General features: G+C 37.8%; 1 protein-coding gene and 1 long non-coding RNA gene across 8 annotated transcripts; both read right to left on the minus strand.

Annotated features, from left to right (window-relative positions):
* Window positions 1-27,367: 27,367 nt before the first annotated feature.
* Window positions 27,368-241,486, minus strand: LOC121896060 (protocadherin-9). Of its 7 annotated transcripts, none has more exons than XM_042409703.1 (5): window positions 240,738-241,486; window positions 237,116-240,262; window positions 187,916-188,017; window positions 97,763-97,838; window positions 27,368-29,355 (listed from the first exon to the last, which is right to left on the minus strand). In XM_042409703.1, exons 2-5 carry the CDS (start codon window positions 240,149-240,151, stop codon window positions 28,985-28,987), a joined length of 3,585 nt encoding a protein of 1,194 aa, XP_042265637.1. In that variant the 5' UTR covers window positions 240,152-240,262; window positions 240,738-241,486; the 3' UTR covers window positions 27,368-28,984. The 7 variants fall into 7 exon arrangements, 5 of the variants coding, with proteins under 5 accessions (XP_042265637.1, XP_042265632.1, XP_042265647.1 ...); XM_042409698.1 differs by having other exon boundaries at window positions 97,763-97,964; XM_042409713.1 differs by lacking the exon at window positions 27,368-29,355 and adding an exon at window positions 70,186-70,358 and having other exon boundaries at window positions 97,763-97,964.
* On the minus strand, window positions 189,538-191,019 carry LOC121896092. The gene is made up of 3 exons (XR_006095920.1): window positions 190,779-191,019; window positions 190,201-190,327; window positions 189,538-189,754 (listed from the first exon to the last, which is right to left on the minus strand). It is a non-coding gene; the product is annotated as an uncharacterized LOC121896092 (long non-coding RNA).
* Window positions 241,487-256,105: the final 14,619 nt, after the last annotated feature.

Raw genomic sequence — 256,105 nt, forward strand, 5'->3', positions numbered from 1 at the left:
GTGTCATGTTTCCAAATGCTAGTTGGTACATTTTTAAAAAAAACGTAACATCCTGGTGGTTACTGTTGCCATGATGATGAAGGTTGCATAACTTTAAGGAAGTATAAACCATGTTTCAAGTGATCATTTTAACCCAAACCATGATCTTTCCCTAACCCTAACCAAGTGGTTTTTGTGTCTAAACCTAACCAGATCTTAACCACAGTGTTGTTACAGCATAAAACATAATCACTTTTAAATTTTTTTTACATATTGTAACATTTGTAACAGTTTTGGAAAGCGGCATATTATGGTCCTATGGGTCGTACTGGAGTGCATTACTTCGGCCGCTAGATGGTGTAAAGGTCATTTTTTGCCAGCTGAATTTTAGACCTATAGTGTCATTTAATTATGAGGATGTGTTGCAATCAGTAACTCTATTTCGGACTCACAATATTTGGTTTTCGTTTGCTTTAATTCCTGCACTTGTTTATGGCTCCAAGTTGCAAAAATTCTAGCACCGAACTACACCTCAACATTAATCTGTATGCAGATTCTAACAAAAATTGCTTGAAACATGCAGTGCTAGCAACAAAGCACCATTCATGTACACAGGTAAATGCGGCTGTGAGTTTCAGAGGGCAAAGCCTACTTAATGACAGTTGTGCTTTAGCTTACTACACCTTGGCCTTCCACCTCTTGAACTTAACTGGAAACAATAAATCTTCTGAAGGTGAGAAACCCTCACCTTTCCAAGAAGGTAAATGAAAATCATGATGATACCCTCAGATTGAACACTCTCCTCCTTGCTTCTCTTTTAATATATAGTGCTGGGTACAGGGTAGTAAACCTAATAGATGTCAAACTGTAAAAATACCAGATACAGCTTTCTAAGCACCAGGGGACTGATGTGTTTGAGGGTGTATCCACATTTTTTGATTGGATTATGTAAAATAAAAATTGAATTCTAAACCCATTTGACTGAGAATCTGTGAAGGCTGTCCAGGGACGGAGACATCATTATGAATATTAATTGTTAATAATTATCCTTCTCCTCAGGGTAACTCATATTTCAGGACAGTGAAAGTTGATTTAGAGAGAAAAAAAGAGAATGGTGGAGATGGAGAGACAGAGGGAGGGAGCAGGAATAAGCAAGAGAGGAGAAGCGCATTAGTATCTTTACTGACACCCGCAGATTTCCTTTAACTTGTCATGAAAACTCTCTGTTGTATACATTGCTCAGTGACTTGAGGCATTAGCATGAAATCCAGATTAGCGTCAGACCATCTGCTTTTGAACATTTGTATCAGCTCAGAGGATTTCATTTAATACCAACATTATAAAAAGAGGTATCATGACTTTTCTGAACATTTTGTAAGCACTACTGTCTGTATTGAAACTTTAAAGGGGACCTATTATGCTTTTCCTTATTTTCAGTCCTATTTATAATGTTATAATGTCAGATGTCTATATTAAACATAGCCAAAGTGTCAAATAATGAGGTGATGGTATGTAAAAGTGTATCCCTGTAAGCAAAAAGCACCTTCTTCAGACTGCTCTGAATGCTTGGTTTCCAACTTTTTTTTTTACTTTCACCCCGAGCCGACGTCAACTTGTGATGGATTTCTTTATATGGTCATCTGCTCCACACACAGTGTGAAAGTTTGTTTTGGGGGTAGCCATGCTGAACCATGACTCGAGTCGAGCTGGCACGTTGTCAGTGTTTACTTGTTGGTGGTGGTGTGCTGGTCATCTGCAGCTCTTCATCAGTCATCATCACTGTGGCTGTTTCTGGTTGTACTATTCCTCCCTGCATTATTTCTAACCGACCTGCTGAATAGCTCCAAATATCTCCAAATCTTGACCAGTTTTTAGCGCTGCTAAAGCTGTGCTAATTTGGTGAGGAACACATTTAATTTCCTGTAAATTCTTCACAGTAAAAGTCTCCCGAATATAAAGCAGTAAAGCAGGAAATGTTGGGTTTTCATCAGCAGTACTTTAACATGAATCTGATACGGCTGCCTCTCGGCAGGCTTGTGGAAAGCTGGCCTATCAGAACAGAGTGGGCTCATCGGGAGGGGGACCTTAAAGAGACAAGATCTAAAACTGCCTGTTCACACAGAGCCTGAACTGAGGGGCAGCATAAAGAGCCAGTAGAAGAAAAATGTTTTTTGAGTTTTTTGAACTGTGAATCATGCAAAGCTACTCTAGTGGAGTCCAAGAATAAAAACAAAGACCTGGAAAGTAGCATAATAGGTCCCCTTTAAGAATACTTCACTTATTCATAGCATTCATTTCAGTTTTTACAAGGTTGATGTTTGAATCAACCTTCATCAAGTTGAGTCTGAAAGTGTGTGCATGTAAGTGTGTGCTGCTTGGAGCTTACGATACGGATCCAGACTTTGCAAAATTGTATTTTAGCTTTCAAATTCACATGTTAAATCATACTGTAAGAATCCTCATAACAAGATTGATAATTAGATCTTTCAATTTGACATGGGAAACTATGATCCTAAATATACAAAAGAATAACCATTTCATTATTATAATACAATTACTGATAAAATGCCAAATGTAATGTGATATAAAATGAAACAAAACAAAAACTGATGGTTACCACAGATATGATTGTATGCTCAACCACTCAGAGTGGGTTGTATTGCCTCAGTTTGCATTTCCAAGCCATCATTTTCAAGAAACATCGAAGATGTTGCAATAGTGTGAAAACTTGAACAAACAACCTCATTTCCTGTTGAACCTCACTGTAAAAGGCTCAATAATGCCAAGCAGACAAGCCTAACAAGACCACTGTCTTCAACAAATCAAATGATCTCACTTGACTGTTCCCAGGAAATTGTTTCCTGCATCATCTTCAATCACCAGTGTGCAGAGCAGATGAACATTATCGAGGAATGCACTGACAGGCATTTATCTACAGTGAATAGCAGCTTTCTGAGATCTCACTGTGGACTACAAAACATGCTTGAGGAGTCAATCTGAAAAGCACTTCAGCCTTATTGGTCACAGTTTCTGGGACTGTGTCAGACACTTAAAATTTCATGAATCAGTCAACAACTTCTCGGAAACTGTTTTTCAGATTGTGACAATTCAGCCTATATTAAGATAAATAAACAAAAGGTGAAATATCAGTGTGCATTACAATTTATTGCATGCAAGTCATTTAATAATATGTTGGGTTTTTTTCCCATCATTTTCTGTATACTCTCCTTAAATATCAACAACAGACTTGAAAACATGGAAAAGACATATAGACATGTTAATCAAATGTAGTGATTTTTCTTGCACTTCATAGTAATTGAGTTAACCTTTTTAAGAGGAATTAAGAGGGAAGGAAGGAAGAATTATTTATGAATTTTAAAAAAGCTGAGTGAGGATTTTCAAAAATCATACCATGAATAGTTTTTATTAATCAAGTAACTTCATAAAAGGTGCAGTAAACAGAAAAAAAATCATCAAATTAATATTTGGTGTGATCACAATATGCCTTTCAAACAGCAGTACACTTGCTCGCAGATTTTCAAAGTACTTGGCAGGCTGGTAGTTCCAAGCATCTTGGAGAAATCGCCACAGTTCTTCTGTGGACTAAGGCTGTCTCAGTTGCTTCTGCCTCTTCATGTAATCCCAGACTGCCTCAATGATGCTGAGATCAGGGATCTGTGGGGGCTATACCATCTGTTGATGAACTCCTTGTTCTTCTTGTCGCTGAAGATAGTTCTATATGACTCTGGCTGTATGTTTGGGGTCATTGTCATGCTGCAGAATGAATTTGGGACCAATCAGACACCTCCCTGATGGTATTGCAACTTTTGACTTGGGGTGGGGTAAAGCAGGTTTTATGTAGTCCCAGTGGCTTGATCTTGCGTTCCAGTGAACACAATTGGTCATGTTCATGGGTGGGAAGCCAGACAAAGGTTCTTGGTCTTATCCCCGCACTAGCCATTCATGCTGGTTAGTAAGGACGGCTGCACAGAAGCAAATTTGACATTCTGAAGTTGAAAAAAGTAATAAGGAAAAAATTCTAAATAATGAATAAATAAATAAAAGCTTACAATATACCTTGAATTTCTGGGTCCTTGGTGGTCTAATTTTCTTATTTACATTTCAAAGGGGAAAAACACAACACATTTCTAGCACAGCTACAATAGAATTCTATAAAAGTCCTCTTCCAATTTCAACAACAAAATCAATTGTTTTGTCCCGATGTTCAACAATCATACAAGGCAAATGCACATATTTGTAAAAGCAATGATGCAAATTTCTCTACCAACTGTAGTTTTGACAAAATGCATTGTAGCCACATGGCAATCTGGCTTCAGCTCATTTTCTAGGTATTGGTTTTAAAATGGACATTTGGTGGATTTAAATGTTTCTGTCTTCAGTCACTGAACTAATCAAAGGTGCAGTAAAATGTTGACCTTGCAGTTTCGTTTGCATTAACCGATCAGGACACTTGATTGCCTACCCACGTGAATGCAAATGTTGTGGTGCAGCTTAGTGAAAGAGACTGCTCAAGCCTATGGAGCCTGTTAAAGGTCACAGAAAAAGGCAACAACAAGTTTGACTAATCAAAATTCAACACATAATCAGAGACACCACAGTCAGTTGTGAATGTATGCAATAACAAACAGCAGTATAAAGGATTTTAATGAATAAACAAAGAAAATATGTATGTAATTTAATTCAAGATAAGCTGCACTGCATATATGAAAACATGTATACATATATGAAATAAAAATGACAAGGCATCAATTGATAGCTCTTTTTCAGGTTAAAAATTAATGGAGGGTGGTTAAAGTCACACAAAGAAATACACCTAGAACATGTCCTCTTTGGAGAGAATTTATTATCTTGTAAAAGTGCATTTTAACCTTTAGCGGGGACTTAATTATTCATAAAAGCCATAGAATGGGAACACTATTGCAAACTGTCAAGTCAGCCAGGAAAAGCCACCTACCTATACCTTAAAGTCCCTTTGCTCACCTTACATGTTCCCAAACACTAAAACAGCAAAATATATCAGCTATGAAAGTCTGGCCGTCATGGTGTGTGGGCCAGGCAGAGGTCAGTCAGCCCAGTGGGTATTTCACACTGCACTCTCTACCACTGGGTAGTTTTAATGAAAATATTCAGCAGATACACCGATGCAAAATAATATGCAACAAATTTCTTTAGTGTGGTGGTAAAATGTCTTAATTTACTTGATGCCATCAGCAAAACACTTTACAGTTAGGATTTAATCACACAAGAACATGTGATTAAATTCTCTTTAAAAAAATAGAAACATGCAAACTAATACACTAAAACAATGTAGATGAACAGTATTATCTTATAGCCACTTCAGAACCCTTCAACAGTAAATAACTATTCTCTGTGTTCTCATAGTTTAGCTGGTTGAAGAGCATGTTTGGTTATCTGTTCAAATTCTGCCTGAGTCTTCAGACACATACAAAAAGACTCCTTTAAAGTCCAACAAAGACTTTGGGATTCATTCTAAGGAGCCCATGATCTCTCTCTATCAGCTTGCAGAGCAGGGAGTAGCATGACTGTCTTGTAGGGATGAGAGTAGTAGGCTGGAGTCTGAGGCTACATCCACACTAATACTTTTTTGTGTTAAAACGCATATTTGTTGCTACGTTTATACCTAGCATCCACACTACTGTGGTGTTTTTGAGCCCCTAAAACAGAGACTTTTGCCAACCCCATTTTAAACGCCAGGAATGTGTTTTAGTCTGGACACGCAGAAACAGAGACTTTTGAAAACAATGATGTAAACACCTACATGCGCTTCCTTATTGGGTCTTATCAGTCACAACATTTCCTTCCCTGATTTGTCACGCCCCTATCATGTGGGCTTGTCATTCTTGCCATTGGTCCAAGCAAAGAAACAGGCTCGTCAGCCCGGCTGAAAGAGGCTATTTTAGCTCCTGTCTCTTTGAGGCCCCCCTCCTGAGGAGCCCACTCTGTTCAGATTGGTTAGCTTCTGGAAGCTGCCACTCAGCAGATTTCTGCCAGCTCTGGATTTTTTCCTCTAGATTTTTTCTTTTTTTTCCTTCTTTACTCAAAATGTCAACTTCTCAAATACAGTACATCTGTAAATGCTCGAGACAAAATCTGATCCAAAATATGCAAGTGGACAATGCAACAACCAATGGATCAACCTTAGCAACAACCTTGGTAACAAAGACTACGGAACAGATGGCCATTTGTGGAAATGAGCGATGTGAACAATCTGATGTCAGTTCAGTGGTGAAGTAGAGGAAACTCTGCAAAGGGAGCGTTCAGAGCAGGCTGAAGCCCTTTTTAACCTCATGTTTTGGAACTTTGACAATGTTTAACATAGACATCCAACATTATTACAGTATGTAAATCACAAAAAATGATATATTCCCTTTTAACCATGATGATGACCTTAACCAAGCAGTTGCCTAAACATAATCATACTGTAGTGGCAGCAGAATACACTCATATAAATGGTTTTAGAATCATTAATAGATTGTGAATTCAGTAGTTTAAAATATTTAGACAGAAACACATAAAAGAAGTGTTGTCAGTGGTGAAGAAGTGAAGATTCTGAACAAACAGTACACAGGTAAAGGCAAACCTACAATCCTCAGTGTGCACACTTAGTAGTCCAAGTGTTAATTGGAACACCTCAAACATACATATCTGCATAAGACCTGCCTGAAATGGGCTACTAATAATTTCACCGTATTCCACACTCCCTTTTGACAGCCCCTTTTCAATGCCTTCCAGGGACTCCCTCCAGTGCCAAAAGATTTCAGTCACTGCCACAGGGGATGGGATGCTTTCCCCAATAGCAAATTATTAGACCACAACCTCCATCATGGTGTGTGAAGAGGCTGAATGGAGGGAAGAGACTATTTCTGATCAAAGAGGATTTTACTGAGACCAGCTCTCAATGCTCCCTTGTCCCAGTCCTTTCCTCTCTTTTCTCCCTGGGTAATTTGTTTGTTTGTTTCTTCTTTGTGTATCACACTGAGCTGATTCTGTGATTAATCCAGAGTGGCATGAGAGCCACAGCTTAAGTATATGAATTATTCATATTATTATTAACTTACTAATTTCAAGATATCTTGAGCCCGTCTTTCATAAAATGTGGAATGAAAATTTGGTTCTACTTCCCAAAAGGTTTACCAAGCAGCAAGATGAGCCTGCAGCATGTTATAAGTGAAGACAAATTGAAGTTTTAGTTCTGCATTTATTTAGAGAACCATCCCCAGATATTAAGAGTAAAAAAAAAAAAAAAAGAAACAAACGGAAAAAAAAACTGGCTGCCTGAAACATATTTAATTTGAATAGGGCACACTCAGAATATCTTCTAGTTGCAGACTGTGGATTTCAGTAACTGCAATCACAATTAAAATAAAGCTGCATCATGATCTTCTGAATATGTAATTTATTTAATTGGCTTTCAGACCTTTCACAAAGACTATACACCCTACTAAAAAAACAAACCAAAAAAAATAAAAGCAGAAAACACAGTAAACAAAGTCTACCTGCCGCCCATGTGTAATTTTCCCATCAAACAATATTCCCAAGTCTAAGTTTCATCAACTTACACACAGACTTTTGTACTTCATTCTCTGAATCTATGTCAAATGAGTGGGGCACACAAAAAATGAAAGACCTTGAGAGAATTATAGACTACAATAATTAGAACATGTTTTATCATTTGGATGATCTTCCACCACTGATGCATCTCACTTCCACAGCGCAATAGTTCTGACCTTGAACTAAAAACTGTCTTTATAAGGGAAACATCCCCAGAAATTAATTTTGAATCAATACATTTAAACTTCTAACCTCTTTACCCAATTATCTCTCTTCGCTGTATTTACAGGAACTGTGTAACCAGCCTATGTGAGTGCTGCCTTAGTTTTTGTTAATTGTTTTTAGTTACCAAGGGCATTGTTGTTCATGAGTTACTGAGTATATGAGTTTATTTAAGGGTTTTATATAAGCTGTCTCTCTGTGTTAACACTGACAGTCAGCTTATATAAAACCCACAAGTTAACAAGAATGAAATCATCTAATATTTATGCTTTGAACACTTAGCTTCTTTTACCTGTTTCTCAGTCACTATTATTTATATTCTCTTGTGTGTGGACAAGTTAGGCTGCACAGAAATATCATCATCTATCATGTAATTGGCTCTAGATGTGTCAGGACACATTTCTTACATATGACACAAAATAAGTTGCATATGCCTCTATTTTCAAATCCTTTTAAACTGTCACTGCAGGGCATGTTTTTGTATGACTTATTTCATCTTTTATCAAAAACAATTTGTTATTTTATTTATGTCAGAAGTCACTTCAAATTGGCTTGGTGGTCAAACAATAAACGCTCCCTGAATAGAGTTAAACCTTAAAAAGAAGTAACTCCTCAATTTAAAAAATAAATAAAAATGAAGCATGTGGAGAGTAACACAAAAGCTGTTTCCATGTGGTCACATCACTGGTTGCAATGACCCTCAGCTCCACCATTATGCTAACAACACCCAGTTTTACATTCCCACCAAATGGACCACAATGGCAGCCATTCCAACCTGATCAGCTGCTTCATGAAAATAAAAACCTTGATGGAAAGCAGTTCTATTAAACGGATTTGTGGCATTTGTGGATATAAAGCCGTTGCTAACCCCACATCTCTTACTAAATCGTCCGATCTTTTCTTATTGTGTGTGTCTGTGGGATTGTTGTGTGGTTTGTCAATGTCTTTTGGAGGGTGGGTGGTTGTCAGTGTTGTTTGATCTTGTATCATAATCTCATGTCACTTGTTTCTGCATGCACTTCAATGTAAAGCACATTAAGTGTACCTTTAATGATATGTGCTATACAATTTCCTAGTCTTGCCTATTATTCTCATTATTAATAAAGGCATGTTGCTTCAAAAAGACCTATAGACTGAATGTCAACAGTAATTGCATCTGTTTTCCGATATAATTTTCACTATAATGTAGATACAAATATACAATCTTTTGTTTATAATGATTTTATTTGACATATGGGGTAATCAGCTCTCATGATGGAACATGGCTGATTCCCTGACATTTCAAGTTTCTAAAAGAAAGCTTCTTTTTACAAACACTCAAAAGGTGCATTCACATCCACACAGTAATTTACAGTTTACATTTGAATCCTCAGCATCATAATATTTCCACAGTCATCAAGGGGATTATGGCAGAGCAGATACAATGTAACTTACCCAGTCACTTATATATCTCAAAATTAATGTTGTCTCAGAAATGCATGCAAAAACCGTGTTCTGACAGGGGATTACCCCTGGGTAGCGAGGCTAATAGAAGTGTCTGAACCCACTATTCGTTAACATTCTCAGGAGTAGTGTAAACAGCAACTTAAATGGGATTTTAAAATGCTAATTGCAAGGATCTATCTAGCAATGTGCTGATTCGTTGCTTGATGTTTTACCAGTGTCAATAGCGCCTGAGGCTAGACAGTTTGCACATTTTTCATCAGTACTTGTGGTAGAAGGATATAAAAGGCTGAATTTAATTATTTCATTTTCTGTGCCCCAAGTAGCCACCCGATAGTATAATAAATCAATAGCATTTCCATGAATACTAATTGTGGTTGCAGGGATAGTTGGTGTAGCCAGTAGGTGGGAATTTGATCAGTTCTGCAGAACCAGCCAGGCGAGGCCTCTGCCTTTCCTGCCATGCCCCACAGAGGCTGACTGCTACCCCTTTGAAGTTGAGGTGCAAAATCAATTGAACACGTCTGGGAGCAAATGAACTTGTTTGGAGCTTAATTTCCAACGGCTGAAGGCTTTCAACCAAGTTATTTATGAGAACAGGTGGGCCGTTCTCTTTTCTCATTTTAAGGGTATGTATTTCATGGCTGGGCACTGGATGAATCCACTGCCCTCTCCAGCATCATGAAATCTTAAAATTAAACGAGTTTATCTGTGTTTCTGCTTGTCTTTTCTTCTGGCTAGATATGTTGCTGTTTTACAAGAATCAAACTCAAAATTGAAATATTACTCTATGGTACAGATCTGGCTTTTACCAGCTCGAAGAGCCTGTTTGGTGTCACTTTATCCTTTTCATGATGTGCTTCTGATCAAGCTTTCACTGATCAATTTTAAATTATATTCTCAGGTTAACTGGTGCACTATGCACATTTGTGTAGGAAATACTTGCTGTACTTTTACATATATCCCCAGGTGTTTATTTTGCTGCAAGATGTTAAGAAATGTGTGTTTATAGTATCAAAATAAGTTTTTCACTGACATTTTAAAGTTGCTAGTCAATTAAGCAAATTGCTTTTGACTCATTCTAAAATCATTTAAAATTGAAAACGCATACTTCTCTGTCTTGGCAATAAAAAATCGCTTTGAATGGTCTTAGTTTTCAACAAGCTATGCGTGTTACTGCATGCCATCTGTGCTTGTTTCAGCCTTGATATGGTTTTTGATCAAAGCAAGACATCTACTGGACTGCTGCCCTCGGGGCACTCACAGTGAATCCTGATTTTAAACTTTTATATAAAAAAAGGTAACTCTAACCTTTTACATAATTTTAGGTACAAAGTGTATTTCTATCTGAAAAAGAAAATGTATGTATTGGGCCACATTAACGTCAAATTAGCATACAAATGTATATGGATCTAAGCATTCATGCACTGTCTGAAAAATTAAAGCAGCAGTTAAAAGCAGTGCTTCTGATGAAATTTCCAATATATTATGTTAATTATCTCAATAGTGGGCCAGATTTTAGCAATATTGAATAAGTTACATGTCACAAATGTTTAAAAATGTTGCCCATTTGAAGAAAAAAATATTATTCAAGTGGGAAATAATAGTGTTAACATTACAGTCATTTGTATAAACACAGGTGTATCACTTTGTATACCTTGGCACTTGTCAGTGCATTTTCAGATTCTTTAAACTGAAGGGAAAAAGAAGAAAAACTTTATTAGACCATAATTACTTCCATGTATATGGACTTCGTTCTACATTAGACCATCGACACCACTCTTCCGACACAACGTCAAAAGAACTGATAATGAACTGCTGTTCTTTGACCAGAAAAAGGCAAATGAAACAGCAGCCTGAGAAAAGAGAAATAAAAAAAGTAACTTGATTAGGGGAAAAAGGAATCAGTAAGACGGAAGAAAGTCTAAGCTCTTTAACTGGTGCTCCTTTGCATATAAATGAGAGATTAGGCAGAAACTATATCTTACTGCCTGTTAGAATACATATGCCTAATTACAATATATTCATAAAGTGAGAGTGTAATTTCCACAAAGGAGATTACAAATGAAGCACAAGGTCAGGAAAAGCCCTTTCTGTTCCCTGCATACCATTAGGATGATGATGCTGATGCTGCACAGAAAATGACTCATGCTCATTGGTTCTCCTCAGAGATTATGTTTTTTCAGACTAAGTATAAAGATAGGATAAAAGGAAGAGGAGTAAGTATTGATGAATATACCTAAATAGGGGTGATAAAAACATGCAAAAAAGGAATAGTTCATTTGAACTTTGTAAATCCCTTCCAGTTTGAGCAACGACCAAAGACCAACCCTGATTTGTCTGAATTATAATTATAAACAGTGGAAGGGTCATTTTGATTTTCCCAGTCCTTTAAGACTTATTCCTATTCATAATTTTGATAACCCAAACATTATCCATCTTCCACACTTAAAAAAAAAGAAAAGTTATTTAATGCAATGGTCTGCAGTAAAAAAGTAAATAAAATCTTAAATTAAATGTCTTTTCTCCTTAAAAATAAAAAATAAACCAGTTGCTGTAGATGTTCTCACATCACTGATGAGGCTGCTAAACAAGTTTCTGCAGGTTCAACCTTCCTACTGTGAGTACATGTGAGGCTGAATGCAGGAGATTTACAGTCCGAGGGACTGGCTTTAGAGCGTGGGTTGTGACCCACCTATGGGTTTTGGGAGACTTCGAACGGGTCACTAAACGGTCACCAATAAAATCACTGTCAACTGTAGACCATCTGTCAGTAAAATAACTTCCCTGCAATCCCCCCTGTTGCCCTTAAATTTAGGGGTTGTTTGTAAAGGACGATTCTTCATAATTTTTCAAGCTGTAGTAATCCATACTAAAATAAATTCGCAATGCCAAAGCATCTGTGGAGGTTGCCGCACTGCTGCAGCACAGAGGTGGTCATAAATATGAGTGTACATTTATAGAAATAAGTGTGGGCAGCCTTCTTCAGATATTTTTAATGGTAAAATTATATGGGCACAATATATTTATTTTAACCTTGGGTCATAGGAGTATAGTATTAATAAAGAAATGATCCACACAGTTGTTGCTCAGAGACAAATCAATAGATTGATGACATGGTTGGTCGAATGTAGAAATAAGAAATGAGACGTCATTGTATGCTTTTAATTCAAGTGAAGGATGGTTATTTAACCATGAACTCTGAGTGAATATTTGCAAGTCTTTTTCTATATATCAATGTGTATGGGAGTTTGTGTATGAGATGTCCAGGGATGAAAGTTTCAAAGTAAGAAAATATTAAGTGAAAACCTTGAAGTCTAGTATCTTAGATAAAAGTGAAAGAAACTGAGTTATTTTTCCTTGTCTGCGGTTCTATTTCATAAGTAATGGCGATGAGACATAAATCAAAAAATAAATAAATAAATAAAATCACACAACTTCCTGTCATCTGTAAAGGAAGACACAGTACATTGTTAAATTTGTTCATTTATTTTGCCCATGGAGACATAAATTAATATTTTCTTTCCAATGCCCTTGAGTTACATTAGTCATAGTATACCATCAGGTGCTGAACAAAGAGGAAGAAAGAATACTTTTATATTGAACACTCAAACACACATACACAAAAAAACACAGCATATGCATACATGCAATGACACATGCACATAGAGACACACTCCACATGTATTGCATTTTACTTTATCAATCTTCTCCAAATCAAATGTCACCGAGGAGGTCGCTGAAATTCCTTGTCCAATTATTAACACGTGAATGACTAAAAGCTCTTATTTCTGGTAATGCTCAACCGCAGTCTTTTCATTCGAATTTTAATGGAAATCGCTTATCTCTGTCCTGTCTTTCAGGTGTTCAGAAGACCTTATGTTAAGTAAAATAATCCCCAAAGCCAGCACAATTACAGATAATTCCATTTTAATTCAGTCAAATGTCGCTTGGTGGTAAAAAAATTAATTTTGGTTTCAATTATGGGGACTCTGTCTGAAAGAGAAATCTTGATTTAAGTTCTATAGCTTATCAAAGACTATCTGTATACCATCACAGTAAATATGAAATATCAATTTCTTCTCACACATATACACATACTGCTGTTTCAACATTGATTTGGGTTGCTCTATATACTGTTTTTGAATGCAAGTAAAACATTATATATAATATGGGATTACATATATTAGCCTACCACTTCAAGTTTAACGTGTGAGTTTATTTTGTTTTCTCTTATATGAGCAAGCTTTATTCTATGGGAAATCATGCAACCTTTATTCTCAGTTTCTGTTTTGTGATTTCCTTTACCCTCCATCACTGATCTTTCATAACTCATGGGCATCTGCTTTTTAAGCAATGAATTTTTATTGCATTTCCATCACTCTTCTGTGACCCAGGGCCAAATTTCAAAGACCACATTTGACAATATTAAGTTGGAGCTGCTGCATAAAAGCAAGAAAGCTATAAATATTATAAAACTTATTGTGCACTTAAAGCGTTTTACTCCAAGTTTGATGCAACATTCCATATGCTTGTAGTTTTTTTATTTTTATTTTGCAGTGAGTTGAGCAATTTTAACTATTCAATCTAGTCTAAAGATGTAAATGAATGGAAATGAGCCACAGTTATATGTTGCGTCCATGTGATTAGAATTAATCAGTTGTACACAAATGGAAATTTGTGGAAATAATTAAGAAATTTAGTGAGGTAGCCCATGTACAAACAGGAAAGCAAACTAAAAACTAAATTGTTATACCGCCACATTTACTTGGGTGAAACCTTTTGGTCATCTTACATCAGTACATTTTGCAGATGAGTGCTTTCAGTAACACCTTTCCAGATCTGGCACAGCTCCACAACACCCATACACATCAGTATGTACAGAATGATAATGAGGGTATGCTGGACACATTTAATAGGCAAGAAAAAAAATGAATAGATGAATACTGAAACATATTAATAACATATGTGAACATATGCCTGACATGGATGCACATCTTTAAAAAGAACATTTTCTTCATTCCAGTAAAGAAAGGTTTTACTGCATTCTATTATAAATTTGAGAAGGTTGAGTTCTTAAATAAGAAAAAAAACAAAAAACACTGTTATAACAAAAATACATGATTATTTTCCTGCAGGATGACACTGATCAATCTGACAGATAACAAAAAACATTGTTCTTTGTTGCTGTAAAGTACTGCAACTAGGGTTGTGGTCATTACAAGGTATCACAGAGAAGGCAATAACAGAGCAGAAACAAACTAGTCTACAACCTGTTCCAGCACTCGGTATTTAAAGACAGCTGGTGTTGACAAGAATCCTTTTGAGATTGCTTCTGTGGACAGGTATGAGTCCTGTGCTGGTGCCTGGGTTTCTCCTTTCTTGTGTACAGATTTACTACCGACTACAGAGGTTAATCAACAATCCCTCTCTGCTCTCTCTCTTTCATCTCAGCCCTCTGTTCAGAGCTCAGGCCTCATCTGGAGGGAATATTGGCAGAGTGTTTGTTCCTTGATTGGCTTTGGGGGAGCGATCCATACAGATGTGTCTGCTGTGCCCGTGTGGATCAAATTTCTGGAAGGACCAAGACAGACTGAAGCTGTCAGATCTCTCTCTAAATGGCCTTTGGGTCCAGGGAATGGCTCTCCCACAAAGCAGAGCGGTCATTGATCCTCACCAAGGCATTAACTCTTGATGAAATAGTCAAGGCTTCCAATCAAAAATTTCATGAACTGTCCCATTTTAATATTTTACTTTCTCTTGATGTAACAGTGGATGTAGTAATTCTAACAGCACTGGCTGTTAGAAAGGACAAGAATAAACCATATACTGTACTTTAAAATGTTTCCACTGGTGCACTGCATCTAAAAGAAAAATTCCTAGTTATTTTCTTTCTAAAATAAAAAAAAATGTTTGAGAAATGGTAAATGGTGTACAAATGATTTTGTGTACAGATGATCCTATAGTGTGTGGTGGTAGTATATAGTATAGTATAGATACCACTTACCAGAAACACAGTAAGTGAAAACATGGTGTATATGAGCAGCCAAATATTACAGTAACAATAAAATAGTACAACAAAGAACAAAGTAATTAAATAGTCTAGTCTGCAGAATGACCAAGAGAATTTAAAATGTTTGGGGCCCAAGGTACTTAACAGTGCACGTATGTATTAGGGGTGTGCCCAAATACAAATACGTTATTCGGCAAAGCACAAATAGTGGGTTTTTTTATGAATATTTGTTTCATACAAATATTCAAAAAATTATTTGTTTTCGGGACGAAAAAAAAACCCATGTCAAATACCAGCTTGCAGGTTGGTTACATCGCTATCTCAGTCTCTCTCCTCTGCTCCGCTGTTACGTCTATCAGCAGGCCTCAATGAGGGGAGTCACATCCACCTGCTACATGATGCACATTTCCTTATTTCGACATCACTCCTGGAGTTGGGGGTGTTCCCCAGAGATAAAGCTGAGCTACTGACACATGCGAAGTGCTTCCAAGGGACTCTCCATAACCTGTTGTTCCCCTTCTCCTATCCACAAAGTTAGGTTGTAAAAAATAGGCAATAAATGAAAAGTGCAAAGCAACAACCACCTTTGACATTCTTCCCTACATGTTACATGGTGTGCTGTCTCTGTGTTATGGATGTATAAATAGGTAGAGGTCTGTCTGCGAACACTTTAATTTTCTAAAATTAAAAACGTAATAAAAACAAAAACAGGATTTTTAATCCTCTTTCCACTTTTAGTCGAATACAAATACAAATGCAAATAATTTTGTTGCCTCAACAAATACAGATACAAATACAAATACTGGGCCCTCTGCACATCCCTAGTATGTATGGTGAGCACAATAATCCACACATATAATCATGATCATGACCAGTGCAATCTGTACACAATTTCAATAACATCAAAGGTGATTTCAGTGGTAGTCAGTATGAAGAGGCCAGCGTCACAATGATATAAGATACATATATCTGTTGTTAAAGGGAAACTTGGCCGATTTTCAACCAGCATTGTATCATTACAATGTGGGTAGTATATGCAATTGAACAATGTTTAACAACAGGAGGAGGAAGCGCTGCATGGCTCTGAACAGGTGATCTTTAGTGAGGCAGGTGACAGTACAAAACACAAAATCCAGGAAGTCTTGCTAGATATTTGATATTTTAAGTGATGCAGACAACTATGGAAAAAAACTAAGGTACTCCATCTTCAGATGGAGTTCAGGCTTGATTGCCTATGCTCAAAGAATAAATTCACTACATTATTTCTGAAGACAGAGTGCCTTAGTTTTTTCCACGGTTGTCTGCACCACTTAAGGACAAATATCTAGCAACACTTCCCGGATTTTGTATTTTGAACAATGTTTAACTTCCCTCCATATTGCCTGCACCAAAGGCTCTCTGCTCATTTGCCTGCAAAAGTCCACCAGTTGAAGCAAAATGCGTCATCTGGTGCACTTTGGAGATCTGCCTTAGAATACAAACGTTTCCTCATTTTCTGTAGTGGTTCCTTCAAGGACTGTCAAAGGTGTGTCTCCCAAAACACTCTGCCTACCATGTCACACTGGCTATAGAGAAAAGCAGACACTAAAAAATCATACGACTAAATACTTAAAAATATCAGTATATTTGGAAGATAACTAGTTTCATTATACAAAGCCAGATATCATGCTGCGGAAATCAGATAACAATGTGAAGAGGGAATCTACCACCACTGGAGCTACGTTACAGCGATAGCCGAAACACAGGTGCTGCAGTCGGGGCAGCTTTACAGCATTGACCAGTGCGCGCCAGGTGAGGATCATCGGAGAGAATGGAGACAGACTGAAAACTCTGTGCTTCAATAAACTTTGCTTGCTTTGGTAAACCTGACTGTTTTCTGACAGAAGATTATATTGGTCTTTAACTCTGAATACTGAACAGTGAGCAGCGACTGTGTTAAATTGCCTGTAAATTAGCTTTTGCGGCTGCATCCAGCTGCATCCTTGTCGTCAAAAATATGTAAAAGAAACAGTGTTTAGTTGCAGTTTTTCACCCCTTCATCCACGATTCTTTCCCAGAACAAGCTCAAATGGAGATGGCAGACTCTGGGGTGTTTTGACTGTCCAATGGCAGCTCTGGCTTGTGTGTAGCCGTGCAGCTCTCGGTAAGTTTGCAATGATCGACATAACTGACTCCAGCCCACCATTTGTTTTATGATACTTGCACACTGGTATGATATATCCAGACTCAATGAGGAAAAACATTTTATAAATGAAAATAAGCCTCAGTAAAGAGATATAACGCTGCTCTGCTGGCTGTAAACATATCAGTCAGTCAGTCTGATTGGACAGGACACGTGCAGTGCGTTCTGGTTGTTGTAGGATTCCCCCTGAAGTTTCTACTAGGTGACCTAGTTTTAAGAAATCATCATATTCACAGCAGATGAATTTTCCCTTTAAAAAGCTGAGCAGCAGTTTGGATGAGCTGGAAATGAGCCACAGAGACTTGGCTGAGGCAAGTAAACAAAGCATTGCAGTAGTCCTGGCGTGACGATACAACAGCATGAATAATTTTCTCTGTGCCTTGAAATGACAGGGCCGGCTTTATTTTGGCAATGTTTTTAACTCTGAAAAAACATGATTGAACCACCATTCATCCATATACTTCCAAAGTGAGTCCTCTTGGTGGGTAGACTTACTGTTGAACACTATTTTGGTCAAACATTTTTTTAGCTGGATTTGGATTTTTTAAAAATGAATACAGCTGTCTACACAGGCTGCATAACATCTTGGTCCATTTTCTTCCATTTTTCACTTATAACTTCACTGATTGTTGGGCTCTGGGCGCCTCCAGAAGGCAGGTGACTTACACTCCAACTGTGCCCGAACGCGTCCTGTGTAGACACAAACGGAGCACTGAAGTGACTGCTGCTGCTCTGCTAATGTGCTGCTCACGCTATTCCTCCTGTGTAGACACAATGTGTCTCACTGTGGATATCTCTTCTCCCATATGCTCTGGTCTGGTGAAGAGTCGGGAATGCTCGGGCTGTGTTCAACTGCCCATTTCTCATAACACTCCTCTTCCTTGGTTTTCAGCTCCTCTTTCTTCCTCTGCTTCTCATCCTAGTAAGTCTCCATGAGTATCTTCAACCTCTGCCCTTGGTTGTCATGGAAGAGCAACCTCTCGGTTTTTTGCTGCACTCTCTCAGCTCGGGTCATTGGTGGAATAAAATAGAAGGTTGCTGTAGCAGTAAAGAGGAGACCAGGGGAGAAGATTTGCATTTTAAAACAGCACAGTGTTAATGCGTCTCACAAAGCAACATCATAGCTGCACTGTTCACAGCAAATTTGGCCGAAGTTCTTCAATCATTTCATCTTTAAGAACTGCAATATCCACCAGGTCTTCCAGATTCTCACTCTGGGTTGCCTTTTGCCAAGTTTGTTGTAGATTCTCCAGTTTTTGTTGTCTGCTCAGTTTCTTACTTCTGTGGCCACTGTGAGCACACCTTTTCTTGTGCTGTTTTTTCTGCCTTTTCTATTTCTCTTTTCCTTCATCTTTCTCTTGCTTTCAGACTCTCCTAAATCAAGTTTAAGGGGGTGAATTTTCACATTATGGAGCCCAGCGGGTTTGATATGCCTTTCACTGGATGTGGGCATGGCAGAGACTTTAGCAGAGTCTCTGGTCTCTGCTATTTAATATCTGCTCAGTGATGACAGTTTCCGACATTTGGTAGAGGAAGATTTTGTTATTTACTTCCTTTGGAATCCAAATCCTGATATAGCTTTCTCTGTGCCATGGACCTTCATTGCTGTCCAAAAATCAAAACACAGTAAGTGAGTATGACCATGAATACACACTCTGTTGCTCATTTTGACTCAATCCAGCATACAGTGTCTTGCTGCCAGAAATACTCACTCTAGTCTACTGGAAAACCCTATATGGCCTATATGAAACCCAGAAATGTTGTTTCCTGAACTTTTATGATTAAAATTACATCTTTAGGTTTAGCAGATGAGATTAAGCTTGGTTGCTAATATTTTTATGTTGGGCAATTTGAGTAATTAGCATAATGAGCTAGTTAATTGCCAAAAACTGGAAATGGCTATAATTTTGCCTCTAATTAACTTAGAAAGGTGATCTAAGAGATCTAAGTCCATGTTTGTGAAATTAATGTCTTGCTATAACTCAATCATGCAACCTTTCCTCATTAGCGTAATCTGGATCCACGTCCATTTAAAAGCAACATGGTATTAGATATTATTTAATTTTTATTTGTCATTATGCTATTTATCCCAGATCTCAAATTTTTCATAACATATTGTAAAAAAGATTTTATGAGAAACAGTGTGCAGTCCCCCATCCCCCACCCTTCTCCCTCCACTGTCACCTGCTACTCTCCACTTGACTCCTCAACAACTACCTCAAAAATTCTAGAATCATTAGTCAATTTATGACTACTACCTTTATTGATTCACTAAACTTACTACAGCCACAACAGTCTGGTTTTCACTTGGGTCACAGCACAATAACAGCTGCAATTTCAGTCATTGATAGCATTGGGCCTCATTCACTCATATGTGTGTAGAAATGTTCTTACTTTGCGCACAAAATAAGTGCACACGTAAAATTACTGTCGGATTCATGACACGTGCGCAAATTTTGTTCCTCGGATGCTGCATATGTTAGTGAATCAGAATCATTCTAAACTGACAGGCACGTGCCTGCTATTGGTAATTAACATACTACGCCCCCATTTCTCTATGTAAGGAAAGCTCTGTTGGAGCGGTGCAGCAGTGGAGAGAGCTGTCACTCATTGCAAAGAGGGTAAAAATGTAGAAAACTTTACTGCAAACAATGAAATGCAAACAATACTTTCAGAGGTAGAAGCCAGAAAAGGCAGATTTGGCTGGTATAGATATCATTGGCGCAAATGTTTGGAGCCTGTTTTTGAATCCTGCATACAGCCTGCATACCTGTTGCACCACTACCACGCAGTATGTCCATAACAAAATAAAAAGTTGGTAAATGTGTAGATCTGTGGAAGTGGTCTAAATAAATCTCTACTGGTGCGCCAGGTGAGCATGGTGTCTCATCTCTGTCCACAACAGGCCGTGATGTACTGATAGCAGAGTGCCCCTCCCTGTGCCACTACTGAAATGTCAGACTGTGAGGAACACTGAACAGGCTGCTGGTTAACCAGCTGCATATATTGCGACCAAATCTGATGGGGGAAATTAATGTCACATTCCAATATGGAAATTCTGATAAGCTATTGTCATCTAAAAGTGGGAGCAGGGCAATTTTAATATATTAATAATTTCATTACATTTATGATGATAAATTATGGATTACAACATTTTAGCTATTAATTTCATCATTAGTAAACAAATTGTGTATTATTAGCAATTTCACACTTTTAAATGTACATTTAGACCCAAGGTCTAAGGCATTTCTAAATTTGTTTGCAGAGTAAGAACAAATTCAGGTAAGAACATATTGATAAATCTCGGATTTGTTCTTAAAATGTTTGTACGCATGGTTTAAGCGCAGATTTGTGTGTATGCACTGTTTGTTTATGAGTCCCATTGTCCCTGAATAAAAAACAATTTTGTGCTGCTCTCTTCATTGATCTCTCAAAAGCATTTGATACCGTCGGTCATAAAATCCTACTCCACAAACTACCGTCTATAGGGTTAGATGAAGCCATGCTTAATTGGTTGTACTCTTACTTTACAAAGGGAACTCCAATCCTTGGTCCATTGCTGTTTAAATTATACATAAATAACATAATTCTTCCTAATTAATATTTCAATATCCATTTTTTTTTTTGCAGATGATACAATTTTATATGCCCCAGATTCCACCTCAGCCCAGGCCCTGACACGTCTTCAGTCTGCCTTTGATGCTTTCCAATTATCACTCCTTAATAATAAACTAATTTTAAATGCAGAGAAGACCAAGTTCATGGTTTTGTCCACCTCCATCAGTGACTCTGACTATCCTACCATTAAAACTTTAGATGGCACCCATATTACTCTTGCTGAGTCATACAAATACATACTAAATTTGGCTTGACAGCAGACTATCATTCAAGATCGATACCCAACATTTGACTCAAAAATTAAAAATCAAACTAGGCTTCTTGTATAGAATCAAAGGATGTCTGCCTTTTTCCAACCATAAAACTATTGTGCAGTCAACACTTCAGCAATCTTCTGTCATCTCCTCTCTCATTTAAATCTAGTAGTAGTGCAGTACATGATTCAGCAACTACTTAACCTTAGATATCCCTCATAGACACACCATGGTTGGCGGAACTGGTTTCAGGTACTATGCACCTTTTAAATGGAATGAACTGCGATTTTAAAGAGACAGATTTTAAAGCTTTATTTCCTCATGTTTTTTATGATTCTTGTAACTGTTTTATTCATCAGTGCAGTGGCATGTCACTTGAAAGAAAAAATATGTCCAGGAGACCCTTTAGAACATTTTTAGTGATGAAAACATAGTTATCAAGTGCCATTGAATTAAAGGTTATGATCTAAAAAACTTTAGCAAAAGTTTGTCCAGTTAAGGATAGACACACACAAAGTAAAATCCACAAGCCGCTGCTCCATTAGAGCCCAGTGCCAAAGATCATGAGAGGAGAAGACAAGCAGCAGTTGGTGCAACTAAGTACAAGCCAGCAATCAACGCACCTCTTCCTGGTGAAGAAGCTGTGATAAAGAGCACATCAAACAAGACACAGCTATCACGCCTTCTGTGGCCATATGACCTCACAGCTGATAAGATTCTGCTTGTGAACCACATGGACTGCATCGTCAAGCATGAGGAGGGTGACGTCACCCTTGTTAGCTAAATGCTGCATGCAGCTGGACACTTTTTGTTGTGGTGTTTACTGTCGCCATGGCAACATTTCAAGTGATCATTTTAACCCAAACCACAATTTTTCCCTAAACCTAACCAAGTGTTTTTTTGTGCCTAAACCTAACCAGACCACACCAGTTGCTCTGAACATGTAATATTAACGCGGATGGGTCCGCATTGGATTAAGTAAACCAAATTGTAGTTGCAGTTATTAGTGATTAACATCTTAAAAGATGAATTTGTTTGGCTGTACTATAAACAGATAAACCAGTTGCTCTGTTGTATTTCTGACTAAGCAGTAGTAATAGTAGTCATATTAAACCACACTTGCTGTTACCATGGTAACTGCAGTAGCCAAATCAACCAGGTCTGAAATCTAATCTGTGTGTTTAAGCAGAATGTCAAGTGAATTTTAGAGGCGGCGTGATTACATACAAAGTACATGGAGGGACACAACTAAACAGAAAGAACTGGAGTTTCTGATGAGTTCCGAGTTCAGAATCTGAGATGAACACGAACACACATACAAGCACACTCCCATACACACAGTTGATGTGTCTATTGCTAGCTAGTTTACATCTAAAGTCTGTATTGTCAGTACATTGACTATTCGGGTCAAATAAACACAAATGATCCAGTGATTAAATTCACACAAATGACGCAAGACAAGAATTTGCTGTTTATACCTTATTTTACAAGCAAACTAACAGGCTGCAGTCAATTGTAATGAAGTTGTTCAGATTCAACGATAAGTAAGAGGAAAAACAAGGCACCAAGATTTCATCAGTGAAGATTTTACAGACAGTGTGAGACAGAAATGAATGGAGCTTTGACCTAAATGTAAGGGACAAGCAGGGGCAGATCGCATATCTACATTATCATCTCATTGTTCAACCATGTTTTTCATGAATTATTTGATTTTACCTCATTTGAGCAACTGTCTCCATATTTTGCACAGTATTTTTACATATCAAAATAACACATCAAATATAATATATCCCCAAAAGATCTGCTGTGCATGTATCAACAGTAAAATAATTTCAGTATATGAATGTGGTAACTGTAAAACTAGTTCACCCAATATGCGCACTTATGAATTATTCAAATGCAGTAGAGTGGGTTAATTGCACATGGCAAAAATATGCATTGTAATTTTCATGGTCTTCATTACCGTAAAAGATGGTAAAACAGTCTATGTTGAAGATAAACCTATTTTTTTGTCCACTAGAAATCAATGACACAAGTTATATGTAATGAACACTATGATCCTTACTCTTCTAACCCTTTTGCAGAGACACAATGTAAGTAATTACCATAAAGGAAAATATGTTATTGTTTAGAAAAAGTGTTTATCACCCCCTTATCCAAGAATTATGACAATTTGATCCATTATCTGTCATTTCTGGAACATAAATGATCTTTTGCAACTATACCAGAAACATAACTAAATTAACCTGTAGCCATTTTTCATGAACTGCCTGATTACAAAGCCATTTGCTGGACAAGCGGATAGAGAAGTGGAGGATCTCTTCATCCACAATGGTTGACAGTTTGTCAACAGTGCTGATATTGTGACTCTGGAACCCATGTGGCAGCATCTGTTTATCTAACTAAGTCATGCCCCTCACATGGGGAAAAAGTCTAATTCTTAGAGGTATTTAACACCTGTCTAATAAAGATATTGATCTTTTTAATCAAAGTTTAGTCTATGTTCTTCTACTTTAAGGAAAATAGTGTTTTGTTTTGTTTTTTTCTCACAGTTGACTGTGCTGAATTTTTGAACACAATGTATTCAAATTACTTTTCTCAGGCATTATCAACAGGTTTTGCTCACATGTAACTAGAAAGAGAGAAAAGGCAGGAAGTGACATGGTGAATAAATCATAATGTAAAACAGTGGATACAAAACAATAATGGGCTGCTTGCATTATTAATAAAGAGCATTTGACATTGCTGATCCAAGCTTTTTCTGTGTTCATGCCATTGAGTGTCTGTATTTTTTGCAGTTTTGATTTTTCTTCTAAAGAAAACCACCTTGAGTTTGACATTTGTAGTTTTAAGAAAAATGTCCCAGTAGCTATTGGATGAATTGCCATGAAATTTTGTAAACACATTCAGCAGATTGAATTATGATCCATTAACTTTTCAACATCAAGGCAAATTTTTAATTTGTCCAATACTTTTATTTATGACTAAACACCTGCAAAACTAATGGCATTCCCATCCCCCTCAGCTGTACTCTGCGTTAAGCACTAAGAAGCAAATGTTAACATGCTAAAACACTAAATTAAAACAGTAAACATGGGAAATATTACACCTGCTTTACATCATCATGTTAGCGTAGTCATTTGAGCATGTTAATGTGATGTTGTTAGGATTTAGCTCAAACCACCACTGTGCAAGTACAGTCACACAGAGATGCTAGCATGCCTGTAGACTCTTTGTCTTGTTTACATTATTTTCTGTTACAAGTAGTGGTTGTTGAAGCTTGTCTAAAGAACCCCTCAGTATTCACTCAACTGTTTTGACCTACAGTATCCAGTGACCTCAGGGAATGTAATAACTCAAATGATTCAGATTCTTGGTATAAGGTCATAGTAAGAGGAGCTGGCTAAGGTACAATTTCTCATGACAGACTGTTAATCTGTCATAGTTATTGCTGTGGGTATTGCATGACAGTTCACGTTCTCTCATCATCTTCTCCGCTGACCTTCATGTTTCATTTGGTGAGCCTCCTCTTCCTCAGGGCGTATAATATTAATATATTGTTCTGCTGTTTATTTAAATGGGGACCATTAAATTCAGAGTTTTGGACAGGATGCATGGGCCTTAGCCTCATCTCCGACAGTGTCTGGGAGGCTTACTTTGTGTGCACTCAGACATCTGTAAAGGTTGTGCTGTCAGCTCTGTACAAGAAAATGTATCCCTATCTAAAGAACATTACAGCAACTCTCATTTTCCATTTTTAAACTGATTTCCATGGCACTGCACTTTCATCTGATGTTAAAGGCCAGAACAAACCATTGTTGTTTTTTTCTGATTTTGTGAGACAACTGAAAATGCTAATTTGGTTTATCCAGAATAGGCATGTATGAAGAACTATGTATGTTCAGGGTCTAGATAACTATAAAAATGACCAATCTTGTTCTTTTTCCAGCCAATATGTTTTTGTCTATATGGGGTAGATGTTGGATACACCTTCAAAGAAAGTTAGGTGTACATGGCTGTATAAAGTACTCCATCTAAACTGAGAGTGAATTATGAAACCAGAGGAATTCTCAAAGTTGAAACCTTGAGAATAAATGAAAGTATAAATGAAATAGCTATTCTTGTGAAAAGCAATTGCTGCTTATATTTTGCCCAGTGAACTATGCATGAATCTTTGTAAATTGCCTTGGAACGTTTCAAACCCCTCTCTGCCTAACTTAACCACATGTGCCATCCTGTATAAAAGTGCAGATATCTATTATGTGAGTGTGGGGAGAACTATCTAGTCAAGGAAGAATGCTTGGGTTACATAGCTTCAGGCTGCACAACACTTACCTTCTTTTGACTGCGATCTACAGAGGAACTTGGTCCATTTAAAGCTCCACTGTAACCAGTTTTAGATCTTGGCTTCCAACAGATCCTCTTCTTCCAGTCAGCCAAACAGGTTTCCCTCCTGGCTGAAGATATTTGGCTCACAAGGCCAAAGGGTCTTTTAGATTGGCTGATCCAGACTGAATTCTCCTACATTCATTACATGAAATGGAACTGACTGAAGTGTTGGAGCAGACTAGCTTTAATTTGTGCTCTTATTATCTTCAAATATGGTCTTCAAAATATGTAGATGGTGCTGTTTCTGTCTACTGTATCTTTGTGTTGAGTTGTCTCTTCTTCTTTCTGAAGTGTATGCCTTCTCTGTGACTGATTCCCTGTTGAACATTCATTCTGTTCCACTTTGTGCACGGAGGCTTCCCCGTCTGAAAAATATTCTCAAAGCCATATAAAAAGGAAATGCGATTGGGAACCTTTTTTCTTGGTTGTGGCGTGACACTAATTTACTTCCCCTCACACTTCCAAGGCAATTAGCTTTGAAGCTTCTCAGAAACTATTCTTGCCCAAGTCGATAGCTAGCATGGCAAATAAGAATTTAAGCAGGTCCATTGGGCGACAGCTGATAAATATATCAAATGAGGTTACAGTGAGAGAGAGAAACCTAAAAGAATAAAGAAAATATAATTACTTCGCCAGTTATGCTGGGTGCCTGGGACCTTCATTACTGGCCAGTCGTACCATGCAAATTCAATGCTGATTGCATGTGAATTGAGCACAACATGGCGCTGTTATCCAAACATCTGAGGAAAATTAAGTAGAAAACCTTGAAGATAAAAACCAAGTGATAATTGTGAATTCATCATCAGGACTGACGCTTTGCTATGTGAAGTACATTTTAGTGCAAGTGGGATTGGCCTTTCTGGACATTTGATGTACCAGAACAGGTAGTAAAATGCATACATTTAAAGATGCTGAATGATGATCTTGCAGGGACATACTATTTTCTGCCAAACTTAAAACAGTTTTGGATGCTCGACATTTCTCTTCTCCGATCTTTTCACACTGGTTTGAAGCACATGGAGCTCAGTTAGAAAAGGGTGAGGTAATGTTCTTCCATACACCAATCAGAATTTAGCAGCATTTGAATCAAATCATTATCTGATGGTTTGGTGGTTTGGTTGTTAGGTCACTGTCAATCAAATCTAATCAAACCAAATCCACACAGTCCAAATAAAGCAAAATACTTAAGATCTGAAGCTAAGATTTCAGGGTTTGTGTAAATTGAGTGTCCAAATTCAAAAAATAGTGTTTTAGCACATCTGTGTCTTCTTTGTTCACATATAATAGTCCTCACTTAAAAGGCAATATATGTTAATAACAGTGACTATGTGTTCAGTTGTATTGTGATGGTGAAAGATATGGGTCTAATTCAATAACTATCAGGTAATGGCAGTCTTGAAAGAAAATGACTTCAAAAAATAGTTAAATGCTGAATTGTACTCCATAAATGTGCTGTGCTCCTGAAATAAATTGCGGGCTTATTTTAGTACTTAGAAAAATTGGTTCATATAGGCAAACATCTACACAAAACAGACACAGACCTCCTGAGTTGATCATCCTGCACACATATTAAGCTTACACATAATTAAAACATTTATTGCAGTAGCTGTATACCTGTAGAGTAGTAACAAGGATTAACTGTTTCAGTTTTTGTGATGTCAAACACCCTCACAACTGACAAACATACTGCGATAAGCAAATCACTCCATCCCACTTAACATCCTTATATTGTGACATAAATATGAAAGTGCTTTACAAACCAAATGTCTCCTAATGCACAAATCAACTCTACTCCAATAAAATAAAATGACACAAAAATGAGTTCATTTTAAAAAGCTATATCTTTTAGCATGCTATTCCATTGTGTAATTTGCCTTCCATGCTGTGGAGAAAAACAAACCTTTTCAGACAGTGGAATGACAGATGATCTTTCATGGTTGACCCATTATCTGCACATGCCTTTGTATTTTTCTACAGTACCAATGACTTGATTTTTCGTATGTTAATATCTGTGTGATTATGTCTTTAAATTTGGCAAACATTCAATGCGTAAGGCATTTGATTATCAAACAGGATATTCTTTGTAGCCAACATGTTCTCATTGATTAAATAAGGACAATTCAGTGTTTGAAGAAACGTCATGAAGGCACAGTGATTAAAGTGATATCTTAACCTGTGTTTTCTTACATATGGAAAATAATAGTCTGTGTGGAAATAATATATATACATATATGTCAATAAATTGTAAGTACTACTGAGGGATTGCACTCAGTTAAATCACAATTTGAATAAAATCTATACAGTAATAAGATCAATGTTAGATAAAACATTTAGCCATTTACAAATATATTGCTGTTTAATTGTACTGAACACTTTGAAAATCAGTTTATAGAGGAGAGCTTTCAGAGCTTTTCATTTTTATAATGCACATGTTGAGCACTGACATCCTTCATACAAAATGTTTGTTGTTTTTTTTTTAAAAAAAGGTTTGCCTGTGGTTTTGCAGTACTTGAAGAAAATTATTATGGAATATGGGTAACACTGAGTATATTACGAATGGAAATTTGTTTCAAAATCAACCTCAGGGATTTTAAAGAATTAGGTAAATGTTTTCTTGTTGCACATTATGTCACATAGATCTTTCTCCTGTTGAAATACCAAATCCTGATGACAAGCCATTATGATGACAACAGCCAAGAACTGTCCTATTCACTGTGGTTATTACAGGTACATGATAGTGGTTAATAAGTCTTATTTACAAACACAGACAATGACAGAATAAACAAGTGTCCACTAACAGTGTCTTAAGAACACTTTCTGAAATGTAATTCAATTTTCTTTGATTGTGTCGATTAATATAGTCCCCAACAACTCAATAACAACCACACCACAAATATTTGTATATATTGGTCAGCCATGGTAGTTTTTTTTTTCTTGTAATTTGTTTTCATTTTCTCCATATTACGTATGTCCTTCCTCCACTTGTCCAAATCAAACATGAAGTGGACAGAAAATGTTATGTTGAAGAAATCCATGGAGTTTCACAAAAAAAAGAGGTTTCCTCTAAAGCCTTAGTAAAGCTGAATTGTAGAGAACACAGCACAAGCACTATAGTTTTGTGGCCTACATAGTACATGTGGCTATCACACTGCAGAAGCATCAACTTAAGTGGGAAGAGATGAATCAAGAAAAAGAAAGCAATAAAACAGGAGAGGAGCTCAGGTGAGTTGCTCGGTCTGTTTACTGTGTCCAGATGTAAGGACATCTCACAGCACAGAAGCAGAGTCCATCTTATAGCTGCTGGTCCTTTGGGCTGTCTGGGCAGGAGGCTGGCTGGCAGGACTTCAGACTATCCAGTGGAATATCAGCCATGCCACTGCTGGTGAAGTGTCCCTCTCCACTCCCAAACTGCTTCCTGTCACCAAAATGCTCTGACCGCCCACTCTCATTTTTCCAGGTTCTGGTCAGAGTATGTCCATTGAGAAGTTTGTCCTTGGGACCCCACTCCCTCTGAGATCCAAAGCTTGACACAGGTGACTTGGGCTGGTGGTATGTTCCCAAAGTTGGGGGCATCCAGCAGTTGTCTGAATGTCCCAGGACAAGGCATTCCTGTGTACACATCTCTGTAGCTTCCACTAGGCCACGAGGCCCCAGAGGGCCATCTAGGGAAATGACAAAAAGAAAAAAAGAAACAGGTTAGAAACTGTGAAACTGTTTGATACTATAATTACATAGCATAGAACTAAAAATGAGAATTCCACCCAGGTGGTAATGTTTCTGGCTCAACATGAAATTGTTTTATCCTCTACATTAATTTTATAAAAGAGATATATCTCCATCTACCATGAAATATTAACACCATGCATGTGTAGATTAAATTTGAGTTATCCCTTCTGGGTTTTAAATAAATGGATTTCTTGAATGGCATCTACCGACACATTTTTTTTCCCCCATATATAAAATAAACAACCCCCTTCTTCTAGAAATAACATTTAAATACTTACAATTTGGCAAAAGCAAGTATGTTTTTTATGTTTGTTAGGTTTTTATCAACACAGTGAGAAAATGTTTTTAATGAACATTTTGCTAATTCGCACAATGTCCAAACTGAACAGCAAAGCGTTGATTGACATAGTAATTCATTTGTTTTCCCTACAGTATCTGCTCATGCAATAAGCCTTTTTCACAGAAGAATTTGTAGTATGTCACAGTAGGAAAATCATATGTAATATGACAGCTAACTGAATTCCATTAACAGATCTTGGTGTTGTTCATGCTGGCTGTCATGTAACTGATGTTTTTTATTTTTTTATTTTTTATGTTTAGACACTCATGGTTAGGGAAAGATTGTGGCCTTGATTAGACAGTGAAAATGTTAGCGCTGACTTGAAGCACGGGACAGGGCGTGTTTACTTTATTAATATGTAGCCATATAGAACTTGTTTCAATAAATAACAACCACAAAAGTCGATTGACCATTTGAACAGACATCAGTTGCCATCCTGCTTTCACTGAGGGTCTCTAGCTCACATATGAGGTACGGGTTAGGAGTCGGGAGAGCTGGATTCAGTGGACCATCCAGTAGTGTGTCTGACACATGAATGAGCTGTGCTTTTGGGAGCTGGTAAGCATGAGGGGTTATAGATCTTGAGGAGGATGAAAGGATGAATGAGTTCTCTTTGAGCACTGTGATATGGGTCCACAGAGAAATTTACAGTGCCTACATAATAAACTGTAAATAGACTGATGTACAATATTCTCTAATAAGAGGTGGCGCTACACTGCAGTGGTGTTAGCTAACATTCACTCAGTGATTGGGCAAGCCAAACAACCAAACTTCCTCTCTTTCTTATTCTGCCACTGACTTTCAATCTTTTAAATAAGTTATGAGATTGTTTGACAATATTTTCTGCAAACCACATTGGTGCAAGCAGAATGAAAGCCCTATCAGCATCAGTGTTGTAGGTTTTCAGAAATTATTTGGACACCTTCTATGTTTCTGAGCAACCTTGGCAAGGCTGTTTAAGAGCCTGAGGGCCACAGCACCAAACTCTCACTATTTCTGGAGTATAAATGGATAAATGGATGCCCCTCAGTAGAACTGATTTCACAGTAAAAATTATCCAAACCCTCTTCCCCAAAGCCATGACAGAAAAGAAAAATGTTGAAGGTCAATGTGCAACAGAATGAATCATCAGCAGGACTATCCTCTTTAACTCATTGCCACCATCTGGAAACTCCTCTGATGAACATGCATCACCACTCAGACATAGAAAATCAAACAAGTTAGTGTTTCAGGTAGCATTTGTTTGAATTTCCTTTGACTGAAAAAAATGCATAATGCACAGAAAGTAATGCAGTCCTGCCATTTGAGGATTTTTTTTTCTCTGAGTTTGTTGAGTCTGTTTTCTTTTTTAAATAAGCAACTAGTTTTGGTGTGTTTGTATATCAAGCTTCAAAAGGTAATGAATTCATCTGTTTTTGTCCTAAAAGAGAAAATGATAACTATTTGTCCTAATTTGTCCCTTTACTTCACAAACAGCTAATTGGCTAGTGGGTAGGTTCTGTAACATTTCAAAGGGCTTTTTTCAAGCTCCTGTCTGGACCTGTTTTTCTCCTCATTAAATTAAACTTATGTAGACAATTTGAGTGTGTTTTACAAGAGAGAAAAATCTCATGCTGGTTTGTATTAAGTTTTTTTGTTAAACTTAATGCTGCAGTTTAGTTGAGTGGGCATGGATTAAATTAGTTTAAATGATGAAATAAAATTTAAAAAATGTTACATAAATGGCTATAAGTGCCATTAAAAAATGTTGACACTGAATCAAAACTAACTGTAACATAAAGGGTTATTAGTGTCGATTCCACTGAGAATCAATAACCACCTCTGCAGCTTTCAACTGCTTTCAGTTCGTTTTGGTTTGCAAATCTTTATGGTTGATTCCCAAAGATTCCAAACAACCTGCTCCCTCATGGTCAAAAACTGGAGTTTGGAAAGTTTTACCTTTCTACTGTTGTTAAGCGGTGATTGATGTGAATGCAAATACAGTATATTATTTAAAGGTATGTGTTAAAGTTTGAAAACACTGGCAATTATTAATTGGACAAACCCTTTAAACCCAGTAAACCAGTTTTATATCCACAGGAGATGTGCTGTTTTTAGTGATTCATCATACTGTACTCCACTACAGATGGATATAATGACATTTCTTTTAAAAATGGCTTTAATTTCAATTAATAATTCTATTTGATTATTCTGTCTTTGATCTTTTTTCTACAATTGATTTGTCTGCCTTGTTCAGTTTGCACTTTATATTTAATGTTTAATTATGTAATTGATACGCACAGTGTGCAATACTAAAAATAACATGTGCAGGCACCTTGATAAAAGCTCCTCTCTGACAGTCAGATTGTGTCTCCGAAAATTTTAAACGTCATCCAAACATCTGTTTAGCCACTTTTGTTGATTAGGAGCTATGTCCAAATGGCCTAACAAAATGGCCTAAAAAGGTTTATATTATTGTTTATATTATTGTCTCCACCCTTACCTATGAAATCTGTTTGTGTCCACAGGCCACAAACTTCATACAAATCAGTGCATGGAAAACAAAACCTTGAAGTTATACTTCAATATTTTTTAGAATATCCAACACAACATGGTAATTCATGTTTGTATATTTTGTTTTTTAAATGACAATAAATTTAGGTTTTTTGGTGTGTCAATATTTTCATCTACACAAGCCTTCATATTCACATTGGCAGAAAACAAAATATACGCAGTACCAGTCAAACATTTGGACACACCTTCCCATTCACTTGAATGAGAAAGTGTGTCCAAACTTTTGAGTATTGCATATTTTCATGAGGAGAGCAATTCTTTCATGTTCCTGTTCCTTCATTGCTTGTGACCCAAATGCAAATACAATTATGAATGGGGGGGAGAAGAAGATGAAATGTGTATTTTACATGTTAGCTTGTTTGCAGAGTTTAATGACAGGGGCTTCAAGGGTCATTCATGTGTAAGACAATATAGAGTGATGTATTTATAGTTTATAATAAGAACATGTCCTCATATTCACTAAGCTTTGCTGCCCGAACACTGGGGTGTGGCTTTGAGACCACATTCTGATATATGATGTGAAGAAACCTGAGGCCTGAGGAGAGATTCAGTCACCCTTCAGCATGAATGTGGAGTCCATCACAATAACAGGCGCCCATAATTGGCATGTCAGGAGTCTAACCAAGACACACATTACCATAGTTGCATGAAGAACCACAGAGAGCAATAATACATGGTACCCAGGAGACAGCAAGATGAATTCTTCAAATGAGATTGTAGACGAGTGAGTACACATCTGGGGAGCTGTTAAGGAAGGCCTTGTTCACACTTTATTCTTCTTTTAATTTCCAGCAGACTTGCCACGGGAAGTGAATTGCTGCCTCTCTCCGGTTAAAAACAACAATGCATTTGATCTTTGCAAATGGGAATGATGTCCGTGTTTATTTGCATATAGAGCAGGGAAGTGAGGTCCGATCACAAGTGGTCACTCGAGATGCATGCAGAGATGCGTTCTAATGCCAGGTGTGAACTGACATACTTAAAGCTGTCCACTTGTGATCAGGTCACCCAAGACGCATGTTAATGCCAGGTGTGAATAGGGCTGAAGAGAGATGGAGGGAAGAGAAAGGACTGCGCACATGTACATGGTGTGCAGTGTAGAGCAGAGGAACTATTTACCTACCTGCCATTTTAGTGACTTGCTTTTTTTTCATTTTGGTGGGTAAATGATTATAATGAAGGCATGATAATGATGGTGTCATTGATGTCATTTCTTGCAAATTTTAATCATAGGATGCATGAAAATGAATTTCAGCGAAGAAAAGAGAGTCATGATTCATATTAATCATGGAATTAGTATATCTTTATGTGGTATTAGCAGTTTTTGTATTGATTACAGCAGAATTACGTGATTGTAATGTCTGTATTTCTTTTTTTTTTTTTTTTTGTAACAAAAGCTAAGCCAGTCATTAATCAAAGACACTTTGTGCTTTGCTATTCCCTTGGTGTAATAAACATGACCATTTGCATGTAGATTGGAACAATCAGTGGCCCCAATGGGCAGCAGAGGATAATTTGAATCAGCCATTTCCCTGCTAATCTCTGCATACCTGCTGTTTGAGACAATGCAGAGACAAAACCTGATTGAAAGACCACTTGAGGTGTAGAGCTGATAGGTTTTTCGAAAAAGTCTATATTCATATACAGCTGTATTATGTATATAGTAGAGGCCTGTGATTTCCAAGCAGCGATATTTATACCCCAGGGGGTACTTCTGCAGTTGCAGGGGCCGTGGGGTATAAAAATGGCGGATCTCGGATAATTAATATGAACAGAAATTATGATTAGATACAAAAATATATATCCACATATTTTCATTTAGGAGGAAATAAACAGCATAAGGTTGATCCACAGCATATTTACTGTCATAATATCCGGTGAAGTACCAGCTATACAGTAATAGGCAATTGTGAATGTGTGAAATATAGTTAGAAAGTGAGCAGAGAATAGATGGCTAAATATAATGGATAAATGCTTGAAATGTCCAGCTGCAGGTATGAGTGCAAAAAAAAAAAAAGTAAACTTGATCAAACAAAAGACCAAACCTAAGAATATCTATATCCAGAATCTCTATGTCTTGCATTCAAGTTAATAAATAGAATCAGGTATGTGAGGGTGGGAACATACCTAAAACATGCAGGGCAGTAGCTCCCCAGGAGCAGGCTTGGTAACCACTGATTTAAGGAATATGAAAAATTAAACATTACTCTTGTACAGCCAAAATTGAAATCTTTCTTTCTCACTAGGAATACAGCCATGTTAACATCATCTCATCGTCTTTACCAACCAAGAAAAAAGCATCTCTTTTGTTTCATACACAATAAACAAATGTGGTATATCACTCTCCACGGGGTTGAGTCAACACAAAGAAATTTCCTGCTCAGATACAGCAGACCAAATATTTTTAACCAAAAGACTACACAGCACATTATTTGTGTCACAATCTCTCTTTATTGGCTCCCTATTGATGCATATGTAGATAGAGTCCTACCATTGACAATGTACAGGAATATATTTATCCATTTAATTGATAGGACACTCTAAAAGGTAAAACCGTCTCCCATCAGTCCTCCTTCTACAACAGACTTTCTGACATTGTAAGAGAGTGAGTCCAGATTCACCACACGCTTATTAAGCAGTCTGTAACCTGCCTAACTCCCCTCCTTATTAGCCATTGTCCTCTCTTTGTTTACTTTTCTTGCAGTTTGTCATTGACTTAATTCTCTTGTGGTTTGACCTAGTATTATCCAGTGTTTTCATATCCATGTAATCAATACACACACACACACACACACACACACACACACACACACACACACACACACACACACACACAGAGAGAGAGAGAAAGAGAGAGAGAAATTTTTATTTTTACTTTGTTTTTTCTTCTCTTGAATGGATCTTTGTTTTTTTCTCGCCGGTTAATAGAGCTCTATGATTACCTATGACTTAACTTGACAGACATTGACCATCAAGGTTTATTAGCAGCTAGTTTCTTCTGATTATCTTGTGCCCACAAATCTAGAATAAGCTTGTTTTCCTTATTACATTCTGCCTTCCCACTCTGTAATCAGAATGACATCTCATGTCACTTTTGCAAATAGGTTGGTGATTAAGCATATTGTCAGTGACACTAAGTTTTGTATTTTGATTATATACTGTGTTGATTCACTGTTTCATGCAGAGTAACAAGTAATAGAGGTACATGCAAATAGCGCAATCAAGAATCTGTCACTACTGAAACCTGTGTGACTTGGAAAAGCCCAGAGGGTGTCGAGTGATATCCTGCTACTCCTGCTGAAACCTTGAAGAGCTGTGGACAGATGATAAGCACCATGACACTACAACTGTCGATAAAAGGCTGCTGGGCTTGTAAACCATTGTACCGCCTCTCGCCAAAGAAATTCGTAAATCTGAAATAAATCCTGTCTGGCCCACTGCAGTATAAAAAGTGGACTCTTTCATGACTTTTGCATGTTAGCTTTCCATGCTTAGGTTTGTATAAGTTGAGTCAGTCCCGTAGTTTTACAGTATACATTTTAGTGCTTAAATCTAAGCATTAAAGCATAGTTGTGAAAATAGTTGTGTACCCCAGTAATTAGATAGATAGATAGATAGATAGATAGATAGATAGATAGATAGATAGATAGATAGATAGATAGATAGATATAGTCTGATATGGGGTTGTGTCACAAGCACACACAAACACACACACAAGCAAATAGCCAGTGGCTGATGTTTGGTGCAGAGCCCCTGACTGCTTAAAATAACATTGAGGCACAGGTGTTGAGGAATGCAAGGGATTCAGAACTGTGTCAGATGGTGCTGACTTTTGCTTACAGCGCTGTGCAAATGTTGCAGATGTCCACAAAGATAGATAACGTGAAGACAAAGAGACCATTAGATTGCCTCCTGATACGGAGTCATTATGTGTTGGGGGGCTGGTCTGTTTAATTCTGAAGAAACATAAATGCGAGCCATGAGCAATAGCTGTTTCACGATGGACACATTGACCGAACAACATTCACATGCCTGTCTTTCAGTCCTCCTACTCAGCATCAACAGATCACAAAGGTTACAGAGCAGGAGATAATCATCCTCATTTTTTTGTCCAGAGGTTGTTTAAGGGAGTATTCTTGTTTTAGTCTGCCGGCTATTAGGCTACTAATGAGATAGTGTTTGGCTAATTAATTGGATGCACACTATCCGTGTTGATGTGCCAGTCCCACACCAACAACCTACAGCCTTCAGAATGGCAAGGGGGAACGGGTGGAGAGGGAGTAAGAGTGATTGAGTGCTGGGGATTTAGTGTCCATAGGGCTTGTTTATTTATCCGTGCTGTGATGCATGCCCAGATGTTGTTATTTGGGGATGAATGAGGCTTTGTTTTAGTCCAGCGTGGAGACTCAAAGTGCTATACCGCTCTCTCCAGCTGCCGCTCGAAAACCCACAAGATACGTCTGACAGATTAATTCTCTATGCTTCAAATCTGCTGTTGGTTTTCTCTCTGACTCTTTCACCCTCCACTACATACATACATACACCAATCCATCAATGTATATACCTAGACACATAATGATATACAGGATTATAAACATAGCCTTTATTCATAAAGATTTGCCTCACACCAGGAGCCAATATAATGCAAATAGCTTGGGGAAATGTGTGAGTGGTATGGTGGTTGGCGTCCAACAAGCCACAGAAGTATAGCTCCATATAGCTTTGCAGCAAATTTGAAAACAGGTCCTGTGATCTACAGTAAAGGCTATCTGGGGTTGGATAGATATGATACTGAACAGAGCAGAACAGAGCAACACGCTGGATGCATCCTCGGGAGAATAGTAGTCTGGCTGATGGATCCTTTCTAGTGCTCCCTTTGAGGCCAGGCAGCAGCTTCTCATGAGAGGAGATCAAGGGCAGGAGTGAGTCAAAATAGAAAAAGAAGACAAAGCTTGAGAATGGAAGTGAAGGGTGGTCAGAAAGATAGAAAAGAGGAGCGAGTAAGTTGGATGAGAAGAAAAAAAATAGCGAAGGTGAGTTGAGCAAAAACAAAAACACAAAGTCTGTCAGAAAATGACTATCATTTACATAATTTACGTGATCACTGATATTATTGGCTTAGACTCTGCTTAAAACTATTCTCAGATCAATTTGTAATTCAAATATTCAAGCAAAGGTACTCTTTATGTGACCCGATATTTAAAAGTACTCTTTACAGAGTGATGTGTGAGGAGCCACATGGGCAACTGATATGTGTGTGATGTGTGGTGGAAATGAAACTCAAGAGATGTTATTAGCATTTAGCATTCTTTTCACCAGTCAAAAGACATGTTACTTTATTTCTTTAACAAATGTGCACAGGGAAATGTACACTGCATACTGTACATATATCTATATAGATCTATGCTGTATTTATCTCCTGAAAGCTTCTATCTCTCTGAAAATTTTACACACATATTTAAAATATTCATTATTCAGTAGTGTGCGAAAGCATCACCAGCAGCAGTTACAGCTTCAAGTTTTCTTGGCTATGCTTCTACCACTTAATATTTTGTGCCCTGTCATTTATTTGTGTCTTGTCCCATGTAATATTTGTTCTGTACATTTGGGTTGCAGGATTGGAATCATTATATACGATTTGGAAAGCTTAAAATTCTAAAGTAGTAATTGTACCATACAGTAGCCCAGTGTGTTGCCTAAATAGCCTACAGCGTTTTAAAACTGCATGTGGCCTGACAGCCCAAGCTACCAAATGACACTCACAATGTTTTATCTTTTGATCAAAATTCATCAGATCATTTGGCAAAATTATAATCACATGAAACACAATGAATTTTTTAATTCGTCTGTCTATTTCATCTATTTTACAGTTGTTACTCTTTAATATGATGTAGTGTAGGAGGAGCAAAATAAAGCTGCCTTTGACATTTGGAGTATATGCACCTTGTTTTGTGAGCATTGATCTCCCTTTTACTGATTATTAATGATTTAATTTTCATTTGGAGATTCACATTCATAGCCACTGTGTTGCAGTAAGGACCCAATCTGGTTTAGGTTTTGTTTTGGTGGAAAGGGGCTATTACATTAAGTAATCCAATACATAGTTCCACTGCTTTCTTCCCATTTACACCCAATGTTCTCTTCACACAGTATTTCCCTCAAAACTCCACTGTGCCACTCTAGGGGTTAACTTCACATTCACTATAAGTGGAATATTATATCAAAGTTGTTGAAATTTAGCAAAGTAAGATTAAAAATTAAAAAGTTGTTTTAAGAGTCAATTTATTTCTTTCTAACCCATTTAAAAGCTAACTTGATGTTTCCTCCATGTGGACTGATTATTCATATATAGTGTTGTTGTTATTTTGTAGCTCCAAAACAGACTCCCACATTCCTTTTACAACTAAGTGACAACAAGGCTACACTATATTCTCAAAAGAATAGCATGCAGTAGCTGATTTAAAGTTAACTTAAAAGATTCTGGACTTACACAAAGTAAGGGTGCTAGTAAATATGTTATGGACCATGTACTTTGACTTCTCCAGTGCATTCAAAACCATCTGGCCTCTCAAGCTTTGGATGAAACGGTTCTCAGGGATCAGATACTAAAGACTGGCCACAGAATCTGCAGAGCACTGTGTCAGACATGCAGCAGAGTAACAGCACAGGGGCGTTCCAAAAGACTGACCTCTCCTGCTCATCATCTACTGTACACCACAAATTTCATTTGCAGTTCTGGGTCTTGCCACCTTAATAAGTTGCCTTTTATACTGCAGCAGTTTCCAGTATTTCGGTTTGATTCTATTCCACACAGTCCATTTGTATAGTGCACACTTTTTAATATCTCTGGAGAAATGAGTGTCGTGGATCTAGTGTAGCAGAAAGTTTGGAAAGGATTTGGACAGAGTCTCTTTATCTCCCTCATGAACACAGTAAATACTAAAGTTCACCTAAAAAATGTTTCTGAAATGGAGGTAAACTATATATTCTATATTCTGTCAGTTAGGGGAGACAAGAACACCGTTCTTTGTGGTTTTGTGCTAAAAGAAAAGGTGCAGAATATAAGCACAATTAACAAACTAGTAAAAAACTGCTGCCTGACCTGGAGGCATCAGCAAAGGTGATGATGAGGACTAAACTAAATTCCATTGTAGAAAACACTGTCCACCCCCTCTGTGGTGAGATGAAGCTACGGAGCATGTTCACCCCTCGCTTCAGCAGCCACACTTGTGCCTACAGCCATTAAATTGTACAATGCTTTGTGACCAAGCAACCCAAATTCAAGTCAACTAAGAGGGAACTTAGGCAAGGCGTCTGCTACTGCATTGCAGAAACTAAACAAACCACCATGGACTGCTCACTACATTTGTATCCTCCAGAATCCAAAACATTTTTGGCCTTTTGTTGTAGTGTTTTCTTCCGGACATGTTTCTGCATATTCCCACAGATTCTCTGCATGAGTTGACACATATTGTGATTTCACTGTAGCTGTGCTACCTTGCTCACGTTTAGATAATACAATGGTTTTGTGAACAGAAAATAATGCACGTTTTTTTGCATACTGCCATTTTTCTATGTATGGTGACTCTGCCCTGGAGCTTTTTTAAAAGGGACAGTGAGGAATACAAATCACCAGTGTATACATTTAATGTATAGGTGTATTGTTGTTTACAACACCAGTCTACAGACAGTAGAGTAGCACTTTTCAGTGCATACACTGTAAATGGCCTTCTGTTTACTTACCATACACTTTAGGTGTAAATTATTATTAACTGATTGTTACTTGATGTAAGAAAACACAAAACTTCTTGTTTTAATTTTAAAAGTGGAGGAGAATGATTTAAGTCGACTTATCTCAGAGATTGTTTTGACAGCACTGCCATGTTTGATAGAAGTAAGACATCTGACATCCACATCTTCAGTGTGATGTGTGCTGCCATTATCATGTTATCATCATCCATTCTTCTATCCATCCTTTCACTCATCTGTCCAACCCTTGCACTGTCCATCTATTTAACCATCCATGTATGACGCAAATGAGTCAGCCATTATGTCTATATATAATTCATATGGGAACTTAAGTGCAGTATACCAAAAAAAATATTGGTAATTAGTTAATGGTAAGAGTTTTGTAAATTTTATAACATGATCTTACATATAGTGATGATGATTTTATATGTTGGCCTCATGTTTGAAAAGGACATCCAAATAAAAATATTTTTCATAGACATCATCCAGCATTCTGACTAATAAAGTCTGAAAGGGGCTGTTGAGTTTTTTTCTTTATATACAGCAGTAAGACTTGCCAATCTATCTAACTGATTCCTTGAGTTCGAATCAGTCAGAATTTATGAAATGATCATAGATTTTTTATTAAAATATAATGATGAACAGTGATGTAGGCATTTTATTTCTGTTTGTAATTCACATTTGTCTTCCGTGTGTTTGTGTGGCAAAGTAAAAATGGCAATACAGATTTTCAAAACACATTTTAAATTGCTGTTTTACACAGCTCAGTGCAAGTGCTCAGTCCCCATGACAACAATAGCCATGTAAAAATGATTTCTTCTCCCTCTCTAATCTTCCACTGCATTAGTCTCAGCCACTGACCTTGTAATCTAATTTCTGTTCTAAGTCAGTGACTATGCCTGCTCATCTCAACAGTGGATCGAATACATTTCTGGTCAAAAACCCTTAGTATAACTGATCATAACAATGAGACGGATTTGTGATAACTGATTCAGTTTTTACACTTGCCCCTTTTTATTTTTCTGTTCACAAAAACAAAGGCAATTATACAACGTATATTATTCTTTTCTTATACGCCAATGGATAAGTGAGGTATTGGAGAAAATGCAAATTTTGATCTGTAGCTACATTAATTCATCTTCTGGGGATCATGAATATCAATGCCAAATTTCAAAAGTCTACATATCCTTGCCTAGAGCAAACTCACATACACACAGTTAAACAACACAGACAACAGTCTCTAGTAGTCTCTATGTTGACATTTGAGATGTGAGGAATAGATTTCAAATTCAATACAAGAGGATAATCTTTTAATCATTGTGAGCTTGCTGTGGCTGTAATGGTGTAAGTAATTTACAGTAATGTTGACCTCGCATGACAGTAACACTGTACCATGACTGCAATTCACTTTTCCCTATAAATATAAGACATCACTGGAGCCAACCATCTAAATTAGAGAAAATAATATCTGCAAGCATCACTGTTGCTCAGTGATTCGGTCCAATTGCTTCACGGTGTGTCACATTACACAGTGACTGCATGTTTTTATTTGTGATGAGGCAGGTTGTGGTATGCAGCGAGTATTGATTTTAATCTGGAAGGTATGAGAAGATAAATTGTAAATGATGGTTTGCTATAATATAATGTAGTGATATGATGAATACTTACTAGACTTTCTTTAGGAAAATAATAATTATGTATTATTATTATAAATGTATTAAACCATTTTTAGGTTTTTTTGTGTGTTTTTTTAAGAAGCTGTCAATTAAGAACTTCACCTCTAAATGTCAAATTTAATGAATAGTCTAACCTTTTTGTGTAAGGCATGTGGCATCCTTGCCACCTTTTTCTCATTCCATTCATTTCAACTTTTTCTGCATTAGCAAAGTACATGTTTGGGTAAATCTAGTGCCAGATTTTTTTATAGTTATATATAGTTTTTTATAATCATATCAGGCTGAATATTAATATTTAAAATATTTGCAAAATCTTCATATTGAGCAAAGTGTTTACTGTCAATGTTTTATACTGTTTATTCCTAAAATGTGGTAGTTAACAGTAAGCCTAACAGTATGGTCAAGTCTAGGAAACTAAAACCATTTGGTAGAGGTTTGTATAACAGCTAAAACATTGGGGTTGTGGCGACTAAAGTATGGTTAAGGAAAGGCAACCAAAACCACCCAAAAATAGGTTATGGTCATAGTTAAATTGTACAAATATCAACACTGACTTCCAGTATGACTTGGGACACAAAAGTGAGTCTTTACTGTCACAAGCAAACACTTGGTACCCACAACCTCTATAGCCTCACTTTTCCCTGTGATCTACTGTGTTGCTTTCTGTATTGGCACTAAACGTTGCCAATAAAGTGCCAAAAACACACTAAATTTCTATTGCAAATTAGTTGCATATAAACATAATTTGGAGGAGACAGGGTTTAGCCTTGTGGTTTACCACAATACATGTTGGGCATATTATAGATTATGGTTTTCTTTTTAATGGCCCTGCACAAATATTGCACCGCAGTAACACTAATGCCCTCTCAAACCATAAAAGGATGTACATGATGCCTTGTAAATCCGCTGTTTGCTATAAAGATTTGCTATAAAGATTAAGCCTAATACACATTCATTTACACATATTAATTTATTTCTATTGCAGTTAAAATGGGCAATATTTCAGCAGCCACTATGCCTTTTTTGTGTTATTTTTCATTCTTTTCAGGTAGTTAAATGGTAATATTTATTCCCTGTAATATATGATACAAGTAATTCATTACCACTAAAAGGATGTAGGTAGCAATGCAACAGTTTTTTATTATTTTTGAAATCACTTGTTGTCGATGTTTCTTGTAAATTTTTTAATAAATGCATCTTGTTGTCCCCACGCCCTCCTTCTGGAGTCATTCAACAGAGCTCAACAAAGACTGCAGACTCTGAATGAGCAACGCAGACAAGTAAATGGCCTGTAGCAGAAAGCAACAACAGCGTAACAGATATGGTGCTAGTTATTCATAAAATTATTTTGGAATATACTTTCCAGGCATGTGCTCTTCCAGTAAAGCCCCCACACACAGTGATAAGCATAATACATTAGCATAAAGAGGATAGGGACACAGCAGGTACAGTGGCTGCTTACTTGCAGAGGTATAACAAAAGGGTAATAGAAAAAATTAATGAGTGAGAGGTGAGAGAGAGAAAAGGAGTGGAAAGAGAAAAAAAAGAGACAGATTCAGGTTCTACAGTGAAGTAGTAGCAGAGAGACATGCAATTCTCTGTGTTGATCATTACCTTGAGCCTGAAGGAATTTGATAATAAAACAGAACCTTGTTAATCCCCCGAGAGCTCTGTAATTGCAATGTTGAGGTACATCTCCTCTCTGTTAATAATTGTAATTTCGGAGCATGCTCTGCCTACATATACATTTATTCATAATTACCTGAGGGAAAGGAGAGTGCCGTGCTGTCTATTAAAAGTGCACTAAATTAAATGGATATAAGGTATGCTTGAAAAATTAGGGACAGTAATGTATTGATTTGGTACAAAAATGCAGCTTGTAAAATGGGAGTGAAAAGGGTTTTATTTGACTTTTTTTTTGAGGGATCCACTTTTCTCTGTGTTTCAAGGTCATCAATATCATACAGGGAATACACAGTACATACAATGCTTATTATGTACTCTTTACATTATGTGTATTCAGTTTAAGTCATCTATGATTTAAATGGAATGGAAACTATTCTTGAATGCATGCCATCAACAGTTTACGGGTGCTTGCTTTTTGTCTCTCACAAGCTAAACATAAGCTCGCAGCTCAGCTACATCATGTCACATAGTTTGCAAGCATGTCTACCCGTTAAGAAAGCAAATGTGTCAAAATTTACAAGTTGTTCAGGCATTAAATTGGCAGTAAAGGAAAAGGTTTGCACCTCCTCTTCGATGCTGAGAGGCGACTGCCACGGCTACAGTGGTGTTAAGGTGTTAAAAGGAAATGGCAATTAGATATTTAAGGCCAAGGAAAGGAAAATAGTGTGTAGTGCAGAATATTTTCAGTTACGAAATGCACTAAATGTACATGGTGTTGTTGAATTATAGGCTGTTTTGCCGAGTTCACATCATCATTGTTTTAAGATTTAAAAAATCCTTCTGTAATGGGTACTTTACACACACAGCTATATACAGATATAGGGAAATGCTAAATTTTCACTGATTTGATTGAAACGGATTTAATGAGGGAAATCAGTGAGCTATTATGCCTTTTACAGATGCATCTCATCACTGAAAAAAGTAGCACACTGAAAAATTTGTAACACAAATGTAGAAAGCAAGAACATAAAGGAAATGAAAAAATGATAATGATAACATGAAATGTGAGTGATAGAAGGTTATATGCATAAATCTGATTTCTGAAATGGTGGGTGCACTGGGAGGAAGTGGAGGTCAGCGTCTGGCAGAGACCCCTGTTGGGTGCAGGTGGCGAATAACTTCTGTCAGCCAAGTAATTAAGTGTCCATCACATCTTTGCAGGAGGGCTGTGCAACTCAGAAACCTCTTCCAATCTCCATCTGTGAGAAGGGCTGGAGCTACAATATGGCGCCACATATGATCAGTATATCCATACCGACACTTAAAAATATGTGTTGGTAAAAACACATAAAAAAAATTATACTGTGTGTGATAATGTGAATGAATAAAGGAATAAAGGAAGGAACGTAAGAATAAGGGAAGACATGAATTATCATAGATCATTTCATAAACATTTTAGAAATGAAATCAAGACAAGCAAGTGAGAAAACTGATAAGTGGACTTTAAAAATAGCCCTTTTATCCCTAGGTTTCCAACTGCAATTAGTTAGTGATTACAGTGAGCCACAGCATGCACTGGCTCATGTGCTTGATTGATGTCACAACACTGTTTTCTTGGTTATTCCACAGGCTAAAAGCTGTGTGTCTTTTACTCTCAAGACTGTAGGACTCTGACACTGCCCTTACACAGAAGGATAATATTTACCTCTGTTAGGTTTTAGCTTAAAATCTGAAACTCCAGGTTTCTCAGGTTAAACTGTTTAAAAATATGACTTACTGGTGGACTGATTTATTAAAGTGCACTTTAATCTGAATGACAACCAAAGGGTAGTCTAATTTATGGTTTAAAATGTCAAAATGTGGGTGTCACTACATTATAGGTGTGCACAGTGTCACAACGTTGCTGTAGCTTAAATCTTTCCAAAACACTAACTACTGTATATGGAGAAAGAAGCCAGCATGAACTGTGATTTGTAAGGAGCTAGAGGTACACTCTATCAGTTTTAGCAACAGCCATGAACAACCTTCACATTTTCACCTTTTCGAGCAGAGGAATCAATCAAAAGCAATAATTACATGTGGTAATCATAAACATGGATTTAATTGATATGGTTTCTGACCTTTGATGGGGTTCCTGAAGGCAAAATGTCGAAAGGAAAAGAAAAACACATTACTATGTGAAGGTGATCTATTACAATTCAAACACTGGCTGCATCCCAAATGTAAGCTGTAAAATGTGCTTTCTGTTGCATGAAAAGCACATCTCATTCTAGGTTTAAAACGCTTTTACCATGATTGCCTTGTAACAACGAACCAGTGACAAACTCATGTGACATCTAGCTGCAATGTAGAACAGCATTTGACTGGGTAAGTGTCGATGTCTGTGGTTACTCTCATTCTTAATGTCGAAACATGTGTGAAACTAATTTGTTGTTTTTGAAGATGGCAGCAATTAATCTCTCAAATGACCTGGCTAGATTAAATGAGAAGAAAGAGAGGATGCTAGGAAAATAAATGCCAGCATTAGGGAAGAAATTACAAGATGACCTTACTGAACAATGATTTATGGATTCCCTAGTCAAGCAATTACAGCAGGTGATACCTTTGAAATTTCAAACCATGGAAATTAAATTTGCTCCTTTGCAAACTGTGCACTTGTCAAGGACATTTAAACTGTTACCTACATTGGGAGGCTCCTCTGCAGTCATCCCTCTTCCCTTGGAAAATCACTCAGCTTTCAGAGTGATAGAGCACATGGGGGGTGGACAAAATAATGAAAACATCTAACAATACATGAATATCAAGTGTCTAAAATGCAGTAGAGCTCAGGGACATGGATTTCAGGGGGGCTGGGAAAGTTATAATCACTTAAATACAATTGGAAGTAGTCAATACACCAACATTTGATACATTATTTGGACAAATTATGATTTGGCTTCAGCAATCACAACTAACACAAACAAACTGGTTGTGTTTTTTGTGATGATCACCATAAATGAAATAGATATTATGGGTTGTAGTCAGTGTGTATAAAAATATAGCCATCTGGATGAAAAGAAGATGAATTAATCACAACTCCCACTCATCACAATTTAGTTATATTTTTTTTTCTTCTTTGTTTTCAATTTCTGAGCTCTCCGAGTTTCATGCATCTTACACTGGGTTGTCTTTATGTGTTAAGATTCAATAGTTGAGAATCCTGTCAATAATACTGACAGATGGATACATGTATCTGAGTAATTTTTAAGGCTGTTTTGTAAGTAGTTGGCCTGAAATCTATATCTATCAATTGAGCTTTACAACCGCGCTTAAAGTCCCCCTGAACTCAAAAATGTGTTTTTCTTCTTGTTCCTATTGTTGAATGTTTGAGCTTCACAAACATGTGTATGTGGAGAGTTTGACACTAGAAGGCTGTTTTCACATTCATCTGCTGAGAGTGGAAAGTTTCTCTGTGCTCACTGAAAATCAGATTTTAAGGGGCGGGTCTATGAGCATGATTTGTGACATCACAACTAGTTTGCAAGCCAGTATGCAACTTACAGAAGTGTGATGTCGAAACTTGAAGCCTCCAGTGCACAAACACTGGCAATTAACTTTACAGTGAAGTAGGAGACTTATTGTGTCAGTTAAACTTCAGAAATGAAATATATTTGCATATTCACAGATTCTGGAATTTTTAATGATCAAGAAGGAGTTGATGCCATTTTAGAGACTTTAACTTTTTTTTTCGATGGAAAAACCATATCAGACACACATTATTGTTCCAAACAGAATACTTTTTTATATGTCTTAATTCATATATGGCAACACATCCTCATAATAAATTGCAGTATAGGTCTAAAATTCAGCTAGCAAAAAACGACCTTTTAGTTATGTTTATGCCATCTAGCAGCCATAGTAAGAACAACCAGAGGACCTCCAGAACGACCTATAGGACTGTAATATGGATACCCATAGGACCATTTCCGAAACCGTTACAAATCACTGTTAGAAAATGCTGTGACAATGCTGTGGTTAAGGTCTGGTTAGGCTTAGGCACAAAAACCTTTGTTTTCATGGCAAAAGTAAACACCATGACGTTACAGTTTTAAAAAAATGTCCCGACTCACGGTTGGAAACGGGAAGCAAACACTGTTCTCCTGCAGTAAAGTCCACTTTTTGCCATCTAACTACTAGCCATAAACCCAACCCAGCTCCTCGTAGTAAGGCAAAATAATCTTATCAAGTCACTTTATATTGACGTCACCTATTACCTTTTACTTTACCTATTACCTTCCCAAGGTAATAATTACTATGGCAGCTAGATGGCGTAAATGTTAATATAGGTTGTTTTTTTCTTCTGAATTTTAGACCTATATTGTAATTTTTCTTGTGAGGACGGGATGTATAAGGCGAGGATCTTTAAGTACAGTAGTTTTTCAATGGTTGGAACTGTCACAATGCACCATTGTCACATTTGACAAAATGTGAAAAGACCTTTTGAAAGTGTAAGCCACTTTTCATGTATTATTTCTGTTATTAAGACACTGAAATAACAGTAGAATTCATTGTGCTTTCAGTGTATGCCGCCCTTTTCCCTTTCACTTGTTTCAATAAAGTGGAAAGATCATAAAAACCTTGCTATTTTGAATGCTGTTTGGAAGAAACAAATCAATCAAACTAATCTCAAGGATTATGTTCTTTCATTGGCTCTCTGAGGGAGTGATGATAAGAGAATATTTTTTATTATGCTGCCTTGTGTAAATGCTAAGCATTGAGGTGCTCATAAATCCCTACATCTGTGCCTACCATCATGACTCTCCCCTGGCACTCCTGTTGTAATGGCTTTTTCCAGCATGAAACTGCAGAACATGGAACATGAGGATGAAAGAAGAATTGCACAACACTCAACTAAGGTCGATTTGGAGTACATGTTTCAACCCCACTGAACGCTACCAAAACATGAAATTACTAGGCATATGAATATGGGTTTCCATTACTAAAGAAGAACCTAATATTGAGCTGAGAAGGTTAAAGAAATCACACACATTGACATAATAAGGACTCTAAATGATGAACGTTTCACATTTTTTGTTCTGTCACACTGATCATATTTGCAAAGCTTGTCCTTTAACCACTTTCATTCAAACTGACAGCTGGCAGGAAGAAGTGTTGATCTACAAAATAACATTTTAGCGCATGAAGGTATTTAATTTCAACCTACTTCCCTTACATGATCTTCTAATTAACAGAAAATGAACCAAACAAACAACCAAACAATCAAAATAAATAAATAAATAAATAAATAAATAAATAAATAAGGTATTATGAAAGCAGCTGTTTTGCACCTGTTTTGCACCACCAGTTGGGTAATTATTACAAATGTGCTGCTGTAAAAAATACCACATTACCATTTAAAGGACCACGATTTAGGGGGATCTATTAGCAGAAAAGGAATATAATATTCATAATTATGTTTAAATTAGTGTATAATCACTGGAAAATAATAATCGTTGTGTTTTTGTTACCTTAGAATGAGCCCTTTGCCCATAGGGAGCAGGTCCTCTTCTACAGAGCCCGCCATGTTGTACCGCCATGTTTCTACATGGAGTGGGTTTTGAAGTTTTTTGCAAGTTTTGTGGCCACTGGAGGTTCTCCTACCCACTTAGAAGGGAAGAGAGGGGACGAGGGGTATTCATTTGGTTGCAATCTGCAACCTTAAAGCTAGATGCCACTAAATTCTACACACTGGTCCTTTAATGCTTGGTTGTATATTTTTTTGGCAATGATGTAAAAATGCTAGGAAGCTGTGTTTGCAGTAGTATAAGCTTCACTCTTATTAAAATAAATCATGGTGACATTGCTGCCCTTTAAAAATATTAATTCACATAGATTGTAAAGTCCTACATATTTAAATTAATATAAATTTCATATTTTTTACATTTAACTTATTATTTTATAGTTTTCTAAGTTACAGTTATGTCAGTGGTGTAACTAGATCTTGGTAGATGTTGCTACTGTAGCATAGCAGTACCCAAGTTACAGTGCAACATTTTTTTTGTCTGAGCCTTCCTAATTGCATATAAAAGCTGGCATTATCTGCCTTGTTATATTTTAATGGTATACAATATTGCATTTATATACAAGTACTTATATCAGACACAGAATGTTAACATGGGAAATTTGGTTGCATATTTGCACTGAACGGACAATGACTGATAATATCTTTTTCAACCAATTGTGTATATTTTATAGATACAGGTACTATTACATATTGTTAAGATTCTATCTCAAAGGTTATAAAAATTGGGATAAATTGAATAACAATATTGGTCATAAATTGTAAGGAGTAAGATTGTATAGAACAATATTTGATTTACTTCTCTTGCTATTTTCTTCATCGCATAAAGCTTCTCTATTTCCTTAATGATCTCTTTTGTTTAAGGTGCACCTTATAAAACTGCAAAAATTGACAATATTGTTATGTTGGCAAAATAAATGACAGTAAGAAAGCATTCAGCAGTTGAAGTAGCGAGGAATAGCTAGTAAATTGTAAATGGCACTCTGTCAAAACCCATTTCTCCTATAGTCCTCTCAGTCATTGGACATTTGATGAGTAGCTTTGTCTGTTCCCCTCTCAATGTCAAAAAATCAGCAGGCACTCTGACTCTCTGATGGGGTCAAAGACCTCTGCTGCTGTGAGAGTGTGACCATGTTGAGTCGAGGACACGCTCTGTCATCACCCTTAGACACACAGACACGCATTTCCTGGGACACAAATGAAACGACAGTGACTAGTGCATTAAAAAATAAAATAAATGAAATATACACGAGATAGTAATATTTAGTTAGCAGCCAGACATGAGGTGTCCTTGCAGTGTTTGTCTGCAGTTGTTATTTTTATCCGACATTTAAATCCTGTGACATATTAAATAGTGCAAATTGGAATACACTGACAAAAGAGTGAATATGAAAGGAAAGACATGTATAGGGTATGAGCAGAAATAGTGCCAGCGGCCTCATCATTTCATTTCCTTTAACCCATCTATAAATGGCATGCATTTTAATCCTTTTAATTATGGATCCTTGCTACAATTACCTCAAATTAAATTACTTTGCAAACCTCAGAAGGATACATAGCTAACTGAGAAGAAGAGGATCATTCTGTCAGGGATTTAACCTCAGTTTCTCTGTGACACATTGAGCTATCACCCCACCTCCTAAATCCAACTCCATATGGAACTGAAATATTGAGAATGCCTAAAAGCCCATACTGTACCCATTCTAGAACCCAATCAGCCCTCAAACTCCTCCAAATCCCTTCTTTCCCAGTCCTACTCTATTCACGGGGCTATAGAGATTACAGAGAAGAACCCTGCCTGGCAGGCATGCCACACTTAAATAATCTCTGGGTGAAATCCCAGTGTTAATGTGGGGTTTCTGGATCATGGCACTGCAGTGTGTTGCGGCGCTCTGTGGCACGCTGGTCGCAGATGACGGGCATGCACCAGGAGGCAGAGGATGCACAGAGAGAGGGGTGGAAGATTAGGATGAAAGGAGGGAGAGGAAGAAGTGCGATGAGAAGAGAGAGTGAGAGAGAGGAGGAAATAGAGGATGGGAAGGGAGTAAAGAAAGAGAATACAACAATGTGGCATGCAGCAGTAGAGCAGATGAAAAGAAGAGGCAGGGGAGACATAGAGGGAATAGACAGGATGAGAGAGATAGCACTGTGGAGGCGAGATAGTCCCCCGAGTGGGCCACAAGAAGCTTGCCAAGGTCTAAATGACATTACTCTGCATGTTATATACTTCATGGCCTTGGGTGGGTGTCCCGTGTGCCAAGAGATGCATAAAATCCTGACTGCTATTCTTACCCTTCACTACAGCTGACCCATAAACACACTCATCTCACACTTGGAGCGTGGCATCAAACCAAGTATGCTCAATGTGGAAAATGAATTAATTACTTGATGTTTCAATTGCAGCGCAATAATTGCTTTAGTCCTCAGGATAACCAAGAAAGTGAGAAGATAACATATGCCAGTGAAGACGACAGCATAATGACAGGATTAGTGTAGGTCTTAAAGACTTCATCTTTCACAGATACACATGGAAGGGGAGGTGTTGGTTGTGGTGGTGGTGTGGGGGGGGGCAGAGGCAGAAAGACAGAGGAGAGAGAGAGAGGAATACTTCTGAGGGAAGGAGATACTCTTCTTTACCAACAGTGCACTGGCAAATAATTGTACTATATGTGTAGGAGTGCTCTTTTTGCATGCATGTCTCATCAAATATCTGTGTGTGGTCCTGAATACTACACATTAATATAATAATCAAAAGAATAACACTCCTTAAGCTCTGCACTCCGCCTCTGCCAACCACTCTCTTGGTGGGAACCTTGTCATTACTTCATCACCTGGCCTTGATTCTTCTCCCTCTCGCCTCTCCAGTGGAATGAACTTCCCACTCAAGTCAGGACAGCACAGTTAGTCATCAAGAGCAAAAACCAGTCTGTTCAAAAGATACTTCACATCCATCCTTTGCCCCCTGAATGACACATGACTGAGTGAGATCCTCCTCCTCAACCTGCCTACAGGTACTCTCAAAACATTAAAGCAGAAAGAAAAAAGCCATCTTCTTCTATAACACGTACACATTGTAGATTCTCATGAATATTTCTAGTCAACATAGCCAGGGCATTATGGTTCTGACCTATGCACTGCGTGATACTAATGGTGCTTGAAATATTTGTGATTCAGACTCTGGCAGCTTATTGCCTAAAATGTAACTAAAAAAAAAATGTAAAGGCTGATATTTTTTTCCTTCTTCCAAATCAATCTGCGGTGAGGTACTAAAGTGCGTTTTACTATTGTGAACGGTGGGTCAAAGGTAGAACCGTTTGCGTCAGGATAAAAAGTGTCACGGGCAGAATGTCCTGACAAGCTGAAAGCAGTGGTAATTAAGAGTAAACAGTATAACATGAGGTTGTGTCAAGGCCTTTGACATTTGTAATTGCATTTATTTAAAGACTTGACCCCTTGGTCCCAGGAAAATTCATTAGAAGGTAAAGCAGCCTGAATATCCAACAATGAATGTCAAGAGTTTGAAAAGAACACAAGGTTTTGTGTGTTTTCATGAGGCAGAGGACTGTTGTGTGTGTGGGGAGGCGGTGGGGTGAGGGGAACAATCTGTACCAGTTAATTAGCACACACAAGGGGGCATCGGGAGAGCCCTGTCTAAATCCTCCCCTTCATCTCATGCCACCACAACAAGGCCTGCTAGATTAACCTGTGCGTATCATCATCTTAGCCAATGGGGCTGTCAATGCACAACAGCGCAGGACAGATTCTAATGAGGCAGGAGAATACACATTTAAAGGAGGATTATTAGCCTCTAACAGCAGTGGGGAAGCTTTATATGCTAAATTTCCATAACTCTAGAAACATTTTAAGATATACATGACAAGCACTTGACACCGGCCACTATTTTCCTGAGACAAAAGCACACAGCTTCATAAACACAGATATGTTTTTTTTTTTTTTAATAATATAGTCTAACCTTAAATGTGAAATATATATACATTTAAATTTAGTCAAGAAAATGTAAAGCAGAATTAAGGACCTACTTGAGCTTATCTTGTGTCTATGCAGATTTCATGAGGTGTAATTTTTGAGTTACCGCACTGCTTCATAAATTCATGTCTGAATTATTTTTCAGTTTTAACTTGAGGGTATTATAACCTTTAAAAGTCAAGCTATAGCTCTATTCTCAAACCACATGACTCATGCGCTCACAGCAAAAGTTGTTCTTATGGTTTGCTGGATTAAGCTCGGCTGCATTATTTCAAATTACATTTTCACACAGAGATTCAGATAATTACTGTATTCTTATTTTTCTGGTCTTCTAATCTTTCAAATAACACTACCTTTTTTCTTGCATTTCTCTTTTTTCTCACAAGATCTCTAGGGGTGTCAAGGGTGTCTCTAGGATGCATGAGCTGAATTCACAGCTTTTTGTCTCCTTCATCTTTTTCCTTCATTCTATTTTGACCCAAGGCTCTATCTACTGTTCTTCATATAACAGGCTATGCATCCAAACACTGCTGCCATTTCAGCCTTTAACTCAGCTCTAAGTCATTGGACATAATTTGTGCAATAACGTGTTTTCATATTTCAACTCCTTTTTAAATATCAAAATGATACTAGGGTTTTGAAAAGAGGCATATGTTTCAAAAACTAATTGTATATATTTCCTTTTTTGAAACAGACACTTATATTTTAGGGAATAAAACTGTTATTTTGCTGGAAACAAAGATATTTTATGTCTTTTTTTTTCCATTTTGAACTAGATTTAGATTGCTCCCAGACAACAGATACAGATGTTTGTTTTCAAGAAAAAACATGATTTTATAAGAATATTGTGGCAAACAGTGTGGAATGAGAGGCCAGAAGCAGCTGTCAATGGTGTCAACCCTTTACTGACATGCAATACAGGGGATACAACCTCAAAAATACAGTAGTAAAATACAGTTCTGACCATGTTCGGAACAGACATATTATAAACACTCACAAAATGTAATGTTTGCATTTTGGAACAGTTATAAAACAGCAATCTTAAACTACTCAGTCCAGTACTAGGCATGATTGGCCATCACTACAATATGTTAAGCTAATTAAGTGATTTGTTCTCAATTTAACATAATGTATTGTACTCATATTTTCAGAAAAAAGTATATTTTCTGAAATCTATGCTACATACGTTACACATACTGTTTTAAAAATCCCTGAAAAAATAAAGACCTTTCACTCTTACTGATTCTGACTGTTTTCCTGAACATGCTGACAAAAATCATTGGATACCATGACATGTCCAAATTGTGGGATACATTTAATTAAGTTCTTCATAATTTTGGCAGTATGACAAATTATGTTAGTATGATAATTATCACAATATGTCCCAGTTAAAATGAGCAGTTTGTTCATATTAGCTCTGGGGGATAAATTATATCTTATCTGTTTTCACTCTTCATTATAACACAATTGCACTAAAATGCAGCTCAAGTAGGCTACTTCTTGGCTTCAGCAGGGACTTTTGCGTGATGAACTTCACTTGTCATATCTACCTCTTTCTTAAGCTTTTGAGCTGAACCTGCATGAAACAATACTTAGATAATATACTCAGATAATAAAATGTATGGTTCCTCCTACTTCCACTAATGTTCCAACCCCGGAGGTAACCACAGCTTGGAATTTGTCATACATCATAGACTAAATGCATGAGAAACACATGAAAAGTCACCTCCTTTCATGATATTTCTAGCCCTCCTCTCTTGCTCCTTTGTTCAAAGTACTTCTCTTTAAAAGCATACATCATGCTGGGAAACGGCTCCACTTTTTTCAATAAAAGATAAAGACCATCTTATTACCTTCCCATTAAGAACATAACATTTTGTTAAATGGACTCCTATTTAAAACACTCCTTCGAGCTCTGAGCCAGATTCAATGAATCTCAGCCGCACTTTAATCAACTCTGGCTCTGCTGTTTCCACATAGCCTTTTCATGATTAAAAAGAATAAAAATTCATAGTATTTGATTATTCCGAGTCCTAATTCAAAGGAGAGCAAAAGTCCCCAAAGGGTAATCTTACATATATCTACATCCACGGTATGAAATATCAATATAATTTCCATTCTAGGGCAAGTGGAAGTGACACAGGTATCAGATTTAAAATAGCTCTGTCTTTCGCTCTGCTTTTCTCTCTCCCTCTCATTCTCAGTCCCCCCCCCCCGACACACACACGCACAATACTAGCCTGGATGCTGAGAACCAATCGCATGCATTAAGTAATACAGCACACTGAGTGATGTGGAAAGAATTCACTGCACGTACATGCACACATGGGGTATGTGGGGGGCCTTTGAAGAGCTTGAATAATTTACAAGCCACTGTAAGATGCTGCATCAATTTAACACCATGCAGACCTCATTTGTGCAAACTAATAAAGTGATTTGTGAACTTTTTATATTCAAGACAAAAACACAAATTCCTCATGTACACAATGCGGAAGAGTTGACACTAGAGGTTACTTGGACCTAAAAGTCTACAACGCTTAGCTTATCAGCCCTGATCACGAAGACTGTGAATAACAGAGCTTTTGGCAGAAAAGGTTATGGATGCTGAAGACGTGCAAATGGCAAAAGTGCTACAGTACAAACAGCTGCGTGAGCTGTTCTGTCCCAGACAGCTCTTGTACCCCAGGGTAAGGTCACAGCGGCCCATTTTTAAGGGCCTCAACTCCAAGTGAGTCATATCAGGGCCCATCATCACGAGCATGTGACACTCCAGGCAGTTAATGGCAGCAATATTTTTTCTTCCTAGGATGGCTAAATCAAGACCCACCCTCCTCTGCCTCTGATTGGCTTCCCTGATATTCTTACCCTAACCCTAACCAATCTCACTCCTCATGCCTAAACCTAATCAACCCAACTAATGAAGGCAACAAGTACTAGCCAATCAGAGGCAGAGTAAGGCAGGTCTTTGGCTTACTGGCAGTTGTCAATATTGATGAGTGCCTGTCATTTACTCTGTCAATTTCAACCCTGTCCAATCTCTGTCCTCTTTGCCTGGATCAACAAAATGTCTATGTGATATCTGGGGTTCTATAGCTCATATGTCTTCAATTAGAACACTGTGACCTTAACTAGGTTTGGGCAGTATCACAGTATTATGGTATACCAGGGTATTTAGAAAAAACAAAGGTATGATTTTCAATACCATCAAAAATACAGACTCTGAGTAAACCTAGAGTACACCTGGAGTTTACGAGCAGCACTTGAAGGCAGCATGAAATCCCCCATCTGACCACAATGTTGGTTGAAAGAGTAGCACTGTTCTCATTTCTGCTTGGTGACTCCGCAGGGAGTGATCGCCAGAGCTCAGCTTTTACGTTTTTTTCTTTTTTGTTTGTTTGTTTTTAACACAAATACCATCATATACTGTATATCCTATTGAAATGTCAGGAAAGTATGAAGGTATGAAAAAATACCGTTCAAGCCTAATCTTAACAGTACAGTAAGAAAGTGCAGTCATATTAACGAATTAAAGGTGATAAAGGATATATTTGAAGTAATGAATCAATGTGTTGCTACCTTAAAGACTTCTCATATAATTTAAAGTTGTGCTCTTAAACTGATTTGCAGATAAAATGTGAGGATGACATCCTTTTTGTTCCAATAATTTAGCAATATGCTCAACTCTGCTTTCATGACATGAAATTTGTCCTAAAAACTAGATTTATGAGACAATATGTCATCTTCTTTGCACCATACTGTATTACTATTTCCACTTTATAGTTTCTGTTGCTGTTTTTAAAGAGCAGCAATCTTTAAGCAAACATCTGCCACATTTACGCACCACGAGTTGGGATGCTATCCAAGGCACATATGGCCCCCCTGATAGGGTAGGTTTACTCTTTGTCTGTTCTGTAAACCCATCTGCTGCTGTTGTTGTTACATCATGTCTTTCTGTACACTTAGACTTCATTTCCTCTCCAAGCAGCCATTTTGTTAGAACAAAGAATCAGTATTGTAGATATTAAAGACAGGAATGTTTTGGGTTTTTTTTAGCGAAGAATGGAAATTCAAAAGATATTTAGGTATTCATTCAGAAATTACACTTTTGCATTAATTCTCAACTCAAATCATTAATCAGTTAATGTACAAAATAATTACAATAAGGAACATTTCACCTAAAAAGAAAAGAATACAAATGGAACTGTCTGTACATGTGCATATCTTTAATGATCTAAAATGAAATGCTTTGCTGTGCTCTCAGTGTGCTGATTTACAGAGAATTTACAAAGTATAACAAAGTCTAAATTGCAGCATCAACATCAGATGCCAACTACTTCTGAAAAATGACAGGTACACAGTGAAGAATCACTCTTTTAACTGCTGTTGGATGCCAAATTTCAAAGCTATTTTTGAACAGTCTAAATCTGACCCACGTATCGTTTAGCATGCATTGCAGCCATCATCCACTGCAGCAAATAATAGCAGGCATCAAACGAGAGAGATCATGTGCTTCCATTCATTATATGATATTTGCATGCTGTGTGACACTACATTACTTCCAAATTAGTTTCAAAATTAAAATATGCAAATTAGTATCCACATCATGTCTGACGCCATCAAAACCAGCTATGGTCATTAGTGCTCCTGACTTTTTCAGCTTTGTGGCAGAATTGTAAATAGCTTCTGTGTTGTATTTAACTTTCACACTTGCTTACTTACCAAAACATGAAACACCATGGTTAACTGTGTGAGCTTAGATCTGCATGACCTTTTTCTGCCATTCAGGATTGTGTATCTTAATAAACAGTGGGGGTCCATGGTATAGGCAACATTTGCCTATAGGGCGCCAGTGTGTTGAGGGCGTGCAGAGAAGGATAGCAAATCACTTGGAGGTTATGAGCAGCCAGTAAATACCCCCACCATACAAACACACACACACAGACCTCTCCAAAAGCTCTGCTATTTCTCATTAACTACAGAGTGCAAGTTCCATCAACATATTAACGTGATCAAGGTGACAGAGTATATTAATAGCTGAATTTTACCAATAACGCTATTGAAATGTGGTGTTTTACAACATCAACAATACTGATGACCTGTTGGGCAGTGAGTTGCCTACAATATGTCGGGTTTAGTCTACCTGCAGCCATCACAAAGCAGCGAGAATAACAGGCTATGAAAATTGAGTGAAGCACTGTGTGCATTTTACGCATGTGGCACAGCAGAAACAACTAAATTAATTATTCAAATTTCCAGTTTTAACAGTAACTTTCCTCAACTGATTTTTATCTTCTTTTTTTTTACACATCAGACTGGTAAGATATCACACATTGATTCCAAGTTTAATATTGACATTTTTTGGAATATAGCAGCTCCCACAGGATGAATCTGCCCCATTAAAACTATTGGGGCATTTTTATTTTCACCAAGTTGAACCTTCTCTATCCTTCTATTTTCCTTCTGTCCAAGGTGATTTTTACATGGATTTTTCAATTTTGCTGCTTAAAAGCAATGTCTCATAGTATTTGCAGCAGTGGCATTATTTTGAACATGGAAGCATGTCTATACTGTATTTTCAACAACCAGTCTAATCATTACAGTATAACAACAAAATAAGGCAACAGATGTTTATATTATTTTGGGGCTGCTGTAGTATTGGGTTTTGGGACTTAACAGTGTTCCACAAACTTTTTTTCTCAAATAAGCTACACTACTGATTGAGAATTTGTCTAAGGCACCAAAACATCCAGGACTGATACTGTTAATAAAGAGGTTGCAACATGGTTGTTAGATAATATTCAGTATTCCGTGGTATCTCTCTATATAAAGCAAGGAATCTGTGTCTGTCTGTCTGTCTATATGTATGTATGTATGTCCTTCACATATCTTGAAAACTGTTCATCCAGTCTACGTCATACTTGGCAGATGCATTGCTGGGGACCCAAGAAAGTGCAGTGTTGAGTGTGAAATTGTTTGGAGGAGCAGATCTAGAGAAATATATAAAAATACCTTATAAACAACATCGCATCTGTTTCTTCTTCTGCATGTGGAGTCAACGAGCGCCACTCTTCCATTGCAATCCACATTGTGGTCTGAGGTGGGATTATATCCGTATTGTTAATGACATAAAAAATGTAAGAGTCTTAAGCTCTACTATTGAAGTGCAGTGTTGAATTTGGTGCAATCTGGACACACAACATGTTTAATATTAATAAACTTTGTATAAACAAGCGAACAGTAACCTGCTAAGCTCCGTGTCTGGTGCAGCGGGGCCAGTGAAGGCCTTAAACTGCTTCAACGGTTCAACCTCAGTTTAGTCTCACTGGTGAAGTTTTTGTCTAAATTCAAACTATTTAAATTATAGTCCTTCTCAAATTATAGAAAGTCCTTATGGTTTTAATTGATACATTTGTCAATTGATGCGTACATATGCAGTTCTCGATGAATAGGCAATCGGCCCATTCCGAAGAGCAACATTTAGAACGGGCACTGCACCAGTTCAAACCAACAACCCAAACATTCGCCTGAAATTGCTTGACAATATCTCTGCACATCCGACTCTTGGTTTCAGCATTATATACATTTTACATTTATACACATTTTATTGTTATCATATTGATAATATGAAATATGAATAACCAACATTAAATATGCAAGGCACAAAAGTGAGCAAAAATATTCCAATTCACAAAAATATTGATTATATGAAAAATAAAATATTAGGCATGTATTTTTATCAGTGTCAAATACTTGGACTCTTAACCAAGTCCTTTCATACTGAATATCTGCCAATACAGAGTCAGATCTAATATTTATTTCTCTTTCATTTTCATTATTTTTTTCTGTATAATAAAGCTTTTAGTGGAGTGCACACTCCACTAAAATTATTGAAGCAATAAGTAGGATGGCTGAAAAAATACAGCCTGCATCACAGTCTTTCTTTAATGGTTTTTTACTGTATACTATACTGTTTTGTATAGCGTCTCATAGTGTATAGAATGTATTGTATAATATCCATGGAAAAAACAATGTCAGTGTGAATCTGTTGTTGCAAGATTTAGACATCCTTTCTTCACCATCAGCATGAGCAAAATACAAAAGTTCAAATGCAATTGTCAACCAACAGCAGTACTTTAAAGGCATGAAATAGAGGCAAGCTAACCAGTTTTTTTCTTCTCTTACATTGCTTGCAGACATATCATTAACTGAAGCTGCTGGATGCTGTGTGCTCTGCGGTTCACTCACTCACAACACTGTGTGTAAGGAGATGCTCCAGTGTTTTAACTGAGCTCAATCGAAGGTTTTTGACAGCTGCAGGACCCCAGAGCGAGCAAACAAAGGGTTGGGAACAATAGACTAGGATATATATACGGAGCCCATACAGTCCAATCCAATACCAAATACCAGTTGGAAGCAAACACCTCTTTCCAATTTGCTTACACATCTGTAGATGACACCTACATTTGTCTACATTGAATGACCAAGTGTGGGACAATTAGAATATTGAGATATTTACCAGTTGTATCATCTCTTAATCACATACACTTCAAATAGTTATGCCAGATCATAGATAAGATAGACTATTTTTTAGGCTGCATTACCCTGTATTTGGATAAGGTCTCACACTAACCAGGATGCTGTTTTGAGTGTTTTGCCACTCATTAACAATAACACCAAAAGTCATCCTTTATTAAACATGGCAGATCTTGAAACTTTTGTGCATGCATGTGTACAGTGATGGTGATAATAATGACCAGGTTGGCCTTGGTGCCTTGCACCTGGTCTGAGTGTTTCCTCTGAGTCCTTGCATTCTGTTTATTTTTCATTTTGTTATTAATTTTTCATTTTTAATGTTGTGTTTGATTAGTTGCTTTTATAATGAAGGAATTGTGAAGCCCTGTGAGCCCAGCTTGTTTGTGTAGCCTCAGCTCCGATTAAGGACTATTCAAATAAACCCTTTACTTTGTATGGGTGTGTGGGAGTACACGAGTGAGTGAGTGACATAAGAAGTTCTGAGTAAACACGGAGCACTTGGCTGTTGTTCAGTGGCTTTACGGTTGTATGCTCTCTCTGTCCTGCATTTGCTTTATTTTTGGCACTATTAGGTTGTGAAGTAAGAATTGTACCTGTAGTGGGTCTATAGTCTTAATACATTAATAGGATGTAAAGTGTTTTTTAAATATTATTTTGTCTGAAAAACTGTTTATAAGATAGCATATGTGGCCCTGCTTTCTGAAGTCTAATTAAAGGCACTATGCTAGTATATACAATAACGACACTCTGCGGCCAGGCTTCACTCCCTAGATTCTTCTTGCTAGCGCCTGGAGGTTGTCATCAAGTTTTCACTCACCTGCTCTGTCTGAATGCTACACCACTACAGGTGCAGTCAGACTAAAATTTGCTGCCCATTCACTTCAATGAGTAGACTTACATGCACATTAAAATCCTGGGTTTAAATCTTATCCTAGTTTTGAGCATATTAAGGATATGGTGTTTACATGGAACAAAGAGAAACTTGATTATTCAGCTCCACGTTACATTTATTTCAGCATAATGATCATTGTGACATCATGCACCATCATATTTTTTGTAGGGAGTAGTACTAGTATGGGAGTTCTTTAGCTAGAATGGTTTCTCAAAACCAGAACAAGGGATGATCCTGAAACCAGAATATGATGTTCACATGTGCAACTCATAACTGGTATACTACAAAAACTTGATCATAACCAGGATACTAGTGTGCATGAATACACTCTCACTGAGGGTGGGGCCAAGACTTATTAGCTCCTGGTCATGCATTGATCTGAAATTATCTGACTGTACTTGTGAAAGGCTCTCCAGTGTCTAGCCAATTAGAGATATGGAGTAGGATCGACTCTTGCCAGGCCAGTTCTGACTGCCAGATTGTCATCTGACTAATCCAGTTGCTTCAGCCAGTCTCTCTGTCTACCTTGGCCTTCACTGTTTGTTTGGTTTTGTTACATTACAGTTCTTTTCCTGCACCACTAAAATTGCTCACAGCGCATCCTCTAACTCCACTGATGTTGCATCCATATGTGTTTTCACTTTGGTTTGTGGATTCTTTAGCATCGTTCTGCCTGTTTGCTGTTCCTTAAGCCAGGCTGTGATGGTATGGTTAATGTCCATATCTTAAGACTGACTTACATTAAATCCTCTGTGGAAATGAGCAGATATGTATTCATGATGTTTTATAAACACAGTGCTGTTGTAAATGTTGTAAATTGAGTGGAGTAAGAATAATTTCCACCTTACACTAAAAGTTCTCAGAGTTTGAATGCTCATATTTCTTGTGTAGTTGATAAAGTTGATAAATCATGAAATTTAAAAAAAGGGGGAGTATCTGTACAACACCATTTCAAGGTCTCATATCTTTATATAAAATTCATGCTTTAAGGTTCCTTTGATAGTGTTTCCTTGACATGCTGTGGTGGAGGGAGAGTAAAAAACAAATTGTGCACTAAAAAACAGTATCTTTGGCAGGTCTTTGACCACTTGATTAGTCTAACTCAGATTGCTGAAGCCTCAAACCAGCATGCATTCAAATAAATGTTGGAATACCTTTGTGTGTTGAATGGGTTAGGGTTAGGGTTAGAGATAACTGTGGATTTTGTACCCTATCACTTACACATACAGAACAAGGATGGATCTCTTAATGGTCAGTATGAACAGTAGGAATGATTAAAGACAGCAAAACCTGGTTCAATGTATACATGGGCACCTGACTATTGTTTTAAGACAAACTTGAAAAACTGTGAACCTATACTTTAAGATGGCTAGACTACACAGCTGCATCCAATATGGCAATTTATACAACGCATCAGGTCATGCCCTTAACTGGAGCAGCATAATATCTGTATAATCCTCTTCAGCACAGAATAGCTGGTAGCTAATATGTGCTTCAATATATGGCACAAACATATGATATAGTGTATTGTTGATACTAATTTGCAATTCTCTGTATGTTTCATACTTACAGATTTGTACACCAGTACTGTATGCTCTACGTAATAAATAAATTTTGATGGTGTGATTTCTTCCAGCATAAATCTATAATAATCTGACATCTCATGCAGGAAATAGGATTTTTTTTTACTAAAGGTTTGTAGAAAGATCTTCACAGGGAGATTGTTTTTCCCATCAAGTGTGTAAATTTCTGTCAGTGATGTTTTTATTTCCAACTTAAAGCCCTGCTTTGCTATTCTTTCCTCTTTTTTCAATCAAAATATTTCAACATGGGAACTAATATCAATCTGTTTTCAAGACATAGCAACACTGATGGAAAAAATGCTACCAGTTCCCATGAACATAATATGAGGTACTTAAATCATGCCCTAGACATCAAGTAATGATGACGTATTTTCGCAAAGCTCCAGTGTGTACAGAGCCACAAAGCTGTTTTCCTGCTTAAGTTGCAGTTTGAAATGAATCTTTTGCTGTGAGGTGTGTACAACAGGTTAGTTAAATGTGCTTCAGATATTTTCTGTATTTAGCATTTATGCCTTTACTGCTTATTCACTTGAGAGAAACCTGAAGCCTGAGCCCCCTCATTTGCAAAACCATGAAATTTGCATCTCATCACTTTGAGCTTTGTGTCAGAGTGAGAGCAAACACGGAGCAAACAAATATCATTATGCAGCTAAGCACACATTCAGTGCAGTCACTACTGTGATCTCAAGTCAGGCTCCATGCCTGCTCAATGTTATCCCCTTTCTGTTACTTTTCCTGACATTCTTCGATTTTGAAAATCCATACAAATAAGTGCAAACAAAGGAAAACACACAGCAAAAAGATCTGACATCCTACTCACATTATACTGCAAAAGAAGAAAAAAAAAATACACATACACAGCTAAAAATGTAGCAATAGACAAATATTTTTCCGGGCGATTCTGCAGTACAATTGAGTATGTGAGGACCCTGCAACATACCAACCAGCAACATTATCATTTCATCTTTTTGTATTTGTTCCCTCCCTCCCAGCAGGTTAACTGTCCCCAGACAATGAGCCTCTGCTCTGCTTCAGGGTCGACAGAGTAGGGGCACCAGACAGACAGACAGGCCTTGTATTCAGGCAGAGCCGAGAGGCCTGGCAAGTGTGTCCTGTTTGGCATTTAAAACACCTCCGCTCACTCCTATGTCGTGGGAGAAGTGACGGACCTGACAGGCTCAGTCTCTTGGGAGCCACTGGGCCTCTTTCCAATCTCCCTGGGTCAGTGCGGGGGTGAGACGCCAGTGAGGAGCTCCTGGCTAGAAACACTAATTATCATGGCTGCCTTGCATTTAGTAGTACTGTGTTCAGAACGAGGTAGTGTGCACCTCCTGGTCATGCTGTCAGATACCTCACAGGACTGGCTCTAATTGAGGAGATTGTAAAGCTATGGGTGTTTAGGTTCAGGCTGCCAAAGGCAACTCTCTGCATCACTGACTTATGTAAATAAATGGGGTAAACAAACAAATGTTTAATACCCCTCCCCCAATTTGCCACTACTGTTGATATTGTTTGTGTGAGATGTCATTAATGGTCCTCTTTTTAATTTGTGTGAAATTCTTTGATTGGTGACTCAGAGGAGTCATGTTACAGATCCAGCCTGGTGTGTAATACACCTGCTGATCCACTAGAGGACACCGTGTCAGTGTCACGCTTTGCCTCACCAAAGTGAGAAAAGTACACGTGTGCGACTCTCAAAGAGCCTGTCAAGTGGCGCAGTTCAGATGACAAATAAAGTGACAAATTTCCATTTTCGGAGGTGGCGGGTTGGGTGGCTGATTAGATCCTAACTTGCAAAAAGTGGATGTTGTTCATTTCCTACTTCCAACTGCGAGTGTCACGTTTCCAACCGCAAGTCAGGACAGTTTTTTAAAGTCTGTAACTACAATTGTGGTGTTTACTGTTGCCATGACGATGAAAGTTGCCTAACTTAAAGGAAATAGTAACTTCAACCCACACCATGTTTAAGTGATCATTTTAACCCAAACTATGATCTTTCCCTAAACCTAACCAAGTGGGTTCTGTGCCTAAACCTAAATTTCGTGACTATTTCACAAACTGCCTTCGCTCCCTGCTGATAATGCACCTTCATACATGCGTGTACTTTTCACGCCTTGGCGAGGCAAAACTTGACACAGACACTGTATCCTCTAGTGGATCGGCGGTTGTATTACACGCTTTGGTATGATACTGGGTTACACAGATCATGCACACACTGAAACAGCACTGCAGTGCTCTCACTACTGACACACACAGTAATGCCTCTGCCCAAACTCATGATAATTTAATAAATGCCTGAAGGCAGAGTTTGAGGCAGTGGACAAATATAAATATTAATTAACACACTAGGGACCCAAGTAATGTGTGAAAACTTCTCTGCTGCTGCCATATTAAAGGAAACTCTGGTCAGATTTTTAATGTGGTTTAGAATATGCATTAGAACTTCAAACATTAACTTCTAAAGTTAACATCTTCTCACTGATATTGAGGGTTTAAGTTGGAAATTAATGTAACTTGCAGCGTGTGCACCAAACTAAAAATCTGATGGTTTTCTTTGAGAAAGCAATGAGTTTTCTGACATACCATACAGTTGGAGTCATTGGCAACTTCCAAAAAAAAAACCTACTAGACTACTTTAATTCGATTACATCTGAATAGGGTTACTTGTCAAAGTCAAAAATCTCTAATTAAACCATCTCAAAAAGAATAATGCGGTCAGAGAGCATCAACTGAAATGATCCACTAATCACCAGATCTGCCATTCTTTCCTCTGCTACACAATCCACAGCTCTTCTTACTAAAGACTCAGTGTTGGGATGCTGAGCATCAATATTGTGCCCCTGTGACAGGTTTGAGGACGATTTGGAGCTCTGCTCTCCCACACTGTCTGACTTAATAGTAAAACTAAGAGAGTGGGCAGTCTGTGACAGCTAGTGGTGAAAGAGGTGGGTTGACTCTTGACATTTCCCATTTCCTTCTACCTTGACAGCAGCCTATGCTAGCCAACTAAACAACTGTCATTCCCACAGTGTTATTGCTTACAAATGTGTCAGAGTTAATATTAATACTGCAAGTAGTATGTAGAACTATAATACTGTATACTAGGGTTGGGCCCGAATACATACACGTTATTCGGCAAAGCACAAATAGTAGGGTTTTTTTATGAATATTTATTTCATACAAATATTATTAAAATTATTTGTTTTCAGGAATTAAAAAAAAACAAAAACATGTCTAATACCAGCATGCGGGTCGGTTACATTGCCATCTCAGTCTCTCTCCTCTGTTCCACTGTTACATCTATCAGCAGGTCTCAAGAAGAGGAGTCACATCCACCTGCTACATGATGCACATTTCCTTATTTGGACATCACTCCCAGAGTTGGGGGTGTTCCCTAGAGATAAAGCTGAGCTACTGGGGAAGTGCTCTCAAAGGACTCTCCATAACCTGTTGTTCTCCTTCTCTTTTCCACAAAGTTAGGTTGTAAAAAATAGGCACTAAATGAAAAGTGCAAAGCTAGAGTCCCCAGGTCTATCTATCAGGTATAGGTCTATCTGCTCAGTTGCAATGTGCTAGGTTTTAGCTCAGTAGTCAGTGCAGTCATCTATGACCTCCTTCATAACCTTGCTTATTCATGAACACTTATTGTACCACTTTAATTTTCTACAATTAAAAGTGTAATAAAAACAAAAATAGATTTTTAAGCCTATTTCCACTTTTATTCGAATACAAATACAAATACAAATACAAATACAAATACAAATACAAATACAAATAATTTTGCTGCCTCAACAAATATAAATACAAATACAAATACTGGGCTCTCTGCATATTCCTACTGTATACTGTGGGCAGGGTATATTGTAGGAATAAACTGGGACTGTATAGATAATCTTCACAAATTGACTGGACACTATCTAGTTGACATGGTAGAATAACTATAATCTTCACATTCAAGAGAACTTCAACATCTCTCTCCCTTCCTCACACACATACACTAATACACACATACCTTATGCAGTAACAACACACTGTAAGCCCCAACTTAACTACCCAGGAGGATCAAGTTTCGATCCCATATTGCAACATCATGTAATGTTGCCAGTCTGCTGAAAGGCTAAGATGTACATTACAGGAATTTCTCAAGCGAATGAGCCAGGACTGAACAGGTGTACTAGCCTACACATTCAGCTTAGCTCTTCCACATGAAAATTAGAAAGTCAGACACACACAAGAAGCTCTCTGATCTTTGGTAAGGAGAGGTCTGAAGTGCCAGGTAGAGGGAAGACAGATGGGTATGAGTTTTCCTGCCAGCTGTCTGTACTGTCTTGCTCTGTACCGTCACAGTTTGGCACAGGCAGAGAAGAGGGTTCATGTTTTTTAAGGAATGTCTCATACAATGAAAGTTATGGCTACAAGCTGGCACAGGACACTCGTGGTTTAAATTGTCTGGTCAGCACTTTGACTCAAGCAAATCCACAGTGTAATAGTGACTGAATGATGGTTCTGTGATTACAAATTGTTTTCATCCCAGTCAAAATATTATAAAGTAGGAAGATGATACATTTCAGAGAGATACCACTGTTTTATAGGTAAGAGCAAGAGGTCATGAGAGTAAAGGATGAAATCACTGGCAAGTGGCTTTAAATCAGAAAGGGTTAAAAAAAATAATTCCACTATGACTTTAGTTAATTTAGACATGCCTCACAAGGGTACATATATAAGCATATGTTTTGATATGTCAATATTATAATAGACTATACAGACAATACATGGAAATATGCAACAAACTAAATACAATGTACTTTTAAAATGTTTTCTTACTGCCTTCATTGTTCAAGTGAGGTGGCATTGTTTATTTAGGGATGGTATTGTAATTCCTGATGTTTGAAAGGAAATATAAATGAACACTCTCAAGTGTACACTGTTTGTTAATGAGTTTATAATTTCACATACTGCATGTATAATGTACAAGGAATTATATAAATTATAATTTAGAACTGAGCAGTCCAGAATTTAAAAATATAATTTATTTATTTTAGTTCTCTCTCATACTAAATAAATGAGCAGACATTTACATGTTAATCAATATTTTGACATTTAAAATGAATCCAAAACTCATTAGACCACTGTTTATTAGTACAATATTTTTAAGTGAAATGCTGACTTTTTGGAAGTAAAAAGTTTGAGTTCAGCCCCTTAAGGATTGCCCTCTGTAAATCATAGTGTAACTCTATTAAACACTTTATCTGGGTAATACTGTCTACCATGCAAAATTGCAGCTTGTAATGGAGGATAGATTAAATGGAATCACTCTCACCTAGTGGCAAATTCCACACCAGTAAGCAACAAATGGCTTGCCAAGCTCTGGGTGACATTTCCAGGGATTAGCTCATGATGTTGGGGTTGACGCAGGACCCAGTAGGAGGGACAGTAGCTGAGGATCATAACACCCCCCACCCTCCCATTCACACCAAGACACACACAAATACTGTATAACATTTATTTATATAGCAGCCATATACTAAGTGCTTCACATTAAGTCAAATAAACAGAGAACACTAGAGTAATAAAACCTTGAAATTGAATCAGTTAATCCAATAAGCACAACCGAAAAGCACCAAACAAGAACATTTTAGGCCTTTATTGTAAAAATCAGGTTTAAAGATAAGTTTAAAAGCAGTTGCTGAGATAGCAAAACCTTACCACATTTACACACATCTATTGTGCAGTGAGCAGAACATGTTAAACATAACTAGCCTGATGCAGAAAAGAACAGATGAAGATGTCAAAACCTTGCTTTTTCAGATGAGCGTGCAATGCATGCAATAACTCAGAAATATACTGGCTTTATTTTAAGTCTGCAACTGATTGCCTAGTATGTGTATATACATTCAAATGTGTCTGTATCTCAGGACACTGCCTCCTTGCTGTATGTTTAGCAAGGGCATTAAATTAATTTTGCATGTGTTTGATTTTCTGTTTTTCTTTTCTCATTTCTTCCTCCAGTCAAGATCTGACATGCACTTGATTGGTATGTAACTCATCCTCTTTCTGATGTTGATATCTTGCCTTAAGTGCAGCAGTGTGAAATGAGAGAAGAGGAAAAAATGGGAATGATGCAAGGAAATGAGTAAAAAAATTACGTGGAAAAGAAAAAACCAAAAAACAAAACAACAGCTGCTGACAGAGACATGGTCTGAGGGGTGATGAATGAAGATAGTTTATATGAAGCAGAGGGAAAAGGCAGGTAAGTGAAAAAGAAGCAATGGATGTGCGGACAGAACATAGAGGGAGACCTATAAGGAGGATGTTGCAGCTCATCTACAGCACGCTTCAGCTTGGAGCGTTGGCGTAACAGCCATGACACCAGCTGAGTCAGAATATTGTCAATCAGCTGCCGGTCTGATAGAATCCAGTGACGATGAATGACATTTAAATGTTCAGCTTGTGAACAGCACATTCCTTTTCTGCACCTCTAATGTGTACGAGTTCAACGTATCTGCCTGTCTCTCTTTAATTAAAGGCTGTCATAACTGGATCCATGACAAGAAAACCTTGATCCTGACAGATGTATATCCTGTGACAAGTGTTGTTATTCTCCTTCATTCTAGTCTAACCTGAAAGTATTTTCATTTTGTGTGTGTGCGTGTGTGTGTGTGTATGTGTGTGTGTACCTCCATCCAGTTACAAAACATCAAAAAGCAATCTTCCAACTATGTTGCATTTAAAGAGCTATACAAACACAAGTAAAGCTACATAAAGAGTAGTTGAGCTGAGCTTTGTTTTAAAGGTTTCATGGAATGAAAAAAAAATGCCTTCTCTGTATTGTTACCTGGAGTATGTTGTTCATCCATCTATCAGTATAACTCTTTATAAATTAAAAATGCTTATAGCAAAATTCTACCCTTTCCTTTCTTCTTAAAACTGAATTTTTTACTGATGATTTTTGCATCATATTTTGGTGTAGCTAAGCCATTGACCCTTACTGCATATCAAAGCTCTCTATTCACCAATGGATTTGCCTTCAGTGTAAGTAAAGACAAGCAATTAATCCATATTCCACAACATGCCACAGTACATTCAAATTGTCAGACCTTCTCTCATATCACTGACAACCTGACTGTCAAACTGTCAGCCAGTGGGAAACTCTGTCCTTCTGTTTCCACTGTGCGACTGTCCTTGCAGAGAAGCTACGAGTATTTGCCACTTTTTCTCCTCTGAAACTTGCTTCATTTTGTCTATGACCTTGTCCCTTCCATCACGTGCAGGATCAGTATGCATTCTACTCTCGGAGTGATTACTTCTCACCCTGTCAGCTCACCTTGACTTCACCTGTCATCCTTCCATCTATTCTCAATGTGATATTTTCTTTCTCACCTCTTATTAGTTGTGCCCATCTGAAGTCTCTGCTGAGTACCCATCTTTCTGTCTCCTTCTCTATCTCACACACACACGCACGCACACACACACACACAATGAAGGATCACACATCCTCGTTATTACTTCAGTACAATAGATATGAAAATCCAAGTACACTATACCAATGGAAATTGATATACAACCACCGCTGTTGGTTATAAAACCCAACATCGGTGCAATAGAAAGGAACTAACATCTTCTGTTGCCGTTAGGCTTTGGCAAAAGTGACTATAGTTAAAAATAGTTTATTGCACAGCCATTTTGTAGCAGTAAACATGTTGTCCTCTACGATCGGCGAAGTCCCTGTCAGCCTGTCACTAACAAATATGTCACCTTTGTTGACCCTTAATTGTTGATCCTCCCTTCAGCTATTCAGTGTCATTTTAAATACATGAATGCAGCAGTGAGATGCATCATTCCACCAAGCTGTGTCAAAATCAGATCAACAGCTACTGAGATATTGTGTATGACACTTGGATGAGCAAACAAATAATTTAGGCCTCAGATAGACTGCCTTTATTAGTGTTAATATACAGAATGACAGTTGCTCATGTCATAAGCACACAGGCCTAGTTAATGTGTTCCCAGCTGATAAAATTGTCATCATTTAACATTGTTGTACTGTTACAGATTGACAATTTCATATCCATTTTGTGGTTTATTTGTGCTTACTATTTGGTTGTTTGATCAAAATTGATTTTAATTTACAGTATTCCTAAGATGATATCTACAATAATATATTATGGAGCTTCATATAAAAATATCCAAAAATAGTAAAATGCAGATAAACTAATCAGAACAGATCAGTCTAAAATGTGATTCTTCTGTCTACGTTAACACTTTGTAGTCTCATGTGCAACCAGGAAGCACATTTTTTGAGACCCTCCAAACATCTGCTGGAGTTCTCAGTGTCACACTCTGAGTTCTAAATTGGTAAATTTCTGCAATTAACCAGGAGGCATCAGCTTGCTTCCTGGTGGATTTTTGCATGAGCTAAACGCCATATGCTTCTCTCAGAAATCCACTGTACACACACACTCGCACAGACACACACACACACGTACACAAACACAATCTCCTCTTACACTCATGCACACATGCGCATTAAGATTCCATCCCATTTTGAGACGAGGTCTGAAAGGATTCATCACGGTGACAGCACCACTTCAACACATTTTTCAGTTTGTCAGAAGTCTCTTTCTTAGCACTTGTTCCTCGCTTCTCCTTGGTTTCCTCTGGTGAATTGCTCTGAGTCCCGCTCAAAGCACACAGCAGGGGATTAGTCCCTATCACAGTGCTCACTACCCCCAGATCAGTTCACCAAGGTTAAGGTGCAGCTTTCTCTGAAGATACCGTTTTCTTTGTGAGAACTCTCACAGTGACATGTTAAAGGAGCCCAGTCAGAGTGGAACTTTAATGCTGTGATAACCCATTTAAGTTGCTGTCTCAGTATAAATACTCCCTCCTTTGCACACTCTTTGTCTCTCTCTCCTTCTGTCTCTTTGAGTGTCATGGCCCGCAAGTTTGTATTACTGCTTGACATTGAACAGAAAACTAAAATATTTGTAATTTTCTAAAACACTCTGGGAGATGGAATGTTAAAACTAAAAGCTAATGTAAAGGGGGAAGGAGAAAAAAATTTAAAAAGATTATCCAAATGTACATTAACTTCTATATATTTTCTATAAATTTGGTTTAAAGAAATAGCTCAACATTTTGTACGCTCAATTGTTTTCTCTCTAAGAGTTAAATAAGAAGATCAATGTCATGTTTGTGCATTAAGTACGAAGCTAGAGTCGAGTCAATGTTAGCCTAACTTAGCATAGACACTGGAAGCAGTGGGAAACAGCTGGCTCAAAAATACCAACCCAGTATTACAACAGTTTGTGAAATAGTCACAAAACTTAATCTATAGATTTGTGTACATGACTCTATAGGTTACATTTCATGACTTTTTCACGAACTGTTATGATACTGGGTTTAAAATATACCTACTGACACCTCCAGAGTTCACCAGTTAACACCTTGTATCTTGTTTGTTTAATCTCAACACAGCAACACACACTAACTCAAACAGCCAATTCTGAATGTGAGAATGTTGTGACATAAACTCTATATACTTATGTTTCGCTTTTCTCTCTTACTGCTCCTCAACATTATGATACTTCCAGTGGCTTGTGTGTAAAGCTTGTGATGTTTTCTGTGTCTGTGTAATCATGATGTCAACCATTTTGTCATCTGTCCATGTCTGCAAGGATCTAAGTAGATGTCTTTTGTCAGGATAGAACTTAAGGCTATGTCTCTCATTTTTAAACTTTGGGTAACTTTTTGGTAAACAGGGTATTCTGGGGTGAGATTTAAGATTTTTTCTTGAATCCTGCTATACAGAATACCTGTTCTCTTAGATGTGGCATCTTCCCTCCTCCTGCTCGCACAGAGCTTCTGATAACTCACATAATGGTGACAGATGTTGGAGTGCTAAACTGCTACCAGAAGTGATAGAATGATAGTTCACAGATTAAATTGGATTAAGGGTGGCAATTTTATTTGCAGGTGTATGATTTACTGGAAGACAATGAATTTACATCCATTATCCACATAATAACAGTCTTTAAGAATAGTAAAAATGTCTCAAGGTTTTCCTAATGTAAAACTTCCTAATGTTTTCCTAATGTAAAAACAAAAACATTCACACCACCTCCAGTGATGTGGATGATGTCACCTACTACAAAGGGGTCTCAGATAATTTTATTGGGTCCTATTGTATGTGTTAAGAATAAAACTCCCCCTGTAACTCTTGGGGCTATAAATATAAGGTATGTCTGTGTTGAATGCACTGACATGAAAATGATTGAATACCTCTTTACAGTATCTCCTCATCCAACTCCGTGTAAGACAACAAATAAGCTTATTTCTCAAAATGTTGAGAAAATCCTCGCAACCACATTCATAATTCCCCCAAACTTAATGTAAGATATAAAGATAACACATTTTCAAGTTGTTCATCAAAATTTTCTGGCTATTGGAATTCCCTATACACTTCTGTTTCACCCATCATAAAATATTAAAATTAAAGTTAATGTAGCCAATATTTCTGACAGCAACTAAGACAAGACATCATGTTGCCCCAAACCAAAAACTTCACTTCATTGGCTACTAATGTTATTTATGAGGCTTTGAACCTCTAATGAGTGCTAAACAGCCTAAGGTCTTCAGGCAGATCCTCAGCTGTTTTTTAGGATGAATAAAGAAATTAAGATTAATCAAGCTTTCTCCATCACACTGGAGACACAGTTAAATGTCTTATTATTTTGTAGTTATCATTTACATTTATTTTATTTACTTTGTTCTATTACCATTTTATTATAGCTTTATTATAGCTTTCTCACCCCTTTGTAATTAAGAATTTTGGGTATAGTTCACATTGGCCATCAGTGTTATCTGTGACGACTTAATTTAATTTAATTTCAAATTTTAATGTACTTTAAATTTGAAAAATTAGAAATATAAGGAATGTTTATGAAGATGTAATATGAAGAATAATTTGCACCAAACACTCAAACTTTTTAACCAATCATATGGTAACACACACACACACACACACACACACACACACAAACCTTTATTTTACTCAAAACTTAAATATTTAAACACATGACATATAATATCAGTCCTTAGATTAGAGATAAGGTTATCTCTATTTTGGAGTGTATGAAAAAGATAATGTAAAATGAATGGTATAAAGGAAAAAAGAAACTTAAATTCTGCAATTGCTCAAATTGATGATGACATGCCCTTTGCAGATCTACAAGTATTTTCAAGGAAATTTATCAGAAAAAAGCTCAGAAGGCATGCTGTACAACGTTGCAAACAATGTAGCTGAAAAGCCTGAATATACCTATGCTATGAAAATACCATAAAAAATGTACATGTATATATATATATATATATATGATTTGCATCATTCTGGGTTATTCAGGTTATATGAAATATAAGCTTAAAATTGTTTCCATTACTGTGATGTTGTTATTTATTTGTGTTACCCTTTGATAGTTTGCTTCATTTCCAGCATACCTTGCTTCTTGGCCAGTGCATGAAAGGTCCAGCCCCCCATGACCTTAAATACAGATTAGCAGGTATAGATAATGGATGAATAAATTGCATGAATTCTCTCAATTACCAATGATTATCCAGCCCCCTTCCCTTAATTACAAACATAGCAGTAAAGTAGTTGGCTTTGGTTGAAAATGGAAAAAGTCAAAGTGTCCTGTTTTGTGTGTTGACTTCTTCAACATTTAGCGGTCTTTCCCTAACCAAGTTCATTAAATTGCCTAAATATGTCCATAAAAATGTAAATCATGCACATGCACTCAAACACATAACCATTCATCATAATTGATGAATGGTGGATTGCATACTGTCAATGTTTGGGAGTAATTTCAATTTGCGCTATTCGATTATTTAATGCATTTCTAAGTCACAGTTTTATAATTGCCTTATAAAACCAGTATATCATTCCCAAAATTTTAAACTACAATAAGCTAACATTTAAAATCATTTATACATGTGAAATTGACTAATCAGACTATTTGGCTGATACAGCAGACTTCCTAAAATCACTCTTTGATTCCTAAAATTATTGTGTACAATAGGCTATGTTAAAATTTAAAATGATTTGTACATTTCAAGTTGTTCCACTCTTCACACGTTGTCTGTAAAATCAACCAAGGAAATTATTTTTTGAAATACTATACAGTACATACACAAAAAAGCGAGACTAAGCAAAAAATAATTTGGACATGATTGAGTTGATCTGATAGACAGTATTTCCAATAATTCCATAGAACAAAGGTGGAGGGATGTAACTGTGAGTTACTGTAATTAGCCACTTTACTACTTGCACAAATAATTCTCATTCCCATATAATCCAACAGTCCTCAGATTTTTCTCCTCCCTATTGTGACTAATCATCAGCATAGAAGATTCTCTTCATCAGCCCACCCGTCTGCTCACCCTTGCTGTTGGCACCGACTGCCACGATAATGACTGAGGCTACTCTGAGACGATGTTTACTAGCTGACAGCAGCACCCTGCTCTCTCTGTATGCTCCAGCAAGCATTTCCATTTAGCTCACTTCTGAAGCTCCTGCCTAATTTCTCTTTGGAGACAGAAATCCTTTAAACCCCATTGTATCCTGGGGCAACATATTTACTGAGGGCTGGCTTTCCAATACCTGAGAGAGATTAACACTGCTCCCTGATTTATGAATCCATGCCACCCACCCACAGGCTTGGTCAGGGGCCCTAGCTACTCTACCCTGCTACTTCCTCTTCACACAATAGGATTTAGGTATCAGAAGGAACACACAAACACAAACATACACTTCTCACATACAGAAGAACTGGGCTTAAGGGGAGTTTAAATTATGAATGTGCATAGATCATCCCTCCGAATTTCCCTTAAGAAAAGAGGACATAGAATTAGCAAGGGTAAATCTGGCTGGCATACTGTTGGCAGGATAACCTAACTCAGAACAAAACTTTATAATAGAATATGTCTCCTGGACAGAATCATGCCTGGCAATATATGGTTTATGAAACTCCATATTGATTTACCACTTTGACACACAGTCAGAGAATATGCAAACAGGTACTCAAGGTCTGTCACAGCAGCATGGAGGTATAGTCAGGAGATCTGTGACATCCATCGATTGTTTTGGCCTCCCACCATCTTGCTGTCTGTGACTGAGGTGGTCGGATGGCTGCCAGACTGAGTGACAGCCTGGTATTTGTTTATCCTGAATAGTCAATTGCTGGGCATCTGTACTACAGATACAACAAAGCTGTTGGCATGGAGTTCAGTGTTTCAGAGGACGTGTCTGTTACTCTTATTCAATGGAGAGAATGCTTTCAAACCATTCTAATTTCTACAATAAAGCATACATAAAAAGGTATTATGTCATGTCTTTGTGTGGATAACTGTGCAACAGTAAAATCAGACAGTTATAGAACTGGCGATATTTTATGGTTGTAATCAGAACACATGCATGGAAGCTTAAAGATATTTAAAGATGTGTGAAGGGTCTCATCAGCAGCTCAACCTGTTGTTCTGTACTGAAAACAAACCATGTGTAGGTGTGCATCTTGTGCTTTTCTTGTTACCTTTTTTTCTATTTTACATAATTTTGTAACAGCGGATTAAACATGTTCTGTTAATGAGACTGTTATTGTCTTGCAGTCCCCTATTATGTTCCCTGGACAGTTATACATAAATTGTACATGTGAAATGTACATGCTTAATTGACTGTCTGCCCCCGAATTACTTGCTTAACAAAGGCGAGTTCATTTGTTTTTTGTTGGTATATTTTCCTACATTCTATCCTTTTCTAATAGTCTGCTATTAATGTAACTAAACCAATAAATCTTTTAACTGAGTTTGAGATATTTGCATGTTAGTTTGAAGATATCATTGATTATGGACATTTAGAGAATACTGGATTGTTGCATAAAACAATTTGTATAATAGTAAATATCCATATAAAACATGCAAATGTACATTAAAAGTAGTGTACATTTGTACTGCAAATATGTTGATATTTTATCACACCAGTAAATGACTACATATAGATGATGTATCTGCTTCTACCACTACCCAGTGGTGGATGAGCATTTAAAATAGCCCTTGTTTGCTATAGGCATTAAGCTTACTTGCCTCAACTTTATTCCACTAGGATCACATCATGGCTAAAACGTCATGTCTGGATTACTACAAGATGCTCTTGGCTGTGGCACTAAAGTGCTTTCTATGCCCCTATAGCTCAACCAGAGTGCTGCAGTCTGCTTCTTGTCCAAGCAAAGTCAGAAGCCTCTTATGGCACTGCCTGCATTCAAACAATTGGTCATATACAGTACAAAAGCTTTTACTTAATTCAGAATTTGAGTGATTGTGCCTGAGAGTAAATGTACACATCTCCAGTACACAATCCAAGCCTACTCACCAGCCTGTGCTCTGCAGTCTTCATTCTCTTTTCTCTTTGGCAAAGTGGTCATATCTCCAACCATTTTCAACTAATCTTTTGTACTCGTTGCCCAATGTTGGAATGTGTCTGACTGCAGTGAGAAGAGAATTCACTACCTATTCTCCACAATTTATATAATCATATTCTGACCAAAATATGACTATATAAACTTCTAAATACACTAAAGCAACTCACTGTTCAAATGGTAAACAGGGGTTGTATATTTAATACAAGTATAATTGGAATATACCAAGCAGACAAAGAGCATAGAAGGGCTTAGAGAAGTTTGTATGGGTTTTTGGATACCTTTTTCCCCAATGTAAAAACTTGTTACCACTGAAGTACATTCCAATCAACATGAATTCACGCTGACCACACCTGATATTATCAACTTCACCAGACCTTCTACACTCAAATTGGTAATGAGTAAAACACAAAAATCAAACGTTCAGTTATGACAACAAGGTGGCAAGTGTCTGTGCTAGCTTAGCTCTCTAAAACTGAAACAGTAGGTCATGTTGAACTCAAGATAAGACTTGATAAATTATGAATTCTGAGAATATACAAGGCTACAACACAATCTGACTGAGAAACAGAAAGAATTAAACTATAACCAGCAACATAACTAAAAAAACAAACAAACAACAAAAACCAGCTAGCTGTCTAAGAACTTTCCTGTTTTTCATTTGTTTTCCATCCTTTGATAGAAACTGTCAGAAATCTGATGGAGTCAGATTTGTCAGCCCTGTTAAGACAACAGGGAAACACAGTTCTCCTGCCTGCCTGTCATTCATTTGAGAGCTTACAATGAATGAACTGAAAATAATATAAAATGCAGTATATATATGGCAATGCAGAGGAACAGCCAAATATTTTTTATCCAGTTCATTCTTGAGTGTGATACATACTGTCTGCTGTGGTATGTTTTGCTTTGAGTAAATCAATCCTCCCGCTGTGAGTGCTACAACAGCTTGTATAAGCTAGTTGACTTCCCCTGCCTATTCATGGTTTCTATACATTACCAAGCTATTTTCCTTCAGCCATGAACACAATGAATGCTTTGCAACTCACTATATATTATATATTAGTGCTGTTCAAGGTACAAAATCACACACTTTACTGAGAAGTTGTGTACAACTGCCATTATGTGTTCCATGAAGACTGACAGTACCACACAATTTGGTGGTTTATGCTTTTTGTGCTTGTGAAATCAACTTAGTCAATGCTTGACTTGTGACAGTCTGCTAAAAAACACTCAGTAAATAAATTCTTTCTTACACTGTTTGACTAGTAAAACTGCAAAGTAAAGTTGTATAGTATAAGTTGCAAAGTAAATCAGTTCCTGTTTGTGTACAGTAGTTCCCTAATCTAGCATTTCCCATGATAATAAGCCTGGTAGCGCAAAGGTAAAATGCAGTGTAGAAGCTGCCAATCTTCCCTGCCATGGAGAGACAACTGGGACGCCTGGGAAATATAGCACCAGAAGTTTGGCATTAACAATTATAAAAACATGGCACTGTGGCCAACTTGCTTGCCTGGAGCATATTTTCTCCATATTGTAATGAAGTAAATTGCCAACATGCTGATAATTATGGAGACATCATCATGAAAAAAACAAACAAAAAAAACAAAAAACATTTTACCTAGACCTTATGTCCAGACAAGTGTTAGTGATTAACACTAGTGTAACTGTCACACTTCACAGTTAGAGACAGTATTTCCACATTTATTTATTTATGCTTTTGGCCGATTAAGAGGCTAATTTAAGAGTGATTATTTATTTATTTATTTTAATATGAATGCTTGGCAGAGTTGGGACTTGGAAAGATGTTTTTGATGCACCAGACAAAACATGGCAGACTGGAATGGAGCAGAATACCTCAACTAGGGAGTTATCCATCCTTTCCTGTCTATCAATGATTAATGGCTAAAGTGGTTCCACTTTCATGCTAGAGAACATAACAATCTTGCATTTGAGCATTTTGTCCCTTTTCACCAAGCCCCTTAACAGCTATCCTCACCCAGTCACATTGTGCTACTTCAACAAGAACCTCGTCCACTCACCCCCTCTCCTCTGCTGCCTCCTCTGTTGCTGTCAGTTGGTTGTGTTATGCATAAATAGTGCAACCAACCATTTTGGTGAACCGTGTTCCTGTTAACATCACTCATCTTCAAACAGTTCCACAGATACGGTTTAACTAGTGCTTGAATACCTGCCCAAACTCCCAGCGACAGAGAAATGAGTGTACATCCTCAAGAAGAACCTTGAAATTTCAAGAAAAGAATGATTCTGAAGCAAATACATAAGCCTGCATTTTTGTAGAATAATGGCCATACTTACTACAATGCAATGCTACCAATTGTGCATCTGATCTGCCTACGGTTGTTAAGGCAACCAACTTGATTGAGATTATAAAAATATAGCCTAATGCTAACCATTCAGATTGGGTAAACCTCCAAACAAATGTCAACTTTAGGAGAAAAGTAGACAAAAGTATCGAGTGTCAAAATTAATCCCTTTTTATGCCCAGAACTGTTAGCAATAGCATACCAATGTCACAATATTTCTACTTCAGCTACGAACTAAAGTGAACATATGTCATTTTAACATGAAACTAATGACATCACCTTTTCACTTCACTTTTTGTAGAAAAAACATGTGTCATTTTAAGACATTTGAAAAAAATGGCCAGTGTTTGTTGTTTGTTTCTGGAGAAGAAAGTCCTGATGACAATAAAATACCCCCTCCCCCCCCCCCCCCCCCCACTTAACACACACACACACACACACACACACACACACACAGACACACACACAAACAATGCCTAATTTGTACAGCTATATATGATCAAGAAGTAATTGAACACTTAATATAGCATTGTTTTTTTGTTTTTTGTTTTTTTGTTTGTTGTTTGTTTGTTTTGGTTGTTACATTATAAGATTTTTGTAGAAAAATTATGTCCAATGTGCATGTAAAATTGCAGTACATGATACCCTACAGATCTGCAAAGAATTTGCTGTAGTGACCCGCAGGAAATTTGTATCCCCACTTGAAATAACAGACACAGAAAAATTGCATTTAATGAGGAAAAAACTGATAACAAACAGAAGCAATATAACAACATCCCTCTTGTATGTATAAACAAAATGAGGTGTAGATATGCAGTGTGCTGACTCACCTCTGATTCACCTTAAATGTGATTTAATTATGAATGAGTGGGAGGATTATTTGCCCCAGAAGATAAAACACAGAGGGGCCTATTTTCCTGAAATAGGGCGCAGGCGCAGATCCAAGTCTTAATTCCTGGCATGTGGCACATGTGGGTGTGGCCAACACATTTTTGCAATTTTCCCGACCCTCAGCACCAGCACACTCTGGGCTCAGTCAGGCACAATGTGGAGGAGTGACTGAATACATTATTAGTGGGAGGAATGTATTATGTGTAGGTGGAGTCGGGGTGGGCTTCAATAATAACCAATCACGTGAGCTCCTCTCATCCCCTTTAAATGCAACAACAAGTGAAACGGGGGAGAGAGGCTGAGAAATTAGTTCACCTCTGTGTAGCCCCTGAAGTTCCCAAATATATATTCAGGAAACCCCAAATATTAATATACATCAATCCAAATATGCTGATAATGGTAGAATGAAAATAAAGCTCATGTGCTCACATGTGTGCTGTAGCTGTTGGTAAACCAGTGCTGCCTCTTATTTTGCACAATCAATTAATATAGGATAATTAACTCAATAGTTCTAAGCCACTGGGGGTGCACAAGCCAGTGCATTATTAGTGTTGGTCCCAAGCCTGGATAAATGGGGAGGGCTGTGTCAGGAACGGCATTCCGTGTAAAACATATGCAAAATAAAATATGTGGATCATAAATCAAAATCCATACTGGATCGGTCGAGGCCCAGGTTACCAAGGGCCAAAACCGGTACTTTTGACCAGCAGGGTGCCGTTGGAAACTATGCTACTGTTGAGGGAAGGAAAAGGAGAGGGGGAAGGCATGTCAGGAGGCAGTGGGAGAGGAAGAAGGGTAGGAGTGTGGAAGTGAGAATCGTAACTTTGAATGTCAGGACTATGACTGTAAAGGGAAGGAGGAGTTGGCTTATATGATGGAGAGGAGGAAGGTAGATATACTGTGTGTGCAAGAGACCAGGTGGAAGGAGAGTAACCCCAGGAGCATTGGAGGTGGTTTCAAACTGTTCTACCATGGTGTGGATGGGAGGAGAAATGGGGTAGGGGTAATCCTGAAGGAAGAGTATGTCAACAGTGTGTTGGAGGTGAAGAGAGTGTCAAACATAGTGATGAATACGAAGCTGTAAACTGAAGGTGTGATGATGAATGTTGTCAGCGCATATGGCCCACAAGTTGGGTGTGAGATAGAAGAGAAAGAAGAATTCTGAAGTGAGTTGGATGAGTGGTGGAGAGTGTACCCAAGGAGGAGAGAGTGGTGATTGGAGCAGACTGGCATGTTGGTGAAGGGAATAGAGGTGATGAGGAGGTGATGGGCAGGTATAGTGTCAAGAAGAGGAATGTGTAAGGATGGTGGTGGATTTTGTGAAAAGGATGGAAATGGCTGTGGTGAATATGTATTTCAAGAAGAGGAAGGAGCACAGAATGACATATAAGAGTGGAGAAAGACACACAGGTCTTATGCAGGAGGTGAAATTTGAAAGAGACTGGAAACTGCAAGGTGGTGGCAGGGGAGAACGTAGCCAGGCAGCATCGGATGGTGGTTTGTAGGATGACTTTGTAGGAGACCAAGAAGAGGAAGAGAATGAAAGCAGAGCCAAGGATCAAATGGTGGAAGCTGACAAAGGAAGACTGTTTTGTGGAGTTCAGGGAGGAGTTAAGACATGCACTGGGTGGTAGTGAAGAGCTGTTGGATGGCTGGCTAACTACTGCAGAAGTGGTGAGGGAGACAGTTAGGAAGGTACTTGGTGTGTCATCTAGATAGAGGAAGGAAGACAAGGAGACTTGGTGGAGGAAAGTATACAGAGAAATAGATTGGTGAGGAAGAAGTGGGATAGCCAGGGACATGAAGCAAGTAAACAGGAGTACAAGGAGATGCAGCATAAGGTGAAGAGAGAGGTGGCCAAGGCTAAGGAAAAAGCATATGGTGAGTTGTATGAGAGTTTGGACACTAAAGAAGGAGAAAAGGACGTGTACCCATTGGCTAGACAGAAGGACAGAACTGGGATGGATGTGCAGCAGGTTAGGGTGATGGATAGAGATGGAAATGTGCTGACTAGTGAGGAGAGTGTGTTGAGAAGGTGGAAGGAGTACTTTGAGGGGCTGATGAATGAAGAAAATGAGAGAGACAGGTTGGATGATGTGGGGATAGTGAATCAGGAAGTCTGGTGGATGAGCAAGGAGGAAGAGAGGGCAGCTATGAAAAGGATGAGGAGTGGAAAGGTGGTTGGTCCCGATGACATACCTGTGGAGGCATGGAGATGTTTAGGAGAGATGGCAGTGGAGTTCTTAACTAGATTTTTTAACACAGTCTTGGAAAGTAAGAGTATGCCTGAGGAATGGAGAAGTACTGGCACCGATTTTCAAGAATATGAGTGATGTGCAGAGCTGTAGTAACTACAGAGGTTGATCAGCCACAGCATGAAGTTATGGTGAAGAGTAGTGGAAGCTAGGTTAAGAGAGGTGATGATTAGTGAGCAGCAGTATGGTTTCATGACAGGAAAGAGCACTACAGATGCCATGTCCCTGGCTATATACAGAAGGTCAGAAGGAGCTGAATTGTGTCTTTGTGGATCTAGAGAAAGCACATGAAATGGTGCCAAGAGAGGAGGTGTGGTATTGTATGAGGAAGTCAGGACTGGTAGAGAAGTATTTAAGAGTGGTGCAGGATATGTATTAGGGCAATGGGACAGCGGTGAGGTGTGTGGTTGGAGTTACAGATGGGTTCAAGGTTGAGGTGGGATTACATCAAGAATCAGCTCTGAGCCCTTTTTTGTTTGCAATGGTGATGGACAGGTTGACGGACGAGATCTGGCAAGAGTCTCTGTGGACTATGATATTCGCGGATGACATTGTGATCTGTAGTGAGAGTAGGGAGCAGGTTGAGGAGAGCCTAGAGAGGTGGTGGTATGCATTGGAGAGAGAGAGAGATAAAAGTCAGTAGGAGCAAGACAGAGTGCATGTGCATGAATGGGAGGGAGGACAGTGGACTGGTAAGGATGCAAGGATAAGAAGAGGTGAAGGTGGATGAGTTTAAATACTTGGAGTCAACTGTTCAATGTAACGGGGAGTGCGGAAGAGAGGTGAAGAAGAGAGTACAGGCAGGGTGAAGAAGAGTATCAGGAGTGAATTGAGACAGACGGGTACCAGCAAGAGTGGAAGGAAAGGTTTACAAGAGGGTAGTGAGACCAGCTATGTTGTATGGTTTGGAGGCGTTGGCACTGACGAAAAGACAGAAGGTGTGAGATTTGAAGATGCTAAGATTTTTGTTGGGAGTGATGAGGATGGACAGGATTAGGAATGAGTATATTAGAGGGATAGCTCAGGTTGTATGGTTTGGAGACAAAGTGAGAAGTGGGATTGAGATGGTTTGGACATATGCGGAGGAGAGATGCTAGTTATATTGGGAGAGGGAGCTGCCAGGCAAGAGGAAAAGAGGATGGCCAAAGAGGAGGTTTATGGATATGGTGAGGGAGGACATGCAAGTGGTTGGCGTGACAGAGGAAGATGCAGAGGACAGGAAGAGATGGAAACAGAAGATCCGCTGTGGTGACCCCTAACAGGAACAGCCGAAAGAAGCTCTACTCCTCATCTGCATATTCAAAGACCTCATTTAAGCTTTTAAGCACATACTATATCCTTAAATAAACATACAGAATTGAGTTTGGAAATTTGCTGGTTAGTGTTTGAAAAGTGCACAAGTTCTATCACTGTTTCATCGAAATATTTAACTGATTAATGAAGGTATCCGCGTTGTACCGTCTGTGTGTAAAGTAAGCAGGACTGTGTTTGAATCTGTTTTAAAATGTTTTCACCATATAGGATGTTGATGTATGCCTACCCTGTTTAGGAAGAGGCGAGCATGGTTGGACCTCTGGTTGTCAGAGGCTATTCTACACACTGATTATATGGATATATGTCCACACGTCCTGACTACTGCAGATATTTTGAGACTTGGCTGTAAGTAGCATAACTGAAAAGTTACTGAAAAAAACCTAGTAACATGCCAGAAGAAAATATTTTGATTCTCTAACCTGAGTTTGAACTTTTATTTAACTAGAAGAGTGCACTCAGTGGAGTGCAGATCTCCGCCAGGTGTGTACAGTCAAGATGGCGGCGAAGATAACAAAAACGGATATTCATGTTGCATCGTGCCTAACTTTAGTGGATCATAACATATCGGGTATGGAATTAATCTGCAGATACTCCAGTTCAACATGAAACCAAACTTTTATATGGATGTCAGTTTTTGTGCCATGACAAAGGCCAAAATGTGGCCTGCAGCAGACAAGGTAAGCCTTGTTTTTAGCCTAGCCAATTGCTGGAAATGCCTTTCGCTATGTCATACTGTGTATCGCAAAATGGCAAGGACTGCCGAAAAGAGAAAAGTCTAAGCTTTACGATAGGCTCATGAGGAATAGCATTATAAAACAGGTTTTTCAAAAATAGTGAATCACTGCAACCACGAGAGGTCCTTGATCATACAGTCATGAATGTGCACAAAAAAATATTAGGCTGATCCAGGTCCAGGTCCAGTATTATGTGAGATTAGCTGCAGACAGATACACAGACACACTCACACACACACAGACCAATGCACACACACGACTAAATGCATGATCCCTTCCAGGCTTATGTCTGGCGGAGATAATAAAAATGTCCAGACTGATTTGATGGAGCTCAGGACGCATCCTGAGGACAGCCGCGTTACTTCAAATTATTTTATTGTTAAACTTGGAATCTGTGAGTAACAGCTTTCATGTCTGATGTGTAGAAAATGCAGAACATTATTTTTCCTGACTGATCCTGTCACCACATAGGAAGATTTAAATAATTAATGAAGTTTCCTCTGCTGTGCCATCCGCACATAAAATGATGCACAGCCCCTCTCTCTAATCAGCGACTGTAGGTGAAACACACATATCATTCCTGCTGCTGTATGACGATTATAGATGTTTAATAAACACAGAAAATCTCTGACATTCTACAAGTTGTTGTTGGAAACAAAATCCGATGTATTTCATATTTCGTATTTCTGAACTCTGGGTCACTGGATTGTGCTTATATGGATGATATTATTGGTAAGAATCTTCCTTAAAAATAAAATTGTGTTTTGATTTCCATGTTAATCTGCAGTAGATGAAAAAATGTGTAGCAAACTGAAAGGGCCAAAACTTAACATACATGAAAGGTGTTCTGTGATTTTGGAGGTGTCTGTGTGCGTACGCCTCTGCCAACTGAAGCCATGAAAATTGCCCTGTGTCTGAATGTGTGATAAGAGGTGGTCTGAGCGGGTTTTCGTGCCAAAATGAGCACCAAAATTGCACTGCATTGCCTAATCTGTATAAACACAGCCTCAGCTGCGTCTCTTCTCATGCGCTCCTTTGGTGCCCGGAAATTACCAAACAGGCACAGACACAGAAAAAGTAGACTTGCGCCTCGGGGAAATTGCATAAAGACTGCGTTTGGACCAGTGCGGGCCTTGCGCCTGCAGTATTATGTGCTTGCTATAATCCCCAACATAGTAACACATGCAATAATTGCTGACATTGGTTTCTCAGCTTCCTATGTTCCTTATGTAAGACATTTGATGTTCAATGATATGTATTTTTAATTAATTCAGTACCAGGCAACTTCACCAGAACCATGTACATACAGTACAGTAGATAGTGAAGATATTTTAGTGTTTACCCGTGATTTTCTGCAGAAATAAACAAAATATATAGCTACACAGCTCTATTACTAGCATGTCAAAATGTAATTTTTTGGTTCATTGTTTTCATGATAAGGTGTTGACTGTTAATTTATATTAAGTATTTATGTTAAGGTTGGATTATACTCAACACTCAACATGGCGCTGAGGAAAGTTCTTGAAACCAACCATAGCTACAATATACTGAAAAGTTACTTTGCTAATGTTTTTTTTTTAATACTTTGAGGTTGACCCACCAACCAAACTTGTTAACACTAGAGTAGTCTGACTAACCCATGAAAAAAGAACATGTAGGGCAACCCCCTTTATCCTTTGATCACCTCTGTGATAGTACAAGCAATTCCACAATGGGTCAATAAGAACTAAACTGACCAAAGAAGACTAAATGCTGAATTGACAGCATATATTTCGCTGGGCTCAAAAATATTTGATCTTTTTTTTTTTTTTTGCGTTAAAGCTTTCACATTTGGCATGCTGTCTTATATGTCATTGTTCGCCTTTGCCAGTTAAACCTATCCTTATCTCCTGCTCTTCTTTCACTTTGTCAAATATCATCTAGAATATTTAAAAAACCCCTCCAGACATGTTTTGAATAATAATCTGTCTGATAAAAAAAAGGTTAAATTACCTAATTAGAAATTCTGAAAATGAATAAATCTCCTTCTCCGTCATTGAAAAATTCAGAATCTATTAATATGCATATAATTTTCATTTCAAAATTTGAACTGGTTGACACAATATGTCTTCAACTTCACTGAAAAGTCTACCCTTGCATAGGTGTATTGATTGAGGATGTGAACCTCAGCATCTGCTACTGTAATTGCTAGACGGTGGAAGGATGACAAGCCACCCTCTCACACTCACTGGACCAGGTATCTCATGCAGTACTTGTAGCTAGAAAAGATCCGGTTGACATTGAAAGGCTGACAGACAAGGTCCAAAAACGCCTGGCAGCCTTTCATCACCTATGTTAAAAATCTCAGGCAAGTGACATGCCTTGGCAAACTGTCTGGACACAGCATATGTTGAACATATGGAACTCCCTGGCTGTTCTCAGGTGTAGAACAGTATTATGTGTGTGTGTTTTGTTTTTTGGGGGTAATTTTTTTGGAGGGGGGAGCAGTGTGGGAACTGTGAACAATTGTTTGTGGGTGGGTGGGAGAGGGTTGGGCAGTTTAAGGTCCTCGCTATGTCCCACTATGTTCCAGGGGCAGTGTCATCATGCTGTTTTTGTACTATTTTCCTGTTTTATTAATATCTCAAAATTACAAATAAACAGTCAAAAAAAGGAAAAAAACAAACAAAAAAAATTAAGGTGAGTACAGAGAAACATTCACGCTTCAGCAGATGAATGTGAAAATAGCCTTCTAGTGTCAAACTTTGCACATACATCATTCTGCACAGTGAAGATCAAACATCCAACTGAAGTAACAATAAATAAAACACATTTTTGACTGGAGGGGCACTTTAAAATGATGGCTCTTGCCATTCTCAATGCCTGTCTCAAACTTTGTGTTAGTGTTAGTAGTAATGCTTCAGTTCTACTGTCAGTGTCTATTTTAAATATACTTATCTCCGGTACTTATGTGCCCACAATGCATCCATCTCCACACCTTATAAAACGGTTCTTGTAAACATGTTGTTAACTGTTATCTTAAATGGACTTTTTTTTTTAATTTAAGACCGTGTTCAATATGTTACTTGGCTTTATTTGCTGTTTATCCATGTTTGTTGTTCCAGATCACTTTGCCTATTCATATCAGTGTCAAAAAACCTCCCAATACAAAACAAAACAAAAAAACAATGGTCCATATTTATATAGCTTTTGGAATAAAAATCCTGTCTTTTTCCTAACTTTTGAAAACCATTTTTGTTTTAAAAAAAATGTTAAAAAAGACTCCTCCCCTTCATTTACATTGTCAATGATGGTGATAATTGCCCTATCACAGCTCATGACATGCAACAACACTGGCTGTTTAGATGGCTGGCATCGGGTATAAATCATGATTACACTGTTGTTACAATGCAACCACTTTAATTACAGGACATTTGTCTAACTTTCAGTGTGGGCAAAATGAGATTTATAGACAAGCATGTGAATAGTAATAGAAAAGTCGAGCATAAATAAACTCCCTTCTTATTTACCAAAGGTCTAAAATTAATTGAAGTTAACTGAATACATTACAGTGTTCAAACTTGTGCAACTGACTCAAACTGACTTAATGACTTGGTCTTATAATACAGTTTTTATAATTTCAAATTCAGCATCCAGAGGCTGAGTCTATATGTGGCCATGATATCACAATAACAATATTTGTTAGAAGTGGTGTGCCACTGGAGTCTATCTCCAAGAAAACTATTATTGTCTTTTATTGGCAATGAAATGCTTTGTAAAAGCAGTGTGAAACACCTCTTCTCTTACTGTATACAGTAATGTAAGGAATCTAAAAAAAATCTGGGAAAGCAAACAAAGAGGCCACAATCTTTGAGATTCAAAAATAACAGTTTTTGCTTTAGGTGAATTATTTCACCATCCAGTATTGAAAGTCAGCTTTTACAAACATCTACAAAATCACACAGAATTTGAAGAAAGTCATGTATGCCTTCAGCCCCTAAATTAATAAATAATAAATAAATCATTTTTACTTTTATAAATGTATATTTTTTGTATGGCTAATGTCTCACATACCCATGCCCAACGACATGAATTATTTTATTGGCTTTCCCCTATGGGGCCAGAACAGCAACAGTTAAATTTTGACGTTGAAAATAAAATATGACACTGAAAACGAACGCTGAACTGAAAAAGGAAAAATTGGCATTGAAACACTTGTACTTGAAAAAGTTGTACTGGCACTGAAGCAAGTTCCACTGAAAAATAAAACATTAAAAAAATTACAATCTTACAATCTTATCTTATTTTGATATTTTGTTGTTATGATGTGTTCTTCAATGTCAATCTTCAGATTTTTTCTACATGTCTGTCCTTTTTCAATGACAGTTTGTTTTTTTATGCTATCAGTTCTTTTCAGTGTCACTGGTTTTCATTTTCATCTTTCTGTTTTTCAGTTTCAACTTTCTGTCACCATTTTGGCATAGAGAGGAGGGCTCATACTGGGCCTACATTACCCAGTATGCCTTGCAGTCTGATGAAGATATCCGAGGGCAATGGCATCATGGCGGAGATTTTGAGCCAGACTGTTGTAATTTTTGCTCTATGACTGTTAATATCTCACTTTATCAAGATTTAATATTAATTAAGTACCCATTTAGATTCCCAATATGTGGTCAGTTAATCCAAATAACGGCTGTCTGTAAATCTGCTGCAATGTTTTCGGGTGAGACCAGCTGGTCATCTTGCAGCAGCAGCCCGAGTCCTGCGTTGTCATCCCAGGGAGAATATGATCTAATGAACTGATCTGTGCAGCTCTTTGGTGATTTGCTGCTACCTCGAATGTCTCTGTAGCATTTTGATATATGATATAATTCCTTTATGAGGATAAATGTTGGTCTCACAGATGAAATATAACAACTGTAGCTGCCACATTAGTTTGTCTGTATGTAAAATGAAGCTTCGTGTTTTTACTGGACAGAACAACAGCGCTGCCTCTGGGGCTCTAAATGTACACATATCGCCACATGTCAATAATAGAAATGTATTAAAATGAACAGATCAGTCTATATTAAAGTTAATTTAATATGTTGGTTTTCCCCTGAAGGCCACAAATTACCTATTGCTTTCCCTAGGCAGGTGACCCCCACCCCATCAAGGACACATCTGCGAACACCACTATGTAGGAGGTCACTTGACCCAGCAGGGTCCCCGTCGACAGACGCTGTGGGGACCCCCAATAACACAGGTCCTCCTGCACTGATGGGGTAATGTTCACCAAGTGGTGCTTGTGCCTCTTGGGATCCAAGCACAGGCTGGCGAACCACTGTTGCAGGAGCCCCAGTGGAACAACTGGATGGCCCGCTGCTATGATTCCTAACACCTGCATGACAGTCAGAGTTGTCACTGATACTCCCGCCGCAGTCTGAGGACTGCCTGCTGCAAGGCCATCCGTCTGGGTTCCGACAGAATGCCTGCAGATTGACTGAGTCGAGCACAACTCTCAAATATTCCCTCCACTGCTGTGGCTGGGGGACCCTCCTCTTCCAGTTTATGGCAAAACCTAACGGAGTTAGGTGCAGCACCAACTTGGCTGTGTGGAAAATGGCTCATTTTCTGGACCTGGCCATGACAATGAGGTTGTCTATGTGGTTGAGGCGGCAGGGGCTGATGGTGCTCTGCCCTGCCTGCGTGCTCTCCTCCTCTCCATGACAGAAAAATTATCAGAATAAAATAAGATAATAAGATTGAAATATTTTTAATGCCCATGTTTTATTTTTCAGTGGAACTTTTTTCAGTGCCAATACTTGTTTCAGTGCCAATACAACTTTTTCCAATATAGTGTTTCAATGACAATGTTTCCTTTCCAGTTCAGGTTTTATTTTTAATGTCAAACATTATTTTTGATGCCAAAATTTAACTGTAGCTGTTCTGGCCCCATACTATTCACTGTCTCTTGGACAATTAAAAGATTCAGAATTCTGTTGTTGTGAAGAAAGTTGATTGATTATATTTCTGTTTGTTTTGATACCATTTGGCCTGTAGAACTCTTAAGTCATCAGACATGAGGCACTTGGATGTTTGATAGTCTAGATTGAAGCTTAAGGGTTTTTACTAGACGTGAATAGTCAGAGTCAGTTTCTATTGGCCTTTGACTTTCTGGGTGTGTGTATGTGTGATTGTGCAAGTGATCTTTTTGTCTTACTGCTCTGTGTTTTTTGTCTGCAGTGTTTTTAAATCATTTATATAGCACTTTAGTCAATAATGGTTGTTTTAAATGTTTAATAAATAAACATGACTTCTCTATCTCACCCCTCTCTTTTCTCTGTTCATTCTGGGTACTCTCCAGTTATGTATTATTTCAGCTTCTTTGTAGTCTAGGGACTCTCATCCATGCACAACCAATCTGACAGACCTCAACAGCCCAGTAATCAATTGTATTTTTTTTTTTTTTTTTCAGAAATGTAACTGATTGACAGAATTATGTTGTGCACCAAATATGCATTCATTTGATGAATATGCGACTTGGTTTTTTATTTGTTTCATTATGTGTTTCTTTTCTTTCTGCAGAAACTGCAGAGAACGACTTTACTCTGTAATTGCAAAGGGACAAACAGTTTTTTGTGTTCTGGGAAGATATTTAGAATAAGTTACCATTGATTTGATTTGTCTTTTAATAGTATGACCAATCAGAGATAAAAATCTCAATTTCAACTCAATATTTTGGCATTTGTACTCAGTAAGGCACAAGCTGAGGGAAAAGTATGATAAAGAATGAACATTTTAGAGATGCTCCTGGGCCCCATTACCTAAAAGCACCTTTAGGCTAAATTGATCTTAAAACCTATCTTACAAACCACTATACATTTGCAGTGCCTTTTCAAAAAGCATTGCTATTCGAAAGCACAAGAAAGTACAAAGTACTTTTAGAGCTGACTGTAGATTGATAAGCGTGTTCTACCATCTCATTATAGACTGAAAAGGGGGCACAGTTTAATAACACATATGTTAATGTTCACACGAAACCCAGTTGTTATCAGTAATTATGTACTTTGGCTTTTATGTGTATGATCAAACTGCCCCCCTATCAATAACTATCTAGAACTAATGACACTTATTGACACTGTATTGCATTTGCAAGAAAATGTTAGGGAAAAGGCTTCAAACTCAGGGGTAACGTTAGCTGGTTAGCTAGCCATCACTGTTGATTATTTAATGTTAAAGAAAGCTCACAAACATGTAACTACTGTTTTTACTTATGCTAATTTAGCTCTTGACTCTTTGTAAAAAATCTCCCATCCTGTTTTGTATTTCAGTGCAAATTCGTATTAGTTTTGATAACAACAACAATTTAGCTGCTAATAATAGTGAAGGACAACAAGCTAGCACTAATGTTAATTACTTGTGAGTTAAAACAACTGATGCTAAAGTGAATTTCAAAAGGGAAATTCTGAACCTCTAAGTAATTTACATATTCATTCAAGTCATACTGTTTTATGGTGTGAGCTGCAATTAACACATCCACAATTTGCAATGATTATGACTTCCATACTAGCTCCACTGCTACTAAGTAGTTTTAGCTGGAGGGAACCAAGTAGCCTAAACAAAATGGGCGGGGGGCGGGGGGCGGGGGGGTTAATGTGTGTATCAGGCAGAGTTAAATATGAATAACAACATAAAGAAAAGCGACTTTTGTTTCCATACTATAAATATTAAGGCTAATTAAAAACATGTATTGTGATTTTAGAATTTAACAATTTTCTAAAGCCATCAAATCTCAGATATTTGTGGGGGCACATGCCCCCTCTAATTGAATGGGTATGACGCCTCTGGCTGCAATGCAACATCTTACATTTGAAGTCTTTATATCTTTTTTCATTAAATTTCATCTTCCAGCCTATACTTCTATCATTACCATTTATCATTCACCTCCTTGTGAATACCAGTGGTGTCTGGTGCAACAGTAATGATCTTTAACTGTAAAAATTGCCTGATACAAAAGAAAGAAAGAAACAAAAAAATAAATACCATTCATGTCATTCATTGAATTTATTAGGAGCCACTAATGCAGTGTGAAGATTCTTTGTCTGCTTCTTCCCTTTAGTTCATCTTTTTGATCCTGCAATCATATGAGTTTTTTTTTTCTTTTTGATTTACACACTCTCTATTTTATTTGCCATCACCCCGACAGCAATTATATCCAGCATAGCCTTCACAATCACGACTGCAAACAGTATGATGAAGAGAAGTATACGTTTTGTAACATTATCTATACTTTTGTTTTGTTGTTATTTGTCAGGCTCTTTTTGAAGTAGCAGTGAAGGATATTTTTCTTATAACTCTCCTATACCTATACCTTATACCCCTTCCTATACATCTATAGATGTACAGTACTATAATATTATAATATTATACTACTGTATATTAATTTCGTCTAGCCACAATGGCACTTTTCCTGATCATCTGCTTTTCTTTTTCTTTTTTATTTATCTAATTCTAATGTGTTTATGCAGACTAGTTATTTTTCTTATCTTTAGTGAAACCCCAGTTTCCAAATGAGGTCTCACACAAAAATGTTGACTTGTTGTCTGAAGGTCTTAATTTGCACTAAGGCGAGATGTTGAGCATCAATGAGTTAACTTTCTAAAACTTGAAACATCTAAAACCAGAAACATGTGAGATGCTATAAGCTGGATGTGTCACTATTAACTGTTAATTAGGCTGCTTTTCATAATACTCATACTGATAATTCTAACTGCAGCGATTATATCTTCTGTATAATTTTTGTTTACAGTATGCTTTGTAATTTATGTATTTTTAATATCTAACATGGTTTATGGAGAGGTAAATGCAACTACTTACTTTAAATCAACTGATCGATCTCTTCAGCACCATGGACAGCTAATGGTGAGAAGCTTTTACCAGCACTACACATGCACTTGTGAGTGTTGTTTTGGGAATCATGTGTAAAAATGTACAAGCTTTTTTACAAAAAGAAAAAAAAAAAAAAAAAAAGAAATAAGCTAGAAAATACTTTATAATCAGTCATTAAAAATCAATCATTTACTGGGAAACGGTGCCCTGTAAGGTAATTTGAGCAAATCATCCCTTCTCAGCAACCACATTTACCCAAATATTACTTGTTCATTACTGTCAACTTACTTTCTGTCTTCACAAAAATTATCATGATGTTGACTGAAATCGATGTGTTCTTGAGTATCACTCATCTGTAAATGTTGTTTTCTCCAGTTTCATGTGTTTGTTTTTAGGCTTTTTTATTGTGGTAAAACTGGTAATATTTTCAAGTTACAAAGAAATTTAAAACACCTCTTTATCCTTTACTCCATTATAAATTAAAAAAGACTGTTAGACATCAGACATTCACAACTCCCACACTCTGTATGTTTCCTTAGTTCAGATGAAAGCCACAACCTACGCATAAGACTAACCACTTTCCTGTATTACATAAAGGATAATTAGTAAGTTCACTTTTTAAACATACTACAGATGGGGAGGCCAAGATTCAAAAGTTATTAGAAGATTAAGTTTTACCCCCAATCACTTTATCATTTTAGGTGTAATGAAAATTAAAGGAGAATTGTTTAGCTAGTCAATGTTAGTGTATGATATAATCTGGCATAGCATGCAGATGCTGCATTTGTCCAGAAAAACATCAATTGCAATGGATTTGACTGAATTTGACTTATATAAACCTTGCTAAAGCTGAATTAAGTCTTCATTATCATCGATTAATTCACATCACCAAACAACAATCAACTGAATTGTCTTTCTTTTGCATGTGGAAAAAAAGCTAATAGGCTAATCATTTATTAAGAATTAGAATTTCTGTTTGGATGTCCCATGTATTATGCAAGTATTACAACTTAAACACCAATTGCCTAATTACCAATACTGTACTGATCACCCTCATTTGAAAAAAAAACTTTGATCTGTCTCCCATGTGAATCCCTATGCTGCTTGCAATCAAAGAAGAAAACTGAAAACCCTGAAACTATTTTTTTCAATATCCTGCACATAAATGAGGACTGCAGACAAAATTTAATAAATCACTTAATTTTTGTTCTTTAAGGAGGTCTTTTGAATAGATTTAATGTGTCAGAAAAAAGGCAATAGTACTGTCAGACGTTGAACAACACGTTGTCATTATAAGACCACCCACTGACAAGGTCCTTTTCTAAAACGTTGAACTGAATTGGGGCAATTTTCATATTTGTTAGAAGATGCTGCACATCTCAACTTAGAACATAATAATGTCAAATATCTTCTAGATCCTGTTTGCCTTTGTCAACAACTGAGAGTGGATCTTTTTTTAAGTCTGACAGAAGTTCAATCCGCAACTACAGTACTTAACCTGGGACCACTGAGTTCACATATTTGGGAGTACCAGCAGCAGGTAACACATCCATCATTGACTGGACATAAAATCATTATTCTGCCAAGCAAAAAGTCAAAGATCATTGTTATCACTTTAAATAGTTTGCTCACAGGCAAATAATTCTTAAAAAAACAGAATGTCATTGCTAAACGACACAAAAGAGGCTTTATATTGGGAAACTCGTACTATGGTGATAATGTAAACAGTTCTGTTTTTGTAAGATTTACATCAAATGAGGTGCTTTACAGTTTAAGTAGGCCATATTTGGACCAACCAAGACTCTCGCTATCCCTCCAGCTCTCTTTTAAATAGCATACTCTTAAATTATCCATAATCACAGTAACATGTAAGAGTACAACCATTTTACTCACATTTATAGAGGCTTGTCAGAGAGACCATTTAGAAAGTTTGTGTATCTTGTTTCAATATGTATATTAAATCTGTTTTATATGGTTGAGCACATTTTTACATTCATACATACATACATACATACATACATACATACATACGGCTACGATTACTATTTTCACTTGCAATTAGCCAATAACTGTCTACAAGTATAATATATTCTGTATATATATTAGCTTTTAATACTCCAATTTGGTTATACAGTTGTTCATGCATTTATTATTCATCACATTTACAGCAAAGCTCTTTTCTGACATGCATAACTAATCTACATATGTCAATATAGCATGAACGTCTGACACACCATGAAATGCAGGGTGCACATCAACAGTGTTAGCCAGTAATTGCTGATATTTTAATTACAGCTTTAATATATTAAAACATTGTTAATTTGTGTTGCCTTTAATCGCCTGTCTGTACACTTATGAAACTGCAATGATATCATCAAATGTGTCTCCTAAAAATGATGTTCTTACACAACAAATTTGCCTAATAGCTACTGTGATTTGAAAGAAGTGTAATGCTGCCCAGATTATGTTTTATATCAACATAATGACAAAACATTTATAATGAATATATCCTCTAATTGTTCACTGTCAACTGAAGGTTCTATTGTACTGTAGGTATCTGCAAAACATTAATTTTCAGTGTTTTCTTAGTTTTCCCTTCAATATCCCCTAGCAAGTAAAGCATAGGTTGGGCAAATAAACCACTTAGTTAAGATTAGGGAAAGTTAATCATCTTGGTTAAATGTTGTCTTGAAGCAAGAGATGAATCTCAGTCTCCAGTGCTGAAATTACAGACTTTGTATTTACGTCCATCCCAAACTCTTCTCTATCACTTTTGCACTGAGGTATACAAACTTCACCCTAATACCGACAGTACATACAAGAAATAAGTGACTGAACATATAAACTAAGATAAATTTGTTTTGTGTGAATTTACTATATCAGATACAAGACGTGTATTACATATTACAGTAGGGGATCTTCCCACAGAGGTGTGACATGGAATAACATGCAGGTAGGGTAGACCATACATTTTGTCCCTTGCTTGTAGACTCCCTTTGAACTAAACTTAAATGTGTTTTTATTTGCAAGTTAGCTGTACTGCAATAGCACGTGGCTTGGCCATGTGCAGCTGTATTCATTTGTTAAGACGTTGATATGCATTCTTAGTCAGTAGGCCAACAAGGTCCTCACTGAGTACATCTGCCAACTGTGAGTACATCTGCTAAGTTCGAGTCTGTATGAAATCGTACGCACACACAGTTTACTCACTGCACTTGTATTTATGTGGTGCTGGCTGCTCCACTCTCAGCAGGCAAGCTGGCATCGACCTTGGGGTGATGCGCTTGATCTTCGCGCACGCTTCACCTCTTAATGATAAAATGAGAAAACTGGGTCGGAGATGTACATTCCCACCAGAAATAGTGGGAAGTTAACATCTTCAGCTGAGCACCAAGACTTCCAACTGGGAAATCATCTCTAAATAAATCAAATGAGTTTCACAAATAGGTGAGGAGCCTATGGGAGGCCCAGGTTTGCTCCTGGGAGGCACGAACAAGTCTGGATGATTAACTGAGAAATGAATGACCTGCTCATGTTTCCACTAGAAACCTACTTGAGCAATCAAATGACTCTAAATTAAATGATATTTGGTACATTGAGTTCTTTAAAGAGACTGATGTTGTTTTCCATGACTATTTATTATCTCTTTTCAAGGAGTTTTAGTCATTCCCCGAAGCAAAACCTGTAACATTTTCTTTGCTTTCTTTAAAGTGCAGTTTTAAGACAAAGCATCTTCTGATTTCTCTGTCTTTCATACAGTCAGCAGATAATTGAAAACGTCATACTGTATTTGACATAAAAGACAATATTACAACTCAAACAATGTCCACTAAATTGGACCAAAGTGAACATTTTGCAGCTGTTTAAAAATTTTCTACGCAGTGCTTTTAACCCACACAGCTTGCAAAAGAGATTATAGGGAGAGGGAGAGAGACAGAGAGAGAAGGAAACTGGTCATGCATGTGTATAGAAAGGAAATGGTAGTCTGCCATAAGATGTATTAAAACTCACCAGAGTTGGGATCGGAGTTGCCATCAGCTTCAGTCCTCTTATCAGGGGAGGCCTGCTCGTAGAAGTCGTCTTGCGCCTGCACCAGAGGGAGAGGTTGTGTGAGGAGGGAGCCACTGCCTACAGGCTCGTGGTCCCCCAGACCGCTGTCACTGCAGCTCTCCTGAGAGCCATCCGGCAGGTGAAACGTGACGCGTCGCTGCGACTAGAACCAAGAGCACAAAACAGAGCCTCCGATGTTAGTGCTCTGCTCTGCCGCCTTCAAATTTTGCTTTTCATACAATTATTTTACACTAAGCTGAGCTCATGCATGGCACTTGACACACTGAGTACTGATCAGTACTACAGTGTGAAATAAGCAGCCTTAGCATTTTGTCTGAACTATGAAATATAAATTAAACATTTACAAATGAGGAAGGCATTGATGGATAGTAAGGTTTATTTTCAGTTTCAGAATACCGAGAATGATGGGAGAGTAAAAGATCTATTTTGACTTGGGCCGAGTTATTGATGGGAAGGGGAGTTAACACATGGCAAATACAGTCACGTTTCACTGCACAATGACAACCAATAACAGCATGCAAATTGCACATCATGCACTGTAAGAAAAATTCAGCTAGGTGAAAAGTGCAAAATTTGTGAGCCTTTCATAAATACATAATGCAATTAATGTCAAGCAATGAAGGCCACAAAATTCCTATATGTTGGTGGCAGTGTATAATTATGTTTGTGAGGCCTGCTGCAGGAACATTTACAAACTGGTTGTTTGGTTTGTGTTGTCAGTTTGTTTGGGTGTTGGCAAAGTCAAAGTGGCCTGCGGAGTTAACAGAAGTCGCCCCCAGGGTGTCCTTCTTCCCACATTCTGCACTCTCATTGAGGAGAGGAATTTCTTATCCCCCAAGTATTCTGGGACATGTCTTATAGCCCTTCTATCGGAGATATGCATGCTAACACACACACACACACGCACACACAGCCACACACGCTCACACACCATCCTTATTAAAGCCATCCTGATTGAATTTCCAATTGTTAATTCCGAGTGTCTTTTCCCCTTGCTCTAATGACATTTTCCTCAGGCTTTTTCATAAGTCCAGACACAAGCTTCCAGCTAACCTTTCGTGAGCACAGAGAGGTCCCTGTCACATCCTTGGTGATGACAGACAGAGACGCGTTTTACAGTAATTATTGGCAAAAGCAAAGGTCACCCAATCTGCAGTCTAATGCAAATGACCTCATTATATATTTTAGAACTGCTCCAAAAGCATGCAACATTCAATTAAACAAAAAAGGGAATAAAGAGAGAAAAAAGGGGGTGTTGGAGGGGTGTGTGTGCAAGGGGGGTAGGGCAGTTGGGGTGTTGAGAGAGAGGTGGGTTTTGGTGGGGGAATTGCAGACCTTGGAGACTGTGGAACACATGATGGCTTCGGATTTAAATACATGGAGTTGAATTTGCATGACAGAGAGACCGACAGACAAACAGACAGACAGATAGATAGATATATAGATAGACCACACAGTGTAATACTAACACATTTGTGACATTTTTTGTTGATTACCGGAAATAAAAATCCTAAATCCAGAGCGTATTGACAAAAATCTAAATCAGGATTTTAAGTCTTGCGTAACTACTCAAAGTGCAGAATCAAGCACAATTAAATGTAAAGGTCTTGTAAAACAGTAGGAATCAGGAAAAATGTCACAGTTAGTAATTAGAGAAAGAGGCAGATGATCAGATGTGGTATTTCCAATGAAGATGACATAATGTGGGCAAAAAATCCTTTCTAAAAGAGTTGCCTCTCTTTTTTGTTTGTGTGGCAGCTAAAGTATAGTGATTAGGCAATGCAGTGTTATCAGTTTTACATAAGGTAAGGTATGAATGCTATGTGTGCAGTTTAAAAACACTGTGCAAAAGGGGGAAAAAAATGCACACAGAGAAACAGACGAGTGAGGCAAGCCTTAAAGATCCAACATGTTTGGTGTATCTGCGCTTAATTAACAGTGGCTTCTTAAGTTCTGCTTCCTGCTGATGCCAAAGAAGTTGGCCTTAGGCAAGGTAGCCATCTATTTGTTGGCTGCTCTGAAAGTGTCAAGCTAGCAATACTGATACTGGCAGCTTTTCTACCACTGGGCATTAACTGTATATTTCACAACAAAGTCAATAAAATAGTATTCAAAGTCAAATATCTTGTATTATTATAAAACCTGGATAAATATATTTGATTAATGAGGGGATTATACTACAACTTTATATGATATTATATGAGGTATAACATGGGAGAAAAAAATGAACATAATTTGAATCCATTAAACAGAGTAACCCACAGAAATGAAATCTAGTACAACTAATTTTTACAGCCTTACTGGAGCCTGGTTGACATTTTAGGTTTGAGATCAGTACACGATGGAGTTCACGCAGATCAGTATTATGTTAAGAAATGTATGTGAATACTACGATCCATTAATGAATGAAAACAAAAGGAAACGCAGTAGGCAGGAGGACATTGGAGAAAAAAGGCTTCAGCTGCTTGAAGCCCAGTAAAAGGAACTGACCATCCTACTTCTCAATTAATGACATGACAAATGTGATATAAGTAGAATTGTGTTCTCATATAGTATACAAGACAAGTAAGGGCAATAACTGAAGTTATATGTGTATGATTACTTAGTATATATAATTTGTTTTGATTTTGACTTAGAAAACTGGCTTATTGTTGATTGGGTTAACAGTTACTGTGTGTGCTGTCAAACACTGCTGGGCTAAATGAAATCTTGCTCAGGACACTGATAGATTTTATCACGGGCTTTGTTTGTTCAGATCAGAAGAGGTTTACTGTAAGAATATACTATATGCATCGATGTAAATAAAAATATCCAGTTTTAAATTACATGCAGAGTCTGTGTATGTTCTGCGTGTGTTGTCTGCGGTGGTGTGTTTATTTGTGGGTTTAATCATGTTTGAGGATATTTGTATTTCTCTGTTGCTGACAGTCACTTGTAGTAATATTAGCATAAGACCGGCTTAAACTATCCCTGCTGCCAGTTTACAAGATATTATGGCTTATCTCGCCTGCTAACCCTTATTATCCGCTTGTTTTTATAATTTGCCTGACCAAACACACTCACTTTAACAAACACAAAGCAAATAGCAGCACTTTGCTGCTGGAAGGTTTACATTCCAGCAAGCCTGCAAATTATCAGGGATAGCGTTCGCCCTTGGGTCTTCCTAGAAAGGATATAACATTGAGCAAACTGAAATTAAAATCTGACAAGGAAAGTGCAATTGCCAGTCACAGCTTTATACAAATCATGTTAATGGAAAGTATGAAAGTGGTGAGTTTTTGCTTCTCACAGATAAGTTTAGCTCTATAAAATGTTAGTTGTTGTGAAAGTAGATGGTAGCAGTATTATAAATTAATTCAAACTGCATCAGTTTTATTGATCTAAAGCTTGGGTTTTCATTTTCAAGGAGTAACAAGTACCTGATTCAAACTGAAATTGAGTATTATATATAGTTCTTAAGCACTATCTGTATTAAAAGTCTATGATTCAAACAGAAAACAAAAGTAATAGATTAAGTGGTTATTCACCCTCAAAATCATATAGTGCCTGTTACCATATCATGCATTTCAGCACTGCCCTGTGCCACTGCAGCGCTCAAAGTCAACACTTCTGCTGAAAATCACAATCAGACAGTGAAATATACAGAATCACTACACAGTAATGACTCAGTACGATCGAGCACCAAACTGATACAACTTTGGTTGTATGTGACAGAAAACAAATAGGGATAAGGCTTATGGCTCAGAGCATGAGCTTTCTCACTGCTTCTCTGTCTTTCTCCTCCTGAGTGTGAGCATATGGAGCACAGTGTGCAAGTCAAAAACAACTTCTGTGTTGCATTGTGTTCCAAATGAAAACAATGTAACACTACATTTCAGACAGACGTTTAATGAGAAGAAGCACACACTGAGTAGAAAGTGCATGCACACACACGCACACACACAAAATAATGCAACCTCCTCACCCCCACAAATAATCTTATCTAACAGCAGTCTGACACCTGCAGTGAGAGAACACTTCCCACGAGTCCGTTCTCACAATCAGACCACTGAGGGAGATCATTCAACCAGGAAAACAAAACTCACAAAAAGATCTCTTTCTCTTCCTCTCTCAGCCCTGATCTTCACTCTCTCACCTTCCCTGAGAGACCAAAGGCGCTGTGCCATCTGCTGGCCACCTTGGAAAATACATTTTATATTGATAAAAGGCCACAAACGTGATTGTCTTCTTTGTTCCTTCATTCGTGCTGATGATTTTATTTTATTTTTTTATTTTATTCTTTCTCATTCCTTTTCTTTCTTACACCTTTGCATTGCTGTTGCTGTACTTCAACACCAGCTGAATCAACAAAATGACAAAGCTGGGACTTATCTGATATCACTAAACATTAAATAGAATAATGTATTTCCTTTTTTTGATGTTTTATCATGTTTAGAAAGTATATTTCAGTGTCATACTTTATTCTCCACAGTGTTCATCCACAGCCCTGACAAGCTGTAAAATTCCATAAAACATCAAATCAAGTAAAACATTAGCAGCTGATAGACACTGCCTCCTGTCAACATTACATTCGGATTTCCTTTGGGCTCATCCATAAAATGAATCACAGTCTTAGTCAGACAGGGCTCTATTTTGATGACATAAACACAGTCAAAAACAAGCTTTTCAAACAGCTTAAAAAAGATGAAAGACATGGAGATAAAAAGAGTTCCCAAACTTGTTTCTGTAAGCTACACTCAAATAAAAAGTGACAAATAAATCACAATCTCTCCTGTCTTTGATTTTGACTCTAATATTGACGTAGTCTGCTCCGGCTGCCTCTCCAGAGGCTAAGTCTGCCGCCTTCTGCTTTTCATCATTAAATCATAGCCAGGCAGTCCTGAGAAACATCTGCATTCTGTCACATCCACAATGAAACCCGATCAGTCACTCCCTCGCTCTTCGGTTTACCACAAATAAGCATACACACACACACACAAAGACAAACAAAAAGATACATAAATCTATCTAAGTCACATCTGACCCATTTCCTAAATTGCAAACTTGGAGGAGTGGACATGTAGTGTGTGTGCGTGTGTTACGTCGAACAGTAGTGCACTTTGTGTTAGTCATTCACAGAACACTTGCTTAGCATGTGATTATCAGCACAGTCCATCATTTTGACTCTTTCTTGGCTAAATGATTTTATGTAGATTTATGGATGCACTATACAGCAGGCGTGTTTATTTATTTATCCTCCAACCATTTATCGTCTAATCCACATAGGCGACACTTGGACATTTTTTTTCATAAAAAAAAGCATACATTTATGTTTAGATATATGGTATGTACGTCGCCAGACTCGCATTCTCACTGTCATCTTTCCCAGATGACAGGTGCTGAGACAAGTTCCCTCTCGCTGATGCCCTCAAAGTCCAATTTGTTTTCTTTTCATCTGTCAACACCCCCCTAATTACCTCCATCTCATCGTACTTTCATACATTAGCATGAGCAGCCCTCCCCACTGGTTTTTTCTTGTTAAATAGATATTTGTGTTTTAGTCTAATTTGTGGTAATCATGCTAGATATATCATAGTTAAATGGTAATGGATGTGCAACAACACAGCAAAAAAAAAAAAAGATCCCATTTCCTTTGACATGTGATCATAGAACTAACATCTTTTTGATGAAAATGGTGAGACGGATCCAAAACAGTAAATTGCGGGCTATAAAACCAAAACAATGCGCTGAAAGATACTAAAATGCCCTGTAGAGCTGAGAGTAACTGCAGGACTGGATGATACTTCTCTGTAGTATTGTCACCTTGAGTTATATTTGAATTTTATTCTTTTGTTAATATAAAAATATCAATTAGTGCAGCTTTAAGATTTCAGTTGCGCTTGATTTGGTGACCATTATGTAAGAAATGTAATAGAAAAAGAGCAACTTGTGTATCTGTTTACAGCACATTCAACCAAACTGTGGAATGGCTCACTGTGACACATTGTTTCAACACAGAAGAATAGAAATCAACATCATGGTGTATGCATCATTTCTTCTGTCTATTGTGGTAAATACTGACCCTTAATTATATCAAAATTGGGTTTTATAAAATAAAAATCTTAAGGATTATAAATTAAAAGTTATACAACAATATTGTAAAACATTGTGTAGAAGGCACAAGGTTGCTGAAATTCGAGGTACATATTAAGAGTTTATTGAAGTTCCCTCACTTCTTCACTATATAGCATAACCATTATGTCTAGGATTGGACCCCTAACACTGAGATTTATTGGCTTTTAATAAAGAATATTTTTCTACAACCACAACCACACTAGAGCATAATAGATGCTGGAATAAGGTTAGATGAAATAACCTAAAAAATCTACGTCTAGTGGCTTTAGACTATTGTAGCATAGACTCCTTTGATGCCGAAAAATACATTCTCTATTTTATAGGCTACAAATCTTAAGGAACAGACCTTCTAGGATTATCTCTGTTTACTTCAGAATAGCTCTCTAAGTATCTGAAGTTAGGTTTAAATTGCAGCTAACAGGCTCGGTGGTGGTTGAGGTAACCAACTGTGACACTATAGGAAGCCTGCAGCTGAAAACATGAAATGAATACATTGCCTAAGCATACATGTCTAACTGTTATATCTTGCTAGTCTACAGATGGGCAAATCTTCACTGCTCCCTTTGGCCAGTTTCAATTGGGGACATATAGAAGAAGCATAATTTACCTGAACAGCCTTCTTCAGAAGGATGAAATTTCATTTCAAATTAATGTCATCTAGCACCACTTGGGGCTATATTTGGACATCTTAGGCTCATCTATTCTCTTTCACTCTCCACCCCGCAGTGACCTGTTACCTTTTCTGATGAATTTCACCTCCTTCTCCCTCTACATCTCCCTGCTCATCCTAACTTTGTTCTGCAGTTAAATAACCTGACTTGGCTGATTGGGAACTGTGAGACTGGAGTAGTTCAACCAGCTTCCCATGTGCCTTAAGCAGAGCTGAAGAAACCTGTGCAACTGCCACAGAGCATTAGCAACAAAGTTAACCACTACTGACTCACTCATCGGTTCTACCCTCCACCGACATCCACAGCCATAAAATGAGAGACACAGCAATTCTTCTCTAAGTGTGTCTCCTGCATCAGGATGAAGGATTTGACACTCAGAGACAGTTAACTACAGAGCAGAGCAGGCTAGGCCCTGAGCACTGAATGGGGAAGCTTGATGTGTTTATGAGTTACAGTCCATGTGATCTTTGTGCTGCACTCAGCTGTAGACAGTGCACACTGTTCTGTAGCATTATGGAGGGTGTTAGCTTTTTATTTACTCGCTACAAATGCTTCTGAGACACACATCTGTGTCATCACAGTAATACAATGAATTAGATATATTAAAAGCTAATAAAAAATAAATAAAAAGCATTCACATTGCATTAAAAGCTACACATTTATTTGGATTCATGTGAAACCAAAGCATAATCACAGTGTACTCTATGATTGATTATAACCTACAACCCTATTAGCTGTCATGAAATCCTATTTGTGATTCCATTACACCAAATAGGTACAGAGGCACACATTTGTTTAGTTGGATCTCTGTTTATCCTGTGGAAATAATGGCTATTTACACAGCAATGATTATCCAGCTTTGAAGAGATCAAATGTAAATCGATGAAGCAGGGAAGTCTGGTTGATTTTGGCAAGTGGTGATCTAGATTTCTAAATTATTTTTTTAAATGTATGGCTTTCAAACAAATATCTTTTGTTTGTTTGCAGAACAGCAAACAGACAGATATATTCAGATAATCTGAATTGTATTAATTATAATGTCTGCAGCTGAGGCATTTGTCCATATATTATATTGTATGGACTCAATTTGGCATGCCCTGTTTTGTTATGCGTCATTTGCACCACATATGACTGCTTTTTGATGCCCACTTTTCTGCATCTAAAAGTGCAGGGCATTGGCAGTGGAGCATTGCAAATGGACAAACGAGCCATTTCCATGCTAAAGCTGGCTTGGAGGAACAATGATCTGAAAAAGTAACTTAAATGTATCAATTCTGTTCTAAAATATATATATATCAATCAATGTTCTTAACAGTAGACTTTTAAAAAATAGCACTTCTCTCTCTCTCTCTGCTTCTCTCTATTAGCAATGAATTTGATTTTATTTGTCTGTTAATGGAAATACGGTATTATGAGGGTGTTAATTCGATAAATCTAGGTTGGAAATACATACATGGGCACATTAAATTCACAAGCTTCCACATTATTACCATTTCTCATTAAAAGAAACTTCCAACATGTGTGAAATGCTACAAAGTGCTGAAAGCTAATGATATGCAACAACTGATTAGTCTGATACTGCAGTGTAAAGAGAATCTGTATGTATAGTGACTGTTATTTAAAGACGATGAATCGATAAAAGGCGATATACAGCAATATCTCTTGCTGTTATAACCAGAATTTTTAAATTTGAAGTCTGCAATTTATTGTCAAGCCTTGCAGAGTTGTGGAGCACACAAATAAGACATTTCTACTTCTACTACTACTTTCTAATAAGAGAATCTAATTGTCACATAAAAGGAGAAGGACATTTTGCAATCTCTGTTTGTGTTAAATCACCCCCAAAAGCAGCAGATGTTCATGCCACTTGATAATGGGAGGAAAGTGATAATAGAAGTGATGTTTGATGCTGAAGCACCATGGCAAGGTGTTGACAGTGCCACCAAATATCACAATTGACACCCTCGACATACAGTATGAGTTAGCCATTGTAGGCTTGTATACACACCAGATGTACTTATGCTTGTGTATACTTAGACATGATATATACTGAAAAGCGCAACAAAATTCTATAAAAGAAGTAATCTTGTATATTGTGTTGTATGGGTACATGCTGTACATTTCATCATGTATACACATAATTGCATTCAGAGTTAGGGTAGAGTCAACCATAGCCACATGCAAACCTTTCAATGCCTTGTCGATTACAGTATATAAGTATTATACACATGCACACCTCATCATAGACTGGAACACATATAAAACCTTTCACATTGTGTGCAATGTGTATATATGTCATAGCAATCTATTCCATATACAGTACTGCATCATTTACTGTGGACAATCAAAGCTGCTTCATACAAATCCTCATTATAACACACTATCTCAGTGTTGTAAACTATCAGGTATACAGACCTGCTGTTTTGCCATTTCACCCATCAGGAAATTAGAAACAAACTTTTTTTTCTGAGAGGACAGTCACAGTGAGGGAAATACAATTAAGCTCAGGCCTTAATAATTAATTTTATGGTCAATGATCTTACCAACAATTATTTCTGATGCAACTAATCATCTGGAAAATAAGAATCACCCAGACCCTTTTCCATTTGTTTTGTTGCCAAGCAGCCAGCAATTTCCCCCCAACAGTTTCTCGTGAAAGCATAATGCGTAGTGGTGGATAGTATGTTGCAGTGCATAATTTGTTTTTGTTTGTATGTGATCACCTGTCTGTTTGCATTTTGGGAGACTGTGACAGAAAAAGGAACACTTCTCTTTCTATGTGTTTGTTTTTGTTTTCACTGATGGGAAACTGTGCAGCCAAAATGTAGACCAAAGCTGCATTGTGTTCATGTACACTTGCAGAGGGGCAATTGTCAGCACTGTTGAAATTTCTAGAAATTATGTCTTTTGTTTTTAACATGCAGCAGTATGGAGACTAGATTTGCAAATGATCAACAGAGGTAGAAAAAGCAAGAATGCATGCGAGCAAAAGAGATTTAAAAAAGGAATCAATATTCATGGACAATAAGACTATTTTCCACTGTGCAGGTTCCATAAATGATTTGTTTTGTGTTATACTTGAAGGATAATGCCGATCTTGATGGCTTGCATCAAGATCTTGTGTTACCCTTTCTTTAGCTTTAAAATGGCAAAAGACCAATATGTTAGAATATACATGAAAACAATTAAAATGATGCATTCTTTAATTAGTGCTGTAATAACAAGCTTCATTTTGTATGGGGGTAAGTGTGCATTGTTCTCTGATAATTACCTCAAAAAAATGGCAACATTTTAAGTATACAGCTAAAAAAAACACAAGATTCATTCTGTAAACAACATATTTGAATCATAGGAAGAAGTTTCTTTTTGTATTTGTCGAAATATTTCATTATGTGCTCTATAATATTAGGAAGACAGAAAAACTGTGTTTTTTTGCCTGTCCAGCTGACATGTTGACGATCTGGGCAACACTTTGTGTGGACTAGGTAAACGTACAGTGAAATAAACTATCTTGGCTCAGCACTGGCTGCAGCAACAGCAACAGCAACAGCGGCACACTAAAGACTGGATGAATTGGCCTATCAGCACATTTGATTTGTTCTTCATACACAAAGCTTCACTGAAATGTACTGTATACTGTTTTATTTTCAACAAATATCTGCTTTCCTCAGATCTGGCCTCACCTGTTGGCATAACAAAATACAAAACAGAAATATGAACAAAAACTTAAGAAGGACATTCAAATGACTGAAAATATTCATGGCAACGCAGCAGTATGTCTGATCTGTTTTTAGAATATTTTTGAGAAAAGTGACAGAAACATTGACGTGTTGGTGTGATGATCCTCTTTTTGTCTTTGTACAGTGTGTTTGAAATAATATGGTGCATAGGCTAGGCAGTCTCTTACTAGGTCTGGATAATTGCAGTGGTAGGAGGAAATAGGCAGCACTCCTCGAAGGTACAGTGTAGTTTTCTCATAGCTTATCCCATGAATGTATAAAAAGATTGGACAGAACATGGTGGTCCATTCATATCAATGGAAGCTACTAGCACAGAGTCTGAAAGTGTCACCTCCTATCACCTCCTTTTAACCATAATGCCTGCACTTCAGTGTTCACTGTTTCATTTTAAAGCTTTTATTTTAGTAGTGGATGTATGCACTGTAACAAAAATTCTCTCTGGGCCCATGGGCATCACCTCACCAACAGATCTGACTTTGCCCACTTCAGTAAAATTGCTGCACATACAGGGGCTGTTCCTGGGAGACTGGCTTATCAACGTCAGGTCAGAAGCAAAGCTATAGCAGAAATTAAACTAGCACAGTAGGGCATAATCAGTTTTCTCACTTTTTCTGGTAGATCCCCCACTGATCCTAGTTCAGATAAGACCAGAGGTTGTGGTCGCCTACCAGTTGGTCAAGCCCTCCTTCAAACAAAGATACACATAGGGTATCCTTAACTGATTTCTCTCAATGTGTTTGAGCAAGAACTTGACAACAAGGTCAACTCGGATAGCTGAAAGTAGCAAAACAACAAATATGATACTGGTATTGAACAGTGACACACTATTCCCTACCACAATTCCATCTTTGCGGGTTGGTTTGAAATCACTGGTTTGATCACAAAACTCTGATCTTGCTTTGTGGCTCAATACTTGACTTTAAATTTATAACATTTTTCACGCTGACAAGTTTTCCACAGAAGAGTTTAGAAGGCTTTCTCAAGATTTATCGTAGTGAACAACCACTGTCTCTATTGTCAGTTCAGCTGAAGCCTCCCCATCATTTCTTGCCTAGTAGCACAAGAGGAAGAAAGTTGACTGCATCTTATCTTCCAGTGAAGTACGGACAACTCTTAACACTTAAACAGGCTCAACAAAACGTGTCTTGATCTGTTGCTTGTCAGTGACAATGACATCAGTAAGATGTGCTAGTGTTACCTTCATTCTGCACAATGTTGCTTTTTGTTTCCCAATATCCACCATTACTGTTTGAAATGGATAAAACAATGCACTGCATCCTTACTATCAGAATCAAACTCTGTTCTCAAACTTTGTTCTTCTTGTTCATGTTTATCTTTTCTTTTTGTTTTCTTCTTTGGTCATCTTCCCTTTCCTCCATGCACTGCTTTTGTGGCCTGCTCAGCCATAGCTTCTGTAGTCTAGTATTTATGGTGCACCAACAGTCTGAGGCAGGAGCAAGGCTTACCTGTGACGGCCAAGCCTTTCATACTGGTGGTCAGGTTGTGCAGGTAGATTGATGTACTTGACTGCTCATCTTCTCTTGCAAACATCCCCATTGATGTACAAATTTCTTTAGCCTTTTCTAGTTTGAGGTATTCTTCAATTAGGAATCACCTTTGAATAATTTCAATAAGCAACTCACACACCAGTTTGTATCATATGATACCATTCTGCATGAGTCCAAATTCATTGTTCAGATAACACTTTAAACAATTCAACTTCTTTAACACAAGCCGAATTTAAGAAGGAGGCTTGAATACGGCTTTCATGGGTAAAGTTATAACTAAGAACAGCATATAGTGCTGTGAGTTTGAGACAAGCCACTAGGGACAAACATAGAACTGCAGTAATACCCAGTGTCAGTAAGGTTTGTAAATGAGGATGACAGATCATCTGTGTGCAGCCTCCAGCTCCCTCTCAGAAGCCATCAACTGAACAGCCTGCAGGGCGTTCTGCCCAGTGGTCAACATGTCAGCTGAACAGGCAAAGATTGCTTGTCTGTCTCTCCGAAGGATTTTTGGCCTCTGTCCATATTAAAAAGACTTTTCAAGAAACATTTCAACAAACTGCTTCACAGTTTAGATACAGTTTATATTTTACCTTGCCTGAACTAACCTTTTACATTTTTTATATTGCTATAGTTTTAGATACAATTGCTTTACATTACTGCACTAAAAGAAAAAGAAAGGAGATTAATATAAATGAACAATAAATAAAGCAAACATGGAAAAAGAGACCATTTACTTATTGTTTATGATATCACAGTTTGTTCAGGATCAGTAATATTAAGCAAGAAGAAGTCCATTGGACAGATTGAATAAAACTAAGCATGCCCAGCATTCTGTTCTTTCATTGCTGCTACATACTGGATTATTGAATGTTAATTCCCCATCGCCAGAAAAGGGACAGCTAATTGTAGAATTAAAAATTAAAATCTCAAGTAAACCTCAAAATAAGGCTATTTTAAGGGGAATTTAAATAATCCAGTAGCTGAATAGCATAACATAGTGTATTTCTATGTGGCAGTGTCACATACTGTATTCAGTAAAGGCCCTGTATTGTCAAAAGTGTCACATTTAGTTCTGAACTGTTATTGCACACTGGTATTGTCTCCCATCTGTGGACCTTCTTAGGGCCAAAATCTTAAAATAGCATGGTTTCCCCTATTGCAACTGAAATACCAAGTCAATTTATAAAACACAATTTTGGAAGGTGCAATAGAACTCTTTGGAGGAATAATGGTACATATAAGGAAAGACAGCTTCCAGCACTTATCCCACAGTTAAAATAAAAAATCAGATTGCTAGCATGGCAGAAAAACAAGCTTTTCTGTGAATGTGACAGTTTGAACCAATCTCAAATATTCATTTATTCAACTACATTACATAGTAAGAGAACTCATTTAAACTCTCTGTCATTTAATGCTAAGAAATCCCACAGATGCATCATTCCTGGTTAAAGCTGCAGGCATGTCACACACCAATATGAAGGTGTCATTCCCTCTCAGTAAAATTTTCAGTTTGGTACAAAGATATGCTTTCCAAGTCATGGATTTACACTCAAAATAATGTTTGCTATTTAAGAATATCCTAGAGCAATAACTTATTACACATCTAGTAATAAAATCCCTAGAGAGAGAAAAACAAGGATGTCTGCAAGTTACATAAGCTGTAACACAAGCTCAGCTGTTTTTGTAAAGATGGGTACCTCCATTCCCTATCCATATAAAAGGAAACTAAATGGCAGGGACTCAGAACAACTGGTATATAAGTGTTTGTAAATTTGCATGTGCTCACTTGGGACTCTCTTACAACCTGCCAAATAATATTCCAACTGGGACACAGCACTGCCGTCATGTAAAAAAGCGATGTATATTGGTTTTTCCTCTCACTGTCATTTGTTACCAATTTATGACAACACAGCAAGAGGAGAAAGACAATATTGGTGTGAGGAAAATGGGGATGACAGACAGGACCAAGGAAAGAAAAAAAACATAGAATGAAAGTCACAATATTAGTTTAAAGAGACGGCTGCAATATTCAAACAATCATTCACAACAGCTAACTCCAGTGGCTCACCGGCAGCATGTAAACGAACTTAATGTCTACAGCCTGTATCACCATGAATCTCATAACCCGCCTTGGCCCTGAAGCCTTTTCTCAGCCTCCCCCACAAGTCCAGTGGCTTATCACATAAACGATTATTGACTGCTTTGCAAGTCATCAATATCATCAGCGCAGTTTTACATATGGTAAGCCTGGCAACTCCATCATAGTAAGCCAGTAGAGGCGGGAAGGCTGAGAGGCTATGAAGTTACCAGCTTCTACAATGAGAGTAAAAGGGTCTGGAGTGGCATTTTCTGCAGAACTGTAGTGTCCTTAAATTGGGAAGTGGATTACTCTGGATTACTGCAAATGTTAATCATTTGACTGAGAGTGCTCTGTGGAAAGGGTATGAATTTAACTCATCATGGATTCTAGTATATGTCCGTTAAGACACTTTGAAGGTAAAAGAAAGGGCAGTATGTTCCAGTATTAATAGTGGATTGCTACAAAACAAAAGCTCACGTAACATGGCTCTGTGATGGTGCAATGTATTGGTATATAAAATGGTGCCTCAGGTCTTGCAGCTGAGCCAAAACAACTTAATGGATTAATTGGGAACCAACAGAGATAATTAGGCCTTTGGGGTTGTATGATTCCACCCCTCGTAGACTGTTGCCTCAGAACTGTGATGTAGTGCGTTCCTGCTGTGTAATCGAGATAATTAACAAGAATGTTGTGTCACTGTCCAAAGATTAGCAAAAAGGAAAGGCCAAATAAGTCTCATTAAAATGTAGTTCCAACCTAGACTTGATAGGACTTATTTACTGACAGATTTTTTTCCCTTTACTTTATTTTATGTCTTTATGAAGATGGAATATAAAGATGAAAGATTCAGTTTTGTCATGTTGTGCAAAGCATTGTTCCCTTCAATCAAACCATGAACAGACCACCACAGTTAAAGGAATTGGTCCAACCTTTAACTTGGCAGCCATTACCCAGTGTCCACAAAAACACTTTCACAAAAAATTTCTCCAGCTCATATGAGAACGACGCACCCTACTGTCATATATTTGTTTCCCCTGAGGAGAAATTACCATGGATAGCTAGCTGTTAGCTGAGACTAACTGAGCCAGGGCGTCAGTTGTTTACTGTGCTCCTATTATTGGATGCCAAGGTGTCCTTCTGTGAGGCTGACAGGCACTGAGTAGTAGGCCAAATTGATTGGTCTGCTCTTGCCCACCAAAAGGACCTGAACTCAATTTGCTTGTGATGGCTTCAATTTCCTCACTGGACAAAATGCCCCTCCTCTCTCCCTTGCGCTCTCTCTCTCAGCATCCTTCCTCGCTCAAGAGCTGTCATTTAATTTCATTACTCAACAGGGGAGGTTCATGCCTTGTCACATTTGTCTGTCTTTCGTCCCTTGCTCTGCTCATGTGAACCTTACAAAGAGCTATAAGGGGGAAAAAAAGCTTGTTTTTAAAACAATGGTTCTCAAAGCGTTTCCTGGAATTGTATCATTTGCAGGTTTTGCCCAGCGACATCCAAACCAAAGATTGGTAAGCAACGTTTTCTTGTACAGAGGCTTGGCAGCTTGATCCTCTAGATAACAGAGAGGGAAGTGGGTAAGTTCTTTTGATAAGCAACAGTTTTTTCACCTTTTTTTCATGGTGTCCAAACATGAAAGCATAAATACATAAAGTAAAGTCCACACAAACTGTGCCTGCCCTCATTTAGATGTGGTGTGTAAAATAACTGGGAGACTGTGGTGGACAGATATGTTAGAGATAGGTTTTGTCATCCCCATTATTCATTTCAGTATTCAAGAGAAGGTCATCAAAGGTTGGACTAATTTAAGGTCTGCTTTACAAAGCTTATTTTCTTCCATAACATTTCTCAGGAGCAAAGACCCAATTTGCTTCTCCCACCATTCTGTAACAACATCTTGCAAACTAATTTCAGATGCACATAATGCCCACACGGTCAACGGCTGATTAGAAAGAAAACAGGATCTAACGCTGGAGTCAAGCATAGCGGTCTTTGAAGTGATTACCTTACATGTTTTGGCCTTGCTTTTGTTGCTTTAAGATAAACATGTGGAGCCACTCAGCATATGCCAGCTTATGTCAAGATGAAAGATTTTACAAGCCATTATCAGAAACCCGCAGATTGTACTGAGGGTATTAGCTGGCCTCAGAAATGTGCTACAACTGCAAAGATTTTGCACTGATTTCAGGCACTGTGGACAAGGGGGGTCAGCCTCTCAGCACTTTTAGATGATCTATAACAGACAGGAGATTAAGGGCTGGCAAAATGTGAGGTCCTAAAGATAGCTAATCACACACTACTTTCCAAAATAACAAGAAAATATCCTAAAACATTACCTTATTTTATTAATCTTTCTTTCCATTAGTAAAATCCTTATAATCATAAAATCACGCATACAGCTACAATCACAGAGAATATTCTATCAGATATCAAAAAAAGCTATGAAGAACATGCAACATCCTCTTATCCCAACCTCTCTATCATTTTCTCTTGCTTTTACTTCTCGTCGTCTCAGAGGATATGCTCTCTTCTGGGTGTATTTACCAGCGGTCTTACAAGCTTTTACCTCCAGGAAACAAGCGGCTGATCTGGCTCATATTTTACAATGATTCATCTCGCTCAGTATCAACCATGAGGCATAAATGCGATACAACCAAATTAAGGCCGCTCAGCCAGACAAACAAGCAGGGGAATTTCAAACCTATGCCTTTTTTTTTTTTTTTTTTCATTTAGCGGTGTGAGCCACTGCAATTTATTGCTATATTAAGAATGATTTCTTAAAGCTGTTTGTCATGTTGTAGCTGTTGTTTCCCTTCTTTCATTGTCTCTTTTTTTAATTTCAAAGGCAGCACAGATCATTGCACATAAATATATTGGCTGCACACTTGCAGTAAGTTGATGTTGTTTTCCAGTACAGCAGTAAATGCTGTAGACTCCATATTGAACCTAAATGTGGCTCTACTGTTTCTGATTATTCAAATCATGTCATGTTTACTGCAAATTTAATTTAATTTCAGAACAACTGGCAACATGTTTGAAGTACTTAAGTGCTATTAATAAAAGTATTGCCTAAAAAACAACATCGCTTATTGTATTCTTCATCTAAAAACAATGATTGATCTATTGTTGAACTCTTATTCTATCCATGCACAGCTGTTTGATCAGTTAAAGCAAAGATGACTTTTGCAGAGAGAACGTGTTTAGTCTGCAAAGACATGCTATGCCCTGCCATCGCTGGAGGTGTCTGTTCTGGCTCTCTTCAAGTGAATCAAAAAGCCCCAGAGGGACAAAGCCAGAAGCTTATCCATTGTGTATGGTGTACAAGGGAGAAAGCACCCTGTGAGTGCAATGAAGGGCAAGAGCAAGCTGGACACTGGCGGGTCTACTTAGCTACTACTTAGCTTGAGGGAAAAAACACACATACACACACATACTAGGAAATTGCACTGAAATACTGAAGAACTTTCTGTTTTGCTTCTCCATGTCCATCTGTTTGACATGGCAAAATAGTAATTTTCCATTTCCATTATCTTATCGATCCCATCATCAGCCACACAGAGAGACACTGCAGGAAATTTTTGAGAGATTTTCTGAGGTTATGTTCTGATTAGGGTGATTTCTCTGTTCACTAATAATGCTCCATTATTACTTTTTTATGAAACAATTTGACAAATCCAAATATTAAAGTCTGACTCATAATTGTGCTGCAGTTCAGGTAGATTTCAAAGGGTGTAAAGTAATGTGAAGCCTGTATAAATATTGTATATGTATAATAGCCTGGAAAAGTGATATTACAGTATAAATTCATATGCACTGACTTAAATTCTTCTAAATTATTACATCAATCTAATAACAGCGACATTATTTAAAAAAAAAAGGTAAAATGTTAAATGTGTTAATTAAGTCTATATTGGGAAAAAGTATGTAATACATGTAGCACCTCATAAATTATTATCATGATTTAAGAGATTAATGTTTAAGAGCTTACAGTTTTAAAATTATTAAGGTGTAAATGGATAGGAAAGATGTTATGGAAGATATTCTGCGTGAAAAAAATGTCATCCATCCTTCATGTACATAAATGAGTGCTCCTGCATACTTGGTGTTATTTTTGGCAGATAAAGGCATTTTATCCATGCTGAGTCAGATAAAAAGTGTGTTGTCCGCTACTGTAGCTTGTGCTTTTACCTCTGTTCTCAACCACATTACACACTATGTTGTGGCATGTCCACAGTTTCTATCATGACCACAATTTCCCTTTCCATTAGCATTTAATTTTGAACATTGAAACTGTGTATTTGTACATTAAAAACTGCCAAACATCTACCAGTTCAGCTCAAAGACATAGGATATGATTAAATATAACAATCTATAAAAGGTATTGTATATTTTATATTCTTATTTTACACATTAAAGGGTTTTTAATAGATATATTCTTTCCCTTCTAAATCTGATATTACTTAGCTCTTCCACATCAGTTATTCTGGACTTGATACTTCAATACATCAATTACAATTAGATGACAGCCCTTTTTGTTCACATTCACCAAAGTGGAATATTTCAGTATTATTAATGTTTCATACCATGACTGAAATATTCTCAGCAGGATATTCACAGTTGTCATTGCTAACCATTGTCCTGACATATTATTCATTTGAAAATGGGAAATGCAAGCAGACTCATAAGAATACATTTGTTGTCCACCTAATTAGGCACTTGATCAATATGAAGTATATAAAGTAGATATGAAAGGACAAGAAAATAATAGACATGTCTCAGTATTCAGAACTTTTAGCTTTAGTTTCTGAATTTACAATAATTGATCATCTATCAAAAAAATATACAATGTTCACAATAATTGACAGATGTTTTAAGCACAGTAGGTATTGCAGCACAGTTTGGTACTTTAGAACAAGTCACTGCAAGAAAAGAAGCAGAAAGATAGAAATCCTTGTTCAGATAAATTCAGATGACTTTCTTCTGAGACAGAATAGAATACTGTGTCTCTATCAAGCACCAAGTCAGTTTCCTGCTCCTGTCTTTATTTGAAAGGTAGTGGTATATACAATACTTCTGGTAGATAGATACAAACGAGGTAAAGAAAAATACAAAGTAAAACTGCACAACAGAAGAGGGTGTAGTTCACATCAGAAACTGACCTTGAGACGCAATGGGCGTAAAGATTCGGTATGTTCAGGTCAGAGGGTGAAAGTAAAGGATCTTCCCAAATGACGGGTTACCCCATCAGACACACTTTCCCATTCACTTGAATGAGAAAGTTTGTCCTTACTGATACTAATATATGAAGTATATAAAGTAGATATGATATCTATCTATCTATATATCTATCTATCTATCTATCTATCTATCTATCTATCTATATATATATATATATATATATATATATATATATATATATACTGTGCATTGATTTTCTCTCAAGGAGCTGTTGTGATGCAGCCAGTAAAATTGCACTCTAAAACAAGATAGATCTTAGTGCACACACAGCTGTGCCAAGCAGATAAATCAATTAAAGTGACCTGATCTGACAAGCAGCCACATCCTCAGACAGGCTTAATATAAGAACTCACATCCATAAGACTCATGCCTATCTCAATCTCACCATGGAACTTTTCTTCCAGAAACTCTGATTAAAAGACAGCTTGACAATGGTGGTGACAAAGAGGACAAGCCTACCTTTAATTGCACTTGGGCAAATAGATAATAAAACCTATTTTTTGTCTGTGATTTTTAATCACATTTTTCATCAAAAGGCAGTCTGATTCATGACCTGCAAGTCATTTTAATATTATTTTAATAACACAATAACAAGAGGAATTATTTTACTGAGACTCTTTCCAATCAAGGTCTCAAATGTAATGACAGTTACACATCCAACTATATATATAGTCATGAATCTTGTAAAACATTCTTTCTTTTCATTTCATTTTAGCTGAGCACTATCAGTATCTGGAATAATAGACTAAGAGATTGGACTAAGGATCAAACAGAATCATAATATTATGTATAACTGACATGCCAGCTTCTGATATTTACAGATTGTCAAGATTTAACTTTTTATATTCAATGCTAAATATTGCAATTTTGGGGGGTACTCGGTTATATTAGTGCTTTTGAGAAAACAAGCAGCTGTGACAACAATCTTCATTCTGGTTTGTTAAGCATGAAATGTCAGCCATGTACAGTACAGTGAAGGCCCACCTTGTCTGCAATATGATTAAACTGACAAAGAGGCAATCCGCCTTATACAGTTTTGTTTTGTTTTTTTTAACATTGGGAATATAGGCTGTTCTTTATGTGAAATAAGGTGCAGGAATTTTCAAAAGCTGTAGATGCACAATGTGATGACACCTCTACAAGTGTTACATAATGTATGTGTGTATCATTTTCCTCTCCGCTGTTGTTTGCATTTGTATCTGTCCAATGTGTACATACCAGTTGGTAAACATTGATTATACTGTGTAATATGAATGTATAAATGTATGAATTAACACAATGTAACAGTAACATAGTCCGAAAGTACACCAGATTTTGAAAATTCCATTTATAAATAGTGATCTTGTAGGATTTCTGCTTCAGTTTTGTAATAAATTAATCTCACCAGAATCACAAGACAATTTAGATATTAAAACTGACAATCAAAGATTCAGGATTGACCTCTAACCAAATCTTTCTTGGAGTTGAGGGCAAAGTCATTCCTTTGCAGTGCGCAGAGGACAGCTCCAAGGATTCTTATCCTTCACTCATCAGTGGTTTTCATCTTAAGGGTCACTCTCTAAGTATCAATCATCTTAGTACTCTAGCCTCCAAAAACTCTTAATCATAAGATCTAGTGCAACAACATCAAAGAGATTTCTTAAAGAGCTGGTTTCTAGGTATGCCTGTTTCAAACTGTATTACTTCTGAAGATACAAATGGATTTACATTACACCTTAGCATGTCAAAGGCAGACTGAACACTTCCAAGACAAAATTGATATGGCTAATTAATGCACAACCAGAGAGGTCTCTGTCTTTAATCATCTCAAGTATATGCTGCTTTTTATCAAACCACAGAGGGAGTAAAATAGTGAGGCTCCTAAAATACTATTTGTCTCAAGTACATCAAAAAAATATTTAATTTTTAATCATTTGTCTTGGGAAATAATGTACTTAATTCAAACAGTGCAGCTGTGAACAGTGATCTCTCAAACATGAGTTTGATGGGCTCTGTTTCCGTACACATTATCAAATGGTATAATCACTTAGAGAATTAAGTAAACAAAAGACACTTTTTTCCAAGGAGAGAAGGGGAACAGAGAAAAAAGAGAAGAGGCGACAGGAAAGAGAGAGGGGGAGGGGGAGACAGACACAGAAAAAAAGAAGAAAGAATCAGGTTCCATATGTATTTTGAGAGTACGTACCAAGACAGGTAAGCCCCATAAGAGTAGCATCCTTTGTTTTCCAAGGTGCTGAGTGCTTGGCTATCATGATAACCCTTCACTTCAGCTGTCAGCTGATGAAGTTCAGCATGCACAGAGAGAGCGAGAGAGGCAACACACTTGCTCTATCAGTCTATCAATATCTCGCTGTCTCTCTGTCTCTGTCTCTTTCTATCGCTGTCTCTCTCAATTCAGTTCTGTCTGAATCTGCTTCATTGGTAAGACAGGGAAAGCATCCACTGTATACTGCCAAGGAACATTAAAGGATCAAAACAAATAATGGAATAAGCCATTCATAAATGATGGATACTAAATAAATAATTAAACATATTCTGTCAATATCAATAATAGCATATGAATGTGCAGTAGTATATAAATCAATCTGATACATTCAGTACAATTACTGCAAGTCAGTGTAGCACAACACAGGGCAATGGGAGGGATGAGGAGGGTTACAAGACAAGATGATAACAAAATGATCTAAAAATTTACATTTTCCCCTGTGTTTGGTGCCCTTCTGGAGCCAAAAAAATGTAGCATGATTAATTATGTTTTCCTCTTTCCCCCAGTAACACCTTGAGCTCTCAGTCAGCAGTTGACATATTACTTGTAATAACACATAGGTAGGCAGGTCTGACTTGTATTTTTTATAAGACAAGAAGTCCCTATGTCTCCTAAATGACAAAAGAAGCAGAATCTGTTCCTTAGTTAGTAATGTCTTTCTGTGCCATCACCTTGCAATGGCAAGTCCATCTCTCACTTTCTCTCTGTCTCTATCTGTCTCTCACTCTGACTCCCAACAAGTCCTGTGGCCTTTAACAACAAATTAGCATCCTTGTTAGTAGTGTTTGATGTGAACAGAAACTTGACAGTTCTTGTCCATTCAGAGCACTGAGGAGTACCGAATGTTAACATAGTCTGGGCTCTAATGGACTGGCATGTGGTGAAGGTGCTGAGCTCAAAACTGTTGTTTCTTTTGATTTGAAACTTTGTAAAAAACAGTCCATACACTTTGCGAATCAACCCTATCTCATACAAAATATATTTATATAGAGCTGATTTGCTTTGCCATATACATTTTGGAAGAAACAAAATTGCTGCCTGGATTATTTTCACTGGCCATACACTTCCGATTCAGGAAGTGTAACATACGTACACAGTGTCTACACAGCCTGCGTAGTAAAAGCAGCATGTCTGATGCGTTCAAGCATAGTATTGAGTGTGGGTCACCCAAGTTTTGGCAGCACACAGAGTACACACATACAATCACTGTAGTTAAGCAAGTAAATTGGCAGAAAAGAGACTTGAAGGTTAGGGGGATATATAAGATATATTTGGACGCACACAATACTTGCAAGTAGAATCAATTCATTGTTGATTTTGCTCTGCACATGAGATTTATTGACAATAAAAAATATAGACAATCGCCAGCTTTATGCTTTGAGTACCATCAACGTAATCATAAAAAAGTTGCTAATGCTTTAGTTCCCAGAGGCAGATAATGTAGGGGAAATAATTAAAAATGATGACAGCGATCATTTTGCAGATATGTTCAGAATGAACATTTTCATGATACATTGATATAAAACAATCTGTGTGGAATTGTGTTTTCTGCAAATGCATTTGCAATATTTATGAAGCAGTGTTGCACCTAAATAAACCTGGCAATTAAGATTAATTACCATTTTTGTCAGTTTTCCATTTTTCTGTTCTTGATTAAAACTAGCATCATATATTGACAATCCTCAGCCTACAGTCATTTTTATTTGACAAGTAAAGTTGCTGTTATAGAAACATCCAGTAAAACTTTGACTTTTCTTTGTATTCTCCACAAGCAGAAAAATCATATGAGCTTTGATGTTTATCTACAGAGGATTCCTCTCATGCCTAGTAATTCCATTGTTAATTCCATTTTTACTTTTTTTTTTTAGATGTTATATTTTTTTGTGAAAATGTACCTGCAATACAGACAGTTTTCCTTCTTTTTATAGCTGCTCAGTTTTCCGCTCTCATGTTTTGCTTTGCTCTTTGATCAACAACCAAACTCTCAATATCACCAGGGAATAAATGTCATGTTCCCTACGAGGAAATTCTCAAATTCCTTTTGGTACATCAGAGCTGGATGAAAATGAAAATAAATAGCATCATTTTGTGCTTTGTTGACTTATATTGCCATTTTAAGTTTAAAAAAGAAAAAAAAAATCCCCCATACTCTTCAGCGCAGGAACACAGAAAATGTTCCCCCTAAAAACTATCAAGTCAGTTTTACAGGATTTATTTGACCACACTTGTCACCTCTCACAGAACAATTAGTCTGTTTGTTAGAGAAGGCTATGTACTGTTTGGATGCAGACCACCATTACCACCTCATGAGTGGCATAAAAAACATCTCCATTCATATATCTGGGAGGTGTAATGAGGTAAATGGTCTCAATGACACTTGCACACTGGGCATTTAGCTGGCTGTTAACCCCAGACACATCTCAAGAGGTCCCGTCCCTGCTCTCTCTCAACAGCTGTGAAACATTGGTTTCAGGTCATGTTAGTGTCTTTGCTCTGACCTCCCGATGAATCCATCAACCTTTCGGTCTATCTCAGTGTTTCTGTCTCTTCATCTTCATCTGTCTGTCGGTCTCTCTATCTGTCTCTGTTCTCGCCTTCTCTCTATGTCCACACACACACTCACACAAACTCCCAAGCACTTACCCTCATGATCCGATAATGTGAGTCTAGCACTTGTACTCCAATTATTCTCTTCTACTTGTTCTTGAAAGGGTTCTTGCCTCTCTCTTAGCTAAAGAATGTCATGCACCCTGTGATTTCTGCTGGACTCTCAGAGGCCTTTCAGTGTTCATCTCTTCAAACACATCCATTTCCAAATGTACATTCCAATGCTATTTGACCTGAAATTGATTCAACACAAATAGTTTAGGGTAGAGTAGATGTTTCAGTCTAACCGTGTGAGTTGTGATCAGTGATAGAGTCACTATTGAATGTGTGTGCATCTATTAGGGGAGCAGAGCAACACTTAAAGATTCTGTTTTGTCTCTATGAGGTCTAGAATCTCATATTTTCACTCTTGATGTATTAGTAATTAATATTAGTGAGTATTCTGTTTTATCAACAATGGTAACTGGACACATGAAAGATTATCAACAAGTAAAGCAATAATGAAGGGGAAATGTGTTTTATTAATGAAGGAAGCTGAGAGTTTTGATATGTGCTAGACAGAGCCTTTAGCTTATCATCTATACTGCTCAGAAATACACCTCACTCTCTACCTACCATTTAAACACACACACACACACACACACACACACACACACACACACACACACAGAGCTCTATTTAACAGCCCCAGTTCTCTGTCAGCGGTGTTAGTGGTCAGCCTCCGCTTGATCTTAGTTTTGCCAGGAGGAATGACACTTTTATACCATCTATAATAAGCAGATTTTCTTTGACCTAAAATAGAGTTAATCCTCATATGAGGTCACTGAAGAGCATACATTCATAAGACTTTAGTCTCTCTGTATCTTCAATGTCATACTGAATATGGTTTATGTTGATGTTAGCAGCATAACACTGCAGTTGTTTTGTTATGTAACTCCTTTTAGAAAGCTTGCAGAAAAGTGCCACGTTCTGATATCATGAATAAACTAAAGCTTTCAGCTGCATGCAGCCGAACATTAGGCTGCCAGGGAAACTGAGAGCACTGGTACTAAGTTACAGTATAGTGTAGCGATATCTGTGCAGAGATAATCTGCCCCATCTCTCTTGCACATTTGATAAATAATCTCCATCTTTCATGGTACAGTGTCATCAAGAGCTTAAAACCAGTGGCGTAATGGTGGAGACCGTCAGTGCCATCAAGGCATCACAGAATGACAGCCACACACGGTATAAGCTCTAAAGGCCATGCAGCATTAATGGCATCTATACAGTCACAGGGTGACCATATGTTTGAACATTTGGTGAAGATATGTGCACGCACATGCACACACACTTCATACCAGCAACTGTTAACAGCCAAGTGACACAAGGTTCAGCTCCGATGTGTCTCCCTTCTATCTGTTGGTCAGTTCCAGGGAAGTGCACAGACATTTTGGGGAGTGGTGACTCCTTTTTTAAAAAGGGCAGTCTGACACTCACGCTATTGTCTCCATGATTCCTCCTGATGTTGGGACACTACATGGATTATATGCCAAATACACACACATACACATCCATGTGTGCATGAGGATGAAACACAGATTTGATGATGCACATAGATGATGCACATTGGAACAATGTCTAATTTAATTGTTATGTTAAAAATGCACCTCTTTTCCATAAATTCATGACTGCTTCCAACTTTAACAAAATATATGGAGAAAAACTGGAAGTTAGACATTTCAGTAATGATTCACCTGTTGGCTGGCTGCTGCTTTGAAACCAGTTTTCCAAAGAACTACTTCCCTTTGCTGCCTCCCTCAGCTCTTTCTCCCTCTGTCTCTGTCGTCTCTTTGAAGAGGGCATTGTCACTGTAATGATGCAACACTCAATATGAATGTTATATAATTTACAAAACTGCCAACTTGCCTCAAGGGTAAATATCAAATAACAAAGCTAGCCTACAATGGAAATTAGAAGGATTAGAGAGAATACAGTAGAAAATAATTGACTACAATTTATTACATCTAAAGCTAGCACTAGCAAGGATTTTCCAGACAATTGTATGTACTGTATATTAAACCTACTAAGTCATATGTATAGGTGCACAGTGCTACAACAAGTGCAGAGATGCAAAGGTTCAATACTGAGTGCAGTGCTACCATCTCCTGTGGTTGCTTCTCTTTCTGTCTCTCCTCATATCTCTGTCTGTCTCTTTCTCTTGTGTGCCCTCTGAAAAGCAGTGGTCAGCATTAGCGGACTGACCTCTATTGCTCTGGAGAAGCAAGAGGATCCAGAGGATGTAAAAAGGAAATCTGTCCGGATATGACAGAGATGTGGGCTTTTCACTGGTCACTTAAACCAAAGAATAATCTCATTATGCAGTGGAGACAACATACTGTACCACTAGAAAGCTTGGAATGGCAGAGATAGTCACTCAAGTAAAATTCAAAAAGCCATTTTCTCTTTTGCTGTATAACATCTGCCAGTGATGACTGATAAGATTTCCCAATTTGCAATACTGAGAGACAAGGAAAAATTAAATATCCGGTAGACTCAGTTTCTTTCTTGTTCATGACACCAGATGAAAAGGTAGTTTACTTTAAAGTTTTTACTTCTTTATGTTTTCACATTTGTTTTTGTAAAATCAGCTCATATATTTAACGCCTATAAATAAATATTTTTAAAAAACCGACCTTGGTTTAAACAAGGTTGCAGCTGTGAGATACAGGACTTTGTGTTAAAGCTGGCGCTGAGACTCACCCCGACAAATAGCTCCTGGTTGGTGTGAATCACACCTGTAACACTGCTGTTTTCCCTCATCATAATTAAAGTCGTTTGGATTTTGTATGAGGAGGAAGGAAAAAGAAGAGAGAGAGAGTAGGTTGGACAGAGGGACAAACAGAAAGCAAGATGGAAATTTAGCACTGGGCTTAATTTCCGTGCCCTTTTTATTCCCTTGGGGAAACACAGTCCCTGCACTCAGCAACCCCCCCCCCCCCCCAGATGCTCCACGTGGGATTTAAAGCCACACTACAAATACATCCTACCTGCTTGCCAGCACCACAAGAGGGAAACATTGTCCATCAACTACACACACTCTATAGAAGCATTTCTTTCCCCCTGTTTTTTTCTCTGTGTAATTTATGTGATTGTATGTTTGTCTTTCACCCCCTTCCCTCTCTCTCTCTCTCTCTTTCTGTAACATAATCAATTATGTTCCATCCCTGTCAATCCAAAACTTAAAACTCACTTACATCAAAGACCTGCATCCATCATACATCTCAAGGTCACGAATGGATCGAGGATGAAGGGCTGAGATAAATGTGTGTGAGGGTTTTCCTGTAAGTGTGTGCACGGAGAGAGAGACAGAGACAGAAGATTGAATGTGTGTGTGTGTGTGTGTGTGTTAGAGAGAGACACAGACAGGCACAGAAACAGTGACAGAGACAAAGGCAGAGACAGTGGTGGGGGGCGACTAATGGAGGAGTAGTACAGAGCTCAGCACCACCCTAAGAGCCTTGGTAAGCCAGACTGAGTCGTGGTCTGAAATTAGCAGATTTTTCACTGTGAGCACTGCACATTATCTGGGTGGGGAATGGGGAGAGGAGTAGAGCAGAGGAGCACAGCGAGGGGAGGTGGGGGTCGGCGTTTAACTTAACAAGATTAATATGTTTGCCTCATCTCTCTGGGTTTTATTTCCTTCTCCTTGCAGGGCCCTTGTCAAATCTCTTTGGACAGGCTCTCACACATGACGCTGGAAGGAGACCTGAAGGACACTCCACAGAGTGTCAAGAAAAAGGAAGAGACTCCATTTTGCTACTTTGTGATTAACATGGGTGTAATGTACCCCAAAGCATGACGGACCTTCTCTGGTTGATTTCCATTGAGTTTCTTCACTTGCCACTTGGCTTAGAAACTGTCATTTCAGAAACATAAATTAACCTTTTATGTGAAATGGACAGTCGGCCGCATACCCCGTGCATTTTGAGATATCCGTTGGACATTTGTGTGTGCGTGTGTGTGTGTGTGTGTGTGTGTGTGTATCTATGGGTACCCGCACAGATGTTTGGTGGTTAGCCAGATTAGCGAGCAATAATGAAATCAAATCTCAGAGCCAAAAGAAAAATGAAACATGCGCATTTAGACCATATATCCATAATGATTACGTTGAGAATAACTGTGTATGCAGATAGAGTATTTCTCTGAGGAGATTAAAGAATAGGTATGATGAGATTAAGGAGAGGGACGAAGCGATTAAGACTGACTACTTTAAAATGATTATGAAAGGCTTAGATGGGTAGGTCGCACACGGCATATTAGAGAGACACAGAGAGAGGCAGGACACAGAGCAATCTGGAGTTTTTGATCCACGGAAACAACAAAGACGAGTTAGCTGTGCTTGTTATAGTCTTATGTCAATAGCATTTTCAACAGTGTTGCTTGATATTACTGGGGAGAAGGGAAGAACAGAAGAGGGAAAACAAAAAGAATAAAAACAAGGCGTATGCACTCCCACATGACCTAGGAGAAACAATGACAATCAAATGGCCTGCAGCAGACTTTCCTCTCCCTCTCTCTCCCTCACTGTCTCTCTCTCTCTCCTTTTCTGTGTACTTTGATGTACAAAATAGCCCCAATCCATAAACAGCACCATTACTTTCACTGCCTACCTACAGTGCTCTCTCTCTTTCTTCTCCTTCTTCTCCCATCACCCCTTCCTCTCTCTCTCTCATGCACATAAACGTGCACACATTTTCCATTCTCTACAAAGCTACTTTCAAGGTATATTTTGCAAGAGGCCTTTTTCTGTGGTCTTGGTAATATGGAAGGGAGTAGAAAGAAAAATGGTGGGTCATCTATTGCATTGATGCTTGCAATCAGATACTAGAGGTTGAAGAAATATATATGACTGACAGTAACATATAGCAATTTTTCATACCTCCTCCATTGTATCAGCCTACCTCTTTTTATTGTTCTATCATTCTGTCAAACCTTTCATACCTCAACAGGAAGCAGAAGAGAGATGGAATACACATTCACTACCATACATCTTTCTTTAAATGAAATTGTTTAGAGAAAATGTCCAAAATTTTTCTTATTTTTTTTTTACATTTGTTGTGTCCTTTTTCCTGACACTGTGTTTTGAAAATGGATGGGTAGATTAACTCTGTGACTGGTCAAGGGAGTTTGTCTTACTCAGGAAAATGACAACATTGTTTGCTTGTACAAAGGGTTGAAGATGACCTATGTTTACATTCGATGCCAAAGCAGAAAATATGTTGATATTGTTGTGACGCAAGCAAAAGTTACAGGAAGGAGTTCAGGATGGACTGTAGGGATAGGAATCACAGATTAACTCACCATATAATACTATCATGATATTTTTCCCACAATAACGATATAGGCAATTCTGTGATACGTGCTATATCACAAAGAAATGATCTATGACATATCACAATATCTGTATCTAGAGAAGAAAGAAATAATTACTTCAAAGAGCAGGAAATAGTCCGATAATGTACAATGTTTATTAACAGTATATTAGTTTCACCGAAAAGAAATGCCGCCAAGTATAAATATCAGAACACTGCTAACTGTAGCCTCAGTTTGTGCCTCACACAGAGCTGCTGATAGCGTTAAAAAGTCTGATAAGAGATAGCAGAGAGGTGACGTCATGCTAATAATCCAAAGATCTATTCCTTTTTTGTGGCAGTAAACACAACACACAACCTGCCAATAACTAATTGTATTATATTCAGAGCTTTACAAGATATTCAGGGCTGATGAGTGATGACAGTAAACGTTAACATGATAAACAGCAGCAGCTACGTACTGACAGACACAGACACATTGGAGAGCCTCTCGTGGTACACCTGCTAGCTCAGCTACAACACAGGTAGCACATGGAAAGTTTTACAAAGGGCCATAAATGTGCTTTTAGCTCCAGTGGACTCTCTGTGTTTCCAGTGCTGACATGGAGAGTCTGACAGCAGCAGCTCACGGCTGGTCATTTTGCTTTCATTTCTTCGTCATCGTCACCCACAATTACCATCTATCTGACCATCACCAGTCTGTTCAGCAATTCCATAAGGAGGCAGAGGGTATTGGCACTCTGGTAGTGGTAAGTCAAAGTAACTAAATCAATTCTGAGCGGGCCTATGTTTAATTTTTAAAAAAAAAAGATACTTGATGCCAGAGTATCGATAACGAATCACAAGTGGAAATATCATGATATGTTGCAATATCGTTTTTTTTGTACCACCCCTAATGGATGGAGGGCATATAAAGCGTATGATTTTGACATCAGAAGTCATGATTCACAGTTTTGTTTCCTATGAACACTCTTAATTGTTTTGCTAACTGTTATAGCAATCTTTCCCTACTACTACTTAAGTATTCCTCAAACATAGGGTCAACAGATCAGAAAACAGCAGAATGTTGGTTTAATATCAACGTCCCCCAAATAACAATGGTGTTTCTACACATTGACTTGAGACAAAAACTGCCTCCGCATTATTTTTGTAGTATTTCAATGTTATTATTTTGTCTATGGTAGCTCAATGGTTGCGTGTTTGAAGGGACAGGATGGACAGTAGCAAATGACACATACAGTACATGTATATTCTTGCAGCATTTTCCTGATGAAAAGAAAGAAAATCCCAGCAGTAAAAGAAAATGTTGAAACCCCACACATACACACATGCATACACACGTACATGTACCTATAATCATAAATTAACATTTAAAATTAAGTACTGGACAATTGTCTTGTCAGCTGAAAGGTTGCCCCCAAACAAATTTAGACACAGAAAATATGGTCTGGGGCAGCAAATACAGCACGGTAAAAAAAATCTTGATCTTAAAACTATCCTACATAATAGGCAAAGAAAACACACAGTCCTTCAAAATTTTGGAAGATGTCCAATTAAGATGGAGCCCTTGGTAGAGTCATGTTGCACTATGTGTAAAAAAATCTCCATGAGAAGGTCGGCTATGCTTGAGTCAATACGTGCTTTCAGAAGTCTAAAAAATATGTCTTTGTACCACCTTTCTTGTAGGAATCTTCCCTGGCAACCAGCTATTTTTCTCTCAGCACACAAAGGGGCATCAAACGGCAAAATCAGGTCAGGCAGTCAGGTAGGTAGGCAGCCATCTGACATTTCATTAGTGGCAATTGTCAATGAATGGAGCTTTTGTGTTGAGTGGCATGTCTGGGTGATCTGTGTTTTATCTGGTGATAACTGTTACTTGAGCGCACTGTGTGTAACTGTAGCTGGATATGTTTTAGAGTTGTTAAATGAATATTTCACAGCATTACAGCACTTATAGTAACAATAAATTGTGCAAAGGATATCGGGTCATATGTACATTCCATTAATTAAAACAAAACCCAAGATAAGATGAATCCCTGCATTCTTACTTATAGCATGCCAACATACTGTAAAAGTGAGCTGCAATTTCGATTCTATAATAATTGTGAATAGACATGTACGGTATTTATAACTATCAGGTGACTGTGAAAATGAATAGTAGATCTTTACACTGTGTTCACAGAGAAAATGAAATCTGTCCAGGTGATAGTTGTCAAGTTTGCATTTAGGAGACAACATGCTCTTTTGTCCATCCCTGCTGTTTACAGTCTCTACCATCTTTCATGTCATATATACAGAATGCACACAGCTTTTGTCCTGAACACAAACCATGGCAACATCTTCAACATATTGTGCAAGTGAAATGTTCAGTCCTTTTATCATGCTGAAGGCGACAGCAAAGATAGATATTGGTGAAGTCTGAAAGCAGGAATGACCATGAGAAGATTAAATGAAATATTCTGAAAAGTAACAACAAAGAAAAATCACAAGAATTTCTAGAAAATTAGGTAAAATGAAGCAAACCTTCTCCCTAAGCCAACCGAACCTGTTGCATATCAGCATCACACAAAAGTCAACATATAAATACATAAAGCAAGACAACACGCAGCTTGAAAAACACAGCTCTTATACAACTGTTCGCACGTAAGCATCTTAGTGATTGTCGCTGGCCTATAACAGAACAACATGAGTCACCTGCAGGTTTCATTTAGCTGAATGGCCTTCATGTCACATATCTAAGGACATTGGTGCTTGCTTGGCAAAATGATATGGATGAGTAATGGGATGCCGCCCACATCCGGACACTCTGGGAAGGTGAGGGGCTGCTGCCAAGCCCCAGTCCCTGTTGACCTCTTCTTCCTGTGCACTCAGCAAATTTGTCGATGACACCCCATGGGCCACTTTCACCGGCAGTGACATATGTCAGCCATTTTTGTTCTCTTGTAATTCTGTTACACGACTGCATGCCATGAAAATGAGACTAGAATGCAAGAAATGATCAACTGGAATCCGTACAGGAAAATAACATCTTCACCACTTCGCCAGCCATTCAGTTACACCATTGAATAGATGAACAAACAAGAAACCTAGAAAACCACAGTGTCCACATGCCAACCTATGTTCTTTTTTTTTTTTTTTTTTCCTCTCCTTTTTTTCCTTTTTGATGAGCAGAATTTGGATCTCACTCTGGGGCAGGCAGACACAAAAAGGGCCTCCTAGCACACTGCTGATTCAAGGTTTTAGTCGGGCAAATCTTAGGCAGGGAGCTGAGAGCAAAGAGCTGGCCATTTTGCAGTTTGCTCTCATCTGCCAATTTCTTCCTGGGGCTTTCAGAGTCAATCAAAGAGCTACCAGAATGCTCACACCAGTCTTTTAATTATTCATGGTAATTCTATGCCACTACACACTCACTCTGCAGCCCCTGTCGCCTCCCCCAAGCGAGGTGTGCTCTGATGTGTTTATGTGTACTGAATATATAAAGAAAAAATCCTCCATCCATTACAAAACAGACTCTCTGCTCTGCCCTGTGCTACGCTGGCAGCTTTTTCAGGGTCGTCTGGCTTCTACTTCTGTGGGAAGCTGAGCTGATAAATGTTTGGTCCCGTGAAACCCAATTTTTTTGCCCTTTTAATCTTTTCACCGGACATGTTGCACACTTATATCCAGCTTTTTCAAGCTTGAGCATTTATAATATTTTTTTTCTCTGAATATCTAGCATTCTATTACAATCTCATACATCTTTTAGTGCAAGTACCTTGACCTCTTGATACCATCTGTGTGTATTGTGCCCATACAAACAGCTCCAATTCCTGATAATACTCCTGCCTAGAAGGCCAGCCTGATGTAAAAAGGCCTGTCTATCACCACTGATGTGGGGGGATTGGAATTTTTTGATAAGCGCTGGCCTTGCTGAAATTGCATTCATTTCCTTCAATGAGCTAATTAGCTAGAGAGGGGGCAACTCTGCCATTCTTGGCTGTCCATCAACCTGCCAACAACCATTGACATCACAAGGTAGATGTCAAGTTCAGCCTTTTGTGTCTGAGACAAGCCTATTACCAGGAAGTGTGAGCAGGAGGTTTTAAGTGGGTAGAAGGAAGCTTGATGATATCAAAATCTCTTTGTGGAAATAAGCTAAATTATGAGAAAATTTCACTCATACTCCCATAACAGCTTACCACATAATGACTACAAAAGTGAAAACGAAAATGGGAAAAAATGTGTACATTCGACAGGGAAAATAAAGATGCTGACTGAAAGGTACTACAGCTAGAGTATGCAGTACAGTACATGTGCTTGATGTCCCTTCACAGCATTCATTTCAGGAGTCTCAAAGAAGGTGTTGCTGCTGTTTGGGCCTTTGAGGGAAAGGTGATCTCTCCAGTGCAGAGAAGCTGTTATATTTTGTTGGTTGGCGGTTGGAGAAAAATGGCACATCTCCTCTCTCTGACTTGTCTTCACAAGCCTTGTCAAAGATGAAAAAAAAAAAGGGGAAATGTTTCATGTCTCCTGTCTTTTCCTGCCAAAAGCAAAAAAGGAGGGTAAAAGAAAGCTGGGATAGATACAGTGACATACCAAGGGAGGATGTGGCAGGGATGAAAGCATGTCATTTTGTAAAGGATGATCACGAAACTGCCCCCTTTTTTCCCTTTTTTTGAAACAGACTTTGTCAGAATTTGAAGGATATATTGTTTCTGCTTTGCCCTACAACTCAAAACAGGAATAGGACTTTGAGATGGGGTGTTTACAAGCCAGTCAAATGTGTCCTTTTGATATAAGTGACATGAAGCTGAAGAATGAGACCAAAAGGTTTACAATCAGCTGCAACCAACAGTATTTACTGCTGTTTTAGCTCAAAGAAGAATCACTAATACTATTGAGCAGTTTGGACCACTCATCTTCATGAAGTTCCACTATATATTGATATATTAATGTTTTTTTTTGTTTGTTTGTTTTTTTCTAAATACATCTGTAGTGAGCATATTTTATAAATATGTTTTCAGCTAAAGAAGATTTTTGATCAGCCAAGTTCTTGTTTTGTCATGTTTAGAGATTTGTTGGACACTAACAGATAAGTGAATGTGAATTTATTCTCTGAAGAGTACACATTTTCCATAACAGCTCCTTATTCATTGCAGCACCCTCTCCATCTTCAGAGCACGGCAACAGATGCTCTTTGAAAGTCCTTATTTGCAATGGTGCACATGTGAACAGTTTGTCCCTCTTTGTTTTGGCCTCATTTTTTTGTTATAATTCCATGTTCTAATGCAACTATTTTTGTCACCACAAACATAAAATGCTGAAATAATGTCACTCCAACTGGTACTGTGTAAGTGTGATAAAAAACGCTTTACTACAAAACTATATTTTTAAAAGATTTACAATCTATAGGCTATTATTAGACATCAGTGGTGACATTTTTTTATTTATTTCTAGAATGAAGAGATATGTTTTATGGATGTGAGTAATAAACAGGGCAAATAAAAACAGTCCAATGTGTCTCCATCAAATTTCCAAGTAATAAAGAATAAAAAAGGCAATTTAAAAAAAAAACATTATAATCACATTGATTACCAGATGCAATACCGATGTTTTTCATAAATAAATATACTACATGCATTATATGCAGAAACACTTGTTTTTCACTTCAGCGAGGCAATGTAACACAAATGAATATTTTTTACTAGAACACAATATCTGACTCTTACAATTTAGTTTACTCATGTTTAGAATTAATCAAACAGTACAAACTGTTTGGCGAAATACTGAAGATAAAGGAAACAATATTCATAACATCCTCTATCTGCCCCATAACAACACAAATTTGTGTTTGTAAACATCCCATTTACGAAATAATCCTGGTCAGTTTACAGGGAAGGAATTCCAATTCAAAGTCCTCTAAATAATGGCGGAAGACACACTTGGCCTCAAGCATAATGTTTATCACTGGCAACATCAAGAGACCAGCATCCCATAATACCACTCTGCATTCACAGCATGTTTCCTCCATCCCCACTGCGGTGGTGATAAATGGCTAACACTGGAGCAGTGCTCACCTCTGAGAACCCTGGCCTTACCCTTGTGAGTGTCCTGTAAAGCATGTCGATTGTCTGATTACAAACAGCAATGCTGGTTCACACTGGTGCCACAAAACACACAACAGACGAGGAGATCACAAATACAGCAAAGCAGTGTGTCAAATGATTTTACCCACTCATTGCTATCAACATAAGGGATATTGCAGTGTAAAAACCTGAATTTGAAAGTGATATTCTCTCTCTCTCTCTCTCTCTGTTTCTCTCTCTCTCTTTCTCTCTGTGTGTGCGTGTGTGCAGAAAGGGTTGTTTGGGGTGGGGTTTTACTGCAATGGCTTCCAGGAAGCACATGGGACTAAAGCCATTGGGAGAGCTGGTGAGAAATGTGGGAAGATGGTGGGCATGACCACAGATTAGTGGGTGAGTCTGCAGGAGGAGATCAACGAACATACTAGCATGTAACTGCATCTCATAGGCTAACCGGGCAGCCAAGGAAATCACTCTCCATTTCAAATCTCTCCTTTCTGTCTTCTCTCTGCCCCTCTAACACGTTTGCCTCCATCCTTTTCTCTATAACTACTGAATCCTGAATCTTGATTGATTGGTTTACAACCATATGGACAGAAAGTGTTGCTACCCTTCCTAAAATAGGCCCTAATCACACAGGGTCCCACACACATGCTGTATTAACTTTCAAATGCATGGGGCATGATGCTGACAAATTCTTCTACTGAAGTGCCAGTTCTGAAAATGCTCAATTTGTCTTGCATTTAGTGAGAACCGTGTAGGCGGAGTAGAGAATAAACAGTGAGAAGCATCAAGTAATCCCTGAATGGATATTTTATATTGAAAATAACAACAAAGTGTGTCTGGCGTGTTTGGGGGTCATACTGAGCCTTTAGAGGATAACAACAGAGGGAGCACAGGCAGCGAGGGAAATAAAGTGAATTCTGTGATGTCTGTAGGATCCCTGATTTCCGCTGCTCAGTGAAAAAAAAAAAAAAAAACCACTGGGCTGCCAAGTATTGGCTTCAAAATTTTGACTCACTGTGATGTAGCTGTCATCCTTTCAAAGGAAGTGGATAGCAAGAGGGAATGGGTGCATGTACCATGTCTTTCACTGAGCTTTTCTGAAGTCCAGGAGAAGATGCAGGACTTCTATTTCAATCTGCATAGAAAGAATGCTGAGCCGGGTGTTAATTCAACATGTCATTCCTCAGGCTTTCCTTTGAGAAGTTTGACCAGTGATGTCAGATATTGCACCTTTGAAGGAGATAAAAAAAAGTCTCACATAATGTTAAAAATAGTAACATACATCAAGATATCAAAAGACTGATTTAGCAGTTGATGTCATGGCTGTCACCCAAACCTATCTGACTTTGCTACTGTCTTCCTGTTCGATTTTTTTTTTTTTTTTAGATTTTGATTAAAATTAGTTCTCTTAAGTAAGATGAAAGGTCAATAAATGGTTGTGTTCAGGTCAAGGTCAAATGTATGCTATTTTAAATTATCAGTACATCCATACTTTCTCAATGCTCAAAGTTACTCCTTCCAGCAAATACCCAACAGCAATTTTATCTTTTTTGAATATTTCTGTCAGTATGAGGAGGCTAGAAAGTGAATAACTGCTTGCTTGTGTTATTTTAAAAAAGAGCAAAGTCGAGTTTATTCCTGGAAAAACACAAAACCCCTCTTTGAAAAACATGGCTTTCAGCTTTTGTATGTGGAAAATATGGTCATGGCAGTTTTCAAACCTTTTGAGTCAGGTCTTTTCTGGACGTTTTGGATGTACCCATCATTGTCAAAGAGTCTTCAAGAATCCAGAATGAGCAGCAATTGCACCATCAGTAACTGAGCGAGTGCTGACAACCTGTTCGCCTGAAAGGCTTTTTATTGCCACAGTTTGCCTCCGGGCAGAACATCACCCATATTCAACACACTCTGCACAGGCAGAGGGTAGGGTACTTCCGGGCCTTTAGACCGCTACATTATCTATTTAGTATTGAAAACACACATTGTGGAGAAAAGATACTACAAAGAAGTACAATACTTCCCAAAGCTCCAGTCACTCCACTTCTGACTGTCTATGTTGCGCATCTGTGTGCCTTTGGCATAAATCACAGTATTTCCTTTTATGAGGAATACATGTAACTGACCTAGAGAGCTTTAAATCTTCGTTTCAAGTTTCATCAAATCTATTTTTTATTACAGTAGGTTTTTTTTTTCTTTTTATTGTCATCTGTAATTTCTGTTTTTGTTTTGTTCATCTTTCTTTTTAGCTTTATTCACTAACCAGGGAGTCTCCTTGTGGAATGTATTATTGTAAACTCCAGCAAATTAAAGAACTCCTTGGAGTATATGTTTTTCATTGCCTATTATTAATCTCAGTAAATTAGAAAATAGAGTAATGAACCATTTTAATGACTTTGAATCCAGGTTTTCTTTGTGTCTGACACGATTGGAGCTATAGCCCACTTCCCATCATTTACAGGGACTCAGAGGGTTTTTCGCTCATGAAGACATACAGTACTTAGTAGCCACTGTTTAAAACTGACACCATGTTTTCCAATTTATATTATGTCTGTAGCTTGTGTTTGTTGTAATCACACATTAAAATGTATTTTTATACATTTGGTATCCTGATTTTATTTAAGCCTCATCCTGTTTTCTGCTTTAACATCTACACAGAGAAAAACATAGTCTAACCTGCTGGAGGTGCCAATTTGTACTGATTTTCTATTTGCATATTGCAAAGTCCACAATGTTGAACATCTCAAACTGCAGAAATATCTGCCTGCTACCTCTCTTTAAAAGGCTTAGCAATGTGATTTACACAAACAATATAAAGAAAGAAAGTGATCGAACCCACTGCTTTCCATCTTCTTCTCCTCTGTCTCCTGCACTAATGTGTGTCTCGGGTGTGAAATGCAATAACACATTTTAAACTCAGAACCCATAAAAGGTACACCAGAAGGTTATGTAGAAGCCATTACAATTGAATGTACTTCTTTTAATACACATGAACCCTTCTCATATTTAATATACTTACAATTCCAACCTGAAAACTTGATTTGTGAAAATCCATAGGATGTTTTTAAAGGTGCAGTGTGTAGAATTTAATGGCATCTAGCAGAACAGACTTGGCAGAAATGGAATATAATATTTGTAAGTATATTTTAATTATTGTATAATCACCTGAAAATAAGAATTGTTGTGTTTTCGTTACCATAGAATGAGCCCTTTATACATTATCTATATAGGGAGCAGATCCCCTTCCATGGAGGTTGCCATGTTGCTCCGCCATGTTTCTACAGTAACCCAGAACGGACAAACCAAACACCAGCTCTAGAGAGGGTTTTTTGCAAGTTTCGCAGCCACCGTAGATTCTCCTACACATTTGGACGGGGAGAGGGAGGGGAGGTGTATTCATTTGGTTGCAATCTGCAACCTCACTCTTAGATGCCACTATATCCTACACACTGGTCCTATGTATTATGTGATCACACATGCGCACACACACACACACACACACACACACACACACACACATCTCTCTTTCTCTCTGTCTGTCTTTCTAAGCCAATATACTGTCTCTACAGTCTCATCTTTATCTAAAGATCAGAAGTAGTGATCTCCTCTATATGACTGAAAGCCTTTTGAACTGCTCTCCATACAACTGAATTTTTCACTCTCTTCCTTTCTCAAGTCCTTGGTTATTTATTTCTTTATTTCTCCGGCAGTGAGCAGGATTAGTCAGGAGCGGCAGCTCCACTATCAGCCCAAGATGTGCTCTTCCATCCTGCTGCTCTGCTCTGATAAAGGAACTGCTCGACGAGTGACTCAGGTGCACAGAGAGCCTTGTAGAAAACAACATTTCTCTCACTGAAGCACAGTCTTGCATGTCAATGACTGCCAATGGGCAATGGGAGAATCTCACTCATGGTATATGCAATGTTCTATCTGGCATACATGAATATACTAAAGAAAATCTCTTTGTGTGAACAAACTTTGCACCAGGAACAGGATATACAAAGCGGTTTCCACACGTATTAATTCAAATGCCAATTTCTGGCATTAGATTAAATGTTCTTAAATTACACATGCATCTCACATTTACATGCCCCTGTGCGCCAGCTGAATGTTGGTGAACAAAACACATGGACAATAGAAAATATAGTCCAAATTTCATGCAATTGGAAGGTTTTTTATGATGTTATAAGGACAAAGTTGACAGACCATCACCTTATTAAAAGTCTGCATTCAAAATGATAACCAGAGATTTGTGACATAAAAGTAACTATTTGGCATCTGACTTTTGGATTATGCTACACAAGCGTTTCATCATAATTTCTTGTTGAATTCCTGACCTTATTTGACTTCTAAAACCAGCTCCCATCCACTTCAGTTTTTCTGAAGAAGGCTGAAATTGAGCTTTGCTAGCTTTTTCATCTACAATCAAAAAGTAAAAGAGGCAAGAGACCAATATTAATAACCACCAATCAGCACAATCACAGATTTTTCTTTACAACCATTAATCAGCTTGTCAAACCTCCCACCACTAGTCCCTCTGCTTCATCTGCTGCTGACTGAGAGAAATTTCTCTTCTTTTTTCTCGACAAAATTCACCAAAATCGAACAAACACTGCAATTCCAACTTCTCCCATGATTTTTTCTTGTCCCTGTCCGCATTTGCTAGATTGCTTCCGGTCAATTGATATGGAAACTCTCACTAACTCCGTGTCCCACATGAAACCCACATGCAGTCACCTGGATATCATTCCAGCCAAATTATTCAGAAAAGTGATGGAGGAAATTGGCCCTAGTCTGCTCCAAATTTTAAACAGCTCCCTTTGCAAAGCCTGTATTCAGCCACTGCTAAAAGGACCTGGCCTGGAACCATCAGTTTTAAAAAAAAATCAGACCTATCTCAAAATTGCCCAATGTTTCCAAAATTCTTGAATAACTGGTTTTAGAACAGCTTCTGGAAGCGCTCAGTAACTACAGCATCTTTGAGAAATTTTGTGAGCTACATAGCACCGAAACAGCTCTTCTAAGCATTACAAACGATTTATTAATGGCTGCAAACTCTGGATACTGCTCTGTACCGGTGCTGCTTGACCTTAGCACAGTATTCGACAACATCGATCACGCTACACTAATTAATAGACTTACGGATTGGGTGGGCATTTCTGGAACGGCCCTGGAGTGGTTCTTCTCCTATCTGTCAAATAGAAAATGTTATGTCTCAATTGATTCATTAATCTCTTCAACTGCACTGAAAACATGTGGCATACCTCAAGGATCAATTCTTGGACCAATTCTGTTCTCTCCATATACGCTACCATTAGGCCATATCATCCATCACCATGGTAATATCTCATTTCACTGTTATACATTAAACCCTCTGAATGCAACAAGCTGGCCACATTTCAGAGCTGCTTAGCTAATGTTAGAGACTGGATGTCACAAAACTTTTTGCGTTTAAACTCAGAAAACAAAAGAAAACGGAGGTGCTTATCAACCCTGAGAACCTCCGTAATCAAGTCCAGTCACTGCTCGGTCCCCTTATCCCAAATATTAAGGGCACTGCTAAGAACCTGGGGGTTATCTTTGACAGTGAGCTAAGCTTTGAGCAAAACACAAAGAAATTGTTACAATCATGTTACTACCAACTCAGGAGTATTTCCAAGATCAGAGCAATGTTATCTTTTAGCTATACAGAGAAAATCATTCATGCGTCTGTTTCCTCACCCCTAGACTATTGTAACGCCTTGTTTAACTGCCTCAGCGCCCGAGCTGCAGCTCAGCTTCAGACTGTGCAGAACTCTGCAGCCAGACTTCTGACAAAGACCAAACACTCTTCTCACATCATCCCAGTTTTAGCCTCTTTGCACTGGTTACCAATTTCTTTTAAAGTCCTATTTAAAATCCTGCTCATGACTTATAATGCTTTACATGGCCAGGTGCCAGAGTACATCAGTGAACTCTTAACTCCTTACTGTCCAAAAAGGCCTCTTAGATCTGCTGGGTTAGGCCTGCTAGCTGTCCCAGAGTCCAGGTTAAGCTCAAAGGGTGATGGAGCTTTTGCTTTCCTGGCATCTCAGCTTTCAAACAGTCTTCCAGGTAGTATTCATTCTGCTGACACTGTTTCTGCTTTTAAATCCTGTCTTAAGACACAGACCTGCTTTTTCACCTGACAACTAGTCTTATTTGTTTACATAATATAACTCTGTTGTGCTGATTTTAAGTTTATTTTAATAGTTTCACTCGTTTTACCTTTTGGATGATTTATTAGTACATTTTTTTATACAGTCTTTTATTTGTGTGCTTGCATTTTGCTGTTCTTGTGTTTTTCTTTTCATATTTGTGATTGTTTCTTGTGTGCTGTCAATAAAAAGCACTTTGTGCTCCTGGCTTGAAAAATGCTACAATAAAATTACAATAATAATAATAATAATAATAATAATAATAATAATAATAATAATAATAATAATAATAATAATAATCACATTATGCGGTCATACAAACACTAGACTGAATACAAGGTGACAGAGCAGACTGCTGACCTGAATTTGGCTCCTGATGAATATATATTGTGATGTAGAAATAACTCCACTTCTTGCACAAGTTATTCCAGGTCTACAGCTATCAAGTTACATTATTGCAGTTTCGCATCTGGCTCCTCTGAATAGACATTTGTCTTTGCTCCAACCACTGATGTTTGTAACAGTTATATAAAAAATGTACCACTATGTGACATTATCAAGTTTCAAATTTTACTAGTAACATCTCGGGACTTCTTTAGTAACATTGATCAGATCATCTTTAGTTATACTATTATATCAATACCAAAACCTTCGGTTAAATAATGTGTTTATGATGTTCCACTTAAGTTTAGAGCATCGCTAATCAGTACTGAACTTAAGTTTACACACTGACAGGAAGATAAGGATAAAAAAGACTGTGCCTCCTTGTGGCCAAGCAGATATGACTGACATATACAACACACTGCGGTCCAAACCATTAACTACTCCACCATCAGACAGACACGTTTACTCAGCAGATCTGTACATGTGCATGCTGAGAAGCTTGGCCAAATGGTGCAGAAATAATAAGTGTAAGGCAGTCTTACTTTCAGGGAGGCAGAATTCCCCCTCTTACTGTCTTACCGAGTCTAATTTCTGATAAGTTCAGGCATTGGCTACACAGTCCTGGGCCTCTGAAGTGCTCTGAATTACAAATGAGTCAAAATGACTTTAACTGTGATCTCCCCTGACTTCTGGAGGAGTGGGAGCACCAACTTACATGAACAGCAAAAAAAAAAAAAAAATGATGCATGCATCTTTAACAGAAAATAGGTGAAAGATGAGTCACAGTATGCTAGATTATACACACTTCACATTCCTCATACTCACCCCCTTCCTATCCTTCCTCTAACTCTTTCTCTCTGTCTCTCTCTGTTTCTCTCAATCTGCTCAACTCTGTGTGTGGCAGCAATACAGAAATGCTGCACTGCAAGAACACAAATGAGTCCACATGCCTTAAGAGATACAAAGGCACGCAGGCAAGTGGGGATGTCCATGAGCGCATATGTACAGAAATATAAATATTTAAGTATAATGCACACAGAGTGCACACTGCCTTACATGCACAGTTACATTTCTTGTTGTTGTTTACCAAATGAGAGGTGAATTTCAAAAATGTGACAGAATAAACAGACACAGAAACACACGCAAGTGCTCACTCCAGCTCTCAGAATCTGTAAACCGTGTGACTACTTATGATATACTATGATACTGTGTATTTTGCATATTGTAGCTTCACATTGAGCAGTCAGCTTGCTTGGATATGCAGTATGCTGACTGCTGCCCCTAATTCAGTAGTGTTTGCATTTCAAACTGACACCGTGTAAACATGAAATAATTGCACTACCCAAGGAAAAATAATTTCTTCTCATGTTATCAGCACCTTAAACAGTTTGGGGGATTTATGTGATCATTAGAACTAAAAATACTACAAGTTGCCCACACGCGACATCAAATTTTTCAGTTGAATAAAAGCTTTTAAAGAACTGTCAACGTTTCATGCGAGGCCTGAATGTGTCTCTTAGTCACTGCCCTAAAATGTCACATGCCGTATGTCTGAGGTGAATCATTTTTAAATAATGAAAAAAGGAAGAGGGGGAAGAGATGTCCAACTGAGAGGATTCAAAACTAAACATGAAATGAGGAAAATATGAAATGACACAGGGATGGTAAACAGTCCATCTGTGTTTTCCCAAAGGATGCCTGCCATACTTTGAAACGCACTTAAAGAGGAAGTAAGGCAATTCAATATCAATCTAAGAGCATTCTAATGGCATTGCAGCTTTGCTTTTTTCCTGGCAAGGAAATAAAAAAGACAGTATATATAGCTGAAAATGACAAAAGGACAAATGGATTATTGATATATTCAGAATTATTCCTATGATGTCAATCTTTTGACAGAAAGCACAAAGGTGACATATCTCTTATGATGTATCTATCTTTATCATATAGTAGATGTTCAGGTTTCAGAAATTACAATTTCCTTTATTGCTATATGAAATAAGTAATATGATTCAGGCTGCCATTCAGCTTAAAATGACTTAATGTTATCATAATGGACTAGAAATTTAGAGAACCAATGAGAACTTCAGGTCAGGAAAGCACATGGTTTAGTCCGTTGTACAGAACTGAAGCTAACCAAACATTTAAAATGGTATTTATCCATAATCCACATCCTATTTATTATTAGACCTTTCAATGTGGATTAAAGTGTGATTTCATACTACTCATAGACATTTACCTTGTTGGAATCCTTATTCTTGATCTGACAATAGAGAGTAAGCAAATTTGATCTAAAGCATCTGTATCTCTCAGTCTTCAATAAGTACTTTGTTATTTCCATTCTGTTTCCATCCACACTGATCAACATGCTGCTGGACATTTTAGATATTAATTCTGTTTCAGTACTGTTGCCAGGATTTTGTAATTGGATGGCACGGTGGGATTTAAGGGTGGACAACTAGGGTGGACAAATAGGCCAATAGTAAACATTTGTGATTATTATTTTTTTCCACAACTTATCCTGCACTGCTTAGCAAAAGAATTATATTTAAATATTTATTATGTGGGTCATATTCATAGAACACAAGGTTCATAGATTGTGGTTTATTTATAATACCTTTGTATAGCAGTACACTTCTATTACGATTAAATATCAACACCTCACCTTCATATTCAGTTGGATTGTACACTGAGGATGCCAGTCTCATGCTGGTATCTATGGCCACGGAGCTTAAAGAAGGTGAAAATGAATAGAATTTTATAATACCGCAATTCAAGCTTTATGGATGCTTCACACAAAAACACTACTGTGTTTACTGTCTGTACAGCCAACTTGAAGTTGTAAGGTGATCATCATCATTATCATCAACCAGGCCGAGTAACATGAAAATATATATATTACTTGCTAATGATGAAGTTAGACACAATATTAATTATCAGTCACACAGGTTCAATTCAATAAATTTAAAGAACCAGTGTTTCAGATATGCCATTTTTATAGAAAAAACATTTTAACATATTTCAATTTTAAGTCACATGGACTTCAGGTTTTAGGTAATAATAGAATGAAGAAGAATAGAGATTATGGTGAGAATCTGACTGGCTTATGCTGTCTGCCGCTGTGGCACTGCAGGGACGTTATTGTGTAAATATTGAATACATTTGCATATGAATATTTTTTTTTATACATTTAGACAACATTACCCACTAAAAGTATCAATTTTTATTGGATGGAAGCTTTTTTTTATATCTTACTGTATGATTTTACTTATTGATGCAGAATAATTGTTACTAAAATCATTTTTTGGCATGCAGAGTGATAATACAAATTGAAATATTTCTAATAACTAAACATGCCATTTTGACTTTTTAAGCATAGAATAAAAACTGGCTAAAAGATGATATAATCAAAAGTACAGCCAAAAAGTGAAATCTGACTTGATACTAAAAACTAAAGTTAAAAATGGCCTGCAGTAACAAAATGTTTTGTGTGTCACATGTCAGTGTGAGAGTGATTTTGACATGATGGGGTTTTGTCCTATCAAACTCATTTATTGCATCAATATAATGGAAAATGCTTCAACATTTGATGTACAACAATGTGCCTGTATGTGACAAGGAATCAGCAGTGGGGGGTATATCAGAGAGGGAACCAATCATTACTTATCGAGAGACACTCAAAGTAATTAATGACTTGTGCAAACTGTTGCAAGTGGAAAACATTAATGAATAATTTTCGATACATAATCAAGTAATTAGGAAATGAACTCAAGAGTAAATCCAGGAACCACGATAATGAATACTGGTGATTATCAATTTGAAGCCATCTCCCATATGCCCTCGAGGGACCTGTGCTAGTTTTAGAGGGAGAGAAAGGGGGGCGGAAGGAGTTCTGTTCTGACACCACGATAATGTGCCAGTGCCACTCAAAGATCCAGTGACACACAGCTGTGGGGAGACTGAATTTCTTCTATACTCCACAGTTTTCTGTCTCAAGCACTGTCATGTCTGCTCCAGTTCAGTCCATTATTTCAAGTGGAATCATCTTTATGTTTAATCTATCTACTAATCTGTAGCCTTGTGTGCCAGGCTTTCTCAACATCTAATGACAAACATGTTGAAAACTGTGCTAATTATTTATACCGGGTCCTCATTCTGTCAGCGATTCAAGGATAGTTTCAAGTGTCTCATGAAGATGTCTGATTTTTATGACATGCCAGGAATGGGCTGAGCCATGCCTGCCTCAACCACCAATTTATTTCCCTGAATAGCCTCCTTTCTAGCTTGTTAGTGACTTAATAGATCCTTTCTGAATTCAAAAACAGTCTATCATTATCGTATTCATGACTTTTTTTACTTTCAATAGGTGCCAAAATTCTAATGTGTTTCATGTTCAGTGAAATATAACCTAGACTCAGGTCTCAAACTCAAACAAACTTAAAACCTATCCCCTATAAGCTATTATTTTTTTTAAAGGAGTAAACCTCTTAGAAAGACTTCTGCTTTCGGATTTGAAATCTCCCTTCTTGCTATCTTTGCTATCAAGATGGCCAGAAGAAAATGGAGACAGACACATGAGATTTAGGGCATGTAGCACAGGAGTGGCCTGTATCCCTCAAGATGGAGCAGATGTAAATCTTATCTACATCAGCATATTAATTAATATTCTGATCTCCAGGTAATTCATGGAGTTTCCTTTGAAACCCTGGACTCTCTGGTTTTCCAATGGTATTTACAAAATTCTGCAAAGGGAGATCAGACCAAACACACTGATTTCTATCTTTAAAGTCTAAGACAGAGTGTATATGACATCAGCCTTTCAGATTAATGCCCTATGCTGGAAATAACACGTTTTAATATTCAATCATTGTTTAGACTACAACTATTACAGCACGTGAGTATGACTGTCCTCTGTTGTCACATGAATGTGCTCTATGGGTCTCTATGAGTACATGTGTAGCTTTCATACAATATCAAATAGATAGAAGAGCATAACAGTGTTTGACTTCAACAGCAGAGACTGTCTCTTAGAGTACTAGCTGTCAATGTTAATTTACTCAAAATAATCATAAATTAGAAAAACACTCATGAGTTGTTTCTGAAATGCTCATACGGGTCATTTTGTTGCTTACTCACGAGGACTTGTCAAATAAACGGCACCTTGAGGCAAAATCATCATTTATGCTGGCAACAGCTATTAAACAAGGATCATATGTGGTAAAATAAAAAATAGGCACAAGCAGCTTTTGCCTCAAGAGGGTCATCATTTAGTAGATTGTGTAAACACAAACTCCCCCACTAAAAGTTGTTTCCTTAACCTTAAAACACTAAATCAACCTTTTTTTTATAAGATTCCTATTAGACAGGCCAGTGTAGGATTATTGGCTTGTAACAGTTAAAGCACTTGACCCTCACTGAAGATATCCAGGGGAAATAAAGGCCACTGATAGGCCATGCTCACCAAAATACTTTGTTGTACAAAGCCCTCCTCTGAAACCCACAGTGGAAAAAAGGAAATTAGTCTAACAATGAGCTGAGCAAGACTGCCCACTGTGAATTGTTTTATAGAGCCTATTCTGCTCTGAGAGTGACATGCAGTAAGTAAGTAATTATTGCTCCTGTTGGTCTTTGTCATATTGTTACTCTGGCCTCCTAACACCTCTGAGAAATAACAAATGTGTTGGTGGACAGAAAATAGAGACAGTGACAGAGTTAACACACCCTGCCTGTACTGTACACACTCTGGCCTTTGCCTTTGCCTTTGGCCTCAGGAACAGAGACGGACAAAATAGAATCAAGTACTTTTTGTTCTCTGTTTGGTAAATTAAATACATTGATTTCTAAACAAAACTGGAGATTAAAATTGAGAAAATTGCACTGAACAATGCTTCAAAAATCTATATATCTACTGTATATGATTGTAGTACATGTTTAGTTTATAACTGATGGTTCATAGCCCTCACTAGTCACCATAATGGTCAGAAATCATAATTATTTCTGTCTATAATCATTGAGCTGACCTCAGAGTGATTGAAATTGTTTATATATCAATGGCCGTAATGATGTTTGCGCCATCATATGTCCAGCCCTATATATTCTAGAATCAATTCCTTCATTTGGTTGTTTTTGTTTTCCTCTGTTTTACATCTCTATGGATTTTCTATTTAATTTGGGTCAGCATTGTGAAGGAAGACAAGGTATTGATTTCTGTCTAAGGGGGCTTACGGGAACCAGGATAAGCTTGTCTTCTTGAGGCTTCACAGCAGGTTGTGACAACACACAGAATATACCCTTAAATCGCAGTGCAAATCTGCTGCCAAAACAGTCTAACCTAACAAAAAAAACCATCTGATGCCTCCAACCTTAGCTCAGGTGGGCAGTCACGTACACACTTCTCTTGAGATAAAGGATGGCAATGGAAAATATCTCATTATTAAGCAAAAGTATGATATTCAGTTCTGACTGAGCATGGAAGTCGTAGGAGGATCTTGTGTAGTAATGATGGGGCGCAGCATCCCAGACACACATAGGTCAGGAAGCTGACAAGCTGAAGTTGTTTGTTGTTTCAAAAGTGGTGATAATTGTCCACTGCCGCACATCTCAAAAATGGCCTCTGCGGTCAACCTAGCTCTTCAATTCCCAACTCAGGAATACATATTCACTTGGACGAGAAAAGAACAAGTGGGACGGAACACAAGTGGAAGCCAAATGTATGAGAAAGCTGAGAACTTGAGCATATTATGCAAAGCAGCAGAACTTTTAACAAGTGCTTTGAGTGGAAATGCAAAATAGTGTTGTAGTAGTCGGCGATCAGGGGCAAGTGAATTTACCTCAGCTATTTGTTGGGAAACAGCAAACCACCAAATGATGTAAACACATATTCATGTTCTACAAACTAATTCTACTCTGATGACAGATGTGATTTTAGGTATGTCTTGGACTTGGACTATGACTTAGACTGATTATCGATATTATCATTTGACCTGACCTAAATGTAGTACCTAGTGGTAGTTGTTTCCAATTTGGACTCAAAACTTAGTGTTTTCCCACTATTTGCTAAGGTAAGTGCAGATGATACAAAACAAGGGCGGTATGATAGAAAAGCATTTCAACCATTTGTGAACTGTATTGTAATACATTTGATGTAGATATATGGCTTTATTTGGCAAGGTCATATTGTGTTGCTTTCCATATTTCTATTTTAAAATTACACATATAATGCATGAAATTGGCTGTTTTAGGTTTAAGTTCAGGGATCAAAAGTGAATTTTTTCATACTGTACCTATAATGGATTTAAAAAGAAAACAAAAGTGTGCAGTTATAGTAATGGTGGGTACACATCAGCATGTTGGAAGCGTGAGAAATACTAGATAAAAGTATTACCATAAGTGGTTTTCTGGTGTTAGAAAACACCACAAGCATATTTGATTATATTCTTGCTTGGCTGATTGGGTCAACTATCCCTGCATGGCTGAAAGGATTGAATGGTGCAAGAGCTTATGAAAGAAAGGCTGTAGGGGCAGGAGGTTCATTTGGATGGTTGAAGGGAGAATAACTGAAAGCAAATTGTGAAACAAGCTAGCATACAGGGCCATGCCGCCTAATCCGGAAGCAACAGAAAATACAAGCAAAATCTCTTTGAGGATGGAGGCGTTTTTGTTATTGATTCTATAACTGACCATGGGATGATTGAAATTGGGTGCTGCCTGGGCGATCTTGATTCCATTCCCATTGATGAAACCACTACCACCCAAACACACACACACGCACAAACACCCACGCATGCATACAAAAAGATCCACAAGGATAACAGAAAAGCACAGACAGACTCTGTATCAAAATAATGCCTACAGGGTCTCCATTTTCTTGTTTTTCAGTCCACTTCTGACTTCTACACACCATCCCTATATCACTGTTTTGCTACAAGCTAACTTAATAGCTGTATTATTTATTTCAGCATAATCAATAAACCATAGCGTCCTCTGTAGACATATTTTTCCTCTTGAAGAGTAGCTGCCAGGATTTATTTTTCTGAAGATATTGTGAAGCAAATATTCCTATGTCCAGTGATGAACACAACTGATACATCACTCTATGAGCATGGCAATCTAAAATTATTTATTTGTGAGCATTCCAACAATTAAAGCCCAGAGTCAAGCCAACACACTCAAACTTTGCCAAAAATAAAAGGGAATGAGAGTCACCGTGGCTCTTTTTATCCCCGTATTTCACTTTAGAGATATCCTTTATCTCTAAGGTTTCTCCCTCAACCAACAATATACCCTTTTCATAGGTCATTTTTTGTCTTATATTGTGCCTTATTTGAAGAGTAATTGACCACAAGTACCAAAAAATAATCATCATAACCCTCAAGGTGTCACAGTCAGGCCCTTTGTCATGCTGTAAGACTGATATCATGCTACATGTCCAGTGACATGTGCCATTAATTTTTCAAGCAAGGTCAAACTGTTTCTGGTGTTTTTGCACATATGCTGTAATAGCAACAACACTGATACAAGTCGCGCCACTTTACAGGCCAGCTGTGCAAGAGCAGTTGTTTTTTTGTTTTTTTTAAATCGAGCCTGTGCTGTTTTCTCTTTTGTGCCCCAATCACCTTCTACAATCATTTATCATACAGCTGTTTTTAACTTCCTGCCCTCTGCTGCTCTTTATATATCACACTCTGTTTGTGTGTCTTACCCAACACATGCTATTGATCCATACTGTGGCACCCCTCTCATAGTGTCAGCATCGCACCCGGGATCATCACCCTCTCAGGTTTCTCTCGTGTTTACAAACACACCTCCACCGCTACTGGACACACACACGTGCACAATGTACACATGTGTGCACATGAACACACACACGACACACACATACACACACACACACACACACACACAAATTCCATCTCTGGCTCAGTCTCACAAGAGGTTTAACTTTTATTGGCTTCTTTGCCTTTTCTACTCTGGGGAACAAGGTCAAGCCTCATCAAATTTAACCTCGACACCAGCCTCGGATTAAAGGTCATGACTTCATCCTTCACATCTTTCTTGACCTCTGATATTACCATGTCATAATACATCAGGATTAATGCTTTACCTTACCTCTAGACCTTCTTATCTTATACCACACTGGCCCTATTTCATTTATAGGATCCCTATTCCCTGCTCTGCTCTATACTGTGCGTGTGGAGTGTCCTGTATTCCTCGAATCACCCTGTGCTTGGCGGGCAGCTCAATCTCAATATCATGTTATCGGACTCAGGGGCCAAGGATATAAATACCACGCACCATAACTCTCTCCTGTTCAATAACCATTATATGCTCTACTTTATACATTAGAAGCGCCTGATGGGGCAGTAAATTCACAGCTGCAGCTCGACCATCTCAGAGTGCATCCAGAGGAAAAATGGATGCTGAAGCCAAGGAAAGACTAAAATGCGAAGTGAAAATAGAAAAAAAAAAAAAACATTACATTACATTATCAAATGTAAAAAAGAGTGCAGAATAAATGAAGAAAACATGAGATGAAGAAGGTGACTAGTGATCAGCGGCTGCATAAGAGAAATTGTGTGAAATAGAGCAAAGAACTGAAGAAAAGAATGAGGGGGGAAGGAGCTAGAATGAACTGTTTTTTATTGGCTTGGCTTTCTCACTGTTACAATTATCTATTGTATTTCTGTAATAAGCTTTTTACATCCAATGAATCATGCATTCCATTTCCTAAAGCCATTCTTAGTCCTGCCTAGCCCTGCGGTGTGAGATCTATCTGCTCACACAAAATGTTCATGTTCCTCATGCTGAGACTATTTCAACACCCCTGCCAACATCTGTTCACTGTCCAAGGACAGCAATCAATAGAAACATATTTCCATCCAACTCCACAGATAAAATAAAGCTCACACAGAAGAGACCATGCAAATGGCAATAAATGTCCATCTTTCAAACTCAGAACACACACTGCATACAAGTACACACACACACATACCCCCACATGCCATTGTTTACCACACAAGCATGACTGGATGCAGCATAGAGTTTACGCTTCAATGCACTTTTTCATTTGGAAAGCTAGGGTGGTTACCCACTGAGCGAGAGCTGATTAAGAAAACAGTCCCATTTAATTCCTTTCTCCTCAACGGCCAGCAAGAGAAATGTAATTAAAGCCACTAAATCTCCCATGGGCTCTGCTACCTGCTACACGACCAACATGACACGTCGTGTAATTCGCCCGACCTACAAAGGCGACGGCAGTTATTTGCCATGGTTGTAGGGCGAGCGCAAGCCTTTGAATGAGACAGCCAAAGAGATAGATGGAGAGAGAGAGAGAAAGAGAGAGAGAGAGAGAGAAGGTGAGGGAGAAAAAAAGGTGGAAGAAAGAGACCTGTGATAGCTGACCTCTGTTGGAAGTCCAAGGACACTGGACAGCCTTCACATGAATAGAGGAATACTGACTGTACTGTAGCACAGTCACAAATACTCACACACTGGATACAGTACATTGCACAGCCAAGCTTGCTGGCTCTATAGCTAAATGACCACCAAGCCAAAACCACAATTTTTATATTGTTAGTAGACAAAACTAATTATATCAATCCAAACAAGCACAACAATAATAATTCTGGTCTGACAATATAAGCAAAGTCCAGCATTTGATTACCAGCAGTCAATTTTCCATCCCTTTTAATACTCACACCAGTGTCATTGAAACAATGACAGTTGGGAAGCAGATGTAGATGGCCATCTTGAGACTGATTTCATAACATTTTTATTATAGCAAAGAACAGACAGAGAAGTTTTACAATGTGCCTAATGACTTCCTATATTATAATTAGATTGGGAGAGCATTGTGTAGGACTTTGTGTGTCAGCATTTTCTTGCGCTACCCATTTGGGTGTCTCAAAGGGCATATTAATTGTCTTATTGACTTTATGGGGACTATGTGACTGTACATTATATGTGCATATGTGTGTGTATGTGTGTGAGTGCATGTCTGACATACCAATCACACATTCATGCGACTATTTCTGAATGAAGCAATTGGGAGAAATGTAATACATGTCAGAAACATATATATATATAAAAAAAACACATTTACAAACAGCGATAACTACAATTGGCAATTTAGTGTGCCAATGCAGCAAGTGGTGCAATGTTAATTTAGCAAATAATATGGAGGTCAAGGTGGTATGTAGGGATAGTGGACTGCTGTACTGGTTTCATGACCCATCTCATTATAGCAGTCAGCACTGAAGCATTTATTGTTTAACCATGGCCACAATCTTTCCCAGCTTTAACCATGTGGTTTCAGCAGCCTAACCTTAACCATACATAAGTCGCAATGCAAGGTTATTATAGAAAAATCCACAATTTCCAGCAGCATTATGAGCAGCATTAAGTTTCTCTTAAAACATAACATCTAATGTGAAACAGTTGCCTGATTTGAACCTAATTCCCTGGAGATAGCTGTTTTACTAATTTACAAAAGAGAGTGAGGTGCAATGCTACTCTGCTGGAAATAGTCTGCATTTACAAAATTATCCCACGCTCCTCAAATTAAAAAGCTTTAAAAAGTATTAATTGCTTAACTATTTGGAGCAACTAAGTTGTTTTGTAAGTCAATTTGTTTTTTATTTTTTTCAATTGTTAATGAATGACGTGAGGATTTTAATATTTAATCTCCTTCAGGCATATAAACACACAAATGCTTTTAATGGCGATGTTGTTTTACTGAGCCGAACAACAGGAGGCATCATGCAATATGCAAAAACAAAATAAAGGAAAGGCAGTGCAAAATAAAACCTCAAATAATGCGATAAGGATGTCATCCGAAAACATAAGATACTTTCTGGCAGCTGGTAACATGAACACTTGCCCAAAAACGCAATTTCTTCTCCAAAGTTTTGTCTTAGTGTGTCTTAGCAGTGGATGCTGGGCTCCATGGGAGTCTCTGTTCTTGGAAAACAAGAAAACTAACATACTCATTAGCAAGTCACAGAAGTCACATTTTATTTCTTTAAGGCACGGGCCTTGTTTTCCTTATAAATATAAAATAAACAAGACCTCATTGAACTCTCAGGCAGTTTAAATCTACTATAAATTTGTGAAGAGTGCAAGATGAATTTTGCTTGTTCAAGGCTGTTCACAAAACCTGGAAAACTAAAAGGGTCATATAGACTTTTCTGCATTCAATACAACCTTCAAAACAATGAAAAAAAAATACAAAAGGACTGTACATTTTGCCTGGACCTATTTCTTGAGTCGAATTTAAAAAGTATTTTGCTTTGAAAAAGGATGCTGTGATTTGCTGACTTTTGCTTCTTTAAGACTCAACCACAGTGAGGCAGACTGTGACCTTTTGCCTTGTGACTTACAATTATCGTGTTTGTTGATGACAGACAGTATGAAGTAATCTACTTAACACTATCACATAGCAAAACAGTTACAAAGACAATGTATTGTGCTCCCTCAGCCTTTTAGAAAAACAGCAGCACACGGACCAAGATATGTGACCAAGATATGTGACAATATCTTGCTGCACAGTGCAAATTTGTGAAGGCAGCGTGAAATATCTGTGGCAAGTGCTGCTTTGTTTGCTGGTTTCATTAATTCTTCAGGAGGGTATATCTCAAAAGTGCCAACAAATACAGTGGAGAAACATGTGCTCTGGCACCAATCCATGCTTCTAATTGGGAACCTTGGGCTTCAGGAGTGCAGGATGCACCTTCGCTCTGAAAGTCTCCTCCATTATTCATAGAAATGTAAGAATTATAGAACAAGAACTATCTTCTGACTAAGCTCGTAGAAAAGGATGAGGGCTGCACACAGATAAAATGCTTAATAATCTATTTTATTTTATTCTATTTCTTCAATAGCATACTTAAAAAAAAGCAACTTAAAATTTTAAACTCTTTGTGCTTTTAAAGCAAAGAAACAATGCTTAAAAAAGCCAATAAAAGTTTGTCATCCTAAGATTTTCAAGCACGCTGATTAAAAGGGAGAAATGTGGAAAAGAGGAGCTAAGACCCAGTGACCTGTGGCCCATTACCTTGACTTTAGAGTGATAATCATTGGATAGGCCTTTCCTCTACATCTCTAGTTGCATTAAAGCTCAAAGGGAGTTAATATATCTTAGATGAAGCATGTGTCGGACTGTATATGTATTTATGTATTATATGTATTCAGTCATAAATAACCTGGCTATGGTGAAGGAGACTAGAAAAAATGGCAGCAGAGTAGCTGGTGTTTTAGTGTAGTGTGGTGTCGGTGATGTCTGTTGTACTTGAACTGTTCTGAGTCTCTTCAGCACGATATGCACAGAGCTGTGAATAAAAATACCAGGCATGCCTTATTTTGTTATACTGTATGACTATGAAGAAAGGTTATAGAAAGGTTTTAAAGCTATGTCCTTCACAGTCACCAGATCTCAACCCAGCTGAATATCAACGAGAGATTTTGAGCCAACATGTTAGACAGTGCTCTCCACCACCATCATCACAACATCAAATGAGGGAATATGATATTTTGAACATATGAGTTCCATACACTTGTAGAATCAATGCCAAGGTGCACTGAAGCTGTTCTGGCTGCACATGGTGACCCAACACCTTACTAAGACACTTTATGTTGTTTTTTTCCTTTAATTTGTCACCGGTCTATATATAGTACCATGCCTATACATGTGACATTTACTTAAGAAATTGCAATAATGGAACTTCCACACCGGTAACAGCTCACCATGCTACAACTGAAACTTTTTGTGTGCCATATACTTGGCTTCTCCCACTCGCAGCTATTTTGAAGGTTGACCTAAAGATCAGCACACACTGAAAGACACAGATTTTCTATAAATATTACAGGAAAACACACAAGCCGATTGGTGTTAAGTTTATACATCCAAAAGCAGTATTGTATACACTGCTGATACCATGAAAAAAAAAAACTTAGAAGAACAACAAAGAGACCTTTTTCATGACTGAAGGTAGTCCAGACTTGTGATCTCATGAAACCAGACATGAGAAGGGGAAAAATATACAGTCTACTCTCAAATGGCCAGTGTTCAAACAACAATATAAATGTATGGCTCTTTTTCATGTAAATGCTTTTAAATCCATGAATGCACAAATACAAACTGAAACCTTTAAAGTCTCCTGACATCCTCAAGTAATACAAGGCCAATTCTAAGTGACTTTTTTCCCCTACATACCTGCTCCTCTCAACCTATTCTCATTCCCAAGGTGTCAAATAGTGCCATTTTGTCACACCCCTCGATGTCTGACACTGAGGCACCTTTAGTGCCTGTATGAGACGCACTGGGCTTTCATCTTACTTCAATGTAAACCCATCCGCACCATTATTCAGCACATTTTCCAACCATTACAAATCACTGTTAAAAAATAATTATGTTTTAGGTTAGGGCACAAAAACCACTTGGTTAGGTTTAAGGAAAGATCATGGTTTGGGTAAAAATGATCAGTAAAATGCAGTAAAAAAAAGTCCTGACACAATAATAAAAATGTCCAGTTTAAAGGCAGTAAGATGCAAAGAGTGCCCTCCTTCTGCATTTTTAACGTTTTGCCAGCTACCTATTTGGCCATTCACCCAACCCGCCATCTCTGAATGAGGATATCTGTCAGCTTCTATAGGCCTAGATGTCATCAGTCTCATGGCGTCTATTTCAAACATTGTGGGAGTTCAACAGAAGTCTATTGGACTATTCTGCACATTGAAAAATGATGTTAAGGGACACACTGCCTGTCTCTACCTGAGTAGCGCATATGTGTCATTGACAGCGTTGCTACTGTGGAGCTGCTACTGCCGGCCCTATCTTTCTACATAGAGTTTGAATTTGATAATGGCCATCAATAAAACAATGCTTTATATAATTTCACTATAAATTTCATATATATTTAGTTTAGAAAGAAAAAGGTTAAGAAGCGTGTGCTCAGTTGTGAAAAAAAAAATATACTAAGTGAGGTGAAAGTGGCTTTCTTTCTGATGGGCATGGTGGGGTTTGGTTGGGGCTACTTCTGTCAGTCACATACACTCCTCACAAAGGGCAGGTTTTTTTATTGATTATATTGATTATTCCGCCAGCAAACTGCTCCAAGTGAAGAAAATCCCTCCAGACATCAAGTTCCCCAAACGAGCCAAACACACTGACAAACAAACCTCCAAACTAACTGTCAGGAGGGAAACTGACATCAAATAAGGAAAATAACAACACCAAATCTCTGTCTGGAAGCAGGTAAAACAACAGACAGGAGTCCCAGTTTGAACTAATATCACAGAAAGCGAGCAGGAGTCGAGAAAAGAAGCTCTGTGTGTCACCAACTCTCCACGCTGGAGTACCCCGCCAGAGAGGCTCCCTGCACAGGCTGACCTGCAGTGGTGACACTCAATATTTTTTTCATGTCTGTGGCATGTTCTACAGATATAGACATTGAAACTATAGTAAAAGGTGTAATGTTGGTGCTATGATGTCAATATGACTATCAACAGATCATTTTCACTGTCTATTTTTGCTGAGAACTGTATGCATCACATGGAAAAAAATAGATGAGACGCCTCTAGATGACACCCTGTCGCAGCCGGGTGTGAGATGCGCAGCTCACGAGGACTGTGTGGTTGCTCTAACCTGTTAATATGGGCGCCAAAATGAAAAGCAGGAGATTCCACGACACACATGCACTGCTCACGCAGGCAGTGTGTCCTAGGCGTACCCTGTGCGTTAAAAAGTGACACAGAGAGGCATGACAAAACAGCGCTATTTGACGCCCTGGGAATGAGAACGGGCTGCTGCTGAGAATGTTGAGAAATACAAAATATGAGAATACCTTATTGCATTTGATCCTCCATTCATCTCTCATGCAGTGGGCCTAACCATCTCCCAGAGGTAGATATAAGTCAAGAAGAAAAGAGAAAACTGTGACCATCCTTCAATAGTTATTAGAGATGCAGCCATCAGTGTGAAGGAGGTAAGTAGACAGCACAAGGCAGAGAGAATAAGGGAGAGGAACAAAGAAAAGAAACAGAAACAGAAGGAAATGGAGGTTGGGGGTAGAGAGGGAACATGAGAGAGACGAAGACAATAAATAGAGCATAAAAGGGGCTGGGATATGAATAGGATACAGAGCGACAAGACAGAGTGAGAAGTAGAGATGTTTGGGTTGTGATATTCAGGTATTTCTGTGGGAATTAATTAATCAACAAATCATTGAGAAACTGTATTTTGTGTTAAATTAAGTGAATGTTTCAGGTACATTATAGCACCTGAGACATAGGATTACAAGTAGGCTGTAACATTTTAGATGAGAATGTTTTAATTAAATGATGTGAGAAAAAGTATCCTTTAAGAAATAAAAATCATAAATGCAAACTGCAGTGTATTGATTAAAGCTGTAATTAAATGTGCAGCCCATGTTTTTTCTCTTTTACTATTAGACATTTTAATAGTTACCAAAAAGTTTAATTTCATATTGTTTTCTTGTATAGATGATACAGCAATTCAGTTTATGGTATTTATTCAATAAAACCAACAGGTTTTATTGAATCAAGATGAGATTTGAGATCAAGATGAGCTGAAGAACAGAGTACCCACAGCAACAGCAACATAATCTACAGAGCCATCGCTAACACTGTGGAGGCAATTGTGTACTAAGCTAGTGCAGTACAGTAGAAACAAACACCTTGTTACTAACAATACATAATCATCAGAATGGTAAGATATAAAAAAATATCCTAGGTAAAAATATTTGTCAAGATTCTTCCAGAGATTCTATGATTATCAAATTAATTGTCTTGGAATTCATTCATGTAATGAACACAGGCATTCGCTAAACAGCGCCTAAGGAAACACAGCTTTCAGAACACAGTTTTATTCAAGTCATGACTGACAAAGTAGATGATTTCAAAACATCTTACACCACAAATAAATGGTGTTATTGACATGACTGGATTCATAAATCTTTCATGACTTAATCAGGTGTGTTTTCAGTTATCCTTAATTGTGTTGAGATCAATTTTATAGAGCAAAGTCTCAGATGTATTTATGGAGTCATGCTATTCACAAATTATCTTTTCCAGCTAATGTATTTGAGGCACCATGAAAATATCACATTTAAGTCGAGCAATATAATACTTTAGTTAGGAAAAGAACCCCTTTAGTTATGAATGACATTAACATAAAAGTCCATATGATATACTGTTATAATATAGGCTGAGAGCAAGGGCACAGGTTGAATTGCAGATGAGGGACTAAAATAATTAAGAAAGAATCTGAATGGCTCAGACCAAAAAGAAAAAAATGTAAATACTATTTTCCATGTGTACATATATTTATGGAAAAATATCTTTGATGCTGTTTATGAGCTTGCGGTGTGGTGTGCATCTGGAATCTTAACAACTTTCTTTACCTTCCTTCCTTATTTTAATGTTCATGATCCAGTGGGCATCTCTTCCAAGTAGTAGCTTAATTAAGGCACAGTCTCTTTGTGGACCATGTACATATATGACACAATTTTATAAAAATGAATGCCAAAGAGGAAAAAAAGTTAAAAGCACATGTTTTACAGTATAGGCCATGTTGCCATTTCTGATGTTGTGTGTTTTGGAATGTGGGAGTTGTACAGAAAGCTTTTTTGGCAAACCTGCCACATTTAGAGAATGCTTTTTGGCTGACATGCCACAACATTGCATTATTTATTGCTTCTCTGAGGCTAATCTTTTTTCATCAACCCATAATAATTACCTGTCCACCCTAGTCAAGTCATTTGCTGCAGTTCACTTTACATTGGTAGATGGTGTTGTGTACTATTGTTACCTATGTCTTTTATACAGAGATATAAGCCGAGATATTTACACGCAGTGTTCCTGCTGCTCTTCTAACTGACCAACACCAGAAAAGCGAGTACGTGTGTGTGTGTAAATAGGCAACCCTGTCTACTAGATATAACACTTATATATATATATATATATATTGTGTTCCAGTGGCAGCCCTTGGTTAAAATTAGGGAGAGATCATGGTCTTGGTTTGGTACATGGCACATGGTTTGGTTGTGTGGAACAGTACATGTATTAATTAGTTTGAAAAAACTTTGCTTGTGAACGTAATCCAGGCAAGAATTACATTTGTCAACGCAATGTAATTGAGAAAACAATATAGTACTATATACCGGTAAACATAATTTTGAAGAGACAGGGTTAGAGTTGGTAGTTCATTGACAGAGGGTGTGAAAAAGCCCATTTGATATAGATTAAATTGGTACTGTAGAGAGTACTGGTATCATTTTACATTTTTGGCTGGACCAGATTGACTGATGCACCGACTGACTGTATCACTGAGTGATGAAGTTACACCATTGGTGCTGCCGGCCCAGTGTTGGAGTATCCCCATTAGCTGTTGCTCTTTCAAAATGAATTAGCGCAAACAGTTTCAATTACTTCCTCAGGGGGCATTTACAACAGAGCCCCAAGCGCAGCCCCAAAATAAGTTTTAAAAACACCCATTTACTGACTGAAGCATCTGGCATGGAGGCTCCGACACTGACAGGAGCACCAACCAGCGGATACAAAGAGACGCGACAAATACATTTTCTTCCAGCCAGCATGGTGGCTTGCAGTTAGTTAGCGTGGCTAGCATTGTTAGCATAGCCATGCCGTGCTGTGTGTAGCCCATAGGCTGTATAAAAATAAAGTGTAGCCGCAGTGTTACCAGTTTAACAGCAACATGCTGGGCAGGTGACAGGTGTGTTTACAGTGTTTGCGTGCACTGAAAGATATCACAGTGCAGATATAAAGTCACAAAGCTGACAGACTGTTATATGAGACCATATGGGTGAGACCATATGTTTACAGACAGCCACAGATAGAAACAGATGAAAGAGCAGGGGGAGTTAATAGGTAATTAGAATTGTTATAATTACAATTAAAATAAGTCCTCTTTAAAATCAAACATCCCCCAATATGAGTGGAAAGTATTGTTCTTGCAAATGCATTCATAACCTTTTTTTTCACTCAAACATAGCTTAACCATGTCATGTGATATGCTACTTCAGTACACTTTAACAACAAATATTACTGGGACCACTACAGAAAATTGTAGATGTACATTTAATATCCAGGAATTCACATTATAGACACTATCACTGATTATCCCTGTAACAAATTGGCCACAATTTCGCACATAGACCATACACAGTGCAGCCATATACTAGGTTTTGACCCAGGCTTGTTATGTTTATTCTGACAAAATTTCCTATATGTTCAACTGTGCGTTTTAGATATGAAAATACTAAGGTAGACCTGTTTGTTCCTAGTATTTGAATTTAGGCCCAAAAAACTACCATGATCATTCTATTACAGTTAGGATATTTCTAGTATAACTGGGATGCTAAAATTAGGTCTGTATTAAATGGAAGAGCAAATGTAAAATACTAAGGCTGAGAAAAATGTGTGAAAGAAAAAACCTTAAGGAGTTTAAAAGCATTATAGTTATGACTGAAGCCAAAGAATAACAGATTGATTTACTGTCCTCATGACACATAGATAGATTTAGATTATTTTTTCTTTCTTTTATTTATTTATTTAATAGTGACCGTATAAAACTGCATTTGTGTTTAAGCTTCACAAATTGATTTCTCACCCCCTGGGTGATATGTAATGAAAGTTACTAAGCATGAAAGAAAAGCAATCTTTCAACACTTAAAAAAGTTACGAGGTAAGTAGTCTAATTTGTTTTTCTTTTCACATTTTTGCCCAATATCTGAATCCATTCTCTGCAAGGTTCAAACAATGAATAAGTCAATGGGTCTCATGCAAGAAGCACTCGTATGAACAGATTCGTTCTTAAAATGCACATAGGAGTGATTTAACAACATTTATGGCATTCATCATTTTTCTCATGCTTAGAATTTTTTCTTAGGTACGAATGAAATTTACGAGTGGTCCAGACCTGTCATATGGGTCATGAATAGATCATCTCTGCCTTTCTTCACTGGGGAGAAACATTTGTTTAACAAAAAATTTAATATATAAGTAATACAAACTTAATGTAACATTTATATTCTGTTTACCATATTTTCATTATTATGGCTGCCAATTTCTTTAAAAGGATTTTTAGATTTTATGATTTTTTTGGCCATATTTTGGTGCAGCAACTTTTGCATTTCAGTAGTTGCTCGGAAACTTCTCTCAGTCCGACAGCTGCCTCTGTCTTTCTGCAGTTCTCTGTCCAGTATCATCTTGTGTTGCAGCTGGCAGTGTAACATCACCTAGTGTAGACTATAATATCCTTCTATAATATCTCTGTGACTGTCACATGACTGCCTCTCATCGCAGAGCGCTTTGCTTTAGAAAGACATTTTTTAGTATCTAACTTCAGGTCAAATCATTCCCTCTTTATTTCTGTCACAGTGCAGAGCTGTTCTGATGACATGTTAGCTGGATTCATATTTTCTAGCCTAATTGTTTTGGGTCTCCTTCTGTCACTCCTAAATTTGTTTGCTTGATTTCTGAAAGCAGAGGCCTGTACTGCAAAGCAGGATGTGGGGTTAGCAAGGTAACTTCAGGTTTAACTCAGGTTCAGCTTCAGCTTCAGGTTCACTTCTCACCAGGGTACATCGCCATGGTAACTTATGCTAAACAGCTAACCTGCTCCGGAGCAAGTTAACTTCAGAGGATCGGATCACAACCTGTCAATACCCTGACCATTGACCAATCAGATCACTGTAAAAAAAGGAGTCATCATTCCTACAGTATCCCGAAATGGACAAAAGTCCTTGGTTTACAATAAAGTGACAAGTAAAAAAGAGCAATATATCTTTTTATAGGTCAGTAGAAACACTTTATTGTTCCAGGCTTTCTATTTCCACTCTGGTTTTAAAACAGAGCTTCTAACAAATGGAGAGATCGTTTACGACACTAAACACATAATGATGATTTTGGATGCATTTTAATTGTGCAAAATTGATTTTATCCCCAGAGTGATAGCTGACAGTGTGGATGATATTATACTCTGATTCATCACTGCAGCTCAGAATAACATGAGACAACTGAGTGATAACTGAAAATAAAAACAAAAGCTTGTCTTTTATTAGAAAAAAATCCACACACTGTTAATTGGCTCCCATGATTATAAATGCAACATATCAGTCAGATAGACCTCATCAGTCAATAACTACTTTTACACTTTGCTTTGGTAGCAGAAACAGTCTGGCGTTACTTTTAAGTTTTTATGTGACATATTCAGAATGATTTCTTCATCCTCCAACTAAATAGCAAAAAATACTCATTCTATACTTAAGTCATATATAATAATTTCTACATGTATTTTAAGCCTTGGCCTGCTTTTAATATGTGGAAATTATTTCAAGTGTTTCTACATCATCTTATTCTGTTGTATGATTACAGGTTCATTTACATTTCACTATGTTGAATATGACTTTTTGCTGTCCCTTAACAAGAAGTTTTCCGCAGGTATTTGGTATCACCGTTTCATCTCATATCATATGAATTACTTCATTCAAGTTTCTGATGATGGCACTCGTAATTAACAACCCCGCCTCTTTCACATGAACACACACGTAGCTGGATAGGAAAACCCAGAGTTGACTGAGCTAGTTGATAGCCACCTTCATGATACCGGTTATCTGGACGGCCAATGTTAGGCTCAGTGAAGCCAGCTAAAGAAAAGATATCCTGGGTTTGTTGAACTTGCTTCGTAGTACAGGCCTCAGGACTTGAAGTTGTGCAGTATTTTTACTCTTTGGGAACTTTTTGGGAAGAAACTTGCCCACAAATGGAGCAGAACATGGAGCCTTGTATGGCAATTTTAGTGGCATGGATTATTCTAATGATCACATCTCACAGGCAGTTAAGAGAGTATGTTGAATCCCATGTAGGATTTTATTATTTTCCTCTTACTGCTTTGTGCAGGCATAAGGCCCATTGTGAGTTGAGAGGGTTTCGGTTTCAGCATTACACTGATTACGCTAAGATTTCATTGACAGACATCCTGATCACCAATGACCTCTGTGATAAAAAATCTAAAAAAAAAAAAGACCTTTAAAGATCTTGAACTCCTTAACTTCTTTTTTCTGAGAGTTGGGACTTCATGTATAAAACATTGAACAGATACTGTAACATCATGAAACTTTATTGGAGCATGTTTTAATGAATTATTTGTATGGCTCTTATCAGTGGCTTTACATTGGACTGAAAGTAAACGTACATCAAACAGCACAGTTGCTTTTCAGTACTACACGATGTGTCATCTCTCTTCTACATCCTTTTTTGTGTCTCATCATCACTCTATAATAACTACTCTATATGTTAAATTCAACAAGACTGTTATGTCTCTTCTGAAAAAAAGAATTAGTACCTCGAGGCAACAAGAACCCTGAACTTCAAGCCTCTAATGATTTGAGAAGCTGCCAAGAGCTGGCAAATTACACTAAATGCTTATTACATGTTCTGAGGGCTTGTAGACGTTCATATTATTATCGAAACAACTACGATTGTAGTAGAAGGATATATTGCTATGAAACATATTCAATGAACCGAATTTAACAGGTGCCACATGGTAGGTTTAAACAAGGCAAGAAAACATGCACAGGTACTGCAGGGGCTAAAACATATCCTAAGCTGATACATACAGTCCACACAGCATGAATACACTGGCACAAAGGGAGATCCTCATCCTATAAACTCAACCCAGGACCAACTTCCCACTGAGCCACAATGCCATCATGAACTCAAAATACAAATAGGAAACAAACATCGCAGGATGTCAAAAAGATGAGTGAACACTGATCTTTATTTACCTACATTTTGTGAAATGTATGTTGTATGAATACATTTTATTACTGTAATTGCCCCTCTAGATAACTGAATCGCTGCTATCCAACACACAGTCAACTATAAGAGCTGGCTTGAACATTAGTATTGACAGAGATTAAAAATGCCCTTTCATCTATATTACACTCAAACTGGATCAGGATCTCTCTACATCCAATGTCCCATTGCTTAAATTTTGTGCATGTTGCAGCATTTACATTATAACTAGCATAATTCAGCCCATTTAAGTATTTGAATACTGGATGCTAGACAAATTGTTTATTGGTTAAGTTCATATCAACCCTTTACAAGTAGATAGAGGATTAATTTTGTCATGCAGACAACACATTCTCCCAACACTATACCTTTTGTGCTTCCCTACCCTGATTCCCTACCCTATTACTGCTTCCTTCAAAGAGTAACTTCTTTTTACTGACCTTCAGTGGTTTATCTTCTCAGCTTGCTGCAGTGATGTAGAAGTGTACTCCGGGGTGTGTCAGTACACCATGACATCACTGCTGAGTGTGGTTATAGGTTCAACAAAGCAATCGTCAGAGGTGAAACAGGCTTTCAACTTTCAACCAGAGAGGGTAGTGAAACACTGCTGTTTAGTCTGGTGTTACTCCTTAAATTATGTATTTGGTCTTTTTTTTTTGTTTTTTGGATGATAAAAGCAGTTTAGTCAGTGATTTCAGACAATCACTCCAGGAGCTCTGTTATGCCTATTTTAGACCAAACAACTTCAGTACTATTTATACTTATTCTTACCAGCTGGAATAGATGAATGTGTGTACCAAAGAAATCCCATTTAGTAAGACAACTATGGCTACTGTGATGACCATTCTGATGCTGACTGCATACAACATAATGTGTTATTGTTGCCAGGGGCAGTGGAAGTACATAGTAGCTAAGGGGCTCATCGGTGGGAAAAACCCTTATTGTCTTTACGTCTTCAGCCTCAACTTTGGAGTAAGCAAGGACCCTGCCTGAGGGTCTGAGGCCATACACTGGCTCACAGAGGTCTAAAAAGTCTGTAATATGTTATAGCTTCAGGCTGCATCCAACCTTGTTTCAAAGGTGATCATTTAAATCTTTAATAAGCCAAACAGGTGTCCAGAGAAGAGGCGATCTGATTTTTTTTCTACATCTGTCAAAGATGTAGCATTTGAACAGTTTAGTGTAAAAAAGACAGATGTCAGAATGAAGATATAAGTAACCAGTAGAGTTTTAATTGTGAATAAAACACTATTTTGTTTACATTCAGCATCTGTCCTTTAAGCCTAACAAACTTGTTGAGTGCATTTTCTTCCTTAAAAAAACTCTTCTTTAGAAAACTGATTACAGTCTTCTTTTTTTATGAGTGCACTGCTGCCTTCTAAAGCACATTACTATCACCACTGACCTGCCATCTGTTTTCAACAGAAATGTACATCATGTGGCTTGGATGTGTATCCTTGTGCATGTGCTGGTTGAGCATGCGATAAAACAGTACAGGAACCCACTCGTTGAAATATCAGTCTACAGTGCCACATGTGGTCACAAGGTCTTCACAAGGGTCTTTTCAGGCTACATGAATCAATATTTTTATATTAACAGTGGATTAAATGTCTATGTGTAATATGAAAGAGGTTGCTTGCAGTGACAAACCACAGAGAATTATCCTCCAATTCTGCAGTTCCCCTCAGCTCTGCAGAGAATTTTGGCATCTTTTCATTCATTGTTTAGGTTTCCCAGCCTGCAAAATTCACCCTCCTCACTTATTGTGTTATTTCAAAAACCTGCAGCCTCATTGTATGGACAACATTCAGTTCAATGCTAACATTACTGGATTTCAGAAATGTGTGAGGCATGTATGTTTCAAAGGAGAGCACACAGTATTCTACTTCCTCTCTTGTCTTGTTTGTGTTTGAAAATCACAAGCTGTCATATTTACTTACTGACTGTAGCCACACATGTTCAGTTGGAGTGAGTACAGTATGTCATATTGAAGCAGAAAGCCTTTTTTGTGTATGGTCTGTATGTTTAATCTGAATTGTTGCCCTATTTAAATGAAATAATTGAAACAGTGTCAATTATTAATGCCTGCAGTCCCACAGAAAGAGAGAGACAGAGAGTCAAATGTATCTCTGCACTACGCATACCCCACTAACAATATGCCTGAATGAATGAAATATAGCTCTGACACTCTTTAAGAGACAAATGTTGGATTTTCACTGCTGTAGCCAGTATGATATTTAAAAGTTACAGACAATGATGTCATTTGTCTGAGATGAATGTGAGTTATATGACTGGTTACAGATCTTATTAAGGAAAAGTGTGGTCAATTTCAGAGGGATAAGAACATGGGTGTCCTCATTGTAGATCAATGAATTTGGTTAACTACAAGCATGTCCTGTAAATCTTCCCACAACTGCTCTCAAAACATAAAATTGATCACCGCGTTTACTGTGACATCATATGAAAAAATTGATGGTGCTTAGCATGTGACATTATTCATTTCACTTTTTTTAGCTGCCTTGTAATAGTCTTCACACTGTGGCAAGATATGATGTTAACCCAAAAATAATTTATTTTAATTTTCTTTTTAATTCAATGAAAAGTTTGGGTTGCTTTGGAATTTTTAATTGATAACTACAGTGAACACACCCTCTCCACCTTTCAGTCGATTGTTTCTTTGTCAACTTTTTTTTAGAAGATATTTTAAAGAATTAATTATCTAAATCGGAGATAGAGCTGATGCTACAACATTGGATGCTATTGGATTTGATGATTCAATGCTGAACAGCATCTCCCCAAATTTTGATGACTCCTCATCATTCACTCTTTTACTCACCATCTTAACAACACGGCCAGTACAGTACCACAGATCAGCTGCCACACAGAAAATGCAACGATTGGCAGTGTTGCCCGACAGTAGCAACAGACTGATTACACTCTAGCCTGCTTTGTTAAATAAAACAGCTCCTGACTCTCCTCTGGACATGGCTTTCATCAAAAAATATATATTTTTTGACACAACTTTGACAAAAAGGAGGATTAGCAAGACTTCTAGTGTTTATGAGTCTACTGACTCATACTCGGAATGTGCATGGCAGCCTTGAATGGGTGAAATGACAAAAATAAGAGTTAGTTTATCGAGATAAATGTCATGAGCAGTATCAGTATATCCATAACATTTACGTCCTTCATGGTGCACGAAGCAATAGGAGAACAAAGATAAAGATAAAGAGCTCATGGTGCATTTGACAGGATTGGATAATTAAACCTGGGTAAACTAAACAAGATCATGGTTCAGGTTGATTTATATCATGTTTAGTCAATACTCTTGTTACCACAATAGCACCCCCCTGTCCCCCCACCCTCCGTTTGCCCACAAAAAAGTGACTTTACTGTGGTATATAAAAGTAGCCACCAAACCGAGGCGAGCAGTCAGCTACTTAGCTGACAGCCGCCTCCTGGAAACGCTCCTCACTTTACACAGTAGGTTACATTAAAGTGCATTAAGCTCTTTATGCATCAGGCTAAATATATATAAACTATGTTTTTCATTCAGTGTCATCTTCCCTTTGAAACACCATAAACCAAAGGTCAAACCATGGTACACAGAGGCATTTTAAAATGTGTTCTGCAACATCACAACAAGTTAAATTTCATACAACATTATGCCCGATGTGTCTGATTCTACACTGAATACATTTTAGGTCATTCCTGTAGTTCTTTTGTCATATTCATCGTACCAATGATTTCATAGTTTGTAGGCCCACAGAGTCCCCTTATTCTCTTATGTGCATCTATAGCTATGGTACTGTATTTAGTGTTCATGGAGGTAAGCACATTCTTTGATTTGAATAAACAGATGGTCTTTACACAATCTTCCACATAGTCTACCACAACTCTTCCATCTCTGTAGTTTGATCATATATCCATCTGTTACTTTATACTGTATATATCCTGTATAAGTACTCGACCAGCTGTAATTTCTTTTTTGTGTAGCTAAAAGACTTAAGAGGAATTAACTCAATACAACTTAGCATGCCATTTTAATATTGAATGTGATTGTTTCTTTGAACACACTATAATTATTCAATATCAAGGGCTTGTGCTTTGCTTAGATTTGCAGTGATGACATTAAAGGTAATTAGTTTGTCATTGTATGATTTTAAGATGCAGAAAAATATTTTTTCTAAAAATTTCTCAAACACTGCAATGTTTGCATCATCCTGTTTGTGAAAATGAACTAATTTGATTTAATAATTTTATGTATTAATATATGTACTTATTTTCACAGGTCACTCACAAATCCTTTCATTTTGTAACAGAAAGAGATGAATAGCATACAAAAATAATAAGAGTATATTTCAGCTCAACATAGTATGCTAAATGATGACCAACCAAGATAAGTTGTTTTCAAACTACAATCCCTTATACACAGTGCTAAATCAAGCTAATAAAGATTTAGAAGAAGAAAGCTCTACCCAATCATGCTTAGCTTTTCTTCTGAACTAAAGAGTGAAAGGAGAGTGCTGCCAAATTGTACACTAATTCAAATAAAGGTCATGTTAAGGATTGCATACACTTCAAATTATTTTATTTCTTCATTTAATTTGACCATTTTTAGCCAGAATGTTCTCTTACATTCTTAGGATAATCTCTTGATCATCTCTACTGGAAGCCCAATAATACTGACAAAATAGAATTGAATCTGTGACAGAAATAAGTGTTAAAGGAAGTAATAGATTGTCTATACTATTACAAAGGAGCCAATTAAGAGTTTTATCACTTAATACCAATGGTTATGTAAATTGAGTCACTTACAGCTACTTAGGGCCTCATCACAGGGTACAAGATATACTAAATAAACTGTCAAATGACTTGCCTATACTCTACTTCATAGTAAGAAGTGTAACAGTTGCTTTCATTTGCTGATTTTGTCATGGTATAGTGTTTTGAAGTATGAACCATCTCCATGAAGCTGGATGGAATTCAGTCAGTTGAACAGCTTTAGACAGTCAATAGAATCGTTATCTTGGGAATGCATTTTGTCACAAACTGCATTCAACACGTAAGTACTCATCTAGTCAATAGAGGAGAATCTCAGTGAAGTACTGCTCAACCTCACTCTGGATGAAAGATTAAATGAGCTACAGCTGGACACTTCATGACATGTAGCAGCCCTGGGAAAACTGTATCATCCCAATATTTGTACATATAAATTTGATTTCAATGGCTTTCCTCAAATAACGGAATTCATAAGCTTAAAGTGGACTCACACAGTCCTGAGATCTTCCACTTTCAATCATTGAAGTTAGTAGTGACAACAAACCTATTAGCACTCAAATTCTTCCTTTAAGGTGCTTCCAACAGGGCGATGAGTACATAAGGGCGAATTCACAAAGAATGGATTGCAGCTGCTGATAGCACCATGAATTGCACATTATCTGAAATTGCTATCCACCCCGTCTTAAGGTCCGATTCACAAAAGATTTTGCTAATAATATGATATGCCCAAACACCCCCTAAAGTTTTGCAGCTAAGTGCAATTTGCCCTTGTTTTGCGTCTGATTGAGAAAGTGGAGCTGTTTCCAGTGTTTCTCCACATTTCAGCATACAGATTGTTCCATAATGAAAACTGCCGAGAGCACAAAAGCCTCAACTTATGTGTCTTTAATTAGCAGAGGTTCGCACACACTGAGCTCTCCTCAATCACAAACAACTTTCATGTGTTTTGCTTCTTTTACTTCTGCATCTACAACATAATCTACTGAAATGTCAAATGTCAAAATATAGCTATTAATGTGACTGAGGCAGGTCTGAAACATGTTAGATTAACACTTAATTTTGTTATTCAGGTGTCACTGAATGTATTTCGCAGAAGCAACAGTACTGATGTTCTACTTGTTGCCCACAGCTGGCTGTGTGTCACACAGCAGCTGAAACAATAAGTGCGTCTCCAAACTGAGAAAGAGGCTGTGCACATTTACGCACGTGGCACAGCAGCAGTAACTTCATTAACACCAGATCAGTCAGGATCTGACGATAATTAATGTTCTGTGTTCTGCAACACATCTACACAGGTCAGCTGTCACACACAAATTCAGGTTTATATGTAATGTCTGACTGAAGATTTTGCCCCCTCAATATAAATTTGATATCATTCAGTGCCTCACAAGCTTGAAGATTTGAAGAGATTGAGTGAGTTAGTGAGTGGATGAATGAGTGAGTTTGTGAGTGAGTGAGTGAGTGAGTGAGTGAGTGCTTCAGTTACCACCAACTCTCTGCAGACACTAATAATATCACTCTAACTGCGTGTGGCTATTAGTGCTGGTCTTTGTGAATTGGACTGTTTTGCAACGAGGCTCATTTGCATTAAAAAGGGCAAATTTCACGCCAAATGTATGTATATTATCTAATTTCCATATGTGCAAGTAGCAAAGAAGCACCAAGATGCTATTTGCTTGGCAACACAGTTTGGGGTGCGTTTCACCCTTTGCGGGTGTTTTGTGAATTACACGGTTTCTTTTTGTCACATTTGCGTAGGTTTAGTGGCCGCAAAAGCCATGCGATCCTTTTGTGAATTCACCCTATAGTGTTTCCTGTGTTTTTCTTCTTTGGCTTCTAAGAGTGGATGATGAAATGAAATGGCACTGTAATTGCATTTCAGTGTTTTGAATAACATTGACTGGACAATCTTTACACGATTTTAAAGTTGCAATCAGCTTACAATTGCTTGTACTTAAATCCACTCAGACCGGATTATGGATGGATTGCTATCTTTCAAATGTACCATATCAATTCATCAAGCATATGTATCAGACCCCATCCAATTTTCTTGCTTTACTGCATTCATTCAACTTCGAGGTGTGTGTTTGTTTTCAACACCTGGCATTTTGCACTAAAATAACGAGAGGGAACCATATGATCTATTCTGTTGCATTCAAAAAGACAGTTTGGAAATATCTAAATATAACAAATCAAACCCTTTTGATTATACTTCTTTTCAAATCCATCTCAAGCAAAGCTATGAATTACTGCCAGAGACAAGGATTTCAAGCCCTAATAACTGCCATATCAATGATCAAAACACTTATTTTAGTGAACTTTCCAGAGTTGAGTGGTGCAGAACAGCGGCAGATGTCAAAATTATACTGCAGAGAACCTTAATCAAAGGTAAAAAAGCAGATTGTCTGCTGAAGCCAGCAGAATGGTAACAAAACATAACATCTATCAGTCATCAACAACACACATCAAATTTACAAATGTCTGCAAAGATGCAGTCACACCTGCATGTGTACTCACACACTACGGTATAAACACATGTACTATGCAAACTGAAACACTGATTTTTAAAAGGGAATATGCCAGGTTTTTCCTGTAGACAGACATGTAAGCAGTCCATGTAATTTCTGAAAAACTGTCACTGTAAATGTTACTGCTACTAAATGCCTATCCTATATAGCCCTATCCAGTAATCATTGATGTCCTGTCCAAATATCATCCAACATTTTCAGTAAGGTCACCGAATAGTCACAGAAACTAAAGAGCCATAGAAAGTCATCTCAGAAACTCAAAATCTGTTTTTATTTACTTTTCAACCATATCTCAAGAACAGCAAACATCAGGTAAATTAGACCAATAACAAATTTTAAAAAAGATTGTATTTGTTGTGTAATATTTGCTCATGTTGAGACAACAACACAGAGCAATCATGTCGTTCTTTGTAATTTATTACTATGGGACCGTGGTGTTTGATTAAGTAATGGAAAGGAGATGTGCAGATTTTGAAGGGGATTGAGACCAGCCAAATGGCAAGATAGGAGCCTCTAAAGTAGCTCTGTTAAAACAATTACCAAATTAAGTAAAGCTTAATTTTCTCCCTTAGGGTGTGTTACTTCATTATGTCTCCTTATCTTGTTTCTTTGTCGGAAAGCTGGCTTCATAACTGTCATTTACATGTCATCATGTCTTCATATTAAATGGCATTTCTATCCTATGCCCTAATATTGCATTTACCTAGCATTTACCAGTGTTGATTGCTGTCTAATGAACAACAGACATGTAGTCTTGAGGCTTGTGTTTGACCAGTCAGGAATGCTCAGTACTACAAATATCACCCTGATAGTTCCCAAAGTTCTACAGTAGCTTGAGAGTTGGAGCAGAAACCAAAACTCGAAATATAAAAGTTCCTGAGTAAAATGAATTCCTGGAAAGGCTGGGATGGGGAGGAGGCCCATTAGAGAACACATGCAAGGAAATCTGCTTTTTTATAATAAATTGGGTTATTGTTAGCTGTTGGATCAGTGCTCCATTAATATTGTTTGCCCCTGGTATCATAGCTATCTGCCAGCAAGTATTAGCATCCAGCTATTATTGCATTTTCCCTGCCTTGCAAATGGCATTCCTACCGCTTGCAGTTCCATGCATGTGTTGCAGATTAAGCGGATAATCTAATCAGTATACAATCTGTGAGGATTTATCTGTTTTGACTGCTCAAGGTTAGAACTGCCATAGTAAGACTATTCAAGGGTGGTAAGAGGAAAATTACATTTAAAAGTTCAACCCCCTCTCCTGAGAACGATACTTGAACCAAACACGCTCAAAGAGATTACTTCAAAGACAGTATTCCAGCAGGAAAAAACAGCATTAACATATTGGAAACAATAACCCCTCCACTATTTGAGTAAACCAAAACAATGCAAAACCATAAAAAGGCCCCATTGTCATGGAAATTATTCAGGGAAATTAAGGTGTTGCTATTACAGCATACTAGTACGAGAAACTCGATCTTCACTCAAGCATGGGGGGCAACTGTTCATGCAGTCTGTTAGTGTATTTGATCCAGGATTCTTTTTTCTTTGTCTTCACATTAGGGGAGCGGGGTGCACACTGAAAATTCTATTTTATAATGAAACTTTAAAATTGCAGTGAATTCTCTTTAGCATGGCTGACGGCATGGCTTAAGGACTGTTTCAAAACAAAAACTTTTTTTTTTTTCTTGAAATAGGTCATTGAAGCTGAGAGGGCTCCTATATTATATTCAAGGATTAGCAAGTACAGGGTATTCACTAAATTTCAATACTAAACTAGGTCATGAAAACATATACTGGGATTAGGAAAAATCCATATGAAATACAAATGATTATGTTGTGAGATTTCCATCTGAATTGAAATAATCATCTTTATTGTAAGGTATTTATACTTCCAATTTCCTGTGCAATCAAACAAAGAAAAAAAAATGGAAGTGAAAGACAATTGGTTTGGTTAACAGGCTTTGGAGACCATAATACAACAATCTGCATTTCTCAGTGCTTCAGGCCACCCTTGTTATCTTGTGACCTGGAATCTTTGGGTTATTTGTTTAAAAGAATCTCAATATTATGAGCACGAGTCTTGTGAGGATTGAATTTCGGAAATTCCCTCACTAGTACAGTAGTTATATTGTTTGTTTGTTTTTTTCTCACTCTAGAAACAGTTGTGATTAAAGAAGGAACCAATTCAAATACACCAAACACCAAGTTTTTCACTCATTAACTATCCATCATTGTTTTAGTTGAAAAGTAAATAAATACATTAATAATTTTGTGAACGATAACTCTTTCCACCCACACAAGCACATAGCCTTGAGGACAAAAAATGGGCATGAATCAAAATCCCTGATGTATAATCCTTCAAATAGAAAATCCACTTCAAAGTCTTGTTTCATCCACCCAAGACTCATATGCTCATGCCTGCACCACTACAGTCAGGCCCCTCAGGTACTAGTTTTAGGGTCAATGTGCTGATAAAACCAGCTAATGATGCCTTCAAAGACCACTAGGTCTATGGAGGCTGACCACAAGAGATTCAACTTTTTATTTCTATATTTATAAATATATATGAGCCCATTTATTTATTAATTTTAACCTCCTGCACCTTAGCTTAATTCTTTACCCTTTTCATTTAATATTCATCTCTGAACTCTGTTCAAATTGTGAGCTGATTTTGTTTGGCAGGTCTTAGGAGCCTCTGATCAGCCAAGGATTACTGACAGTTGTGAGCTTGTTTGTGTATGTGGATGCATGTCTTGATGTGAATGTGTATATGGCAAAGGGATCTCAATAAATGTAGATGTGATTGGGTGTTGAAATGGTATTCTGAACTAAAAAAAAAAACATAAAAAAACAAGATTAATCTAGTTCCTTTTTATATTCTCAAATATATTCATGGCCTAAGGTAAAACACTGATCAAAATCACCACTGTTCTGTGACTCCATTGATTAAGAGCTGCCTATGTCAAACATGCTGCCTGTTGTATAATTCCTGAGCTACAAACTAACACAAGCAAGTCCAGGGAATTCCTGACAGTTTCCATCAATGCATACCATAATCTCTGCCATGTATGGGAAAATAATCGAAGTCTCAGATGTTGCTGAAGGCATGTTTGGGAATAAAATAAATACTGCTTTTACAAAGTAATTTCTAGTGACTATTGAAAAAAATGGATCATGACCTTTAACGAATACCTTACGTTTGAAGCAAGAAATGAAAGGCTAAGCCCGCAATGCATTGAAAGTTGGAACAGAAAGTCAATTTATCAATATGGAAAAGGCAGATAATTCATCTAGTTAAAAGCCTTTTGTAACAGTTCTACAATAAAATGTAGATTTTCCTTGACATATTGACAACTTTGATTTGTCAAACGTAATCAATATCCATTCAATTGTGCAAATAATGGTGTATCACCAATTGTGTTTTGGCAATTCTGTATGAACATAAATAAAGCCCACAGAGCAAAGCCACATTTGGTCTGTAACACTTTGTGGTTCACTCTAAATATGTATCTGATTTGCTCAGGAGTTACCTAAACCATGAACTTCGCCCACCAATGGCTGCCAATATAAATTTTATGTGAAATTCTACCAAAGCAAATTCATTTTTGAGCCTGTCCTCCCAAGAAAAACGACACAATAGGTCATAATGTCGGTTGCCAAAAACAACCTATAGTTACATTTGAGTGACAGACGCTATCTAACAGATGTAGCAATTATGACCCTGAGAAGTGGCGCAGTTCAGATGATGTCTATAGAAGGTGACAAATTTCCATATTCAGAGGTGGCGGGTTGGGTGGCTGGTTAGATCCTAACTTGCAAAAAATGAACTTAGTGGACTTTGCTGCAGGAGACCACTGCTTGCTTCTCGTTTCCAACTGAAAGTTGGGACAGTTTTTTAAAAAACGCAACAACAATTGTCGTAGTGTTTACGGTTGCCATGACAATGAAGGCTGCCTAACTTTTAGGAAGAATTAACTTTAACCTACATCACATTTCAAGTGATCATTTTAACCCAAACCATAATCTTTCCCCAACCCTAACCAAGTGATTTTTGTGCCTAAACCTAACCAGACAAAACACAATTATTTTTAGCAGTGATTTGACAAATTATGTTGCCCTGCTGATTACTGCTGATAGAAACACTTGATTAGAAAATGCTCTTATGGGTCCTTCTGGAGTGCATGATCAAATGACATATGTGGTCGTTTAATTTGAAGAACTTCTAATTTTCAATAAGCTTAGAGCAGAATACAGTTAGAGCAGAATACAGTATTTAACAAATATTCAAAAGGACCATATCAGTGTTATACTATTATTCTTGCTCATCTCACTTTCATCCATGTCCAAGTACAGATCCATGAGCAGACCAATTAACTGTTTGACTACATTTTTATGGGTTCAATTGATGCAGTACATCTAGCATTGGTTTTAAGACGCAGTTAGAGTTACCGTAACTACGCTGTGGCCTAATGTAAAATTGGTCAACTTAATGTTGTATCTATAGGCTCATCATAACCACAACCTCTTCCTTTATCATAAAAGTCAACAAGAGAAGAATACAATTCTGTGGTTAATTCATAATGAACCATCATTTCTGTGGTTCACTCTTCAAATGAATAAACTATATACTCAGCAAATTACCGTACACATGTGGTCAGGCACAAGTCTCATATTCCAACCAGATAATGCTGCTCAAACAGTGATAGCTACATACAACAAGGCTTTCACTTCTTCATGTCATTACCATTTTTTGTATTCATTTGATGATTTGCCTTCCACTGTTTAATATGTTGTATTTCAAGCTGAGAAATGCATATGGATAACAGTGCTTAGCAATAACTTCTCCCCACACCTCTTACAGATAAATGTGGGGCTGAATAACTCACAGCCTTAAATATGTGTTTACTATAAAATGCTGTATTAAGCTAATGTGCTGGCAAGCAATATTTCAACTTGTACCAATGCCATCCGTATTAAAATTATCCAAAACAATTAGACAACCGTTTTACTATCCTACACATACATATAACTCTGCTAAATATAGGATATCCTACCATGGAAGGTGTGGGGCTTTAGTCACAGTTAGGCTCAGCATACTTGTATTTGTTTACCATTGCTGATTGCATGTACTTACTTTATAATGACTGACGACAAAAGTAAATCTATGAAGATGAGGACTAACTACTACAGAAACCTGAATGCTACAACTGCTGAATTATGAACTCAGCAGAAAAGATGCCTCATCCACCCTCAATATCATTAAATGTTTTCTGATCGATTGTTTCGAAAGTGTAACAATTGATATTCTGGTGTCAAACTAAGGTTTTATTATCACATAAACATACTGTATGGTCCTGGTCCAGTTTTTCAGGTTAATCATCTGAAAATCCTCCAACACAGTCTGGACAATTTCCAATATGTTGACTGCACTGCTGGCCTCATGTGGGTATGTTGTACGTATCAAGAAATTTTGTTACTATCCAGTCTTGAACTGCATGGGTTCTCAGTGCTGGGCACCACATCAAAAGCTACCACAGCATCTGCTGCCTGGGAAGCTGAATTTTGTCACTGGAAAGTTTTTGATGATGACACTTGGTCTCCTGGCTACATAAATAAAGATCAGATGATTTGCCACTGCTCAAGTGAAATGGTAAAATATATACAGAGTTCAGTGTGTGGTCTGTTTCATCTCCAATATAACTGATATTATATTAATGTTACATATTAATTTTTACATTATCTTACAATGTTGTATTTTTTTTTTCTTTGACTATCAACAAGAACTCTTTCACACAACAAAATGCATGCTCTTTTACTTTAAAAAAAATCTTCAATCTGTTAGGTTCATTAAACCCTTTCATAACTCATTGGAATATGTAAAAAATAATTATGACTAATGTTTTTTTCAGTTTTTTTTTTTTTTAAAGCCTGTATTTCTTAGTTCCTGAAAAGTCTGGAGATACATGTTTTTCACCAAGCAGTGATTTGTGCAATTGATGGTGTGTCTCTGAACCAATTCACGTCACAAAATAAATAGATAAATAAATAAAAATGTTTGGTTGTCAGTGTCACAACATATTGGGTTAGAGTGAGTAACTCAAACACCAAAAAATAACAAGAACTGCTGCTGCAGTGAAGGCGGGATGTTCCTCCAATTCTATTATTTCACAGTTGATGCTTTTTCCTACTTACACTGTTTGTTTTTGATGATGATTTCCCATGATAAATTGCATGTACTGTATTTCCCAAGGTGCACAGCATGTGGCTGTTGCAGTGTGACAGGGAGTTGAAAGCTGTTAATGTGGGTGACAATGGAAAATCGTTTGAGCATTTGAGGGGATGACCGTTTGGCCCCTGAGAAGAGGTAACATGATTGAAACAGATTAACTGATCACAGTTGGAGAAAACATTCAGGAAAAGAGTGTTTATCTATCTTTTAAGCATGTTAGATCTTTGTGTTTATGTGTGTTTGTCTATCTATCTTTTAAGCATGTTAGATCTCTGTGCTTATGTCTGTCTGTCTGTCTGTCTATCTATCCATCTACTGTATATGTAGTATCTATCTATAGTATATCTATTGTATAGTACATTTATAGTCTACAGTATCTTTTCACTGACTTTTCCATCTACCTAATTACCTACCTGTCCATCCTTATGTAAAGGGGTACTCAAATCAATTTAGTGTTGCACTTTCAAAAAGTTAGATTGATTTTAAAAATGATTTCCAGATGATTGGTCAAAATTGATGCAACGGAGGTCAAGACAACTTAATTTTAGTTCCTAGTATCCAGAAACACTGGATACTACAATTCCCATAATTTAACTCAATAGCACCTTTCATTAGACTGTCCTTGCCACATACAATATTACTTTTTTAAAGTCCCACATCCCTAGTTTGTAATGCATGCTTTCTGTTAAATGTTTTTAAAGTTAAAAGTTTCAAGTCCAAACTGATTACATCATTACTGTTATTCTTTCAAGCTTTTTAAATCTCCCTTCAGGGACACAGCAGATATTATACAACTGTTTTCACAGGCTGAGTGGTACTTATGACCAGTAAATTTAACTTTGTGTGTAAAATTGGTGCTAACTCTAATACGTAATTCAGTCAAATTTGAACAGTAGGAGATCTCACTGGATAGCACAAACAATGAACTTACAGAAACTTACATTATTTTATTACACTGTGTATTACTATACTGTATCACAATTATGAGAATATGCTACTTAATCCTTTATATCTCAAATATTATGTAAAGTATTGTATGCAATATGTTTGTTTTTCATATTGGGCATTTTGTTATGACAACAAACTGATGTCCTCTCTGCAGTAAGATAGTTAAGAAAGAAAAGAAGAACAATGAGTAAAGGTGGAAAATGAGGTTGAACACACATATTTCCCAAGAGAGTACTCTGTGATTCTCCATTTTTTGTTTCCACAGCTCCAATTAACAGCTTTGGTACCAATTAGTAAAATCAAGTTTTCCCTGACAGAAAACCCATGGGGTTATGTGTGTCAAGAACCAGCGCTTGAGCTGAAAAAAAAGAAGTTAGCAAAATAAGCATGGATCTCAGTCGGGAATAATTGGGGCAATGAGGTTTGTTCTGTGTTTTTACTCCTTTCTGTTGGTTACTTTACACATCAATTGTGTATACCTGGCAAAAATCAATAATTTCTAGATACATTTCAGAGTGTGTTTTCTTGACATTTTGACACCAGATCTCCTATGCACTTACATGATTTAGATTACACTCCTGAATGTTTCCTATAAAAGAAAAAAACAATAATATGTGCAGCATTTTCCATTTCTCGCGCTATGTCTCCCGCATTCTCTCCTAGATTCATCTCCTCTTAACCATACCTCTTAGGATAATGAGGTGTATAGGTCCAGATGTGGCAGCAGTATCAATCTGAACTGCATAGACAACCCACAGGCCTTGCCCAAAGCCAACGTGTTTATTAGAATGCCAGGGATAACAAATGACTTAACATGCTTCCCTCTTTAATAACCCTGTACACCTACAAGATAACAATAACAGAGATGCCACACTGAGTGCTCCTTAATTCAATTAAAGAAGCATGGACGATGAGCATGCCGTGTAAAAAGATGTCCTTGAGGCAGTGATAAACTTCATAGCTGAACATTTTCGAGAGAGATGCTGAATGATGGACACTTTATGTGAATCTCAGGCTTGAATGGGAAGCTGATTCAGAACCAGTGCAGTCTCATTTCCAAAAAATCTTATTGTCTTCCACAGCACTATTGTACATAATGCAATATTACACCTTTGTGCATGTGAATAGCTGTTCATGTAAAATGTGTCCAGAAAAGTGTAGCAAAAAGCATCTTTTGTAGCTATAGGTCTGTTCTCTCCTCATTCTGTAGTTGAATGCCTTCTTCCTAACAAGGGAGTTACAATCATTCATTTTACATGTTTTATTGCTGTCAATGGTTTATGTATTTGGGTGGATTTGAAAACCATATTATATTTCTAAATCACTGATTTAAATGGTTTATTCCTAGAATAGTTGAAGCATTCTGCTACCAGTAATGGATAAATAGTAATACTGTTTATCCTTGAACGTGTCCTCAGAATATCAAAATAGATTGACGAGTTATCTTTGTTATTCATAAATTGACTATGTGAATCTGATCTGATTAACAAGATTGCGTCCAAATTTATTAAGTACACAGGTATAGTGAAAGCTAGGACTATACAATATAGGATTTCCAAAATTAACTTTTTTTTTTTTTTAATTTATTTTTATTTCATATTACTTAATCAAAATAAGGGCAAGATTAGATTAGCATCAGTGAGATGCTTTGAAATAGTAGATTCACATAAGAATCGTGATTCAAATTTTATGAATCGATACAGAAATGCCAACAATCAATCTTTGTTTGATTTACATTAGTTAATAATGTAGTGAATAATAATACTGACGGAATGAAAAAGGTGGAACTTTAATAGCTTCATACGCCATCACCCAGAGACTAATATTAGTGGAGCAACCAACACACACTGCAAAACTTTATAAAATTTTCAACCAAACCTGGCGTGGCAGAGAAAATAACATGATCCATAGTCCTGCTTTCATACAGCTTTTTGGATAACAATGGCTTTGCCCAGTGCTAACAATGCAGCAGAGAGTCTGTTCTCCACAGCTGGAGACATAAAAGAGACAGCAGAGAACTCTACTTTTTTTTTTTCTTTTTTTTCTTCCCCCTTACTCCGACACACACACGCCATCTTCTGCTTTTACAAAACCATTAAACCAGTGATTTTGGTCAGTAAATTCCACCTTCATTTTATTATTCTCATACAGGCAGGGGACTGTAAGATGCCTCCAAAATAATGTAGTTAACTTTTATAAATCAAGTAGCAAAGATAGAATTGGAGATAATGACCCCAAACATCACACACAAAACATTGTTTGCCTGTAAAAAATAATTTAATTTGTGATCAAAATCCATCCTCAAATTGATGTCTGTGCAGAAGTGAGGGTTCGCACAGCAAAGCAAATGAGGAGCTCCTTCTGGCAAAGAGCTATAGGGTGACAGTTGACAGGGAGCATGACTTACCAATTTCAATAATAAGAAAGTGATGTGACGTAAATACAGGAAATGATTGATTAAGTACAGATATTGGACAGATGGCTAAAGCTGCATAAATTGTTTAGTGAAATGTGATCGTTTGGTCCCTGCATCTCCATCTACTTTGTACATATGTCCAATATGGCATCTAAAATTGTACTGATTGGATTATGAAAACATCTGAGATAATTATGTGTCTCTGCTGTATTTTCAAAAATTCACTGAGTGGCCCCCAAAGGGAGCAGTACAGCTATAAGGCAAATGAGGTAGCATACTTGTTATCTTTCATTTCAATAAAGACTATTATGCCTTGCTGCCAAAAGATGTACAGAAGCACAAAGACTAAAACACAACAGCTGCTTCTCACAGTTTATTTTAAGATACATGTACTACGAACACTTGCCGGTTGCAAATATTCCTAAATGAATGTGCAGAGACGTGGAGGCCAAAACAAGTCTGAAAAGGTCACTAATAATAAGGACCTTAATTAATATGTGAACCTGCTTTCTTGCTGACCGGCTGTCTACCTGCATGTTAATCATTTAATGTATACAAATTATTCTTTCTTTCTCTCTCTCTCTTTGTCATACACATGCACACATCCATGCAGTATGTGGAGCATAGAGAGGAAAGGGAATAATACAATAGCTATTCACTAGCAATACAGCAGTTTTTCATATTTCTTTTCTTATATACAGACCAAACAATGACATTATGCAATTTCTGGATTCTCTTCCACACATATGGACTTTTCTGTTCACCTTACTCTCTCCATGTTGTATTCAGAGAAGCCCTCTCACTAATGTCCCTCCTTGTCAGAGACAAAGGGGTTTTAAGACTGGAGGATTTGGCAGGCTCTACCACTTGCAGGCAATATTTCAACCCATCCATCTAGCTAGGATAATAGAGTGTCCTTGCCTTTCAATGCCTGGAGGAGTGACCAGTTATCACAAGCCACCAGCTCCGTTGTTAATAAAACAGGGGATGGGAGGATCAGGTTGAGGAAAAAAGAAGGTAGGATGGAGAGAAGGGGTAGAGGAGAAATGGGTGCGTGTTATTTTGACAGCCGCCTCACGAAGGTGAAGTTGATCACAATCAGCAGTCAGTTACCAAGTTGGCAGGAGTTCCCTTTTAACATCTTAGCTTTGGTTTCTGTGAAGATAAATTTAGCCCCATCACATCTCTCTTCAGACTGTGGAGAGGGGAGGAGAAGTGAGGAGAGGGGAGATGAGAAGAATTGGTGTGGAGAGGTGGGGCACGCAGTGTTAGGCTGATCTAGCTAATGGCCAAACTGACCTTCAGAGAAAGTCGAACAGTAAGAAGAGTAAGTAGTGTGTCATACAAAGCCACTGTGGCTTAATCCAGGTCGTTGCTATTACTCCTGCTTTCACTACTTACTTCCTTATGACTTCAGGCAGGTAGCTAGGTTTCCATAAAAATGATATACTGAAGTATAAATATGTTTAATATTGTAGTTATTACCATCCATTTAAAATATACTGCACCATTTGTTATATGGTACAGTATATTTTATGCTATGTTTAGACTATAGGTGGTCTGAACATTTTTGTAAGATTCCATTTCATTCATCACATTATCTGCTGTCTTAATTGCCCCGAGTGAAATATTATTTCATGAAAAGGTGCAAACACAAAGCCTCCAAACAGTCCAGTCACTGATAGTATATAAAAACTTGTCACATGTTTTTCCAATATATGGAGAGGATAGCACAAGCACACAGCAAGCATTCATGGATCGAATGTTGTGTAGCTGTCTCCTGTAACAACCACAACACATAAATCTGTCTTGAACAAGACTGTGTATGAAGACATCGTCATGCGTTTCATTGATTGCTCAGCATGTGATGGACAACTAGAATCTTCCATAGAATATAAGAAGCGATAAGGAGCAGGATAAGAGGGGTATTATAAGCAATAAAACTGAATGTGTATGTGTCGTTTTTGTGTATAATTTGCAATACTGGAAAAAAGGAAAAAAACTAAAAATGCTGCCTACTTTTGAGACAGCTTGTATTATTTAATAATTGCTGAATGTAAACAAATTAAGCTTACCCAAGGCAAAACTTTTTGGCATAATTTCAATTCTTTTAGCTTGCTTTTGCTTTACCATAACATGAAATTACAGTAGTATTTCTTTCTTACTAGAGGATCAGTGCTCAAGAAGCAAAAAGACTAGAGCATAGTAATGTATAGAGGCAATATCATTTGGAATTTTAGAATAGAGCAGAACTGGTTTCATATGAAGTAATATCGCCCAGAGCCTTTCCTCTTCTTTCTTCTTTATCACATTTTTTCCACTCTGCTGTCCATGGACCATTTCTCTGCTGTACCTGATTGAGACATAGTCTATAGTCTACTGTGGTCTAGATGTCTTTTACTTGATTCACAGAAGGGAATTCACAGTGTTAACAAAGGCATACTGTGCTGCAAGGCAGTATTCACAGTAAGGGCACAGGCAGAATCCTTGGGATTAGTAAAACATTCAAAAGAAATATTTTCTGAAAGATTTTGCTAAATACAGAAATAGCAGGTGATAATCTGTTTTCTTTAATTTCTTTTGGAGTCATTTTATTTTAGTGCTTCAAAATGATTTTGATTACTTGGTTATTTTTCCAAATAGTGGCACATACTGTGAAAGATCAAGAATATGATCTTTTAAAAAGCAAGAATGAGAAAAACAAGATGCTGCGACTATTCCTGGTGGCAATTCTTTTTTATTCAAAGAAGAACCAACAGAAAATATAATATAAAATCATTTATAGTGACTAAACATATCTCCACGAGTATTAGTCTCTGGCCAATCAGTAGCAAGATGCATCATACATTTGGTGCCAAAATTAGATGAGTGATGTAGAAAATATGGCCTTTTAGATGTTGAAACTGTGACCTTTAATTATTTTAAACTGAAGAAAACAGTTGCATAATGCATCATCCTTTCTTGTTTCAAACTGACAATATTTTTTTACCTTTAATAACAATGCTAACAGTGAGCAATACTTTTTAAACACTGGATCATAGTTACAGTTCATTATCATGCAAAGTTTGTCAGATATGGAACAGCAGTGGAAAACTTTCAAAATCTGAAATTACCTGGATAATAAGAAAACAAAGAGTGGTGGCTCATTCACTGCTGTGCAGGTTACAAATTGTATCTTAGGAAGCATAATGTAGTATTAGTGTTGCAGGCTATTGCATATCCAACCCCGCTAAAGTCTCCTTTCTTGTCTCAGCTCATACCCAAATATGATTTAGTACTCCATCACAGTCTCATACACTGTCAACATTAATAGCTGCAAGTGTCTGTAGCATTTTGCTAATGTGATTTTCCAGCTTGGTCAATAAGTACATTTTAGAGAGTAATGCTTCTACCCTATGTGTAAACCTCTTAAGTGTGTTTGTCATTGGCTCATTTTCAGCCTCCACAGTGACACCTACGAGGATTGTTTTTGACAACTTTCCTAATGTCACCTTGGTACAGTAGAAGTGTGCAAATCTGCAGAGTTAATATATGATTACTGGAAGTCAGAGATGTTTTCTACTTTTCACACAGTTTGTCAAAACTTATCAAATGATTACTTTAAACATGTAAAAGCACATCCATGCTGTCTAATCTCCTACAGAGCAATGATGAACTCTACATATTTTTTCTCCAGAAATGATTAACTAATATCAACTTGGTTAGATGTTTCTTCAAACTCACACACCTGCTTAGCTCTCCTGAAACTGTTGAGCGTTAATATTTCTTCTTAGACTAAATTTCACACTGTTAAATAACACAATATTAATAAAACAACAGTTTACAAAAAAACAAGGATGTACACACCTAAATGACTTCCAGGATGACCTGTGTCACGTGAAGAATTCAGTTGTGTGGACCCAAAACTGAAAACTTCAATTGCCACGATCAAAGCCTAGCCCTAGTGTCCTCCTGGTGTTTTCCCTCTACCTCCAACTATCTGTCCCTGTGTGTGTGGCGTGGGCGTGTCTGTTCTCTGTGTCTCTCTCCCTCGATACCTGCTGCTCGTCCTGGACCTGCACAGCTGCCATGCGTGTAGTCATCACTACCTGCTACAAATACCCTGCTCAGTCTACCAGTTCCTGCCAGATCGTTGCCAAACAAGTTCCTAGTCTCATTTCTCTGCCCTGCCTGCTTGCCTGCCTGCCTGCCTGCCTGCTTGCCTGCCTGCCTGTCCGCTCTCTGTCTTGGATCCCTCAGCTCTGCACACCTGCCAGCCCTCAGCCCAAACCTCCAGCCAGCTCTTCATCCCACCTACCCCCAGTGCTGGTTGATAAAACCTTTTGTTAACTGTTACCAGTCTGTCTAAGTCTGCACTTGGGTTCACCTGTTCAGCCCCGGATATCATCAGTCACTTCTTACATTACATCTTTATTGCTTTTTTAACACTGAAAAGAAGGAACTGACATTAAATGAATATGTCCCTAAGTTCTAAATAAATGTCATGTGATATTGCGAATAAGAAAATGGGATGTTATGTATCACAGTTCATTTTATAGAGGCATGAAGAAAACCGATATGGGGATTCATTGCTGATTGTTTTGGATTCCCCCCATGCCAATATTTTAATACATTTGGAAAGTCCAGTGTTCCAGACAATGGTAATAGATGCACATCGCAATAAATATATTGATCCTTATGAGTCTGGGGATCGCAGAGTGAAAAACTCCAATAAATCAATTGGACATATGTAGTCGACAATATGACTTTTCCAGTTTCTTGATGTATTTATCCTGCTGAAAAACAACTACTGTGGAGGATGCAATTTGTGGTGTGCTGTGACTACTTTACATGATAAACTTAAGCTTCCATTCCTCTCCCTGAGATTTTTGCATAAGATTAAACGATTAATGAAGGGAAGGTGTCTGCGGGGCTAAGACTGCTCAACAGTGGTCCCAAAGATTCTCCAACCATAGGAGGGAATAATTTCAGCCAGCTGTGCATTTTCACGTTCACATCTTACCACTTTCCAAATCCCTTCCTCACAATACAACAACTCCCTGATGCACTCTGAATGACAGAGGAAAGGAAATTATCGAACACCAATACAATAAAGCTGTCTGGTAACTTAATAGGGCTGCTGAGTAGGGGCACTGTGGCCATCTTGCTTTGAGGCGATAATGAGAGTCATCATTCCCTCTTGGGCTGGAAGAAAGGGGCCTCCTCTGTGGCGATGGTGCATGTGTGTGTGTTTGAGTGCGTGTGCATGCATGTGTTTGTCTTTGAGCTTCTTCAGTCCAGTGAGGCCCAATAAGCAAACAGCACAGTGCTTTAACTAAGCCAGAGAGATCTCCCATTGAATACAGCTTGGGAGAGATCTCTGAGAAATTCTGTTCATTAAATCAGGCTAAAGTCCAAATATTGACTTTGTAGGCTTTAGGGAGAAACAAAACGTAGAGTGTCCCATATATCATATTACAGGTCCATCAACCATTCATATGTTTAGGGAATATGTTTCAAGTTAATAAAATAAAGCTGAAAGATAACATTTGATAACTAAACTTAACATAAATTCTGATCTAATAAGAGAAGTAGCAATGGTGTATCAGTGCAAGTGACAAGGTGTTACCATTGGACTGGTACTCATGAGAATCATTGATCAAACTTTAAGCAAAGGGCTATTTTTGTGTTTTTTTTTTAAATCACCAGCAGGATTTCCATTTGATGAAATCATACAAATCCAGGAACAATGTCTACAAGCAGCTTTGTGGACATTAAAGGAGATCCTGAGGGGTACCATCTGAGATATTTACATGCTGAGCTATTGCATCTGTAGTTCTTTAATAAGCATTCTGATGTATTGTATAAGACTGGGTAGAAAGAAAGAGAGAGACGGAGAGAAAAAAAAAAAGGTGTCTTAGACAATCTCTACACAGGCTGAATAGTGAAAGCAGCAGCAGCTTGAGTCCTCCATCAGGATGCGTGCAAGCACAGTATTGAGTGTAGGTCATCCATGTTTTGGCAGTGCCCAGAGAACAATACACAATCACTGTATTTACACGCATGAAAACAGAAAATTAGACTTGAAGCATAAAAATACATATCAGGTCACAGTTACATGAGTAAAGTGCAAGTGAAATGCGAGGCATAATGCACCCTCTGTAGGAAGCTGTATTGATTAAAACAGAAAAATTTGTTCTGACAGATGTGGCCAAAAGGTGTCCTGTTTAGACAAGTCGTTAGAACATCAGTTTCTCAACAATCCAGCATAGATGAGACTGGCAGTGGATCATTTCAGCAGGTTTGTGTAGTGCTTGCTTTCACTCTGTGCCAAGTATACTGTAAGTTGTAACTTTAACATAGTTAAACATGGCCTATGGGGTATATGTGTGATTGTGTGGGGGCAGGAGAAGATAGCAGGCCAAAGTCAAAAGCCATCTTGTGCTCGCAGCCACAAGGGATAAAGTATTCAGACGTGGCATTCAAAGAGAGCTGCTAAGACAGAAAAAAAAAACTTTCTTCCGCTTACTACTCCAGTACCCATAATATACACATCATTGTTTTTCTCTCACTCTGCACCAACTGCCCACACAAGAATGACACAAAAATGACAACTTAATACAGCACTTTGTGGCTTTTAAATATACATTTGATCTAAAGGCTAATGCTTTCTATAGTTGAACAGTCATTTAATCTGTTGTGCTGATTGTAGCTACAATTGTAAAATCAGTGTACCCCGCAGGGCTGTACCTGGGGGCTTGATCCCAACCCATGGGAGTTTGGGTAGGAGGGACTTCATCTCCCTGTGTTTACATTGTGTCTGTACCACTGTCTTGTTAGCTATTCCCATTTGTTGATAGTGAACCCAAGGGAGCACAACAGGTGATAAATTTTTAATGTGGTGAAAACTGACAGTATGACTAATGAGAATATAACTACAAGATACTTATTTGTAAAACAAATTGTTATAAAACTGATTTCCCTTCTTTAGCCTTTACAAGAAAACATGCATCAAGTCCACAACGCCTTCACAACATATAAGACACAATGTCAAATGCTGTGATCAATACATTGTGAGTTATGTTTGAATATGTGTGCAAGTATTTACATTTTTAAGCTTGGACTAACATGGGTGGTTAAGCATACTTGCCCTTATTTGCTGTCTGTACTACAATCAGTCAAATATAGTTCACAAAACAAAAGCATAAGGGCAGCAGCAATATTAAATATGCTTAAAATGAGGAGACACACACAGCTGCCATAGAGGGGCTCTACTGACAACAACTTATTCAAATCAATATCTCCCAATGGATTCACTAATGCCTGAGCAAAGACCTTGAGCTCAAATTTTAAAAAAAACAACCTAAAGTTTTCCAGTGTAATATTCGATGCACACGATGCTGAGATCATGGAAAATAGATATAGATAGATACAGATAGTTATAGACAGAAAGACAGATTGATAAAATATATAGTGGATAGAGCTCTTTCTATACGAGATTATCCAACCACCTTTGTGTGTAATAGACAGTGATGTGTAAGGACTGTAAAGACTGCAAATTATTCCTGTATCATGACAGTGCAAAAGTAAATAAACTTGGCATTGCTGTTTATAATGAAGGGAGAATGTGTTAAGACTCCTAGTTTACAAGAAACCCTCCCCATGTTGATATACCGTAGTTGATAACAGAGACTAAGAAAAACTGACATCATTAAGATTCACCAGTGTGCAAGCACTGCAACACAAGCAAACTCCTTCAACCCCCAGATGACTATCAAGCACTGTGTTTTCTAAGCATGGAGGTAATGAGACAAATACTTATTACTCAAGTAAAAATGGCATGAATATTAGCATTGCATTAGGCCATGAATTTAATGGTGTTGTAAGTACAATGTGTCACAGTAACTAAGAGGCAAACAAATACTTAAACATTGTATAGGGAAGAAGAAGAAAATTTGAAGAAAGCAGAGTCTGTGCAGTGTCTCACGCAGAAGCCATAGAAGCATGGATGGAGTCATGAATGAGAAAATTATACTGAACCTAGTAAATCATAATAGAACTGAGCATGTTATTGCATGGCATGCTGAAGCAAAACTGCTATACAACATAATTTGAGTTTATTAAAGGTGAATCTATGGAGATCGTTTCATGAGAAATGGGACCATCGGTACTCACTAAAGGGGTGCAAGGGGTCCAATATTCAGGGTTCAGCTCGGCTCGCGGACGAAGGTCCAGATATTCAGGGTTCAGTTCAGTTCGGGCACGAGTTAACGTTCCCTTCATGGAGAATTGAAAAAGAAAAGAATTAGAATTGCTTATTTAGCTTTGGTTACTTTGTCATTTAGGCAAGACTTGTCAGTTTTAATAGGCCAAAAACCCCAATATGTTTCACTCTGGTGCAAAGAGAAGTAAACACAATAATGATGTAAAATACTTGAAATATCTAAGTCATCATTTTTATTAAACCGATGTTTACTGCCCTCAAAAGAGCTTGACTCTGTACTGTCTTTACTGAATACAGATATAACGTTTGCAAGAAAATCATTAACTATAATGACTATTCACAGTAGAGCAATTTAAAAAATGCCAAATCAACATTCCACAATGAATTTTCAACAGGAATTCCTATAAAATAAAGAGCAAATTATATCCCAAATGAGGGTAAAATCCAGTTTTCCATTTCTGAGGCCCTATGGCCTAAATGACAGGCCAGTGGAATGGACTGAATCTGCTCGGCCCCATGAGGTCTATGATATATACTGTAATTATCTGCTGATTCTCAAAATGGCTGTGTGTAATGAGGCTATGCTGCATGAAGCCCCAGGCATAAATCACTGTCTTTAACTGACTTCCAGATGACCAACAACAAGGCAGAGCAGAAGCAGAGAGAAAGGAGGGGATGGGTTATCTGGGTAGCAGCACTATATAGCATCCAACTTGTGCTTCTTATCAGCACAGGCCATATTGTTAGCCAAACTTGCTTACTTAAGACAGTTTCCTGTCTCCTAAAAATAGTCAACTCACTTGCACTTATTCTAAGTTATTTATCTGTTTACAGCTTGGCTACCAATATATTAACTGCTCGCTGCTTTATTTAGCTATGCAACACAGGTGGAAACTTTATTGAAGCTGTGTTAGGCTCAGCTATATTGAATGGCAATATGCCAGTCTCTCTGTCAGGCTGTCTGCTGTCATTGGCATACACTGTTCCCATAATCTGACTCACACACAGACATAAACAAATACACGGTTACCACCCCCATCCCAAGACACACACATACACACATTCACACGCATTTTAAATATAAAGTCAGAGAATTTTTCCAAGTACATACAGGCTCAGTTAACAGTTACTAATAGGAGTATAGAGAACCATACAGTGTTGGGTGGATCAATACAATAGGCAGAGTCTAGGGTAGGGATGGTTTGGTAACATACTGAACAATTCAACCAGATACAGCAATTTCATCTTTTTGACAGTTGTCTTCACAGAAAATTGATTTAATATATCATGAGACAGTGTGTCCAAACTTTTGATTGGTACTGAACTCAGTTGCCAGAGGAAGACCATCTTTAGTCGAAATGTCACTAATAAAGCCTTTGAGGACACTTGGAAAAAAAAGGGGGGGTGTAGGTATCTTTTAAATTATTTCAGCTGACCCAGGAGAACAAATTTAAGTTAGAAAATAAAACAAAAACCATGCTAAACTTTAGATTGAAGAATGATTTATTAACTTTGCATTTCCAACAGGAAAAACAAACAACAAGCAACAGTTAATTTTGTAGATAAAAGGCATTACATACACGATCACAAAACATAAGCTTCATCACATCACCCTGAAAAATAACCAGAAAAAACTGTGAAAAGTGTCAAACAGAAATAAACAAGTACCTCAGAGCTTGAATAAATTACTTTTTTTTCAGCGATGGCGTTTTTTTTCTCATTACCAGGCTTCTACATTACAGGCTTTCTAACTTCAGTCTCCCTGCAAGCCAGTTTCTTTGTTGTGTAGCCTGTAAAAATAGAAAATGAAAGATTTGCAATGTAGATTAACAGGTTACAAAAACAAGCACCACAGCAATATGGTGACCACTGTCATTTAAAAACTAATGCACACTGTGCCGTTTCGCATGCAGTGAACATATCATTAATTGTATTCATAATACTGCATCATATCAAAGTATTACTGAAAAAATATATATAAAATATAAAATATATAGAAATATAATGTAAAGTGTAATCAACACCTTTCTAATTCCCCAAAATTCAATTGTTTCAATGTATAGATTTATATTTTTCTGGTTAGTGTAAAATGTATAGTTTCTATGTGGCCAAAATGTTGTCCTCTTCTTTATGTATGTATGTATGTATGTATGTATGTATTTATTTTGTGTGTGTGTGAGTTGCTGCCTTTGTTGTTATACCAAAATAAAACAGTGAAAACATACAGCATACATACCAGACAATCTCAAACTCTTGGCAGGGTCTTCCATGAGCACTGTTATGCTCCTCTGGGCAGTCATTGGACAGAAGTAATCATTTTTACCAGTGTCTAGAAATGGTGTGTCTTTGTAGAAAATCTTCACCTAAAAACAAAATGCCACGTTGGTTCATGTTAAAATAGCTTTGCATTGCTCAGATATGATACATTTATAAATTTAAAGAAATGGACCCCTGCCTTAATCCTGTGAGGATCAAGTTATAGCCTACTTCCTAACATTGCTCTTTCGCAGCAATCACAACAATAATATAGCGTTAGTATATTTAGCAAGCATCTAACGTTAGCTTTTAACTAAGATATTGAAGCTGTGTTATCTTCTACCTAACTAACTTACAGCTTAGCTAACATTAGCTTGTACTTATGATAGTTATAATGGTTGATGCTCATTTATGCAATTTTGTAGGTAAATATTTCATTCTGAACATAAAGCTAACATTTTCAAACTAATATTTCATTACTGTCATGAAAATATGGATGGACTGCCATTCAGCTTAACTTACACTGATATTAGCTAGTTCAGTCAGAATTTTGCTTACCAAGATCAGAAGCTTCTTGTCCGTAGATGGGTTTCCCGTTTACAAATAAATGAGGAGGTGCGCACAGCAGGTGAGCAGAAAAATAAACAGTGTCACAATGGTCTATATGGTAAAATTTAGAATTGATCACTAAAATGACTGAATCTGTATGTGGCACTCACCCCTCCATTTCCCAATTTTATTTTATTTTATACCACATGCCACCTTTGATACGTAAGCTCTTGCTAGCTTGAGAGTAGGAAAAAAGTGTCACACACTCTGGCTCCGTATGTATTTCTCTTTAATTCAGATGACGTTTTGACCCTCTGGCCTTCTTCAAGATCAACAATCATTAGCTCTTGCTAGCTAACATGAAACATATTCCAGTAAGAAATGGCAGCTAAGAGCAGCAATAATGCTAACACAAGCACAAACTTAGCTCTACAGGTTGTGAGAAATGAACTGTGGGTGTCCCAAACCATTAACCAGCAGGACGGGTTAAAAGCACAGGAGCCCCACCTCACACTAGTATCATTGGCATAAAAAATATAAAATATAATTCCCGTTGCTTAACTGTTGTTTAAGGCACAAAAAACACTTCATGCTGATCTTCTTATAGGCTCTCATTCTGGTTTGTTTTCTGCCATAGCCAGTGCAGCAGCCAATACCATCTTGCGTTATTTATATAGTGTTCTGTATTTGTAACACACTAAGTACCATGGTAAAACTGAAAATACCATCTGTTACTGTGCCATACTTTTTGTTAAAGAATATTAAATTATAGTTTATAGTTTCTTGATGAGGTTTAAAACCCAAACAGTTCACCATTGAGTCTCAAAGCATCAGCTCTGAACTGGGAGAAAATTTTTCGAATTTGGCAGTGTATCTTAAGCTTTGTTTTTCTTTCAGGTTACTATAATAGGCCAAAAGCTGAAATGCTGAAAGAATCATAGTTGTGTAGACGTATTGCAGGTGGTAACTGTAAGATTGTTTAAATCAACATTCTATCCCTAAAATGTACCATTTTAACAAAAAACCTTTCTAACAACCTATACTCACACAAATTCTTCCAATTATTGGAGAAAAATGAGGAAAATACGTGGGAGCTGGATAGAGCAATACTCAGAACCTTTATCTCATTATGCATCTTCCTAATATATTCCACTTGTCTGTCACTCTAATTAATGGCAGTCTTTCTCCATAAACCGCCCAGAATGTGAGATTATGTATTAGTACCTAGCCATTTATCACCAGTATGATAAGTGACAGAGAGAGTGAAGTGAGAGTTGGCAACATTATAATTGATCATTTTTCACTCCACAATGTCAGAGTCATCGTGGTAAATCCTCGGTTGCAGTGTGTGATACTGTCAACACTGACAATAAAAATAAGGTGCATGAATAAAAAAGGTTATTGAGATTGATTGAGTCCTGGCAGTGACATGGGGTTTCAATACACTTTCCATTACCTGAAATGGGAAAAGTAGAACACTTTGGATCGAAATAGTTCAGCCAAAGAAAAAGATAATTAAAGTTATGAGAGCTCAAAAAAGTGAAGAGTCTACTTTTGCCTTGATATTTTCTGCTTTATCCAGCACTCATGGTTTTGTGGCGCATATATCTTCCCTTTTCATTTACCTGAAATGGACATTGAAATTGATATTTTGACTTTATGAATTTAAAATGTCAAGTAATTAATTGTATATAAACAAATAAAATTAAAGTTCCTCTGCGAAAAACTGGTGAAAACCAATCCAATTTGCTATCGATTTCAAGTTGTGGCTAATTTAGTCTTCTGGGGTAAAACTGATTTGTTTGTTGTTCTTTTTTATTTTTTTTTTATTTCATTAAAATGCCGTGGCTGCTGATGAGACTGAGGCTGGCATGACTAATGAATTTTAATGAAGTCCCACACTGAAAGAGGTCCAGCTCCTTACAGTGTTGTTAAGGGGGCAGCCACAATACACATGGACACCAAGATGGGACAGAAATTAAACCAGCTACACATAAAAATGTAGTCTCAACAGCCTGTGGCAACAGACATTTGGTCATTTTGTGGCCAGAATCATGTTGTACAACTATGTTGCAGTGCCATAGGGGTTGAGGTATACATTTTCAGTTATTGTGGGTAGGACTGGCATCCATCATAACCAGTTACATCACAACAGTCTGGACAAAAGAGCCCCTCCCAAGAAGGAAATTATCTTATGTGGGAAATGCAACATAATCACAAGTGAATATATGACACCTGATATTCGCTGGGGAGGATATACAGTAACACATTTGCTTAATGTGTTGTTCTTGTCCCAGAGAGAATATTACTCAATTCAAGAAAAGGTTCAGTGAGTCACTCAGGACCGGTGGTGGACTGTAGGGACGGTTTGACAACAGGAAGTGGCATCCACCAGCCATTTCCTTACATCTACGGAGAGTACTGAAACTTCCACAGTTCTCATTTCACACATCCTGGTGCATAGTCGTTCACAGAAAATCATTCACACCACAACCACAATTTTACATACAAGTTAGAACAAAAAATGTTATACATTACCTTCCCTAAGAGACGTATTTGCCACTACGTAAAAAAATAAATTGTTCAGGGGTTTGTTTTGTGTGTGTGTTCTTGAATGGGTGGCTTAGTGAAAGAACTGAAAATATGACCAGTTGAGTAATGCAAGCACAAAGCCGCCAGGAAACCTTGACATCTAAATTTGTATAACTGCCTAGCCTATGGAGACTATTCCAGCATGTATGTTACACTCTAGATAGGTTGCCAGTCCATCACAGGTGTACACAGACAGACAATATTAATCATCTAAACTTTACCTAAACTGCAAGTCTCTGAACTACTGGAGGAAAGAGGAGCACAAGAGATGCACATGAATTCAAACTCATGACCGTCTCGCTGTGAAGTGACAGTACTAACCGCTGTAGGAACTACTCCTACCTTTGCAATTTAAGACAGTCAAGTTAATATTGAGTCACCAAAATACAGCGGGGGAAAAAACACTTGACAACTAGGCTTTGTCAGCAGAAAGCTCTGCCATGTGCCATCATGAATTTGGAGCCCTTGGTGTCTTTGCCAAATAGCATCCACATCTACTACTTCTGTGCACAAAATGTGTTTTCCACAGATGATTATTTTTAGGCACTTCTGATGTGGCACTGATCATGCTGTTAGCTGTTTGGGAGGGATGCAAGGATGCATTTTTGATTTGATCTAGCTCTTGTCCCCATGTAGCTTGAATGCATTGGTTGTAAGATGCTTTGAACAAACGTGTCTACCAAATGAATGTATGTTATGAATGTTTATATCTTCCTATATTATAGTAACTGCTCAGTAAAAAAAAACAAAAAAAAAAAAACATTTTTATGATAAACAATTAGTATTACTTTTGATCACATGGGTAAGGAAAATGAACTTTTATGACCAACATGTAAAGGTAAGAATAATAACATCCTGCTGAAAGTCTCTGAGGACTTGTGAAGCTTCTCTGTTGAACTTGTCTGTATACTGTGGGCTGAGAAGATGAGTTTCATTAGGGGGATAAAACACACTTTAATTAGCTTTACCATTAGTCTAGCCCTGCCAAGCCTTCACAGTCACAGCAGACCTTTAGTTCTGTTTAATTACCTTAGAGATACCACTGCATGCACTCTTCCTTGACATCACAAGACAACATTCGTTTCTCAACAAGTGTTGTGTGTGTGTACTGCTATGAAAAGAACATGATGTTTATCTTGTGACTGGTGGTAAGACTCATGGGGGGAAAATGATACATTGCAAGTTATGTAGATGACTCATTCACGCGGGTCTTTGGTCAAATGTATTCCTGAAATGAGCATTTAATTATAATATAACATATATCTTTTTTTTTTCTTGAGATGGATGGGATGTTGGCAATTACAAAACTAAGTATGGGAGAGCAAAGTGAGTACAGACGTCTGAACAAATGATATACAACAATGATCATATTCCATGTATAGTAGTGTTAATAATTAACACTTATAGCATAGTAAAATCAATCACGGCATCATCTGACTTGTCTCTGGAAATTGCCCAGCACGGGTTAATATATTATGGCCATAATTGCCCTGTGCTGGCATGGCTGTCTCCTTCTTAGCAGCCTGCTGACTTACAATCAGGAGCTGTGGTAATGCAAATGAGCCCATAAAGTGGCCCTGTGTGGGGAATCTCCCTCTGGACATCAGACTGAAATCAGCTGAGCAGTGCTGTCTGCTATTCCACAATCCAGACCCTACTTCATACCAAATAATTTGATTTTGCTGTTTGTTTTTTCTTTATATCTTGGCCTGCTTTGTTTTGCCTGGACTCCATCACTGAACAAGAAAATGAAAAAAAAAAATTGGTTAGAGGATTGTGCAGTTTGGATCCAAGAAAAGTGCGCGATGCAAAGTAAAATGAGGAGAAGGAAATTGGTGATGATTAGAAAATGAGAGTGCACAAGAGGATGCTACTAACTTATTTATATTAATCTGTTGAGATGGCTTGGCGAGAAAATCTGTGATTATTATTCTTTGATTTGCAAAGCTATGCTGTGATTGGCCCTTCCTTTGGTGGCGGCATTAAACTTTATGTTTATGGGTCCCAGTGTTAAGCCCATTTCCACGCTCCCCATTCCACACACTAAGTATTGACATTCCATTTAAGTTGATGACAGTGAGGAGGGTATTTTATGACAGAAATGTAATGGAAATGCATGCAGTGGTTATTGCAGTAAAAAATATCACCCAATTACAAGGACATGTTTGCACAGTTGCAGAGTAAAGAGGATATGCATGATGCACCTCTGCTTTGTTCAGAAAGAACAAAGGGAAAGGGATTCAGCTCAGCCCTCCACCCCTCTACTCTCTCTGCTGTATTAAAACACATACAAAGAGAATATTCTCTAATGAAAAGCCCACTGTGAGTATATGTGTGCGCGTGCTGACAAAAACTAATATAGAGATTATGTTTGATATGATAATTAATTACACAAGTTTAAAAGTGCCCCTGCTACATGTAAATTAACACAGACACAATATTTAAAGTGTGTTCGGAGAGGGGGAAAAATGAATGCAACACTGCTGATTGTTAACATGGTTATTCAATGAAGGTACTTTGTGAGTGAATGGAAAACAAATTAGGTTAAAGTCTTGTGACAAGATAAATAAAACTTTGATCAATTAAGTGGTTGAAAAAGACAGCAGTCCAGTGTTCAATTGGGGCAGTCTTGCTGTTACAGTTTCATTCTTGAGCCACAGAGAAGCATTGATTCTCCCTGGCACCCTGTCCTTGTCATTATAGTCGATGCTGAGGCCAGCCCAAACCATTCTCAACAATCGCTAATGGCTTCAAGGAATTCAACCAGACTTGTGGCTGAATTCTAATAAGCAGATTTTATGAATTTGGAGTGCAGTGATGAGAGGGCAGAATGCTGCAGGTCGTCTAGAGAACACAGTGAATGCATTAACCAAACAATTCCCATTACTGCACAGTTGAAATTACTTCTGTTCTAAGATGCCGAAATAAGATCGAGGTGATAGAGGGGTCAGCTTTTCTGATGAAACACAATGGTAATAATTGCAACCTGACTAAACAAACATTTTATCTGTTTTATGTGCATTTGCCTACACTATTAACTACCAAAACTAATATTCAGTATTTAAGTTCAGTAAGAAAAGTTCTTTTTTTCTTCTTCCTCTTTCTTATTTTTCTCCTCAGCCCTTCAACTATTCTGTGCTAGCACCTTTCATCTCTCAAGTGTAGGACTTCATCTCATCGGGGGTCTGTCTGTGCCTCTGGCCTCAGAATAGTGTTACTCGGGGAGTTCTCCCGAAGGAGCCGTGTACAAAAGGAGCAGAAAGTTGTTGCAGAGCAGCACTTTTCCCTGAGATCAGATAGGTTTCAAGTGGTGACTCTGTTGTGTACTTTTCTGACCTTCATTTTCTTCACAGACAGTAGTTTTTACTCGCTCCACTTGAGGAAAAAGAATCTTTGCTGATAGGTAAACAGAAACTAAATGTAGTTTCAACTGTTCTGTGGTCTTCTAAAAGACTGGTGTATCCTTCATTGCTCCTTTCACTTGATGTTTGTTTTATATCATATGCTGAGATAAGTTCTGAATACAAAAATTCAACCATTATACCTTTACATTTAAAGTTATCTTTATGAATTGAGCCTTTGAATTTCAACTACAGAATTGAAAAACATGTCTGACGTTTTTAATCAAATACATGTTAATTCTTTAAAAAACAAACCTCATGAATCCTTCAAAAATATAAATGACAAGAAGGGAAGACAGGTTATCTTATGAAAACCATTACAGAAGGATTGATAGAGACATAACCTCCCATTACATTATGCGGGACACAAGTGACAGCTGTTTTATACAGTTCCACGGCCATCCTTACACAACAAAGACATTTTCTGTCTGTCTCGTGTATGTCTCAATCTATTTGCCTCAGTCTTTGTTCCTCCATCCAGTCAAAAGTTCTTTGTTCATTCTGGAACTGCTGCTCTGCTTCAAAAGAGCTCAACGAATTGAAGAAGCTGTTGCAGTAAAAGTGCTGTGTTTAAGTCAACTGAGGATTCCCTCTTGAGGCCAAGCAATGCTTTCACCCATATAAGTCAAATTTACAAGGCATATGCCCACCTCTAGCCCCACTCTACCCCACCCTATTAAATATAAAACTGGACAATGAAAGGTAGAATAGTTGTAAGAATTTCAAGTAGCCTAAATCCATGATATCCAATTTGTGTGTCTCTGTATGGGTTACAAAGTAAAAGCCTGCCGCTTGCCATTCAGTATGAGCTACATAGAATGAGAGACATTATTCTCTAACCTCCTGCACTGAGAGCACTACATTACTTCCTTCCTGATGGGGATTCTTATGTTCTTGAAAAATACTGACTCACAAGATTGAATGCTGTACAGCCTTCAGGTAGAACACAGTGCACATGTAAACTGAATGGCAGCTTCTTTTTTTTCTGTGCCAACTTTTGAACATTTATAGCAACACTAGCTAGAGTGCAAGGCTCTAAGGATGGCATTGTCAGTTGGTCCAAACCACTTTAATCCAGTTGGAAGTAAGAAACAGCAGAGATGTATGGGTAGCTAAGGTTTTAAAGCTAATGGAGTTTTGAACCTTTTACCAAACTGATAAGCTAACTACATCATACATTTTATGTTTAAGTAAACCCAACTGCAGGGTTGCAAGCTCTTCACACAACCTCTTGAAAATGTCTTTCACTCTGCCTTTACTACTTACCCATCACCCACTTCAGAGGGAGCTGCTTCAAAAGAACATTATGAGTTCATACATGGAACAAACCAGCAATCAGCCGAGTGACAAAAATGTGTGACAATGTTCTGCAAGTTCTTCTGTTAACAGCTGAAGCCTGAAAATAGCAGCAGAAGTCTATGCACCTATCAGTGGCCAGTTGTGTCTGTAATTTGTTCCTGTAATGTGTTGTGTGTAAAATTGTATGTTTAAATTGTTCCACATGTCCTTAACAGTCCTCTAACCTTAATAAACAGAAGAGGCTGTTTAACCAACTTGAAAGCAGTTTAAGTGAAAATCTCTTGAATGTGTTCTTATTTTCTATTTTGCCATTTTTTTAAATATTCAAAAGAGGTTAAATCATACCCATGAGATTGTGTATGATCCTGCTTGACTTTCCGCAAAAAATAGTAACTGTTAATCTTCCTCTCTATCTTTTCCGTTTCCTTCTAAAAATGACTTATATCAGATCATGCAAAGGTAATAATATCGCTGTCAAAAGTTGCCACTGGAAGCAATTGTTTTGTTCTGTGGTTTTCTGTATCAGACACTGGTAGTCGCAGTTGGGTTCCAAATGTGGGGCAGTACCCACAAGGCTCAGACAAAAGCCTAACCATCAGACACTGATAGTCAATTAAAATTTCATCAATTGGTTGAAAGGATTCATGGATGTGTGTCTGTCAGCATGTTGAATGCTGTTTGAGAATGTTTATGTTTAAATGTTAGAGAGCATTACAGCTGACAGTGTGAGAAAATAACCATATTTGTCAGCACTTTTAAAGAAATCTGGGACTTGTATAGGAAGCCTTCCTTTTCAGCTAGTCTTTTCACTTCTGATTAAGCATAAATCTCACCTTTGTGTCACTTGTTCAAGTTTGTTTTCAAGTGTGGAATGGGCTCGTATTTGTCCCTTGTGGCTGTTGGGAGAAAAAACACCTACTCTGACTGCGGGTCTCACCAATTGTCAAGAACCAGTGGGTGTTGTTGTTGTGGGTAGAGCAGCACGTAGCCACTTCCCTAAGCTTTTCTAAGAGAATCAATCAGGATGGTCTCCACGCAGAAAAAACAGGGCTACTAGTAACAGGTTTGCATTATAAGATATGTAAATTTATTTAGTGGGATGAGATTCAATTAGATCCAACCAGCAACTCAATGTCAGATGAATAATGCGGGAAATATTTCGTGAGAATGCCTTGATGTTTTTGTATAACACCTTGATGCAAACAGTACTGTCCATGAAACGCATGAAACAAACTCGTATGATGGCCAAGTAAACTTAAACAACAGAAATATGGGTATATTAATTGTATTGTTCCACTAATCACATGGCTTATTGAATTAAGAATATCAGGACGATGTGGTACATAATAATTGCTGATGTGATGTGGTTAAAGTTAGATTCTTTTGTAGGTGTGAGTGTAAATGCAATAAATGTGAACTGAAGATGTAGATCTCTTTGGGTAAACTCAATTAAAAGGTCCTGTTGTTAGTGTTGCACTATAAACACTGTATCTGTAAATGTCAAATGAACTATTCTATTTTAGCTGTTGCAATCATATTATCGCAGGTGCATTATCTTATAACACATTACACTAACTGCTCTATTTACTGTATATGTACTGAATCCCATCTCCATTATGTCTCATTTCTATGCAGAATGGAGTATAATAGCATGGAAAATTGTCATTGCAACAGAAATGCTGTAGCTGAAAATGAAACAACGACAAAGCAAAAGATGATATAAGGTAGAACTAAGACATGACTTAAAGAATTTTTTCCGTCTGAAGCTGTTTTAATTTATTATAGGTTGAAATTAAACACTTGTTTTTGGTATATATCATGCACAAATATCTTGTTAACCATCCTTCAAGGTTTGAATGTCAGAAATACCTAATTTACTGTAGTTAAAACACTTTCTTGTATCAAAGGAGCATCTGCCAGCTTCATCTGTGGGTTGCAGTGAACCTTCTCCTCATGAATATGTAAATCAACAGTGAACCTGAAAGAATCAACCTAAAGCCGAGGGCCAAAACCAGCCAGTGTTAAATCACAAAGCGATAAGAAATAATATCAGAGCGGATTCAAATGAGTCAACAGTAGGGCCACGTAAGGTAATCCACAATTAATAACACAAAGATATCAGACATTATCTGCTCTGGTCAATCTCTAATGTCAGGGAGTTAGATGAACTCAAGTGTGTCAGCAAAGCTAATGGTCCAAATAGATAGCTAGGAGACACGTTAAAGATAGCTAACTCTGTTTTGTCAGTGTCATTAAGGTTTAAAGCTAGTGTATACCTGCAGGATATTGAGGATTTGGGGTCATACCAGTGGAGGAGGAAGTCAGAGAAAAGATCTAGAAGGTCAGCATTGTGTTGGGCACAGTATTGTCACTGTAAGAGGTTTAATTTTATCTGTAAAGAAAGATGCAGTTATGTTTTTAGTGAGATTAGAATAAAAGCTACTTGATATTTCTAAAGCGGGTATTTGGAAGGTAGGATGGTGCAACTATTAGCAGCCAGTGACAAAACAGTGCAGCACCTCAGCAACATACTTAGTGACTAATAATTCTGTTTATTTACTCATAATATTGAAGTTGAATTGAATTGTGTCCACAACATTTTTTGAAAGGCTTAATGTATTTTCAGCTCCACAACACCCAGAATTGCTGGTCGGGGAAAATACAGTTGGATGTTTAACAGAGGTTGACTTGGTATTGCAGTATTGATTCTGCTTCACACTTTAGACAAATTTCTTATGCCCTAAAGGTAACAAGAGAACATAAAAGTGAAAGACATCGCAGATCCAAGTTTTTGAAGCCTTTGGGAAGAAATTAAGTTCAGTTGGACTTTAAAGGAGCTGTTAGATGGAATGTTGGGTCTGATTTTGCCATCAACCTTTCACTTGTTCTACCATGTACTATTACAATAAATTCTAAAAGCTGCAGGTCTCTGGCTCTCCCTCTGTTCAATAAAGCAATAAAGCAGTTTTTATGTGTGTGTGTGTGTGTGTGTGTGTGTGTGTGTGCGTGCGTGTGATCCGGCATATTATACATGAAATCCAACCCTGGAGCACACAGTATGAAATGCAGCATAGAAAGCTGTACAGGCTGCCAACCTTCTAATTATACTACTACTGTATCTCATAATGTTTTGAAATGTTTCAGTTTTGTGGTCTAGTACATGTAGCACCTCTTACCCTAACTTGAGATATAACTAGCTGTTAAGAAACTGACCTGAACTTGAGTTATAAGCACCAAAAAACAGCAAACAGTCGCTGGACCCAAGTCTGAATTGGCCCAATGGAAGTGGGAACTTACTGTTAGTCACTCTGCTGCTTTGGATTTGTTTTGATTGAAGCACTTGTATGCTATCCAGCTCTGAACAAGTTAGTGAAATGTCTGATTAAAAATGAATTGGCTCTTAACTGATTTACTTAAAAAACTCATTTTGAGTTTTACTCAAAGAGAGAATAAAGTTTACCTCTTGTATCAGTTTGTTACTATGCATGGTAGCAGTGCACACAAAGAGTGCAAAAACATGCATAAAAGAGCATGTAATGAAATTATTGGCCAAAGTGCAACACTCAAAGTAATCACTCAAATGTTGAAGCTACATTTAAATCATTGCACTTTAATGGGTTACTCCAGCAATTTAGCATTGCATTTTAATTAAATAGGGATATTCACAAGACACAGATTTAGAAGGCCTGGACAAACTCCACACTCCTCACGACAAGTAAACTGATCTTCATGTGTAAAAGCAGTGTAGTGTCCCTTTAATCTCCACACTAAAAGACATAGCAGTTGTTCATGTTGTCAGACTGCTTTTGGTATCTCCTTAAAACCGAAACCTCTGACAATTTCAGTTGGGCGCTACCTGGAACTAAGACCTAGTGCGGTTGGATTGTGTTCTAGGTTTCTCATAAGATTGGGTCTGCCCACATGCCTCTAATTTAGTCCTTTGCTCGTCTTATCGTAAAAATCAAACACAGCACAGAGCATTTTCCAAGGGGATATTACTTCAGCAGTAATACAAACAGAAACCACTTGCAGCCTGAAACTACACTTAAAATTTTAAGATAACTTGTCAGGTATGATTATTGTTTGTATCACAACTCTATGCTTAGACTACTATTTGGAAATATCTCCACTTATGTATTAGCTCTCTGTGAACTTTGTGTTCACATTTGCTTCGAGGACGGGGCCTTTTATGCTGCTCAAAATTTGATTTATTTTTACTTATTTTTTCATTTATTCTGGCAAGCATTACAGTCATTTCTCAGGCAGTTTTTGTTTTCAGGTTTTATCACTCTGCCTGTGCAAGCCATAGAGAGTCAACCTTTAACATAATAAATGGACTGCATTTATATAGTGCCCCTCTAGTCTTCTGACCACTCAAAGCGCTACATGCCAACCTTCACCCATTCACACACACATTCATACGCTGATGGCAGAGGCTACCATGCAAGGTGCCAACCTGCTCATCAGGAGTTCTGATGCTCATTCACACACACACTAATGGCACAGTCTTCAGGAGCAATTTGAGGTTCAGTATGTTGCCCAAAGACACTTCGACATGCAGACTGGAGGAGTCAGGGATCGAACCACCGATCCTCAGATTAGTGGACTACCCTCTCTACATCCTGAGCCACAGCCGCCCACGCACTCTACAAATTGCACCTACTTACACACAGAGGACACACACGCACATACTTCCGAACCCTATAATAACGTGCAGATCTGCTGTAGTGATCACTGTCTCCCTCCTCAGAGATACTTAATGCCTAAATCTCTTTCTAACTGGCAGGGAATCACATAATTGGCTGTGGTCCATTTGCTCACCCGTGTGTGTCCTCTCACTAACAGCAGATTTTAATGAATCGGTTTTACAGTGATTAGACCTCCTGGCTATAGGGAGGTCAGGGAGGGAGTGAGCGACTCTGACCACTGAGAGACGGCCAAGCATGGATGTCTGTAGTCTTCGTGGTCTGAACACAGTGTGATAGGCTTAATCAAAACACTGCAGTTTTCTCTCAACCTTGATAACTCGTTGTCTGCTGTGTCACTGCACTTCACTATCTTTCTCTAAGAATGTGCATTGCTATCTCTCTCCCTGTCTGCTCATGCACACACACATATATACACACACTCTACAGTATATCTCTATTTCCCTCTTGTCACAAGGCTATTAGTCTCTACACACAGTGTCCATGGTACCCAAAATGTATCTGGAGGGGACTGAACTACAGGTGACTAAAGCAATTTCAAATTAGGCTTACTCATGTCTGCCTTCTTTCACAGCTTATCTTGTGTAACAATTGATGGGAAATGTCCAAAAGGGGAAAAAAAGACCAACATATCTTTCATTCAATCATACTTAGGTATTTGTAATTTTGCATTAACAAGGGCTTTTGCAAATTCAATACGTCCAGCAAATTTCACTGAGGTGGATTTTTCACCATTTTCCTTTAATCTATCTCATGACATACGTATCATAATGTGGTCTATGCCAGTCATCCCCTCAGGTTAACAGCTGAATTGTACAACAATTTTCACTATAATTGTAGCCAAAGACACTTCTGACCACACTTTCACATCTACATTTGAAAATTATTGGGAAAGTCAGTGCTTGATCATTTATGTTGTTACTGTATTTCATTTTTTTCATGATCAAAGATTTAATTTGAGTAAAAAGAATGGCTCATTTTTACTGCATGGATTGTGCTACCTTATGGTATATGTTACATAGATGAATCAGAAATGCTACAATACGCTACAGTGGGCTTTATTTTCCTAAATTATAAAGTAATTTCAGTATTTCCAATACAAAACAAACTTGTGTATATTCACTATACATGCATGTACAGCTACAGTTAACCTTGTCTTCTGCATTTGGCCACAAGCTCTCACCCACATCACACCTTACAGTATGTCCTCCTTATGTCCTCATGTCCTGTCATGCCTGCTTTCTTCACCTGGCCCAAATATTTCATAGAGGTCAACCAGAAATGAAATGAGGCACTCAGTGTCATACTGGTCAATTAGTGGTTTAGATTATTTATATTTATTTATTTTTCTATATTTTTCAGATGTAGATGTAGCAAACACAGTATTTTTTGTTATAAGGTTTTGAATGTAAATTTAACTGTTTTTAAAATTGTATGTAAACTTGTGCAAAATGGACTGTTAATACAGAAATTTTAAAAGAGGTGGTTACTAAATGCATTTAGTGTCAAATTAATGAAATATTATCCACCATTTAGTCCACACTGACTGCTGTTGTGCTGTCTGTGTGATGAGTTTTGAAAAAAAAGAGTATTGAAATGTGTGAAACCAATTATAATATATATATATATATATATATATATATATATATATGTAAAATGGGAAAAAAAAATACTGGAAACACATAATTGCAAGTCAGTAAGAGGGGAAAGAGCTTTACATACACTTCAATGCACACACTCAAAATTCCACAATTTTCAATATTAGTATTGAATGATGGCCATTGGACCTTACTTTGTTTTGGCTGTTAAATCATAATCTTTTATTCAATGCTTGCTTTTGATCTTTGAGAACGGTGAACTTGAAACACTTAGAATGATAAAAACACAAATATACACACATACAAATACCTTCACTTGCATCCGCTGGTTGATAAGCATGACACATAGCCTGAAACCCAGCCTCTGCAGTGATACAAAGCATGGCTCACAGCAGTGCATGGCAGAGCCAACTCCACTGATTTACCATGTCAACTTCTCTAATTCACCATGTTCCTCATGTTGGCCAGACAATCCATGTAGACAGCTTCAAACCAACCACACTGACAGGAACGGCAACGGCAGTTGGGGGTCTGCCCAGTGCGTCTCTGGCTATGACACACCTGTCAATCAAATTGAAATACAACAATATGCAAGCCAGAGAGCTGTTGTGCTGGTGCTCCTGCCAAAAGGAGCTACGGATGTAATTTCTTTGTCAGCATTGCAATCTACATCCCAAATTACTGATCCTACCAGTTTCTACTTTCTAATATTATCTAATATTTTGGTATTTTTCAATGGAATGACTGTTTTTTAAACAGGCCAACCAATAAATTGTTCAGGTTATAATATTCTCCATGTGCTGTAGATACCTAGATATCACTATTACATATTAAAATGATTCCTAGCAATTCTTTTAGTAATTTTCATGTTTTATGTCTAGTCTTCTCATGCATTATTTATTTAATTAATTCTTTATGATTGACTTTCTCCAGTTTTGTCAAAAACATTGGTATGGGACACAGACATGTAAGGTGAAAATTAAAGATAAAGTATTTATGCTTTGAAAAAAATCACACAGTCAAGAATAATTTTGTGGAAATTTTAATATCTGTGGATGTTTTGTATCATCATTACTGAGTGAAATACACTGTCTGTTTCTGTTTGCCTGTGAAAATTCTGCACCCATACACACTCAACTCATGCATAACATTGTTTCCGCTAGCTTAATCTCATTTATTTTATCCATCTTTATTTGTTTTGACCACTATTATAATGCCTTTATGCTCCGCCCTTTAAGAAATTGCTTCAGCTAAGCCCAAATTGGCCATGAGAAGAGGTTAAGAAGCAAACAGTCTCACCTATTTCCATTTACAAATGTGTTATTTTCTGGTTTGTCAACTCATTATTGTTCTGAACCCTTTGGTCAAGTCATTGCTCATTCTAGCTATGGCTTATCTGTAAGCATGTCGTCAGTGGGAAATAGACTAGAATTCAAATGCTCCATTGTTCAAAAATGATCTTTTTAACAATTTACTCAGTGGCAAAATCAAAGGATGAAGGACCGAAGTCTTTCTACAATTTTAAAGATGATTTAAATTTGCTGATATGTACTCATACACACTGCCATGGAGTCAGCGCTTCATGGTGTTCACTGACAAGCAGTCGTCCAGATGAAGGTGTTGATTCATACTGTATGTGTATGAAGAAATGCAACAAAATACTCAATACCACAAGGGAATTGCTAAAGATTGGAGTCAGAATTGGAATTAAATAATCAGTAATCAACTGTTGCATTTCAAATTTATTCCTAGATATTTTCACCTTTTACTAATTACAAATCAATCCATACTCGCATGTTTTGGAATGCCCGAAACAACGGTAATTCTGGGTACAATTAAAGCAGGTTCTATCAAATATGGTCACCAGCAACATATTGTTATTCTACTGAATGATTCCTTTTCATTTTTAAACTGTCAAACTATCAAAGACTATTTTTTTCTGGCCTTATAGCAGGAAAGATGCAATAATGAGATGGAAAACACCTCATGTCCTTAAATTAGATCAGTAGTTGTTGTTATCTATAGTGAACCTTTTTTTGAGCTGTCAGTAACATGCAAATGATGCAAAAAGACAAACAGGAGAAATGCATATACAAGCAGCAAAGTGGAGCAAGCATGGTATGCTGCATTATATTGAATCCATTCACACATTCATTTGTATGAACTGTACAACTTCTGATATCTAAATTTACCTGTTTGTTATCAACTGCATTTTATTATGTATGTTTATACATGCACCAAGGTCAACAGCCATATACTATACAACCTCGTATTTATGAATATACAAAGTTAAACTTGCTAAAGTGACAGGAGCAGAGTGGGGAAAGGAATGGCAATGGACACAGTTTTATAAATATGGCTGTTGGATGACAGAAAGCTCAATTTGTGCAAGTGTTATTTACTGATTAGCCATCTTTTATTGTATATAGTACACGTCTCAAGTGAAATCAATCAAATAAAAAACAACAAGACATGATCTGTGTATGTACTGTATGTTTGTAGGTTTTTTGTTTGGTTTGTTTGTTTGTTTTTTTGGGGGGGGGACGTTGTCTTGCCAGCCATGGATAAAAGACTTTGCTTAATGGACCACACTGAGTTTTTGAGAGATTAGCTTGTTGGTCAACCTACCATTACATGATGACAAAACAAAAATTATCCATGTGTCCCATTGTTTGCTCCAGTGCTCATGCTTACATTCAGCATGCACTAATGTTGACTGACTGTAAAGCTGACTGAGGGGCTGAGTGCACTATGACTTTATTTACACCTACTATGGAACGTAATGTGCACGTGGATATGCTGCACAGACAATGAACAATCTGATCATGCCCCTGCATTTACACATAGTGTTTGATGTCTGCATCTGTTGGCTTAGTAATTAGGGGTTCAAGCCCAAAGGGCTGAAACCCCATTGTTTTTGTATTGTTTTATTATTTTTCCTCAGAAATGTTTGTGCAAGTGAGATGGTAAATGCGAGAGATATGAGATTTTGCCCATTGATTGGCAATTGTGTGAAGGTGCTGTTGGCCGGATGGTGGCGCTGTAACAACAAACTTTATGCATTGGCCTATAACTTTTGAACTGTGGGTCTCACAAACAAAATTCTTTTTTTCCTGGATTCTGTGGGTCCAGTGACTCTATTCATATAAGTCACACCCATTTGCACCCAGATAGATTTTCCACCATTTTGGATTTTTGAAAAACACATTTTTGACATCTCCTCCTAAATCATAGGTCTGATTGCTAGACCTGATTGGACCAAGTTTATCAAAATTTGCATAAAGCTTGTTGATATCTTACTTAATTTTCAAGATACTGACCAATGAACTTCAAAAGGGCTTGACTCATCACATAAATAGACCAAAGTCAATAAATGTTTGGCCAGTCATCACAAGACTTGCAGGATATGTCCACAAGCATACCCAAAACATACCCTAAAAGTTTCATTCAATCAACAACTAGGGGTGTTACAAATGCAAAAAATGTGCATGTTATAACACAAATCAGACTATAAATCAGAAATTATTTGTCCAATCATTACAAAACTCGCAGGATATGTTTTATAACAGGTGTGCAAAACTGTTTTGAAATCGCTCGGCACCACCAGTTCCCAATACGTGGATGGGCCTGATGCAAATTTGGCCATAAATCAATGAAAGTTTGTCCAAACATCACCAAACTTGATGGATATTTTTAATTAAGCAGTTTTAGCTGTCAAAGTCCGTGTTGACTTGAACCCCGGAATCGTTGCTTGCGGCTATATTTGGATTTTGTTTTTATGAGCACTTAGCAAGAGCAGGACAGTACAGGAGAGATGAAGAGATGCCAAGTCTGTGTATTGTCACATACATGGGCAGGCGTAAAGTCATGAGGGATGTTGTTACTGCAGAGCCAAGATTTATTTTTGTTTTTCCTGCAGGAGTTGTCCTCTGAGACTCTTCAGTAAAAGACAAGGTAGGGAAGGCATGGTAATAATGTTTCTGTCCTGTCAGTGGGTACTTTATCACTAATGCAAACACATGGTGCAGATTGAATTTCCACCTGGATGACTCCCTGGCCAAGATCCGATGATCATCGGAGCCAAGCCACCTAGAGAGGTCCCCGGCCCTCATGTTGGTCATTCTGTCTCTCTAAGCAGGAGAAGCCATTACGTCATACTCCTCTGAAATGTGGTTATATGACACATAACATGAGCTAAGCTGATTGAAAATTTGTGCATAAATGTGCTTTTGTTGAAACAAAACTCAGGACTGTGCTTGAATACGACCATTTCTAAATTGTTAAGGTCAGCTGAGGCATCATCCATCATCCACAAAGCAGCTCTTATTTCAAGAAGATTTAAGCTTTGAGGACTGCTGTGCTTCCTACTCCTTCATCTTCTTTTACCACAATGCACTGTAAGTGGAGATAGCGAGTGTCTCATATTGATCCTAAAGGATGACAGTTTACCGAAATAAAAAGTGCTTTCTAAGTTATAGGAATGGTCAATTTTCCCAGTTTGCTACATTTACAGGACTGTATGACTGCCTCAATAAGAACTACTACAAAAATCTGTTTAAGTAATCAATGAATCACAGATTGATGTCATAAATCCTGTCGTTGGCATGTTCCACAGTGCTCCACATGCATGAGGGTTTGCCATTAAAACCGATGACATTAAAGATAATGCAGGGATGTTAGTCTGACAGTGTGCATGAAAATAACCACCATGACAGTTTAACAGGAAAAGGTCAAAATGGAAATGACTGTTCACTCATTATAGAGCTCCTGAGGCAACTTTTTACTGTCACTTGTTAATAAGTGTCAAGGCAGTTACTTTTGACTGGTGTGGGAGTTCACTTCTCTCAACTGCTTTTATCCAAGGTGGGAAATGATAAATTACAATTACTGTAATTAAGTACCTTTTTATGTTCTTATACATTATTTTAGAAGTTGATGTTTTAAGTTTTATGCAAGAATGTTTTGATAAATGTGTGCCACTTTGGTATTTATTATAGAGTATAAATTTTATAGGCTCTAAGCACTACAATGAAAACTGGTCATCTGGAGGAAATCAAGACAAGCAAGACAACCTGCCAACCATGGACTAACTTTTGAGTTCCACATCAGCAGCAACACCACCAGCGGGGGTCGGGGGTCTAAATGAGATTAGATGACTTTAAGATGTTTATCAATGAGGTTAACAAAACCCATGACAACTATATAGACTATAATCTATAAGCAGCTAAACAATGCTCCTGACCTGAGGGCAGCCATGCCAACATGTCCCATGCCCATGCACAATTTCTTGAGTAACTTTAATTTCAGATTTTTTTGTCACGGCCACAGGTTGTCATTTATCATTTTGATTAGTAGCAAAACTTCAAGAGGCGGGTCTTACCTAATATGAGCCTGTCAGAGCGCAGACGCCTGATGGGAGAGTAGAGATATGGACGCATGAGTGGTGTGCTGCAGCTGATAACAAAGAGCAACCTTTTGTTGAGACCATGATGGACGATGATTGATAACCCCCATCCCAATATTCTAGTTTCGTTTCTGTCTATGTATATGCATTCATGTAAATAAACTGAAAACAACATCAAGCTCAGGATGGTTGGTGACCCAAGGATGGACTGGAGTGGGCTTGTCCCCAACCACGCGGCCAGTCCGAGCAACGGTGCATGGGGGACACGCTGCAGAACTGCAGAACTGCAGAAAGCGATTTGAGCTCCCCAGGGTTCAGGTAAGGCTTACGTCCTTTCTTGTTGTTGGCAATCAAAGGCATTCAGTGTGTGTTGTGGCTTGTTTGTAGCTGATTCAGCCATAAGGCTTAGTGGTAATTAAACCCCCTAGCAACAAATCATTTTACCAGTACTACCTGTGCCATGATAATTGTGAACCTTTATTCATATTGCCCTCTTCACAGTGATATACAAATAAAGTGTGGTATGTAATAGTTAGATGATAAAACAAAATGTATGTGACAGAAGCTAATGTTACAGTCCCCATTTGGTTTGACATAGGTGATGACAGAATATGTCCCCCGGCAAAAACAACCTATACAGCTTATTGATTCTTTTTGACAAAATAGGATATTGTTTGAAGGTCTTTTCAATTTCCTCTTGGCTGTATTGGACAAGACCCTGCTTGCATTTTTACAGGTAGTTGAGCAGTGAGGGTTTTTAGGCAATGATCGTTGCTCCCTTTGATCGTCTAACAGTTAATTCTAACTTCAAGCTACATTGTGCAAATCGATAGATTGTCTAACTTAGTCTGCTGACTTTGTTAATGCTACATTCATTCAGTATACTTATGGAATACTTGGGCACAGCCTTTTTTAGCTTAAATGTGTGCACCAAGTGTACTGCAATGTACAATTTATCCAAAACGTGTAACATCAAAAACAAGAAATTTCATTATTATATTTAATTATTCATCAAGGCTCTGAGTCGACACCCTTTCCAAATGATAGGTGTCAAGTGCTGTGCAATAATAGTCTTTTAATTCAAATACAACACCAGCTGATTTCACTCATTAGTTCTACTAATCAAAATTTTACTCTTACACTTTACTCTTTTAAGGCTTTTATAAATAATAATGATAATAATAATAATAAATGTACAAAAGGAATTGCACAAGTGCAAGAAACAAAAAAGGAAGTAACAGATTTGAGTCATATTTTGAAACTCTGTCCAACCATGTTCACAAGTCTTTTAAGTAAAGAATACTTATAAATAACCATTTTTCAGAACTTTACAACAAACTATATCATGACCAGCTGGTGTGATGAACATAGTGTATAATAGCATCTCACACTCGATCCAAATACAAATGCTGACAAATTGAAAGTATTTAAGTGCTCTCCTGTATTTTATGGCAGTCTTTCTTTCTCAACTTACACTTTAATGTTTAGAGATACCGAGGAGAAATCTAGGAGCTCTGCTACAAATCTGTAGCATCTGTTGTATCACAAATCCAGATAACAAGCTTTTTTTTTATTTCTTATTTTGTCACCCCTCCCTCTCTCCACCTCTCTGTTTTCCATGTGCACACACTCAATCCTCTGTGTTGACTGGCCAAGATAAGACATCAGCTGCGAGTCATCAGGCACAAAAAGGGCCTGCGGCACGCAGCTTTGCCTCGTCTTGATTCGCCTCACAGCGAGGGACATTTCTCCATCCCTGTAGCAATCGATGACACCCTGGTCACCTCTTGTCCCAGCTCCCCTTCTTTCTCACTGATCTCTTCCGCCAACGTGTGTTCCCTTTGCATGTGTATTCCAACTCATGACTCACTCGTGTCTGTACTTGGCCGTGCATGTACAGAGACAAACTGAATTAACAAAACGGCAAACACAGCCGGACTCACACACTCCTACACACATACCAAAGGAAGTCAATTACTGTAAATGTTTGCTTGGGAATCTAGTTCATTTTAAAGCCTACTGGGTTTTCATGTTTATATTACAACTTGTGATGTTTTCAGGATATATTTGAATGTTTACGGAGCATTCGCCTTAGTGTGGATGTTCAGTTCTCTTATTCTCAAAAGCTCTTTTCCAGCATTTCCATTGAGATACTTTAACAAGACTTTCATAGTGTTAAGAAATACAGAAAATCTTGTTAGTACTCAATATTAATATACAGTAACTAGCAGTAAAAACATTGGAAATATCATAAAAATATCAAGTACCAAATAACCTAGTACCATGATATGAAGTACAATTTCACCCAGAAAGAAAATTTAAACAGCAAATTGCAAATAAATTATAAAAAAAATTTAATGTCAAATGGACATAATTAAATGACAATGTACATGGACAGTGAGACTGAGAACCCTGAAATGAGGACTGGAAAACATTAATTGGAAATCCTGTAATTATAAAATTGAATATTTAATGAAAACTGTAAAGTTTAAAGTTAAAGGAAAAAGAAAAAAACAAAACTTTGAAAAGAGAAAATGAGCTGCAAAATTACATCAAACGTGTTTATTTTTTTAATTTCAAGTCCATCTTTTCTGTTCTCAAGTTTCCATTTTATCACTTAGTGTAATTTGAATATCAAATTTACTGTCTTAATGTGCTTTTTAAAGACATTTAATTATGCCCCAAGTATCCTTAGCAGACAGGTAAAAAGAATATGTACCATTTTCTCTTTTAATGATGAACCTTCTTTTTAGATTTTCTTTTGGATGAGATCATCCGCCATAAAATCACAGCAGACGAACTTGCTTGTAAAATCACAACAACTAGCTACCTTTATATGCAGCTAATAAAATGTGTGTGATGAGTAGCAAGAGGGGTTCCTTTGAAAAATACAAGCTCAGAGGATGAGCGGCTGTGTGAATAATAGGACTTGTCAAACTCTTACAATGCAGCAGAAGGATCACAAGCACTCTGAGCTAAAAATAACCACCACAGTAGTAATGAAATTAAAACAACTCTGCCCCTTCCCTCTGATTGGAACCAAACAGACTGTTACAAATACAATTTAAAACTTCTAAATACAATTTAAAACTTCTCACGTGAGAAACCTTTTCAGTTCAAGTGGTGTACAGGGTAGTTGGGGGTGTGAATGCCTGCTTTTGTGTGCGTGTGTGTGTGTTTGTCGGAGTCAGGTATGAGTAGAAATAGACAACCCCGTCTCGTAGAAATTACACTTTTGTACTACTTTTTTTCCAATTACCTTTTGAAGGAGAGTGCTCAGGACTTTGACACCAGAGATCAAAGTTCGCCTCCTGAGTCCCACATGTGGTTAGGTTTAGACAACAAAATGTGGTTAAAGTAAGGGAAATACTTGGTTTCGACTAAATGCAAATAAACACTCCCATTCTTATGCTTTAAGTCACTTTTGACTTTTTCAATATCTAACCAAGACCGCAGTCTCTCTTTAATCAACTGCTGTGAGTGCCTAAACATAACCATAAAAAAACTACTGTTATGAACATTTTGCTGATAGATATGTCAGCATATAGATATGATAGATATATGAGCATTTTGTGACTTGGCATATTTAAAACATTTCCTCATTATGTTGATTAAAAAATGCTATTCAGGTCGCATTACGTTTCTCTCAAAACTTGTTTGCTGTTGCACATTAGTAGTATATTTAATTTTATAATATTAATAATTTAATAATCAATGTAATAATTATAATTAATAATTTCTAGGAGACAGGGTTGTGTTTCAATGTAAGCCATTCTCCTTCTGAGTCCAATACTGATGATCAATGCCAGTTCTTTATTGAATTATTGTTATTTGATTTAAAAATTAGCTGAAACACCCCTTTATTTTTTTTTAGCAGATTTAAGCTGCCATCAGCCATCATAAAAGATGACATGTCTTGTAATTGTTTTTGCTTAAAAGGTCAAAACATTTAAATATTCTCTCTGTTGCAGTGCCAGCCCATCCTCACAAGAAAAAACAACATTTTAGGTCTAAAATTAAGGCCAGCAAAAACAACCTATAGCTACATTTACACCATCTAATAGCCGTAGTAATTATGACCCGGGGTGATGCAGTTCAGTTGACGTAAATATAAGCTGATAAGATGATTTTGCCTTATTAGGAGGAGGCAGGTTGGGTGGCAAAAAGTGGACTCTGCTGTAGGAGATCACTATTCACTATTACCATGATGACGAAGGTTGCGTAACTTTAAGTAAGCATAAACCACGTTTCAAATGATCATTTTAACCCAAACCATGATCTTTCCCTAACCCTAACCAAGTGTTTTTTTTGTGTCTAAATCTAACCAGACCTTAACCACAGTGTTGTCACAGCAGAAAATATAATTATTTTTTAAAAGTGATTTGTAACAGTTTTGGAAAGCGGCATATGAATTTTAGACCTATACTGATGTTTAATCATGATGATGTGTTGGCCATGCCCAGATTAAATGTCTTCCATTTTACACTTGCTTTTACTTGAGCTAAATTTAGCTAATACTGGAGCATTACAGTTACAACTTGGTACACTAATATACCATGCCGCAATAAATGCCTTGTCATTTTAGATGGTGTGAGATGTTAGATTCCCTGGCTTGCATTTCTTTTCACAGTTTGTACATTTTACTGTATCACTATGTTGTTTGTGTGGCTTAGTCACACTTGTAAGTGCTAGCCTCTGTGTGCCATATTGTAAACATTAAGCACATGTATTGACTTATGCACAACCAGCAATGCAGATGGAAGCATCGTACTGTATGTCAGAACTTGCTTTGAGAAATTAATAACCCCATGTCTAACAACTTTGGAACTGATTCTTCATTCCCAACAGTCTGATTGCACCAGAGTTTGCAACCAACAGCTACTGTACGCTACATATATGACACAGAGCGCTACCATGTGACTGGGTGCAAGCAGATTAGACTGATTCCAACAGAGGTGGCTCATGGACAGGATATGAGCGAATGTTCGAATAAAGGAGAATAACAAATTCAGCATGTCAGCCTGACTGCCAGTGCTGTGATTGGACTAATACTGTGTGGTTTTCCAAAGCGGCCTCTGTCTGCGCACATCGGCTGCAGCACGTCAAACCCTATCAGAAATGTCACTCTATACAGCAAAGCACAGCTCAGCACAATACAGCACCACAACACAAACAACAAAGATCAAGAGCCACACTATCTCAGTGTGACACTCCTAAAGACTGTCGAGACACCCATTCTCTCTCTCTCTCTCTCTCTCTCTCTCTCTCTCTCCCTCTCTCTCTCTCTCTCTCTCACACACACACACACACACACACACACACACACACACAAAGTCAGAGCCAACTCATGCATGAACAGATGTACGCTCATAAACACCCACTCACATACATGTATACACACGTATGGATGTATTCAGGTCTTGTTATAATCACAAGCTCTAAGGATCTGACTTGCAGATGAAGAAAGACTTTGTTTTCTCTTCCTTCAACTCAAAGTGGAGGCGTCAGTCATTCTGAGGGTGTTCAATAATAAACAATGCTGCCTACAACACAATAAGAAGGTACTCCCCACTGTTAACACGGCTGCACACACCTGCTCTTGTTTGGAACAACTGGGTAGTCAGATCATTTCCTTTGTTTTTATCATCTAATGGCAAAATTGTGTGCCACAGTGCACAGCTCCCCAGAGTCTAGGTAATGGTGGGGAGATGCCACCCTCTTTCCAAAGCAATTCATGTTTACTCTTATGCAGAATGACAAGCACATGCAGGGAAACTGACAATGTGCAAGTGTAAATTAGGTCCCCTGTCTGCTCTGCATTAATTATGAATTAAGTATAATTGCGGTGGGATTTTCTGAAGTCAATTCACTTGGACTGACTGTAATATGAATATATTCCTTGCAAACAAGCTGTAAGTTTTAAAGGACTTAAAAAGAAGAGCTTAGACAGAGCGGTGTTTCTGTCACAGTCAAAAACAAAAAAAAATAAGGTGCACAACAAATTAAAGAAAAGTCTACAATGTGCGTAAAGTGTTTTGAGATTTACTGCAATTTAGATAGTAAAATGGTGACTGATATGGATGTGGGGGTTTTCCTGAATTTCCTTGATTGCTGAATTTATATTTCATGCTCTATTTATCTACTTATTTGTGTGTTTATCACAAAACCAAAGCCTAAAATCTAAATTTATTGTGCAGCATCCTTCACAATTTGGAAGAAGCATATGCCTGACTCTGTATAGAGTGGTATATATTTAAATGAAGAAGAAATAACTGACATCCCAGACCTGGTGTCCACAATTAATCGTTTTATAAAGACAGCAACTGATCCTATAGATCAGCTGCTGCATGACAATAAAGAGACACATCCCTTAATTTCCTCTGTCTCGGCTGTTGTCTTTACCATGTCCCTCTGTGTACGTTTCTCAGATAACTAATGGAGAAATAAAAATTCTTGTACGCATGTTTTGGCCTGCACTCACATGACTGCAAAAAGAGTTACATGGCAAAACAAATTTTATGTCAGCTATTTACAGATATAGAAATGGAAACACATACCTGCAAAAACAAAGTCAACCAAAGTAAAAGGTTTGTGTTTTGGCAGTTCCGGGGGAGTCTGTGGCATCTATTTTTGTGGCAGTACAAAGACAAGTGAAGTCTGCCCTACATTGGTACTCGTTGGTCTGTTCCTGACCTTGAAATGCACGCTGTCCATCCATTTAGTATTTTGTCACCCAGTGCAGATGTTATTTTGGTGAAAAGTGGCTCTTTGCAGTTGCACTAAAAAAAAAAAAAGCACTTTAACGGGTTTTCCCCTCTACTACAAATATAACTGCACCGCTGCCAGTCATGTACAGTAAATAGGTGAAGACACAGTGATGAATTACCACAGCTCTCCAATTTACACTCACATAACCCTACGATGTTACACTCTCTGTTCATATGCTTGAAAAAAGTTGACCTTGTACTTATGTCCGGACACTTTGCACAGGTCTTAGTGAGTGCATCATTAAAAGAGAGCCCTACATCTGTCAAGATGTACAGTGTTAGCCCCAGTGAGATACAAGAAGGTGTTGAGGTTAGATGTACAAGCATGCGTATCATACCAAAATAAGCACCAGCATTTTTGTTTATTTAATAAACACTAAAAATCAATGGGAAAATACTATGTAAATTTTGTGATCTATCATTAATATATCAAATGTTGTCCTTTTCTCCAAAGGCAATGACAGATGCATATAATTAAGACTTTTTGATGGGGATTTCCAAATTGCCAATTATTAAAAATGGGTTTATGGTCTTCTATAAGACTAAGTCTGCAGTTCTTGTGTGCAGTGTTTTTCTATATTGATGGATTGATGATATGCTGATATAGTTATTGACTAGAATATTTGTATTTTTGTTATTTTGGGACATTTGAGCATTTTTCACAGAATAGTAATGCAGAACTTACTGCTGAATCAATCTTACCATGTGAGATAATTTTTCAAAAACTAACAAAAGTAAGTAACCAGTAGCGGTCAAACAAATTCAATGAAAGAGCACAATTCACAGTTCACCACAGGACTTGGAATCAACCTCACAATTCACTGCTTCAAGGGTATAAAGTGCAATTCAACACAGCTGTTGGAAGCAGCTTGTGGGTTAAGTATAGAGCAAATGTTACTGGTGCTATTTTTGGGCACAGTTCACTACAGTTTTTTGGCTGAAAAAATGCACAGTGAACAACTGAAAGAGCTGTTAACACGTCAGGACAAACTGACAGATGAAACAGCATGGAGTAACACTGATGCAAGAAGGCAGAAACAGGCAGTGATAATAATAAAAGTTGTAACAGATGGACGTTTCTTGATTTAATTTAAATTTTCTGTAGCACTTCACTTTTAATGCTGAATTTTCCTGAAGACACCAACAATAAGTAATGGGTTGTAAACAGTATTGCACAATGTTTGCCATTAGCAAGACAAATCTAAACTGGTAGATATTTAAAAGGAATATTGTGACTTTGTGCTTGTATAATAAAGACACACATCTTGCCTCCAGTCAATGTGGAATAGCACTTTTTCCTTCATTTCAGGCAATGGTCAATAAATGACTCTCCGTCACGAGCAGGCCTGAATTTATTCACAATGTGTCAACACATTTATATTTGAAAAACATAAACTATTAGTTTGAGGTATTATTTTGCAGGGGCTTATTTTGAAGGATTTGCATAGCATTATTTTACAGGATTCTAGCATTGGGATAAACACCCAGTACTGAGCAATAGTCTGTTCTTAAGTGGGATTTTTGGACAGAAAATTATTCAGTGTTCACACAATAATTATTCACAGTAATGAGAGTGACTTAGAGTGAGTGTGACTGGATGGCTATTGAACATTATGAGTATATTTTTGCCCTTTTTCCATAACAACATGCTGTGATTGATTAGAGTTTAGCCTACCTAACCTTGACTCAAATGGAGAGGCAAAAGGTTGCAAGGTTCTGCCTCATGTTCGTGAGCCATAGTGTACAACACATAATATGCACTTTTCATTTTCCATGTTTCTTGAAAACCAGTGTAGAACATATATTGTATAGCCTGAACTTACATAACCAAAACATTACAAAAGATGCTCTGTTTGAGAAGAGGCTCAAGGTCATGATGCGAACAGCACCCACCTGATGTTTGCCTTAGGCCTACTAACACATACCAACTCCAGAAGATGAGGGGTCATCCAATGATTCCCCAGTCACCGTTAGCTTTGGACTTTAATTACATACAAGTTTATGTCGGGAAATGATTCATGCCTCATTCATTACAGAGGCAGTTACTCACCCAGACACATGCACATGAAATGAACTCGCCAAACACACACTTACATGCACATTGCACACAAACAATCTTGCACGCTGAACATTCTCAGCCTGAAAAAGACCTATAGAGCTGAAAATGGCCTCCCCACTCGCAGAGAAGAGGTCTATTATCACAACAACAGATATGTAGGACTGTCCAGTGAAGAACAGGCTAGTGCACTATAAAAGAGAGGGGCTAATTTTCACTCAGTGGGGTTATAATGAGCCTTTCATCCTCTTATGCTGCCCGGTTACCATTGGAAACCATATAAGCTCTGACATTAGCACCAAAGCAAAGGAGAACTACCGCAGCATTTATAATAAAGCAGAGGAAATAAGTAAAGCTCCAGATATTTCACTGTATATGCTCACCAGAAGGGTGATAATTTGTCTCCTGTTTATTCAAAGCTCTGCATGACAAATCACCTCTGGACCTTTAAATATGGTACTTTTTTCATTTTATCAAAAAGTACAATAATAATTGCGAATTAGTCATCTTGCACTCAGATTATGGTATAAATATGTAAAATATGTTTTCCTGAATGAAACTACCGCATGCTGTGCAGAATGCTTTTCAAAGCAGAAATCTTGAAAGTGGGCCACCTTCTTCCATGAAACTACATTACAAAAATCAGTAGCTGTAGGCAATTAGTTCTTTGTGATATACTGTCAGATTAATATTTGTTCAGAGCAATTTTAAAGACTCATGTATGGCACCAGACTTTTTATAATACTCAAACACCTAAATGTTCACATATATTACTTTCAAAATCCTTCTGATGTTAAATTAAAAAATAGTGCAGTAAGCCAAAAGAGAAAACTTCACATAGCAAATTCTAGTTAGAAACATAAGGAGGAACATGCAGAGTAAGGCTGCATGTGCTTGATGTACAATATAGAGGTCTCCTGCTGGCGCATATGCAATATAAATAGTAGATATAAATCATTTCTTTAATCAGTGCAAAGGTATCAGTAAGGGTTACCTCACTAAATCTTTCTATGAAGCAAGCATATAGGTTATCTTCGCAGAATTAAACACTTAAAGAAAGACATCCTCCTGCTGAGGCAAAGCAACAAAAGCAATTGTGCAATTGTAAGACCTCTTGAAAGATTTCATTGTTCCAGTCTTAATCGTTCGGGCAGTCTTACACCTTGAAAGCCTTGAGCTTGTAAAGAAGTCCTGCAGCATTTCTGATAGAGGACTGAATCACCAAGGCAATGCAGATAATACAAAAGATAGCATGAAATACACTCAGTGACACATGGACATGAAGTAGCTCAGCTGAGATAGTCTGAATACGAGGAGGTTAGCCAAACAAACAGATTGCACATGAATGACAATGAGGCAGAAAATTGGTGAGAGCGGCAACAGAAAACAGCAGAAGCAATATTGCATGAGGGCTTTAAAATATGCAGGTAGGTTGTGAAGTAGGTTCTGAGCACACAGGCTGGGGCACCGTGCTGCTGCCACCCTGCAAGCACACCCACATATGCTCCATGCTCTCTCTTTCTCTCTCTCTCTCTCTCTCTCTCTCTCTCTCTCTGTCTTTCTCTATGCCCCTCTCCCTCATTCACTCATCAAGCCACAGAAATAAAGGAGAGGAGCTGACGGACTGAATGACTGAGTGAGCATTAGAGGTTAAGGGATGAATTTCCCAGCATCTTTTGCCTCCGCCTCTGACCATCTGCCTCTCTGGCAATAGCCTTCCTCTCCTGAGGTTAAACTCTAAATTGGCAGTCAGCTAAGCAGCCACTTAGAGAGAGGGTTCAGGTGGGTAAAATCAAATAGTTATATACTGTGTTATACACTTTGGGTAAGTGCATATTGAAAACAGGAAGAGAAGAAAATGTGGAATACTGTTAAATTGGACTACTGAATGTTTGCCTTCCAACAAACAGTGACGGGTAGAGAAGTGAGGTGAAAGGAAATTGACAGGCAGGTGGTGAATGATGAAAATTGAGAAATAAATTAGGGAACAAAATGGAAGATACATAGGAAGGAATGGAATGCAGCCGTAAAAGACAGAAAATTAAGGAACGCAGAAGGAGAATGGAGTGATTGGAGCAGCAGTGGAGAAATGAAGAAGAAAATGCAGGGATGAAAATTAGAAATTAAGAAAGAGAAAAATGAGGAGAGGAACAGGAAACAAGGGCAAAACACTGGCAAAACGGCTTATTCTTAGTCATTGGATGGCTAAAAAAAAAAATACATATATGTAAAGAGCTTGTCTCTGAGGTAGCCTGTGGTCTCGTCCCTGAGCTCAAGCTGAGACAGAAAATGAATACTGACAGAGAGAGAAGAACAGGGGAAGAAGGGAAAAAAACAAAAACAAATGTCAGGCTAGTATTAAGTCAGAATCTTAAGCCAACCCTCTCATCTCACACCACACAGACAGGCACTCTCCAGAAAACCTAATAACTCGGATAGGAGGTCCACAATAGCCCATTTTAATTAGATTTCTCAGTGCTGATTTTATGCTAAACAGTGAGGTAAGGCTAAGACATTGTGACACTTCTGGGGTGGTGCTTGGTTTCATTAGCAATGTGTAGCAACAAAAGGCAGATTTACAACTGGACCACCACCCAAGGATTGGGCACCGGTCCCACATTCTCATGGTTACCCCACATTCAGCCTGGCATCCCAAAATGCCACCCTCTCTCTCTGTGTCTCACTTGCACAAACAAATGCAACCTCACACACAAAATAATAAGCATTGTGAAAAAATCTTGTATGTGTCACAGAAGCCCAACATTAGAATCACAACACAAAAGACTTAAATCTTTGGTATCAATAGTCCAAAATATCATGTTGAAATGTATGCTATTCACTGGGAACTGGTTTCTTTAATGCCGAATGAAGCCCATGTTGTATATTTGTGCCTATGTGGAAGCACATATTGTGTGTGTGCGTGTGTTCGTTGGCCTGGCAGCAGCAACTCAGAAAGTAGGACTGAGAGCCTGTTACAGCAGTCCCAGTGTGTGGCCTCCCTTGGCACACAAACAGAAAATTAGCTGAGGGACGACTGCTGTGGCAGAAAGCTTCTCTGCAGACAAAACCTCTTAATATTCTTTCCAAGTCCATTAAGGCCTCAAGAGATTGGCCAGGATTGATTGTTTGTGCTTGATATTACCAGGGCCTTCAAGGCCAGATCCTCATCGAAAATTAGAGATGGCATTTGGTAAAGCCTAAGGAATTGAAAAACTAAATACAACTGCACTGTGTCTGGGTTAGTGTAAATTTAAGGACTAGGGTTGAGATTAGAAATCAGGTCAGTTTTGGGTCACACAGGCTTTAGAAATGCAGCTAACAGGCTACTGACACATATAAAATAGGCTAACCAAAATAAAAGCGTATGTTTAATAATAGGAGGTGGCTGAGTTAGGTCCGTTGAAAAGATGCATTAATAATAGAATATGCTGCATGCATGTGTGTGTGTGTGTGTGTGTGCTCATGCACAAAACGGAAAGTGACAAACTGACCCTTGCTTGCACCGCAAAAGACTCCTGTGTTAACAACTCATTTAGACTCGTGCTGAGCCATCAACACTCCATACTGTATGCCTTCATGATATTTCATAAAACAAGTTTTGCCACTATGGTGAGATCATTTCCAATAAAGTTCCCTTTTGTTTAAAAGAATGTTCTAGAAATGTGTATCAGCATTGTGTAACAAGACACAAGTCAAGTTGATTTATAGTAGATATGTAAAATATATGTATAAAATTCAATTGGCAGGTAATTTTCCTTGTTTTAAGAAAATCTGATTTTTACAAATCAATTATACTGATTTTTTTTGTAGTGTGTACTTAACTGGAGTGTTTCCCTGATAAAATACTGTATAGCTAACATGATGAAAGACTGATAGAAGTTGGCAGACCTCATGACTACTAATCAATAATGTCCTTCTTTGTCCTTAGGATAGACATGGTTCCAAACTGTGTGTTCCTATCGCAAAATAAACACAGAATCAAAGAACATGCTCCTCTAAGATATTAATCAGTCCAATCTGCCCACTGTGCTGCATTTAATCCCTTCTGTCCTGCTCTGGTTATGAATATCATCCCAGAGTCTGGTCTATTAATAAGTGGACACTCTCTCACATACACACACTTCCTACTGTGAAGATATGGACCAGAACAAGGCAGTCACTGATCTCTGTGGGTGAACAGCTTAAAGTAGTGTTGGATAAGTGTTAAGGGAATAAAGTCCCATCATCACTGAACCCACACACACAAGCACACACACACATATACACACACAAACATGCACAATTTCAGATGTGCACATGCGCCATTCATGGGAGATTCCATGTGATGTATGGCCAGAGGCAACCACAGTCCAGAATCTGTGGCAGTGAAGGAACCTCATTGTTCCCAGAACAGAGGCTGAGCTGGTTTCTGGGACACTGAAACACCCTACCAAGCATGTAGTGGGGTCACATGTCACATGACAGACGGAGCCACAGCTTTTTAAAGATTAGAGGGGAAGGGGGAAACAGGGGCAAACAACGGGCGCCAGTGTTACATCCAGTCGTGTCCATGATTCAGTCCCTGCACTGCCGTGTTCTAGATCTCACATGCTTTAGCAAACTTAAACTTCAATTTCAGGTTTTGATGTATGTATAAAAAACATATTTTCAGTCATTTTATTTAATGGAAATACGACAAAGTCATATTTCTATTGTAACGAATTGTAATGCTGTGCCCTATATTAGCTTATTGCAATGATGCTATGTGGGCAGACAACCGAGGCAAATCAACAAGAGTGGATAAAGTTTCCCCTCCTTCGTATCTGAGCTTGCATTAGAGCCTTCTTGTACATGTTACAGTAAAAGTTGCAGCCCTCTAAAAAGCATCCTCTATTTTTTTTTTTTTTTATTTATTCAATTTTTTTTTGCATGGCAAACTCTGGCTTCTGAATGCCACAGCTGAAAGGAGCCATAAAGCTCATATATTTTTAAAAAAAAAGTTTCCTGGAAAAGCAGTTGTGGCAGGAAATAGGAAATAAATCTGGGTGCATATATCCATTATCTGGGCACGTTATCGTCAGAGGGGAGACTGTGGAGAGAGAGGGTCTCTATGTGCGCTGTAAGATAGGAGAAACCAATTTTCACCTCCTCCCTCTTCGTCCCCAACACACTACTTGATTCAGCCCTCGCTAACTCTGCACAACCAGGACTAAATCATTTCATCTAAATAAGCTAGCCAAATGTTTTACACCTCTGCATATTACTGAGTGGCGATAAGGTGCTGGTTCACCATTCTGTGCAAAGCATCTCTTCTTTCCCCTTTTTTTGTCCGCTCTATGGCCCAAACAAAGAGCGGGACAGTATGCAAAGGCTGCAAAGAGAGAAAGTGCAAAAATAAGGAGGTAAGAGTATTTTAAAACCCTGCTGTTTCTTATACCCTTGACGATAAAACAACAGACAAGCCATATTTTATGTTTGCGTTAAATATTCCCATGTGCGGCACCTCTATGACAGCTTATTCTCGGGCAGATTTATCACAACCCTTATCTGCTCAACTCACCAGACAAAGGCAGGGCACGCAGCTTACACAGTAGCATGCTGATGCCTGAGGCAAAAGACAAAGCATACAATCAATACAAATCTGCAGTCTATACATTGAACAGGAGTGGGCTGACACACATCCTTCCAGCAGCCATACATCACAACTTCTTATCTAATTAGCTCCCCGAAGAGCATTATATGTCTACTAATTCACACATATCTCTGATTGTACTCTCCGCCAAAGAAAATCATATGCTATCCACACTAAGTGTAGTTGCTCTTTGTTGTCATAATGAAGGCAATCTATTAATGATGTGGTACAGATTTAAGGAGATATATAATTAGTCTTAACACCAATTAATCAATGTTCTTTATCCTCATGGAAAATACTTCACCATGGAAAATAATTTATACTTAATTCTGTGATCTTCCACAGTTCAATGAGAAGGATCAAACTTCTCCCAGAGCTAATAGCAAGACAGCTAAAGCTCTCATCTGGAACAACAGATATCGATGGGAATTACTTTTTTAATAATTGGTATTTGACCGATAGTTTCTGCACAGTGTTAGCTTCATTTTTACATTTTAGATTTGCCGAGGGAACAAATCTGGAAAGTGCTATCTTATGGTATCGAAGCTGAAACCGTGGTTCGCCACTGTAGATTGTATTTTTAGAAGCAAGCTGTTCATGGTCATAAAGACAACACACATTTTGTACATTAAATTTTCCCTTCACAAGTATGTTGAATTGTCCCCTTTTAGTTGTGTTCTTCATTACTATGTGCTTAAATGTAAATCCTTCAAAATCCCCATAAAATCATATTTATGCTTTTATTCTAAGTGATGTGCTTCCTGTAAGAATCCCTGTGGAACCAACAAACAAGTTGTGTACTGTATCTAAATATCATATTTATCTCCCTAAAAGGCTTACAAACCCAAACATCATTCAGAGGAGAAGCATAAAGACCACTGCATGTCTCTTTGTCTTGATATGTTTTTTGTTTGTTTTTCATCCAGGGTAGATTAACTGAGCACCAGGGGAAAAAATCCCTGCTCTACACTCACATATTATACACACATTCATACCTGGAAGCTGCCCGATACAACAGTCTTATCCCCTGAGCAACCCCTCTGGAGCAAGTGGGGGTTAAGTGCCTTGCTTAAGGGCACCGCAGTGGTGGTTTCACTTCCCCCAGTCTAATTTATCCTGCCTGTCCAAGGATCAACCCAGCAACCTTCCGGTCAAAAGTTCACCTCTACAACCTTTAGGCCACTTTCACTCTTTTTGTAAGCATGTATGGACTGTACAGTATGTGAACATTTGTCAGTCTATCTTTAAAAACAAAAAGGGAATAGAAAAATAACATTTACTTTAGGCTCCCAGTGGTGTGACCACTGTACCTTTATTCAATAAAGATCTTATACATACATTACAGTGGATGGGCTTTCCCCCTCGCTGCAATATCACTGCATAACTCACTGCTGTCCTGAAGGATTCTGGGGTGTTAAGGGTGAAAATGAAAATAGTTTCTCTCTTTGTCTACAGACAAATAGATGTGGGGATTCAATTTTAGGAATACACTCACCTTTCTTCATTTCTCCCCCGAAAGGAAAACATGAGTGACTAGACACTGGTTAAGATAGATTACTCTAGAGGAAAATGTCAGCGGGACTAGACCACACTGTCACTAGAGGGAAATAAGACAAGAGTGTGATTCAGCAGCAGGAAGAAAAAAAAAATATGAGGCTCAAACTCTTGGGCCCTCTTCAAGTGTCTGACTGATCCTGATTTTAATTCAGTGCAATGGTGTCGGGCAGAGGACTAATTTAGTGAAGCTCCCAGACGCTCTATGTTCAAAAACCATCTGTCAATTCATGTAAAGATATGAAAATGTAGCATATGTATGCATATTCAGTGAAGTCAATATGTTTTCCATGGACTTAAGTCAGCTATTCGGCCTATTTTAACAGAAATATCACGTTATGCTCCTTATCTCCTGTCCTGGTTATTGCTGCATTTTATCTATAACTCACCTGGCCTCAAAGTTATCAAATCATGAGCAATTTCTTTATTTTTATCGAAGAAATGGGTCGATGATGACTTTACTTCTTTTATTTTTTATCTCTTAGACCAATAGTCTGTTCTAACAAAATCTGTTTACTGTAAACTCAATTTCTAGCAAAACATATAGACACTTTTACACATGTCCCTTTACAGTACATGCTTGCATCATACTGTATAAGGCATAAATGCTCTACACATAAATTCTTTAATGTATAAATGCTTTAAACATAATAGGAGATGATCATTTTAATACAAATGTCACAAAGGCATAATGATGTGATGCTGCTACCTATCTCAATCGCAATTTTAAACCCTATTGGCTTGAGTCCTGAGTGCGCACTGGAAACATGCTCATGCCACTTCACACACACATGCTGGTATTTTTAAAAATGCTACCCCTACACAGATCTTTATGACTGAGCAGAGTGTGACGCTGCAATGTGAAAAAGAGTAAGAGAAGAGAACCTCTCAGAGGGACTTTTTTATTTGGAGCCTTAATCTTTTCAGCACATTAGATGTCTCTACGGTGTCTCGGCAAAGTTCAATGAAATGTATAAATGTGCAACCACAGATTTTTTTTCTCGTGAAAATAAATAGGTGTATCCTACATATTGTCCCTCCAGATTGTAGAGTAACATACTTTGTCACTTTACAGTAGTGGAATGTAACCAGGTACATCTACTCACCTACTTATGATAAATATGATTTTTTTAGGTACTTGTACTTTCATTTTATGCTACTTTATGATTATACTTCCCTACATGTCAGAGGCAAATAGTGTACTTATCATTCATATAATACATTTACTTGACAGCTACAAATGAACATTTTACAAACAAAACATCATCAACTCATAAAATATGATGCATTGTTATATTCAAGTAGCCAAAAGTGTATGAAGTGGTTAAAATTATTTTCAAACAGCCACAACAGTGAATTAAGTTAAACATGAATGCATCCTTAATATCAAATAATGATATGATGCATAACACTCAGGGTTTTTTTTCTGCATAATGAATACTATTACTTTTGACATCTTGCTGATAATACATCAGTGTTTTCATTTAAGTAATATTTTGAATGCACAAGTTTAACTTTTTCTATCCTTGTTGTATTGCTACTTTTACTGAAGGAAAAGATTTTAATACTTCTTCCACCACTGAAAGTTAATTATATGTTTGACCACCTACAAGTCATTAGTCAGTTGCCTTTATTGGCTTACTATATATACCAGTGCATAATGTCAATGAAACAAAGACTGCTTTGAGAACAGTGCTGGTGGAATACAAAGGACAACATTAGTCTGGTTTCTGTCCAAACAAGGTTAAAAAGGCATGTGACATCATCCTTGCGTGGATAATTGCAAGAGTGGACATTATGCTCTGTCATGTGCACTCAATTTCATGATGAAAAAGTTGTATAACAGAACAATGCGAACGCAGGGGTTTAAAAATCTGCTGCAGAGACTGTATATGCATAATGTTGAGCATACGCAGGCTTTCTGTCTAAAAACTACACATCTGGTCGCAGGAGTGGTTTAGAGTTAAATCTTCTGTGAGACAAGAATTAGATCGTGTGTGCTATCTCTTAATTGATTCCTTATTGAAAAAACATACATTTTGCCATTGGCATATTAATTGAAGAAATGTTTTGCACACAAAAACTTTTCATATTCTTCCATTAACCATGTGCATATAGAGGTCACACATGAGAGCATCTCTAACATCGTCTGCTTGCAAATCTAATCAGTGGAAGAGCAAAAAAAGTAAATCTGCCAAACTAAATCCAACGAATTCAACATCATTTTCAAAGAGCCATGTTATCTACAGTCTAACCAGCCCACATGGATTCCACAAAGTTTGGAAACCTGGTCACATGTGATTGGGAGACACTGACACCACTGTCTGATAAAATGTTCAGCGATGCAATACTAGCAATGCCTCTTTTGACTTCTTTTTGGAAAGGACAGGCGATATGATTATATTTTAGGTCAGAAGTCAGGTTTCAAATTCCAGTCAGTAAGTGCACACAGCTTTTTGAGTGACCGTATAGATGAGGTCAAACTTTAAAGCCTATATTTATTTATTTATCCTCTTTTTTTTCCCCTACTCTCACTCAAATGCAGACTAAGCTTTGCTTCTGGCTTTCAAACGGAGTGGACAGATTAAGCTGAGTTAGGCCTACTTTCCATAGATGTGTTGGCTTGGCACTTTGAAATCCATACCCCCCTCCTCCACCTCCCCACCCCACCCCATCCCCTTCTCTTTCTCTGCAAAAACCAGCAAAGAAGTGACAAATCTAACTGGAAGGTAGCTGGAGATTAACGAATGAAAGTGTGACTACAAAGAGTCAGTTCTTGCAAGGCAAAAAAGAAACATTGTTCAAACGGGCTTTCTTTACCCTCATATTCCCCAAAATATACAAAATGTCTTCAGTGTATTACTATTTGTTATGATGTTATGATAATGCCGGTGGTGATGATAAGGATGATGATAGTGTGGGTTAGGAAATTACTTTCTTTTTTTTAATTGTTGATATTAGATACTGATATTAAACAAACTTTATGATGCCAGTTCTGTGTGATGTTTTATCGCATCTCATTTCCACAAGTTACTGTTCAGCTTAATGGATTCTTGCACACCTGATGTAATTAAGCACTGATCAGTTACAACTGTTTCCTCTGCTCCACCAATCAGAATTAAATCTTAATTGGATGAAGTGTGCAAGTAGTAAAGAGACAACAAAATGTACTGTGCAGGAGAGAAGTGTTTGAGAACAGGGTTTAAAACACAAACCATAAAGAGAATTTTATTCTTTTTTTTTACCCAGAGTCAGACAAACTTGTAAAAGACTATGTTTCTGCATGTATACTTTGAAGTTCATTTACCTGACAGCCACATCAGATGAATATATACACACATACAGTCTACACACTGCATATTTTGGAAGTAATTCCAAACACACTGGAAGGATTTTGTGAGAACTTGTGAAAAACCTGCTGATAATAATAATAATATTTTTTTTTTTGCACTTCAGAGTAAGATGTGGGGTATAAATAGAGAATTTCACACTTAGGAGGCTGTAATTTTGGAAGCTACCCACTCCAACCTTTTAAGTCTCATATTAGCTGCTAGAGTTTAGAAGATTTTTAGATCTGCATGAAACAAGGACTTGGATTTTGTCCATTTCTTACACTGAAGTTGTGCTAAAAAGTGACCTCTTCACAATCAATAGGAGGAATCATTAGTGATCAATAACTCTTTAAAAGTGAGTATCAGCATGTAAGTATTGTTTTAAGACAGACTTGGAAAAAAAATCCAAACCTTTAACCCTAGGCTAAAAAAGCGCAAAGTGTTAAACCCTCACCATCATACTTTTGAGAGCAGCTGCTCACATGATCCCATTAACATTCATGTATTTAGGTCACTAGGGCCAAACTCGGCATTCAACATGCCTTCGAACTGCACGCAGGGACATAAAGACACAATGTGCTCCTGTGACTCTGTAGGAGGGTAAAAAAAAATTGGTAAAATGCCTCCAAAACCAAACAAGCACTTTAAATAAACTTTGAATTAATATTTTACTTTCACTGTAAGTCGAATTATTACATTGGCTATGTGTCAGTGTGTGTCTTTGTGTGCCTCACTTCAGATAATGCATTCAGTAAAACTGGAAAATCTGTTTGGTTCTTTAAATACACAACTTGGCATTATAATCAGGCGAGGCACTTGTTTGCGGGCAAACGCTGATTAGAATTGGTTCTGACTTGGTAGCTGACTGAAACATATCCCAGTTTATACATAATGTCTTATCACAACATCACAGAGGAGACCAAACAGACAAAATTAAAAACAAGAAAGAAATGATCTCTTTGAAACATTTATTATGAAATTATAAAGGTAGAATAGCACTGTTCAAATAAAGCTTTTAAAAACAGAATCGGAGTTGCAGTGTACTGAATAATTGGCATTGTTTATTTCAGATGTAATTTAATGTATACCCAGCAATGGAAAAAAAAGGAAAAAGGAAAAAAGCAGGGCAAGTAAATAAAACAAAAATGAAACAAGTCCATTATTGTTTAACACAGCACATTAGGCAAGATTACCAGGAGTTCAATTTACATGAAACATCTCATATATACAAGAAAGATTTACATCGATGAGGGTTACAGAGTCTTTGTGAGCTATGAGACCCACTGGCAAAGCAGTCAATGGCAGTCACATTTCAAGTCAAGTGTGGCTCTTTGCTTGAGGGGGGTTTTGGCTGGCAATGCCATTATCACAACTATTAGTCTAGACACTGGCACACGCTAGTGACAGAGCAGCGGCCTGTGTGTCACATGAGACAACAACCCAATGACAAGGACGCGTCTCCCTCTGGGTTTGTCATGTCAGGACATACAGCACCGCTTTGCCCATCTTTTACACATCCCCCCACTTCTCTCTCCGATGATAAAAGGAGAGAGGATGGTAGCAGGAAGAAAGTGGGGCTACATGCTGAACACAAAGCACCCTGATCTGTCACAAATGATCAGAACACAAAGGTGAACACACCCTTGGTGATTTAACATTGCATGTAACAGCATTGACCCCGATAGAACATGGGTGAAAGGTGTGGGCTGGAGACGGGGAAGATAAGGAGTGGGTGGAGGGGCCGGGTGAGGAGTGGAAAGGAGATATGGGTTGTTGGGTGAGGGGGGGGGCATTCAAACAATGAAGTAGCATCATAACTTCATCTTTTTATATCTTTTTTTTTTTTTTTTTTTTTTTTTTTTTTTGGAGACAAGCAAGCAGTCAAGAAACATTTTCTTCCACCCTCTACTCTTATATTTAAGGTACATTTTTGAAAATTCACATACCTTAAAGCTGCAGTTTGTCTTTTTCTCATCGTGCAGTGTTGGGAAAAAATATGACGCTAGTATGTCAACTTGATTGATTGCCTTAGAAAAATGGGAAATGTGTTTTGTGGATTAGTGAAAACATGGAGATGAATTAAGCAATGACAGCCCCACAAAAGCCACAATGACTTTGGTTTTTGTGTGAACATTAATTTCACAAAGCAAACCCCTGAAGATTGATCATCAATCAATTTGCTTTGAGAAATTGCAGAAACGGATGACGCTGAAGTTGGAGATGAATGGGTTGCCAGCCAAAAGTGATGGACAAACAACAAAAAAAACCCCAAACAAACAAAGACATAAAAAAATCACATACGCACACACATATGTCCTTTTGATATATGACAATGTTTGCCATTATCAAAATTGTTTTGTATTTATGATCACATCTGACAGACTAAAACTTTGAACACATGTATGAAAATGGTTGAAAAAAAAGAAATAAAAATTAACCAAATGTTCACAAAAAATTAAATGTAATTCCTGGTAATTTGCCATCATCTGTGTTTTGGCAATGCTGCCCCTGGCAGTGATTGACAATAATGGAAAATAAAAGAAGCTATAAATAAATAAATATATAAATATATTAAAAATCAGTAGCACTTCATTTTTTTCTCAACAGAAGAAAATACAAACATATAAATGAACTCCGCAGTTCAGCCAGAGTACCAACACGTAGCTTTGATTTATTTGTTGTTTTGTGCAGACAAAACTGGATCCCCCTTGGGGCAATGATCTACTCTGGTAGTACTCACACCCACTACCTTAGTATAGCCCGCAATCCATTTCATTTCCTTTTGCCCACCTAGACATAGAGGACATGACAAGTTTTTTAAAGGAATACATGTTCTCTGCAGTAAAGAGCCCTGCAAATCCCCCACTGATGATTTAAAGCTTTGAAAAAACTTCACTCAATGACTTATTGGCTTACTATCTCCTGAGAGCTACATTTGATTTGAGGATCTGCTACATTTCTATCAATGAGAGAATGCAGTAGTCAGGTTACAGTTTTCTTCTTGCATCTCCCTGTAATTTGCTTAATTATTAAACTGATGTTGGCAACAGACCCAGTTGATGATAACACAGAATTTGCTCACAAGTATGATAAATTAGTGTGTTTTCAGTTATTTGATCTGTTTAACGGTTTATTCATATGCATGGGATTGTTGTTAAGATTTTAAAAACTGTTGTCTGTATTTTCAAGAAAATTTTAAATCCACCAAAACATCTCCAGTCAAAAGTATAATAGGCATGTACAGTGTAAGAGATCACAAACATTGTATCCCGTAGAAGTGACAGGATAGCTGAGGAGAAGGATGTATGATCACAGTCGGCAACAATCACTGGCCTCTCTCCATCTTCCTCTTTCATACCGCCAAACTCTGTGTCAGCACAACCCAGAAGATATTGCAACAGACTTTTCCCCTCAGGTGCAACATTGTCATAGTTCATTAATCTTCTCAAACTTCTCCTGCTGCCATCAGCCCCCGTACGTACTACTAATCCACTTATTAATGTGGCAAATGAACCTGCACAAGAAGGACGACTCCCCCAAGGCTCCATAATTACAATGGTCTGTACAAACTCCTGTTTGCATAGAATGTCCATTCATTAAATGTACTGACAAGACAAACTCCAGGAATACGCCGCAAAAGATTCTTCCTCACAGTTCTTTCTGTCATCCTGCACTTTAAACTGAATACTACATCTACGGTGTATTTAAAGTCCTGCTCATTTTTTGTGGCTGATACTGTGATACAAAACTATTTTTACTTTAATAGTCACAACAATCGGGAAAATGATATGCAAGCCGGATGCAGACCGCTCTCATTCTTGGTAGACAAAAAGTGAAACAAAAGTCTCCAGACTCATTTTGATTAGGTTGACCTAATATTGATTGTTGTCACTTGTTCTTTATGTGCTGAAACTATAGCGAAGCTGCCAAATAGGGAGCTGTTATACTGAGTCCCCAGAGCTAAGGCATGATTGGTGCTGCAGAGGAGTACATCAGAGCAGTGTGTGATAACTGAACTGTACTGTAGGTCCACACTTCCTTTGAGTGCTTGCATCTTTTACGCTTTTCTACCATGCAAGAAAAATACTAATAACCCACAGCAATTAAGCCTTTTTACACATGAGGTGTTGATGCACAACATGGTTACACAACTGCGAGCCCTATATAAGACCCATAATTGTGCATCCTAACATAATATAGATTCATATTACCATAACAAAGCAAAGAGAAAAAGGACGCATCTTGTGCATTCGCAAGAATGTACAAATGAATCTAGATATGCTTGCTAACTCAACAGACAATAAACAGCTTTATTTTCAAATTCACCATGGGACTGATTTATGACTTAATATATGGATTGTTAACTGATTAGGCATGGTGTTTCATACACCATCTCACTGACTACTTTTAAAGCCTGCACCCTCGGTGAAACCCCATTAATGCGTCCATAATATGAGCCCTGGGATCTGATGTACAGTACATGGTTAATGCGTAGCCACTGGGCACATGTTACGTTAGCGAGTCACATCTATGTCTCCCCTGAAGAATACTGAAAGGAAGAGAGTCTACTGATGGTGAAACGGCGATGATTATGCTTGGTTTCTTAGATGCTTGTGTTGCCTTGTGAAACTAGGACAGTGTTTTCATGCTTTTTTCCTCAGTGTTGTTTACACTAATGTAGGTCCCTGGAGGGTAAATAATAAGTGAAAAAAGAAGGGAAAGGCAAGGATTGCTCCTATTGCTATCAGCAAAGTTTGCGGTCTCTATAATGCTGATTCCACTAGGCATTCGTCTGTGATGACGGTGCTGTAGATGTCTGCTATTTCTATTCCCTATGTTCTGTATTCTATAAGAGGAAGATGCCACTGCAACCTTCATCTCCACCTTTTTTCTCCGCCTGCTTGTTAATCAATTTTCTTTCAGTTTCCTTTTTTATTGATTGGTGCTGATGCTGCATAGAAGTGACTCTTGAGAACACCTGAACAAAATGGCTTTTCAATTCTTAGAGAGAAGGTCAATTTTAAAAGCTATTCCCCTAAGATTTGCACGTGTCTTTCTCTTAAACGTCCTCCTTCACCCAACAGCTTATTTCATGTGAACATCAAACAAGAATGGGTGATTTATTACTCATAAGGTGACGATGTAAAGGCTAAAATTAAATGTTCTATCATTTGCCTCGGTGATGCTTCATATCACAATCCAGCACCTTAATGAACATACTGTCAATACAGAACATCAAACCACATTTTACAAGTAAAAATAACTGGTAATATGTTTGAATGATATTGAAATATTATCTATGTATATATAAGAAATCTTTTAATAATGTAGTGCTTATTTTCCAAAGCACCCTTTCTCTGCAGGGATGTGATAATCTGATATTACTTTCTACACATAATGTCTGTTTAAAGATTCCCTCAAAGGCAATCAGTATTTTTTGGCTTTTATTCTTTCTTAAATAATAGCTAATCTCCTCTCTGTTTTTATTCATTAACCAGGCAGAAGTCAAAGAGAAATATGACATACTGGATGAGAGACTGTTTATCAATGCTCATGTGATGGAGATGGAATGCGCATGTCAATATAAATGGTTGAACTGTGTAAAAAAGATCAAAATATGGATGTAACAGTGGCATTGATAACATACCCTTTATCCAGGACAACATGTCAGTGCAGTCAGTGCAGCGTAACCATTTTACCACAATCAATAACTGCCATTTAACCTCACATCTGAAGTCTTGATCAGAACCAGCAAGATATGCTTTAACACTCTTCATTACTAATCTCCAAAGATAGATATTAGCTAATAGTGGAAAAAGTAGAAAATTACTTTTTCTTCTAATCATAAGAAACTGAGATAAGAAAGTGTACCCTTGTGTGCAGTCAAATATATTAGTGCATATTTATTTGAGTAAATCAAAGATATTGCTAATGGGGAGAGCATCTAACTTCCCCTGGAGCTTTTATGGTAGTGCACTTTCTTTAGATCTAAATATGTTTTAATTAATAAATAAATACTGATTTGATTATGAACATGTGAATTTTATGACATAATTTTAAGTTTATAGGACATGTTTCATTTTCCAGTTTGGAAGAATGGGCGACAGTATAGAATTGAGATGATTAGGCAAGATTCAACTAGACCGCATTGGGTCAATAAAGGCTGAAAAGAAAAAGTAGTACAACTGAGGCACAACTTGAGGTCAGTTTCTCAGCTTATATAAGGTTTACCTTTATGCTATACACAAGCACATACAAAAATATTATCAATCAAATTGTACAGAACATTGCAGCGGAACATGTGTGAGCGAAAGTATCTGCAACAGTGCATTATCTATATAATAAATGGCGCTACATAAAACACACTGGCTCTGTTTGTGTACTTCTTTGAATCATTTGTCACAATTATTGATTCCAATAAATCTTGTGTGGAATTGTGGGGTGACTGAGAGAATCAATGAAGTTGTGCTTACAGTATGGTGTCATATCTCATGTGTCCTCCTCTACAGTTGTAACCCCCCCTCCCCCCTCCACCCCCACCATCACCCATTTCATCGCCTCGTCTCGTCTTCCTCTCTCCACACACCGCCACCAACCACACACATACACACACACACACACACACACACACACACACACACACCAAGGGCACCTGGCAAATGACGGCAAACTGAATGCCTCTTTTGACTGCTACCTCTCACACAGAAACACATTAAATGCAACCCCAGATGCAGTGACCCGGAGGTATGCATCGATAGGAGTCGCACAGTGTCACCCCTGTAATTCCACTCTCTCTTCCGGATAGATCTTATCACTCACATCTCTAACTGCCATTATCAATCTTCCCGGTGCAGCCTCTGCATCATTAGGCGAGAGTATTTCACTAAGAACACCAACATAGGTTTCACTCCTTTCTTCTCCTCCCTTGCATTTATAAGTCCACTGCAGGTTGGCATAGTGCCAGGCTGTGCCATGCAGCGCAACACTGCCACCTAAAGGTTCAGTACCACCACCTGTCAAGCCTGACCCATTGACAACACTCTCACTTTGCCTCCTTTCCTCCCTCTGCGTGCTCTCTCTTCCCTACTCTTTGCTGCTCTCTGTATTTGTCCACGTGTGTTCCATTAGATTAGAACTGTGTTTTGTGTAGTGGTGCTTTATTAGCAGAAAAATTAATAAGGCTTTGATAAAAAGCAGCATGGATTACGTTGAAATTTGAGGCTCATTATTGGCTAATCCTTTTTGAATTGGATGTGTATCAAGTTCCAGACAAGCTTCACTCAATTCGCTAGTGTGCTTTGAGAGGAGGCGTTTAATTCAAGCTTAGATGATGTGGCAAAGCCTACAGTGACATTCACAATACCACCGCAGCAGGCTAATTATTGACTGTTGTTATTGCTGCAGGTGTTGAAAAGGTTACAAAGTCTTTTGTGATATTACAGTACACACCAAAACAAAGAAACAAACAAAAAACATGAATACACTCAGTTTTATGACGAGAGAGGTGAAAAGTCAGCTAAGTTTTTGGAGAATGTGTGCAGCATTTATCTAGGATGAAAACAGTAATTTGAGTAGATAGGCAAGAAAAAAATGTTTCTTTCACAAAGAACATTGAGTCACAATTAATGTTATGTTGGTACATTTTACCAGTGATCTAACCTGGGTGCCGAATAGACAAAATAAGGCAAGGCAATCACTCACCCACTTGCATTTTGTTAAATAAGACTTTAAATATATTTTAATGACAAAACATCAGTCTATAATTTTTCCCCCAAAATTATGCATGTGATTGTTGAGTCCATAATTAACTCCATTAATTAGCAGGTGTTCAAGTTACTTTTTTCTCTTTTTTTTCATTTTTAAGTTTGAGAAACAGTGGAACTTGCTGAAGCAGTATGTCTCCTGCACTCTTTTCTGCTGCTTCACAGTAACTTAGAGCAAGTCTCTAATCTAGACTGGCACTTTAGCACTGTGGAACAGGGCAGTTATAGGCAGTACTTATAGACCAGTAAAAGTGCTCTTTTACCTGCTGTCTGGTGTGCATGGGCCCCTTCGTCTTGAACCCTCCTTGGGAGCTGCACTCTGAGGCACTGAAGTGGTCGGAGCTCGTGGAGGACCTCTTGGAAAGGGTGTCACAGCCCCCAACAAATGTGTTATCCAATGGGAGCTCCTGAATCACGTGATGCTTCTTCACTGAGACCGGCGTGTCAGCCTTGAGGTGGAAGGCCGACTGCGGCGAGGCGGATTTGTAGTGCCGGGCCAGGTCTGGGCTGCTAGGTTTGAATGTTGTGGTAGGTGTGGCATTCCAATCAAAGCGTCCAATCCCTTGCTCCTCCAGCTCGGTGGGCAGGCTGATGGTTCCGTTGATCGGCTCGTGGGCAGGATCGTCAGGTTTGTTCCCCTCGATGGTGACAAAGTTGAGCAGAGAGCTTTTTGGGGATTTCCTTTTCTTGCGCTTTTTCTTCTTATTCTGCTTGTTCTCTGTGTTAGGTGACATCCACTCAGCCCCCTGTTTTTTCCTCTGTGCAGCTTTGAACCTGGAAGCGTGGCGGCAGCGCAGCAGCACAGTGACAAAGATGACAATAATCACCACTAAGGCGCCAGTAACAAAGGCTATCATTATGGTTAAATAGTCACCACTTTGATAAGTTTCACTGCTTTCACCAATGTTTTGGTCTATTGGGGTCTCCATGGTGCGTCGGATGAGATCATAGATGAGTGTTGAGTTGCCGACAGTGTCATTGACGTACAGAAACACCAGAACCAAAGTATGGAGGGACTTGGGATATCCCAGGTCACTGATGTTGACCACTAATCTGTGTAAGCCTATGTCAGTAACTGCTGGCTTTTCCTCCAGGGTAATATTCCCCGTGACAGGGTCGATCCTGAACAGACCCTTGTTGTTGCCGCTCACGATGGTGTATTTGAGTTCTGCATTCATTCCTGTATCACCATCTACAGCAAATACTTCTGCTACCACAGATCCTGGGATAGAGGAGAGAGGGACAAGCTTGACAGACATGTTGGATTGAGGGTAGATGACAATGGGGGTGTTGTCGTTCACATCAATGACATTGATGGTCACCTTGGCAGCTGAGGAGCAAGGGGGCCTGCCACTGTCTACAGCCCTGACATCAAATGTGTAGGAGCTCTGTTGCTCCCTATCAAATGACACATTAGATTTTATCACCCCAGAGTAAGGATCCAGTATAAAGTTCTCATTGTCATTCAGTATGGAAAGAGAAACAGCAGCATTTTCTCCAGCATCCGAATCTGTCACAGTTATCACCCCGACGGTGCTGTATTTAGGGAGATTCTCAGACACAAAGAACTGAAAGTGATTGTGTGTGAACTTTGGGTTGTTGTCATTTTCATCCAGTACAGTTACAATGACAGCTGCCTGTGTTTGCAGAGGTGGAGTCCCGTTATCTCTTGCCGTTACAGTAAAGAGGAACCTATCCTGATCCTCTCGGTCAAACACTCTGGATGCAGTCAGAACCCCTGTCTTGCGGTCAAGATCAAAGAATGACGCATTTGGCCCCAGCTGATAAACTATCTCTGCATTTTTCCCACTGTCCTCATCTGTGGCACTAAGAGTAGTGAGGAACAGGTCGCGTTTGTTGTTTTCCATGACAGCCAGCTCAATAACCGGCTGAGTAAAAATAGGGGGGTTGTCATTCTCATCCTCCAGCCTCACTCTTACCAAGGCAGTCTGATTCAAGCTTGGTTTTCCAGAATCAGAAGCTACAATTTTAAAGTTATATTCCTTGGTCCCTTCATAGTCAAGCAGCGCAGATGTCTCTAACAAATATTGGTTGTCGTACACAGCTTTGAGATGGAAGGGCACATCCTTCTCTATGAAACAAATGACCTTGCCGTTGATGTCAGTGTCTTTGTCTGACACTGTGATGAGAGCGATCTTGGTATTGATGGGATCCTTCTCTGAGAGGAAAACAGTGCCATTAATGGGACTGATAATGTATCTCAGGTCTATATTAGGTGGATTGTCATTAACATCAGTCACATTTATTGTAATAGTAGCTCTGGCAGGACTCGAGCTGCCATCACTAGCTAAAACAGAGAGCTTATGTATAGCAGTCTCCTCCCTGTCCAGAGGCCTCTGCACTGTGATTAGGCCAGATGTTGTATTCAGTGCAAACAGTCTTTTTGTAGCAGGTGACACCTGAGTCCCAAATACATATCGAATCTCTGCATTTGCCCCTATGTCTGCATCTGTGGCTTGAAGCTGCACGACAGATGTGCCGATAGCAGAATTCTCTGGTATATGCACCTCTACCTGACTCTCCTTAAACACTGGTCTGTTATCATTGACGTCTGTTACAGTAACTTGGAGAATGGCAGTGCTGGATTTCTGTGGACTGCCACCATCCTCCACTTTGATCTTCATTACATATGTATCCTTCTGCTCTCTGTCCAGATTCTGCTGCACAATGAGCTGGGGCCATTTTTCCCCCTCAGGCGTTTCCACTATGTCTAAGCCGAAGGCACTTTGCCCATTGATCAGCTCGTATTTGTGGACACTGTTGGGGCCAGTGTCTGGGTCAGTGGCAGAAGGAATAGCAAAGCGGCTGTTAATGAGCGTGTTCTCTGGGATGGAGATGTTGATCACAGGGGATGGGAACATGGGGGCATTATCATTTGTGTCTTTGACGATTATTTTGATCTTAATCAGCCTGAAATAATCATTAGGCAGAATGACCACTTCAATTTCAAAGGAGCACTCGCTGTCCTCAAACGAGGGACCGGGGCACAACTTCTCCCTGTCGATTCGGTTTGATGTTGTGAATATCTCTCCAGTGCTGCTCAGAACACGGACCAGTGGGTTATCTCCTGCCTTGGAGACAAGCCGGTACACGAGATTAGCACTTGCTCCAGTGGCAGCATTTGTATGGGAAATGTTTAGGTCCTTTGGTATGTTTCCAATGAGGACATTTTCTTGCAACTCCTCTCTGATGGGATAGATCAGTTCTTGGGCAATTGAAGGATCTAGCCATATGCAGGCGAGTAGGGTGCCCAACAGGTAATAATCTTTTAGATCCATGACGGTGTAAATGTGTTCCCAGGCTTCACAACTCAAAGGTTTCTCTATATTCGACGGTGTTACAAGCAGTGACTCCTTTCATGTGATGGCAGGAATCTTCCAAGGACAAACCTATGAATACATGACAGAGTTTCTCTTCAGTTAAATAACTTGGCCATGCACAGTAATTCAATTAAAATAAATCTAATTAACAAACAACCCCCTCCTGACAGTCAGCTGTGTTGTCCACTTTAATTTTTTCACATGATTTAGCCTTACTATTAAATATGCCCAAATTTCTTAAGCAACAATTCACAGAAAAAAAACATCACCAAAACACTGCAGCATGTCTGTTTCTTCCTTTCTAAATCTTCCACATTTTATGGTCACTAAGAATTTTCAGCGCCTCAAACCCCCTTGGCCACAAAACTTCACAACACATTACACAGCCTTATTAATTTTACACTTAAATTGCCAAAATTAAAGAGCTTTAGCCGTGTGTGGGCTCCTAAGCGAATGAATACGCATGAATGAAGCCTACAAAAATGAGATCAGTCAGATTTTGGATTCTTAGTGGGCAACTGAGACCTATTCTTATCGTACATACCCAAATCCGTTAAAGCGCAGGAGAAAAACCGGAGTGTGTCAGCTCATAGTCTTCTCATCCAGTGTGCCTGCGAGCTTATTCGGGTAAAGATATCCTTCTCAGTCCGCGCCGTTAGATTTGGCTTTAGGTCCAGGAAAAGAAGAAAAAAATCGCCCCGCAGGAGTAATCAGACTCAAGAACAGGTTTGGGGAAAAAACAGCTGGTCGCACAAACTGGGGTAAATTAGAGGCTGCATATGTCGCAGTTCCTTTTCCCCCATTTAACTTCAGGAATGGACAGGATCTAATTGTGCGACCTGCGGTGATTGCGGTGATCAGCGTCGCTCTCCAGCAGACACAGCCAGGTGGTCAGTGGTTTGTGGTGTCTTCCATTAAAACGGTTCCCAAAATCAATGCTCATCTCCCGTGCATGTCCCGAGGTTTTTTGGGGGGTTTTTTTCTCCCTCGGCTACCTGTTAAGGTGAAAGCGCCGACGAGGTGAACGTAAAAAGAGACACTCGTGTCCCGTCATGTTTCAAGTTCACGGAGCTCCATCAATAATCAGGCGATGTAGACACAAGGTTAAAAAAGATCATGAAGGCATTAATGCAAAAAAGAAAAAAAATAAGAGAGGTGTGAAATCTCAGAGTCGATACCACTTGGAGATGCCAAACTAAATATAAATGCTGTTCAGTGTGACACCAATGCGCAGCGTGTATGTGCCGTTTATCCTTGCACTCTCACTCCCAGAGCAGAATATCTTGCACTAACTCTCTGTAAGCCCATAGGAGGGGTGGTGAAGTACACCACACCGACGCCCCTCACCCCGCCGACCACCGTCATTGGTCACCGCCCCTCTCTTTCAGTGGCGTCGACAAGCGGAGCAGCAACAGGATTGGCCCGAAGTCACGTCACTTAACGCAGACCGGAGGGTCGTCCGCGGTGAGATGCTCAGTGAAGATGCTGCAGGCTGCAGAGACGTTTAACTGAAACCCCGAGGCTGGAGGGGATGATGATGACGATGATGATGATGATGAAGCTGCTTGGCCTACTGCTGCTGATGATAATGTTAAAAAAGAGCGGCCGTCCTCAAGCTTTTACATTGTTGATGGTTATACAAAGGCAGATAGCAGTCATTGGCTCTAAAGGGACGCATCAAACACATAAGCCAACCTGTTAGGCTGTTGTCAGGTAGGCTACACTAATTGGGGTGGACATAAAAAGCCACAAGACTGAAGCACAGTGAAAAAAGAAGCGCTGCAACGATTTTCCATGGACGGGACTTGCCAATGATAAACACAGACATGCACAATAAAAGCCTTGTGTGAGAGTCACTAATAATTGCACTCTAGACAGAGAAGCCGTTGTCTAAGCATGTTTGCACAGGGTGCATACTCACGCTCTGTCCGCCACACTTGGCACCCTGCAGCCAGTCATCAGCATTTGTCCGTAAGAAATAACCTTGACACTTATCCCAGTCATCAAAGCCATTCAGCAGCATGTGGTGCGAGCTCTTTGCGTAATGGGTGAATTGCATTTCTTTTTATGTTTACTGCCTCGTGCTGGAGCTGTGATGATCTGAGGGGGCTATGATGTGACTTTGGAATTGCCCATAACTGCAGATGATCTTACTTGACAGGTTTCAAAGCAGCGAGAGAAGGCTAAAACTGCGAAACTGAGTCGAGTAACTACAAAATGACATGTCAGAAGTGACACAAGGTAACCAGAGAACAGCAGATTGAATAAAATGGAAGTCAGAGTCAGCCATACAGATCCTGCCATTATTTAATTCCTACTGCCATCCAGTCATTACTTAATTTCAATGCAGTAGATAACCCTCAATTTCATCCAGGGATCTCTGGCTGTGGTGCTGCTGATGTAAAAGGCAAGCTGTTGAGCTCAAAGGCTGAGTAGACTGTCATGGTGAACACTGCCATCTTGAGGTGGACCTTCACAAATGCCTGAACTGTGCTGTGAGCTCCAGGGGCTTCAGAAAACATAACCAACTACACCTTTCTTAATCAAGACTCTTTGACAGCTATGAGAAGTGACTACAGAATGAATGACACAATGAGTGACTCAGTAAGAGGCAAAGTGCGAATGAAGAGGCAGTAAAAGTGAGAATAAACCCTGGTGTTGGCAAGTGGTGATGGAGGTGATGGAAAGGACATGGGACCCGTACCACTGAGGTGAGAACTAGGCTGCAAATGTCTCCTGAGAGTCTGGCTTATTGCCTGGTCAGCAGTCCATTAGCGCAACCAACCTGGTGGCCTGACCTTTGTGCCGCTGGATCTAGCCGTCAGTGTCCTTTGCCTGGAAGAGAGCAGCTAAAGGAGTGATCTGTCACTTCAGTTTAAAGTCTGACACCCTGATGTGGAGGAAAAACTGACAACATAACTGTACAGTGGTGAAACACTCTCTTGCTCAGCTGGCCAGCTGGAATCATTAGGAACTCATCACTTTCTTTTAGTTGCTCACTGGGAGTGTGTGTGTGTGTGTGTGTGTCCAATTTTTTGCTGCAAAACAAAATCAACAAAAGCGTGTGAGTATAGAGATGACAGTGCCATTTTTGGGAGAATTTTGAAAACAGAAACAGCATTTTGAAAGCATCTTGTGAAGCAAACGTGTAGACACTGTATTGATCACCAGCAAGCCAGATATTCAGATATATTATGATCATTTTGTACCACGGGTCAATCAAATCCTATTTATTGCACCTTAAAGTCAATGAAATGTTCACTTGAACTTTAGTTTCTACTGTGATTATTTCTGACTTGACCTTAACTCAGACTCCAGGGAGTGGCTAAAATCAGCTAAAGCAGCGACTGCCCAGCCTCCAATTCCAAATTTACTCCTGTCTCTCAGGTTTGTTATCTCCTTATTGAGTCTGTTTTGAACTGGCTTCTGCTAATGTTCCTGCCAGTCAAGTTACTGAGCGATGAATAATGTAGTATGCTAATTTCTAGGTCTTATGGTGTACCTCCTACAATCTCACATCGAAGAGAGAGCCTAAGGGAAGGGTCCAACCTAAGGCTTTATGATTCCCCATATACCATGTGCAGCCAATCACACTATTCACCTTGGTTTGATTCTCACACTGACTTATTGACTTGTTCATGCTGTTGAATTGGCTTCATGAATAATACAAGGAACAAATATGTTTATTTTTCGTATCTATTAAAGTACAAGGTCAAACAGGTAATTTATGTATTTTCTAACTTAAACAAGGTCTTAGGAGCTGGTGCTTGAAAATTTAAACAGTTGGTGTCACAACTTTAGTGGTGATACTCAGCCAAGAAGCAATTCCCCTGAAGCTGAAGCCAACGTGGAAGCAACTCAAGGTGCAGTGTCAATATTCCCTTAATAAAACAGATATCAAAAGCTGTAACTTTAATTAGAAAGTTTTCACTTTTATAAGAAAATCAAATCAAAAGAAATAGCTTGCTTAATCTGTGTTAATCAGTTGGATTTGAGGTAACAGATTTGCAAGAGATTATTGTTTTGATAACAAAAATCTCAGAGATAAAATTGTGCTCATGACTATATTCTCACTGAGAGAGGCGGAGCTAGACTCTCAGCACAGAGGGGGCAGATCATTCTCAAGGGGTCCTTCTGATAAAGTCATTTTAAAATCCACTACTGTAAAATAGCTGATATATCCTATCCTTTCCATAAACACAAATTGTCACTTATTGAGCCAAGCAAGCCTATGTCTAAGAAAACATACAGTGAAGCCACTTTGCGAGACAAGCTTGTTCTGAAGAGCAAAAAAAGAAAACAGGTTGCCAGCCGCATCCAAATGTTTCAGCACCAAGGACAGCATGCAGCACTCTGTGTGCATCGATTGACGAACACTTCAGCACCAACGCTGACAGACAGCGACAGGCCAGGTGCACTGTCTCAGTACCATGTCTTTCTTACACAGGAATAACATAAACATTAAATAGACACAGCTGTCTACAACACTACAAGGCCTATTCAAATACAAAGTAGACAGTCTACAACACCACAGGCAAGGACACAGACATGTGCTGAGATGCATATAGCATGGAGTTAAACAACAAATTAACATTCTGACTGATTTCTTCATTACCAAAATTTAAGTTAATAAAGACTAATTATGGATGTTTCACTCATCAGTTGTTGTCCCTGCTCAGCCTGCTGTAGTTTAGTGTGTGTCTGTGTATTCCACCGTCTTCCATAGAACAAAAAAATCTGAACAGGTTAACGAACTTTATACATATCACAGTCTCTTTTTAAAACTTCATCCTCCCCTCCTTCATGGTGGGAAACCTGCCAACCACTTTGTCTTTGTCACTGTTTATGTCCTGCTCAACACACAGCAAAGTGAGGTTGGATAATCCATGCACAAACACAAATAGTTCTTAATGAGCCTCAGATGGTTGAAACTTCGTCTGGCGAGTTTCATTAACCACAAACATAAAAAGACACAAATATCTCATATTTTGTATAAAGTTTTCAACAAAGTTAGGCGTAAACTTTGAATCGCTGCTTCTGCAGTCTTCACTCCCCACGGGGTCAATGAGCCGAAATACGGGCAGTGCTGCTCTGCCATTGCAACCCACGTTGTGGTCAGAGGTGGGATTACGTCCATGGTGATAAGAACTACCATAGAGAATGAATAGAAGAAGTTAAGAGAGAGTTAAGCTCTACTATTCCTGCTGCGCTGCCTAGTTGGGTCGCGCACTACGTTCCCAGCAGGGCCCCTACTGAGCGTGGGCCCTGGGGTGGCCACCCCCTCTACCACCGCGGTCGCTCCGCTTATGCTCACTGAGAATATTGTATAAGGGGTACAACTATAATGGAGTCCTTTAGAATAACAATTTTTGGTCAGAAGACAGAATTTAAAATGTATGTTCTAACATAATTGAGGTAATCCTCTGCAATAACCCTCACTTGTGCACATTTTCTGTGTGGATGCCATTTGAATGGCAGTTCTGCCTCTTTCCACAGTGTATGCATGTTCAAAATAATGCAGTAGTAAAAGTGATGCAGCCAACAGAACTCAAATTGTCAGATCATTTGTAGTATCTAAAAAAATTAAATTACAACGCATACTTATTTTACTCTTCTCACCTCAGTTCCTGTAATCAGCTGATTCACAGATAAAAATATCGGAGGGGATATTATCACATGAGCTGTGATACTGTATAACCTACAGTATCAGCCAAGCAAGTGTTAGCACTTACAGTCTGACTTGTGCATTGATCATCAAAGTTTTTGAGTTTTTTTCACTCATGACCAAAACTCTCAACAACAGAGACCATTGTTTATGTTAATAGCATCTTGAGTTAGATATGTAAAATGTTAAAAGACAGACTATTTTTCTCCCCTTTCATACCTATAATTTTTTGGCAATGTGTAAATAGAAAGCAATTTTAATCCCACCGGGTGCATCAGTTTCATTTGTTCCTTGTCAATACAACCAAAGAGCCACTGCAAGTGCCAATGAAAATTTAGGCCTTTTCCCTTAAAACCCATTTGCCAGTGCGACTTCTCACAAGAGTGGTAATGACCCAGTGGATAATTGGCATCACACATGCTGTGGACCCTGAATACTAATCAGAGCCTCTAATCAGGCATCTCCAACCTCAAAGTTTAGATACATGAGAAAATTTGGAAAGGAAATGTTTTTCATTTTCTTTGAAAAGGACTTCATTGAAATCGAAACTTTGAATTCCCTCGAGGAACTGGTGTTATATCACTTAACAAGGTAGTAACAAGGTACTTTGATATTTTCAGGGACAGAACTTTATAGCTATGGGCTTATGAGTTAAAATGTAAATGCTTGCCCAAGGTATTTTTTGATTCACCATATGGAAACCAAATAGACAACCTGAGGTAGCTGCTGAGCTTTCCCAATAATTGTAAAACTATTTTAAAAACATTTTTCATGCACCCACTACATCCTTCACAGCCTGACGGTTGGCATTTGAGATGTATAATGCCATTCATAATAATACATTGAGCATTGATTGACACAGTGTTTGATCAAAAAAGATATCCTGGGTGGATTAGAGTTTCAAGATGCCAAAAGTGCAAGATATTCCTTATAAGATATTATTCTTCTGTCTTCATACCTTCCCTCTCACTGTAATTTGCTCTCTCCCATTGCTTTCTGTCTCCACTCATTTTTCTTTTCTTCTCCCTGGCACATTTGAATCACATATCACTTTCCAGACTGTGCACCGAAAAAGGTCAAACATTCCCCCCCCCCACCTCCATTCTCTTACAGATGTGAAAGCCAGAAGCCTGCCTGTAGTGGCTGAAATAGATCCTGGTCAAAGACTACTGCAAACCAGGAAAGGAAAGTTGAGCAAGATCCTGCTCTGCTTGGCGTACAAGCTGATTTGACCTTGTGCAGTATGAATGAAGCGATACCAAGTTATAAGATACTTGATATGCACTCCAACACCAACACTTTTGCTGATCTTGTCAAACCGAGTTGTACAAGTTTGACAGTGAACGCATGTACTTAAAGTTCATCTTTATTAACCATTCAACAGAAACATAAAAATACATGCACACGTCTGCATGTCTCCGGTTCTTCTGATCGATTTAATAAGTGTTATATTTTGCAGTATCTCCCTGCTCGTTGCTTTTTCTGTCTCTGTTCTAAATTTATGTGGAGTAACTGGTTGACATATAGAAATACAAGATCTCACTTTAGATAGCTTTGAAGAGTCTGTTTACTACTGACCGTAAAGGACTATTTTTAATAACTGACTAGCAATTAGATACTGTTTTCTTTCCAGTCTTTTTTCAGACTGTGAAAGTCAAGTCTCCAGTCAAGTGAGTGGCATGTATAACAAATCTATTTAGCACTAGATCTGAAACTACAGAATGGTCCAGTAGTGAAAATATCTTTTAAAACAACGTGATGCACATTGAACTCATTTAATTCTCATTAGTTGTAATTATGACTCCGACAGTAAAGACAGCCCCTGACAAGAGGGAAGATGGCAAGAAAATGCTTGCACATATACTGAGACACCAATGTGTCATCCTAAAGGTCAAACTACTACATGGCCGTTTTTGTCATGCACTAGCCAAGCAGCTTCACATTTACTAAAAGGATGTGGCTAATTAGTCATTTGCACAGTTACAGGGCTACTTATTTTATTTATATACTATGCTGCATAAAAATGTAACATATATTCAGATATAAAGCAGATAAGTCGGCGAGTCTTCCTTTTCATAATTCTGTAATCATATACTGTTTCACAAAAAAGGATTAAATCAATGGAAATGGGGTTCGCTGCACAAATTTAGGAATGTCAAAGAAATCCTGCAGAAAAATTGCCCAAATACTACTTAGATATTATTGACATATAGCCAGGCTTCCACTACAATTCTTCTTACCATTCACTGAGCCAAAATTTGAGAAATATCTAAGTGTTTTATGCTTGATTTAAAGGATAGGTTCACAATTTTTCAAGTCTGTCTTAAAACAATAGTCAGGTGCCTATACATTGATGAATGAACATTGAAACAGGTTTTGCTCGATGTCACCATTCCTCCTGTTCATACTGACCATTAAAAGATCTCCAAATGCACTTTGAAAGTAAGTGATGGTGGACAAAATCCACAGTCCTCTTTTTGAGCAAAAATATATTTAAATGTGTTTATCTGAAGATAATATGAGGTTTCAGGAGTCTCAGTCAGATAAAGTGGATATCTTTCACAGTTACTGTCATTTTATTAAAAAAAAAAAAAATCCCTTTTTGTGTGTGGAAATTGTTTTCTTGCTCAGCTGCATTGGAAGTATTGTGACAAAAAAAGGAATTTGACACTTTGACAAAATTTGACAAAAAGACTGTAACTTTGAAAGATATTGACTTTGTTTGATTAATTTGGATGGTGTATTAGCTTCAAATCATTTTGAAGTTTAAGTACATTTTTGTATGTAGGGAAGGCTGTGAATGTTGCTCCCCATCACTTACATTGAAAGTGCATTACTAAGGGATCGTCTAATGGTTAGTATGAACAGGAAGAATGATTACAGCAAGAAAAAACATTTGTCAATGTTCATTTGGGCACTTGACTATTGTATTAGGGCAAACTTGAAAAATTGTGAACCCATCCTTTAATGGTTTGCTACATACAGTAAGTAAGTAATTGCATTAAAACATGTACATATTTGACAGACACTCAACAGCTAAGGCATAATGTCCTTACCATATTTAAAGATTTAAAGTATGTTTATTCAGGCTAAATGTATCAAACATATTTGTGCACTGGAAACATCAAAACAGAGGATACGCTTTCACCAAAGATAAATTGTGTTAATAAACCTGTTATGAGGAAAAATACTTAGACCACTGTCAACATCAAATCGACTGAGCCTCTTGTGCAGTTTTAGTAACTCCAAAATTACAGAATGAAGTGAGTCTTCGAAATGTCTTTAACAAGATCCAACAAAGATATGGAGAGGAAGAAATGGCGAATTACACTGTTACACTGTCAAAATACTAAGATCAACTTGTAGGGGTGCAGTTATTGTCGCAGCTACAATTTTATGTAAAATACTTACCACTTATCAGTTTTAATCAGTGGTCTACAACAGAGAATGACTCATTCCTGCAGAACGAGTTTCCATAAATACATCATATTAATTTAAAAAGTTAATTCTGATGTTGGGTATAGACACTAGTGGGAAGACAAAGAAATAAATTAAATTAATTGATAATGTGTGTCTTACAATTAAGTGAATGAGGCTTCTCAATAGTGACCCTGAACCTGAGTCTCATCAAGTTCATAAGCAAGGTTCCCAGCAACAGCCGAAAGACGATTGGTGACGCAGTCTTTGTCGGTTACGCCCCCAAACTATGGAATACACTGCCCATAGATATCAGGGAAGCCAGCTCACTAAACACTTTGAAAAGAGAGCTTGAAATCTATCTCTTTACCCAAGCATTTAAATTGCTTTGCACTTGCTCTCTGCTGCACTTTTAAAATGTTATATTTTAATTTATTTTATACATTCTATGCTTTAACTTGTTATCATATTTTATTCCTTGATTATTATGCATTCTATTCATTTTAGTTTCACTTCATCAAGTTGGTTTTATTTTTAATTTTATTTTCCATCTTTATGCTTTTTTTTCACGTGTTTATGTTCGTTTATGTCCTTGTCATGTAATTTTTGTTGTAAAGCACTTTTAGCTGCATTTTTTGTATGAAAGGTGCTATGCAAATAAAGTTGTTATTATTATTATTATTATTATTATTATTATTATTATTATTATTATTATTATTATTATTATTATTAATATGCCATATTCACATCACATGAAAGCTATTAAACAGTTTCTAAATAGTTATCGCCATTCAAGTGGTAATTGCAACAGGCTATTTTGTATTTTTATGAAAGCTCTGATGTATCTGTCTTGGCGTTAAATAATGTGCCTGGAAAGCTTACAAACACATTGCCAATGCCTCATGTCAGCTATCAAGACAACTACTGTATACTATATCAATGTTAATTTGCACACTTTTCTACCTCATTGTGAACAAATCCTTCTATTATACAACCATAGCTGAACAGTAGATACAGTAACTCATTACAAATGGATGCCATTGCCATGAATTATATTCTACTCTATTTGTAAGAGCCACTTTGGCACATAATTGTTTATTGTTTATGTCGGCACCATTTATGTATAGCTTCTGTACAGTTTAAGTATATTCTGAATAACACTACAAATGTACTTTGCTAAGGTTATGTAAATATTTGCTATTATTCTGTTTTTAAGTGCTGGAGTGCAGAAACATATATTTTTGTTATTTGTGATAGTTAATAGTGTAGTAAGGCAGTTTTAATGCACACGGGTAATAAACTTAAGCATCTTGGAACATAGTAAAATGGCCACTACACTATTCTTTTACTTATGTAGTATTTATAGTCTTAGATAGAATAGGATTTTGTATTTGGTATTTCAGGGAGATAATTATAGCATAATGTATAACAAACATAATTCAAAATGTGTCCAGAAATTAATTCACCTTGCTGGATAATCAGTTTAAGTTGCAGGAAAATGTTTTTTTCTATGTCTTGCTGTATTCTAACGCATACCAATAATTTACTTGTGTTGAGGAAATGCCAGGGTGACTCTGCACATCATTTTACAGCCAACACAAGCTTTTAGCATTCAAATCACTGCCCAGAGTGATAAGTTATTATCAGATGACAACGTACAATTTATGTTTAGCAAATGAGACACAGAATAGAAACTGTCACTCTCCCCCACAGCTACATTTCCAAAAGCACAGATTCAGCTGAGAAAATAGTGTCATGTGTTGTTGTCATTCTTGTTGTATGGTGTGATGTCTGAGGCAGGGACTGCCAATAATCATGTTTGCATGGTGAATACAGCAAACAATGCCACATGACTGACCACTTCAGAGGCACTTAAAGGATAATTCATGCTATTTTCATATGTTCATATACACAGTCGGTTCTTTGCCCTGAGAGTTGTTTGTGAAATGGGAATGTTTGTCATCTCTAAGGTCTCGTTCAGCCATAATAGCACATGTAATGTTAAGGACCCACAGTATGTGTGAAGCACGCAACGGTTGCCATATCTTACAAAAAACTCATGAGAGACAGACATGTTTTACCTGACAAAGTATATTGTTTGACTGATTTTTATTGACAATCTTTGATGTCCACCCTCATGTCTATTTTATCTAGTAATTTACCTCTTTCATGTACTGTACATTGCACTTATCCTCTGCTGTGCTTGTATCTATCTCCAACAACTGAGATAAAAATAACAACATGTTTGGATTTGAAAGGTAACATGAGTAACATTTTCAGTCTTAGTGACCCCATAACAGGTCTAAGCATAGCTCTTCTCTGTTTCCAGAAAAGAGCACTGAAAATCCCATCCATCCATGCATCCATCCATTTTCTGCCTCTCATCCATGTCCAGGTTGTGGTGGCAAGAGGCTAAACAAGATACCTTTCACTGAAAACCATCTGCTATTTTATCCATAATAGACACTTAAATTTAACTATTACCTCCTGCCTTTAAGGGGCTGCAGCTGGCGTAGACGTCTGGAGGAGGAATCACAGGTGTGGAGGTGGATGCATTTCACTTTCTTCCTCAGGTTTTATTCCACAGCCTGGGACGAGCGCGACTCCTCTGTGGGGATTCACGGTAATGTGTGACTGTAATTGTTTTCTAATGAGTTTCCTCTCCCCCACTAATTGAGGATCACATTGTCTATTAGGATCTATGGTTTACACATTCCAACATCAGCAAAATGTAACTACAACTGTTGACTGATGAAGTGTGTTCTTCCCATAAAACATCCATAAAAAACTCATAAGCAGTGAATTACATGACCTGTTCCTTGAGTTGGAAGCCAGTCTGCAGCAATGTTTCTCCAGCATGTCTTTCCTTTCTTTTCTTTATGAGATAGGTCTATTTCTAGGCTTGCAAGTGTAAACAATAATGGTAAAAATAAAACAGAATGATATATTCAAATCAGAGAAAAAACAGCACTGCCTTGCTGTCCAGTACCTCGTTAAATCACATAGTTAACACTTTTGTAGCTCTACAGAACAAGAAAAATCTGAGTGATTAAATTTCTCCTGATTGTTCTCTTATTGTGGCTCTCAAACAGAAGAAATCAAGACAAGTATTACAGAAGTACACCTTGAAAAAGTGAGCATCTTGAAATATGTAATAATATCAAATTAACTCAAGTTATCTGTAAAACATGAGTTTAGTAGATCTCTTCCTTCTCCATGTTGTTTGTGCTTAAGTACAATTGTAAAGTGTAAATGTGGTCTAACAGACTTCTTGTGCCTGTCTGTACAATAGCTTTTAATAGAATATCTCTTAGAGCAAGGCCAGGCCTTAAGCAGGATCCTCTGTGGACAGAATCTATTAACCAGGCAGACAATACTGCATTTTTTGGTGTTTTGTCTGATGCAAAGTTTCAAAATCTCTGGTCTTGTCAGAGTTGTGTTCTTCAGTTTGTTTCTTGCCTGTTTGGTTAGATGATTGGTGCAAGCCTGGATAGTTCTTTATAGTATGTTTTCTACTTCCTACTGTTAATCCTATATTTATGTTTTGTAAACTCTCAACACATTGCTTTTTATTGTTCCATAGATCTGTGCCTTTTAAAAATCTGTCACTGAATGAATTCCCTGTAATTAACAGTATAATTTCTTTAAAGAAACATACCAAATGTACATATTTACACATAGTGTGTGATTTATTTTGAATCATAACAGGTTATATAACACAAGAAACATAAGAGAAATGTATTACCTCATTATAGTTCTTTTACTACTTTGAAATGGGATACACACATGTGACGTATAATAATAATAACTACATTGACCTGACAAGATTTTAAACCACACACTCATCTCTTCCCTACCTCTGACTCGAACAGTATATAAGATTTAAGATTTAAGATAATTGATATACAGTAGTTAAAGTGATATGCACCACTTGTGTGTGTGTGTGTGTGTGTGTGTGTGTGTGTGTGTGTGCACGTGTGTGCATGCTTGTTTGTTTCAATTTGCGAAGCTAGACTGGCTATACTTGTTAGTTGTCTCCACTGCAAAGTGTTCTTTCCAACTGCATTTCACATCACAATGAAAATAAAATATATGGAGCGATTGTTGCATGAAAAATGTTGGCTGGGAGGATTCCACTCAAAATTGGAATTAAAATTGGGGAAAAAAATGGACATTTAACATACTGTAGTGCATTAGGATATACTTCATGGCCTGGTTTATATAGCCAAGTTTCCCAGATACACATGATCACTTGTTTCATAGAGTTACTCTAGAGAAGTGTGTGTGGTGAGACTGTCAGCTCACTTTAGAGAGCCATACCCTGTTGTGTCATAATCAAGAACAGCTATACAATTTTCAAGGCCAGTAAAGATGTACAGTATGCCTGATATACAGGCGTGCCACCACTTTCTGGCAGAGGTAATCAATATGTTCACATTTCTGTTGGCCCAAAGAGATAAAGGGGAGTATTTCTTGCTGAGTACAAATGAGTGTCATATTTGATGTAATAATGCCATAATAGTAACTCAGTAATGAAATCTTGTACAGAAAAATATACACTGTCAATTTAAAGTAATGAGGTGAAGCAGAGATGGAGGACAGAGTTGGTGAATGTGCACTCAGAGAGCCTGCTAGTCCTCCTTCTCCTACTCTTTACATAACAGTATTGGTAATTACTGTGTAATTACAATTCTCCCCTAACCGTAACCACATGGTTATTATTGTAACCATGACCACAAAAGTCCTCTAACCTTAACAAAGTAGTAACATTAACATGAACCATGATGTTTCCCAAATCTTAACACAGTATCAAACCATAATATTTTCCTAAATCTGACCAAATTCTTTTTTGTGCCTAAACCTAAACAAACCGCAATTGGACTGGGTCAACTGGCGAATATGAGAAACAAAACCCAAATGAAAGAAAGGACAGGATACTGTCCATTAAGAAATTCTCATGATAAATAATACCATTGTAGCTTATTATGTTATTTTATGATATATTTTTTTTTTTTTGAGTGCACAGGTCAAGGGTTGATTCAACTACATTTGAGGCCGTTTTGAGGCCATTTTCTGTATTGGTTCATATCAGTAATGAACTTCCAGAGGTTGCTTAGCTACTCAGGTCATTAATGCCTCCTAGAAGCATTTCCATCCAGATTTTATGTGTCTTTGGGTTATCCAATCACAACATAATCACCTAGGACATGTTAATGATAGTTACTATACAGCATTAAGGAGTCAGAGAGATAACCCTGTTGCCAACAATATTGAGAAGGCAAACATCCCCCTCTCATCTCCCTACACAACAGGTTTAAGACTGCAGTGTCAGATTTGGGTTTCTGGTAATCAGATAAAGTAAGAAATTCTATGTGTGGTTGTAAGAATAATTTTTGCACATTGTGTTGGTTTTAACAACAGGACAAAAAAACACATACCTGATATTATCAGAATTACACTGAGCAGCCCAAGGGTCATGGCATTATTTATTGGTTCATGGTCCATGAGCAGTTTTCTATCTCAGACATCATTCATCCAAATTGTAAAACTTTAGGGTAAATAATGGTCAGTGGCTCCCATCACTTTGTTTGAATTGTTAGTGTTGTTACTATTAGGCTGTATTCAAAACACCAGTCCTCCCATTCATTTGAATGGGGGTAGTGTGTTTTGGCTGTGGGTGCTTTGGCCACAGCAGTGCCGCACCGAACTGCAGCTGGAAAGTTGAGTCAACTTTTGGAGAAATGTAACCCGATGTCACTGCGGCTGAAGGCTGCAGTGGCCAATCACAGCCAGAGATCAGACTGATCAGAGCAGTAAACTCTGCCATGAGAGAGTACAAAGACGTTACTAGGACGAGGGGAGGACATTTGTCTTTGTTTGATAATGTCAAAAGTAAAGTTAGACTTTGCTGTCGGCTCCCTGACTCATTTTTAAAAAGACGAGAGAAAGAGAGAGAGAGCAGCTGTGGTTGAGCGAGCTGGAGAATGAATGAAGAGAGGGAGTGCTGGTCACGAGAAAGCCTGTGAATCAGATCAATAAAACATTATTTTCTGATTGTTTCACAGCATTTAAGTTCTAGAGCACAAATAAACACGCCCACACACCTCTGCTCAGTGGGCCATACCGCCTGATTGGGTCTGAATACGGCCTTACTAATGTTAATGCCATGGTTGCAATCATTTTCTATGAAAGCAAGCGTGGAAAATGAGGTGATAAAATACACAACACATGTTCTCCTATTGTAAAGCCAAGTTGTTTCTATACATGTCCATTAAATTGTATGTACAACAGGGGGACCAAATACTGTAATAATAAAATAATATTATTGTGTATAATAATATTAAAATAATATTATTGTGCTAAGTTTTGTGATAGGGTAATAGCCTCTCCTATGTTTGTGTTTATGTGCAGATCCAACCCGGTCTCACAATCTGCATACAAATATCATGACTTTACACTTTCAAATTGCGTGCAGTACAAATGCCAAAGTCCAATTTTGCTTGCAGGTGAAACGCCAATTTAACGTTGCATTTTTAACCTTTTTATGTGTCATTTAACACTGTTGGTTAGGTTTAGGCACAAAAACCACTTAGATAGGGTTAAGGAAAGATCATAGTTTGGGTTAAAACAGTAAAATGCAGTAAAAATGTTCCAACATGACACTAAAAATCTGCCAGAAGTGACTGTAAAAATCTCTGGTTTCTCTGCTGCTGCTTTTGCAACTTTTTGCCAACTAATTATCTAGCCATCCACTCAACCTGCCTCCTCCTAATAAACCAAAAATCCCCATAAAATAAAAGAAAAAAACATTATGTTGTCATCACTTCCCT

The sequence above is a fragment of the Thunnus maccoyii genome, chromosome 1, assembly GCF_910596095.1.
Source record: "Thunnus maccoyii chromosome 1, fThuMac1.1, whole genome shotgun sequence".
NCBI classification, from domain to species: Eukaryota; Metazoa; Chordata; class Actinopteri; order Scombriformes; family Scombridae; genus Thunnus; species Thunnus maccoyii.

Coding starts and splice junctions, on each gene's coding strand:
- LOC121896060 (XM_042409698.1), bottom strand. CDS start 240,151: ATGGATCTAAAAGATTATTACCTGTTGGGCACCCTACTCGCCTGCATA. Junction 188,018..237,115: donor CCATGCACACCAGACAGCAG/GTAAAAGAGCAC, acceptor TTCTCCATGAAG/GGAACGTTAACTCGTGCCCG. Junction 97,965..187,915: donor GGACCCCTTGCACCCCTTTA/GTGAGTACCGAT, acceptor TCTTGGTTCTAG/TCGCAGCGACGCGTCACGTT.